Source organism: Pavona decussata, unplaced genomic scaffold (genome assembly GCF_977016875.1).
Source record: "Pavona decussata unplaced genomic scaffold, jaPavDecu1.1 SCAFFOLD_143, whole genome shotgun sequence".
NCBI classification, from domain to species: domain Eukaryota; kingdom Metazoa; phylum Cnidaria; class Anthozoa; order Scleractinia; family Agariciidae; genus Pavona; species Pavona decussata.
In genome coordinates, this window is record NW_028145556.1 from 3,149,919 (window position 1) to 3,438,276 (window position 288,358).

The window sequence follows — 288,358 nt, forward strand, 5'->3', positions numbered from 1 at the left end:
TATTATTATTATTATTTTTATTATTATTATTATTATTATTATTATTATTATTATTATTAAAAAGAAGCAACGTGATTGAAGTCAGGCAGCAACAGGACATCCTAAAGGTTTATTTCCACAAACCAATTTATCGACCCGGGCTGAGTTGCTCGAAGCATGGTTAGCGTTAACCATTGGTTAAGAGGTATTAAAAGCTATAGGTTGTCATGGTATTTAACCCGGGTTAGCGCTAACCATGCTTCGAGCAACTGGGCCCCGATTAGTAGATAATAGCGCAGGTTACAGACTTAATTTAACAATTTGTCAGCCGATTTCTTTTCCTGTTGGTGTAGAGCGCGGTGAAAATCGGCCTGATTAAAAAAAATCTGTAGCACTACCCCAGATTATTATAAATCTGGCGATTTTCTTCCTCTAGCCCGCATAGCAAGTGTTTCCGTGGTGTTTGGTGCGTTTTTCGCTGTTTGACCGCGCGGGAATTGGGACGAGAGCAACAAAAAGAAAAAGTCTCGTCTCGTCCCAATTTCCGCGCGGTCAAACAGCGAAAAAAGCGCAAAACTCCACGAATTCGTTTGTGAAATTGGACCAAATCAGCCCCGATTAAATCGGTACGTATAAATTTGCCATAAGGGTACCAGTAGAATCTAAGGTGTGCGGCCAACATTGAATCGAACAAAGGGAGACCACACTTTCCTACGAATTTGTCCTTGAATACATAATTTTACGTATGCATAGGCTACTTGGTTTGTTGAAAGAAGATTTATTATCTAAATTAAGTGATAATTAAATTATGAGTATCTTAGAAAGGAATGGAAAAACGTTTTTTCTTGTGTCTTTGGACAATTAGGAAGAGTTTTCATAACATACCGGGTCTGCTCCGAGAGGAACTGGGGTACAAAGAGCCCTCGAGGTGTTTCTACACTCCCGCGCGGGTTTTCCATGACTGCGTGGGAGTATCACTCGCGTGATACGTTCTGTGAATGTGGTAGTTTTGTTGAATGTAAGGAATCGAATGAAAACACGTATCCAAAAGCGTATGTACAATTTAAAAAGACTTAAATACCCTAAATAACACTACTCTGAAGTCGTCCCGCACAAACACTCAGGAAGTCAAAGCATTTCTGCGTCTTCTTTTTACTATTAACGTCAGTTGCTCTTTCTTTTCTTTCTTCTAGTAACATCGTAGAAAGAGTGTCCAAGAGACTGGGAACAGTGCCGAATTATCTCTCCGCCATGAGAAAATATTTCCGCTCATGCCGCGAGGATTTTCGGAACGCAGAGCGAAACATCCGAGAAAATGGTGGAGATTTACGTAGATTTCTTGGCTTTTAATTCATCTATGCAGCCCAGCAGTTTGATGGCAGGTCCTAGTTTGAGGCCCATGTAAGACATAATCATTTCTCGTGTTAAAAGAAGCAAAGCCTTGCCGTCTATTTCCTGCAAAGAGAGAAAGGAGTTGTCTTAGTGCCATTACTTATCGCCTCTGAAGACGGAACGCTGTCGCACGTGAACGCGCGTGAAAATAGCCCACCTCGCGAGAACGTGACTCGAGCGTGGAGAGATGTTCGCGCTTCTCGTATCATCGCGTCTTTTGCATCTTACTAGAGTAGATGTACAGCTGAGCGAAAACAGGGACGTTCTATTTTGAATTCTATCGCGTTGCTTTCTCCTCGAACAATCGTCAAAACACTGTTATGGTTAGTTTTCCGGGGAAAAAGAGGCCCAGAGGGTACTCCCCAGTAAATATGCCTCTGGATGAGGTCGCATTCTCACGACTGGGTTGACTAGAAAGGGGTCACAACCAAATTCATTAAAGGAAGGCCTATAATTGTAGGTGAATGGACACACCGTTACTAAGTTTGGATCGCGTCAGTTCTATTTGTGAAATAGCCACTGAGATGGGACGTAGATGTTTTTCAGATCCGATATGCTGAATAGTTTTGCCATGGTTTTCTCCATGCATTCGCTCAAGGAAAGTATTGTCTATCCTCACTCTGCTAAGCGCGACAGCGACGTGATATTTCATTTTTTTTTTGTTCATTGCTGTCTGGTTAAGTTTCCTACGCAGTATATATTAGCCTGCTTACATTTTAGAATGTTTATTTGGGGAAAGTAAACCTCACGATTTCCTCTTTCAGGAAGTGTTTTTATTGATTAGTTGATTTCCTGAATGAAATATTATGTTATGTTATGTTACGTTATGTTTGTGTGCTTATTTTTAGCTGATTAGATCTTTCACAGATCCTGTGTATGCTAGCAGCATTTTCGTTGGCGGTCTTTTGCCACTTATTCACTAAAATGGGGGCTCTAACTGACATCAGAATATACTATAATGGGGTAGGAACTCTGAGGGACGGTTGCAGGAAAAGCAGACTCACAATAAGACTACCCCTCCCTCCCCCCCCCCCCCTCCCCACACACAAACACACTTATTCAATGATGTATAAATGACGCGTTTTGCTTTGCGCGCAAATTCATCATTGACGTTTATTTTTTTGGTCGGGGGGAGGAGGGGGGTAATTTCTTTTTTCGTTACCTCTAAGGTTGCAATTTCCCCTTCTTCGCACCAAGTTCTTCCCTCCCCCGAAGACGGGGGGGGGGGGGGGGTTAAGGCTACAACTTTAAAGACAGCATTGCCAAAAGAGAACACACATTCAAGGTGGCAACAAGATGGTATATTGACTCACGTGTTTTTTGAACATCTCCGCGTGTTCTGCAAGTTCGGATTTTTCTATAAACTTTACCACTTCGTCTACAGACCAAGTTTTCGGCGGCGACGTCGACTCAACTGTTGGAGAACTAACATCTGTGAAAATAATAAATAGGCACACACATTACACCGTTTGCTCTTCATTTTCACGCGCATGTTAACAATCCCAGGACATTTATGAAGTACAAGACATTATCTGATAATCTTCTGTGGAATGTCATTTTGCGCAAAGGTGAATAATAATAATAATAATAATAATAATAATAATAATAATGATAATAATAATAATAATAATAATAATTATAATAATAACAACAACAACAACAACAATAACGATAAATAATTCTACAGCGTCTTTTGTGTTAATTACAGATAAAAAAACCTACAACTTAAAAATTTACTGTTAGAACACCAAAAAGCTTAAAAAGAAACCGAGTAAACTAATTACAGGTAAGATACCCTAAAAAATTAAAAATTTCTGGGAAAAAAGTAGAGTTAAAAGAGCTTGTTTAAAAACTTCGGCCTTCAGGTTACGTTTAAAAATATCAGTAAAATCTGTATTTCTTGATATCTTCCGGTAAACAGTTCCAAAAAAAAAATATTGAGAAGAAAAAAAAAGCACGCCGACCATATGATTTCAGATCAAAATGCGGTATGGAAAGTAAGTTCTTTTGAGATGATATCAGGTCGCGTGCAGGGCTGATATCGTTTAATTAAATTCTTAATTAAATCTCACTAATGATCCGTCACTTCATTAGCGAGATAAGCATTCACTGCGATTGCGATATTCAATAGCGCCATTAGAGAGGTTTTGGATAGCCTAAAGCGCTAAAAAAACAAAAACAAAACAATGTTGTGTATTGCATCGTTTGTTTGCGATGGGAGAACTTCATTTGAAATAATTCCATTGGAAAAACTTAGCTGACGTCATTGTTCAATATTTTGCCTCATCATTTTACCTCGTTAGGCAAAGACTACGTACTAACTGCGAGGATCTTTCTTCTATTTCATCTTTCATCCGCAGTTCAAATATATGATTCATATATTCATAATCATTTAGCATTTAATCAAGCAACATGCCAGGAACAAATGGACACTTAACTAAAAGACCAAGTCACGCTTGATAATCAAAGTGAATATTAGTGCTACATGTTGAATATTATCGGAGAAATTAGCTTTAAAACACAGAGAAATTTATAAAGAATGTATGGCTCGGTGGACCATACATTCTTTCTAAACCTTGATACTTTGAAAGTTAATTTCTTAAAAAACTATTTAACATATCATGCTCAAATTTTCAGAGAGTACAAAGTTTGCCGAGTTTTTTTTAATTTTTAGACTGCATTTATTTGCAGTTACTTTTGTTCTTTATGCTAATGTTGGTTAACTTATAAACAAAGATCCGCCGCGGATTATTTGCATCATGTAAATGACCCTAATATGAGGCAACTTTTTAACCTGTAATTGTTTCCGCGAAAAAAAAAACAAAAAAACAAAAACGAAAACAATTCATTTAAGTACATGCATGAACATGAAATATATGTTTTTCACCGTCCGAGGGCTGCAAGCATGACAGAGGACACAGCTTTTCCCAACAATACCGACCGAGGCTAGTGGATTACAGTTTTTGTCCGCAAGAAAACAAGGACCAGGTCTGGCAATAAATCCGCCCGAGTTCGAGGTTCGAACCCATCATTGCATGATTTACAGAATTCCGCCCGTTCAGCATTTAGGACAAAAAAAAAATTAAAATGTAATTCACCGGTCTAGATCGGTTCGTACTGGGCAAAAAATGTACCCCCTGTCTCGAATACGCCACTCGGCCTGCGGTCTCAGGCCGTATTCAAGACCTCGGGATTACTTTTTCCCAATACGGGACCCCCCGGCTGGTTAATAACACATTTATTTTCTGGTAGTGAAGTGTGAAAGGTGCATTTGGTTCATCGAACAAGACAGGAACGTATCCTTACCATCATCATCGTCGATAGTAATCCGCGCATGCTTGGCTCCATCTTGCCTTTGCTTATACGCGCCTCTTTTGACTGAGCCCGCGGTACTCTTCTTTGCAACTACAAGCGGGCCCACAGGCGATGCTTCTGGCAAAACGGTGTTACGTCTTGACGCTGAAGACAACATCAAATTACAATGAGTTGTAACGATAACCCATGCAGGTACAACGTGAATTTTTATTTTTGGCGATTGGAATAAAACCTCGTGGAAGAAACGAAGAATGTCTTCCTGTACATCCCTTGTCCTCCTCTCCCTTACTTGGTATTTCTAAATCCCCAGACAAGAGGGTTTTGGCTCCCTTAAGAACATTGAGAACTTTGGTGAATATGCTCACTCAAACAATGGCCGTCCACAGGACGCCTAGACGTCCTTCTGGTCGTGAAATTCGGGTATACCTGTGGTATCACTGATTGCAATAAAGGCCGGGATTTCGCCATGAGCATAACTAAATAACATGCCGAATGGCAGCCATGAACAGCTGCATAGCCCTGACTGAGTTTGATAGCGGACACCGTGCTTCATTTTAAGATTAGCCTTCTGAATTTTCATGAACCTCTTACTTCAAACTTAACCACCATCCCTTTCCTCCCTTAAAAAGCAAACAAACCAATAAATTGACCGTCCCCAGCCATCATTCCTAATCTCTTACCGCTTCTGCCGCACTTGGAACAAGGCCCAGTGATTCGCTCTCCAGAGAACAGGTTCACACAGCACTGCAGATTCTCCGCGAACTTATCCAACACGCACCAAAATCTCGCCACGCGGTCTATGGTCGATAAAAAGCAGGTCAAAGTCTCCTTGCCGTTCTTGCACGTGATCTTTGTTTTGCCATTCCCAGGCTTTAAAAATCCAAAGACGGTCACGGGCTCCACGCCTGCATTTACAATTGACTGGAAACAGTCTCTCGCTACGTTTAATACAGTGCCTCGAAAGCAGCTTGGAAGCCCTGCTACCTTAGCCGGACTTAGATAAGGGCCAGGAAAGCACGAATGGTTTATAAACACTTGAACAGTGAAATTTGCTCCTAAATCGTCAGCATCTGCTTCAGCTGACGGCGCTTCGTAAGCTGTGCGAGTTGTTGACGGTGTTGTTACGGTGGGGGTGGGGACAGGAGTTGTTGCTGCTGGTACAGGTGTAGTAAGAGAGGAAACTGGAGCCTTCTTTTTGTCTTGTTTCTCGGGTTTATCCGGTTTGACTGGTTTATCTGGTTTGGTGGGTTTCTCCGGTTTGGCTGACTTATCTGTTTTTTCTTTTCCCTTGGTACTGCAAAAGAAAACATTTCAAAAAAGAAATTTCTAGCACCACGTGATGCAACAAAACCGATCACAGCGCAATTTAATGAAATTTCAAAAATATGCAAAGTCACTTACTTTAAATTCTTCAAGGCTTTTTTCGTTTTTCCTTGAAAGTAAACAGGACATAAACATAATTTTACTTTTACTTTCTACAAAGCAAAGTCAAATGTCTTTTCAATCAGATAAATCCATACATACTTGAGAATTAAAAATACTGTGAATATTTTGATGTGTTTCGCAATTACAACTTTGTTGGTGAAATCCTAAAGTGTGACCAATCATGGAAAACTTTCCAGGGAGGTATGTGTTTATTTAATTTTATCCTATTTTATGTTTACCCTTTGCAAGTTAAGTTTTTCAAGGATAATTGTAACTGCAGTGGCGGAACGCACGAAAACCCGCCAGGTATCTCGCGCGTTAAATAATACAGCCGCCGGAATACGGCAGAGGAAAAAAATGCAGCAGAATATACAGTAAATGAAAAGCGCGGGAAAACATCGAACTATCGTCAAGCACAGCAAACGGCATTCAGGCAATAAAAAGCGCGGGAAAAAAACGGTGGTGGAATCCATGGAAAGCACAGGAAAACGTGCAGCCGTCAAAACTGACGGGAAACATGCAGACAGTAAGGGGTTGTTTACATGGAGGGAGGAAGATCCTAGCACTAGGAAGATCCTAGCGGGCGGATCATCCTAGCGCCATATGTTTTCTCTATTTAGTTTACATGCAAAAAGTTGTACTTGGCCCCAGCGCTAGGATCTTCTTAGAGATAGGAAGTTCCTAGCTGATAGATAGAAAGATCCTAGCACCATGTAAACTACCTAAGTTCGGAAGATCCTAGTACCAGGGATAAAAAAGAACAAATATGGCGGCAGCCGAGCGTTCAGCTGCTAAAGGCCGACAATTTTTCTTCTTTTCCTTCTCCACTTGGTTACTTATTTTGACCGAAATTCCTGCATGTAAACCAAACGAAAAGTTGATCCACCTTCTAGGATCTTCCTCCCTCCATGTAAACAGCCCCTAATAGTTCGGTAAAGAAAGTATGCCGGGGAAAAAAGTGCGTTCGTTTAGCGCGGGAAAATACGCTGAGAACAGAAAGTGGTTGAAAACTTTCAACCAGTGAAAAAATGCAGAAAAAATACCTTGTTAGAAAGAGTAGCTGAGTGGGGAACATACGGTCGCCGATGAAGAACGCAGGAAAATAAGCAACGAGTGAAAAGCGAGGGAAAACAGGTTGGCAAGCGCTGCGAAAAAGAATGCTTATTTACCTGGCGGCTGTAGAGGATGTCCACTATAGTAACACCACCCGACAGGGAATATATCTCTAGAATCATATCTACACCAGTAATCTGAGCCCAGGTAGCCATCAAAATCAACGCGGATTTTGTCGCCATCGATCCCGGCTACGGTCGCTACACAGATCAGCAGTGGGTTCTTAGGATCCAGTGCTTCTAGCTTCATACCGACCTTGAACAAGTTTTCCTTCGGAGGTGTTGGCTCCTGTCGAAAAAGTAAGATCATGTTTTTTTCTTTTTTTTTTTTTTCTATTTTTAGTGAATGAAAATATTTTGAAATACTCTTTAGGTGACTGCATCTGAGAGCTAGAGAAAGAAATTGAAGGCATTCCGACACAAGTGTGACAAAACATTTCAGCGTTGTTGATCACCTTCACCGAGTCGGAAAATACTGAAAACCTTTGGCATACTGTGAAATTATGAACACAAAGTATTTACTCGTTAAAGTAAGTGGGCATCATTTACCCTTTTAAAGAGTCGAACAGGAGCCAGTTCAGCGTTTGCAAGCGTCCGTGCAAGAAAGGAGGAATATTTCCCAGGGTCAAGTTTAAAACCTGCAAAGAAAAACGTAAGATCTCAAACAACGCAAAGTATTTTAATTTAATCTACTACAAATTAAAGTCCTTTCTCCCATGGTTATGTTTCCATTCTGTTTGAAGATGATGTTACACGAGACAACTTTTAACACAACATAGCGTACGGGCCGGACCTCTTAATGAAATTCTTTTGCGGTAACGCGTTGCGTGGTTTTAAAGACAGATCAAAAAATTGCAAAGTGTTGCCGGAACACAACTGCTTCGTTAAAAAGTTGTCCACGCGCTGTTTTATGGCAACAATGTTGCGTTAAATAACGTCCCGTGTAAATATCACCTTAAGGCAAGGAATTAAAATTAAAATTCTGTACTTGTTAGTTGGAATTCAATAACTGTAGATTTCAGTTATGTGAACATTATCACGTTGACTGTTTCTAATCAGTGGTAGAGACACGGATAAGAATCCCGTCCAATGTACGTATATTTCCTGCTTTTATACTCGGGCACACGTAAGTTACATCATAGCTCTAAGAGCGCTGAGTCACTACGACTACTGTATGTCATGCACATGGGTTCGTATCCCGTTTATAGCGATATAATAACTTTTCTGTACTAAAATTGCAATTTCTTTGGTAAGGTAACAACCCCCAGAGATGTAAACAAAAGCAAGTCTCTTTCATGACTTGTTGAACATGATTCTTTTACAGCTTACCCACAGGAGGTTGCAGTCGTCCACCATTCCCCTCACACCACCCCACAGGATGGATTTCTTTGGAGTCCACCAAGTGCCACACATCATTAGCACTATCTGTGCCATCAAACCTGCACCTTATCCTTGGTCCGAGTATACCAACCACTGTCGCCACACACATAGTGTCCACAATCCTTGGATCAGCCACCTCGAGTTTCATGTTCGCTTGGAAGCCATTGTAGGGAGGTGTTGAAGACTAAAGCAACAACAAGTGTAACAGCGGTTTTCAATTGAGTGTCGAAAGTCATTTTGCGTTTGGTTTGGTTTTGCATTACTGCGTTCTGTGATTGGTCAACAAAACTCGCGCCACTTTCTCAACCAATGGGAATCCAAACCAAAACCAATCGTGTTTTGGCCGCACGCGTTTTCCCGCGCTTGGCGCCAGTTACATGTATTTGCTTTGAATTCTGATTGGCTCGTTGTGTTGTTTACATCTGTTGCTATTGGCCAGAGTAATAACTTTGGTTTTGATTTTACGACACTCAATTGGAAACCGCTCTATGTTAAATAAGACTTCCTTTCTCTCTGTCATGCATGGCAGTAGAACCTCCCCTCCCCCCTCCACTTCAGTCCCAGGGGTTGTACTGTGGGGACACCCCAGGGATGCCATTTAACTTTGGAGAAGTTTGAGGGAAAGTAGCTTGTCATAAACAAAAGCAAGTCTCACATTTTTTATGTTTTTAGTCATACTTAAACTTTAAGTAGCTGGTTATCTTCACTATAACGGCCGGCAGTCACACCATAGTTATTCGATTGACCGCCATCCTTCGAATAAGCGCCCACCCTGAAAGCCCAAAAACTTAATAAGCGCCCACACCCACCCCCACCCCCCTCGCAACAAAAAACATTTCTGTACTAGCCCAGCGTGAAGTAAGAGGAGCGTCGGTTGTGTTCCAAACTTGGTTTCAGATAAACTAGTCCATGAACTTTTATTCCGAGATTACGAGACGGAATCGAAAGCTCGTATCTCAATATAAATTTTTATCCTGAAAACGAAACTTTTTTTGTTTGAAACTTTTATATTGTTATGGATTGTTCAAGTTAGCTAAGGCTTGTTTTGCCATGTTGAAACAAAATGAACTTGTTATTCCTGGTTTTGTTATTCTTCAAAAGATGTCCTAGCTTGCTGTAAATGTTGGGAAAATATTAAGAGCCAACCCTTGATTAAGCGTCCACCTCATATAAGCGCCCACCCTTTACCTTATGGGCCCAAAATAAAATAAGCGCCCAGGGCGGTTAATCGAATAAATGCAGGAACTAGCTGCCAGCTTCCTGAGAGAGCCTACACAACAGAATACCAAAGGACAGAGAAAGGGATATGTCCATGGCAGCTCACATGTATTAACAAATTTCCACATTTTCATGCCATCTTGTTTAAATAGGTGAACTTTTACTATCAGCACAACACCAAGCTACTTGGCTAGACCTTTATACTGACCTGTTTGAAGTAACTCCATGGAGCTGCCACTGAATCAGTCTTAGCCAGGTACTCATCCCAGGAAAAGATACCCCTTGGGCCTGTTTAATGAAACAAAAGCATCTCTCACAGTCAGTAAATTATAAACAAGCATGTATTAATTTCGAATTATCCCAAAATTAACTCCCAAATAGCCTGCAAGAGAACATGCCATTTCTGGCTCTTGTTTCAAGAAAGGTGTCTGATGTCCATGGCTAGCTCCCCACAGAAAACAACACCTTATAATAATTTCTTTGAAATTTTGGCTTGAGGTTTGATTTTTAGCACACTACACAATAATAATTACTGCTGAAACCAATGACAGTGCAAAGCCTAAAGATTTGGCAATTTTTGTGGTAAGTGGGTTAAACGTAAAACAAAACTCTTATAATGGTAGATTTTTTCATGGTTCATATATGTAAATTGATTCTTGTATTTGGAACCAGCTACCACCAGTTGTAAAGAACTCACCAAATGTGTCATCTTTTCACAGACATTTAAATAAATTGTCGATTTTATCAGTTGCCAATGCAGCAATTGCCTTTGATTTGTGAAGGTATGTATAACTGTAAATAAGAAGATATGTATAGTCTTCAATTCTTCCTATATGCGATTTTGTTCTTCGTTGTTTGCTAGTTCTTAGTTTTTTCCTTTCATAGGTCTTAGTTTTAGTAGACTGTTTACAGTCCCTCTATTTTTCCGTGGGATTCTCGAGACCGGTACGCTTCGATGAAACCGCCGCCATCTTGATTTGTAAAAGCGAGCGCGCTCTGGGGAGAGTGTCTAAACTACCGAGCGGAGTGGGAGTGGGTGTTAGTATAGTGAGGGAGGGGAAGCGGTAGTTTAGACACTCTCCCCAGATCGCGCTCGCCTTAACAAGCGTTCGAGAATCCCACGGAAAAATAGGGGGACTGTGAACAGTCTATAGTTTTAGCTTGTCAAACACTTATATCATAAGCCTCTGGCTCGGGAGACTGGGAAACCACTCCAAGTGTATCTAACATTAAAAAAATTATCTCACCTCGTCTCATCTTATCTAAAGTGGGTTCAGGAATGTGTACTGTAGATATATTCTAGGCACAAACAGTTTTTTCTAGCTATAATTGAAGGTCTGAAACCAACCACCTTATGTTTTAGCCTGATCTTTCGTTTTCCTCAAAAGTGCCTGAATTTTTGCATGATGCCTATAATTTAGATGGAGAACATCCCACTGTGTTTTTTCCCCCTGGTTTATGCTTTAAGTCAGCGAAATTTGACATACAATGACTTAGCTCTCATCCCTTCAATTATAAGATATCAAAAATACAGACATATTTCTCCTTGTTACCTTGAACTGCTGGAATTTTAGGAGGTGTAGGAGAATCATTCTTGGCTAAAAGAAAAAGATTGATAAAAACACACATTTAGGACTGACAGTAATAGCCTGAGTTGAAAAGAAGGCTTTTTAATCAAACTTTAAGGGGTCCACCTACATTTGCCTGCTGTAGATCCCCTTGAAGCTGACCGAGTTAATGGAGCAGATGAGGCAGGCTTGACCGGAACTGAACAAAGACAGATTTACTGTGTTATTCAGAATGCCATATGAAATTATACTGTAGGGAGCTATCAACAGTACTTTCCTGTGGTGCTGTTTATTATGCTGTTCAAGGTAGTTCTAACATTTGAGTCTGTGGATAAAATCCTAAAGTGTGACCATTCAAATGAAAGCTACTGAGCAGTACTTTCCTGTGGTGCTGTTTATTATGCTGTACAAGGTGGTTCTAACATTTGAGTCTGTGGATGAAATCCTAAAGTGTGACCATTCAAATGAAAGCTACTGAGCATTACTTTCCTGTGGTGCTGCTTATCATGCTGTACAAGGTGGTTCTAACTTTTGAACAAACCCTGAAATGTGACCATTCAAATGAAAGCTACTGAGCTGTAATTTCAGTAACTGATAATAGTGATAGGACTACACATGCTCACCAAACTTGTTTGTTCCTGGTATCCCCTGTGATCGCAGTAAATCCTGAGTGCTGTTGATGTGCTTCTCGCTCTCCTTAATGTTTTTTATAGCTTGCTCAAAACACAATGCTGAGCAGAGACTCTTGCAAGAGACGACCTTTTCACCATCGCTGGAGGTGAAGTCTTTGAGTACACTTGATTTCTTACACCAAGAGCACAGCTGAACCTTCTGACATGGATTCTTTCCAGGTGGCGATGTGTAAGTTACATGGACACCTGTTTCAGATTCGCCTGTACAAGAAAGCAAAATACAAAAAATCTTAATCAGTGGATAGAATGAAAATTTTTGATGGACTTTTCCTTTGCAAAATGGTCATTTTTTCCCATTTTATGGGATCAACGTTTTCCAATTTAAGGACGGTGCCTACTAATACCGAAATATTTTTGTGCGGCTTATGACTATGCGGGAAAAACAGATCTTAGCAAGGCCTATTGGAATCTAAAAAGAAAATTGGGGGTAACCACGCATTTTTCAGAGATAATTAAGCAGTAATATATCTAAAAAACGCCAAAATATAAAGCAATGTATGGGATTTTTTCCTAAATTGAAGCTTAATTATCTCTGAAAAATGCATGGTTACCCCCGATTTTCTTTTGAGATACCAAAAGCATTTGATAAGTTCTGCTTTCTCTGTATAGTTTTAAACCGCGCAAAAATATTTCTTTATTAGCAGGCACCACCCATAGGAAACCCGAGTATCTCGCGATGCGCAGAACGTATGCGCAGTAACAATAGTAGGCACCGTCCTTAAATATAGATTCTTATCAAATATGAGTGTATTATGATTCCTTGGAAATCTAGAGTCTGCCAATGACATTTTTGGAGCTTGCTAGCTATATCTAAAGTGAATGTATGAGGTTTGGTATTGCACTTTAAAACCCAGGTTTTGGCATCTCAGTACAATGGAGTCTTAGATTAAACATCTGACACCCCTTCAAATGCATAGTTTCTGAGACATTAGAGACCTATGCAGAAGATATGCCGAGAGTTTTGAAGTTCGACACCAAGTGGCCGACGAAGCACCTACACCAGGATATTTTTTTTTGCGACTGCCTGTAGACCTAATTCCTACACCAGAGAGAAAACCTGGACATTTTTGACCAAAATGGTTTGTTTGAATGGTGGAAGTTTTCAAAAGCCAAAGTAATATTTTGCCAGGTATTACCTCTGTCTTGAGTGATTTTACACCAAAGACTATGATTGCACGCCAGTATGCCAAAAGATCTTTGGAATAACCTTCATAGAATGCAGCCTGATTACCAGTCACCCAAGGTAATAGTTTGGCAGTGCACAAGGTAGAAATAAAATTCATGCATAATTTTATTGAACAACTTACTACTGGCTTGTGCTTTCCCCGTCCAGTCTGATGAACTATGAACTTCACTTCTTGTTTCATCCTAAAAGAAAATGCCACACAAAAAAATGACCTCCAGTCTCAAGAACAGTGAAAAACAACAAAATACAATATAACAAACTGACATGTCATGATTATTGATAAATATATCTCTTGGTAAATAAGGGCAAGGGAAACTTATACCATCTGATAAACACTGGCAAATAGCAGTTTTATGACAATAAATTAGCAAGCATGGCAAGTCTATTTGTGATTAATATGCCAACCAGGAAGGAAGTTGAAACACTTCAATGTTACTTCATGCCGAAGAGACTGGAGGTTTGTCACTAGCAGCAGAATGGGAGCCAATAACTGAATGGCTGGCAGCATAAAAGGGTCTTTATATTGAATTTTATGTTTGACAAAATGACAGTAAATACTGACTACACTGCACGACCAAACTGCAGCATAAACCTTATACAGTTTTCTTGGCCTTTAACTTACTGCTAGACAGTGTCTGGTGACTAATTAGCCAGTAGTTTAAGCTGTACTATACAGCAGTTTAGCTTTATACAAGTCATGTACTTATTGCATTCGACATACAACACACTCCTAATTAATACAGATTGGAGTTAAGACTGCATGGGACAATCAACAAATGAATGGATCTTGGGACGCCTATCTGGCCTCCCTGCAGATTTTGCAGAGGCAGATGACATCATCACCAACTTGGAAAATGAGAGAGATCCTGGTATCCAGATCATCAAACACATTCCCTTATCTTTGATTGTTACTAGTCCAGTTTTGAATGGCACCCTACTACTTTTGGGCAATGCAATTAAAACAATGTTATAATTATTATATGCTAATAGAAACAAAGCCGAAGTGTTGTGAATTAAGCCACAACAAAACTATTGATTATTATTTTGGAAGCTTTCATGAATGAAGATGCACAAAAAACGGGGGAAAAAAAGCTCCAGAGCAAAAGTTTGTTCAGATATTAGCCCACGTTTACTTCTGAAAGCTACTCAATACCGGCAAATGGGGCTTGTGAACCATTCTGCTTGATGTGGAGTCATTTTTAAGAGCGTTAACGTACCCAAAATTTGTATTACTGCAGTCTTGCGAGTGTCATTGACTGCTTGAAGGATGGCTACTACAATGATATAGCATCAAGTAAATGCCTGAACAGAATAAATGGGTAATGGATCTACATAGTACCCTTGAAGGGTAATTGACAAATGTACAATACACTTGTACACATATGTATACACCTGTACATAATATATACAATGCACTTCTAACATATGTTCTTGACAAAGAGTAGACTGTATAGGACAATAATATTATTGCAAGGGACTGTCCAGTCACTTCTATCAAAATCGTTCTTAAGAGTTAATTGATTGTTAGGTAACATGTTTTATTTCTTCTATTTTTACACGAACGCACCTTGCGTGGGTACTTACATCCTGTCCATGCCCCATTTGTTCAGTAACTAGTTTTTGTTATAAGTAAATAACTTTGTAGTTTTTTGTAGTGTAGCCCAACTTATGCACTAGTCAATTGAAACCCCCACCCCCCAGACCCGGGACAGGTAGGGGGATTTGACAAAGGCCCTGATCAAATCATACCAAAACCTCCAGCCCCTGGGGAAAATCTTGAGATCAAATTCCCCTCCCCCTGGGTACAAATTGGCAAGGGGTTAAAAAAAAAAGCCCAAACCAAACAAAACAAGACAAAAGAAACCATTCACACTGGATCAATCTGGAGCAAAATATTATTTAATAAGGCAATAGCTTTCTTAACAAAACTTGTTGCAGATTATTAAATTTTGCAAGAAGGTGAATTTCACATTACAACAGAGCATTTCTCAACAGTAGTAGCTTTGAAAATGTTAAACAGCACAGTCAGCGTAAAGCCGCTTTCGACTTGGTGCATCCACAAGTCCCATGCATTCGAAACGGAACCACTCTATAGGGCAGCCAGGATTAGCACGTGTTTAAGCCTTTTTTATAATTTAGCTCTCACGGGTATATCTTTGACTGACCGCCCTCTCATTGTAACATATGAGGGGAGGGTCTTTGTAGATTTCTTTGAGCCATATCCATGGTTGTTGCTCTATTAAATGCCAGGCTTTCATGAGGATATGTTTTAAGTTTAAGTTCTCGGGACAACCTCTTTCCTGTAGGCGTGATTTAGGATTTTGAATTTACTCTTCACATATGTTTTTAGAAGAGTTTGTTCTGAGAAGTCTCGGTGCTTCGCCTTTGATGAAGCCTTTTTTTACCCCTGGTGGGTGCCGGGAAGAGAAGTGCGTATATTAAAATGTTTCAGTAGGTTTGAAGTGCGTACGCACATCAAGAACTGAATTGCTTCTGAATCTTTCACCTTTATAAATGTTTGTAGCCAGAAATGGCGACTGCCATTTTTGTACCCATGGCTGCACCATGGGTTTGTAGGCAGAGTTTTCCATAGAGCTGGAATGAATTTTCTTCTTTCTTTTGAATTGTCTTTAAACCAAATTTTGCGAAGCATTTCGCCAATAATCAGCCAATATGGATGGCGCGAAAATGACAATGTGCAGTCGATTCACTTCGCGAAGAACTTCAGTACCTGAGTCAAGCACAGTCAAATCTCCCTGATTCCCCGAGGTGGGGACACTGTAAAGAAGCAAAACACATCTTATCTACCACCCCCAGGGGACAGATCTCTGATCAAAAGTGCTTATATGCCCCTATTATCCCCCTATCTGTCCCGGGTCCGGGGGGGGGGGGGGGGAAGGGTTTCAATTGACTAGTGCATTAGTATTTAAAAAAAATCAGCATATTTATTATTGAAGTAAGGAAAAAGGTGAAAGGTGAATTACTTCTGGAAATTTATGTTTATTCTTCCATGACTATAAGCCACATGACAACACCGCAATAAAAAACACAAACCACAAATTATAAATTCATGTAAGTTACAGCTTAACGGCTTAACATTGTTTTGCTATGGGAAGTCCCTAATCATCATATCAATCCCTTACTTCCACAGAGTTGTTTAGACCTTCTTTTTCTATTTAAAAGGTTTTCAAGATATTCGAGTCCCAACCACATTTGTCAAGTCACATGATCAGAACAGAAAAAGGTCTAAAACTTAGGTACATGGCATACATGCGTGAAAATTGAAAACAGTGCCAATAGTTAAAGATTTGCAAGAAGCAAAACATGGCGTTTTGATTTTTCAAAATTTGACTTTTCATAGACGTTTTGACATCATAAGCATGGCTTTTCATCCAGTTTCCTTCAGTGGCAGTTCTTTTATTTACAAACACAGTGAATGCTAACATCAGGTTATAAAGAAAGGCTGGAATATCTCCGACTCATAAAAAAGATTGGAACTCTACCCCTTTTGAAGAGTTTTAAGGATGTTTCTCAACCGCCCAGTTGGGGACTGGCACTAGTTACATTAAAATCCATCTGTGCACCCTCATACATTTCACTTGTCTAATAAATTCCACAAAACACTGCAAAAAAGAGCATCACAAAAAACCATCCCTAAGAAACCCCTAGCAACAACTCTTATTCTGTGGTAAGGTTAGTACACCCCCCCCCCCCCCCAAGGTTAATTTATCCTGCATCTGGTTGGGTTATATATTTCCAGAAATAATTTAAGCGTTCACTTGTCTCTTAGTTGCACAGTAACTACACATAGTAATCTTTCTTTACCAGCTCTACAGGCCTGGTTCTCACATACAATCAAAAGCTGAACAATCAAATTTAACTTCCTCTTTGGTACAGCTTAACAAAGACCCTTGACAACAAAATAAAAACTTATGTAAGGAACGAAGATAAGTAAATGTAGTTCCCTAAAACCCATCACTGAATAATAATTTAGTCAACTGCAACCAATATAATTAAATTATACATAACTATACAATCTTTAAAGAGGAGACTACACGTACTTGCCATTTTTCAAAGACTGGCCAGCCAGACTGTAAATCAAATACATCATTTTACAGCGGTTACCAATAACACGCAACCTATCGCCTTCAAAAGACTCCGATAGAGTGGCGTTTTGGTGGACGTCAATCAAAGAAAAGCCGTTGAAATTAATTTGAATTCTGCGAACATTTCAAGGCAACAGAACGAATAAATTGACAGTTTTATCCGCTGACGGATGGTAGACTTCATGAAAGCTGATTTCCAAGACAGACTGTCTAAAAAATGCGCATGGTTTAGACAAAGCGGTATTTTTTTATGAAAGATTTGAAATCGCCACACCTGACAATTAAATCAGCGATGCGTGCAAGTGAGCAAATTATCATGTGCAGTGAAAATCGAAATTTTTAAAACCTTTTATTTGCGCTTGATCTGGAAGGAGAATCAATTTAAATAAGTTTACCCTCTCTTAGTGAGGTAAAATTCTTAGTTTCTTGCAGGGTTACCTTGGAATCTTGTCAGAATTCAAAATAATTTCAACGGCTTTTCTTTGATTGACGTCCACCAAAACGCAACTTTATCCGACTCTTTTGAATGCCATAGGTCGCGTGTTATTGGTAACCGCTGTAAAGGGATGCTGCTGCAAAATCTTGAAAAATTATCACTCTGAAAATGGTACGTCCTATTTTGAAGAAATTCGAAGGACTAGAATAAAACTTATCCTTAAAACTGATACAGTCTGTAGTCTGTTTAAAAAGTGAGTGCTCTGGCCAGCCAGTCCTGACAAATGAAAAGCATTCAAAGATTCAAGTACGCCTTTCGGTAAATGGCAGATCTAAAATCCAGCCACGTCTATTTACACACCAATAACATTATTTTTTCTTAACCTTTACATCTCAGCCTCACCTATCCTTTACTTTAATACATATTTTTTTCCTCTCTCAACTTGGAAAACTAAATACATTGACTATTTTGGAAACAGCTCATTCTTTGACAATGGCCAAAAACGATGCTATTGTTTTTCAACGACTTGTTGAGTTTTTTTGCATCCAGGCAGCTGGGGTTACTGAAAAATACTTAAAACCAAAGTGGGTTGGTTCAATTAATAACAACTGCACTGCACTGGTTCATAAAATATTGTTTTTATCACTCAAAAATAATATTCATATCTTCGCCCCGCTATGTAATATTTTCTATGTTAGCAAATGCTATCTTGATTATGCGAACTTGTATCATTACAATTCACAACCCGATGTTCGATTGAACGAGAAATAAGTGCCTCATCCCTAATAAGCACCCTCAACTGAGCCACCAAAAGTAACTTAGTGCTGCGGGTGATAAATCATTTCAGCATCTTGCTTTGTGTTGATTTCCATCACAATAGAACAAACGTTTTGTGAATAATTCAAGAATTCTGATTCTTCTGAATCATGATGTAATTGGGAGCACTGATGTTCATTGCAAACTTAAAGCTGCAGTTTTAAGGACACTGCCTACTAATATCGAAGAATTTTTCCTCAGTTTATGACTATGTGGGACAAGCAGATCTTAGCGAGGGCTGATGGAATCCAAAAAGAAAATTGGGGGTAACCACGCGTTTTTTTTATTCTAAAAAGCAGTAAAATACAAAGCAATGTATGGCGTTTTTTTCCAAATTGAAGCTTTAATATCTGAAAAATGTATGGTTACCCCCGATTTTCTTTTTCGGTACCAAAAGCACTTGCTAAGTTCTAATTTCTCGGCATAATTTTAAACCGTGCAAAAATATCCCTGTATTTGGAGGCACAACCCACAGGAAACCTGTCAGTATCTCCAGACGCGCAGAACGTATGTGCAGTAACAATAGTAGGCACCGTCCTTAAAAAGTCAAGGTAAAAAATTAATTCACAAGAATGATCACTGATAAATTCTGAAAGCTATGAAAGTGACTACCAAGCTGATGATAATCCTGGAGCAGCTAAAATCAGCTCCAAGCTTGATAGAGGTCATTGCAAATATCTTTGACAAAAATGACTTCACAGAAACCTGCATACAATCTTGCTCCCAGAGTCATCGTTCTTTCTCCAGTGGACTGGAAAAGAGAGACCCTGAGAACAAGATTAACCTGCATTGTGCAGTTCCAGAAAAAATCCATACCCACCCCATGCAAGGTCATCAGAAATTCCTAGCGGGAGGGAGGTCGTAAAATACTGAATTTAAGAAGTAAAGTATGAAGGGGAGGGGGGGGGGGGTATAAAACAAAAAACCTACTGGGGGAGTATGGATTTTTTCTTGAACTGTACATTAATATACAAATGAGATTAGATTTAGACAGACATTAAGGGATAAAAATCAGGGAGGAAACACAACATTTTTGATGTCGCCATCATTTTTTCAGTTTTTTTTTTTATTTTGTCACTTGGAAATCATGTCATAATGACATTGAAACATTGTGTTTTCTCGCTAATTTTTATCATTAATATACAAGCTATGGAAGAAAACTTAGTTAGATTATCTTATCTGACTCTCCATAACTTACTACATTGTATTACTACAATCGTGGACAGAACCGTTAAGAAACATTTAGTCGATCTCCAAATTTGATCGCTACAATAATACATCAACAACGCAGCCCCCCCCCCCCCCCCTCAACTCATCCATGTTGCTTTGCCCTGAAAAAAAAAAAACACTGGGTCATTGTCTGTCCTTCAAAACAACATTGAGTTAGGGGGAGGGGGAAATGAAGGTTTGCTTCTCTCCAGGGGGTGTTTTCTGGCAGATATGTGCGGATATATGCGCAAAATTTGCAGTTTTCTTAACAAGTTTTGTCCATGATTGTAGCTGTGAAACAGTCTATTTAAGGAAAATTAGTACTAAAGACATGATTTTCCAGTCCTTTTTGGTCCCTCCAGCTGTTTATATACACCCAGTAATCCCTTTGTTCTTCCACAGTGTTATTCTTGTCAAAGCGACTCTTAACTTTCAGAAGCTTTCTGTTGCAAGAATCACATATTAACAGCTTGATGATATGACCTGGAACTACTGAAAAAACTGATGGAAATTTGGTTCTGCTCAATGCCCTTACATCTTGTTCAGCATTCTCCGCCATGTATTTTTCACACACAAAACACATTGAACAATCATTGTTTTTTGAACAATCATTGTTTTTAGCAGGTGGAGGTGGCGAAGCCAGTTTACCAGTGAAATCTTGTCCAGTCCATATCTTAATATGAGCAGCATAATCCCGGTCCTCCTCTGCAATGCCTGCATGCACAAATCTGTCTCGTTGTCTTGTCAATCTCTCGGAGCAGATGAAGCAAACCCTTTGGACACCGACGCTTTCAGGTAAATTACTGAACAATGTTGGAAATTTGCTTCTTCTGAGTTTCCCTTGTCGAGAGTTACTGAGCACTGGTTTTGAACACACATAACAATCAAACAAGACTTCTGCCGGCTTCTCGCACTCTGTGCTTTCAGCTGTTGCACAAGACTGTAAAGGTAGCTCAGTGGTAGCAGTGCTAATAACAAGATTGCTGGGTGGGCTAGAGCAGACAACGGCATCTTTGTCAGGGGCTTTACAAGCACTTTCAGTGAAAACAACTTGTGTAGATGCTATGTTCTGCTGATTGCCATCAGTGGATTCCAATCCAACAGAAACTGGAGAAACGTTTGATGCGCCCTGTTTGGATGGCTTTAAACTCTGATGGCATTTTTGACAAACAGCTGCCTGGTAGAGCCACGCAGGATGGCTTCCAAACAAATGGGGATGCTCAACACGAAAGACAACTTCCGGTTTCTGAACAAAGTACTCAGAACACATGATACAATTCCAGAACTTAAATGTCATGTTTGTCTTGTTGCCTCTGTTAATGACGGGGAGATTTGCCACCACGCAATATACGCCTTTGATGTTAGGAGGCTCAGCAAGGAAATGAGGAGCCTGGCAAGAGGAGAACAGAGGTTTCAGTTATTGGCTTTAGCTGTCGCTGATTTTGTAACAAGAGAGGAATGGGTAGTGATACTTATAAATAAACAGTTCTTTCAATTTTCATAAAAAATGCAATGTTTTGTACTGCATTTGTTGTAATTTTCTCTTATAAAATCAGAAACAGCTAAAACCAGCAACATTGCCAACTTTCAAATTGCCAAGAACTCACACATGTGAAATCAATGGCAGAGCAAAACAAACCATGTATGGCAAGATAATTGGGTGCAACGTAAGCTACACAGATTCATCAAATATGAAATCCTTAAATCTGCTTTGCATTTTTGTCACATTCACTTACAAATACATTAGGTTAAAGCTTGTTAAATGTACAGTTACACTGCAATGCCAAGGTTTGTTTTCTCTGTAATGTCGAAAGAGACAAAAATGCTCTTTGAAATGAAACCTCTGCTCTCTTGCATTTACTCCCTACCACTATAGAACACCTTAAAATAATGGACTGCAATATTTTCCAATGGAAGCATTTTTAAGAACACACCACAGAATTCAAAGCAGCTGAAGGTTACAGCAAATGACACAACACACTCCTTAAGACAGAAAAATAATTAGTGCTCTCTTGGAATCACAAAGTATTGCGGAAAATTGCCTTTTACAAATTAAATGCCCACACATGATCTTACATGTAGAATTTTCAGGCAACATTAAGATATGATTACATTACAAATAGCCTCTTTGCATTTTCATTAGAATAAACAAGTTAGGACCATTTGTCGTACTGTAATCAGTGGTGTTGCTGTTGCTTACCCATTAAGATTTACCATATATGGTTTGCTATGCAATACTTGACAAATAATTTATTAACGCATGGAAAATGATCAATTACAATTTATAAAATTAAACTTTACTTGTAGTAACAGGCAACATCAGTGGATGAAGCCACTCTGAAAGAAACTGCATTTCACAAACTGCAATTTTTAGCTGATGAGTTTGTAAAGCCATTATTAGTTTTGCACTTAGAGATAATGTTAATTCATTACGATGAAAACTGTTACATTGGAACACAAACCACCAGTTGCATCTAAATACAAAAAACAAACAATAGATCTGACCGGGTTAAAGGTACATGTAATGTCAAACAAGTGACTTGTTTCATTCAACTCATTTTTTGTGTCACAAAGTCACTGTTAAAACCAACATAGTTTATGTGAGTACTGAAAAGACAAGGGAACACTGAATTCATATTCCTGCAACACTAAACAGGACTGTTGCAGTTGCAGTGCAACACTCCCATTTTTTATTTAAATTAAAACATAATTTCCTAACATTTGCCAGACCAGCAGTGAATAAACAGTGAGTATTCAGAGCATTTCCCACACCAGCAAGCAATAAATACTAGCAGTAATAAGAGATTATGGAGATGCATTTAAAGATTTTTTTCTCTATGGTTGAGGGGGATAGGGTACACATGCCCCATGAATTTCCAGCAGAAATGAGCCCCCGAAAAAAGCATTAGAGGCAGCTATACAGCGGTCCTGACCCCTTAAATTTGAATTTTTTTTGCTTGAAAGGGAAACCAACATTGCACTCTTTGAACATGATGAGTAAAGAAACCAGCGTACCATCTGCACAGAGTCCAGTTTCATTAGAACCACCAATCAACTATTTTCCCAAAATCCACAAAATTTTGGCTACACAAAGTTATTTGTGTCACAGTTCATGGGCACATTTTCTTGTACCCCTTAAGCAATCTGCTACAGATGTTTACAGAAGCTAAACAAAGCAGGTCAATTGAGCAGGAAATCGACAGGGACGGGAAAATTTGGGACATTTGTTTTATGGGGTGGTGGGTCAGTTTGGACCCTTTTGGGGGATGAGTGGGTAGATAATAGGGGAGGGGTGGGGTGGGGGTGGCTCAAAAAGGTACCTATATCTGTATCTACGCTAGAGATTTCACTTAACTTTGAGTGGTAAAAAAAAAGATGGTTTATGTGATAGGCAATGGTTTCTTTGCACCACTGGCATCTACTTCTTTCCTTTTCTCAGCACTTTTTTGGATGTTGAAAAATATTTAAAACTTACCTTAAGTTCTGACTAGAAATGCAACAGTTTACATGTGGTAGATAAAAAAATTAACGGGGGAAAATATTTTGCAAATGAAAAATGGCTTCAAGTTTAAACCAAAAACTATTTTTCAATTTGAAACAAACATATAACTTTATTTTTCTTTTGTAAAATGTATTCAGTAATGCAATAGTATTAGTTGTGTTACAGACCAGGCCAAGCTGGAGTTTGCGCTATCAAATCCTGGTCAAGCAAACAAATAGTCTTTCTGTTAACACAGGTGTTTCTGGGAGGAGGGATAACCTAATTAACCCCATGATACTCCTTGAGAATGCTGATAATGCATTCTGTAAACGAGTGAGATTATAAATAAGAAAAGCACTTACCAATGCTGTTCCTGGTTTGCTAGATTCACTGAGGGGGTTGATAGATGACTCTGTTGATGTCTGCACTGCACTAGGAACTGGAATCACCTGCAGCAAAAAAAAAGAGAATCAGGTCTGGAGTGGTAAATGTGACAAGGCAACATCCTGGAGTTTTAAACATATTCAACATTGTGTACAAGGGGAAGTAGGGATGGCACAGTAGTACATGTCTGGGCTCAATTCCTGGACTTGGTACACTGTATCTCATCTGGGCTGAGGTGGCTGTTGGCTTCCACCCTTCCCGCGAGAGGTTTTCTCCAGGTTTGCCAGTTTTCCCATCTCTTCAAGAACCAACATTTTACAAATTCCAGTCTGATCTTATAGTCCCCAGTTAGTACTCTGGGCCCAGTTGTTCAAAGCCTGATTAAGCTAATCCTGGGTTTGCAAGAACTTTGGCTAAATTTTAATTACTAATTATTAATGAAGACTCTTCAAAAAGATTTTTGTTCCTCAGTTTTGCCTAAGGCTTTTCTTTACCATTAGCTTAAAATTAGCTTTTAAAAATATTTTTAATGAGCCAGATGAAAACCTTAGTTAATTTTAATTGGGGATTAGCGTTAATTGGCTTTCGAACAACCAGGCCCTGTACTGAATACTGATGACACTCAAATAAAGTGATTGTGTTCGACGTTAGGAGGACACATACTATTTGTGTCGTTTCTTTCTGGATGCTGTGCGATTTCAGGGTTTGGGTGCCATCTTGGACTGGCTGACCACTTGCCTCAATTTCATGCAAGATCTTTGAATCCCACTGGCTAAGTGAAGTCTGTCTGAAAGCACCCTACAAAGCCACTTTCCCTGAATATTTCTGGGCAATCAGTACAATGAAAAATGTAATTGCACTAGAGATTGAACGCACTTTACTAATCCACGATTATTACTAGTTTACTGCCTGATAATGGTTGTTCCTGTTCAACCATAGCAAAAACTTATTACAATGTTTGATGTTATGTAGCACTATTTTAGAGGTAGGACTACTCCAAATGCCTGGAACAATCTCCAAAATATTAAGCATCTAAACTACAATAAAATTAGAAAGATGAACTTACTGCATCACTCACAGCTGGCATGGGTATGACGGTTGGGTTGGTATCATTTTCTATACCTAAAGAAACAAAGAGACAATTTATCAACAAGGCTTGCAGAATCACTGAGCATTGGTATATTGTCTGATAACAACACACCCAGAGGAAACCGCAGATGCCTCAGTTCCCACCTCCATCACAAAACAGATACTGGGAAAGAAAATTAAATGACTTTTAATCTAATTCCATGACCTCAGAGGACTGGTGAAAACAATTCATGAGTGAAATGCCCCGCAACAGAGCTTCCAACAGGCCCCACAACGGGGTTTCCAAAATTTTTTTACTGCCCCACCTCCTGCAGGTTGCGATTATTAACCAAGTTAAGTTCAATTTGAAATGGTTTTTTATGAAGTTCAATGCTCGGCACCCCTGGTACCTTATGCTAGAAGCACTGACCAAGGCTAAATAAAGATGATTTATTATTATTTAATTATTTATTTATTAATTTAATTACTTCTTATTTAGCAAGTGGGTGAACTTCACTCATTCCATCGCTCACAAGCAAGGACAATGAGGGATAAACGTTTGGAGTAATTAACATGTACAATAGCATGTTTAAATGTCACATACCAGGAATTTGTACCACAACAGGGCTTTCATCAGCACTAATGCTAACAGCAACAGGAACTTCTTTCTCCATCTCCGTGGGTTTATCAGTCTTTTGCTGGGCGTTGTCATCTTCGTCTGGAAGCAGTCTGATCTGAAGTTCCTCTACAGCTTCACGAGTGATTTCTTCTTCATAACCAAACATTCCCAATAATTCATTCATGGTGCTTTTTGCATAATCCTAGAATGCACAAATTCCTTGAGAGTTAGCACCTGATTTTAAGTGTTAAAGAACTTAATTAAGGAGACTTATAACAGTTTTTCATTGATGTAGTGTTAGTGACATGTTGAAAAGTTACAAAACAATGTATTTGGATGACATGGGAAAACTATAAACAGCTTTGCTGCTCTGTTGTTTTGCTATAATATAAAATGCCTATGCACGACTTTTTTTATTTTCTCACCTGAATCAACATATCACACAAAGAAATTCTGAAAAAAAATATTTGCAATTTGGATAAAACTCAATTTTGTTAAATGACTTCTAAAAACCTCTCAATTGGCTTACCACTTGACTTGGTTCTTCTCAGAGCTGTGATGTAGATTAGGAAACATGAGACTTGTCTTAACTGTTCAATTGCTCACTTTCTGTGTCAGACAACGTCTGTTCAGCAAATGACATTACAGATATAACATGAAGACTGACAAAAAGATACCAAAACTCAGTATTTTCCTTTCACTTCAATTACAACACTCCAAATCTGGTCCCTGAATCTGCCGCATGACGTCTGTCAGCCTTCCTAGTCAGTAGCACATTAGTAGACCACAAACATTTAAGATTTAAAAGATTGTAAAAAATAGCGTTTTCTGCAAATGGTGAGTTGTAGATTCAGGTGAGAAATTTGATGCACAGGCACTTTAAGACTAGTTCTGAAGTAACAGCAGTTACCATAACAACAGGCCAGCTCCACAAATTTATCTAAAAAAAGAAATGAGATCTGTATATTGATTATTCCAATGGACTTGGAAGAAATGTGCTGTGTGAGCTAGGACCAACTAATTCCACACAATTTCTTGACTGGGTGTATTAATAATAAAGATGATGGTGATGTTGATGATGATGATGATGATGATGATGATGATGATGATGATGATGATGATGATGATGATGATGATGATGATTATGATGATGATAAACAGTCCAAGTCAACTTAGAGGCAAAATTCATTTGAAAGAATCTTTATTTGATTAGTTTTAAAACTGTAGGTCAAAGTTCACAATATAAACCACGGATCACTTTAATCAGGCTCCAAGTGATGAGCTGTATTTTCTATCCGTATTGGGATTTGGCTTATCTGGAAGTTCTGATTCAAATGTTTATCCACTATGATTACTTCTTCTTAGGTCTAGTTTTCTCTTTCCAGTGACTATTTGGTTACTAAGCTTTTCACAAATATGATTTTGTTACCTTGTAAAATCCCCCTCCCCACCCCTGGCGATCAACTGCCAACATCCAAGTCTACCATACCATACTTGGCAAAATGCCAGGAGAGAAAAGTGCAGAAGGAACACAACCACTAACAATTGCATGCTACACTCCAGAAATGACTGAAAGGTTATTACTGGTGGTTTGCATGGTAGTTATATCGTGTACTGAACACTTTTTGCAATCATTTTCCATTGTCCTTACCAACCAACGTGGCCAACACGAAAACCGAAACAAAACCGTGGAAATTCCGAGAAGCACATGATCATGCACCACACTCTGTGAGTCTAAAGTAACCACGAACATGAACATTCAAAAGTTTTCGTTCACTGGATTGCAAAAAGCCGAAACGGCTTCCCGTAAAGCGATATATGCCTTGATGCACATCAATCTCACAAAGCGATTACTCGAAAATGCTTTGATCTCAAAATTAATTTTATTCTGCTTACCTTCATTTCCTCGTTAAATGTTTCACCGTTCTGCTTCTGTGATGAGGATTCGCCTTCGCTTCCTTCGGACATCTTTATATACAGTTCACTATACAAACAAGCGAAATCCAATATGGCCGCCGTAGAACGACAATTATTGCCAAGAGAAGAATGCTATCACTGCAATACGATTTATGGACAAAATTTATCACAAAATTGACGCCAAATATTCCCGCGTCTATCTATTGGTACAGGTTATCAAAATACTCGACTACAACACGGCTCGCTTGCCATCCGTGCGCCATGCATCAAAACAAAATGGCGTCCCATTTGGCGGGAAACCTTTCCTGAAACTACGATTAGGAACTGCTCTCAACTTTCAAACAGAGTTTAAAGCAATGTCACTTAGTCGAGCTAAACCATAAATGTACAGAAATAAACTTTTTGGACTAAATTTTGACCATGAATGTGTGATAATAGTCCAAACACTACTGCCGACGAGTCGATACCAGAATCTCCTTACATTCTACACCCGGAACCAAAAATACCCTCCGGGGTACGGTAAGGGGCTATCAAGATTATTTTGAAGTTAGTTAGGGTTTGAAAATGTTTGAAAGCTACACATAACGATTAATTTTTGCGCGTAATTTCGATGTTCTTAAATCTTATACTTTTTGCTTGAATTTGCATAAACTTATTCGTGGCGTAACAAAACCTTTCCCCTCCCCGTGTATGGAGTCGCATTTGCAAATCGAACAGGCTCCAAGATGGCGGAATAAGTGTAGATGAGATAACGAAGCCCTAGCTTTTTGAAGTCGAGGGGAAATCGTAAAAGGGGTATTCTTTTAAGCCAGGAAAGTAGCAGTGAATTGAAATAACTATAAAACAAATGTTACAGAAACGGCGTAATTCGCCGGAGCGGCAAGAACGAAATATGCAAATAGCTACGACCGTAGCTTAATAGCTATAGGAGAAAACACCTTGTGCAAATAACATTATCTCTCGTTTCCACTTATCAAAACATCAGCTGTAGATCGCCGCTAGATTATTAAGTCTGCTTGGCCAATGCAAAATTCGCTTGCTTCGCTTATCATAAGATATACACAATATCGCGATCCGCCGAATCGTCGCCCGGTCGCGACAGTAGCTGCGACTCACGAGCGAGCGTTGTATCTGTGCCAGTGTGATTGTGCTATTGAATAACACAACGTGCAGATCGAAGTCTGGGTGTTAGGTTTTACCGACTGGCTTGGAAATCGTTATCAAAGTAAAGATCTAATCTAATCTCTTTGTAAGGTTTATATATATTTCACAGACCACAAGGATCATTGGTATCAATCGATATCAGAGAATATATCGGCACTATATTATATAATCAACATATCTTTACTGATACACGTCATAAGAGAATAAGCTTACCTTACTTGTTTTGGTCTTCTTCAGTACGAGTTTTAGTCTTCCGTGTGGATTAATAATGGAAGGTGTTATGTACAGACAGTAGCGTGTTTGTTTCATAAGGTACTATCAACGGACTTTATTTTTATTCAGTAGTCCCGTCTTAAATTTGGGAATTTCTCTTTTACTTTGTTTCTTCCTGTTGTGCGAACTAGGCGATGCCCTGGGTAATGTTCTTTCACCTTTGTCCCTGACTAATTTTATTGCCGCTTGCCCGTTGGCAGATCGGTTTTTCCACGGGGTTGAGTCGGTCACGGCGATGTGCGCAGCCGCAAACGGCCAGGACCAACAGAAATGACAGGAAATCAAGAAACGCCGTTTGATGAAATTTCAGTAAGATAAGATGAGGAACATTCATGATATACAACTGTAGAACAAATAAAATTTGCTTTTGATGCCTGTGGCAGTTCCTTTGCCGGGTTCTTTGCATAACACCAACCACGGCGTTTATATGCAACGGATGGATGTAATCAACGGTCGAATGATCTGTATTCTGCGCAGCAAGTGTTTCTCAGTTGGAGCGTTTTCACGTAGCCTGTAGGACAGGTGTTATTTATCATTTTTTTAGGTTTTTCAGGCAAGCGGAAGCAACCGCGGGGCTGAAAAATGCTAAAAAATAACGCCTGTTCTACAGGCTGGTTTTCACTCACCGCGTTTTTCGCTGTTGACCGCATGCGGTATAGACCCATTCGGCTAACCCAATGTTGTACCCATTTCAGATCCCCCGGGGTTAAGATTCTTTGTTTATTGCATTTGCATTATAATGTAGCATTCACATTTAAATGATATGGAAATACTTAGAACAAAACAGTTTATTCCCAAAGGATTTGAATTGGGTACAACATTGCGTTAGCCGAATAGGTCTATTGGAGCGACTCTCACCTCATTTCGCGCGCATCCAAATCAGAGACCATTCCGAGTTGCTTTGAACTTCATTAAGAAACAGAGGATTCGTACAGAGTTTTTATTATGAAAATTACTTTTCATTCATTTGCAAACAAAACTAATGTTCACATGAGAAACTTTGTACTCGCTTTCGTAATGAAGTTTAAAGCAACTCGGAAATAACCTATTACAGAAAGCAGAAAACTCCACGGAAACGCTCGATTCGCAGACTACTGAATCGATTTAGTCTTTGTTGGGGAATCAAAAAGGGCGGCTGTTCCGCCGGACGTGTTTGAGTCAAATTTTTGTTGTTTATACGACCACAGAACTTGTAGACGGGACAGATTATAAGCGGGACACAACAGCTCTGTATAGTCATGCGTTTGAAGTGTTTTACGACCTCTGTAATGATTTACAAGAGATTCAAAAGAACATTCTGATCAGTAGTGTGCACTGTGATCCAAATTCCAAAACTTTTGGTTTATCAATTTTTCCCAACATTAACTGAAGTTATCAAGCCAACTAAGCTGGTCATATTTGAATTCGCAGCTGCTTTATAACTTTTTAACCAAAAATTCAACTCAACCCTGAAACGAGGTTAATTTGTTGGCGGCTATTTTTCCGCAATTTCTTATAGCTTCTTATTATTATTTATTTTTTTTTCATTTGGTCGGTAAAATCATTAGATATCACACCAACCGTAATAATAAATAAAATTAGTAAATGAATAAAATACAGATATATCAATATATAAAATAATGATATCAAAGTCAAATTTAGGAGAACTATATAAACTATATACTAATACCTAAGAAAAGCTAATAACCTATGTTTAAATATTTCCAAAGAGGTTGACGAAACAATGGCCTCTGGGAGGCAGTTCCAGTCTGCTATAGTTATCCTTTTTCTTATCCTTTTCTCTTCGCTCGAGGAATCGCATTGCCTGAGCAAGACGGCAAGCAAAAGAGAAAAATTTCTCGTGGATTCGGAGCTTTACGCTCTTAGATTTCTCTCACTAACAACCTTTTAAAATATACTATAATCGGTTTTTGCGACATACGGGAGATAGCCTCACATTCAGGAAAATGTGCATACCTTTTCCAAGAATCTGACTTGTTCTCACTTACAGGTAACATATACGGCGTATAAAGAATTCCGAAAAGAGATCGTACAAAGGATACAAGGAAATCAAGGGTTGTATTGAAATTCTAGAACAAGGGAGAATGTGTTGCCGGTAAACACGATAACAAAAATGTCATTCAGAAAATGCTTATTGCCGAAGTTTTTTCGCTGTTTTCATTCATCTTAATCTACTGCAGGTGTTTGCAAAATGAAAGTAGAATTAGTGACGTATATTTTTTTCAGTTTCGTGTTAATTAAAGGAGACGCAAATTTGCACAATTCTCGTCTTACCCTGCCAGGTGAATATTGTGGAACTTTTCGGAAAGGCTTATCCCAAATTCAAAGGAAAAATAATAGACACTTGGATTATTCGGCAAACAGTTTAATAATAACTGATATTTTACTTATTTTTGGTTGATCATAAGGGAATTTTTTTTTTGTAGAACAAATTTTTAGACAGATTTTTTGTCGGCTACCAAGGACCAAAGTACTTCAACTCCGGTTAGTTATTTCCCACAAATAAATTCTTTATGCATATATTTCGAAATTGAACAATAAATAAACCCAAGAATTAATGACAAAATAGATACAAGGGTGAGACATTTTTTTATTACTCGGTCCGTAAGGCGGCACGAGTTAAGTTCTCGGTCGCGTTTGCAAATTCTTTTTTTATTTTGGGTGGGATCGCGATGTACGAGAGATAAGACTTCGGGCCACGAGTTAAGTTCTCGGTCGCGTTCTTTGTACTCGGACCGTGAGGCGCCAAGTTAAGCCCGCCGCACACTAGCCGATTTTTTGTCGGCCGACGAAAAATCTTTACTTGTCGGCTAGTGTGCGGTGAATTCAGACAAGTCTGCGACAAGATCGGGGCTTGTCGGGCGTTATCTGACAGTGCTAGATTGTCGGGCCTTGTCGGCTAGTGTGCGGTGGACCAAGACAATTTGTCGCAGCTCGCGCGCGCCTCAACCAATTAGGAAATGTCACGAGAGTCACGTGAACAAGCGTCTTTTCCAACAAGGTGGATATCGAAGCTGAGATAGAGCGCGGAGATAGAGCAATAGACACCTGTAAAAGAGGACAATAACGCGCGTATTTCTTGAAAATTTTCTTTACATAGACGGAAGTGCCACCGAAACCCAGTCAGATCTTCCGTTTCCCAAGCTTTCAATTAGGTTGTTATATACACCCTGTTCATTTCGTCTGGTCATCCAGTTTTTAACTCATGTTGTTCTTGTGCTGCTCGTGCGACGCATCTTTATCCTCCGTAGAAAAGTCGAGGTAAATAAAGCAAGTTTCAATTTTCGCCGCGTCAGTGAAATAGGCACCATCTTGATTTTGGATGAATCGGCCCCAAGCCTTAACGCGGTTAGTCGGGACAAAAAATCGGTTGGTGTGCGGCAAGCTGAAGGCCCGACAAAATTTAACCCGATTTGACCCCGATGACAAATCTGCAGTCCTTCGACAAAAAATCGGCTAGTGTGCGGCAGCCTTTAAGTTCACCACATGACGTGTCACATACAGGATGGCAGATGAAAGACACAAATGACTAATAATAAGACTTGAGCATTCAAAGAGAGAAGTAAATTATTCTAGTAATCGGAAGGTCTTAGGTTCGACTCCTGATAGGAGCACTTGGATTTCTTTTTTCCGAGTACGCCTGTGTCACTTTCTAGAATAATGCTATTTTACATAAAATATGAAACGGCAATGTGTCGTTTGCCGTTTCACGTACTGAATCTCTCTAATATAACTTCGCGTTACTTCCACTACTTCGTCTTCGCGATTATTCCAATAGTTTATTCGCTTAACTTTTGTACAATGTGGGCGAATTAAATTGATAGGAACGGTGTTCTGCAGGGAGCCGATGAAGAAAAAAAATTCACCGTCGTGTGTTCAAATTCTCCACAAAACCTTGAATTTGGTTAATTTCACTCTGTTTTTTGCTTTTTTTGCAATACCGAATATGCTAATACATAACAATATGCACGTACACGTGTATATGCTGCTGAATACTGAATTTGCTAATACATAACACTGCTTTCCCGCCAAAAAAAAAAAACGACAACAAAGGTAATACATAACACTACTTTCCCGCCAAAAAAGAACTGAAAAGAAAGAAAAAGAAAGGTCCAAGTCCTCACTTAAGTTTTCTTCTTGAAACTCAGCTTTCCTCACAAGTTCAACTTTTCAACTGGTTTTCTTATTCTAGTTGAGCGTCTTAGAGTGAGTCCTTCTGTAGGAACGGGTGAACCTCCTGTTGGTTCCGTGTTTTCCTGTTCCTGTTTGGGTAAACCGCCTATTACTTCCGTGTTCTCCGTTTCTGGCTCTGGTCTGTCGTCTTGTACATCGTGTGTGCAAAGTTCAGGTTCAAACACGTTTTGTGAAACTCGCAAATGATTTTCTGGTTCCAAGGAATCGCCTGGATCAGTTGGCGTCTCATCACCAGATGCCGTAATGAGGTGATCTGCGTGAACATGTCTTGTCAAATTGCCCACTTGAACGAGATACCAACGACTTCCACACACCTCCAAAACGATGCCTGGACTCCACTTCACAGACCCTGACTTAAATCCACAGACAGGATTACGGACTCGGACGGGCTCATTCACCTTAAATGTCCTCTCAATTTGCGATCTGTCATGGTGAAACTTCTGCTTCAACTGCTTACTCTCAACAATTTGTGCCAGATTTGGTTTCAACAAGGTCAGCCTGGTTCGCAGCTGCCTCTTAACCATTAGCTCAGCTGGGGTCTGCCCAGTAACACTATGGGGTGTGGAACGGTACTTGATCAAGAAATTGGCAAGTCTGTGCTTCATTGACATGTGTTCGGTTCCTTGTAGCACCTGTTTCACTAACGCTTCCTTCACCACTCGAAATGACCTCTCAGCAGCACCATTTGAAGCAGGGTGGTAAGGAGGAACTAACGTGTGCTTGATACCATTCTGTCTTATGAACAGGGCAAACTCAGCAGAAGTAAACTGCGGGCCATTATCTGACACCAACTGTTCTGGAAGACCATGTTCAGCAAATATAAGCCTCAATTCATCAATGGTGCGCTCGGTAGTTGTGGAGGTCATATGCTTCACATCCATCCATTTCGAATGACTGTCAATTAGCACGAGGAAATAATCCTTTCCTTTCTGGCAGAAATCAACATGAACCCTCTGAAAGGGTCTTGTTGGCCACTTCCAGGGATGCAAGGGCATCATCTTAATCGATTCACGAAATGAAAACTTTCGGTTCTTTCGAGTGGGGCTGGATCATAATGATCTTTCAATCGCCGAATGATGTCCTCCAAGATCGAATCCTTCGGTTTTGCGGGCGATAAGAGGTTGCTTAACACAGAATAAACCTCTGGGCCGACTTCAGGAAGAAAAATTGCCTTTCGCTGTTGCACGATGCGTCGATTCGCAGTCGCATTCTCCGAACCAGGAGTCTCTACAATGTTGTTCGCAGTGAAAAACATTTCCATTCGCTCCACATAGGCAGTGAACGTCTCTTTATCTTTCGAAAACTCTCCAACGCTGCCAATGTACGAAGCCATCCTCGTCGCCAAAATGTAATATCTTAAGGAACAACACTACGCCATTTGTGGCTGCCCGCAGCCGGTCCAAATCTGAATAGTTTATTAATGCAATACCGAATATGCTAATACATAACAATATGCACGTACACGTGTATATGCTGCTGAATACTGAATATGCTAATACATAACAGTGATGACTGGGTTTTGAAGATTAGTATAATATCCTCACTGCATACTCATTACCTCATCGCTTAAGGTTAAGTTATGGGAAGAGTTCGCGACTGTTGAGGCAATAGGCATGCAACGAGGATAATACGTGGAATGCTGTCAACCGCCACCAGGGGAGGTGGGTGGGTCGCGAAATTCGGCCATCGTCCCGGAGTACGGTTAAAAAGACCACGTTTCAAGCGGGGTGGCGAAATATATACTCTAAGGCCGCAAAGCATCACCATCGCAGCAGGCATGCGCGGAAACGGGGGAATTCAAACACATTATGAAAAACTCTGCTATGAGCTAATTAATTATGCAGTGAGAATAGTATAATATCCTCACTGCATACTCATTACCTCATCGCTTAAGGTTAAGTTATGGGAAGAGTTCGCTCCTGCCCTCACCACAAGACCTTAACGATCAAGACGACCAATGCACTAAAGAAATCACCACGACAAAAGACCAATAGGGGTACAATTCTTTATTTCCTCCCATTACTCAGAAACCCCTAACCAATAATGACAAAAATGAATACACCGCCCTGGACTATAGTACGATTAGTTCGTAACTAAAAGATACATTGGAGGTTGCTTGGGTGAGAGGTGGGGGTCTTATCAAGGGGTTCAGTACCCGAAAGAAGGCGCTTAGCGACAGGAGAGGAGCTAGCGACAGAGGACATTTTAGTGTAATGGCTAACCATACTGTTACCCCTCCATCCTACGTAGCGAGAGATCTCGTCCGGGGAACAGCCCATCATGTTAAGGGTGTTCGAAAGACCGAGCCTAAAGCTATGAGGTGTTTCCCCGCTATCTATCTTCGCGTCTGCGAGGTGCTTGCGCAGACGGTTATTAACTGCAGAGCCAATAAAAGGTCTTGAGCTGACAACTTTACGACGGTCAGTAGTCCTAAACAAATACCCGCCAGCTAGCTCGATGGCAAGTAACCGACAAACGGACAAGTAATATTGAATCCAAGAAACGGGGCAGACCTCGGTAGCCCTAACGGGTTCTAAAATAAATGGACGAGCTGAATCACCCCAAAAAGTCTTAGTTAGTGTAAAGTTAAGCAAGAACCCCTTACGATCTCTGAGCCTAAACACTTGATTCGCCAAAAGGCGCCCGAGATTCGACGCCCGATCTCCGGTAAAGAAATCAACAACTAAGAAGGTGGTGTCCCTAACCAAGATGTATTTATCGACAGAGGAAAGGTGACCGCTGGCTGTAATAGAACCCCTAAGAAAATTTATTAATTTAGAAAACTTAACAAAAAACAAAGGGACTGCCTGGGTTGGCACTATAGCTTTATCCGCCTGCTCCTCCCGAACAAATTTAAGATACTCTTTAATTCTGGGATGTGCCACGGGATTAGAATCGTGCAAACGGCCTAGCTTATTAAAGATGGCCCTCAACTTCCCTAACAAGGAATCTACCGACCCAGCAGCTAAGCGAGTCGGACAATTACAATCAACTTTAGAACAAGATTGACTATGTAACACCGTCCTTCCTGACTTGTCTTTGCTAATCAAGAATCTAATAATATCGTCAGAAGTACATGACGAAGTGTCTTTCGGGGGAGATAAAGTAGCTAGGAAATCCAAAAGCTGCTGCTCAAGGGCGGACTTCTGTCGCTGGTAGGGCTTGCCTTTAAACACATCTGTAAATTCTTGGAAACGTTTGGCAATCTCCGCATGGTCCACCGTACTGGTTGACACAGCAATCTTCTTAACACACGTCCGTGAACCACAAGCTTGACAAAAGTTCCCGTCCACATCGTTAGGGTATAAACAAGCGGGACAACGCCGGGCAGCTTTCCAAGGCCTTGAAACCTAAGGATTCAGGTAACGATATGACGAAGATGTTAACACTAGCAGACACACCGAAACGCCCAGAGATCCCACTGTAGGGGGCGGGACACCCATTCCTGGGAATGCCGGGAAGGAAAAAGAAGAACCGAACTTGAACCCTTCTTGCCCAAAAGAAAACGATCGACTACGAAAGCTTGGACGGTTGCCCACCAGAAAGGTCTAGGACGAATATCTGGGGCAATAAGTGAAAAGGCGCCATGGAATTCTTGGTCGATGACGTAGCGAAGAAAAGCCCCAATAAGAACAAAAGGTGGAAACACGTAAATATTGTGTCCCGACGGAAGGGGATTGGAGAAAACGTTGACGCCAGCGGATCCGGGGGTAGACCAAGGCGTGTAGTGGGGGAGGGGGGTACCGTTTCTGTTCCTCTGACAGTTGCTGTCCAAGGACATTAAATCGAAAGAATGGGGACCGAAAAAACGCTCCACACAAAGCCAAGCTTCAGGAGATAGCATGCAGTCCAAATCTGAATGCTTTCGCGAGGGCTCATCAGCGGGATTACTCTTCGAGGGCACGTAGAAAGTTTGAATGCTGAAGTTCTGGTCGCGACTGCAGCGGCGTATCCCCTTGATGACCTCGTTAACTTCGGAATTCCTGCAACCATCGTTGTCCAGTGCAGACTTGAGGACCTTGTTTGTCAACATAGACATGAACACGGGAGTTTGACAACTGCCCTTTAAAGGAAATAAGGGCATTTAACAGAGCCCTTGACTCCAACAGATTCACATCCGTGACAGACTCAGAAGGCCAGTAATCCCTAGAAACCAACTCCCTTCCGTCCCGGGACAGGACCGCACCCCAAGCACGTGTCGAGGCATCTGAAAAGAGTGAAACCGATACATGACGCTCGGAGCGCCGAGGGAAACAATCCAACCATTCATCGAGGAAACGCCAGTAGAGAACCTCTGCACGGAGGTTTCCTTCAACAGGAACGTGAGGCTTGGAGGAGTGACAAAGTTGCGAGATGGCCTTAAAAATTTCTCTGACGTAGAGTTTGCAACCGGGAATGGCCAAACTGAAGGAGATCACCTTCCCTGCGAATCTCTGAAGTGTCTTAACACCAACGTAAGAAGACGATAAAACTTCCTCCCTGAGGACTTTGAACTTTAGCTTCTTGCAGGCGGGAGTAGGAATGCCTGGCGGGAGGAATCGCAAATAAAGCCGAGAAAACGAACCACACTGGAAGGGACACTCTGCGATTTGGCGAGGGCCACAAAGTAACCCGCTTCTATGAGAAGATAACACAAAATATAGGCGGCGGCCTCAGCCAAAACTCTGCTAGGAGGTAAAAAGGACGCAGCTGGCGCCCGGTAGAGCTGACCAACGTGACGATCATCTATATACTGAGACACAGGGACTCCGAACGAACGTGCTGCGCTTGTTACCGCAAGGCCAAGATTGTGGTATATATAGGCACTCGCTTTCCACCCAAACGGGAGAGTACAAAACACAAAATAACCGCCATTCCATTCCAAGCCAAAGAAGGTACGCGATAAAGGGTGGAGAAGAACATGCTGATAGCCGCTTTTATCATCAAATGGCGTCTGAAAATGGCCTGGGAGGACGTACCTGGGCAAGTCTGGAAGGTGTTCCAGCTTAAAGGGGAGGTCTAGTATCCACAAATTCAAAAATCGTTCGTCATGGCATAAACGAGGCTTGGAAGGCTCCACTGTAAGGGGGAGGACCAGATGTGGAGGAGAGATTGCGCCAACCCTGCCCCATATCGCGAGAACCCCAGTGCTTACCCAATCGATGATGGTGTCGGTGATGAAATCCCTGAATCGCTCACATATCTTTGCGTTCTTAATATGCATGGGAGGGGGAAGCTGCGAATTGTACGAAGAACCTTTAAAGTTCCCCTTGAAGGGCTTGAAGAAACGATGGATTTTAACGCCCTCCTTGATTATTTCCATAAAATCCACCTGAGTAGAACTACGCCCGCTGAGCAGGTGTTCCCATACCGGCACGTGGTTGTGGATTGCGCCCGCTCTGAAGTGCTGAGGGTGAAAGAACCTAAGCTGTTCTAGCATCGCCAAACTTGGGCAGGCTGCGACCATACTTGGTGAAGGGAGGGGGCCAACGAAGGGGTGGGGTCCCTGCCTTATATCACACAGCGGAATTACGTCTTTTGAAGAATCTGCGGCAACAGCAACTCTGGCAAAGAAAGACGAAGGGTCCTAAAGGTGAACAAAGGAAAACCCGAGTGAGAAACCAAAAGGAAGCATGCAGGGAACCCACCCTTCGTTGACCCCGAGCTCCGAACTAGGTCCGAAATTGAGACACAGAGCAGGTCCCCCCAAGGTCAACGAAGAGAGCGGATAACGATATGGAAAATAAAAACAAAAATAAATAAATAAAACAAATGAGCCCAGAGACAACAATAATTTATTACACCAAAAATACAGGGTGAAACTGTTTAGGGAGCCAAGAAAGAACTAAGAACGTCCGGCTCGTCCGCGACCATTCTGGCGTCTTGGTGGGATGTTGCGGCAAGAACGGGCATAATGTCCCCATTTCAGGCAGCGAAAGCACTGGACGCTTTGCTGGGGAGGGTAAGGAGATGGCCTGCGGACAACGGAACGATAACCATGCGACGGAGGAGGGGCCTTGCCCACGCCCTTTAAAATGGTGTTTGCTTCTTTAGCAATCTTGGCGCGCACCGGATCTCCTATTAAACCAAGATACAGCCGCTGCAGCTGAGAATGCTCCAGGACGTCTGATCGGGATCTTGTCTCGTCTAGGGCCGTCGCGTACTCGTCCGCCTTCTGATGGCTCTCATACCTGACGAGTCTGACCAAGGACTGCAGTAGATCTAGCGCCTCAAATCTGTCGAACATGGCCGACGAGCGGCTGACATGCCTTCTCAACGCTGCGAGAGCAGATTCGGAACTCTCCGACGTTCTCAGCTGCTCCAACGACTTGATTTTATCTTCCAATATCTTTATACGCGCAGTGGCCTACAAAAAAAAAAAAAAAAAAAGTGAAAAACCCAGTAAGCCCGCGTTAAATCCTGAGGTGTTATTATAAACTAGACAACGCATGGTACTTAATTACAATAACATCTTGCTTTCGCGAGCGCTTAACGCGAGAAGTCACTATGCAACAAACCCCATTCTTCTTGCTTTAACAAGGAGACAATAACATGCTTTTCTCACCAGCGGGATACACAAAGTCGAAACGAAATAGCACGAAGCACCCACCAGTGCCCAACACAATCCAGCGCCGTGCAAGAATCACGTGACCTCCACCTGCGATATGCACAAACTATAACGCAACAAACACGCCGCCTTAGTAGCGGTATCCGCAAACTCTAACGTAAAAAACACGTTGCCTTAGCTTGCGGTATCCGCAAAACCGTAACACAACAAAACGCTGCTACCACAAGCGGCATACCCAAAACTGTAACGTAACAAACACGTTGCCCTGACTAGCAGTATCCGCCAAATTGTAACGCGCACACAACAACACGCTGCCTTCACTAGTGGCATCCGCAAAACTGTAACGCGCACGCAACAACACGTTGCCTTCACTAGTGGTATACTTAAAACGGTAACACAACTACGTTGTCTTCACTAGTGGTATCCGCCAAATCGTAACGCAACAAACACGTCGCCTTTACTAGTGGTATCCACCAAACTGTAACGCAACAACACGTTGCCTTCACTAGTGGTATCCGCCAAATTGTAACGCAACGACACGTTGCCCTCACTAGTGGTATCCGCCAAACTGTAACGCAACGACACCCTGCCTTCACTAGTGGTATCCGCCAAACTGTAACGCAACGTCACGTCGCCTTCACTAGCGGTATACCCTAAACTGTAACGCAACAACACGTTGCCTTCACTAGCGGTATCCGCCAAACTGTAACGCAACAACACGTTGCCTTCACCAGTGGTATCTGCCAAACTGTAACGCAACGACACGTTGCCTTCACTAGTGGTATCCGCCAAACTGTAACGCAACGACAAGTTGCCTTCACCAGTGGTATACCCGAAACTGTAACGTAACAACACGTTGCCTTTACTAGTGGTATCCGCAAAACTGTAACGCAACAACACGTCGCTTTAACTAATGGTAAACTCAAAACTGTAACGCAACAACTATGTTGCCTTAAACAGTGGCAATCGCAAAAACCGTAACGCAACTTACCTGTTTACACAAAAAGCAACTCAGTGATAGTGCAAACAAACCCGCGTGCGGTGGCGAAAACGAAATGCCAAAACATATAAGCACGCGAAAACCCAACAAGGGAGCCTAATAGCGAGAAAATGCGCAAACAAAACTAAATTGTAAAGAAAACCGGCAAATACGAAAAAGGTTGCGAAAAAGAAACGCCCGACAAACGCCGCGAAAACAAAACAAAAACAATAGCAGATGCATAAACAAAGCAACATAAAAACCGGCAAATACCAAAGCATAAATAAACCCGCACAAGGCGGCGAAAAGAAAACACCCGGACAATGCCGGGAATAAAATACAAGAAAGCCAAATTGCGTATAAGGAACTGCAAAACATACTGGGCAAAAATAAAACTGAACTGGAGCGCCGCGGAGACGCAAAAAGGCCTAAAAACAATACAAGCATGAAACAATAGCCCTGAAACAAAGCTAACGAGGCACACCCAAAAATGAAAAATAAATAAACTAGCGGCGAACGTAGGTACAAGAGCTACGGGCGATGAATAGCACTAAACATGGCTAGGACAAGAATGTGCTACCAAAAGAAAAAATTACCTCCTCTCCTGCTCCTCCGGCCGGGGCCGGGTTTGCGTCGGGAATTGGAGCTGGCGGTGGAACAGCTTGGTCGGCCACCGGCGGGTCTTGAACAACTTGAACTTGTGGAGGTTCAACTGCATTTGCAGCAGCCGGCGCGGGAGCGGGCGCCGCCGGTGTCGGAGGAAGTTCAACATCTGCCATAAGAACAAGTCTGCTGGTGGCGGTTGACTGTAAACTAGAAGCGAAATTCGGCCATCGTCCCGGAGTACGGTTAAAAAGACCACGTTTCAAGCGGGGTGGCGAAATATAATAAAATCTGTAATTCCACAGCGACAAACCAATGAGTGGTGCCGGATCACTTGTAGACCTGGATCAGCAAATTATCTCAAATACAAAATATTAACGGCAGACTGATCCCAACGGCGGAGGTGACGAGCTTGATAGAACAAACAACAAAAGCTAGAATAACTGAAATATATTTGTTTTTTTTAAAAAAACAAATTCTTTGCCCGATATTTCGGTTTGCAATACAAACCTTCCTCGGGGGCTGAACGAAAAAGAAAAGTGAGAAACATAAAAGGATCGTTACAAAGAAGATTTAAAATATAAAATACATGACAATGATTGGTTGTTTAGGACTAAGTCACTGGTTACAAGTGTGAGACATGTCATTGGCGTGTTTCGTCACGTCTATTTATACCAAGAGGGTGCAATGTTTTAGCTTTGCTGATTAGATGAGCTTCACGAGCCTTTCTAACTGAGTCACGTTTGCTGCGTATAAGTTCTCTGAAGCGGGATTAGTTGGACGTCGTTGATTGAGTGGCCAGGTTGGTTGAAATGTAGCGAGAGAGGAGTAGAGTTGAGTAGTTGATGGTGATTCAGGATAGATCTGCGATGCTCCCCGAAACGTTCATTAAGTTTGCGCTTTGTCTCCCGAATGTATTGGGAATGGCACTTCTTACACTGAATTAAATAGATTAGGTTTTTGGAATTGCAAGATATGAAGTCAGTAATTTTGCGTGTTTCGTTAGTGTTGAAAAAAATGTAGTTCGTTAGTGTTGAAAAAAATGTAGTTCGTTTGGCCACTATTGTTCCTTATATATATAAATGACATTCATAAAAGTTCTAATTTATTTCATTATATTCTGTTTGCAGATCTGATGACACAAATCTTTTCTTTAAGCTCAAAAATGTAAATCAACTATTGCAAATTGCTAATGAAGAAATTAGTAAAGTATCCGATTGGTTATGCTCAAACAAACTAACCCTAAACACCAGTAAACCGACTTTTATGATTTTTAAGACGAAGGGAAAAAAATTAGATATGCACTTAGGCGTTAAAATCAATCAACGAGAAATAGAGCAGGTAAAATGGACAAAATTCCTAGGTGTTAGAATAGATGATAAAATGACTTGGAAAAATCACATTAACTACATAAGTAATAAGACATCAAAATTGTCTGGTATTATAGCCAAATTAAGACACTATGTAAACAAAAGTTCTTTAAAAAATGTTTACTTCACAATGATATATCCATATTTTACCTATTGTAATATTGCATGGGGTAGTAATTATGCATCCACACTAAAATGTCTTCACAAGGTACAGAAAAAAATTATTCGTCTTATAACTTTCTCAAGATACCAAGACTCAACTACTGCATTGTTCAAACAACTAAAAATACTAGACATATTCCAGCTTAATACTTTTCTAACTAGTCTTTTTATGTACTCACAAAGAGCAGACATGTTACCAAATACTTTTAAAAACTATTTTGTACAAAACAAACAATTTCATCAGTATAATACAAGATCTTCAGCAAAGTTACATATTCGGTATACTAGAACAAATTATGGAAAATTCTCTCTGAAAGCTAGAGGTGCTAAATTATGGAATAATCTCCCTGATGAGGTGAAAGATGCTAAATCCTACCTTTCATTTAAGCGGAAAGTGAAGCAGATCTATTGCTCAGACATCAGTACATAAAGTTTAAATTACCGACATCGCCATCACAATCTTTTACTACTATAATCCTAATATTAATCTTAATATTAATTAGGTACGTATATATATTTGACAGCTATCAAATTATATAACAATAGAAAATATTAAGAAATAGGGGATCCCCTAAAGAAAAGTTTGCAAAAACTTGCTGGGATCTCCTGCCAACAATATATATGTAAAATGTAAAAAAATGAAAAATGAAATGAATGAACCTTCTTGGAGAAATGGGCAAGTTAGGCATCGTGGGTGGTTGCATTTATGAATTCCAGCGGGTTGTTGATTGGAAGGCTTGTTTTGAGGTAGCTCGGAATGGACCAGGAGATCACGTAGACTTGCGTTACGTTTGTAGGCGATAACTGGTGGATGAGGGAAAACTTGTTTGCAGTTGGCGGAGGACTGGAGGATGTTGATATGTTTTTTCACAATAGATGAGATTTTGGGCAGAGCAGGATTGAAGGATATGACGAAGGGTGTTCTGTCTGTTTTTGTGGCTTTCTGTTCTTGTGGCTGTAGTGTTGCGTGACGTGGGATGGCTCGTACGCGATTTGCATCTCTTTGTAGGGAATAGCGGCTATAACCACGTTGGACCAGGTGCTTGATGAGTTCTTCGCTTCGTTTATCAAAGAAAGCGTCGGTAGAGCATATGCGACGGATTCGCAGGAAAAGGCTGAATGGAATAGTTTGTTTAGTGTGGTTCGGGTGGCATGAAGTTTTGAGGAGGTATTGATGCCTGTCTGTGGGTTTTGTGTGGAGATCTGTTTGGATGTGCTTGTTGCTGAGGTGGACTTGGACATCTTGGAAAGGGAGTGTCTGATGAGAGGAATTTGAGTATTCATGGGTAAATTTGATACTCGCGTGAACAGAGTTTAAGTATCTGATGAAATCTTTAAGGTGTTCCTCTCCTTCTGTCCATATCATAAAGACGTCATCGATGAACCTCCACCAAACGAACGGCTTGAGAGGAGCGTTTTCAATGGCGTGTTGTTCAAATTTACCCATGAATAGATTAGCGTATGAAGGTGCCATGCGGGTTCCCATAGCTGTCCCGTGTACTTGTAGATAGTGTTCGTTGTTGAAGGAAAAGTTGTTCATTGTAAGAATCATTTTTATGAGATCACATACACTTTCAGCAGGAAGGGATTTTGCTTGACGAGTGTTAAGAAAATGGCGGCAGGCTTCGATGCCTTCGTTGTGAGGAATGTTAGTGTATAGCGATGAGACATCCAGAGAGACAAGGAGGGCGTTTTCCGGTAGAGGTCCCAGTTTCTCGAGTTGAAGAAGAAAGTGTGTAGTATCTTTTATGTATGAAGGAAGATTCTGAACAAGGGGCTTTAGGTGGTAATCGACGAACTCGGAAATGCGTTCAGTAGGGTGGCTATTGCTGGATATGATGGGTCGGCCGGGATTGCCTTGTTTGTGGTTTTTAGGGAGAATGTAGAAACGACCAGTCTTGGGATCAGAGTTGGATGAGAGGTATTGAAATGTCTCATAGTCAATGAGATCATTTTTGTGTAAACGGGTGGTGTATTCTTTGACGCGTTCGTGTATTTTGCTTGTAAGGTCTGAAGATTGTTTTTGATAATATTTAGTGTCATTGAGCTGTCTGCGGCATTCATCAACATACCAGGAGTAGTCCATTATAACAGTCCCAGAGCCCTTATCAGCTGGTTTGATGACTATATCTGAACAAGAACAGAAAGCCACAAAAACAGACAGAACACCCTTCGTCATATCCTTTAATCCTGCTCTTCCCAAAATCTCATCTATTGTGAAAAAACATATCAACATCCTCCAGTCCTCCGCCAACTGCAAACAAGTTTTCCCTCATCCACCAGTTATCGCCTACAAACGTAACGCAAGTCTGCGTGATCTCCTCGTCCATTCCAAGCTACCTCAAAACAAGCCTTCCAATCAACAACCCGCTGGAATTCATAAATGCAACCACCCACGATGCCTAACTTGCCCATTTCTCCAAGAAGGTCAAACGAACTACATTTTTTTCAACACTAACGAAACACGCAAAATTACTGACTTCATATCTTGCAATTCCAAAAACCTAATCTATTTAATTCAGTGTAAGAAGTGCCATTCCCAATACATTCGGGAGACAAAGCGCAAACTTAATGAAAGTTTCGGGGAGCATCGCAGATCTATCCTGAATCATCATCAACTACTCAACCCTACTCCTCTCTCGCTACATTTCAACCAACCTGGCCACTCAATCAACGACGTCCAACTAATCCCGCTTCAGAGAACTTATACGCAGCAAACGTGACTCAGTTAGAAAGGCTCGTGAAGCTCATCTAATCAGCAAAGCTAAAACATTGCACCCTCTTGGTATAAATAGACGTGACGAAACACTCCAATGACATGTCTCACACTTGTAACTTAGTCCTAAACAACCAATCATTGTCATGTATTTTATATTTTAAATCTTCTTTGTAACGATCCTTTTATGTTTCTCACTTTTCTTTTTCGTTCAGCCCCCGAGGAAGGTTTGTATTGCAAACCGAAATATCGGGCAAAAAATTTGTTTTTTAAAAAAAACCAAATATATTTCAGTTATTCTAGCTTTTGTTGTTTGTTCTATCAAGCTCGTCACCTCCGCCGTTGGGATCAGTCTGCCGTTAATATTTTGTATTTGTTGCGAAATATATACTCTAAGGCCGCAAAGCATCACCATCGCAGCAGGCATGCGCGGAAACGGGGGAATTCAAACACATTATGAAAAACTCTGCTATGAGCTAATTAATTATGCAGTGAGAATAGAACAGCTTTAAGTGTTACAAGTCAAACAGCAAAATTAATCTCCAAACCCCCAACCCCACCCCCCCCCCCCCACCCCCAAGCCCTCCACTGAGAATTAAATAACTTTATATAGGTAAGCAATAAGCAAGGGACCGTAAAGGAAAATGCTACAAGTATACACAGGATCAGTCACAGGATCTGTAAAAGATCTAATCAGCCAAAAATATAAAAAATTTCTGCAAGGCTGATCGGACTGCTGATCCTTTCACCCTCGCGTGTTTCTCTATCGCGCGCGTAGCTCGCGCGCCCTATATTTTTTATGCCCCTGTCCTACGCAGGCCTGTTGGTAATTGCAAAATATTCGAATCGGAATGAATAAAGTGATTGCAACTTCCTTGCGTGATTGATTAATTTTTGCCAGTCGATCGATCGACTGATTGATTTATTAACTGACTGCTTGTCAGTGCAAATAAAGTAACTGATGGCAGCTAGCAAATATCGAGGGATGATTGCGGAAACAAAGTACAGACGGCGACGGCTATGCCATGCTGATGAGCCCCAATAAGGGCGAAACAGCTGTCCATGGCTGCCACTGCCCTGGTGATATGGTTGTGCGCATGCGTACGGTATTGGCCATACCACGGGGATGATACGTGTGCCTCAGTGCTGATAAGTGTTGGTTACAGACGGCAGACTAAGGAAAGAGGTGCGAAAACTAAACAAAATGAAAAGAACCACAGAAATAAAACTTTTGTGGTGACTATACTGGACTATATTTGCACCCAGATGAAGAGAAATTTGGAATTTTGCAATAGATAGTGAACAGGACGCTTCTAAATTCTGAAATTGTGAAATTTAACGAATTTCGTGCGTGCGAAGGTTTATTTTTAAATCAGGCTATATAGTCGAAGACCAGCGATTCTTCTGACTTGTTCTTCTGCATGTTAAGGTTCCAAAAAAACTGCATTTTTTGGCTTTACGAGAAAAGAAAGATCGAAGAACTTTGCGTGAAGAAGATGTAGCGGAAACAGTTGTGACTAGTTGCGCGAAAACGAGTTTCAAAAGCAAATTCCACTGCGTGTTTTCGATTGAACATTGCCGTTTGTTTCAAGAACGATTGACTTTTTTTGAGCCATAGGCATTTTAATACTTTCGTGCTGACTTTTGATCCATCTTTACTCTGTAACCAGAATAGTATAAATTTCACCCGAAGCAGAGCTGATATAGGGAGCAAGCATGGCGCATGTTAGTAATGAAAATATCAGTGAAACCGAAACACGTTCCTCGTGTGTGACCACTCCTATAGACAAAAGCGATCAAAAACAGTTCCCAAATTGACTCTATTGCAGTCAGTAACATTGTTGGTGGATTTTTTTGGCCTGGATTTGAAGCATTTGCTAATCCGACAGTTGTTTCTCATTTGAGTGACAAACTGCGTGAGAAAATTAAGCACTACCAAAATAATTGAAAATCAGGAAGTTGAAATTGAAGCTACACCGAAAGTGAAACAGGAACAATTAAGCGACACGTGGAGGATAAAATTTTTATCTCTTCTACTTTTTTTTTACAGAAAAAAAAATAATTGCCTTTTTGTCTGTAAATTTTAAATTTCAGTTCCGTTCCTTTGTTTCCCTTTGTTTAGCACAGTTCAGACCAGTCTTGCCATCAGCTGGATCACGTTACGTTCTCGCCAGATCATTTGATTGGATTGGTTCAAGTGATCACGCGATCACCACGAGGCAGTGTTTTACGCCCCATATATGTCTGGTTTGATCAACAATTCTGTTAGTCTAGCGTTCCTTCCACTTTCAATGAGTTTCAAGGCGTAAAAGAGACGTTTCAGTAAATCATTCTTGCAGAATCATTCACTCCTACTTTAAGTCTTTATCCTGTATTACATACCCGGATAAGCACAGGTAGTGTAGATTCATAAAGTTTGCTTTCATGAATGTTTGGCTTGTGTGGAGGGATTTAATAAGTGTTTATTTTACACCGCTCAGCCTTGTTCCTCGGCCTTGATACAGTATGAAAGCTTCATCATCATTGCTGTGTTTGTTTCAGGAATACAGGAATATAACCGCCTTTCTGTTTGCTCTTTTTTGGATCCGTTGAAGGGACTTGAAGATCGAGTAGCTCCCTACAAAGTTAAGGTAAGATGTTATTAAGATTCCTTACCACGGTTGTATATTCACAAAATGATATGTCACTTTGGAATTCAGCAGTAAAATTGGCCTGTCTGTTTTCAAAAAGATAGTTTATTACCAAGTATCAATTATTTAAGAGATCCACTGTTTTTTTTTTTCTGGTAACCAATGATCCTCCGAAAATCTGACTGTATAAGATAGTTATTTTAAGAAGAGCTGATGTTAAAGTGAATACCCTCAGTTGAAAACTTTGTATAACTGTCCGTAAACAAAGATCTAAATGCATATGTTTACATGTGATAGGAATACGCGCATACATACAGCAATAAACGCTGTTGTGTTTTCTCTTCCATTTGTAGTTCAGAATGTGGTCTATGGTCGATGTTAGATTAGTTGAAGTTGTACACTATCGCTATAGTTAAAGCTACTGAACTCAAGAGATTAAATTAAAATCCTCCATCAAATTTGCATACCATGAAAATAGAGAATTTGTATGTAGTGATTGATTTGCATACAATGTCGCGATGAAATCTATGGCGTTATATCCCCACAAAAAGCATTTGGAAACAGCGGGTGGCAAAAAAAAAAACCTGGGCACCGCGTGATATTGACATTCGTTTCAGGATTAAGGAATAACTGAGACTCCTTAACTTTTGTGGTGACTACATTGGACTATATTTGAACCCAAATGAAAAAAAAATTGGGGATTTTGCAATAGATAGTGAACTGGACGCTTCTAAATTCTGAAATTGTGAAATTTCACGGCTTTCGTGAGTGCCAAAGTCTATTTTTGCATCGGGCTACATAGTCGAAGGCCAGCGATTCTTCTGACTTGTTCTTCTGCATGTCAGTTGAGGTTCCAGGAAAACTGCATTTTTTCCTCGTTATCTTAGTGGCTTAATTTTCTCTTTACAAGAAAAGAAAGATCGATGAACTTAGCGTGAAGAAGATGTAGCGGAAACAGTTGTGACTAGTTGCGCGAGAAACGAGTTTCAAAATCTAATTCCACTGCGTGTTTTCATGAACTAGCTTGTCGTTCGCTTGAACATTGCCGTTTGGTTCAAGAACAATTGACTCTTTTAAGCCATAGGCATTTTAATACTTTCGTGCTGACTTTTGATCCATCTTTACTCTGAACCAGAATAGTATAAATTTTACGTGAAGCAGAGCTGATATAGGCAGCAAGCATGGCGCATGTTAGTAATGAAACCGAAACACGTTCCTCGTGTGTGACCACTCCTATCGACAAAAGCGATCAAAAACAGTTCCCAAATTGACTCTATTGTAGTCAGTGACATTGTTGGTGGATTTTTTTGGCCTGGATTTGAAGCATTTGTTAATCCGACAGTTGTTTCTCATTTGAGTGACAAACTGCGTGAGAAAATTAAGCGCTACCAAAATAAAATTGAAAATCAGAAAGTTGAAATTGAAGCTACACTGAACGTGAAACAGGAACAATTAAGCAACACGTGTAGGATAAAACTTTTGTCTTTTCTATTGTATTTTACAGAAAAAAAATTGCCTTTTTGTCTGTAAATTTTATATTTCAGTTCTGTTTCTTCGTTTCCCTTTCTTTAGAACAGTTCAGACCTGTCTTGCCATCGGACCCACGGTCTGTATCAATATTACTTATCACCTGTTCAACTGAAGAAATTTTGTTTTACGTGAATTTTTCTCATGGGTGAATAGATGGATGGAAAACTACATTTATCCTCGGTGATCTTATAAGCGGGGAAGGAGTGAATAAATTACAACTGGATTTTGAAGCTGGACCACGTTACGTTCTCGCCAGATCATTTGATTGGATTGGTTCAAGTGATCACGCAATCACCACGAGGCAGGTTTTTTCGCCCCATATATGTCCGGTTCGATCAACATTCCTGTTAGTCTAGCGTTCCTTCCACTTTCAATGAGTTTCAAGGCGTAAAAGAGACGCTTAAATCATTCTTGCAGAATCATTAATTCTTACTTAAGTCTTTATCCTTTATTACATAAACACAAGTAGTGTAGATTCATGAATGTTTGGCTTGGCTAGACGGATTTAACAAGTGGTTTTTTTTATACCGCTCAGCCTTGTTCCTCGGCCTTGATACAGTATGAAAGCTTCATCATCATTGCTGTGTTTGTTTCAGGAATACAGGAATATAACCGCCTTTCCGTTTGCTCTTTTTTGGTTCCGTTGAAGGGACTTGGAGATCGAGTAGCTTCCTACAAAGTTAAGGTAAGATGTTATTAAGATTCCTTATCACGGTTGTATATTCACTAAATTATACGTCACTTTGGAATTCAGCAGTAAAATTTGCCTGTCTGTTTTCAAAAATATAGTTTATTACCAAGTATCAATTATTTAAGAGATCCACTGTTTTGTTTTTGGTAAACTATGATCTGACTGTATAAGATAGTTTTTTCAGGAAAAGCTGATGTAAACTCAGTTTGAAAACTTTGTATAACTGTCCGTAAACAAAGATTTGAATGCATATGTTTACATGTGATAGGAATACGCGCATACATACAGCAATAAACGCTGTTGTGTTTTCTCTTCCATTTGTAGTTCAGAATGTGGTCTATGGTCGATGTTAGATTAATCGAAGTTGTACACTATCACTATAGTTAAAGCTACTGAACTCAAGAGATTAAATTAAAATCCTCAATCAAATTTGCAAATTTGAGAATTTGTATGTAGCGATTGATTTGCATACAATGGCGAGATGAAACCTATGGCGTTATATCCCCGCCAAAAGCATGTGGAAACAGCGGGTAGAAAAAATAACGTGGGTACCTCGCGTGATATTGACATTTGTTTCAGGACTTAGGAATAACTGAGACTCCTTAAACTTTTGTGGTGACTACATTGGACTATAGTTGCACCCAGATAAAGAGAAATTTGAGATTTTCAATAGATAGTGAACTGGGCGCTTCTAAATTCTGAAATTGTGAAATTTAACGGTTTTCGTGACTGCTTAAGTCTATTTTTGCATCGGGCTATACAATCGAAGGCCAGCGATTCTTCTGATTTGTTCTTCCGCATGTCAGTTGAGGTTGCAGGAAATCTGCATTTTTTCCTCGTTATCTTGGTGGCTTAATTTTCTCTTTACGAGAAAAGAAAGGTCGACGAACTTGGCGTTAAGAAGATGTAGCGTAAACATTTGTGACTAGTCGCGCGAAAAACGAGTTTCAAAAGCTAATTCCACTGCGTGTTTTCATGAACCAGCTTGTCGTTCGCTTGAACATTGCCATTTGGTTCAAGAACAATTGACTCTTTTGAGCCACAGGCATTTTAATACCTTCGTGCTGACTTTTGATTCATGTTTACTCTTTAACCAGAATAGTACGAATTTCACGCGAAGCAGAGCTGATATAGGCAGCAAGCATGGCGCATGTTAGTAATGAAAATATCAGTAAAACCGAAACACGTTCCTCGTGTGTGACCACTCCTATCGACAAAAGCAATCCAAAACAGTTCCCAAATTGACTCTATTGCAGTCAGTAACATTGTTGGTGGATTTTTATGGCCTGGATTTGAAGCATTTGTTAATCCTTCAGTTGTTTCTCATTTGAGTGACAAACTGCGTGAGAAAATTAAGCACTACCAAAATAATTGAAAATCAGGAAGTTGAAATTGAAGCTACACCGAAAGTGAAACAGGAACAATTAAGCGACACGTGGAGGATAAAATTTTTATCTCTTCTACTTTTTTTTACAGAAAAAAAAAATAATTGCCTTTTTGTCTGTAAATTTTAAATTTCAGTTCTGTTCCTTCGTTTTCCTTTCTTTAACACAATACAGACCGGTCTTGCCATTAGCTGGATCACGTTACGTTCTCGCCAGATCATTTGATTGGATTGGTTCAAGTGATCACGCGATCACCACGAGGCAGTTTTTACGCCCCATATATGTCTGGTTCAATCAACAATTCTGTTAGTCTAGCGTTCCTTCCACTTCCAAAGAGTTTCAAGGCGTAAAAGAGACGGTTAAATAATTCTTGCAGAATCATTCACTCCTACTTTAAGTCTTTATCCTGTATTACATACCCGGATAAGCACAGGTAGTGTAGATTCATAAAGTTTGCATTCATAAATGTTTGGCTTGTCTGGACGGATTTAATAAGTGTTTATTTTATACCGCTCAGCCTTGTTCCTCAGCCTTGATACAGTGTGAAAGCTTCATGATCATTGCTGTGTTTGTTTCAGGAATACAGGAATATAACCGCCTTTTCCGTTTACTCTTTTTTCTTTTACTTTTTTGTGAATAGCCAAGTACTTTATTTCATATATACTGAGATTTTCGCATCAAATTTTGCTGTGTGAAAAAGCGTTTCGGATTTACTTCAACCGATCAGAGAGGCGAAACGAGTTTCTCAAATGTGAAAAAATCGTTTCGTCCAATCACAAACCACGGTTTAAGCGAATTGTGTTTTCGCGGGCTTTTATCCACCTCCGAGAAGCCGTAGAAAAACAAGATGGCTTCCCGTTTCTCCACTGTTGCTTAAGAGGAAATTATTTCGATAAACAAGGCGGCTGTTAAAAAAAATACATAAGTGGCAACAAAGTTTGGTTTGACTGCATTAAATTTTAAGTGATTTATTTTTTCAACCTCATATTCTAAGGCGAAAAATGAAAATACAATTCATTGTTTACGAAAACTGCCGAGCACTAAAATTACAATGAAACAATCAATCAATCAATCAATCAATCAATCAATCAATCAATCAATCAATAATCTTTATTTATACACGATAGGTATTAGAGCGACGCTTCGCTTGTGGGGTCGTGTCTAAATAATTAAATAAGATAACTAATGAATTAGAAAATAAATAGGATATACACCAGCTAAAATCATATAGCTACTTACTACATACAACTCTAAAACGATAAAAGCTTAAAATTCCAAAGTACAAGGTGGTACTCTAGTATCGACTAATTATTAACACTAATTATACTTAAAATCTTCCTCCCTTCTGGTTAATGTTTGAGGGGAGATACAGTCGAAATCTAGGTGTAACATTTTCAGCATGGTTTCAACAACAAGACGAATTTCACGGGAAAATTGAAGAAATGACACTGCAGGAACTAAACAAGTGTCTCCAAAAGTTTTATTTGTCTGCAAGAAAGCGAAACCGTCAGCGGAACTTTCTACAATAAGAAATCGCTTACCGCCTGGCGCGCCAGATTTTAAACTTTCATACCATTTGTCGGTACCAATTGTCAGAAATAAAATAATTTTTTTGGTCCGCTAGTTATTCAGCTTGTGTGGTATATACTAAAACAATTATTTACCTCGGTGTCGATGAAAGTGATGGATATTTACTATTCACCTATTTCACTATTCACCTCCACTTTGGTGAATAATTGTTAAATAGTATAGTCAGCAGAGCTCAGATCTGCTTGCGCACAACTCAGTACGCGACATTAGTGCTGTCGCGTAAATTGTATGCAAATGAACACTATAGAAAAAACCACAAGAAACGAGCAACGTAAGTCGATAATTTATTAATTTATTTCTTTTTCACAACTTTTGTAGACTTCCTGTGGTCCATGCATCTAGTTTCTCAGAGTTTCCTGCTAGTTTCATGGAAATGTTGAAATTCCTGCAGGAATTCCTGCAGGAATCTCTATAATTTCGTCTATTCGAGAACCTTTGTGAAGGTCAGGGGATTCCTGTGAATGGAAAAGATTTGGCAAGAAATATTCTTATTAAAAGCTTAGTGAGAACACACTGGTAGCAAAACCTATTCCACACTTTGCTTTAGCTTGATGTTCGCTTCATTGTTATGGCTACATATGCTCCTCAGGACGTAACCAATCAGTGAAATCGACGATCGATAGCAATCGATGAACAATCGATAGTCCAGGTTGGAGTGATTATCGATTGTCATCGATTTTCATTTATTGGCATTGATTTTCATTGATTATCAATATCAATCAATAAATTGCCATTGATTGTAGATATATTCTATTTTTGATCACAATTTGTAAAGGGCACAGTCTCTTGATGTATTTTCATGATTAAAACAATGACAGCGTCTAGGACATCGGCAGAAGATCAGGTTTTATACAAGACTGTCAATAATCAGCTTAACTGAATAAAGTTCGCGGAAAGTTGCACAGCGTTAACATGCATCTTTTCAAAGTTACAACAGTCTAATTTGATTAAAGTGCAATACACACGAATGTTGGATCCTCAAACATCTAGAACATAACCTGTAAATGCTTACAATTTAATAAAAAGGCGCTGTTGCAATTTCAGGCATTGATAAGATCTCTGTCAGACACTGAAATTCACCGGTAGGGAGTTCTTTAGTGATACATCCCTTGTATGAGTCAAACAGATACTGTTAGCCGCACCTCGCAGTGCTAGAGCATCTGCTAAATATTAGGAACTGCGAGTATAGAATGTATATTAATTTTGATTGTGTATCTATTAATAAATATTTTGTAACACAGCATACTTTGAATACTAAAACGTTTTCCTTCTATTTCTCCATTATATTACATTTCAGATTTTAAAGTACTGATCGATGGATGTAGCTTTTTGTGCAAGCTTTTAAAAGCTTGTCAGATTTCACCAAGGACCAAAAGCTTTCATACTTTTGTGGAAAATTTTAATTTCGAGGTAAGAGTCTGAACTGTCTTTTAATAAATAAATGATAGGGTTTATCCTGTCCAAATATTATGGTTATTATTACTGTACTGTTGTTATTTAGAATTAATGTGTACAGGAACAGCAAAGCACAGTTTTTGTTAACCTGCGTGCACAAATTAAGTACTTATAACCCCTGCATATAATGATTTGTTTCATTTAATATATTATTTATAATTACAGGAATACTGATCACTGAAAGTCTCATTGAACTTCTTGATTGGCTGGTTAGTTTTGAGGAGAAATACTCTGAAAAGGCAAGTGTGCAGGCTATTGTAAATTCTTAACATACAACGTACTTGTGCTTGACTCTCACCCTTCCCAGACCAGAGATCTTTTATGATTTGTACTTCATTGGATTACAGACCTGTATCACTAGTTGCTGTTGTTGAACAAAAGAGAACATCACCAGGCTATGCTGTCTCAGATCGAAGCTTGATAAGCTAGCGGCATATAACACCAAAGGAGTCATTATAAGAAGCCGAACAAGATGGTCCGAACAAGGCCAAAAAAATTTCCTAAACTTAGAAATCAAAGGCTCCTGTGAGCCAACTCGTGAATGCAGATGACACATAGTAATTGAAATTTAGACGGCTACGGAAACTTCCTTGAAAGCTAAAAGAAATTATATCTTTGCCCGATTATGTAACGAAAAATAACCATTCTTGTACTATAAAAATGATTGTCAAACTGTTCTCTACAGATTTAATAAGATTATTTTGATGCGCCGATTAAAAAAAAAAAATCACGTGTCTCTTTTTTTTTTCAAAGTTCATAGAAGCGTGCCATGTGCGGCTACGTCATGCAAATTCGTGTCCCCGATAGTCCGGGGCTACTGGATTTTGCGATCGGGCTAGTGGATTCTGACCATCACTTGCCCGGCAAGTGAAGTTTTTTTGGGAATTAAAATTACAAAATTACTGTAGGGCAAGCCGATCTCACAAAGGGAAATATGTTCAACAAAGTATCGCATTACATTTCATGCCCGACATCAGAATGCGTGAAATTTTTCCTTTGGAGTTCAGTCCACGCAATCGTCAAGTAAAAATAATGAAGTATGACAAGCTCTTGCTAAATAAGAATTATTTATCGACCGCGTCCTTTTGCTTTCCCATAAATTACCAGTTGTAAATTTCGAAAATGAAACATTTTTTCCCTTTGAAACCTCTATGAAAGCTGACAAGATCTTAAAGTGTTCATTTGCATAATTTTGTTTACGACGTCAATGATGCGTGACATGGCACGTTCCACTTTCGCGTGAAAACTGACAAATTAAATTATTTTTTAATTAAATTATTTCTAAATTAAATTATTTTTAATTCTTGAAAGAAACCGCACTTCGTAGAAAAAAACGAAAAAATCCTATAACTTTGCTCAGATTCAACGAAAAATCTCCATTCTTACACTAAAATGATTGTCAAATTATTCTCTACAGAATGAATGAGAGAATTCTGACGCGTCGTGAAACAAATTTTTACGTTTTTTTTTTTTCACTAATTGAGTTTACGACCCCGGACTTTCTGAAAAACTGAAAAAACTTGAAACTTTGCTCAGATTGAACGAAAAATCTCCATTCTTGCACTAAATGATCGTCAAATTATTCTCTACATATTGAATAAGAATTTCCTGATGCGCCATGAACAACAAATGTTCGCGTGTTTTTTTCCACTAATTGAATTTAAAACTCATTCACTGCGCACGCCCGAAAGTTAACGACAAAACCGACTGATCGACTGATCGACCGACCAAGTCCAGAGTCAGCTATCGCTATAACTCGTTCATTGCGCATGCGCGCATTCACGAGTTAAAAAGGCAAAATTCTAAATCATATATATCCCGACTTAAACTGGAAAATGGCCCGAAAATCACAAATTCTGATGAAATTTTAGCGCATCAAAAGCTTTAACTACGGCCTCAAGCACGGGCAACTAAATATTACTCAAAAGCAAGGAATCATGTAACGTTGTACCGAAAAAAATGACCTTATTTAGAAAATTGGTGACCAATATCACTTCTTAGTATTGATTATAAGATTGCTGCCTAAACCATCGCAGGCCGGATCTCTAAACTTCTCCCAAAACTTATCAGTGAAGACCAAACCGGATATATTAAAGGTCGATATATAGGACAAAACATTAGGCTGATCGGAGATATACTGCGGGTATCTGATTAGAAGCTATACCTGGCTTAGCTATATTCATTGATTTCAAAAAGGCTTTTGATTCAGTCGATTGGAACTTCTTATAAAACAAGACGTTAGAAGCGTTTAATTTCGGCCCTCAGCTTAGAAGATGGATCACAACTTTTTATAAGGGTGCTCCAGCTGCGTCATTAATAATGGACACACTTCCGAATTTTTCTCTCTACAACGGGGAGTTAGACAATTCTTACGAAAATAGTGCCTATTTTATATCTATTTTATATGTATTTTTTAAGCTATTTTTTCCCTATTTTTTTTGTATTTTTTCTCTATTTTTAAGACTATTTTAAAGTTATTTTTTTACCTATTTTAAACCTATTTTTTTGAAACAAAAAATAGTAAAAAAGAAATAGTCCAACCAGCAAGTCATAACTACCTAAAAGATAGCTTTAAAATAGCTATGAAATAGAGAAAAATGTGTATGCAATTTCAAATGTTGAATAGAAAATAGGCTTAAAATAGACATAAAACAGGGTTAAAATAGGGGAAAAAATTTGGAAAATAGGATTTAAATAGGTTTTTAAACCTATTTAAGTCCTATTTTCCAAATTTTTTCCTCTATTTTATCCCTGTTTTATACTTGAAAAATAGGATATGAATAGGTTTAAATTAGACATAAAACAGGGATAAAATGCAAAAAAAATAGGACAGAAATATCTTTAAAATAGGTTTAAAGTAGGGCAATAAAATAGCTATAAAATAGGTTGAAAGTAGGTGACAGTTCAAACAGTATATATCTAGATCCTCAGCCTAGATTTTCCAAAGGTGGTGTGTTTAAGTTGTAGTATTTGTCAATATTACATATCATAAATTTAATTAATGATCAATAATTATATTCCTCATCTACCTACATATGTATATCTGGATGGTTTATAACATGCATTGCACACTATATGAATTTGTGATTCAAACCGAATACCACAGCCAGCTTGAGCTACAAACATTATAAGTAACAGCAATACAATTTCACAATGAACTTCTCGGGAGAGAAACATTCAGAACATGGCTTTGTCTAGAATTGTGTTAAGGTTTAAGGGGAAGTGCTAATAAGAAAGATGATTGGATTAATAAAAAAGATTGCAATTTTGCCATTTTCAACTGTGATATCAATGCATTAGGCTGTAGCAGCAGAACTAATGATTCATAACAAAATTGAATCAGTTACTATTAACTAGTAGTAATCGAAGATTATAGTGCGTCGACTTAGGACAGACAGCTTTATCTTGTTGGCTGGTTTGTTTTCTTCTTGGACATACAACTTCAAAGACCATTGGATGTTACAACGGGCCATTTTCATTGTCATACTGCACGAGCTGCATGTTGCCAACTTGCCGTTGATGGTTACTATATTTAGAAAAGATAAGGCCTAGCCTATAATCTACCAAATATTTCAGAAAGGAAAGGATCTTACCTTGTCTTGTACTTTTCGTTTTGTACTTTTCGTAGCGGCCACAAGGAAAGGGATGAAACGCACGCGAGACGTTAAGATGCTATTGTGACGTTTTTATAATGAACGGCGAAAGAAAAGTTCCTCGGAGATGCATGACATGGCCACACTGAAGAAATGTCTGTGTTTTTTTAAACCATTTTTGCACTTTTTGATATTTATTTTTATATCAATCATATCCGATATACAACCTTTTCTCGATTTCTCGCGCTTAGTAACATGCATTTGCACAGAGGTAGATTCTTAGTACAAAAAGCGGTTTTCTTCACACTGAGCAAGGGTTATATACCCGAAACGCGCGCACGCGCGTGCGTATGTGTGTTTTTTCAAAACATTATTAATATCTATTTTTATATCAATCCAATCCGATATACAATCCTATCCGATATACAACCTCTTTTCTCGATTACTCGCGCTTAGGAACATTTACAGCGGTAGGCTGCTGCCGCTGAACATTTACAGCGGTAGGCACTGGGTACGAAACGCGCTGGGCATGATGGACTGTCATATTCATTATGCTATTGTTTTGCACCGACATATTTTCTCGATTTTTTGCGCTAAGGAACACGCGCGCTGGGCATCATGGACAGTATTGGGACGACTCGATTAGGAAGCGTCTCCTTCGTCGACGCAATAATCATAGCTTGGTAAACTGAGTGCGTTTGATCTCCAGTGAAATTATATTTTTTATTGTACTGATTGTCCAGAAAATCGACCCGCGGGACTTCACTTAGCCAGCGGGATTCAAAGCTCTTGCATGAAATCAAGGCAAGTGGTCAGCCAGTCCAAGATGGCAACTACATGTAAACCCAAATCACACAGCGTCTACACGTAGAAAGATTTAGAAGCGACATGTAAAGTATGCGTTCTCCTAACGTCAAATGCAATAACAGAGTCTGACAGTCATAAATGACTTAGCTTATGTTTATCAAGATTTGGTGTCTTGACTCTGAAGCTGCAGTTTTGAGTATTGGCCTTCACAATCTGTAGTAAAACAGAAAATTGTGCACTTTAAGTGAGTTTGTCTTATTGATCAGGGCTGTCAGTATGATTTTTGACACATATTGCAGTGAGCGTTTCCCCCAGCCGTAACAATGATGAGTAAATTAAAAATATGAGGCTATACAGAATTTAACTCATGGTGCTACAAAAGTATACAGTGTATTATTGTGCATGTAAAAAATAATAAACTTATAATATACATGTACTCCATGAAGTTAATCATGCAACTTGAATCAAAATCAAGATTAGACGAATGAGTCTTCAGCTTATACCAAGACATGATATTAACCTGGCTACAAAGTATTCCTTAAAAACGTTTGTGAAGGCTTTATAAATATTATGGAAAATCCAGTTCAGATTTGGCTTTGCAGTGTATGGAATGTCATAGATTCTAAAGCATGTGGCATGATCAGAGGTTGGAGGAATGTATACTGAGTTTGTCATTGTAATGTGAATCTCAACTGTTATTGAAGCCAGTTATGGTTTATTCTTTTCAGTGGACCAATATATTAAAATAAATAAGGAATGTCTACCTCAACAATCTAGAATTTGGAGCCATAAAATTTCAAGAAGCACATCTACTCATTCCAAGCAGACTATATTTATTTATAAAATCACACATTTTCATGCAGTTTCTCATCAAAATTATTAACTAAATCAAAGCATACCTCTTTCGTAAAGTAGTTATCCACATTATGCTGCTTCAAGACATCATTTTTAGCTTAACAGAAGTAAAAAACCAGGGGAAAGATGCCTGTAAACTTGAATCCCGCTTTTAAATAATGTAAAATGAAACGGTTTTTCTGCGAGCCTGCAGTGGCATGGCTGCTGACCAAAATAGCTTTGCTCATGTCCAGTCTTCCCAGTTTGACTGAAATCCAAGATGGCTGCCATTGTTGCTGTGCAGTGACTCCACCGTTCTTTTGCCCGTTGTAAAAAGCTAGCTAGCATTGTACTTGAACGGTTTACGATTCATAACTTGCTGATCTTTTTGGCATTAAATGACCTCGAGATTAATTGAAGGTAATAGTGGTTTTCACAAATGCATTTCAGTGTCTTAATTAGTACTAGTTGCCCATTTATGTATGCATGGTTCAGAAAACTTACAAGAAAGAAGCTGTGAATTATGAATTCCAGTGTATAGTGGAAGTTCTGCTTTGTGTGAGTACAAAACAGCTGCCTCAAAATTACATTTTTACATACATTGTAAGCCAAGTTTGAATTGCTGAATAAAATAGGAATAAAATATGATAGGTCAAACATGCATAGGAAAAAAACAGAATTGAAATAGACTATTTTATACGTATTTTGCAATGGAATAGAATCTACCTCCAAAGATAGGAATAAAATAGTATTTTAAATCTATTTTACCATTTGTTCAAGGTTGTGATGGATAAAATAGCATTATGATAGCCTATTTTTTTCATATTTTCCAAAGGAACTGGCCATAGTCAATCCTATGTGCAGAAAAATAGAAATAAAACAGTCTAATTTATTACTATTTTACTGAGTAACAGTGATGTTTCAAATTAAAATAGGATTAAAATAGCCTGTTGAACAAGTTATTTTTCAGCTTGTTATAAAAAAATAGAAATAAAATACACCACCTGGTTCAATCTTGCTTTAAAATAGGTTTAAAATAGAAGTAAAACTCAAATAAAATAGATGGTCTATTTTCCTTATCAGGTAAAAATTATAGAAATAAAATATAATTAAGTGTGAATAAAATAGTACAAAAATAGGTATGATAGGATTAAAATAGCCATAAAATAGAAATAAAATAGGACTGTTTTTTCAAAGTGCATGCATGCATATATATATTTTAAGGCTTTCCGCTGTCCGGCATTCTTTTCACTCTCTGTGCCGAAATTTTAGCGAACGTCATACGAAATGACGATAATATCCATGGTATAAAAATTTATGGTAATAAAAGAATTTAAGCTCTCCCAGTATGCCGATGATACAACCGCCTTCGTGTCCGATACAACTTCTGCAGGAAACCTGTTTAAACTCCTTCGCGCCTTCTAAGAATGTTCTGGCCTAGAAGTAAACACATCTAAGACAGAAGGGATATAGATAGGTGCAAACAAAGATGATAATTCAAAACCTCTTAATATTGCTTGGCCATTAGAAGCGATATACGCTCTCGAAATTAATTTCTCTTACGATGAAAATGAATGCTTTTGTTATTTTCATGTGGCTTAATGTTTGAGAGCCGTTATTTTCTATTTTATTAAGATTTAAGTTTAGGCGACGCCTTGTGATGTTTATCATACAATTCATGTATCTTGTTAGCATGCATTTCTGCATTCTGGACATTTCTCTGCAGCATGTAGACTTCATTGCCCTCTTTATGCAATTAACTTGATATTCACTCACAGCGAAGGCCCGCAACAGACAAATTACTTTTATGCAAGGCCTTTGAAATAAGTTTTTCTCAAAAGCCTGCAGCGCAGAATACTGGTAACGAGAAATCTTGCTGTGTATGAAAGGAAAAAGAAAAACAGAAACAGAAAAACATGACCATGCAGCAACATTCTGCCTACGAAGCATTCCTGCCAGATCAATCACTGATCCCTGACTAGCCACAATTTAATTTTTATTACTTTTCCTCCAGTTTAAACAGTTGTGTAAAAGGTTTTTAAGAATTAATGACTGCATAAGCACTTACACTCATCTGTCAACAAATCTTTTTTGAAAATTTACGAAATTTTTAACTGACATTTTGTGGACAGTAAGACATCTCATTTAATTATGTTTATAACATTAACAATAGTAACCTTGATATGTGCAATTTTCCCTAATTTCACACTTGTTTGTCATTTCAGAATAGAACAGCATTGCTTTTCCTGTCAGCTAGACGTTTTTTCAGATTTCCCAAGAACTGAAAGGTTTCATACTTTTGTGGACAAATTTCATTTCAAGGTAATTAATTAAGGCTTAATTAGATGACCTTTTAATTAAAATGAACAGCAAATAAAGAGAAAGTTGTGTGAACCTCAATGAACTTAACTTGTATGCTTATAATTTTCTTTGGTTCATTATTCACAGGAAAACTGATCGTTAATAGCCTTATATTAAACTTTTTGATGACTGCATGGTAAATTTTGAGGAGAAACACTGGTGGAAAGGTATGTTTCAGCCATCGTTACAGTTGTGCTCTTTGTTAAGGTTTGACTCTTCTGTGAGGCATTCTCTGACTTCTCAGAGAACTTTTAGTCAAAGAATGTTTTTATGTTTTGGATTTTTGTAAATTCTGTTTATCTAAAACCTGGAATCCGGAAACCGGAATCCGGAATAAAAAAAAAAATTAAAATTCGTCAACATGAAAATTTCAACGAAGGTTTAAGTCACTTGGGAAACAGTTTTTATAGCTTTTGAAAAATTATAATATCCGTCAGGAGCCCACTGAAATTTTCAAACGTTTGCCTTAGATTTTAATTGCTGAGGCAGTTGAGTCACTGGTTTGGAATAAAGGTTCCCAATCTTCAAAATGTACTCTTAAATACACCCATACCGGCCTCTTCCTACTCGTCAAGTTTCCTCCTGCCATAGCACATAGAGAGACAATGAAAGGTAACTAGAGAAAAGAGTCGGTGTTGCGTTTATCGCTCATCAACTCTTCGCAAGACTCACTGTCTGCATAATAATATAAAAAGTCTTGAAAAAAAGGCGGTATTGGGGGTGGCTTAGATTTCATCTAAAAAACAGCTTCAAATTGGCACCGACCCTGGATAGACAGCGGGCAAAGTTATTTATTCATTTATTAACTCATCTGTTCGTCCGTCTGTCCGTTCATTCATTCATTCATTCATTCATTCATTCGTTCCTTCGCTCGCTCACTCACTCGCGCCTGGTTCTGTCATGCCTGCCGGCATACATTCGCACGTTCAGTCATGTATGCATTTATCCACCTTTTTAAAAAAAAATTATCGAGCTGCCGGTACAAAGGAAATGCTTTATGTCGATGGCCTTTTTTGAAATACAGTAAGAACTGCAGGAGCCTGTGAATGATTTCCCATAATTAAGTAATCACAATAGCAGAACGTAGATAACAAATTATTTTAAATCCTGTAATTCCCGATACCTTGGAAGCGGTAGATCTATTGATTTTGATTTAGAGGTAATAAGTCCAAATATTTTAAGCCCCATTCCCACCCTTATGCCCCAAAAATTTGTTGAGCCGTAATATACGTTAGTCACGATGTTATGACACGTGTAAAGATATATTTCCATCGTTAATTTGCCTACTGTACCTGTCAAAATACCACCGATCGTATACATCTCTCGCCCCTAGTTCTTCCGAAAAAGAAAAATAGAAAGAAAAGAAAGTCTTTACGGATTCTGTGTATTTGATTTTATTAACATACTTACCCGTACGAAAATTCTGAGCGAGACACGAGCGAGATTCCGGCCTGAGAAATGAGCGAGACATAGCCAAACACTAATCAGGCTTGCAAGAGCGTGACATTTTGAACGATACGTGAGCGAGAATCCACCGAGACAAATGAGCGAGACTTGAGGCAAACACTAATCAGGCTTGCAAGAGCGTTACATTTTGAACGATAAATGAACGGGAATGGAGCGAGACATTTGTATTGCTGATGTTTCGCTGAAATTATGGCTTGAATTTGTCTCGCTAGAGTCGGGCAGTATTATGGCCTAAATTATAATGTAGGTAAGGCAACACCAGATAATAAAAATAGCACGTACACATTAACTACCTGTCGTACTTCGCGTCAAAAACTCGTTTATTATAAATCTAGGCAATGACTACAAATTATGGCTACAATATATTTTAACAAAATTAAACGTTTCTGCATTTAATAGTACTTCCTGAGGTAACTGAAACATCAGAATTAGTAGGATGTTTACTACGAAGTGAACTGACATATGTGAGTTAAATTGTTTATCTTTTAATCTAGGCGGTGTACTCTACCCGCGATAGGCACGGCGGAAAAACCGCTGATTGGCTGCTCATTTCGCGGGTATTTTTACTATCCGCTGACCTGTCCGCAGCGGCTCAACAAAGCTTGAAAAATTACAAAATTATCACTACTATAACTCAACAGATACGGCAAGCAATGCAAAAGTAATTTAATATTCATGAAAAAGGATTCCTCGAAAAGGAGTATCGCAGTTTTCATAACTTTGGCAGTAAATTAAAGGCCTCTTTTCTTCGTCGAAACACGCGACCTTACTTGACTGAACGTCAGGTACTCGACGGTGAGCGCACAACACAAAATTTAAAAACTTAAGAATGTTTTGGAATACTTAAGGCTATAAAATGAGGTACACAAACGTTAAGAACAGGGGAACAAAATACTGAAGGCGAAAAAAAATCGCGAAAGGCGAACATACACATTTTCATACTTCTTTCCGTCGGTGAGCTCGAGGCACATCGTACGACAATGCATGGTCTTCGTGCAAGCCATCTCAGTTGATCTGAGATCTGAACAATACAACAGCTTGAGCAATCACCTACGATGTAAACCCATTACGAGTTCAAATTAACGGCAAAAAATAAAATAAGGTTCAATAAACCTTTCTCTTCCGCGACAATTTGCGGCTCTTGCATGACCTTCCATCGTACGACGTCCGGTTTAAGCCCGGGAATATCTGATGCCGCGGGTGTTTACATTTTTCCCGCCACAATCGTCGCCGGTAACCGTCACTAATTTTAAAAACGCCGGCAAAACAGCCCTTTCAATCCGACTGTCCGACTATCTGGGATTTTTAACTTGCGTAATGGGTTAAATAAGCGAGCTGTAAATACCCAATTCCAAATGGAAAATTTGTGCGAGTACAGCCCCAGTGTCCCGGTACACTTGGCCTAATAACTGACCAAGAAGCAGTTGTTTGTGGCTTTACAAGGTCAGTTTGGCTTCGCCGAAACCATGTAAAACGGCTTCAAGAACGAAATGAAACAAACTGCTGCTTTAAGGGTGAAACAAATTGTAGTAACAGCTCGTACTTCACGGCCTGTCCGAGAAGGTTGACCAATGTTTTGAGTGAGCTGCCTCACTACAGCCTGGGTACATTTCTGTGCAAAAATTACCTTGACTTTCTGGACCAGGATCCTTGGGTTACCAACCATGAACTGTACAAGCCTCCCGAGAAGTGAAAGGTACACACTAATTGGAGGGAAACGTAAAGGGAGAGGAAACTACTCTCACTGGAAGCAAAAATCCAAAGCCAAGAAGAGCAATTAAAACTAAAAGCGAAAAAAGTGGAAAAAACTGTAGTGGAGGCCAAGTGAGTGGCTGCCCAGCTTCGACTTATGGCTGGTCAGCTAGACCGCTTGGCCGACCAAATTTTAGACCATGTGACTACATTATCATAAAAAATCACACTGTGAAAACAATAAATTTTAATCAGCAAGCATTCATTAGACAAAGAAATTTGTAATAAATCATGTAATAGAACTGCCATCACATGTTATTGTTCTCAGTCTTTAATCACTTTCTTCAATTTGTCATTTGCTTCTTCCTTGCCATATCCTGTGGCATACATGCATACATTTAAAATATCGGGAGATGTCCACAAATCTTCAGGGCCAGCTAGCAGAACCGTGTCAGCAACAGCGAAGAGCCTCCGCGGGCTGTGAAATTAGGGCTATATTTAGGACTTCAGTGGCGGGGGGGGGGGGGGGGGAGGGGCAGGGAACTTAACCGTTCTACCGTAATTCCAACATTTCTTTCTCGTTCAACGAAAACAAACAAGCCGTAGTCAGCGTTCACTCATTCAATAAGTATTCAATATTTATAGTGGACGTAAAAAGCGGGAGATTTTTGTACCAAAGAGGGAGAGTGGGAGATGAGGCAAAAAAACGTAAGTCTCCCGCCAAAAGCGGGAGAGTTGGCATCACTGCTGTGGGGCATTTGCCAGTCAATTTCCTATTGAGTAATCTTGTAAATCTCTAAAATAAAAGAAAAGAAAATAGTTTAATCAACCAGTAATTATTTAAAACATTTAGTCCCAAAAAATTTCATTTAAACCATAATAGTATAACATAAAAACCCTATTAATATAACATAATATACATTGATATATATCGATTTATTTTTTCCTTTGTATTGGATGAGTAAGGTGAGATAGAGTTGGTGTTTGGTATGTTTATGGGTTTTTTTAACCTTCTTTGAATAGAACTATTATGAAACTTACAAACAAGATAAACTTTAGAAACTTTAGCAATTTTGCAGAGCAAGAAAGAGAGCTAGTTAAAAACAAGAAGGCACTGCATTATTGCACAGCTGATATCAAATCAGAATAATAAGAATACAAAGACAGGAAGGAAAAATTGTTTTTTCATAGTGCCATTGGGGCTTCTAGATTATTACAAGGTTGTCAGCGGACCAAATAATCTGCATCATTGACAAGCAAGAAGCGGACATAAGCACCAGAGCAGGCTGCATTATTGACCAACATATGCCAAATATGGTTATAGAGAAAAACATTGGATAAGAGGGCAATGGATTTTCAAAAGAATATAAACTTGTTGACAATGCTTGTAATATATAGATACTATTTAGTTTTCTTTGTTCTTTCTGCAAGTTCTAGATGTGGACCTCACCCCACTAAAGCCCTCTCCAAACTCCTCTTTTAATATTTAAATCTGCTGTCACTGAACTGATGCGTGGTTTTTGAACTGGTTGTGTGGTTATTGAACTATTGAATTTAACTGAAAAGAAAATCTTCTAATTTTAAGGTCTACTGTCACTGAACTGTGTGGTTTTTGAACTATTTGTGTGGTTATTGAACTCAAGAAAAAAAGGCAGATTTATTTCAGTACAGCAACAGAAATTCCAAACCTGCAACCTCCAACAGATCTGAAGCAGTAACAGTAAATGTTCACAGTGGCCATGTGTGTTCCACATGTGGAAGGGTCTGCAGGACCAAAGGGGGGCTGACCCAACATCAAGCCACACACAGATAGGTGGTGTTTGCCTGTCGGTAATGAGAGCAGTACGTAACAATAAAGATCAATCTTCCTTAGTAATAAAGGCATGAGCATAAACAGAAATATAAGAACAACAAACATTAAAATGTAACTGTCAATCAGTTTAACCGTGCTGTTGTCCCAATTTGTTGTAACACATTGATCTGCGACAACATAGCAGGATTTAAAATATTGTTTTAAAGTTGAAATTAATATGAACTGGTACTGCCAATGTAGCTGAACTTTAATATAAATTTGCAATTTATTTTATTGTAACATTTAGAGGTGTATAACTGCTACTTTTTAAACTTAGTGACACTCACATAAAGTGATTGATCTACTGATAAATAGACATTTAATTCTCAAGTGGACCAACTTACAATATGTAGGTTATGAACACCATTGATTTGATGGAACTTTTGTCGATTCCAACTACTCAGGTTAAGGTTTCATTTACAAAATTCAATTTACATACATATATTTTGGATGTACAAAGGAAAAGAACGTAGTTTTCCCACGATACTTAAAACTTAACTTAACTATAAATGTAACTGAACTGTAAAAAAGCCTGTCGTCAGGTCAGAAAAGTTTTGCTAAAGATTTATACATTTCAAACTCTTTGAAAATCAAGCCATTAGTTTATTTCAATATTAGCAACAACAACAAAAAAAGCGAGTGTATCTATCATATCAGATTCTTTTGCGCGCCATTGCAAAATGTATTTTTGAAAAGAACCTATGAACAACACAAGCTAGAAAATATATTCAAACGAAAAATAAAATGACTCACTGATACCCGGGATAAACATAGGTTGGCTGCGCTTTTCAGACATTCACAACATGCACTAAATATTAAAATGAAGCTTATAGTGTCGATTTCGTCGCTTATTTAATTATGAAGCTTATGTTAATTAAGATGGTGAACGAAAACCAAACGGCCCTGTTCCCAGAAGCAAGTCAAGATATAACAGGCAATTTAATGCCCGAAACTTGTTAATAAAGTTGGAAAGAAAACTTGCTTTACCTTTCAATTCTTCTGTGTCAAGTCATCTGTAAACCAGTAGCTGCAGCAGAAAAAATAAATCATGCATGAATGAACACGACAGCAGAACAACGGCTCCAACCGACAAAAGAAAAATGACGCTCGCAGAAAGCGATAAAACCAGGATAAGACTTGCAACATACTTACTTTTGCTTAATCCGCATTCACTACGAAAAGTAGAAGTCCCCAGATGGGGAAATCCACAGTAATCATCGCAGTTCGAGGCAGTGGTTTGCGATGTCCATACCTTTTCGAACTCATGGGCACCTGCATATGGTCAGCGGAAAGTGTTAGAGCATGCTCTAAGTTAACGGATGTTTCAGCCAATCAGCGGTTTTTCCGCCGTGCCCCCCGCGATATTTTCTGTTTGCGACTCTCCGATACAACTGGAAATTGAAACGAATACACGGCTATTCGAAAGGCTATTCAAAAGCAAAACTGATTTAGCCTACTTGTTGCCATTGTGACTTTAAAATTATGACAGACAAACCGAGTATAATTTTACAATACCTCATTCTAGCTCACTCCGATCTGACGAGTACATAAGCCGCGAAACGCCTTGTTTACAAGTAGCAGGCGGTATTTTGCTGGGTATTAACCGTAAACCTTTTTCTGTTACCTCCAAAATATTTATATTATAAAAGAAAAGAAGAGTCGCTCAAGGTGTGCCGTTTATTTCCTGCTGTTTCCCTTGCTGCACCAGAAGCTTTTGTTTTGAACAGCTAACTTGATTCCTAAAGAGTTAATTAAATTTGTTTTGGTTACGGGGCGGTCCTTTTGGTTTGCAGAAACACATCACGCATTCTGAAAAACAACGTAGAAAACGAAGAAATAATTTAGAGCTGCTATAGTGTTAGTCAGCTTTTTATCAACACCGTTTGAGTTTCATTTGAGCACGCACTAATGATTCATGGCTAAAACAAGTTTAACCGTTATAAGCGCGCGCTGAAAACAGCGTTATCATCGGAACAACCCCACATGCATGTACATATTTATAGCCGTGAATCGATCGTTTTCCATCCAGTGGGAATTCAGGTAAAGTATATCAATCATTTTATCATTATACTTACGTTTGGGACGCACATGGAGAATAAATGAATCCCGAGGAAAGCCGTTTGCTCCTCTTGAATGCGCCAGTTTTACCAAGCTCTTTGAATTCATCCACCGGCCAGGGTACAACGAGAATTTGGTACACTGACTTTTTTATCGCTGTGAAAGTATATGTAAGCATACAAAATTCCATCCATATCTTCGGAAACTAACACAGTCAAAAAGATTATTTTGAAGAAAATGGAGCTAAACGGTCAAACGTTTGAATGCAGAGCTTTCCTACTTGAACTGCCCGGCGCTAACGTAACGGGATAAGATTTCAAAACAACAGCCAATCAGGAAAAGTCGAGTCTTGATCATGCGATAGGTATCAACTATCTCTTTGCTTAAATTGTTTGTTATTTCAGCAGTGCGTGATTCTACCCCAATTTATTATTGTATTTTATTTCGTGTAGGTTATAATTGCACTCGGAGTCAAGTATTTCGCCAAAAAGAATTTATAGCCGTATCAATACTCGTATTAAAAGATCCTCGAAATATGCGAATCGATCATCTTCACGAACGTTGGTTTCTCGTCATGCTTGGAACACGCTCAGAGCCAGCCATATTATCGCCCATATTCGTGCATTGCAAAATTCATGGTCTACAAACCCAGAGGAGGTAAATATTTTTTTTTAACTATCACGTTGATACATCGTTCCATTCTCGGCCATAAAACAGCCTAGCAAATGTCACGTTCACCGCGTAACGGCGTAAAACTAATCTCGCTCGATAACGCTAATTTCTGGCCATATTATCGCTCTGAACATACAAGAACATAGCAAGACAAATGTCTCATTCTACTGCTGTAGCGAGACAAATCTGGTGTCTCGCTTTGTCTCGTTCAATTTACGCCGCAAAAATGACTTTATGGTCAGAATCAGGCCGGATTCTCGCCGTGTCAGGCTGTAAATTTTCGTACGGGTAGATAGGTGTCGTTCTGGTGCGTTTTAAAGCTTTACACTTTAAAGGGACTGCCTCAGAATACTAACACCATAGGCTTAACTGCAGCAATTGAAATCTTAGGCAAACTTTTGAAAATTTCACTGGGCTCCAAACTGTTTCCCAAGTGACTTTAACCTTCGTTGAAATTTTCATGTCAACAAATTTTTATTTTTGTTTTTTTTATTCCAGATTCCGGATTCCTGATTTTAGGTAAACCTTGCAGAATTCTGCAGATTTCTACAATTAGAAATTAGCACCATTTGTATAATGTAGTCTCTGAACCAATTGACAATGGGTGTTTATGCCATTAGAATCAACTGCAACTATTTGCAAATTATTTCAAGAAAATGCCTTATCCAACTGTATCTGCACAGGCTTATACCAGCTTGTCTGTGTTTGAAATAAAAAATTAATAAAATTACCCAGTACAAATGTAAACTAAAAAGTGACATAAGAATACTCAAAATGTGAACGGAAAACCACGTTGAATTTTGCTTTGCCACATTTGTTTTGGTAACTATATGTTGTCTGATCAGGCTCGTAAGATGGTTTCTACAAACTTGAAGTTTGATTTGCTCAAAATTTACAATAATTATTACATACTACGTAGTTAAATCTGAGTGAGTCATATTTTGAGGCCTTTTGGTATTCATCTTGTATTGCCCTTATTAATGACACCTCCATTTAACGGGCGCATTTCACATCCTTACCTCTCCAGTGTCTGGTTGCAAATCAAAGCATCGTAAGATAATACCAGTAGAGAGAGTTTTCTGCAACATGCTCTGCATTCCAAAGATTTTTTCGCACTCTTGTTGTGTTTCAGGACTAATTCCTCAATAAACTGCCCTCACCCAAGTGATCCAGTGTTACATGCTTGTGAAAATTCTTAAAGGAATGCAGAAAGTGATTGTAGAAAACTCCATTGATTATTAAGGTGCTTAGCTACTATCTAGCTGAATGGACCCAGGTCCCCTTTGTATTTAATGTTTTAAGCCAGGTGCAGACATGTTGTCTTGAGCCTCACACAGGTTTCTTGGCATTTTGATGACGCAAGTGGATTTTTATGAGCTGAGACACTAATAATTTATTGATAGCAGTTAATTACTTTCTCCAGGGGGTAGTGGATATTGAAAATAATGAATCTGATATTTCAGGGTAAATCTGGGTTCTCAGTGCCCTCTTTAACAACAGCATTTATTTTTATAGGTTTGATGATCTAGTCATCATTCATGGCTTCTGCTCCACCACCATTTGCATCCACCAAGGGGACAACTAATTATGCCCGCCTATGCCGACTTCTGGTGGATGTGGGGACCCAGGCCCTGAGGGACACATTTGACAGAATTTACCAACCAGGAGATCTACATAAAATTTTGATACATCCTCCAGTGCATCCCACACTACAGTCTCTTCGGAAAAAACGAATTCTGAATCTTACACAATGGGGAAAACTGTACCCCACTATCCCTTCATCTCTATCATCAGCAAATTTTGACATCACACTCTTGGTATTGCTACTGAAGAACATTTGTGGCTCGAGTCCTCCCACCTCTGGCTGGGACAGTCTTCCACCTGCTGAAGATACCAGCATTGAAGCAAACGTAGCCAGGGTACTGTTTTACAGAAATGATGTCTACAGTCATGACAACCAGGCTTTTGTAGATGATCAAACTTTTAGCTTCTATTGGGTGGAAATCAGTAATGCACTGGTAGGACTTGGAGGTGAAATGTCAAATTATGGAGCCACTATCGATCAGCTCAAGACTGAAGAGATGGATCCTGATTTTGAGGAGCATTACCAAGAGTTATTAAAGGAGTGGAAGAAAGAGGACGACAGCATTAAGGATAAAGTCTCAGAGATAGAAGGTACTTAAGTAATGTTACTACCGTCAATTCAATAAATGTATGTAGTTACAGTCAGAGCTTGAACTTTATATAATTTGTTTAGTAAGTAAAAGAAACAAGTTTGTCTTGAAAGCTACCATTATTTACATGCGTTATATCTTATTTAAAGTTTACTTGGGTCCCTGTGTTCGGTATACATATGCATGGCAATAATTTTGTATCATGTTCTAACTAATGTAATTCCGTTTTGCCTGACAAGTGCTTTGCTCCTTTCTTTGTGAGAAGGATATCACGTGTGCTGTGTTTCTTCAGAAGATTGGTTGACTTTCCAAAAAAAAAAAAATAATAATATTTCATACATTAATAAGACGCTCTCTTGCTGCTTGGACAAGCACAATGAGTTCTTAGTTCACCCTGTACCCAATTAAGTGTTCTCCCCTGAAGTTAGTTCAAGATGATCTGAGACCAATAACTCTTACATGTACATCTCAGTTGGTGAAAGTAATGGAGGAATTTACTTAATTTAGTCTCATTGATCAAGCAAGTATCAGATAAGTTAGACTCCAAGCCTTTTATTTTCTATCAGGGAAATCTACTACACAAGCCTCAGTGTATTTTTTACATACTATTCTTAAAATTTGCTGAATAGAGGTGATAACTATGCCAAAAAATTTTTCGCCAATTTTTCAAAAGGGTTTGGCTTAGTTGATCACAATGTGTTGATCCTTGAACTCAATTTATTAGAGATAAATAGTTTTCCTGCAAATTGGATGGGGGCCTTTCTTACTTCCAGGCCTCAAAGGGTTAACATAAGTGGCTGGGTATCTGCATCCGTTTTTTTTCCATGGGAGTATTCCCCAGGTCATGAAGTTCATGCCTCTGTTGTTTGCACTCTTAGTTAATTAGGTTGGGGAACAAGAACCCAAGTTTGATATATTAAAAATAAGCCTGAACAATAAACATCACTGCGAGGCTCCAGGGAATAAACCCATATAAACTCTACAATTTATTCCCCGGAGCCTCACATTGTTCCAGGCTGAATTTTATATATCAAAATTGGGCTAATTGGCTTTATAGAGTCAGGTATGTGGATGACACCACTGCCTATGAAGTCATTTTGAGGTGCTCACTAAGCTATTTAACATGCATTGCAATTGAAATCCATCACTTTGCTGCAGAGTGTGTCATGCGCCTTAATAATAATCAAGGGCTCCTGTGAATGCAAATGACACATCAGTAATTGAAATTAAGACAGCTATGGACACTACCTTGAAAGCTAAAAGAAATTATATCTTTGCCCGACCATGTAACAAGAAATAGCCATTCTTGTACTATAAAAATGATTGTAAACTTATTCTCTACTCATTGAATAAGGTTATTCTGATGCACCGATTAAAATATTTTCATGTGTTTTTTCATTCAAAGTTCATGCCGACACTTCACTAATTGAATTCAAGACGCTGCACTTTGTAGAAAAACAAAAAAAATCCTATAACTTTGCTCAGATTTAACGAAAAATCTCCATTGTTGCACTAAATGATCGTCAAATTATTCTATAAAGATTGAATAAGATTATTCTGATGCGCCATGAAAAATATTTTTTCCACTTATTGAATTTAAAACTCATTCACTGCGCATGCCTGAAAGTTAACAACCGAACCAACCAACCAATCAACCAAGTGAAATCCCACCATCGCTATAACTCGTTCATTACGCATGCGCACATTCACAAGTTAGTAAGTGCCGTGCGCCCATTGTAAATAATTTCCTACAATTCCAGCCATCTTCCACTAATGAGTTACAGTTAATTAGAACTGTAATTAAACAAGTAAGCAACTATAAGATCCTTGGGGTATATGTTAGCAATGACTTAACATGGAATATTCATATTAACTATGTAGTTAAAAGGCCAACAAGCATTGACATGCATATGCAATTAATCTCCTTAAGAAACCAGGAGTTGTCCCACAGGTAGCCCAAGCTGCATGAGCGTATATATAAAACCTTTGTTTGACCTTTGTAATGTCAGGTTGTAAAATTTATTTGAGTGTCACGATGAGTGTCGTGCAATGGCGTAAATAATATTGTAAGGGTTTGTATGGGAATTTACGAACTTGTTTAGGAGTCAAAAATAAAGACCATTAATTGAACAAAAAATTCTTTACCTTGTCACCTTGATGCTTTGACAGCGTTTGTGTGGCATATTTTGGCCGTTTCAGTGTGATTCCAGTGGGTTATGGGTTCACTGTTTTCCTCAATTCCTTAATTAATTTTAGGTGCATTAAATAGCTGCAACTATTAGTTTCCCTCCATCCTTTAACTGTGTAACATTTTGTAATGAGTTCATTTAGGGAAGTCATGTTATGGCTGTTTCTTTCATCAAGGTATAATGTCAAAGAAACAGAAGACAAATGAAGACAGAACTGAAGAAAACCTTCCAGAAGAGAAAGGAATTTGTTCTAAGAAAAATGCCGCAAAAGTCAAAGGTGAGCTACACCTACTCTCCTGCAGCTTAAAGGTGCATAACTATAATAAATAAATTGATTACTTAAATAACTTTATGCATTCTCCTTGACATTCTACATTTATTATACCAGAATCTGGCAACTGATGTGGTACAACATTTTTGTAATAGTTCTAAGTTTTTAGGACTAATTACTAAGTTGTTCATGTTCCTTTTCCTTCATATGTTTTCGTTTGTTTTAGGGACGGTGCCTACTTTTGTTACTGCGCATACGTTCTGCATCTGCATCTAAAGATACTCAGTTTTCCTCTGGGTGGTGCCTTCTAACACAGGGATATTTTTGCATGGTTTAAAATTATGCAGAGAAAGCAGAACTTAGCAAGTGCTTGTGTCATTCAAAAAGATAATTTGGGGTAAACATCATTTTTCAGAGATAATGAAGTTTTAATTCGGCAAAAACGCCATACATTGCTTTGTATTTTACTCCTTTTTAGAATAATTGTTGTTCAATTATCTCGTAAAAAGTGCGTGGTTACCCCCAATTTTCTTTTTCGATTTCAATATCCCTTGCGAAGATCTGCTTTCCCCGCATAGTTACAAACCACGCAAAAATTCTTCTTTATTAGTAGGCACCGTCCTTAAATGATTTAATGTGGCTGCTACCAGTTTTCAGCTTTTTGACAGTTTATGACTTTGAAAGGATAGGACAAAAAGATAAACCAAGGCCATTGTAACACTTTTGTAGGGTTGAATTATATAATTTATAGTTGACCAAAATTAAGTGTTATTTCGGCACTGGCGGTTTACATGGCAACGTTTTCAAAGGATTATTCAGACCTACTTTTTAGCTTGTGGCACTAATAATTAAAAAATTAACATGGTGACCCCCTGTTTTTTTTAGTAATAGCTTTTGGCATTTGAAAAGGAAAATGCACAATGACCTTAAAAAATTCTACGGAACGGATTTTTTGTAAATTGGGAGAAAAGACAATTTTTACGCAGTGAAAATTTCCTTCCGTAGAACTTTTTAATATTTTTTCTGATGTTTCCTCTCAATAATAATATCATTTTGAAGCAATAAAAAGAGGGGGTCACCGGACTCGTTTTCATGTAAACGCCTTCGTGAGTTTAGTAATTTCCACGCGCGTCTTCTTTGGCTGTTGAAGTCAGACATGTTCCTAAGCCTCTGGGATAGTTGGCTAAAAAGCTAGTCTCAAGCCAGGTGTGACAGCTGAGTAGCAAAGTAGGTTTACAGAAATTTGAACCCTCCAAGTTAATTGGTTCTTAAAAATATTATTTCCTTCTCAAACTCATTAACAATCCATGAAGAGGAAAACAAAGGAAAATATTGAAGGCTTGAAAATGTGATGTTTATTATCAACAACTTTGGTCAGACCTTTGCTCTGAATTTCGCCAAGAATCATCAGTGGCGTGAGAACTTATATGAAACACTTGAAAGACTGTGTTTCATTTGATTTTCAGACACCTCGATCCGATCAAGGTACATTGAGAAAACTCAGCTATGCCTCATCTCCTTGTTTACAAATCAGATGAAACACTCTTTCTCATTTTTGATATATCAACCAAACATTCAGCAGAGATTGTGCTCACAGAAAAAATAGGCTGCAGTGGCGGAAAAAGAGAGAGCTTAATAATTTACAGCTGGGAAATGATTGAGGCCAAACGTTCCTCTTTCACCTCACCTCATCTTTCTTCTCCCCATACCATAGTTAACACTTTGGGCAGGCACCTGATAAATCAACAATGTGTTTTTGGGTAAATAGATCAAAGGCTCCTGTGAGCCAACTCGTGAATGCAGATGACACATCAGTAATTGAAATTTAGACGGCTACGGAAACTTCCTTGAAAGCTAAAAGAAATTATGTCGTTGCCCGATTATGTAACGAAAAATAATCATCCTTGTACTATAAAAATGATTGTCAAATTATTCTCTAAAGATTGAATAAGCCAATTATTCTGATGCGCCGATTAAAAAAAATCACGTGTTTTTTTATTCAAAGTTCATAGAGGCACGCCATGTGCAGCTACGTCATGGAAATTCGTGTCCGATAGTCCGGGGCTACTGGATTTTGCAATCGGGCTGGTGGATTCTGACCATCACTTGCCCGATGGGCAAGTGAAGTTTTTTTGGGAATTAAAATTACAAAATTACTGTAGGGCATACTTTTTTTAACTTCCAAGTAGATTTGTGTTTTTCAAACCGATCTCACAAAGGGAAATCTGTTCAACAAAGTATCGCATTACATTTCATGCCCGACATAAATGCGTGAAATTTTTCCTTTGGAGTTCAGTCCACGTAATCCTCTAGTAAAAATAATGAAATATGACAAGCTCTTGGTAATAAGAATTATTTATTGACCGCGTCCTTTTGCTTTCCCAAAAATTACCAGTTGTAAATTGCGAAAATGAAATATTTTTTCCCTTTGAAACCTCTATGAAAGCTGACAACATCTTAAAGTGTTCATTTCACCAGAAATTTGCATAATTTTGTTTACGACATCACTGATGCGTGACATGGCACTTTCCGCTTTCTCACGCATTCTTTCTGACTAAAACGATTCAGTTAGTTCAATCGCGAAGGGAGGATAGGTTAAAAAATCGGTGAAGCCAACAATAAATAAGGCCACCAGTGCTAAAGGTAAAAGCTCTAAAAAGCGTCTTGTTTATTCAAAGTCCATGCCGACAATTACTTTTAAATTAAATTATTTTTAATTCTTAAAAGACACCGCATTTCGTGGAAAAAAAACGAAAAAACCTATAACTTTGCTCAGATTCAACAAAAAATCTTCATTCTTACACTAAAATGATTGTCAAATTATTCTCTACAGAATGGATTAGAGAATTCTGATGCGTCGTGAAAAAAATTTTCACGTTTTTTTTTTTTCACTAATTGAGTTGACGACCCCGGCCTTTCTGAAAAAAACTGAAAAAACATGTAACTTTGCGCAGATTGAACGAAAAATCTCCATTCTTGCACTAAATGATCGTCAAATTATTCTCTACATATTAAATAAGAATCACCTGATGCGCCGTGAACAAAAAATGTTTGCGTGTTTTTTCCACTAATTGAATTTAAAACTCATTGACTGCGCACGCCCGAAAGTTAACGACAGAACCGAACGACCAACCAAGCGCACAGTCAGCTATCGCTATAACTCGTTCATTGCGCATGCGCGAATTCACGAGTTAAAAATGTATACTTAACTTTGGGCATTTAACCTCTGACATCAGTTACCAAAAGTTAAACTGGATCAGTACATGTACATGCCTGGTATTAACTAAGCCATTTTTGTCTTTTTATCAGTAGCCCTTAAATCTTACTGTTTGCACACTTTTTTTATTATTAGCAACATTTTGCAGTGCACTATACTGTAAAAAAGATCGACATTGAAATTGTGTCATTGTTTAAATTGCGTGAATGGTACCAAGCAAGGACTTTAAAAGGTCTTTCAAAATTTGATGCTAAACATGACAGCTTTAATTTAAGGTGAACTTTTCAATGGTGACCGTGGTGATTTCCTATTAAGTTGTAATGTTTATTATAAGGAAATGGTAAAGTGTCATTTTTTAATAAATTGCATATCCCCAAGCAAAGCACAATCTCTTCAAAGATATATTAATTCTTTGCAACAATGGTAAAAGTCATTTTCCCCGTAATGTAACATTTAACAAAATTTGCTCTGTATAATTTTATAAACAACAATACACCTGAGTCTGAACAAACTGTGGTTTGTTTTCCTTGGTTGTTTATTTTGTGCTTTTTCTTTTTTCTTATTTAGGAACAAAAATGAAAGAGACTGGAGAAGGCAGTTCACGTGATTGCAATGGAAAGCCACCACAACTCTGTTTTAAGCTTCCCAAGACAAGCGATCTTCCTAACACCTACATAGATTGGAGCAATGCTCAACTCCCGGTTGATGTTCTTTTATTGACTGTGGAGGAGTGTGACTTCTTGAGCTGTTATTTCTATCTTGAAAAAGCATTCAAGAGTTACCACAAAGATATTGGTCCAGTCTGCTTTGGAAACATTGGAAGTGGTGAGCAGGAGAAGCTTAAGATTGCATTGATAAAATGTTCCAAAGGTTCTGCGGTTCCAAGCGGCTCTTTAACTGTCGTAAAAAATGCTGTCAGGGTCTTGGGCCCCAAAGCTGTGATTTCTGTGGGCACCTGCCATGGTTTAAATTCTGAAATTATCAAAATTGGAGACGTAGTGGTGTCTGCCAAGTTGACAACCCCTGCCTTCAGAACCCCTGTAAGCAAATATATTGGCAACCTCATCAGACATGCATCTGACGGCTGGACAGCTCCTTTGGAAAACCCAGATGAGCAGGAAGTGCGAGTACATTGTGATGCCGATGTGCTGAGCCTGCAAGAGCAAGTAGCCCCAGAGAAGATTAGCAAGCAGTTTCCTTCTGCAGTTGCCTTGGAAGCAGAAGGTGAAGGTAAGAGTTAATAATCTTTCAGTGCTAGTCGATCACACTGCTATGCTGAGCCTCGGTATTTAAACATGAGAGAGCCCAACAAATATAAAAAAATGTCTCGGTGATGAACTGTGTTACAACAGACTCTAACCATCTCAAAGGCTTAAGCTAGCAGGAATGTAATGATGACCCTTGTTGCTTTTAGATTTAGGAGGCTAATGCTCTTGTTACTTGAAGCTATAACTAAAATGTGTAGCAAACTGTGATTGTGGGTCGTACACTTTATCGTGAAAAGATGGTTCTAAATGTACAATTTGAACTAAAAAGGTGTGCAAAGTGTTGTTGTTTTTGGAAAATGTTAAGATTAATAACATAGCGCGCGTGCATCCTAATCTAATTGCTATTGGCGTCATCATGGTACATTTCTCAACATACGTAAGGCCGTGCGTCCATCCGATGACGTGTGCAAGTCAGATGGGGGAAGCATGCGCATGCTATGTTATAATTAAGAACTTTTTACAGAGGGACAACACCATAAAAAATGTACATATATAAGGGCTTGCCAAAGTTTAATGAAAAGTTAAGATTAAACCGATTTCACCATTTTTTAATTGTACAGAGAATTTTGTAGTTTATCAGGAACAAAACCTGTTTTCAAGGAATACTTTATTTTCACTGTCTTAAAAAAGAATTGGTTCATGCTTTTAGCTGTGCATATACCAAGTTATGAATGCACTTGGGAAGTTTGGAGAGCACTCAAGAAGCTAGAGTTGCTCCCGACTACGCCTCAAGCAACTCTTACGCTTCTTTCGAGCTCTTCAAACTTCCCACGTGCATCCATAACTCAATATACGCATGCTAAGCATGGACGAATTCTTAAATATTAAGTCTTTGGCCTTACAGTTTCTTTCAAGTACATAACCGATCCAGGGAACATTATTTTAAATTAGCCCTGTTGTATCTCTCGTACCATATATATCTCAGCATATTAACAACTTGCACAGCGTCCAGCCATGTAATAATTCAATCACTAGCAAGATCTGAGTCAAGATGTGTATGTTAAGGGGTCGTTATCTTTCAGAAGGGTGGCTGCTTTCGGGTTTTGAACATATCCAATCTCAGGATGCATTTCAGATTCAGTTAGTGGATCATATGTGGTACACAAATCATTTACAGGGCTGCATAGTTCATATTAAAATCAAATAATTTTGAATTAAGTTAAAATATGTGAAAATTACATGAAATTTAGATTAGAGCAAAAGGGAAAAGGAAGTGTTACATAAATGGTAGTTAAACATTTCCTATATCACAACTACAATGTCTATATAAATGTCACTTGCATGGCAACAAGGTAGCAGTTTTCGGTCATTATCCTTTGTTCTGTCAACAACTGAACAGCAATTTATAGCTTTTTTGAGCCATAAGCAATAATCAAAGCTACTAAAGGTGGCTAACAGAAGTCATTCCATCGCTTCCTTTCCCTAATATCACCCCACCCTCTCCAGTGTTGTTGCCTAATGTGACAACATTGGGTGTTGAGCTAAACCACTGTGATCTTTCCCCAAGGTTATGTTAAGGATACTGGCTAGGATCAATACAGTTAAGTTGGAGCAATGACTTCAATCTGTTTCATCTTTTTGACAGGTCTTTTTGCAGCAGCATATGATGATAAAATGGAGTGGCTGATAGTGAAAGGTGTGGCCAGTGATAAAGATCTCAGTCAGTCTGTAAGTGATGACTGGAAGTACTTCGCGAGTACCATGGCTGCTTCCCTTGTGGCAAATATTTTAAGCAATCCTATTGTTTTCAAAGAATGGCCTCACCACGATCAAGGTAAGTGTTATTGCTGGAAAAGGTGTGTTCCTCGTGGGAAGTCTCTCATCTTTTGGAATCCAAAAGGTCATGCAGTGTCATCAGTTGTAGTTGCTAAACTATTTTACTAAGGAAAATGCAAGAATGAAGGTCGGTTTTCTAAGAAATCTAATTATGTAATATTTCTTAATTACAAAAAGAAACTTCCTTATCAACCAACGATAAATATTTACGACAATGATAAAGTTTCATATTCAACATTAGAATGTAAAGATCATGTGAAATATCTTGGCATACTCATTGACAAGAATCTCAACTGGAAAGTTCATATAGATTTAATCGCCCTAAAAATTAGCAAGGCCATTGGCATCATAGCTAAATTGAGACATTTTGTACCCTTTTCTATTCTTGTTAAGTTATATCAATCTCTTATTTCCCCCTACCTCATGTATGGAATTAGTTCGTGGGGTCAAGCTTCTCAGTCTAACTTAGAAAAGCTCCTTCTCCTACAAAAACGAGCTCTACGTTTGATGAACTTTTCTACAAAAAGTGAACACGCTATTCCTTACTTCATTAAACTTAACATCCTACCTGTTCATTTTCTCTATGTCGAATCTGTTTCCTGTTTAATGTATGATATCCAAAACAAACTAGCACCTGTTCATATTCAAAATTTATTTAAACATGTCTCAGATATACACTCCTACAACACCCGGTCAGCAACCGCCGACAAATTTTATATCATGTCTTCACGTCTTGATCAACTAAAGAATTCATTTTCTCGATTTGGTGCACGGCTATGGAATTCTTTACCGGATAATATTAGAAAGTCTGACAACAGAAAACTATTCAAGAAACAAATACATGAAATACTAATCAACATTTTAAAAAAAGAAAATGCTTACCTTACACCTTCTTCAATTCTTGAAATAATGAAAAGCTTCTGAATATGTAACAATCCTTTAATTTCTATCAGCTAGCGAATCCCCTTTTTTGCGTCACTTGTTTGTTTACTACTTATTTAACTTTTATTTTAGTCAATTCAGTTGTAAACACCAAATGTATTTGTATTTAGTTTAGCATAAACATACCTACCCGCCTCGACTAGCTTCAGCTATTTGCGGGTAGGTATATAACACCTTGTAACTGTCTATTGTTAATAAAGTGTTGTTGTGTTGTTGTGTTGTTGTTGTTGTGTTTTCATCCAGAAAACTACTAACTGTTTGTTTTTGGATAACATGGCAAAAGCAGGAACAGAATTGGCTTTATTTTCAGTTGATAAAGTGTGCACATTACATCTGACATCATTTTTATTGTCTGTACTGTTATAGGCAATAGCTATGAGCCAATCAACACGTGGAAATTTTGACAGTTATTGAAAAAAATACCATATTGTAAGGGTTTACCTAAAACACGGAATCCGGAATCCGGAATAAAAAACAAACAAAAATGAAAATTCGTCGACATGAAAATTTCAAAGAAGGTTAAAGTCACTTGGGAAACAGTTTTTATAGCTCTTGAAAAATTATAATATCAGTCAGGAGCCCTGTGAAATTTTCAAAAGTTTGCCTAAGATTTCAATTGCTGCAGTGAAGCCTATTTTGTTAGTATTCTAAGACAGTCCCTTTAAAGCGTAAAACTTTAAAACGCACCAGAACGACACCTATCTATGTTTATAAAATCAAATACACGGAATCCGTAAATCAGGAAAGACTTTCTTTTGTTTCTATTTTTCTTTTTCTGTGTAACTTGCCGTATGCTGATTGGCTTGTGAGTAGGGGATTTTCGTTCTTTCGGAAAAGCTAGGGGAGAGAGATGTGTACGATTGGTGGTGTTTTGACAGGCACAGTAGGCAAATTAGCGCATTCACAATGGTGACGATGGAAATATATCTTTACACGTGTCATAACATTGTGACTAACGTATATTACGGCTCAACAAATTGTTTGGGCATAAGGGTGGGAATGGGGCTTAAAATATTTAGACTTATTACCTCTAAATCAAAATCAATAGATCTACGGCTTCCAAGGTATCTGGAATTAGAGGATATAAAATAATTTGTTGTCTACATCCTGCTATTGTGATTACTAAATTATGGGTAATCGTTCACAGGCTCCTGAAGTTCTTACTGTATTTCAAAAAAGGCTATCGACATAAAACGTTTCCTTTGTACCGGCAGCTCGACACTCTTTTGTAAAAAGGTGCATATATGAATACATGCATACATTATTGAATGTACGAATGTATGCCGGCAGGCATGACAGAACCACGAGCGAGTGAGTGAGTGAGCGAAGGAATGAAGGGAATGAATGAACGAATGAATGATCGAACGGACGGATGAATAAATAACTTTGCCCCCTGTCTATCCAGGGTCGGTGCCAATTCGAAGCTTTTTTTTAGATGAAAGCTAAGCCACCCCCATACGGACTTGTTTTATGACTTTATTATGCAAAGACAGTAAGTCTTGCGAAGAGTTGATGAGGGATAAACGCAACACTTACTCTTTTCTCTAGTTACGTTTCATTGTCTATCTACGTGCTATTGCAGGAGGAAACGTTATCGAGTAGGAAGAGGTGTGGGGGTATTTAAGGGTATGTTTGAAGATTGGGAACCTTTATTCCAAATGAGTGGCTCAACTGCCTAAGCAATTGAAATCTAAGGGAAACTTTTGAAAATTCCACTGGGCTCCTGACTGATATTACAATTTTCCAAAATATATAAAAACTGTTTTCCAAGTAACTTTAACCTTCGTTGAAATTTTCATGTTGACGAATTTTAATTTTTTTTTTATTATTCCAGATTCTGGATTCGGGATTCCAGATTCCGGATTCCGGATTCCATGTTTTAGGTGAACCCATATTGTAATAATTTATTCTCATGAGGTTTGTCATTACTTAACACTAAGAGAATGTGGTAACTTTCTTGGGAAATCACTGGTGATTGAGGTACATCCCTGGAGCCATGAGACAGGCCCCGGGGGTTACTCCCTTACAAAACCCATATGGATATGTGCTGCCCTCCAATGGGGTTGTGATTGTGCATCTAACCTGACCTAGAACGGGTAGCCATGAGGCAAGACTTTCTCTACAATAGATTGTAATACTGCAGACACAGGGAATCTTCATAGATATCAGCTGCCATAATCTTTTTTAATATAACTGTCAAAATTCCCACTCACTGATTGGCTCATAGTCATTGTCTACCGCAAGGGTACATACAATAAAAATGATGTCACATGTAATCCACATACTTTTTCAAAGGGAAAATAAAACCAATTTGGTTTGTACTTTTTCCATGTTATTGTAAGAAACAAATCGACGGCAGTTTTGCATGGTCTTTACTCTTATAGACCAGGAGATGATGCCATTAAGGTTCACAACTTGATAGCAAAGCTTCAGTTGAGTTGTGAACAATTCAGGATGTCATTTATGGCCTACAAGAGTATAGACCATACAAAACTGTTGTTGATTTATAGACCATAAAATGCCACAAAATGATCAAAATTTGGTAGCGAAACCACTCACTGTTCCACTTGAGTATTGAACGTTTTACAATACAGTCCTGGGGGGGGGGGGGGGGGGGCACTTGACCCATGTTTGGGTATAGGGGTGCCGCTGGAGTTTGAAACCCTGATCCTGTTTAGGACGAAAATAACCTTAGATACCTACCCTGTGTAGGACAATGTCCTCAATTTCAAAACCCTATTTAGGACAGAGGACACCATCTAGCTCTTGTGTTACACAAGTGGTTATTGGTAATAGTAATAACATTTAAAGGCCCACTGTCACTTACCAGACGTGATGTTCCACGCATTGAAATGCGAATACCAGTCACAACAGATAAAATAATACACATCCTAGAAGTGATGGCGAAAAATCCCAAAATTTCGCATTAACAGCAATGAACCTTAAGTGGAAACTCAATTGACGTGAAGCATTGTTCACTAAAATAAATGCAGACTAACGTCTCTGATTTCGGGTTGCCAAATACTCGCCGACAGTCTTGCAACCATACCCTGTCTAGGACGGGTCCGGGACAGACTCGCTTGAAATAATATACCCTGTTCAGGACAGAGGGGCCAAAAACCATACCCTATCCAGCGGCACTTCCCCGTATAGCCCATATAGGGGAGTACCCCCCCCCCCCCCCCGAGAATACAGTCAACTCTCTCATAGCGACCACCTCTCGTAAGTGACCACCTCCCGTAAGCGACCACTTCGTAAACAACCGTTTTGTTTTTCAGTTAAATACTGTTTCAAGAGCTCTCTTGTAAGCGACCACCGCTCAAACAGCGACCACTTTTTAGGCCAGAAATTTGACACATTCTTTTGTTTTCTGTTTCTGGTAAGCGACCACCCAAAATAATCACGTATGATCGTTAGTAAATAATTACTCAGAAATGACAAAATTTTAATTTTAATGACGTTACCCCGGACTGCTGACAGACAATAACAGTGGCCTGTTTCAAAATGTTATACAAAGTTTCATAAGAAGAATGAATAGATTGTCCAGGCGCTATTCAACTTGAAATATGCCAGTGGTTTCAATCTTTCAATCCTAATTTTATTCAAATCAAGCCTGAGAATACAGCCGCCTCTTCTTGCTGCTAGGGGCAGTTGTGTACAACTCCTAAGAAATAACTAAGAAAATGGAGATTAGGCATAAATAATTTCATTGTCCTTTATCACCTGTGAGAAAATTGTCGGGGCACAGATAGCCGAAGCTCACGCTTTGAGAGAATTTAGAGAACGAGTAATAATTGATAATCATTAAGTGGGATTAAGCTTACCTTTCAGTGCAGCACAGTATTGGGGTGCAGTCAGCCTGTCCCTTTGCAAGGGACTGTTTTTTAATTATACCTGATTTGGGGGGGGGGGGGGGTTGGGCAATTTTTTTTTTTTTTTTAGATTGCTCAGCAAAACATCCCACTCCTCTCAAATTTGGAATGTCAAAATACATATCCCCCTGAAAAATTTTTGAACAAAAATTATACACCCCCACCCACCCCAACCCGTCCTATCCCTTGTATCTAAAATAGAACAGAAGTATGGGATACCTGGGTCTCATTATTTAACAAAGAACTCATCTCGAAAAACCAAGCACTTCAGCTACATCTGAAACAAATAGTTCTTGGGCTAAAGAAAGATGCAAAATTAGGCAACCATTGAACATAGGAATATTTCTATGAAAATCCATTCAAGTCCCTAAAAGAAGTAGAACAACACTCTAGATCCCTGAACTTGTCCCCTCTATGAAGACCTTATACTATAAGAGTCTGCCATCTTTAAACACCCCATCTTTAAATATCGACTGTGCTCGGAAATTCCCTGCACGAGTGCTGTGATGGTGGATCCAACTGGGAGGCCCGAAGAGACACCCAAATAATGGTCCACTCAAACGTAGCTCTTTAAAAAATCTCAAGTTCTTTTTAAGTTTTTTTTTGGCGCCACCATGTTGCATGAAAACTACAGTTTTAATAAAGATAAAATTGTACCCCCTCATATTTTGCCATAGCAAAAAAACGTCCCACTCCCCCCCCCCCCCCCCACTAACGACTAATTTTGAAAATGGTACCCCTGCTAGAATTAATGAACAGTCCCCAAGCCTCAACAGTTTATAGATTGCGAACGTGAAATTAGCTAAATTTCAACATCCGTTGGTAAGGTAAAGAAACTTACATTTGTCTTTGAATCATTCCACCACTTCAAACTTTCTTTCTTTGATGCTACTGTTTAGTGTTATTCCCTTCATCAAAATATACACTGAGGTGAAAGAGAGTGAGCAAGGGGGGTAGGGAGGGGGCGTTGTGTGCCGTGATTTTATCCTCAAACTATGACAGATTCGATTCAATGCAAGCAGACCTTTCTCTTTATCATTTTGCTTTTCCTGTGGTGATAGAAAATGGGTGTGGCTCACTTGCTTCAATTTGGTCTTTTTAGCTCGCCTGCTCGCTTATTTAGAAAGGCACTACTAATACATGTAGTCTATATTCCCCCATGTGAACAGTTACTAAAAACTGAAGTGAGCGGAAGCCGCACATACTGACTTCTGATTGTCAAACCCGATGCTCTTAGCTCGACGGGAAGGGGACCTGTTACCATTCTCCCAATTCCTTGCACTGTTTTTAGATTTGTAGAACACTGGGTTAGTCTCTGTTTCAGTTTGCATTTTATATCCAGTCTGCAATTTATACTGACTGTAAAACAAACGCTAGTCAACAATCTAATCGAGAACTGATATAGCGGTATTTTACTAATAGTACGTCTTACTTTTAGATGGTTCCAAAGCTGAGTACATTGAGCCAATACGTGAACTGTACAAAAGAGATGTAGGATGCCTTGCTCTCTTCCCTTGGTGTGAAGGGGAGTTTAACTTTCCCCTTGAAGAAATCTTCACCAGGCTCATAATGCGCAATAAAGAGAAAACGAGAGGCAAGATGACCAACAAATTTGTTAAAATGTCTGCTATCTTTGAACCACATGAAGAATGTACTAGCCCAAGAATAATTTTAATTGAAGGTGACCCTGGCATGGGAAAAACGACATACTGCAACAAACTTGCTTTCGATTGGGCCACAGGGAAAGCAGGAGGACATTTTCTGGGATTTAAAGTGGTTCTGTTGATAAGATGTTGCGACATCGATTCAAACCTTGAGGACGCCATTGCCACTCAGGTCCTGCCCTTAGATGTTAAAGAACTAGAGCGAGAGAAATTCTTCGACTTCATTAAACACAATCAGTCTAATATCCTGCTCGTTCTGGATGGAATGGACGAACTGCCTAGTGGTAAATTTCCAGAGTTACTAGAAATTATTCAAGGTAGAAGCACAATATTTCATGGATGTCCCCTTGTGGTTACAGCTCGGCACGAAGCTGGCGTAAAAGTGATAAAATACTGTGATACACTTTTGGAGATCGAAGGGTTTACTGCAGCTGATGCCATTCAATTTATTGAAAAGTTCTTTAAAGGCGATGGAGAGCAGGGAACGAAAATGGCCCAAAAGCTCTTGGACAAACTGAACGAAGATAAAAGCCTGACTGAACTGATCGCAAATCCCCTCAACACTGCACTTCTTTGCCTTCTGTGTGAAGACTCGGAGGGCAAGCTTCCAGAAAGTAAAACTAATCTTTACCGGGAGATTGTAGAGGATGTCCTGAGAAGGTACAAGAAAAAGAAGAACTTACCAGAAACGAGTAAAGATGTCATTGAAGAGCACAAATCACAGCTAAAACAGCTTGGCTTGATAGCCTGGAAGGCTCTACTTGAAAACAAGAAGTTTTTTGAGAAGAATCAACTTGAAAGTCACACAGATGACATCCCAGGGTTCGGTTTCCTGTCATGGCAGCGTGGAAGCAGCAAACGAAAACCATGTCCCCAGTACTCGTTTCTCCACAAGAGTTTTCAAGAATGGTTCGCTTCCTTTTATCTCTGTTGCCAAGTTTTGAGTGGAGAAACGAGTCCTGAAGATTTAGCTGGTGACGAGAGATATTTCTCTGAACATGCTGACCTCAATCAAGTGCTGTTGTTTACATGCGGCATACTCGCGGAAGAATCAGAAGACAAAGCAACGGCTCTTATCCAGAGTTTGGCGGCTCACATTGACAAACATGAAGAATTTGAAAAGGTTTTTGTTGCTGTGGAGTGCATTAAGGAATGCAAAAAAGAAGGTAGTAATTTTCATTTAGATTTGGCACGTACTTTCGGTAAGTTTCTGACACTTCAAGGTGTATTTTTCCTTCGTAGAAATTTAGGTTATGTTGAGTGTGATGTCATTGCTAAGATGCTCACTGAGAACACAACTGTGACAGGCTTGGGTTTGTCTAACAATAAACTCGACAGTGAATGCGCTGATAAGATTTGTGAAATGTTGTGTAATAATACTACTCTGGAACACTTGTATTTGTCTTACAATAAACTCGACAGTGAATGCGCTGATAAGATTTGTGAAATGCTGTGTATTAATAATACTCTGACAATCTTGGATTTGGCTGGCAATAAACTCGACAGTGAATGCGCTGATAAGATTTGTGAAATGTTGCGTAATAATAATACTCTGGAACACTTGTATTTGTCTGACAATAAACTCGACAGTGAATGCGCTGATAAGATTTGTGAAATGTTGTGTATTAATAATACTCTGAGAATCTTGAATTTGTCTTTCAATAAACTCGACAGTGAATGCGCTGATAAGATTTCTGAAGGGTTGTGTAATAATAATACTCTGGAATACTTGGATTTGTCTTACAATAACATAAGTTATTCTGTTCGTAACAAACTCAAAGCAGCACATGGTGAGCGTATCTATATTTAATGTCGTCAAAGTTTAAGCGCAAGTTTCATTTGTATTTTTGAAACAGAGTAAGCTTATTTAAAACTCCAATATTAACAAAAGTGTGTCAGTCCTCCGTAAAAACTAAAATCTTACATTAACTTCCAGCCGATATTAAGTTGATTAACCTCTTAGACACTTTTTGGTGCAAATTTAAGATATTTTCTTCAAACCTGGTTGAATGTAGCATGGATTCTGTCTTAATTTAAGTATGAAATCATGTGATACAGTCAGATAGACCGTTTTATCGACAAAGAAATTATTAACAAACAATAAACACTTAAAAAAAAAAACCATTTTATTTCATACATCTTGGCACTCACCTACACACAAATAAAGATGGTGAACAACGCTCATCATATTCTCGGTTAATAAATTTGTTGTTGATAAGATTAAACCAATAACAGCTTGAATTCAAATGTCAGAAATATCCAAAACTTGCTGGCTTTCAATCCTTTTCTGCTCCGTCTCTTAATTGTACAAATCCGTTGCTTGTGTTATTTTTTGCGACGTTATCAACTTTACATGTTTGATTCCTCAAGTCTTCAGCACAGTTCCTCAAAAAGAGTGAAAAGTCCACAAGAGCGAAATCAACTCCACAGTCGTTTTTTATCCGTACAAACATCGAAGTTTATGTTTCCATGAGTACTGCTTGTAAAAGTTCTCATTTATAGTCATTTTATAGCCTCAGGGACATGATGTGTTCAAATTTCGCCAAACGCTGTAAAACTGTTCAAAGTGAGCTGATTTCTGCTGCAGGTGCAGCCGCCATTTTGGATCGAAATCCACCAATCAGCAGACAGCAGCAGTTCGCATGTTTTTCATTTTGGATCGAAATCAACCAATCAGAGGACAGCAGCAAAAATATCTGTTCCCTCTGCAGTTCGCTTGTTCGCCATTTTGGATCGAAATCAACCAATCAGAGGACATCAGCAAAATTAACTGTTTCCTATGCAGTACGCATGTCCGCCATTTTGGATCAAACAGCATTTTAAAATGAACCAATGACGAGAGAGGAGCAGAATTTGGATCTTTGACAGTCACAAGCTTTAGATGAAATATTATTTAGCCATTGTTTTCGGGAGGGTAGGGGGGGGATGTTTTTATGTCTTTCTTCAAAAACATAAAAATTGAAAATTTTATTATGCTTTTGAAAGAAAAGTAGTAATTTTCAGAAAAGCACCCCCCTCTAAAAAAGAAAATGACTGAATAATTCTGTGCAACACAGATTCATAACAGAATCAAGAAGGGCGGATTTGAATCTCTAATAAAGAAGGCGACGTTTTCTCACCATCTGCCACATGTAAGACTTTAGATTTTACGGAGGTTTAATTAAGAGAGGTTTAAATATACTTTTAAAAACACAGAGCGTGCTCATATGTAGAAGCGGTTTAGCCATTCAGTCATAAAGGTTTAATGCTTTCATTCATGTTTATCCTTTTGCCAATTTATTTTCGTGAGGCTAATTGTGAGTTTTCATGAGTCAGGTAGGAGACTGAGAAAATCAGTACAAACTGTAGTCTGTTCCAAAAATGGAGTTGTGTATTTTGTGAAGAACACTTGATATATGAATGCAACCCCTCATTTGTGCCGTGACAAAAGGCCAGTAGGTTTTTTTTGGCGTTTTTTTTTTGTGTGTGAAAGCAAGGAAAGGTAGTTAGGTTTTACGACTAGTAATTATTCAACCATTGCTAAGTAGAGCATTGAAGCCATGAAAAAGCTTCAAAGAAGGCGTGCTCGTTTCTTTCGTATGCTGTTTGCTCTGTGTTTTTTTGAAGTTTATCTTTGTAAATAAATATGTATGTACATGTACAAGGTGTAACGTGTTAAACCTGTGACATGGACAGCCTGTATACACGAAACAAAGAAAAGAAAGTAAGCTCTGTCAATATCAAATCAAAACGAGTCATTGTGCATGTTTACATTCAGAGAATAACTTATATCATTTTTGGCAGGCTGGTTTTACAGCTTTTAATGTTTTCAGTGAAAGTGTCACAAATCTGGACAAATTAGAGTATTGTTTGTAAATATTGTAAAAAGTATACTTCTGTAAATGTACGGCTTTATATAGAATAAATGTGATATTGTGGAGTTATAGTGTTGTTTTGATTCATTGCCAGGTGATCGGTGACTTTTGGGTTTTTAATGGAATGATGATTTTTAATCCTTTCCTTTCTGGAGTAGAAGCTCGCGTTTTTCAATGTGTTCCAGCTTCTGGGTCATTGGATGAAATCCTAGAGTGCGAGCCGTTTAAGAGCTGCTTCTAGATTTTTACAAATCTTGCTTCTTCACAAACCAAAAGAAAACTTTAATGATCAAACCAGTGCAGCTACTCTGCAAAATTTAAAAATTGTTGACTGAAATTAAGCCCGCATTTATAAAACAAAACACAGCGTTGACGCAAACATTTTGTAATCTGTGGCGCCATTTCATGCGCGTGCCCAAGTTTAAGTTGGGATAAAACTTTTTTCATGTTTGTTCTAAATGTCTACAGATGTACGTGAAACAAGTGTTTCAGCAGATAAAGAAGCTTTAACCGTGCTTTTCTCTAAGATCGATCAAGAACTGAAGCAGGGTGGAACCTGTGTGCGACTTGTGTTTCCGGTGAGGGTAAAAGGCGGAAAGAGTTTGCGGAATGGTATGTAGAATGGCGTGCGGAATGGCATAATTATGCGAAATACGATTTACCCGGTAAATAAATTAGCTGAAGAGCGCATCCTGTTTTCGCGCCAATTTTATAAGAGCAGCAGTTTTTTCGATGTTGCGGACTATTAAACAACCAAACAACAGATCGAGGATTAGAAAATATACGCCTGGGATAGAACATGTCTGATCGCTGGTTAGGAAGTGACAGTGAAGAAATCGATGAAGTTTCGCATTCAAGGAACTAAGAATAAAGTAAATTTCTAGTTGGCAAAAAGAACGTGGCAGCGAGTAGCTTAGACAAAAAGCAAGACCAGACTGCAGAAATAACATCAGTCCAAGGCCAAAACTATTATGTGAGAAATTTTATATTTAAACTCAGTCATTTTATCAGACTCTTTGACGGTTACAATTTGTACAACTCATGGGAAAAATATGTTCTACTTTTTCTCACCTTACATTTTCGTCGAGAGACGAGTGCGCAAGTCCCTGTTGAGCTGCTGAGCTAGCTACCTAGCTATTTAATACGGCGATTCAGGTAGCTATAGTTCAGTTACGCGTTATCGAACTAAACATATCCGTCTTTAACTAAGGTTTTTCAGTGCCAGACGTCCCAACCTAAAATGAGATCTAAAAGCGAAAAAGCCCTAGAGCAAAAAAGCAGATGACAAGTACGGTGTGTAATTATCGACATTGGTTGTTTGAAAGGTTGTGAAACTATTCTTATCACAAATGCATTTTGGTCAAATTGTTGTTCATTTTCCCGCTCATGATAAATGAATCATCGAGCATACAGGGTATGAGAATTGATCTTTCACCGAGGGTTTAAAAAAAAAGAAAAAAAGGTTTATTATTTGCCCTCGGTAAAGGATCAATCTTTGTCCTGAGAAGACTTTACGCTGCCACGTTATTTTTGTCAACGGAAGTTGCATGGAGTAAAGTGAACAGGAAATTTAATTCACTACGGATTTACTCATAGTTTCTTGAATGCGAAAAGTATAAACAGTTTTCATCGCTTTCTTTACCCTCACTTCTTCCAAATCAACAATCAGACGATCAAATCTTCGAATTGTTGTTAATATTTAGGAAGAGTCCGCAGCATCAAAAAAGCTGCTGCTCTTATAAACTTGGCGCGAAAACATGACACGCTCTTCAGTTAATTTATTTCCCGCGTAAATCGTATTTCGCATAATTATGCCTTTCCGCACGCCATTCCACATACCATTCCGCAAACTCTTTCCGCCTTTTACCCTCACCGTTGTGTTTCACCCTATTCTTCTTTTGTGCATTCGTCACTTCCTTGCGTGAGTTCTAACAGAACAAAGCGTAGTTAAGGTGGCCGAACACAGTTTGCGCGCGCTTTACAGATTCTGTTAGTGATGCTATTAAGCACGCGCTAGGGTTGTGGTATGTTAAAACGGCGGTCGATAAAGTGATCCCTCAATTTCACATGAAATGGATAATAAAGTTAAGTTTTGATCCTAAATAACTAAGTATCTCGTTTCTGGACTCTTTTTCTTTTCTTTCCGAGCAAAACAGTCATTCACCAAGACCTTTGCATGATTTCCATGCTTGCCATGAAACCCAATTAAAGCCACGCTTGCTGTCCTGTGTGGGGCGGTCTCAGCAACGAATTAGCTGACAAATTACAAAAACTACAAAATCGCGCCATTCGGGTCATAACAAAGTCAGATTACTATTCCAGCGCTACCACACTACGCGGTAAGCTGGGATGGGATAATCTCTGTACCAGAAGGAAGAAGCAAAAATTGAAAATCATGTTTAAAACTTTAAATGATCAGTCTCCGGAGTACCTGAAAGGCCTATTTAAGCTCTTCAGCACGGACTATGGACTTAGAAACAGTGACAACAAATTGGCTCTCTGCCTAAGCCTCGTAACGATTTTTTGAAACTTAGTTTCTGCTACAGTGGGGCACATTTGTGGAACAGCCTTCCATCTAACGTCAGAGCCATTAGATCTTTTACTAATTTTAGAAATGAGATAGATCGCCAATTGTCCTCCTCGTACTCCCACCCGGCAAACATGTAAATCAGTTTTAATTTTAAATTTTTATCTTGTAACTGATGTTTTTACCGTGTCTAAATAAAGTTTATGTATGTATGTATGTATGTATGTATGTATGTATGTATGTATGTATGTATGTATGTATGTATGTATGTATGTATGTACGCAAGCGCATTTGTCCAAAAAATTGTGACTGGTTGTTTTCGTGGAAATGAACGGTTTTCAAAGGAACTGCTTATTACAATTTCGTGACATTTGGCATGAAAATAGTTCCCTAAAAACGTAACTTGCCTGCAAAGAGAAAATTAAATCTAACAGAGGCTATCTTCACAAAACATTAAAATGCAAAATCAACATTTTCAGGTTATCTCTCTGTTAAGGACGATGCCTAATAATACCGCAGTATTTTTGCGCGGTTTATGACTATGCGGGAAAAGCAGATCTTAGGAAGGGCTATGAAAATCCAAAAAGAAAATTGGGGGTAACCACGCATTTTTTAGAGATAATTAAGCAACAATTATTCTGAAAAGCAGTAAAATACAAAGCAATGTATGGCGTTTTTTTCCAAATTGAAGATTTATTATTTCTGAAAAATGCATGGTTACCCCTAATTTTGTTTTTGGATACCAAAAGCACTTGCTAAATTCTGCTTTCCCCGAAAAGTTTTTAACCGCGCAAAAATATCCTTGTATTAGTAGCCACCACCCATAGGAAACCCGAGCATCACGAGATGCGCAGAACGTATGCGCAGTAACAATAGTAGGCACGGTCCTTAAAATTACATGAAAGTAATGCAACTGTGTCAGTGTTTTGTGAGTTTTTCTGGATACAAAAAATGGAAAAAATCTAATGAGTACATTTTCTAAAAATAAAGGAAACCTACTATTATGGACGTTTAATAGTTCGCTGCGTTGCCATGGAAACGGTACAAGAAATACGAAAATACATTCCTTCTTAGTTAGTCTTACACCATACCAATTTTGGGCGTCCAGAAGTACATAGTTTCCAAATAACGTCTTCTAACACCTGTAGGCTTTTTTTTTCTCGGAAACCATAGAAGAAACAGTACAGCCGTTAACTTTAAAGTTAAGAAAACCAAAATCTCAACTGTGCTTTGTTTTGTTATAGCGCACGCATTGGAGTGACGATCGGCACAGTTACGGACAAAGCACGGTTAAGACTTGTTCAGTTGTTTTATTAAGGGGGGACTTAACCTAAATTTGAATGAAATTTGAAGAGGTTTTAAGAAGGGATAGGGGAAAATATGATTTTTGGAACACTAACAGACAGTTGATACCCACGCAAGAACACCCCAGATTGCTAGTGGACTAACTTGGTATCCGTCTATTAATTGTTAACTACAAATTTCAAATTTAGAACTTTACTAAATCTTCAATATTTCTCGTTTCTCTTTATTTTACCACTCTTTCTGGAAAACAACTCCTCCCAAATAAACCCAAAAATCACCCAAAAATTCACAAAATAACCCCACAACACAGATTCACGATATGATGATAGGGTTTTTGGATTGCTTGAAACGCTAACGAGACATTTCCATTAAAGCCATGTCAAGTGGTGGAAAAATGGCATTAAGGTGTAACTCCCCCTCAAGGACAGTTCCTCCTTTTGCTACTGCGCATATGTTCTGCGCATCTCAGGATGGTCCGTGAAACTCAGGCGGCGCCTGCTAAAACAAAGAGATTTTTGCGCGGTTTATAACAACGCGTAAAGTGAAGTTCTTTGCAAGGATTATTGGAATCCGAAATGGAAATTAGGGGTAATCACGCATTTTTCAGAGATACTTAGGTTTCAATTTGGCCTAAAATTCCATACATTTCTTTGTATTTTGACGCTTTTAATTTGCTGTTTAATTCTCTCTGAAGAATGCCTAGTTCGCCCACCCCACCTCAGTTTCTTTTTGAGTTCCAGCAGTCCCAGTTAAATACTGCTTTTACCGCAAAGTCGAAAACTGCGCAAAAGCACCTCTGCATGTGTTAGGTGACACTGTTCTTAACTACGTTTTTCCCCCAAATAACTGGCCCCAGTTGTTCAAAGGCCGGATAACTTTATCCAGTGGATAAGTCACTATCCGACAGTTTCAATCTGTGCAAAGATTTCAGTATTTCCTCGTGCACAAGCAAATATGCACACTCTAACCACTGCTTACTTGGGGAGTGTACGAAAAGCTTGGACAACATTTAACGTGAAGTATATTTTAGACGCTGAAGAGTGCCTTATCCAGCGGATAAAGTTATCCGGCCTTTGAACAACTGGGGCCTGGTGTTTATCTCATTTATTTATTTTATTTTATGTTATTAGCTTTGCCTTTATGATACAAAAAAAAAATCACAATCAATATGCAGACGTTGGCAGGGACATCGCAACAGCTAAGAAGCCAATTACTGCGGGCCCTCTTATGCTCAAGAGTTTTAAATTTATTTTTTGATACTGCTTTCACAACTGCTAGCCAAGTGGGAATATATTACAGTCTTATACTATGATAACAAACATGGTGACCCTCTTTTCATTTTATTCAATTTTGTGTTTTGTTGGACGGGACGTGCTGAATAGCAATTCGATTACAGCTTCTTCGATAGAATCATCGTGAGGTATAATTTTTTCTTCATAAAGTGCTGCCATAGACTCATTATGCTGTACAAGGTGGTTCTAACCTTTGAGTCTGTGGGTGAAATCCTAGAGTGTGACCATTCAAATGAAAGCTGCTGAGCAGTACTTTCCTGTGGTGCTGTTTATTATGATGTATAAGGTGGTTCTAACCTTTTAAGTCTGTGGATGGAATCGTAAAGTGTGACCATTCAAATGAAAGCTACTGAGCAGTACTTTCCTGTGGTGTTATTTATTATGATGTATAAGGTGGTTCTAACTTTTGAGTCTGTGGATGGAATCCTAAAGTGTGGTCCCTGAAAGGTACGTAGCAGTACTTTCCTGTGGGGCTGTTTTTTGCTTCGTTTTCTTTCGTTGTTGCTGTTTTTTACTAAAACGGTGCAAAAGTTTAAAAAAAATTTTGTTAGAAATTTAAAGGGATTTGGCTTTGGTCAGGCAGTTCTTTGTACTTTAAACCATTCAGGGAACATATTTCAAAGCTCGTTTTACTCTCTCGTCGTGCAGCCAATCGCTGGATCGCATTCAGGGTCGCTGCTTTCGGGATTTACAAAAAATTCTTTCAATTCTACCGTAGTCTTTGGGTTTCATTTCCTTGAGAACTTTATGGTATCTTAAATGTAACCTTTTCTCTAAATCTTGCTTTGCCGCTAGAAATTGATATGATACTAATTTGACCGGCTTACATCTGAAACCGCGTACAAGAAATAAAGCGTTCTCTTTCACAAAGGCTCGTGTACATGCCTGCAAATGATCCCAGATCGGAAAAAATCGCCAAATTGCACGTGTTACAACAGTTATTATAGGGAAGTCAAGCAAAATGAACAGTGTATGAAAGATATAAACTTGAACAATTTTATCAAATGTCATCAGGACCTGGCGCCATTAAATACGATGCAACAGCTTACTAACAGAAAAGTTTTACTTATAAACTGGACCATGCAGATAATTTTTCACTTATACCATAAAAACCCTTGAAATGTGCATCAGTTGAAGGGAAATTCCTTATATTTTCATGTAAGGCTAGCAGCACGAAATAAAGAGCTGGCTCTGTGCTCGCAGTTATCACATCACTGTCGAGAGTACCCAGTTACACTATCAAATTTGTAAGGAAAATATATATATTTTTATGTGTAAGTTTATTATCTTACGTACTTTTCTCTAAAGTACTAAAGAAGCACAGAATGAGAAGGAAAGCTGTCACAACACCCAATTTAATTTAACATAGAAATCTTGCACGATTTCAAAGAAGCCTAAAGTTATGTCTGCCTCGGGCTCAGTGCGCAGGCGTGAAAAGAGTCATCCAAGTGTCTAGACTGAGCTCAGACCATGTACTTTTTTTTTGCTTTTTAACAGAAGTGACGTAATCTAAGCAAAGCCTATCGTAACATAGACAGCGATGGCACCTTCGAAGATTCATGCTTTTTTTCTTCTTATTCTTTCTTAGTATGCTTACCGTTCTCTTCTCATGTTATTTTTCCTTATTCTTTCATAGTATGCTTACCGTGCTCATCTTCAATTAAATTATGCTGGAGGCAAGTGTCTTTGCCTCGCTTCCAATGCTGGATATACAGCTGTTTTGACAAAGGCTGTCCAAAAAAGCGTAAAAGCGTACTCGACAATTCCGAAAGGTAGTCTGGAAAATACCCAATAAATTTCAATAAAAGCTCAGAATCCACAATGCCTTGACCGTACAGCGAAGACTTGAGATGGCGAGATTAGGCATTGTGGATTCTGAGCTTTTATTGAAATTTATTGGGTATTTTCCAGACTACCTTTCGGCATTGTCGCGTACGCTTTTACGCTTTTTTGGACAACCTTTGTCGAAACAGCTGTATATTTCACGGAGGTTGGGGTTAGGATCGTTTCCGGTTCGGGTATTATTTGCGGTCCAACTGGGCTAGTTTCCGGTCCGCGGATCATTTGCGGAGGGAGGGGTCAACTTGGAGTTTTCGCTATAGGTTTCCCTGGATTATCCTGGCCATGAGGAATAATAAAGTTGGCTGCTTATGGCCAAGATCATCCAGACAAGCAATCCTATAGCGAAACCTCCAAGTCGACCCCTCCCTCCTGCTTATGGGTCAACAAAGCTATAAATTGCCTTTAGTTACTGACAGTGCAAGGGATAACGACCAAGAACTACTGCCTCATTTTAGAGAGTGACTTCCATTTACATGATTACCAATCTTTATATGTGAGATAAGAAGTGTAACTGGCACTAACGAAACGTTTTCATCAGAAAAGTAAACGAGGAGGGATTGGGGAGAGAAAGGAAAAAGTACTTTCTTCTTCCTGGTGCGTTTCTCGTGGCTTGCAGCATTTGACTTCCTTGTAATTTTCATCTCACCATACTGTCGATTCGTTTCAATTATAAGTTCACCAGCAAACGCGACAAACTCTTGATTAATTTTGTTTGGGGAGGAAATCAATGAGATGGTAGATCCACAGAAAAAACGGTCACTAACTTATCCGAGACTTAGTTTGGCGTGATTATCAAAACTTTCATTAGAATCAAGGAAAGTCCTGAAACGAAGGAATGTGGGGAATTTGCCACAAAATTATCTAAGGACTGCGAGTCAGCTCGGGGGGTGGGGTTGAGTGTGTGTCTGTGGGTGGGTGGGGGGAGGGGGGTGAGTGGGTCACTCTTAGAATTAACAGATGCATTACTGTACGTTGGAAAAATAAATTCAATCCACCTCCTCTTTATGACAGGTATTTTTGAAGCAGACTACGATGAAAAGTAAAGCAATTTTCACTGACTATCCAAGACAATTCTTTTCGCAATAAAGCCAACGATGAAGCCACAGAATTCCTTCGTGAATTTTTTGGCATGACATCACCTTTGGCAAAAAAGAAAACTCTTTCACAAACCAAGTGGCTTCACAAAAATAAAATTCCGACTCATCACTGTCTTTGAGGTGAAAACTAGAATTTCCCTGACTTGATTCAAAACTCCCTGGCTTCACCAACCCTGAAAAATATCCTTGTTTTCTCTTTACGCCTCTTCCCTGATCGAGGCAACCCTGAGTAAAAATTGCACAGCTATGAGCCAAGTTATAAAAAAATGAACTTTTAAGTTTTCCCCTCATAAAGGAATGAACATTACTGTACTGGTATCATGTAAACACTCCATAACTTCCCTCTGGGTCAACTGTTATTTAGAAAACCATGTCTCCATATCACTATAACAAGTCTGTAAAATCTGAACTAAAGAAGATAATTAATATCAATATTCTGTTTTAATATTTATCAAAACAAGTAAATATAAATTCTCTCTTATTATATATAAATTATTTGCTTTTTTAAAGTGTCCATTTGGAAATCTAACATCTCACTATTGAAAAATTTACTTGTGTTCATAATGAAGCTTAGCTAAAAATTCTTCGACATTTAAATCTGATGGAAAATTTATCCCCTCTTCTCGAGTCTTTGGTCTCTGAAAGAAAGCAGAAATGTTCAATAAATAAACAATTTTAGTTTTCACTTTTCAATGAAACATTGCAACAAGTTCTTAAGTCTCAGTGGTAACGAGATTTGTGTAAAGTGACTGAGTCAAGTTGTAGCTGGAACAACTTTTGTTAAAATTGTCATATTCCTTTTTACAGTGTCTGAATTATGCTGCCCTTAGGTCTGATTTGTTCTCCACTGCTGCTCGTATTGTTTCCGGCTAAACAATGGTTGAGATATTCTGACTCTCAAACAGTTGAACCTTTTTAATTTGGCTCCTCTTATGGAACTTTTCCATGACAACGATGGTGCTGCAATTTATGTTGGAAGAGCTGCAACCCGGTGCACCTTTGTTTGTTTGAACGCTCACACTATAGTTGAATATCTTTACAGGAATGTTTCTATTGATCAATATTATTGCTTCAACAAATTCCAAAATCTATTGTGGGTTGTGCCGCACAAGGCCAAAAATTTTAACGAAAACATTTAACAAAGACGATTATCAGGCTTCATAACCATTGCCTTTGAAATCTTCTTCTTCTTCTTCTTCTCATTTTATAACAGAGTTTAACCACTTTTTCGTTTTGCTCTTTTATCATAATCACAAGCTTGGTGTTGTTTCAAGTTTGGTGTGTTTGTATTTGTCTCGTGTCTGCTATCTGCTGTAATAAGAGCCAACATGTAAGCACCACCGCCCCCCCCCCCCCCCCCTTCCCAAACCCCCAAACGAGCTCAAATATGTTTAAATGAAATAAAAAAACAAGAATGATATTGTCATAAGCAAAATCTATGTCTTGTACTGCGCACATTTTGGCAAAAATTGGATACAACTCTCCTCATTCAACATCGCCTGTGCCTAAGATTAATGTTAGAAGTTCGAGATATGTTCCAAAATCCTACAACATATGATGGGTCAGACAAAGGAAGGAAATTTGTAAATTTGATTTTCATGAAATAATAATCCTATAAGTGTCCTTGTCATGCCGTTTACAGCAGCAAAAAATAAGTAGGATGAACCCACCTTGGAAGGCCGAGATGATTTGCTTCTCTTTCTCTGTAAACAAAACAATGTCAAGAACTGTATGTGGGCCAAAAGTGATAATTATAATTCGCACATTTTTAGGAAGTTGACTATCTAATGATAATAACAATAACAGCAACAATAACTATGACAATATTATTGCAATAACAAAGGCAAAATAAAAATAACGATAATAAATTTCTACAGCACATAGTCAATAATACTAGTCAAATGTCACTGCAGCTTCGCAAGAGTTGAAAGCTAAAAAGTATAAAATTAGAACCAAAATAATACAACTGATTTCTAGCCAAAAAAAAAATAAGTTAATAAAAATTACAGACAGTACCCTAAACAACTAAAAAAAAATAAATTCTGTATAAAAAAAAGTTTTCATTACTCATAGCAATTTTTGTTTTTGTCAACTCATAAATGGTAAAGAATCGTGAAGCAGGAAAATTTAAAAATCTGAAGTCTGATTAGAAGAAAAGGAGTTACACTGAACATTGGCTGGTGTGTCAACATGGAGCGCATCGCGCATCCTAAGGGTGGATTCCAATGTCACGTAAGTTTTACTTGTGTATAGATGTAAACTCAGCTGGCTTTAGGTATGTAAATAAAATACGAAGAAGAGATGTGTGAGCTGTGTGCGTAAATGTAAAAAGTTCAACAGCCCTCGACGTTTTACATTTACACAAGCCGTTTATACGTCGCTTCTTATTTTGTTTATGTACTTTAAGGCAGCCCAATATACAACCATACGCACGACGTACAATTTATGCAACAGTGGAAACAACCTTTAACCCCATGTGATGGGATAATGCTATTCATTAAGGCATGCACTAAACAATTGTAAAAATAAATTAAACTATAAATAATGCAATAATTTTACCTTCTGAAGATGAATTGAATCCCTTTGTCGTTTTCTTGCCTGATGAGATGATCCTGTCATTCCCCTTTCACCATTTGTTCGTGAATTGGAGAAAACAACAGAATTTTCTTTCATCAGTTCACTACATTCTTGATTCAACATTGCCAAAGATGAAGTGCTGTCGTTCATGTTTTCTAATGGATTTTTTAAACTTGTTTCACCGGGCACTGTTTCTCTCAATTCCTGCTCCACAGCACTCAAGCTTGATGAATGATGACCATTATGTTTTTTACTTGACACGTCAATGTTATCTTTAGAGACATTCATATTCTCAAGAGATGTTGAGTTTTCCTTTAACGGTTGGTAAGCGACCTCAACTTCAGCTGAATGAGGTATATCATTGTTTCGTAAACCTTCAGCTCCAACCTGTTCATTGTTTGAACCAGACACAAGATTGTGAGGACCAGCCACGTTTGTCTGAGAATTTACATGCTTTAGTGCCAATGTTTGTAACAAATTGGATGCCTGTAGGGAGAGAGGTTCCGAAGATGTTGATAAATCATCCGCACCTGCATTAACTGTCTCTCGTGACATTGAAGGACCCAATCCACTTGACACCATGATCCTGCTATCTTCAACACCGGTCGTCAAATTTCCAACACTTAAAGCAGTAGCACTACTTACTCTAGAGTCTGTGTGATGTCCAGGTATAACAGCTGGACTAAGCCCAGTTGAATTTGTCAAAGTCACAGTATTAACAGCTTGTGTCACTAACGTTTCATCTGAAATAGCTGAAACATTCAACAGAGCAAGACTGGCAGGTAATGGAGAATGACCAGAGCGTGTAGTAACTGGAGAGACAGATGAAGGGATTGGACACACAACTTGGACCACTGAAGGAGAATTGGGTTGGTCTGTGGTGGGGAGACTAACAGGGGGAGAACAAATGGGAAAATTGTGCAGAGTAAATGGTGAAGGCATGTGAACTGAACTGGAAGGGTTGAAATTTACAGGGGTTGGGGTGGGGCAAGTGGAACTGTTATTGAAACTGACAGGACTAAGTGAAGAACTTGTTACCATGGTGAAATGATTGGCAGGTAAGACGAAGGGGCGTGCAACTGCATCTGTGAAACCAACAGGTGATGGAGAAGAGCTAATGACATTGAGAGGCTGAGGGGTGGAGTCAGGAAGACAGTTGTTAACAAAACTGTCAGGTGCTGGGTTGGGACTGGAGTTTGGCATCATAATATTTGCTGGTGAGACATGAGGGAGGCTTGTTCTGTTTAGGGTACCGGCATAAGTAGTAAGTGGCTTGCTGATGTTGATGCTGTTAGCAAAAGTCGAACATGATGCAGATTTTGAGAATGATGTCGCTGTTGGTTCAGGTGGTTTCTTGGCTATTATTCGCTGCCTACCATTGTTTGCACCTTTTTTGTTTGCTGGGGTTTTACTTTGTTCTTTAATCTTTGTATTCTGTTTTTGATCATTCTTATTTTTAGAGCCTTTCTTTCGGCCTCTTTTTCTTGGGATTGTTTCATTTCCTTCAGTAAACTTTAGCGCACGTACATAAGGAAGCGTTGAGGTGATTAAAGCAGGCTGATTAACGGTAGATTGTCTGCAAGGTTGCTTGTCAGGACTTCTGTGGATAGAATGCGCACCACTTGATGAAGTACCGGGATTGTGCTGTCCTGATACAGGATCATTTGTACAGTAACTTAGCTGTGGCGTCACTTGAGAGGAAGCCTTTTTCTGAGGGCTTCCAGCCAATAAGAGCAGGGCATCTGTAACAATACTTGTAGCTGAGAAAAAAATTATAAAAAGCCAAGCATCAGATCTGAACTTTGGTTTTGCCTTTTAGACCTCTCACATGTATCTCACTAGGACTAAGACGTAGCACTACTTCTCCTGGGCAACCAAATTTTCTGTAATTCTGGGTGATTGGCTATGAGGAGTTCGATATATATCGTCATCATCATCATCATCACCGTCATTGCTGTCATGTGTTTTATCCTGCCTTGTGTTACAAACAATACAAAAGGTATCCGCGCTGTTCAACTGTATTAACCTTCTCTTAACGTGCATATGAAGAGAAAAATAATCGATGCCTATTTGAAACGCCTTTCAAAGAGAACAAGGACGGCATTTTCTTTGTTTGAACATCTTCTCTTGTTCCAAAAACTGATGAAAAAGTCACAAATAGTTTTAGTTCAAAGATAAATCCCAAAATCAAGAATATCTCAGGAAATATAACAGTGACGCTGTTCAAACTTGGCACCAATAATGTATACGCCAGGTAAGAAACAAAATGACACCCATTTAGATGTTGCCATAGTGTTAACCTTGTCCCCTTTCTTTGTGTTATGAACCAAATTTCTCCATTTTCGACCAGACAAGGAGTCCTACTCGAAACACACAAAATGCCCATGTTGCCCTACGCCTCATCAACAGCTTATTGGGAGTAAACGATGACTGATTAAGACAAAAAATGAATGAAAATGAGGGAAAATTGTTGCAATGCCAACAGCACAGTAGGCTACGTTTTGTGTCTTGCCTGAGGTACATTACTGCTGCCAAGTTTCAGCAGTATCACTTTAATATTTCCCACGATATTCTTAATTTTATGATTTATCTGATCATAAGTTGTCTCAGTACAAAGGTTTATGCAATCTTTGTACTGAGACAACTAGTGATCAGTCTTTTCAACAGAAACTTCAATACCTCTGGAACAAGAGAAGATATAATTTCAGAAACAAAAACAACCGTATTCTTCACTTTGAAAAGCCTTTCAAATAAGCATAATTTATTTTTTACTTGATAGGCACTTTAACCCTTTCACCAAGGAACTGTGAATGCCTACAATAATGAGATGTCACCTTTGCAAATGTTTGAGTGGGAGAAAAGAAGAAAGTTGTGATAATCCATTGACAGTATGATAGGACTGTCAGAGTACAACAGCCTTGACTGTTTATGTGCTATCTGAGAAACCTGTCCAGACCTGATAAATGTAAACCAGAGGCACATATCACTCAATTATTAATATTAATTAAATATTAATCTGAGAAACCTGTCCAGACCTGATAAATGTAAACCAGAGGCAGATGAAGAACCTTGATGTTCTAGTGGTTGCTGGTTTGATACTTGTAGTGTGATGTTCCCATCCCTGAAATCTGATGCAGAACATGGCGTGTGTAGGTGTTGGTTTGATCCTGGCAATATGGTGATTCCATTTCCAAAATCAGACACTGTTCCTGTGGCTAATGATGGTAAGGCTCCAAGGGTGTCTAAAAAATAAATGCAAAGTGAAATCCTACAATATGAACATTCAAATAACAGTCACACAGCCGTACTAATGTATAAAATGGATGAATTCCTAAGGTGTGACGATTCAAATGAAAGCTACTGAGGAGTACTTTCCTGTGGTGCAGCTTATCATGCTGTACAAGGTGGTTGTAGCCTTTGAGTCAGTGGATTGAATCCTGAAGTGTGACCATTCAAATAAAAGCTACCGAGCAGTACTTTCCTGTGGTGCTGTTTATCATGCTGCACAAGGTGGTTCTAGCCTTTGAGTCTGTTAATGAAATCCTAAAGTGTGACCATTCAAATGAAAGCTACTGAGCAGTACTTTCCTGCGTTGCTGTTTGTTATGCTGTCAAGGTGGTTCTAACTTTTGAGTCTGTGGATGAAATCCAAAAGTGTGAACATTCAAATGAAAGCTTCTGAGCAGTACTTTCCTGTGGTGCTGTTTATTGTGCAGTGTAAGGGGTTGTACCTTTGAGTTTTCTGGTGAAATCCTAAAATATAACCATTCAAATTTTACTGCTGAGTATTGACGGAGCTCATTATTTAAATATTAAGGTTATCATATTGTTTAGCCAAGGAATACCTTGTAGCTGTGATTCAGAGGTAGACAGAGAGGAGGTAGATTTGCCCAAATGATTTGAATCGGCAGGTTTTTCTGACAATTCTGTACTTGAGTTTGTTGCAGATGGCAAAGCATTCAATGCATCTGTTAAGAAAACAAGACAACATTCTTGGGTGATTCAGACATCAACTGGAAAAGTTGTACTAGAGACCTCCATGATCCAGGTTATATACTTCGGCAGTCCTGGTATCCACTCTCATACTGTTAATACTTATTAAGTAAGGGACATTTTCCTGCAAGTTGCTACACATTGCTGCTGAGAACGTTACATTGTAAGTTGCAGCAAACATGTTGCGGCACAACATAATGACCCAAAAAATTGAAGGCTTGTCCACATTTCTCGCAACTTAAATTCACAACACAATTTTTTGTTGTAACACAAGTTCTGAAGGGGGCGGTACAAATGCCATTTCATCCACAACCTGTCTGCAGTTGTAGGGAAATTTCCTTTATACAGTCAACAGTCAGTCAGTGCTGTACACAGTCAAGAAACTTACCAAGTCCAAAAAATGAAAACAGTACATCAAAGGCTGGGTCTGCCTGCATAAGATCCATAATTTCTTTAACAGGGATATCACCTCCCGCTTCCTTTAGTAAAAAATGGTAACAAAATTCTTAAGGTTACACACACATAACGGAATAAACTGAATATAACACAAGAAATATCAACTACAACACAACAACAATTCAGGCAAGTAATAAAATACAGGTGTCTTCACTTAATTTTAGCTGCAAAGAAAAAAACAACAAAAAAACAATCTCTTCCTACTGAGATTAGGGTTTCATGTTTTCACGAAGCTCATTCGCTACTCAGCAGTAGAACAGGTCAAGGATCCAAATCCCATACAGGACAAAGAATTTCCAACATATTCACTCAGCTTTGTGTGATTCCAAATTATTTATTACTTGGGTTGTGCATCATTAAAAATAAATGGAATACAATGAGGATGGGGTGTAGTGTCCTCTACCTATGTACTTCAAGTTCCCATCCCCTCCCACCACTGATAGGTCCCACCTCTACCTGGTTTGATGCCATTAACACATCATCACTGCTAGCCTCAGTTGTCGTCATGCTCTGTGTGGCAGTTGAGGGCCGTTCGTCACTAGCAGGCTGCACTCTTGAGCTGCAACATACAGTAATACCATCAATATTGTAAAGAAGGTACTTATGATATTTTCGCAGAAAATTAAAGTTAATGTTTGGCAAAGCAAGGCCCGCGTTGTCCCAGCGGTACCTCCTGCGGGGTGTTTACCATACTTAGCACAAATCGGTCAAGCACATATTATCGATTGATCATTCGTCTCTTTCTCAGTATTACTGCGAGTTTCCTACGCAGCAAGGTTAATGAGGCACCCCCTCGGCATGGCGCCATGTGCCGAGGCCCCTCATCCTTTATGCGGTCGGTAGGTCCTATCCCCATCTGAGCCTTGCCAGTACATACCATTAATGTCTGTTGTGTTTATTGCATGCCTTTACATTAAGTGCACCACGAGAAGGTGCAAATTATTGTCAACGAGTCAGCCGAGCGAAGACACGAGGCTGGCGAGGCGGCACCATTATAGAGCCGTGCGAAAGTACTGTGCGGGCGCAAAAAATCTCGAGTGATCGAGAGCCATGTTTGTAAGGTAAGATTCCTGAGTGTAAGGTAAGATTCCTGAGATTCCAATGACGTAGTGAAAATTGCAACGGACCAATCGTAGCTAGCAGCTTGCAGAGATTGTGATGTCAATGCCGCATGGTTCTGATCGTCGATGCTCACCGGCTTTGGCATTTATCGAGTGTAGACCAAGTTTGAGGCAAGAAAAACGCCATTTTCACCCGTTTTTGTAACGTTTATTTGTTTTTATTACCAATTCTACGTGAATGTACTTTAGTTAAGTGCCACTGTAGTATATTTATCGAGCTAGCAAGCTCAACAATCGGCCAGCGAGCCAAAAGAGTGCTCGGCCAGCGTGCCAAATCCAGACAACGCCAGCGGGCATAAAGCAATCAAAGAAACTGAGAAACCTCTTTAAACTGAAATATTCAATCTAAGCAAAGCTAAAGCAAACGACAACTGTAGCAACTATCGGCCAGCGAGCCACACGAGAGTAAACTCGACATCGGCCAGTGAGCCAACTTTGTCACCGCCAGCGAGCAAAAGGCAATCAAAGCAACTGAGATTTAAACTTAAAATTAACAGCAAAAATTAACGTTTCAAGCGACGAGCAAGCAAGCTACATTCTGGGAATTCAACAGCCAAAAAATTACAGGTTTGATAATAATTTGTGAATTTGTACTGAAATACTATTTTAATTGACCGATTCTTTGTACTCTGAACAGTTTTTGCAAAATATTTGAAAAACGTGCCCCGCACGAGTCGATAAATTCGCTTCGAAATGGACTTGTAGTTCCTTCAAATCGCTTGCGCGTCTCTCGTCTCGCATTTATAATTATACGCGTTTCTTTCTAAAGCGTAAACAAAGACTTTTCTGAATAAATTTTTCATTTAGGAAAGCTTTCTGTGTGTTTTTCTTTCTATTTTCATTGAGACAAGATGCCTGCTACACTGGCATTACGCGTGATGCTGGGGCTGATTCATTTATTCCAACTGTATGCTTCGCCGATTGATAAATCTATCCTTGCTAATGGAATAGTTTGAGTCACGACGATCGTGTTACATTGTTTCCCTTGTGTTACGCGACTAAGACTTTCCCCGGAAATTTTTGAAATTCCATTACGATAACATAAGCTTCTCAATGACCTCTTTTCAGTCTCGCGTCGTGGTCTAAGACTGTCAAACAAAGCACGATTCCTTCGCCAGGAACTCACCAATTTCCACCGTTTTAAATGTCGGGTGCTTCTTAGAAGTTATTCTTTCGATTCACCGCTTCAAAATGGTGAAATTTCTGTTCGAAAACGGCACACTTGAGTCCAGAACATGTTAACAATATCGCGCCAAATTTAATCCGGATTTGATAAATAAATCAAATGATGCTTTGACGTCACACAGGTAGGGGTGAGTGGGTCCCCTCTCTCGCGATATAAGCGACAAAAAAGGATTTTGATTGGCCTTCTTTTGTTGAAGATAATCAGGACAATACATCCCGAGTAGGAGAGGGGAGAGTTTAATGAATAAATTAATGTACACATTTGTGGCTACGAGGAAGAAAAAAAAAACAAGATGCCTGCTATACTGGCATTACGCATGATGCTGGGGCTGACTCATTTATTCCAACTGTATCCTTCGCCGATTGATAAAACTATCCTTGCTAATGGAATAGTTTGAGTCACGACGATCGTGTTACGTTGTTTCCCTTGTGTTACGCGACTCAGACTATCACCGGAAATTTTAGCAAATTCCATAACGATAACGTAAGCTTCTCAATGACCTCCTTTCAGTCTCGCGTCGTGGTCTAAGACTGTCAAACAAAGCACGATTCCTTCGCCAGGAACTCACCAATTTCCACCGTTTTAAATGTCGGGTGCTTCTTAGAAGTTATTCTTTCGATTTACCGCTTCAAAATGGTGAAATTTCCGTTTGAAAACGGCACACTTGAGTCCACAACATGTTAAAACAATATGGCGCGACAATTTAATCCGTCTTTCATAAATATATCAAATGATGCATTGACGTCACACAGGTAGGGGTGAGTGGGTCCCCTCCCTCGCGATATAAGCGACAAGAATGGATTTTGACTGGCCTGCTTCTGTTGAAGACAATCAGAACAATACATCCTGAGTAGGAGAGGGGAGGGTTTTATGAATAAATTAATGTACAGATTTGTAGCTACGAGGAAGAAAAAAAAAACAAGATGCCTGCTACACTGGCATTACGCGTGATGCTGGGGCTGATTCATTTATTCCAACTGTATGCTTCGCCGATTGATAAAACTATCCTTGCTAATGGAATAGTTTGTGTCACGACGATCGCGTTACGTTGTTTCCCTTGTATTACGCGACCCAGACTTTCACTGGAAATTTTTGAAATTCCATTACGATAACATAAGCTTCTCAATGACCTTTTTTCAGTCTGGCGTCGTGGTCTAAGACTGTCAAACAAAGCACGATTCCTTCGCCAGGAACTCACCAATTTCCACCGTTTTAAATGTCGGGTGCTTCTTAGAAGTTATTCTTTCGATTCACCGCTTCAAAATGGTGAAATTTCCGTTTGAAAACGGCACACTTGAGTCCACAACATGTTAAAACAATATGGCGCCAAATTTAATCCGGATTTGATAAATAAATCAAATGATGCTTTGACGTCACACAGGTAGGGGTGAGTGGGTCCCCTCCCTAGCGATATAAGCGACAAAAAAGGATTTTGATTGGCCTGCTGTTGTCGAAGACAATCAGAACATTACATCCCGAGTAGGAGAGGGGAGAGTTTACTGAATAAATTAATGTACCGATTTGTGACTACGAGGAAGAAAAAAAAAAAAAAAAGAAATCGACCCTTTTTTAGACACGGTATGCCCCCTCGGGGCATCCCGCGTAAAAAAAGAAATCGACCCGTTTTTAGACACGGTATGCCCCTTCAGGGCATCCCGCGTAAAAAGACAACTGTGTAATCTTGCGTAAACAAACACATGCTCTCGAGACGATTCAAATTTCACCCTTGTGATGCGCGGATCAAATTTCATCGAAATTTCGGAATTTTTTACCTTCAAGTTTTTTTTTTTTTTTTTGGAAATTTTTTAATCGGCGACTAGTGTATTTTATTCCATAATTAGTAATTTTAACTATCTTAGACCAAAGGGGTGTTGTTGTTTTTTTTTTCGTTTTTTGCCCTTTAAGTTATGTATTTTTACTGCACATGGGGTAGGAAATAACTACTTTGCCAATTTTGCTGAATTTTGGAAAAACTTTAAAAAGGGCTGGTGCATAATGGGTTAATACCATTAACATCGAACTGGCCCATGCATCCCAAAGCAAACAGTTTGTGCATGTCCTTTGCCATCTGCAGCTGTTCGAATACGAAAAACATAAAATAATTGAAATATTTTGTTACTGTTTATGCTCACATGTTAAAGATTTCACTAAACTATACAACAAGCCTCGGAACGAAATGCATGTAAGTTTCTGTGTAAAGCCTCAAAGAACGTTTTTGTCAATGAAATGTACAATACTATTGTTCATTGTCAAAGTAGGTCATAACGTTGAAATTGTTACTGTCTACAGCTTAAGAAGATAAAAAGTTATTGTTGGGTTCATTTTTGTTCTGTATTCTTTTGTTAAAACCGTAATATCACGATAATTTAAAACCAAAAATCTCTTTCCATTTTGGCAATTCTCCGCTGTCGATTAAAATATTCACATAACAATTCAACACATTTCAAATTGTCTTCAATACTTCACTACAAAAAAATGTCGTACACAAAACATGAATCTGTGTCTTCAAATTATCAATTAGTATTTCTTTTGAATGGCTGCTCGTTGGCACTTAGCGAGAGCTATATCTAGTAATAACTTAACGTTCTGTCATTTGTCTCGGTCACAATGCTTCAAAATCCTTATTCCTGGACCTATAAGGTGATGAAAAGACAAGCACTGCAGTGGACCTTCAAAAAAAATGTTTATACCAGAACAATAGGATTGAGATATGCCAGTCAAAGCTAACAAACAAGCTACATCATGCATGAGCATGTACAGTGGAAACTGCTTGCTAACTCCAAAGGGAAACAAAAAATAGTTTGAGATAGTGGGGTTGGTGTTGAATTTTAAGTATCCTCCTTATAATAATATTGTCACAGTGGTTTTACCTTTCCGTCACAATCACAAGTCACTTTGGTACTATAAGTTTGTTTAATAAGACCCCTTTGATAAGAATGTTTTTACAATAACTGTCCAAATTCCCGCACGCTGATTGGCTCGTAGCTATTGTCTATAAGAGTACAGACAATAAAAATGACGTCAGATGTAACACGCATGCTTTCTCAACGAAAAAAATAGGCAATTCCGCTTATACTTTTTCCATGTTATCGTAAAAACAAATCAACGGCGGTTTTCTATGGTCTATACTCTTATAGACCATAAAATGACGCCATAAAATGTCCAAAACTTGGCAGTGAAACCACTCGCCTGCAGCTCGTGGTTCCACTTGAGTTTTGAACATTTTTTGATGTCATTTTATGGTCTATAACAGTATAGACCATAGAAAACTGCCGTCGATTTGTTAATTAGTTTGGGGATTTAAGCCTTAATTTTAAGAGCATGATTATTAAAGACATCACTGTATCCAACATTACTCAATTATTAATAAAGATTAAAGTCAATTAAAGATTTCAACACGTCAATGAGCTATGTTCTGACAATTATTTTGATGTGTAGAGTTTAAGGTATCACAGTAAATTTAAGTCAAGGAAAAGTATAATTAGTTCGAGTTAGCGGGGACTTCAAGTTAACCCAGTTTGAGTTCGTAGGGTTCTTCTGTAATGTGCAGTTCCAGAAAATATCCATACTCCCCCCATGGAAGGTTTTTTATTTTGCACCCCCATACCCCCAGGAAATTCCAATTTAGCTTCATACTTTGCTTCTAAAATTTTGACTTTTAAGACCCCCCCCTCCCCCTATGAATTTCAGATCACCTCGGGGTGGGTATGGATATTTTCTGGAACTGCACAATCGCATTACCATGTGGGTATCAGCGCAGTTAGCTTAAGTGAATTGGTAGTTAAAAGGAAAACAAAGTATCAAGACAAAGCAATCAAGTGTACACTGGTAAACACTTTGAACTAAGTCCATCTTCAGAGCACAAGAATCCTCACCTGCTGACCACTTTGTTGATGTTCTCAGCCAGTTTCTCTTGCAACAGAGGCGTGCTGAGTAGCGTGCCCAGAAATGATTCCTGCAATAAAGAAACAACAAACTGGGTGAACAAAGAAGTTGGTCACTCAACACTGTCTAATAAAATGTTTAATGACCAAATAACTTTTAAATGGTACTCTGGTACTCCTAAGGGAGGGGCTACTACCATATACAGTCGAACCTCCCTTTGCGACCACCTCTCGTAAGCGACCACCTCTCACAAGCGACCACTTTTCCAAAATACCAAAAGTTTTTAAGTCAAATCACTATAGATGGAACCTCCCGTAGGCGACCACCTCTCGTAAGCGACCACCTCCCGTAAGCGACCACTCTTAGAGATGATTGTTAAATATTTTCTATTGTTTTTAACCTCCCGTAGGCGACCACTTGACACGGCACAATCTGCTGTTTCTCTCACGGGCGGAAATTGACTGTAACATATTGGCCCACATCATTACAGTGGATGCCGTATAACTAAAAATCCCACAGCCGGAGCAACCGGAAATGTCTCCCGACATTAAAACAATGATAACATATACATGCACTATGGTACACTGAAATAAACTTTAATCAGGTTGAATCCCTTATAGGAAAAAAAACTCTCTTATCTGGTTAATAGCATGCATGTACATGCACGACCGGTGATGACTCTCTCAACCTTGTATTATTAAACAGAAAAATTGTGGCGATAAAGAACGTCAACTGGATTATGTAACAAACAAACAAACGCCAAAGTTGTTGATGTGTTACGCTTGAAATGTAACATTGCGAAAATGCCGTTTACTGATTGGTCCTAAACCAGGCAGACTAAAGAAAAGTTTTAACTTAGGGTTTCGATACATGATTATTACTATCATGTAAATTACCCGAAATTTAGACCTCCCCCCCCCCCCCCCTTTGTGGTCTGACCTCTGGTAAGCGACCACCTCCCGTAAGCGACCACATATCCTTGACATTATGGGTGGTCGCTTAAGGGAGGTTCGACTGTATAGTTATACAGGGAGGTGCGCACTCGGTAGGGAGTGGTTACCTTTTTTTTAATAATCTAAATTCACAAATGTGAAAAGATGGCCAGAAAAAAGCCCCTGAAGGATTTTCTCTATTTTTTGCCAAAAAATTTTTGCAGTCTAAGCATGAGCCTTGCGTCTAAATTATGCTTTTATAAACAGTGTACCTTTTTTCTTCAGTTTTAGGACTTAAAACTCCTAAACAGAGAATGGAAAGTGCTGAGTTTTTGTCATAAACTGACTAAGAGCCCTTTCCCTACCAAATTTTTTGGCTCAATTTTTCAAAACGGTAAAGAAAAAACCAGCTTGCTAAATGTAATATACCATTTAAAAGGTCTGGATGAGTGAAATTTATTTCTGAAATCAAGATACCTGAAGGAAGTCAGGTCTTTTATAGAAATGGTTTTAAAACATCAAAATAAAAACCACAAAATGTCATTGATCGACTCATGTGATGGGTATACCTCCAAAATGTAGCTGATTTTACAGCTTTTAATGCATAGAACACTCTGAGATATGTGAGAGTCTGTAAATGCATTAAGTGAAAATATTCCACAAACCAGTCAGGTGGTAAACCACATCATAGATACCAGAGGGTACCATTTTTATCCCTTTGAAAATGCAAATTAAAGATCTTTCCAAGACCAATTTACTAGCAAAATCGCAAGAGCATACTGCTGGCCACGCAACTGTCTGCGGACCTTTAACCCAGGCCCAAACAGTAATGCAACAACAAACACCCAAATGCTAAAGTGCCACCAGCGCCCAAACTATACGCCAATAAATGCTAACACCACGCTACCCCACGCCACCAAGGGGCAAACTTGTTCCAAGTCAGTAACTAAAGTTAAATTACATTTAACCCTATTTAAATATTTTTAAGCATCCAAAAAGTCAGCCCCTCCCGCTCTGCGGTTCCTGAGGGATGATGTCTCCTAATACAAACATATTTTTTCTTGGTTTGAATACAGTATGCAGGAAAAGCAGGCAACAGCAAGGACTTTTGGAATCCAAAATGAAAATTAAGACATATCCTGCATTTTCAGAAATAATTTACCCTCAAACTGCAAAAAAGGCCATGCATTGCTATGTAGTTTTCAAGTATTTAGAATAATAATTATGGTTGCTTAATTATACCTGAAAAATGTGTGGTTGCCTGTAGTTTTCTTTTTGGGTTCCTATAGCCTTATAATTAGCTGCAATCTGCTTAAACCAAAACAACAGTCATAAACCATACAAAAGTACAGCTGTACCTCTGCATTAGTGAAGGGGGGAGGGGAGAGTTGGGTGTGCTGCTCAGGCTGGTAAGGACAGTTCCCATACCTGGGTTGAGGACTCTCCCATCCCCAGATGGAAACCTAGAAAAGTCCTTACCGGTGTAAGTGAATCTGGCGCACACACGATGTCCGTTTCAACCTCCTGATTGGCAGACCATGGAACTGGCTTGATAGGTGAATCATGAACTGCGGATATACTGGAAACAAACAAGGACAGCTCTTGTATTTGATACTCTTCTGATTTAACTGAATGATCTCTGCAGTTTTAGTAATGTCAATCAAATCGCAAGACATTTGTAGAGCAATTAGTGGTGGCCCAGTAATGATGTATTTACCACATTGGATGTGAGATCTAAGGGGAGGGTAAGTGGTTTGAGGTCTAGCCTCAGTGTTGTGATGCTTCCTTTAACTACAATAAAGCTTCAATAAAAACGGGCGAGAGAGAACGTCAGGAAGAAAAGGCTCTCACGGCAACTTCTATCTGTTGCCATTCGTGATCTTAACTCACCACAAAACCCACGAATGAATGTCAATAGCTAGTAGACTGAACCACAACATGGAGAAACCCTTTCCTACTCTTATCAACTAAACAGTGGAATGCATTGATTTCTTTATTTTTGCTGAACTGCTTACACTCCACATTGTCTCTGAAGATCTGTTAAGTCTAATACATATAAATGACACTCCCACAAGTGCACTTACAAAATTGAAATTTTCAAAAACAAAGGAAATGTGAATCAATATTTAATGAAAGTCTGAACGATTTAAATTTGACTCAACACACTTTACGTTTTCAACAAGATTGGACGACCTGTTCAAACACCCCCGACATTTGGTTCAACAACTGTGTTGAACACATGTTAAAACCATTTAAACGAGACTTTTATATGGGAATAATCTACATGACAAGGAGATTTAGGTTCATGTTGCTTATGACAAACAACAAACTAACAGTGAAAATGACCACGTGACCAGGATTATGCTACATTTGCTGCTCGCCGTTTTCTGTCTGTAAACTTTTTGAGGTATAGTATAGTTTTGCATTTAGCATTAAAGGCTGGATTTATCGTTTTTGCTAGTTTTTCTCACTGATTTGCTAATTATAATTATTTCGAGGGAGCATAAACGAAAAACTGACATTAATTGCTGCCAAATGCGATCCTTATTCTCACTCATGTGGCATTTTTTTATAGATAATTATATTTTTCAATTGTTCAGTTTTAACAGAGTGAGATCCTGAAGTACTCCCACAAAATAATATGCCTCACCACAGATTTGCTACAGTTCATACAATAATTACAATTTTTAATTCAAATATAATTATGATATTAACACCTTACCCAGAGACACTCTGAGGAACTCTTTTCTTGGGTTGAACCCTGAAAAACAGAATTCAGAAAATCCCTCAGGGATGGGAGCATACTCCTGAGATTTTTGATGAGGTTGTATATATGAGCCACTTATGATAAGTGGACTGGCCAAAGTAAAATTAATTATTTAACATGTACTTTTATTTTTGATTAAAGAAGATATGGATTAAAAGAAGATTTTGGCAATTAATTGTAAAATATTTCCCCATTTCAAACTGACCTGGCTTTAACAACAACTATTACTATAAAATTTCAAAATTTTAGACCAAATTTCAAAATTTGTGCTCTTTTGTTTTTATTTGTGTTGTACATGTTGTTAAAGCTAAACAAAATAAAACAAACAGAGTTACAGAGTGGATAATGGTTAAATTTCTTAGCAAGACATGACTGTAGATAACTGATATTCCCACAGCACTGTAGGAAATACCACAAAAATGACAGAGATGCTGCCCTAAACATAAATGGTACCAGAACCCGCTGAGTTTGCTTCTCTCCCATTCTCAAATTCATTTTAACCCCTAATGGGTGTCAATTCTGGCAAAGTAAACAATCACATCTTGGTCGCTTGAAAATTATATTTTTCCAGCTTTTTCACAAAAAATACAAAACAGTAACTTAGAATTTAACACATCAACCTAAAAGGTGCAACAAGCACTCCCATTACTTTAATTTTACACACAAGTCTGCTCCCTACTCCCCCCCCCTCCCCCCCCAATTAGTGGGGTCTTGACAATCTGCGAGCCAGCGAGCCGGCGAGGCACTCCGGTTAGCCTAAATAGCACTCAGGTTAGCTTAAATAGCTCCCCAGTTAGCTTAACGGTTAGCATTTATGTTGGGGGTTGTTCATGCCTCACATGCCTCGCATGTTTTGTTCATGCCTCGCACGTCTCGCATGTTTTGTTCATGCCTCGCACGTCTGCCTCGCATGCCTCGCTGGCTCACATATTGTCCACACTCCAATTAGTGACAACATAAAAACATGCAAATTGATTTGACCGATACACGTACACTACAGTCAAATGATTATCACCTTACCCTTTCCGTTTTGGTGAGCGTAGTTGTAATTCCTGTTGATTGAGATTAGAACTAGACAAAGAATGTTCTTCAACATCCACAACGTGCTGATCCTGGCTGCTTTCATCATCAATTACTATTACAGGTGCGGTCTGTGCACTGGGCTGATCTGCTCCACTGTGGCTAAGATTTCCATCATTGCATACATCCACATCATCCATAACATCAAACATGCTGTCTGTTGCATCAGTATTCCTAGACTGTTCATTGATGGTACAACTTTTACCAACAGAAGGAGCCGTTAATGGTAAACAACTGCTTGGAGTGCCGGTCAACTGACCATTGCACGGCATAACTGGAACAGAAACTGGCACAGCACCCCCAACAGGCTGTGTATTGCTTGAGGTTTGGCGTTTATTTACGTCCTTGTTTGTAGATGACTGAACAACACTTGGTGCTCTTCTATTAGCGGAAGGCAACTGACTGCTATTAGCACAAGTATGGTGTGCCACCCCAGCTGTTGAAACTCTTGGTAAAGGAAGTTTTTCATTTGCATTGTTCTCTGGTAAACTGGGTGTTGACGAACATGGGATTGAAGGAGGGTTTGTGACTGTCTTTGCAGCATGTTGTTGATTTTTTTGTAACATGTTTCTCCTTGAACGGCCAATGTTAAGTCGTCTAGTACGTGCTGTTGGGGACAAAGGTATTGTAAAGTTAACCAACCAACACTGCCCTTTCTTGAAATCATAAATATTGTTTCTAAAAAGGGCAGTTATTGTTGAATTCCTATCCAATAAAATTCACTTAAACTTCCAAAATTGTACAATGCATAGTTACTCAAATGAACAAGTGAATCCCTGAAAACAAACATATAAACCCGAGCTGGGAAGTACTTGTGCATTCCCTCAAAACAACATCATAAAAAATATTTTGAGCACAGAAGTTCATGGATCTACATCTTAGTTACCCATGTTCAGGTGTTTTATTAAGATTTTGAACAGATGGAAAACAGATTACAAGACCTGGGCAGGTTGGTAAATTGAATAAGTCAGTTGAAGCAGCCAGGGAAAGTCATGTTCAAAGATGGTCAATTTACCTGGTGCTGAGCCTTAATGAAACCCTTGCATGCTAAATAAAGAAACAATGAAGACTTTTTTTGTGAACAAACTGTGACTTACTGGCCTGACTTCCCATGCTATTAAGCTTTGGTGTACCTGTAGGAATTGTGGCATATCTGCAAAACAATATAAATATTAAGACCTGGATAGATGCATTTTTTCAGTCAATTACAAAGGCATACAGTCAACTCTCACTTTGTGGACACCTTGCTATAATGGACACCCCAATAATACGGACAGCAAAAAATAAATTACAGATGTTTGACTGAAATAAATTCCCACTATTATGGACTCTCCAGTCCCGAGAGTGTCTGCAATAAAGGGAGTTGACTGTACTCGGAAAACGAAAATCTGAGTTCTCCCTTTTAGCTTACAGGTCATGACCTTCCAATTACTAGTTCAGATGCTCTAAATGAGTTAGCATAAATATCATCAGGACTAGTCCCAGAAAACAAGACTGTAAAACAAAATACTGGGACTCAAACTATAGCTTCAAGCCAAACGTCCAATGCAGTGACCACTTAACAGCAGGCTATCACATCTAACGGTAAATAGTAATTAACACTTTCACTCACAAATTGTTACCACATTGCACTTACTTCAGTTGACCAATCACAACATCCAAGTCCTTCCATAGAGATTTTAAAACAGCAGAGCTGGTTGGTATACCATTTTCCCTTCCTTAAAATAACAGGATAAAATTCAAATTTCTTGGGACAGCCAATACTTGCCTGCAGACACCTCCCTTACTGTATACAATCATAATACATGGTGTTAAAAAAACATTGCCGACTCTCACTCTTATTAGCAGCTGGGTAACCTGAAGGGCTTAGTATAACCAACTTATAGTGCATTTCAGATCATCCTTTTTGTTTTAGCTTTTTGGTCACTGTTCACATTTTACCTTTGATATTTATGTAATTTAATGTTGTCTTTATGTTATTTTTGTGATGTATTGTAATTTCCTTTTGTAGTAAACTTTTGAAATAGTGCATAAATAAATAAAAAAAATCTTGGATTCACTGGAGTTTCTCCAAGTGGTGTTGAATTCCTTTGGGAATTATCTACTGCTTTGCACTTTGCGTTGTGATAAAAACAAAAATCTTGCCTATAATAAAACGTTTTTGTTGCGTACACAGCACAAAACAGTGGAAAAAACATTGGAGCAACATTAATTTTCCTGAAGGAATTGAAGGCCACACACAAAAACTCTAGTGAATCTAAGCTAAAACAACAAAACATGATATGAAAAGCACTATACATGTAGGTCAGCTATATTCTGAGCCCATCAATAATGCTAACCCTTATATTGACAAATTAAAAAATATTGGCTGCTATGAAAGGCTTGCAGATTACAAAGCAATGTTAATATAATGACAAGACCAAAGTAATATTCACTAAATAAAGTACATTCACTAAACTCAGATTGACACTTACTGATACTGTATCTGTTGGCTCAGTTACAGTCGCTTTTGTTACTTTTAAGGGACTCGCGCTTTATAGAGAAAACACTGTCTAAATGCACGCACAAAATGACGCGGATATTAATTTTAATACAACATCATTACAAATTTGTGTAAAATGCAGGTACAAAATTCAACTAAAATTAGACTAAAATCACAAAATCTAAATATTGTAAAAGAACGCAATGTCTTTCAAAAGCGAATCAAAAATGTCAAAAGGATAACGTCCTGTACATGATTTCGTCCAGATGTAATCTGCACATGCACATTTATGGCTACAACGAAGAAAAAAAAAATACCCGACTGAATTTCGATGCGGTCTGCCGTCAGAAACCCTGGGTACCAGAGGTTATTTCTCATACTTTTTCTGTTGAAGGTCAAACCCAAGAGTGGCGAAGCTGCGAGAAAAACCTCTGGTCCAGAGCGCCAGGATTTCCATACATTTCCCTGTATTTTTTTCCCGAGAGCTATTTTTAGAGCAGTTCACGGCTGGTTCGCTAACAGACAAATGTATGGAAAGTTCAAAACACGACTGGACGCTTTCTGGCACAGCTACATCCCTCCAATTTTTTTCTTAAAATTCTTTTCCTATTGCCAAAAGTTTCCAATTCATGAATTTTTCAGAAGCGATGTTTTATGAAAATTATTTGACATCGGATTTCCATACAAACATTGTTATTTCGAGCCTGTTTGCCTACTTGTCAAAATGGCGTCGAAAACCATGATAAGGCCTATTTCACTCCACGCTTAACTTCTCGATGCTGTCGAACATTTCTAATACATTACTGATACTTTCCTTCAGTGCTGTTTCAAACCTTTCAGAATTGCAAGAACAGACTGCAGCCTTGAAACCTCGGTCCATCATATCTTCATCACACATTAACGTCAACAACGACAACACAACTTGTTCTATTGACAAATTCTTTCACGCAGTGTTCTATTTTTGTCGACCAATTTATTGCAGCATCTATTAGCTTCAAATTCCCTCAGGTGGTCATTAGTACCCAATCACCTTTCTAGTCCAAAATCTGGATTAAACAGATTTAACTGTGCCTGCGATTCATTCGGTGCTTTCAAAGCGCTGGTCCAGAGGCTTTTTGCGCTGGACCAAACCAAAGACTTAACCAAAACCGGAAACCACACATGAAAAGTCTCTGGCACCCAGGGTGGCCCTCAGGGTATCTCGCGCAAAAACCAATACCATGGCCTAGACCAAGCATGCTGAAGAACCATGTTTAAAATTACAAATTTTAGTTTTTACATGAGTCAATAAAAACATTGCAAACCTTTCTCTTTCAGTTGAGAATAATCTTCCAAGATTGTCTTCAGGTCTGCTGTAAGCAAAACCTAGCAAAAATAAAAGAAAAAATTCTAATACACCAAATCATGACTTACAAATAATTATAATTTAAGCATCATTTTTAACATTTTCCACTCTCAAAGGTGCCAAAAATACTTAAGTATAAACAGATTTCTAGACGTCTCCAGATATTTGTAAAGCGGGGGTTGGCAGGTATGTATAAATAATATCAATTTAATAAAGCTGTAGTATGTGGGCATTGGAAATTATTCCACCAAGTAATAACAACAATTATTACTATAAGATAGCCCAGAATAACACCTTACACCACGGTGACAAAGTTAATATTTATTGGCAAGAATTATCAGTCTTTTTGAAGTGAGGATGTATTGTGTTGTTTGGAGGAAACCCATAACGAAAGTGCACTTGGAATGATGATGACAAACAGAAAATTACTAAGTCCAAGTCACCTGATCTAATTCACTGTTGCCGCCATGGAAAAGAGAGCATTCATCCTGGAAAGCTGAGCAAGTTCTATGAAATCCCTCATCTGTCAAATAACCTTGGATTGGACAAAAAATTGAAAATTCATATTAACATTAATAATTAACACACAATAACAGATTTGAGTGTATTGAGTGTGGTATGCATAATTCTTAATAGTGAGTTTATAATAATTCTCTGTTTTAATTTAATCACACTTGTCCCCAATAAGAAGAAGGTATTAATTAAAATATACTTTGGCTAGTAAAGACTGAAACATTAATAAAGCTCATTGATTGATTGATTGATTGATTGATTGATTGATTGATTGATTGATTGGTAATTAATGTATACAAATTTAACTTCCATTTACATAACAAGTTTGGAGCTGCTTTGAACTTGTAGTCAGATGTCAATAGTTCAAGCCATGGCTGGTTTTCATGTTTCTTACAGAGAGACAGTGCTGGCCTGGTTGTCCAAGAAGAAAACTCAAACTAATCAAACATCAACAACCACGTTACTTACAGTGTACTTTTCGATTAAATCAAACAGAACAAATATTCACTTGGTTGAAGATTTTTAGACCTTTCCTACTTTACAGTGCGACTGGGAAAACTGTGAACACCTAGAATATGTCAGGGATGTTATTTCTGTGCAATCACATGTCCAAAATCCACTCGCAAAGCCGCAGAGTGTTTACTGTTGTTTGCGCGGCAAGAATTGTGTCGGCTTTAGATTTTCCGGGTAATTGATTTAATTTTGAGCTAATTCTGGTCGCTTAAGCTGAGACTACTCAGAGAGAAACAGTACAGAAATTGTCGATCTCAAAGAATCAATGAACTAACTCAAATTTGGACTGGAAGACTTTTTTGCTCGCAGTTATTTTAGTGTTTAGGTAAGTTACTGTATCTCTATACCGAAGTACAGAATGTTTGCATAAAAGCGAGTTTTGCGAATAAAATAGATAACTTGAGACAAAACTAGGGAAAAACAATTTTTCTAGCCAAAGAAATGTCCTTTCTTACCTTGCAACATCATTTTAAGCAAAACTTAACCATTTCATTGATTTTTTTATTTCAATTAAGCCTGACTAATAACAGTTATTCAGTTTGCGGTTTTGGCATTGAAGTCCTCAAACATGATTGGCTTAAAAATAATAAGCATTCCTGACATATTTTAGGTGTTCACGGTTTTCCCGGTCGCGTTGTAAAATGTAGCTTAAAGCTATTGTCTTTTTTACCTCAGTTTCCTTCTCGAACAAAACAGGTTCTTACACTTAAAAGATATTCAAAGTGCTATTAAAGACATGCGAGTGGCGAATATAAATAGCTCGTGACGGCTTTCACTCGTCGACTGCGCTGCACAATGAAAATGACAACAAATCGATTTTCCTTGCTTTTTGGGTTATAATTCCTTGCCAATTTGGACTCCCTTCGAACTTAAGATTGACTTTTCTCTTGAAGATCGAAGAAACTCTGCAAGTGTGGTGATAGCTTCAATACCAACCGCGTAAAACCAATCACAACACATGTGAGCGAGTTTGCAAATCGAGCATCATCATAAATCATCCAACTTGCCAAGAGAAACTTTAAGATTAAGAATTTTCAATTAGCTATACGAAATTTCATTTTGGTTCAAACAAAATTGCTTCAAAATAACGTTCTTAGATAAAATTAGTGAATTTCGGGGATGCACTTGAATTTTTTGCATGGTTCTCCAAATCTGTTCGAAATATCGGCCAAAAACTCATGAAACTTCGCCCAAAATATCAGTAATTTTTTGGTTGGACAATATCCAAAATTCAACTAAATTTGTTTGTGTTCTTTTTGCATAGTCTTGTACATAAAGTTCTTTTTTGACACATTCCACCAGGCAGGAACCATTGACAAATTGTGCTAGTTTATGACATCTTATAATGCCACTTTTGCAACCATTTCTAAGTCCCTCCACCCTCCTCCACCAGCACCAACCAGACGCCCTCCAAAAATCTATTTAAGAGCTAAGGACGACCTAGCAGGGATCAGGGCAACCTGAGTCTTGGCTCAGGTTTCCCAGCATTTTGGATTGGGACAACTTGGAAATAATTTTAATTAATTACGCTGATAAGTCCTTTGTTATATAAGAAATGGGGTGGGAAGTCTACAGTATGGTGCATGTACAAAGGCAAGTCCAAACGAAAAACGATTGTTGCCCCAGAGATAAAGAGGATTAAGTCAATTAGGTCTGATAGACATCACTCCACACTCATGTACCAAAGCTAACTGTTAATTCTAGTAAAAGAGCAGCATGTGTTTTAATTAGTTTGGTACGGCAGTCTTTATTTGGTACTGCAAACAATTATTAATTTTAACACTGGATCTGCCACAATGGAGAAGAGGTGGATTCATATGCTGCTCCAAAATGAAATACAATGATACATTGTTCTTTTTATCCATTCTTATGTCAATTTCTGCTTTTGTTTTCAGACCTTTTATGGAATTTTCAGCCAAACTTTCAGTGCTGTCAATAAGTTTTGAAGTAGACGTCCCCACTGGGAAAGTAGGCGGCAGCCTACTTTTTGAGTGCCGAAGGCGCGAGCTTCCTAGGGGGGTCTGGGGGCATGCCCCCCAGAAAATTTTGAAATTTAAATGCTTGGAAATGCTATTTTCAACGTTTTCCAGACAGTATTTGGGCCTTAAGAACAATCAAAATTAAAATGGGGGTACGCGTGAATTTGAATGGAATTTTAAGAGGTTTGAAGAAGAGATAAAAGAAAGAAAATGATTTTTAAAACACCAACAGACAGTTGATAACCACGCAAGAGCACCCCACGTTGCTAGTGGACTAACTTGGTATCCGTCTATTAATCATTAACTACAAATTCTAATTTTAAAACTTCACTAAATCTTCACTATAAGTATTTCTTATTTCTCTTAATTTTACCAATCCTTCTAGAGGAAAGTCTCTCTCCTCCCAAATATACCCAAAAATTCACTAAAATTTCACAAAACACCCCACAACATAGCTTTACGGGATAAGCAGAGAGTTTTTGGATTGCTTGAAACGTGAACGAGATATTTCCATTAAAACGATTTTAAGCGGCGTGGAAACGGCTTTCAGGTTTACCCCCGCCTTAAGACTACATGTATACATTAACCATATTCTATGTTTATTACAACCATTCTTTTCCTCAAAATCTCAATCACTGGCTTTTAGAAAAGAGTGAAATGATAAATCTTCAAATGCTGATTCCAAAAAAATACATTCAATGTTTAAGTTCATGTTTTGGCACATGCGAAAGCCTGGGATCTAGTCCTGTGAAAATGTCCCAGGCGTTCCACGACCCTTCGACCACCTCGATCTGCTTCAACTTTTTGTACTTCCACCGAAATGTTAACACGTTTAAAACTCCTGAAATGTGCCTTTACTTAGACTCAGACGTTTGAGCCGGATGTTTTACAATTATTTTTGCCGGATCTTTTCATTATTTTAAGCCGGTTTCTTACTGGATCCTGTTCTCTGAAAATGTCACAGGCGTTCTATGATCCCTTCGATCAATTTCCATCACGCGTGGCAAAGGTAAACACATTTAGAACTCCTGAAATGCTCCTTTATTTCGACTCAGACGTTTGAGGCAGATGTCTCACAATTATTTTTGTTGGATCTTTTCCTTATTTTAAGTTTCTTACCAAAATTAACAGTAAAGTGAGACGAAAGTAGCCGGCTGTTTTGGCCGGCTACTGGCCCTTATTGACAGCACTGGACTTTTCACATTTGATAAACAGATACCTAACTACCCATGGGAACTTGACAAAAACTTCTGCTTTTCAGTCAAACCCCTACCCCTTGCTGGTACCACCACCAACCCCCCTGACTGGGACACTGAAGGGTCCCAGATACAGTACCATGCAAATGTAAGTTGACAGTCCCACGAAACTCGAACTTCGTGACTCAACCCTCAAAATTCGAAAGCTTTGAGTGTCGAGGCTTGAGTCGAGTGCATCGAGTTTTGAGATGGGAAACAAATAACTTTTCGCATGATTAGTTTTCTACACATCTTATACGAGACCACAGTCTGGGTTCCTTTTTACAGGAACCATCTCTACAGAGACAGCCAACTGTATTTTTTTTTTGTTGGAGTGATGTGCGCACTTGTATGCCCTAGCTGGAAAGAGTTCGCTCTTTAAGCGTTTCTCGGTTCTTTGCCAATAATGTTCAACTGAAAGTATTGTTTTTAATTAAGCAAATGTTGTTTTCAAAGTTTTGATTCAAAAGTCAAGCATAATTATGTACAGTGTTCTGGTTTAGAGAGGCTAAAAGCAATTGCGCATGTTTCTATTCTCAGATCGTAAAAACTGCGGCCGAAAAAGTCCCAATCTTGTAGTTTTCCTCCATTTACTGGTAAAACTGGGTTTAGTGAACAAGTAATCAAGTCATCTGTCAGAGGAAGACATGGTTACAATTCGAAATCAGTTGATAAAAAATGTAGAAAACGTGACATTGAGTTTTGAGATGATCTGGATAATAATTATTCATGCACATTTGCAAACATTCCCAGCCGTTTTCAAAGTCTGCTCAAATTCAAGCAAATGGCCACATTGTTTCCTTCCTGAATTCTACCGTAATTGTTATGCGTTTTTAAATAAGGAAATGTTTAATCAAGTACAATCTTGCGCAGCGTACTGCTTGCGTAGCAAAGATATTTCAGAAATGATTGTTTTACATTCCCCAAAAAAAGCCGCAATCTTGCAGTTTAGTTTGCTTCATTGAGTTTGAAGTTTGATTAAAAAGAATTGGTGTAGCATATGACAAATTTAAGCATGTTTTAATTTCACAACGACGACGAACACATGTGTTAAATAATATGCGGAAGGAAGTAACTTATTGAACGCCTACTGCGGCTGATTTGATTACTTAAACTTTCAACCAAACTAAGAAGAGACTACAGTGTACATGCAAGAGCCATGCAAAAATCGCTTTTGTTCTCTATTGTTTCAGGTTCGAGAAATTAATCATTTCCTCGAAATCTGCCATCAAGATCCTCAAAATATTCTTCGAACATCTCGATACTAGATTCTCGAGCCTCGATTCTCTATAACTTCGAGGATCGAGGATCAAGTTTTGAGTCTTGACTGTCAACTTACATTTGCACGGTACTGTAGCTGTGTAAGTTTGTCTCGTGATCCTTCTTGTATTCACACTAGGTCCAAACTAACAGATGATTTGTCTGAACATTTTATCTGTCTCCAGCATACATCGAACACCCAAAGGAAAAGCAGACCCAAATTAATTAATCCCAGCTGAATTGATTCAGCCGCCAAACTTAATTCAGCCGAAATTAATTCACTAACTCATGCTATGACTGAAGAAAATTGAGGCCAATTCATGCATTTGATTTGGCTTATCGTCATGTGAATCAAAGCCGATCCCCGGCCACAGGCGGGAAAAACAACTGAGCCGATCCGAATTAGATCAGTCATTCTAAATTGATTCAGACGCCGTTTTTCACATGAAATTAATTCGTTGAATTCGATTCAGCTCATATGAATAACGGCGTCTGAACCGGGCCTAAGTTCTCCTAAAAAGTGAAAGACGTTTATATGCATGTCTCGTCGCTCGACGCGAACAACTCTCAGTTATCAACTAAATCTTTCAGGATAAAAGAACTTACCAAGAACAAGCTTTGCCACTATGCAACCTTCGATCATTTTAGAACAGATCACATGGATGTATCGTGAAAAACAGACATAAAGTAATCAATTATTTTGATTCCCACAGATAGCGTTCCGAACTAACATTTCGCGCGAAATTTTCACCAAATACACCAACTACGCATGTCTTCGTGACAAGATTGTCAAAAATATTGCAGGCTCGCACATAAGTTAGTATCTCGTATAAGCTGTATTGATATGTCCCATTAATTTCGCATCATAGGTCTGGGTATTTTGATTCAGTATTAAAAACAATTAACGGCTAAAAGTAAAAGAATGAAATCAAATATTTGTTCTTAAAAGTCTGGATTTTGAAAACCGTCTGAAAATACATAAACGTTCCATTGCATATGAATGTGAAAAATATGCCTCTGCTCTAATTAAAGCATATTAAATAATAATTAAAAAAAAGTAGTTTGCTATCAATTGTCTCAACGATGATAAGAAAAATGTTAATAAGTCAGAACAGCGGCCGATATCTATATTCATGACGGAATGCACGCTTACTCTTCGCGCGCAGCCACATAAGCCCGCGAGGGCGCGCGCGGAGGTAGATAATACTGAACATTACAGAGAACGGTTATGTAATGGTACTGCGTTGTTTAGGCTGTACCATGAAAAAAACTCCGCAGCTGAAACGGGAAAAAATTCACCTGCTGACGGCTTATTGTTTGCGATGAAACATTATCGGATGAGAATGAGTCGGCGAGATTGTTCTTTTAATTCCGAACTGACCGAGGCCGCTTCCCCTTCCTCGCGAAATGCTCTATTTGGTGTGCATTTTACACCTGGGGGGCCGAGATATCGAATAAAATAATCAATACAAAAACCAAGACGGCGATGTACAAGTATAGCGTGGTTTTAGCCATGCGTGACCAAGAAAAACAAAAGCGGCGAACAAAGCAAAGGAAATGTCAAGCCGTTTATATCACTGCTACAGAAATTATAAAAATGTCAATTTGTTGTGGCGCGTTCAATTCAACCCTTTTGCACTTCATTTTTGTTTTTCTTCCCCTCCGGTCATCTACAATTAGAAACACGTACTTCGCAGTTTATCACAACATTAAACATGCAGCAAAACGAGAATGAAACTGTTTACAAGCGAATAAAGCGCAAAATGGAAGGAATTTAAATCCACAGTGGCTCAGGTGATCAGTCATGTGCTCTGCTATGCAGTCACGAGACGATTTAATAAACGCTCTCCACGGTGGCAGCTGATTCAATATTTCCCAAGGGCTAGGGAAATAATAGCTTGTTGGAACTTAAATGACACTATACAACAATGGGTTTTTTGTATTTGCCGAGAATAAAACAATTGGACCTGTCTTCTCTGCGGGTAACACGCTTAAAAACAATGGCTCAATCCTCTTAGAAGCAGCCCGGGATTTGCATATAAATATATTCACCGCCTAAAACCCACAACACAAGCACATGGAAATGATGTGCTTGTTGAAATCCTGAAGATACCCCTGCTTACTAGCAACAGGAAAACACTAAGCCCTTCTCATTACAGATCCTAAATTGTACCTGTAGCTTTTGGAACACACCTACTATTTTTGTGGTTAATTTCTCAACCTTGGTTTTTAAGTAATTAATGATTGAATCGACTGCCAACAGAAAATAATTTATTGTCTTCAATACCATAAATATAGGCATGTAGCATCGATATATATTTTTTGTGACTCATGGCACAACATCTTGCAACCAAGCTCAACATACTCTAGGGAAGAAGTCTTGGCTAGCTATTATTTGTATTCACAATATTACAAAGCACTACTATTCAATCTTTAGACTGATACAATTCAATTCATTTTGGAATAGCTATACGTTTCTACAGTATGTCAACTTAATCGCCAGAACAAATTAACTGTCATTACACAACACTGGTGCCAGAGGTGGTCTTGGCAAACACAGCAAACTGGCGATAAACCTTGCTAACTTGTTCTCAACTGTACAACTTAACTCTGTCTAAAAATAATGCTGTCAGCTGATATAAACTGTACAAGTACAAATTTAATTTAGGCAGGATTGCTGCAACAATGCCAAACTAAGAGAAACACTCGAACATAATCTAAAACATTTTTCATCAATATATTAAAAAGTATGCTTCAAACATCCGCATTTTAATAAAAAAAGGGTCTGATTCAAAAGTCCCAGACCACTGGAACCTGCGTCAAGTCAAATAACTCCCAACAACTTTTATAACATTGAACTTTGAACATATAGCAACATTCTTCGGAACCAAATGGCTTCACTGGGCAGTCAAAGAAAACCACGGCCAGCCAATTTGATAAATACACAAAAACCAAATCTCTCTAATTACAGTTATTAATAATACTGCCTTTTTGGGACAAAGACAGAACACAGTCAACAAAAATACATGGAACAGTCAACACATACTATCAGCGAAAAATGTGATACAAGTCAAACAGTGTTGAACATCAACAAAAAGGCTCTATCTAAGACAATGCAGACAAGCAGCAAAATAATACCCACATATGTGCAATGGAACAAATACAGCCAAAGCACACCTGTAGGACAGTAGAAATTTGACATTCTGATCAGCTGTGATTATAGCCAAATTCAGCAGTCTTTTACGGTGTCAATATTCTACTGTTACACCTACACAAAAGAAAATTCTAGCACTCACTTGACCTCCAGACTTCTACAGAAACGATTACAAAAACTGCCTGTCTGGACCGACCATGATTAGTTCTGCTATAAAGCCTTAGCTAGTACAAACATAATTGAATTAGACCTTTGAATCAGTACAGACCACTACGTAACTCTCCTACATTAGGTATCTGGCTAATAAATTGATCTATGTTAATATCAAAGCCACCATCCCCCATGTTCAACTCATCATAAATGATGCTTTCAATGTCGCAGTCAAGGTCCCCATTAAAAGCATCAAGCTCTAAGTCACTTGGGAATTTATCATTCATAAACTCAAGTTGATTATTGTTTGTCATCCTGCTGAAGGCATGTCCTTGCAAGGGATGCAATCCATTTTCTGGCATCATTAGTGGAGCTGGTGGAGCTTGCTGCTGTTGGGGCTGTTGAATAAAGGGATCTGTGTACCTGAAGCTTTGATGGTTGTGGGTCAGCCCATTTACACAACCATTGCCATTCGCAAAACTGGGCTGAAAGTTCTGATAAACATTCTCTGGAGTCTGTTGCACTTCCATCTCTTGATCACGACAGAACATATCAGGCACTCGAGCCGGGGTATTGTTCTGTCGAGGGGACATTTCTTGTGGACTGCAAAAGTTCCTCGGAAAATGGGGTTGCTGTTGTTGAGCTTGTGAATACACCCGCAAATTGCCGAATACTGGCCGGGGTGCAGCAACAGTTTGAGGAGTGAGTTGTATCTCTGGGCTTAGTGACTGTTGCGGGTGTTGAATAGGTTGTAAGTATCCACTGCTATTGTAACCGGTGTCAAAACTGCTCGATATGTTGGAAGTCATACTACTCGATACAGCATTATGCGGCGGCTCCGACGGAAGTAACGAGGGCTGAACTGGTGTTAAAGTTTGTTTTAATCTGTTATTTTCGGCAGCAAACGAATTCAAGCTCATTGAATCAGCTAGCTGCGATAGCTCTTCGGCTGCGGGGTTTGGAGTGCTGGCCATGTTGAAATTATTCGAGGGCACATGATCCTCGCCGCACAATTCAAGTTCATCTGCATGAGCTGGTATGGGCGATAAACGACCACCAAGACTGCTCACAGTCGAAGCATTCGACGATGTTCGCGGTCTAGCAAAGCTGTCACCAAGTGGAAAGGGTAACGGCGACTCTGACTCTGGAATTGTGAGCAACGAGTCGGAACTGGAACTATTAGTTGGTGAAACGTTCCCGGGAGAGTTCGCTCGATTTCCATCACGCGCGCGGCTTACTGACAGTCGAGGGCTCGAGGGTGACTCGCCGTCTTCTTCCTTTATTTTTTCCTTTTTCGATCGTCCTCGCTTTCTCTCTGTTTTGGGAGCCGAGTCGAGAGAGCCAGAGCGCCTTCGACTCGTTTTGCCACCTTTGGCATCGGGGTTTAGCATCCACCAGGAGCTCTTTCCATTGCCTTCGTTCTGTACCCTAACAAACTTGCTGTGAAGGGACAAGTTGTGGCGAATTGAATTCTGCAACAAAATGACAGGCATACAAACAAAACAACGTTAGAAATTACACCAGGTAGAATACGTCGAAAGTGAAAGTAAGAAACCAGTCAGCTGTTAAAGAAGTCACATCAAAGATAGATTACATACGAGGAAATAACATTACAAGCATACCTTCCAACCCGCGGAGCTATTGCTGTCTCCCTTGTCTCTAAAATAGGGAACTGTGTTGACCATCCAGTCATAGATCTGTGACAATGTCAGCCGTTGCTCCGAAGAGCTCTGAATCGCTTGGGTTATCAAGTCTGCATACGACAAGTTTCCCCAGGCATTTTTTCGCGAGCCTTTCTTCGGGCCCTCGCTGAGCTGTTTCAAGTTAGCAGTCTGATCAACCTCACGTTCAGATTTTGTAAACTCCGAAGGGTCGGGGAGCGGCCATGTATTCGAACGTGGACGGTTGTCTCGCCTTTCTTCTAAAATTCGTGAGTCGTCCAATTCCATAACCAAGCCAATGATAACCGACACGAAGTTGTAGCTACCGGTAACAACGAACCATGAATTCAAAGCACTACCAACTCTCTCCACAATTCGGGAAAGCAATTTTCTTCAAACACGCCGCGAGTTCGCTATATCCGAAATTGATTCCTGCGTGACGTCAGCGGTGTTGTCATTGGTGATAACATTGAGTGCAATGATTGGCTTATGATACAAATTGCATGACGTCGGCTCCACCCTTTGATGTCAACCAATGAAAGCAACGCACTTCCCGCGAAAATGAGCCAATGAAGAGCTCGAGTGCGGATCACGGCTGTTCGCCCACGCGCGCATTTTTTTTGTTATCATTCTTTCGAAGTTTGATTATTATTATTATATTGTAATTTTTGTCAGCGAACTGGAAACTCTCCGCTATAATATATAGGGGAACCTCACGCGACATTGTCAATCGCGATATTACGGCTGTCGTCGGTTACAAAAATTAGGTTGCTTGTCAACACTGGGTAAATTTACTCGGGTATGGATACTGTCATATCGGGAGCGAAAAGTTGCTCTCATTTTTCATATGATATAACAGACGAGCATATACGTCATCGGAAAGTATCGGATTTCCTGCTAAGGCACACTCGAGTCACCGGAAGCATGTATTAGAGTGCGGTTTTTCACTCCGCGTATCCGCGACAGCTAGGCAATTGCATACTAATAGATTTGTCAAGTACGAAAATGGCTTTCTAGAACATTTCAATTGCTTACTCCATTCTATTTGACATGTGCATTTCTTGTGTTCGTATTGTCTTCAAATTGAATTAAACATTCCACTCAGTTTCCGATTACAGGTAGTTTTTAAATCTTTCACCCGCTTTTCTCTTAGTTCCTCTGACGGGTGGCTGCAATAAAGATTCGATAATTGACTGGTTATAGAATTTAAATCGGCGACAAACATGAGACATCAATAATTTAATGAGAGACTGAGGCCACAAGTCCAATACACCTTACATTTTGCCAATTTCCGGCTGAACGTTTTGGCTTCAAAATGAACAAACCCTCTTGATCAATGAGCTGAGATACGTATATCTCTAGTGACATTCACCTTGGAAGAAAGCTCCTTCACGCATCTTGTTAAACTCACTCAGTTTAGCATTTCAAACTCAGTTACACCCAACTAGCTTAGGATAAGTTATTATCTGAACAAGCTCCCTCCGCCCACTTCCTTTAAAAATGCACGAAGCTTAACGAATCCACTAACAGCCCAGTAAGCCTTTTCTAATTTCTATGTTAAACAATTCTTCAAGGTCTACTTGTTAGACTCCCAAGTCACTGTTTATGCTCTGTACGGTCTTCTCTCTCCTTGACGAAATCTTGAACTTGAGCCTCGGGAATTTCAAGGTTCTTTAGTGATATGGCAGAACAACGATAAACTGTGATATTGTGCTCTAGGATTAGATAACTGCTCAAATACTGATGTGGCTTTTAGTTTTATTCTACTTCAACTTCTTTCAAAAGTTTAAAAATATCCAAATTGCGCGTATTTGAGTATTTAACACCAAGATAGGTCACTCACTACCTACCAGTACAATAAGTTTTTGAATCTGTGTATGAAATCCTCGCGTATGCATGTGACCCCTCAAATACTTGTCCACTGAACAGAACTTTTCTTTCGCAATCTTCATTTTTCAAGTTTTACGTAACAAACTGAGAAACGTGATAATTTTAAAAACGTTTTCCCTATCTTATGAATGGAAGAAATTGGTCTTGAAAATATAACCCCTTGCGACCCCAGTAATTAGAAAGCTCTTGTAAGGAAATGATCCTCACTAGAAATACTCAAACCACTGAACATTAGGCCAGTATAAAACCGGAAAATGATGCACGGAAACCTTTTATGATTTCAAGTACACAATTTTGTTCAACTTTAATTGCTGTTAAACCACACACTAAAACTCATCGTGGATTAATGAACCGTTTCGATACTTCCTACGTCATTTGATAGACGATTTTTTCGGACTCGGTGGGAAATAAATCATTGTATAAGCATGATTTAAAGACATGGTAACTGGATATTTTTGATCGCAGTGAAACAAATGACTCGAGGTCAGAATCTCGACGCCTGTTGCTTGCTTTGAGCAGGCTTCGTTGTCTGCCAGTTTGCGACGTGACTATCTACCATTCTAAATTACAAAAGCAAATAACAGAGGGAATAACTATCACGGCCTGCAAACAAGGATAGTTCGTAGAGGAAATTTGCAGAACCAAGTGCTGTAATTAACTGAATACTGGCGCACCTTTTGCCTTAAATGACGTAAATAGCTGAAGGGTGAAATCAGCGCTTTTTTAAAAACCGAATATGAATAATTTATGCGTGATCGTGAATGCGAGGTAATTCTTGTGTGAGTTAAAATTTTGGAAATTGCGCGTCAACTAGGGGAGCTTTAGTAGCGCGAAAAAACTCACAAAAGCTTTGTGGTTTTTTTTTTTACTAACAATATCGTACATTAGATTAACTTAAATTCCTTGCTGATGTTTTAACCAACGATTCTTTCGTGGCTTCCAAACGGGTGACTTTTGCATCAGTAGGACAATATCAGTAATTCTGATCGTTTGTACAAATAACTCTGCCTTGGAAGTTTTTTTTTTCACCAAATTGGAAAAGGTCAGTTTTTTCTATTTCCTGTATGTTTAAAGTTGCCTTAATAAGGCTAAAGAGGCTTTCAACAGCCTGTCAGCTGGTAAGTGGAACTGACGCCGGAATTAGCACATGATTAGCTCTTAGAAATGTACAACCGTATACTGGCTTTCCTTGAGGTTATCATGATCATCAAGGTCGGAATGGCTGACGAATTAGGTTTTTGTTCTTATCATAAGGCCGAAGACGGCGTACTTTGAATAAACCAACACCAAAGACTTGAACTTTAGTGGAAAGGTATCCGGCTGACGTGTCATTGTTTTGGGTCGCTGGTTGTTCGAGTAAGTTTCTTTTCGTTTTCTTTCAATCAGTTACAGCCGCGTATACACTGCCGCCGTACTGAATCCTCACCAGTAATATCTTCATATATTTAGAATGTTTATTTATAACAAAAGCTCCATTTCTTCTCCTTGAAGAAAAACGTATATTGCTAAATTCAACGGCCTATCTCTGTTCAAGTAGTTTCCCTGAAACCGGTCAACTTAGAAAGAATTCGGCTGATTTGTCCACGCACACGCGTGGGCTACTCGCGCGTCGCATAAAAATTCTACGTACGTGACCCGCCGGCATTTCTGATAACAATATTATCAAAACACATAAAGTGAGCCATTCTCAGCTGACATTTTTGAGTCAACCAGCCCCAATTAGTTTTCTTTACCTTTTATGCACCTGTTATCACGTACGTAGCCCCACTCGCCACGGACCTTCGCCACAAACTTGAATAATTGGAACTGGACGGGACGGGAAAGTGGAGAGCTGGACCACTGGATTAATATTTTAGGAATTTGGATCTACCAGGGTTTTACAATTGTAGTTGGAGCAGTAAATTAAAAAAACACCAGATCGGCTGGCTTTCTAAATTTTCCCTCCTATGTGAAACACATATACAGCGTGAAATTCCCTAATAAAAGAGTCATGTAAGCAACAAAGCAAGCGCCATTGAATCATTGAAGAGGAAGTATAAGCTCACAGCACAAACCATATATCACATAACATCCAAGGCAAACACAACACGCTTTTGCTTGAGTTGAGCCGCTGTAGTTTAAAGTCGTATTATTATCCACCTAAGACAAACTTAGCCGTATTTTCATATAGTTGTGCACCTTACCGGTTCCATTTTTTTAGTATTTAGTTGTATTTCGTACGAGGAATCCAAATATAAAAAGCCTTATATGGTTTTCGGCTTTCTAGACTTCTTCGCCATTTTTCCGTTTTCGTTTCAGCATTGCCGGTAGTATATATTTCTACGTCATTTGTGTGGTAAATAAATACACTTGACTAACTTGACTTGACTAGGTCAACCGACGTTGGTCCTCACAAATTTTTAAACCAGATTGGCTTCATTTTCCAGCTGTAAACACTGCATAGAATTCAGTATAGTTTTTTCTTTTTGCATATAACGCAATTTGACCTAAGGCCGAGAAATCCCTCTGCATTGAACTAAATTTGACCTAAAGAAATTCATCTGACAGCCGTAGCGAACAAATTATTAGAATTCAGAACATTTTTTTTTACTCCAGTAAATTTTACTGATACATGTATCAATATTTCTTAATTCCGACAGTCACAACTGAAATTATGACATGGTTTTTACTGGCAAAGATAACCTGAGTTCGTTATTTCTTTCCTATTATAGGACAGTAGATTTCCAAGACTTCGCTGGCACGTGGAATCTGAAGTCTGAATGCCCTTACCTTGGCCAGAAGGTTCATAGGAGAAAACATATTATGAAGTAATATAGCTTTACTTTGTACGATGGCACGATTACTTTTTAATAGGCCGACAGGTATCCGAAATTCCTTACAATTTAAGAATTCTTGCGATATAAGACACTGAATTAATTGCCCACTATAGACAGCTGAGTATCTTCACTGAGCCGTTCTTATCTGAAAAGAGTTGCAGAGACAGACACCTATTTTTGTCAGTCTTTGGTATGTCTTTTTCTCGTTGGCTCAAGTCGCGTTCAAGCCTGTGAAATTCCTTTTTAAATACGTGCGACAGTCAAATACCTTACTTAATATATAGAAAAGTAAAATGATCTCAAAGTTATGTTTCTAATCTGAACAACTTCTTTATCAGATATTGATCGGTTTGTATATACGGGTCGTTGGCTGTATTAGCTCTCAGTAACTGATGCCGGGCCCAAAAAATAATGTAACCAGAGGTTTAACGTATACTGACTTAGGAGATTCAAACGTCTAGCAAAACAATACTAGAAGAAAAATGTCTGGCCTCCTGAAACTTCGAATTCTCTGCCAGGACTACTACCATTTCGAAAACGGTGGCGAGATTTCAGAGATTTTAGCTAACTGAATATGTGAAGTGGGATTAAATTGAAGAACTCATCAAATGATAACTGGACTGAATTGTTTGAGGCTTAGTGGTCATTCTGTTTAGAGATTCAGTTAACGAGCACTTTTCAACTAGAGATGTGTTTGGTATAAGCTGACGTATCAACAATCAGACAGGCCTTTACAACATTAATCGACTGTTTCCAGCGGAATGTTGCTGGCCTTGTCCTTGTCGTCATTGCCTTCCGCAATTTTGATTATAAGTGTCGGTCGGTCTTTAGACCCTTTCAGTATCGATCCTACACTATGTAATGAGTCAATATCCCCAAGGCCTGATCGTGGAGGATATCACGTTTAAAGCTGAGAATTTTGCGGCATATCGCGACGGATGGACTGGAAATAGTTCTTCATGCACAAATGAGTCGTAGGCATCTTCAGTACTTCCTCCGCGAGGAGTAATGTGTGTAAGCTAGTCCAGCGATGATTTTTCTCACGCAATATCATTTGGAATAAAATGGTTGGAGGAAGCCAATACAGATGAAAACTTTTCCCACAGCCAGACATTTATCGTGTGACAGCAAAAATTAAACGCCGGCTGACACGGTATTCTGACATTGCTCACAATGCCGTCTCGGTTTTTAACATCTTCGCTTTGTTTCATGAACAGTCGTCAGTGTTCTCTCCAAGGCGGGCTTAGCTGTCTAGGGTCATGTTGTTTATTTTCGTCTTTTCCGGTCAATGTTGCTAATCAACCAGCACCGGTGATGTTGCTGTCGGCCTATTTAAGTTGATACAACAACGTTGTTGCTTGCATTTCGCCATATGCTATAACATCAACACAAATTACAGTCTCGTTTGTAGTCTCGTTGTCTCACTGTAACTCTCTTGTTCAGACAGTTTGTAGAGTTTCAACTTAGTTTTGCTAAACCGGAAGTAAGCTTATTGTTTGCAATGAGCCTTTTTTTTTTCAGTTCTGTCAAACTGCCAAATTCATAGTGGAAAAGATCCATTACCTGAGGGTGAAAAGCAGCACAATTTACTAAACAGGTGTTGAATAAGACTACAAAGCTCCAATAAACGCTGGTATAAATCAAACTTGCCAATAAAGAGTGACTACCTCGTGTTTTTAGACAAAGCGATGCAATTAACAATTTGTTTTTCGGAATTTAAAAACCACAAAACAAAATTTTCTGCCCATTTGCCCTTACAAGTGAAACAAAAGGCCAAACAATGATACGCCATGTGACAAAGTAAAAATAAACCCAAATACCCGGCAGATTAACACTGCGGTTTTTATTATGCGACAAGAATTAATATGCAATAAGCACCTCGTCTTTTGATTGTCAATTTTCGAGCCGGTCTTCTCATGTTTTCGAGGATCGGTTTTCCCTCAGCTATCCCTGAGCGAAATTAAAACAGATAATGTATATAACCTTGTAACTATTTACAAAACAAAGCATGGTTCAGGTGTTATCAAAGCTGAGCTTACTGCGCGAAAAACATGTTTACAGCATTTGCAGAATACCGACTTATTTGTGTATCATTGTTTATACGCAAATAATTGGTCATATGCAGATTACTTATTTATTTAATAAGTAGCAGTGTTTGTGTTTGCAGAAAAATAATTCCTCCCCTCTTGAAGTAATATAACGAACAAGGAAGGGATTTGACTCATACGCCTTTAAAATTAAGAGAGGAATACGTTAGAACTGCATTGAATATACCGGTCATTTGCCGGCGACAACGTGCCATTTGGTGTTTGGACCAAAGTTGAATTGACAAACGAAAAAGTTACTTTTTTGAAAACCTGTTCGCACGCACTGAGCGGTACATGCCATGTGATTTTTTTGAAGGCGATGGCAATACACCTGGAAGATCAACAAAAAAAAAAAGAAGAAGAAGTTGCTAAAACACCTGAAAGATCATTATAAAGGTCTCAAATACGAGTAGGACCTTACAGGCAAGACTTGAAATTTTCTTAGGCGCACAGAAGAACGGATTTGTAGAATGGCCTGTGCAAGACTTGAAGTCAGTGTCGGGTAGTTCTGAACTTTACTCGGCTCTACGCCGAGCATTCAAAAATTCGCGTCCATAGCAACGGCGCTCAGTCGCTTCTCACCTGTTTGGCAGCTACAAGGCTGATCAGTACACATCACATGGCATATAACAAAAGCTAAAAGCGCTGATTAATAATTAAAATGTGAAGTGTTTTGAAAGAGTTCGAAAGATCAACAACTTGTTTTGAATTCCTACAGGCGCTGACTTGGGGCAGATCACACGCGATCATGGAGATGAAATAAGTTTCCAATGATACAAGAGAGTGATAAACAGGAAAACAATTGACATTAATGGATATTGAGTGAGAGTATAGATCAGATATTTTCGTGCTTAGGGCGTAAAACAAACGAAAAAAGAAATGAAGAGAGGCGAACCCTCTGATCAATATTCTTACAGTGTTTACCTCATCAGGAAAATAAAAGGCTTGAAATAATTATAAAAGGTAAGGAATTCTCCAAATGAAAAACGCCAAAATATAGAAAAATCACCGTTACAACTTTTCCCTCTCGACAAGAGGGACTCGCCTAATTCAGTGACCCCTCATCAATGGGCCTCTGAACTTCAAGTAATCTTCATAGTACCTAAGAGTCTGCGGCCATTACACTTTTCCTTAGCTTACACCAGGAGCTTACACTTACAACATAGATTTTTGTCCAAGGCCACCTTCATTTGTAATGATCATTAGACTTTCGTGCTTATGAATTTCCAAGTCGACTCCAGATAACTCGAACCCTCGCTATTAAACTCAAACCTCGCGCTAACTCGAAACAATTTTCGTTTCCCTTCAAGCCATTTGCTATATAATTTTACCCTCGTTAACTCGTTTGTCTTTGCAACCTTAAAAAATGTAATAGATTTGGCCGTCCCCGAACCAGGTGAAAGAAACTAACAACCTTATGAAACAGAAAGCAAAGAATATTCGTTTTCACAGCAATGTATATGTATCATCGTGACAGAAATGAAGTTGATTGTCGCGACGAATTAAATTAATTAAAAACATGGCAAACTGATCAGTTTTAGCACATATTGAACACAGCAAGTCAGTTTAACTAATCCCGACAGTGAAAAGGGAGTCAAATTAGAGCTTGCTAGCGTGTCTTTGGCTCATGGAATAAAATTTGAAATTTCTTTAATCCGAAGCAGTCCAAAACGCCTGTGCATTCAACTTCTGAATATATTGAGAGCAAAACCAAATTATTACTAAAAGTGTCTTGAGGATTGATCCGACAAATTCACGACGACACAAGAGCCTGAGGCATATTAATTCGCACTCGAAACTGGAATGTCGAAAACTTTCAAACATGTCAAAATTATATTAAGTCATTTAACTCTGCTTCCAAGGCCAAGTTCAAGAAAATTTAACTAAAAAATTTTGAATTTTAAGGTCATTTAACTGTTTTCTGCAGCCTGGTTCCAGAGATTGTTCTTTCTCCGCTGTAAAAGGCGAAACTGAGACGAAAGAAATCTCTGTGAGCAGGTTATGTTTCATGTAAAGTCTAACTTTTCACATTCTTTTAATAGCTGAACATTCAAGTGGAAAAGAATTTTGTGAATGGAATTTTATGAGCACTTGTACGACATTAAGTTTTAACCTTCCAAAACCCAGCTATTATCAGCGTATTATCTTTCCGTTTCAGCAAAGTTCAAGGTGACATTTTACAAAGACACCCGTTTTATTTTTCATCACAGTTGCAATTGAAGCTCAGTTAATTACTTCCCGAGTAGATATTCCTTTGAGATTTACCGTAAGGGACCCCTAGCGGCGGAAAAGGACTTGAGAGGCGTGCGGCTGCAGTCGAGGCAAGAGTGATCCTTATGGCAGCAAAACAAAACAACAACAACGACAGCAACAAAAAATCTCTTTACAGTGCTTAATTTACCTTTAGTTATCAACTGTTGATAAACCAAACATTCGTTTCTCCTCCCTACCGACCCAGCAACACAGTTCCTTTAGAAATTAATTCCATTGCGCCGAAAGGTTTGTTTTCCAACCCGAAATAGCAAACAATTTCAATACAACGTTTCTGTTTTAACCTTTTTTATTTTTTACTGCCGCAAGGATCAGTATTACCGTTAATAAATTTATCGTCTCAAGTATATCACTAATCCAGGTCTACAAAAGATCCGGCATCTCTTTAAGTCTTGTCTGGGTCTTGTCACTGTGGTCTTGCCAAATTTAGACTATTGAACGAAAACCTCTTCAATCTGCCAAAAAGAAACGAATTAAATAAATAAACAGCAATCATACCAAAATACTGCTCAGTGACCTCATCATTTCAATGGTAATACTTTTCATTTTCATAGGTTTTCTTCAGCGAAGACGAAAAGGGATCATTTGACACCTTTCGCGCGCGCGCGAAAGATCATTGAAAAAACTGATTGACACATGTCCATTTCCCCCTATTTTCAGCATAATAATGTAGCGCACGGGGAAAGTTTTTCCTTGCACCAGTTTCAGCTGCAGGTGTGTGGTGACAGACAGTACTTGCTACGGCAGCATTATTCACGATGATTGATCATTGAAATGAGCAGCTAAAATATCACTGTGTGTTAATGAACATTCATTGAATTCTGAAAATTAACTGAAAGACCTCCTGCAGGAATTACTTCCTTTACGCGGAAATGGCCCTTAAAGACTGGGTTAACTAAATGTAACTTAACCACAACAAAAGCCAGAAAATCAAGCACAGAACGCACGTGCCGAGTAGGCTTGACTTATGACTCCAGTGGTATGCCAAACACGCAGCATTTCAGATCAGCTACGTGAAAAAATGCCCCAGATCACATAGCACGCCCTGACTCAAGTACTTACAATTAATCCGAAGGAGTAGAGTTTCTAAGAGTAGACGAACTTTGGACTTAAGGGTTTAGAGTTCAATTGTTCTTTTCTGAGGAAGCAATAAATCCCGTTGGAGACATAAATCTTACGTTTTGACAGTAATATAAACTTGTCATAATATAAAGCTCGTCACCTCCGCCGTTGGGATCAGTCTGCCGTTAATATTTTGTATTTGAGATAATTTGCTGATCCAGGTCTACAAGTGATCCGGCACCACTCATTGGTTTGTCGCTGTGGAATTGCATATTTTATTGTATTCATATAAACTTGTAACGGAGTCATTTGAAGCTTCAGGCAGCCATGGTGATAAGCGATATCCAGGAAGTAATATTTTGCCTCAGCAGCAGTAAGAAAAAAAAACATGTCAAACAGACACAGGCAACCTAAGAAGAGATCCAGCTTACCGTGAGTCAGTCAGAAGTAGTTCTGACTAAATCTAAACACACACGGCAGGGATATTTATACAGCAGTATAAAACGTATATATCGTTGTCATTATTATTATTATTATTATTATTATTATTATTATTATTATTATTATTATTATTATTATTATTATTATTATTATTATTATTATTGAAAATTTTATTTTTGTTTTCATGAATTATTTACATAACTTGCGGACACGGGTCTGGGCTAGTTATGTTACACTCAATCATTTTCATTACACTCAAACAGTTTATACGTATTCATAGAACTTCTTAACTATATTTGCGTTCTGGCAGATGATCCATTTCTGACAGCGTTCAATAAGGAAGGACAGCTCTTTGTCAGTGTTCGTTATTGAGCTTAATCCTTTCCTTAAAGGGGAAGTATCACGAAAATTTGCTGTCATTTCAAAACCCAAAAATGTTTGACTGTCAGCAGAAACAACGAAATAATTGTCAAGTTTGTTACAAATTATCACCCCAGTGAATTAAAAGCTGTCGATTAGTGCCCCTGGTCAGAGACAGGGTAGGCCGGTTTGGATTGAAACTTGAAAAATATTAGGCTAATGTTTTTCAAGTTCTCGCATTTTTGTTTCCAAAATGCGCTAGAACAGATCACAAGTTGTTTCTTTCAAAAATTGAGTTGATTTCGTTCCTCTCGTCATTTTAGAATTATTTGGCAGGTGATTGAAGGTCTTATTTCATCATTTTTAACAAAAGATATAAAAAAACCCATGATACTTTCCCTTAAACTCCTCATGGTAGCCTCCGAGAAAGTCGGAAACAACATTGAATTGTTTAACGCCGTTGTGTTTTTATAATAATAATAATAATAATAATAATAATAATAATAATAATAATAATAATAATAATAATAACAATAATAATAATAATAATAATAATAATAAAAATAATAATAATAATAATAATTAATCAGAAAAACTAACGCAGGGAGATTTCAACGTTTCGATGACATCCTGTCATCATTATCAAGAAAATGAAGAAAATTTACATAAGTAAGTAGACAAAACTAAACTGAAAACAATAGTCTATTGTTCAAAGCCAGTGAATCATCAAGTGACCTCACACAAAGAAATAAACAATAGACTACTGTTTTCAGTTTAGTTTTGTCTACTAACTTATGTAAATTTTCTTCATTTTCTTGATAATGATGACAGGATGTCATTGAAACGTCGAAATCTCTCTGCGTTAGTTTTTCTGATTAATTTAATAACAAAAGTCAATCTATAAATAATAATAATAATAATAATAATAATAATAATTATTATTATTATTATTATTATTATTATTATTATTATTCAGCATTTCAGTGTTAAATGGTAGCAGGAGCCCATGAGTACCTGATGGTAGTTATGATATATTCTCAGCAGTTAGAAAGTCAATCCAAGGACAAATTGCCTGGATAGTTGGTATTAATATCATCCATTCCTTCTTCAGTTCTTTGTGTTCTCTCAGGACGGAGTCTTCACTACTCTTTCTCTTGTTCTTGTTCTTATTCCTTTTAGTTTCCAAACTCTGTTGTATAAATATTCATCTCTGATACATTAAGCTTGGGACACCTAGCAAAAAAATATGTAAAAATCCGAAAATACTTGAAGATATATTTTGCCAACAAACAGATTGTGCTTCCCGAGGTGAACTGACATCAAACACGAGAAAGTGTGTTTCATCAGATATCCAACACTGAGAAGTAGGTTGAAAAAACGAGGCGCAGCCGAGTTTGTTACACGACTTCGAGGTGTTTGGATATCTGATGAAACACGCTTTCGAGTGTTTGATATGGCTTCTCAAATGATCAATAATTCTTGGAGAAAGTCGGCAAAATTTTATGGTAAGTAGGATCACATATCCAAACCACGGTCACAGTAGTGTTTTTATTTGTTTTTCTCTTGATGAATGAGTTTGAGAAGTTGTAATTTAGAACGTTTGTGGAATTTAAAGAAATCTTATCTTCCGAATTTCGGAGCCGCTATTGGCCTCGCTGGCCTAAGTCGCACTTAAAGCGAGGTTTACCGTCCCTGATGAAAAGAAAAGGAGTCACTGATTTCCTCTATTTTTACAGTGCTATATACGCGCCTTACCGTGGCCACCCAACAAACTTTTTTTTACAATTTAGCCATAAAATACAAAACGGAATGTTTTCAATAATTCGTTGTTGCGTCACTGGCCGGTTGGACTTTGCAAGAAGCCGTCACCGTTAATCGAATTCGCGTATCCTGATTGGCTAACTTGTAAAAAAAGTTTGTTGGATGGCCACGGTGAGAAAAGCCCCTTTTTTCCCTTCACTTTTTCTCGCCCCCTCCCTCCCGCTCCCTGATTAAACCTGCTACGCAGCTAGTAAGATCCAGTTTTTCGTCCCCATTGAAATACCTTGTGCCACTGAAATTTTCCGCGTCTCTCCGTTTATCTCCATGTAGAAATGCGCACAACTCCAAACGAAAAACGCTAACAAGTTCTTTGTCATTTTCATTTGACTTCATGTTTGTCTATCACAGAAAAAGAGCCTGCGACTCATTCGCCTGTATAGGCATAGAAGACATATGCAATACCAATATCGAAGCTGAAGTGAATGTAGCTACGGGGCTAAATTAATTATTTTTTATTAATATAAGCAAAGTGCATTCTTTAAGTTGAAATAAATGTGATGGTATATTTCAAGCCTGGTGAATGAATGGGAATGATGTATTATTCTAGAAAGTGACACAGGCATACTCAGAAAAAAGAAATCCGAGTGTTCCTATAAGGAGTCGAATCTAAGACCTTCCGATTACTAGTTCGGATGCTCTATTACTGAGCTACAGGGGACTCATGGGAACTAAGGCCATTAAACTAGATTCATGGGACAAATATCCTGCATTCTGCTAGGATACCAAGTCTCCTGTAGCTCAGCGGTAGAGTATCCAAACTAGTAATCGGAAGGTTCTAGGAGTACCCGGATTTCTTTTTTTCCGCGTATGCCTCTGTCATTTTTTTTTTTTTTCAATTTTTGACTTGTTCTTTGTGCTCGTTAACGCATCCTGCGAAAACAACTCCTCTGCGTTGTTCATGTGTGACGCTCCCAAAAGCTGAAGATATTTCGCTCATAGCATCTGAAACAGTGCACACTCTCTAAGTGGGCCGGCCGCGGCTATACAAGGAGACTACGCATGCATAATGGTAGCGAAATTTGAAACTTCTGTTCTTTATTTTAAAGGATGGCAAATTTAAAAAATAGACTGTGAACTAACCGCGAAAGGAAGCAATTGTTAGCAAGACTTGCAAAATACCAGGCAGAAATTACGAACTGACAAAGATTACGCTTATGACATTTCATTTTCTGCTTGTAAAAGAGGTACCATTTTGGCAAAAGTTGAGTTGATGTGCCAAGAGACTTCCTTCATCAGTGATCACGAAAAAAAAAAAAGCTCATTAAAATAGACTAAAATGGACTAAAATAGTGCTATTTATGGATTTTGGACGTGCAACCCTCACCTGACCCCTCTTATTGTGCAACCTCAGTAGTAAAACAAAGCAAATTCGATATGCTGATCACGTAGAATTAACCGCACCTCGCCATCCGTTATCATTGTATTTCATAATTAAGGTTACTTGAGCGGGAATTCAGGGTAAGATTAGTTTGAAATATAGAAGTTAAGTGGAGGCTAAATTCCCAACTAAAGGACAATTGTAACACAAGCGTGGAGTTCTCGTGTTCTACCAGGGTGTTCTAACACACACTGATAGCCTTTTCGTCCAAAACACACGGAGACAAAGACTGAGATGACGGTGAAGACAGTTGATGAGGGCTGGAGTTAACCTAAAATATCTCAATCGATGTATTCATCGGTTAAAACGGATGCTAAGTAAAGAGAAGTTCTGTCTTCTTCGAGCATTGAATTGTCCCTACCCAAAGATTTTCAGAAAGAGACTCAACAGAAAAAGACGCGGTTCCAAATGAACGCTTCGTGTTGATGAACTACAGTGGTCGAGGAAATTAAACACTCAAAAGAAAACTGATGCGTGAATTAAATTATCAAGATTTAGTTTAAATTCACGTTTCATGTATTTCGTTGATAAAATAATACTGATTTCCCGGTGAATTAAATAATCATCCTCCCCAAATGTCTTGAAATATTTAAGTACTAATACTACACGTTAACTGTTTATGTCAGTGATCAAGGCTTCTCTAAGATTAGTAAGCAGATCACGTACGGTTCCGGATAGGAAGACAAGATTAAAAAAAGATCAGATTATATATTTAGCAAACTAGGCCTCCCACGCCTCATTCCAGGAAGTTTCACATGAAATTAATCCAACGTATTTAATAATGCTGTTTATGGCGTGGGAAAACCGAATTTATCTAGTTCGAGTTCAGGTTCGGTGTGGACTTTGAGTTCCATCATATTTAATACTGTAAAAGGCAATGGTTATGAAGCCTGACAAACCTCTTTGTTACATGTTTTTGTTAGCGTTTCTGGCCTTGACCGTGCACAAACCACAATAGCCAGATTTGAGACGTGTTGGAGCAACTGACCCGTTAAGATATTTAACTATAGTGTGAACATTAAGACAAAGGATTCATGTGCACGGTCGCTGCCCTTCCAGCATGCCGCATTAACGCTTTCATGGCAAGGTTAAATCGATTTCGAGTTGAACTGAGCCTGTTCATGTTCAGTATAGTTAGTCAAGACGTCTTTAACTAATCTAAACTAGCTTACAAAATAAGGAATCCAGCGTGTATTATATAAACGTACATACAGAGAAAGAAGTAGGAAGAAAAACGTTTTTTTTTTAACTGAAGATGCCGTGCGCCACTCTAAGCATTGTCGTGCTCATATGCCGGCATTATACCGGGTAAAATTGAAGTCCAGGTGATCAAGGGTTCTGTTGTGCAACTCTTTGAACATCATAATGGGTGCTGAAAAAGTTCATTACGATCACTTGCTGGAAAAAAAAGTCGCAGACAAAAGTTTGAATTGGGGATCGTGCGGTAGAGGTTTCCTTACTTACCCCTCCCCCACCCAATCACACACACACACACTCCCCTTCGCTCTTCCTCTTTTTGTTCAAAATTTAGATGTCGTGCCGGCCAATTCCAAAATCTTAAAAAAATATAGGAATTCGTTTGTTGGCCAATATCTTTACTTCCGGGACATACATTACTCAGTACAATAATGGGCCATTTTTTTCCCAGTACGTTTGTACCAGTTTTATATCCTGCTTATTGGCGATTACTGTTCAGAGTAGTCTGGAGCGATTATATCGTGATCTCTTGCGTGGGTTTCAAAGCGTTGGTGGGACAATTATTTCAGCAGACATCAGTCTCTTGTCCTGACCCTAATTGTCTAACACCATATGATGTAAAAAGAGATAAAATGCGATATCACAATTTCATATAAAAAGCTAGCACGTTCTCTTGGAGGCGGCGTGGTCGAGTGGTTGGGGCCTCCAGATTACTAGTCCGTGCCTCTAGGCTCCAGTCCCTTCTCTGACCACTAGCTGGATTTGTTTCGGGGTAGTCCCTTGTTCAAATCCTCGGCCATGCTTTGTAAATAGCCAACTGGTAAGCCTCCCCGCCAGTGGAGATTTTTAAAGACTTTCTATTCTGTTTAAAATAGGGAACTTAAGCACAGACGTTTTTGTGCCACAAACAGCAAACGGAAATTGAATTTTTCCCTTTTTGGAGCGTTTTCACGCTATCGCGTTTGTAACGTCAAGCCACAGTCATCAACAAGAGCTTTTCCTGTCCGTGGTAAGGAACAAAACCACGCCAAAAAGGAAACATTCGATTTCCGTTTGCCGTCCGTGGCTCACGAACGCCTGTACTTACACGGTCCCGCAAGCTTCTTGCCTTAAATCTAAACGTGTATAAATAAATTTACTTTAATTTTTTTTACTTAACTCTTTATGGAAGATACTATTTCGAAATAAGAGAGCATTTGATTTTGTCAAGTCAGTTGCCCTATTAAACGATCGATTTTCACTTTAGTTACTTCTGGGTGACGATTAAAACAAATAGTTGCTTTTGATTTTTGAACTTATTTTCTTTTCTGCATCAGTATTGTAAAACTAGATATTTTTACCTTGATATTTCTTCACTTACTTGTATAGGTTCAAGTCGATTTTTTTTCTGCAAAACTTTTCCTTTATTATTGCTGCGGTAAAAAAATTTACAAATGAAATATTCTGCTGTCTGCAAGCAGTGTTTTATGAATCTTTATACAGTGGAACCTCTCCTTACGGACACCTCTTTTTCATCTTAAGGGAGAGTTTTCCCATTAATACTGACCTAAAACATATCACGACCAAAATATTCTGCAATCAGTTTGTAGAGTTCTTTATCTTTTGTATTATCTTTGTGATACGAACCATTATTAACGAGGACAAGTGATCTACTTTGATCCCTTTCTAGACCTTTTATTTTCTCAGGGTTTAGAATTCATGAGAATCAACAAAAAATGGTGCAAAATTGGCCGGTGCGATGACCTGATCGCGATAATCGATGAGGCCACGTACGAAGAGACCACAAAGCTTCAGTGTGCACAATAGATTTTAAGATTCTGATTGCCACCTTAAAAACTGATTTAAATAGCTAAGATATCGAAAAGTGGGATAAGGTGCATTTTGTCTTCTTAGTTTTGTCATCAGCAAACACATGTTTCCGTCACGTCACGGTGTGTAAAAATTCGAACCTTCCCTAACGCTGTTTCCGAACACCACCCAAAATGCCAAGCCGAGGTGGTCGGTTACGAGAGGAGTTTCGACTGTAAAACTAATACGAAAATTAAAGGCGCTACAGTAGCACAAGACAAAGTCAAAGATACTGTATTTAGTAAAATAATTTCATGTGCGCGTCCTAGTCGTTGCCCACACTCACGTAAGCAACCTACGCGGGTGCGCCCTGCCCACGCACCGCTCAAACAGAACTACACCCCGGAAAACTAGCATGTAGCTAGGCTAACAAACTTCCTTGGCACCATAAAATTTAGTTTATTCTGAGATTGAGAACAAGAATTTACGAAATTTAACGGGGCGTGTTCCCGTGAAGAAACATATGAAGAATGGTACGATCCAGAAGATTCCACCGAAGATGATCGAAGACCTCATTAAATTTCCGTGATGTTGTCATATCAAGACTTTTATGAAGTGATACAAAAATTGAAGAGCAAGGCTCATTTCACCGTAAGGGAAATATATTGATGCTTGTTCACTGCAACCTCAACTCCCCTCCCCCCCCCCCCCCCCACCACCACTCCACCAGTCTCCCACCCACAATTGGTGGCCATTTCAGTGGTGGTCAAAAGAGAGAGCAGCCTGGAACGAGTAAACTTGCGCGAAAACCAAAATGGCGGAAAATTTGTCCACTCGACAATTTTTGACGAATTTATTGATTGTCTGATCGTCAAGTTTGTCACGGCTGAAATCAGTTCATGGCGTTTTACCACAGAAAAAATAATGTTTTCTATTCGGATTGTCAACAGTGATTTCTATGTCGCGACTCCAATTCCTGAACTCGATGCCTGTAATTCTGCGTTTCGTGAAACGGCAACCAACAAGGTTCCCGTTATCCGTATTTATGGTGCTACACCAAGTGGACAGAAAACATGTCTGCACGTTCATGGCGTCTTCCCTTACATCTATGTGCCATACGACGGAACCCAGCCGACTGACAAATATGTGAAACAGTTTGCAATTAGCGTGGATTTCGCAGTGCAGGTCGCTTTGGGGAAAGCTTCATCTTCTCGACAGCATGTGTATGAAATATCTGTGGTGAAAGGAATGTAAGTGTAAGCTTATATTGCCTAGGAAAACGTGCCATTGCTCCACTATTGAGGCATCTGAGGATCGAAGGAAAAAAAATTGAAGCATCCTGGAACTGTTTCTGATGGTTGTAACCTGTTTTCTTTAAAACCAGTCAGCGACTAAAGACCGAATTTTAAAATGTAATTTATAGGGCAGTCAGTATAAAATGCAGACTACAGACTGCAGACTGCAGATTGCAGACTGCAGACTGGGTATAAAATGCAGACTGAAACCATGAGCCATGAGTAGAAAATAGAAACCTGTAGCACTCAAAATGGTAGGTGCCAAGAAGAGGTAAAGGTTTGAAAGGTGCAATCTTTAAAAAAAGATCTTCATTGTTGATAGTGGATGATAATAATGGATAGTGGAGAATAATAATAATAATAATAATAATAATAATAATAATAATAATAATAATAATAATAATAATAATAATAATAATAATAATAATATAAATAAATAATAATAATAATAATAATAATAATAATTTTAGACATAAAATCTTTATTACAAAACCTCAATTAAAATCCTATTTATAATAATCCTGCTGTTACAAAAAATCCAATCAATTCATCAGAACAATATTCATTCACAAATTCTAAAAAAATAGAAGTAACTTAACCTTACAAAAAAGAAGAGGAAATAGATATAATTAATAATAAAAGTTCAAAATTCTATAAAATAAAGTAAAGAATTCTGTTATGCAGAGATATTACGATCATACAATCGAATCATACTAATGACAGCTAAATCAGTGTCCATAAAAAGCCCTAAGTATAAAAGCAGATAGACACGTATTTCAGATATCCGCACTAGCGACATTTATTTCACAGTCTAATGATTGCTCTATTTTGCTGCTAAACGGCGTTATTATCCAAAAACAAATGTTTCGAATAACACCTGAAAAAGACAAATTTACATGATAAAACCTTATGGAGAATCTATGAAAATTTAATATAGTTAAAAAGACATCTATTAATGAAACAACGTTTAAAATGTTCAGTTCTAAGCTGTGGGAGTATATAGGTATGACCTCTATTCCTTAGTGGCCTAGCTTTACTGGGCTGGGTTGTTCGAAAGCCGATTAACGCTAATCTACAATTAAAAGTTAATTGAAAAGTGGTTTAAAAGCTAAAGGTAAAATAAAGTCTAGGTCAAAACTGAGAGCAAAAAATCTTTTGGAAGAATTTTTACCGATTCAGTAATTAAACTTGAATCAAAGTTCACGTTAATCCAGGATTAGCTTAATCGGGCTTTGAACAACTGGGCCCTGGGTAGTAAGAGGTCTGCCAATGGGATTTTAGCCGAGCTGGTGATGCCTTTCCATAATTTCCTGTCTGAGATTTTCAAAAAGCATGCTACAGGCGTAATTTCCTGAAGGAAGCCAAATCGAACTGCTCTTTTCTGGAACTTATCAATTCTAGAAAGATACTTTTCATAGGTAGCAGTACCCCATACTGAAATAACCTAAGTAAAAAGAGATGTTATCAGGCTATGAAAGAGATAATGTAGGTAGTCTAAACTACAACCATATTTCTTGCACACTCTTAATATGTGCATATGTTGTAGGTTAAAATGAATCCAGGTTAAAATGATTTCAACCTAGGTTGATTTGTATTTTCCTTTAAGGTTGGGTAATTTACATCTGAAACAAAGGAAAATACAAATCAACCTAGGTTGAACTTTACATTTTAACCTGGGATTCATTTTAACCTACAACAGATACGACTCCCTGCTTTACTAAGAAGATTATTGAACTGCTGGTCCCAGTTCGTGGGATCACTATTAAAGTAGATCCCTAATGGAATGGATTAGGTACTCATGCTTCTATGTTAAAGAAAATCAAGATAATTTAATATAATCGAAACAGAAGAAATGCTGGTAATGAGTGATGTTTCTCCATTTTAGACCTTTCTATGGATACCATGAAGGAGAAAGAGAGTTCTTGAAGATTTCCTTGTACAATCCATTCTTGGTGACAAGGTAAGGCTCAAAGAAGGAAAGACACATTTGCAAGTCTTATCTCTTTAAATCTAGTCAAGAGTTTATTTTTTATGGTCGTTGGGTGTTGGGTGTTATCCTCTGATACACTAGCTTCCTGAAGGGGTTAATTTGCTAAAATATAACAAAAAGGTGGTGATAACTGTAGGGTTCTGAATCTGGGTCTGTAAAGTTCACCCATCCTGCTTCTCTCCTCTGTTCTTATAACTGTCCTTAATGCTAATTTTGTCTTTCTCACTTCACCTTGCAATAAACAATAAATGTTACCTGGAGACCTGGACACTATACCTCCCCCTTTTTCTTCAGTGTGGCTCAAAGTCCTCGTAGATAGTGTTCCACATAGAAGTTCAAACTTGAACAGATCTTCTGGGTTCTGCCATTGCGATAGTGGGACTGTTGTTTACATCTTTTACAACACTGGACATCCCTCGTCTTAGGACATTTGATCTCCTACTCTGCTCTGGATCTGGCAGCTCAACTCTGTTATATATCCAATGCTTAGTGACCAGTTTATTGTACTCCTGCATGGTTCCAATCTGACTCCTTCTCTTCCATGAACTTAATAAGTACTTTGCAATAACCCAGGTGCATGACCCAGGTGTAAAGGTGGGGCCAATCGATCGTCTAAGGTATTCACGGGTAAAGTCTTAAAGTACTAGACCAAGATAGCTTGAGCTAATTCGGGTGTATAAGTATTCATGAACAGGTCTTAGGAAAGTGGTCAAAACTCCTATACTCGAACAGGACCCATGAAACCACAAAATAGATGGTGGTCTCTGCCTGCACCCCACTTCCTCAACCTCAATAGATGGTGTCTTTATTGCATAGCCACCCCTCTATTCAGCAGAAAAAAATGACAATGACATTCACACCTCACTTTTCTTGCTTATCTAGCAATGCTGACTCTTACTACCTAAATATTTCTGTTTCAACTCAAATTTTAAGGTCAATCAAATTTTGTTGGCAATGTTCGTGAGATAGTTGGTGTCTTCGATAACCCCCCTACCCCAGACTGAGACAAGGTCCAGGTCCTCTTCGAACAAACTTGTCATGGTCTGAGTTCCCTTATAGTCTGTGTAGGTGGCCTCAGGAGCCTGCAAGGATGTAACTGCAGGAAGGGTGGCCATCTTGAACGCCTGTAGAGTGGGGGCCATCAGCACATTGCTAGGCAGTAGGTTCCATGTCCTTATGGTTCTTGGGAAATAGGATGTGCCATAGGCATTAACGTAGGACGGGAGTTGGTAATATTTGCAGACACTGTGTCTGGTGCTTCTTGTATTGAGAAATACAGTTGGGAGAAAACCAATATTAACTAAATTATTATGGATTACCAGACATTAGGGACTGAAAATGCACAATCAGAAAACCCCCATCTTGTTTGTGAACTGTATGGGCCAATTTTTGTAATCTGCAAACGGACTTCAATGAAATGAAAGAATAAACTATCCTGTTGTCTTTTTTAATCAATCTGTTGCAAGCCAATTTGGGATGGATAATTTTCTTTTCAAACTGGATACAGTGTAGTTCCCTATATCAGGGATATTGATATTTACAGCTTTTTTCCAAGCACCCTTTCAATTAAGAAGTTTCAGGTTTCTTTCACCGATAATATCAAACACAATTTTGTTGGATATTTGGCATGAAACTGGGGTTCATCTTGAATATGTGTGCAGCCTATTTAAAGAAATCTCTAACCAAATGAGCCTTGAGAATTCAATATTTATGGTCCATAGATATTCTCAAGTAAATTTCAAGTATATTTCTAGATTTTACTTAAACAGCAATGCAAAGTTGACTAACTGTGCTGGATAGACCCATTCGGATGACGCAATGTTGTACCCAATTCAAATCCTTTGGTCATAAAATGTTTTGTTCTAAGTATTTCCATATCATTTAAATGTGAATGCTACATTATTATGCAAATGCAATAAACAAAGAATCTTAACCCCGGGGGATCTGAATTGGGTACAACATTGGGTTAGCCAAATAGGTCCATCTAACAGATGTGTCCCATTTTTTAGGGTGGTGAGTCTTCTTCAGAATGGTGCTGTCATGAATAAAGTGTTTCAGCCGCATGAGGCTCATATTCCTTATCTTTTACAGGTAAATTATCGTCGGTGGCAGTAAATGATGTGAAAATTATGTGGAAGGCTGTTTATTTTGTAGTAAGAAAATACATTACTTTTAAAGCCACAAGTTCCAAAAGTTGCATTGACATCAATGTAAACATTTATTAAAAAATATCCAATAAATTTTCCTCTTATAATAATAATAATAATAATAATAATAATAATAATAATAATAATAATAATTATAATAATAAAAATAATAATAATAATAATAATAATAATAATAATAATAACAATAATAATACTTTATTTTTATAACGCAATTTCCAGCAATGTCCTATTGCGCTTTTATAATAAATTACAGCAAATTAATTTCATTACACCATACAAATATACTGAATAAAAAATTTACATACTTAGGTCTAATATTTCTAATGTGCAAAATGTCTAAATGTGGTATTTAATTTTAAAGAAAAGCTTTCCTAAAAAGATGAGTCTTGATGTAACCTTTTTCTGAAAAAAACATTCAAGTCATCACAAGATCTTATTTCAAGTGGCAGGGAATTCCACAGTTGCGGTGAGGCTACTGAAAAGGACCTTAATCCATAACTACAGAGTTTATATTCCAGTTTATATTCTCTTGGTGGGATTAAGAAGCTTGCATGAATCTTTGGTACCCTCAGGCATTATTCTATTTAATTAGAATTTTGACCAAAAACATATGAATAAATAAATAAAGAAATAATGCCAGAATTACCATCCTATACCACATTTTTAAAATTATTATTAGCCCAAAAAAGAAAAGGAACCATTCATAACTATTGTCAGCCTACCCACAAAATTTTGTTTTTGCATTTTCAGTTTTTTATGGACTACAATCTTTATGGGATGAATCTACTTCATGCAGCGACCGTTAAATTCAGGAATCCTGTTAGACTTGTGAATTATGGTATGTTCATAAAATTATTAATAGTAATGGTAATTATTGTCTTTTGTTGTATTTTATTGTGAATATTGATAACACATTTTTACCATCATAATTATTTTAATACGATAAAAGAAATGAAAACATACTCCTTTCACATATCTACTTAGAAGGCAGAAATTGCACTTGAAACACTGATTTTATATAGCGATAATTTAATTTGGTGATCAGTTGCATGTTCATCGGGTGTGGGGTCAATTATGCTAAAATTTCTTCTTGTAGTCTTTTTCCTGACCATTCCAGGAAAAATATATTGATCATTTGTTGTTAAATTATAGTAATTTAACCTAAATTTATTTTCCTTCAAAGGTGAGGCTGGAAAACTGACTTCTTCTTGTACTGCAACTCAGAAATCAAAATCTCCTCAGCTGTCTCCAAACGCCGTTGCTGGCATTCCAAGTGAAATATGGAAGGAAGATATGGTTCCAAGGTAAACACATGGTGTGATATATTGAAGCATAGATGCAGGAGCTTAGTATGAAGGACAAGGCTTTGCTGCCCCTTTCTGGTTGTCATGCTCTGTGCTTCCTCTCCAAATGCTTTGTTTTTTGTTGTTCCTTTCCCGAGAAAAATGTCTGGGCTTAACCTGTGGCCAAGTCTGTAAAGGCAATCCCTCAGAATTTAAGTTTCTCTTTCTAAAAATTTGCAGTTGCCAATTAATGGTAGAAAGAGAGAATGTATTGTTGAGTAGACCTCCTTGTATATTGATAGGAAAGACCCTCATTAAAAATCAGAGACCGAGACTTAAACTCTTTCCCTCTGTCCCTGAACTTTCGCTTGGCTAATGCGAACTAGACTACGAGACTCAAATTTCAAAAGAAAATTATACAAGATTGTACAGTTCCAGAAAATATCCATACTCCCCTCATGGAAGGTTTTTTGTTTTGCACCCCCCGTCCCCCCAGGAAATTCCAGTTTAGCTTCATACTTTGCTTCTAAAATTTTGACTTTTAAGACCCCCCCTCCCTCCAGGAATTTCCGATGACCTCCCATGGGGGGTATGGATTTTTTCTGGAACTGCACATTCTAATACCCACTTTACATTTTATGAGCTCGAGACACCGAGACTCTAGTTTGAGACACTAAGATTTTGAAACTTGCCAAAAATTTGCCAAGAACTATCTTTTTTCAAGGACCATTCTATATACCCCTATTGATTAATCAATGAAATGAAGATTGGAATCTTTGTAATTTCTCGGATGTGAAGTTCAAGCATTCTGAATGTTGAGGGAATTTTAATGAGTAGTTGAGATTCAGATATTGATCTGAGTAAACACACCTCTTTTTTCGCAGGGAATGCATCTTAGGATCTGATGTTGAGCGACTCAGTTTCTGTGAACTAGAGGTTGATGTGATAGCATCTGACATCTTGAATAAGCTTGAGATAGGAGGTACACTGGAACTTGCTTTTCACATGAATGATATTTATTATATCTGCAACTAAGTCATCCTTGATGTAGCTACTCCCCAAAATTGAGTAATGATAATTAAATTTATCTGTTAATGAAAGAAAGAAGGTAAGTTTAAGAGGCACAGTCATCTATTTTTAGTGTCACTTTGTTTGACTAAAAAACATATTTGCATCAATGTAAAGATTAAAATAACGGTTCAGTTTAATTAAGAATAATCCTACTACTGCACAGAAACTAGCCTCCCACACAGTCGTTTTTAGGGGTCTCCTATTGGGGAGGAGGTATTACGAGTCCCTAAAAACGACTGCGTGGGTGACTACACGGAAACTAGCATCATTCATCGCTGGCTGCAGATGGCCAGGATGGAATGGATTGCAACTTGAAAAATTGGCCAATATTTCAAGTTTCTTCTGAGTATTCTGGAAAAATAATTTGCTTAAAAGAAAACTTATTGAAATTCATTCTTCCTCAGAGAAATCATTTCATATTTTCCCCCTGGTGCTCTAAGAACAATTTCATATTAGAAAAGAGTTTCTTAGTCAACTATTGGAGCACCGTACAGCAAAAAATTGTCTCTGTTACATGTGCAGAGTATGGAAGGTTGCAAAATTAATAAATTACATTACAAACACATTAATTTTTTGTTACTCCACTACGCTTATGCGCTGCACAAATGACACCAGCTTGGCACAACACTACACTGCACTGCACTCCTCTACAGAACTTCTCTGCTTGACTTAAAGCAGTACCATACTATGCCATCGATCTGAGGTTTGCTAGTGAAGATATTTCTTGTTATTGGCAGAGGTTGTAATAATCATTTTAATTGGCAGAGGTTAAATAGTAATAGCTTATTGTCTACTGCAGTGAAGTACGTAGTTCAAATCTGTTGTCTAACCCAAAGACTAAAATGGGTCCTTAAGACGACAAATCCTTCTCCGTCATCGCACCAAGGCTTTGGAATGATTTACCAAGCAGACATTAAACAATGTTCCACTGTGGACTGTTTTAAATCAAGATTAAAATCTCTTCTTTTCAAGAAGGTGTTTCAGATTAGGGTTTTTATATAAAAGGACTGTAAAAAGTATTGAGAAGTCCTTCGTTATGATATAAAATGCAGAATTTTTTTTATATTATTATTATTGTTATTATTATTATAATATTAATTGTCCCACTAGCACACGTGACAGTTAAACTCGTGCCAGGAGTCATTAACTAGAGGAAATACTGTAGCCACCTCTCCTCTGCCTCAAAAGCTCACTCTTTATTGCTCTCCATAGGGATAAAAAGAGTAGGTTTTTTAATGTGACTATGAAGTTTCTTTTATATATATATGTATTTTTCTCACATTTGTAATTGGCATTTTTATAGAGTTGTAAAGCATTGAGACTTAGTGTAATGCTTAATTATATATTATTATTATTATTATTATTATTATTATTATTATTATAAAAAGGTTTCACAACAGATTACCAACTGTTTGAGCTGGTTATTATGATTTTCAGAATTTTATTCTAAATTTTCTTTCGTTCTAGTCAACATTGGCACTAATCCTGGCTTGGCTGCTATCTGGGAAGATGAGCAACAGAGAAGGAGGGATGCAAATGAATCTTCACAGATATCAGCTCCATCAACGCAAGGTTAGAATTTTGTTGATAAATGATCATTTCAAAACTTGTTCAAATCAAGTTTAAAGTCAAAATTATAGCACATTAGTGTAACTGTTTTTTCTCCATGGCAAGTGATTTGTTGGCTATTGACAGTATGTTAGTTACCTAGCTGTTTTGTCTTTCAGCTAGAGGATTGGTTCAAGAAACTGAAACCGAAAAACGATTCAAAGAAAGAATAAAAGAGATAATTGATGAGCGTGATCTTCTAATGTAAGCCATCAGTTATTGAATGTAATTTGTGTCCATATGATTTTAAAGAAAATGGTTATGGAAAACTTATTTTTATTTTGCCACGCAAAGAAATTATAAAGAAGAAACAAATAATAAAATAATTTAGGTGAAGTTACAAAGAAAACGTGGCGAGAAACTAGAAAGCTTATGTGTGATTCTTCTTCCCCAATTAAACTAAGTTGGCTGCAAACAATTAAGTTAGTTACATGGCATAAGGATGTTAAATGATAAAAGCAATAAGCATCAAAATTACATGTTATTCATAGCTTTTAATTATTGAATTTTTAAGGGATTTGTTAAAAGAGCAAGTTGATTAGGGGTTGATGAGTTCGATGTTAAAGGAGTTATAAAATTTGGGTTCCTTGGAAAAACAGAAAATTTCTTAATATTTTTATGCCAGTTAAGGTAGATGAAATGCATGAGGGTTTCTAGTATTGTAGGTGTGAAATTGGTTGTTTTGAAGAGACTGCAAAGGGATAATCTGAGTCCCTGATTGACGTCCTATTCATGACCCTTCAACACTACAGTATGTACACTCCATCAACTCTTTGAATCCCATTAGGGTTCAGCATCAAATCTCTCCCTGCAATGTCATTTTTCAAACATACAGGCCCCACAGTTGTTCAAAGAGCAGATAAGTTGCTATCCAATCTATAAAATGCACTCTAAGTAAATAACACTGTTTGTCCACTGGATAGTGACTTATCTGCTGGATAAAGTTATCTGCTCTTTGAACAACCGGGGCTGGTTCATGAGAAAAAAGGAAATAATCACCAAAGATAAAAGGTCTTGATCTTCACAGAAATTCTCCCAACTGATGTCATAGGGAATATATGAAGAACAGTTATAAGAATATGCGTGTTGATATTTGGTGCTTCATGAGTAAACCAGTAAGTAATAGGCCGGGAGACTTCAGCAGTATACTACAACTCTCCAAGCAGCCCATTGTTTGGAACATGTTGGTTTGATGTACATTGTGAATCAGAATTTGTTCTTTGTCCCATGCTCATGACAAGACTGAATGCAACTTTCTCATTTATTTACAAGTTCGTATTATTGTTCCCAGACAAAGCCAGATGGGAAAACTTGGAAAAGAAGCATTATCCCCAGAAGACCTTGCCTCATTCCAAGATTCTATCTGTTCACTGGCTGCGTCTCAAAGGGAGTCGATTGCCGAAGAGGCTTTGGATGCCAATGCTGTGTCACAGTTACTGTCACAACATGTTAAAGGGATGTTGGGTGAAGGAGCAGAAGCAGAAGCTTCACAGAGTAGGATGTTTTTAGTGCTATTGCAGTTACTTGTCAGAAACCATAATGATTTGTAATGGTAATAGGACTGAGTGGAGTACAATTTAATAGGGAGTAATTGGGTGAGCGCACGCTCGGCCAATTTGAAATTGCAAGCTCGATTTCCCCTGAATTGTATGACACAAAATCTGATTACCTATTAATTTTGTCAATAACAAAAATCAAGGTAAGGTTCACAGCAACTCAGAAATGGCCTATTGTTATTTGGTACGATTACTAATGCAGTAGTCATGACCTCTGTAACCAATAAAATAGAACAAAATTAATTTGAAAATACATAATTGGGTCATAAAGCAATCTACCCTTACCCCGCCTTGCCCCACTCCATGTCACTCCACTTTGCTCTCCTCTGCTCCACTCTGCTCTACTCTTCTAATATGCTGTTGTCATTCATTGTTTCATCTGATGATTTTAGAGGTTTTAGATGTGTTATGTTGTCATCTTATGCAGTGGTCATTGATGAAGATGAACCAGTTGTCAATCAGAGCATTGTCCAGGAAGTTGTGGAAGCAAGCCAGGGATCTTTTCCCCAGGAACAATGTAAGTTTGATTTGCTTTTGTATGCACATGACATTATAACTACAGCAATTGTGTGGTACCTCATTACAACTATGCCAGTCAGGGGACAGGTAAAAAAAAAAAGGATAACGACACACTACGATCCTAGTGGCTCACATGTCCGTAGCTTAACCTGGTTTCTGTAGCTTGAAGCAAATAGGAGTATTCCTTGAGTGTCTCGTTTCACATTGGCTTACATGGGGGAGCGTACGTACGGACGGACGGTCGGACAGAAGTTACGTCATAACCAACCCAAAATTTCTCGCACTGATGAGTTTACCAAAATCTCCTCCGCTACAATCAATCGACTAACGAAAATTCATCATTGCTACCCATTTATACACTTGAGTGAAGATAGACAATGCGGAGTAAAGTGTCTTGCTGACAATGCAGAGACAAACCTACGCCTGGAACCACTGCCCCTCTGGTCTTCTGACGTTAAGTCCGATTAAAAAAAAAATAATAAAAAAAACCCTGATACCTAAATCACAGCCGCACCTCTACTAGTCAGTGGATAGTTTTTTTTCATGGGCTGTGATTGGCTGCTTAAACTCTAGATAGTTATGGGAATGTAATATGTTTTGACATAATTTTCATATCCAAGGTTTTTAAACAGTGCTTCACAAGCTTAAAAGATTTCTTAAAATAGTCTCTTTTTGAAGTATTTTTGTACAAATTTTTTTAGATAGATGTATTTTTCTTCAAGGGAAATTCTGTACATTGATGGCTGAAGAGGGTTTCTGATTCAGGGAATGGATTGTTATAGCAACAAAAACACAACCAGAGTCCGTCATTCTGTCTTGTGGCAATACAATACACTCAGACTTCTCTTCCCGTTTTATCCCAGCACTCGGCAACATCCCATTGACGTTTTGGCCGTTGCACTCTTTTTTTTATAAGAACTTTTTTTGTAAGAACGTTGAGGCTGAAACTCACCCACATGTTAAAGGGGCACTGTCACGGCGATTTTGTTGTATTTTGGTCAAAACCACTCAAATTTTTGACAAAGAACCTTTCTATAACGTGAAATTGCTGTTAGAGCACCGCGAAGAAAATATTAAGCGATTTCTCCGAGAAAAACAAACTATAATCAGGTTTTATCGTTTTCTCTACAATAAACAGGAAGAACTTGAAAAATTTGGCCAATGTTTTCAAGTTGCAATCCACTTCCATCCCAGTCTTCCGCAGCCAAACATAATTGATACTAGTTTCTGTGCACTAATAAGGTTATTGTTAACAAAACTGAAACATTATTTTGACGTTTCCGTCGATTCAAATATGTATTTTGGCTATTCAAAGTGACCCAAAAAATAGGCGACACTGCCCCTTTAAGAACATGCTAAGAACGTACCCAACCTGAGACTAAGAGATAACTTTAAAAGCATTTTTATGCATTTGCATCGAGCTAAAAACCCTTTCGCATTGCCAAAGGAATTTGGTACGACACAGCGCACAATGATATTTTTTTGGGTTTCCTGGCCACGTTCATATCGAACGTTTCAGGCTCAAAACATAAAAAAGCTAAGAACATCCACTTTCGTTTCAGCCTCAGCCGGAAAATTAGACGTTCTTATAAAAAAAGAAAAGAAAAAAAGAGTGTATACATATGAAACAGACAGTGAGGAGAATTATTTCGTACTAAGTGAATCAGCCATATTTTCATAAAGCATCACTACAATGATCTGTTACATAAAAGTAACAAAGTAAGTAACCGTGTAAAAGTAAGGATAAGGTGCTATGTGAAAATGTGGTTCACCGGCAAGGATTCGAACTCCGGTCTCCTGCATTCATGGCAGACGTGATAACCATTATACCACAAGTGAACCAACAGTAGAAGTCAGGGTGAAATGGCACGGCTTATTCTTATTACTACGAAGATCACAGGGTCGTTCACTCACCATGGAGAGTCCGCTGAAACATGATTTCACTTAGGATCAACTAATAGCGAACAGAATTTTAGCTTCATCAAATAACGTACACTATACATGTACCTAAGTTGTCAGAATGAATCGGAACTTTGATTTGACTTTTTCCTAGTTTTGGCATATTTACCAAACGGTGTCTTGTCTTAATTATAAGCTACTATTGTCATATATCTACTACCTACATCGATTTTAAATATGCTTATTGTAATTAGTATTATCACTTTAAATTGTGAATTGTTTTTCCTTTTTGTGATGCGAGTGTGAGCATCTTACTATGTAACACGCGCAATAGAAGTAAATAAATTATTATTATTATTATTATTATTATTATTATTATTTATTATTAGTACTCCATAGTGATGTGCTGTTTGTGAATTCTATAGTAGCTTCAAGTATGGATAAAGAAATGATTGACATCCTGGCAAGTCTGGCTGAGGATCCTAATGAGGCAGGCAGCCAGAGAGCGATATTAAGCCAAAGTATTCTACTTGATCAAGGTAAGATAACAAATAAGTAATCTCAGTAATAAATGGAACAATAGCTGCCAAATTATGGCATAAAATTGTTATTAGGGGTTTAAATTTTAGTCGTTAAGTGTTTTGTTATACAGCAACAGAAAAGAAGGAAACAAACGACAACCTTGCACAACGTCATACCTCGAAAGCCTAAGCTCCTTTGGTCACTGCGCACATTTTACCTTTGATTATTTATGTAATTCAATGTTGTCTTTATATCACTTTTGTGATTTATTGTAATTTCCTACTATTGAAATAGTGCATAAATAAAAAAATCTGAAATCTGAGAAATCCTTATAATAAACGTCCACAAGCTAGCATGCATGCACGAGCGGGCAGCAATGGCAGATCATGTGACGGTACTCTAGGGAGCAGTCTCTTTAGAATTGGTCATATTCACGCTGGCATGCATTCTTTACTTCCAAAAAGACAAAGGATCAATGCTCCTGAGAATATCACGTGGTTTGTCTTGGACAATTAGCATATAGAGCGAATGTAGTTAAGGCCACGTGATCGCTAGCCAGCCAATGACAGTCGGAGTCAAACCTTAGGAAACCGCAGCAGTTTAGCAATGGAAGATATTTACTTCTCCGCTGAGTGGCTCTGTAAATCTCCACCAATATCCACACCATCATTTGGGTGAATAGTTGTTAACTGTTTAAAGGGGATGCGCCGTGTGACGAAGAGGCTAACGACGAGGAGGAGGAGCTGAGTGAGTCTGAAGAATCTATTATGATGTCGCAGAAGGTCTGGGACGATATTGAGATTGAGCATCACTCAGTGGGGTCTGGTGACGAACAGGTGACGGATGAACAAGGCGGTCACGTGTTTTCTCAAAGGTGAATCTATGTAACCGCCCCGGCAGAGTTTACCTTGACCCACGATAAAATAAATGCCGTCAGAATTTTGCTTAGAAATTTATCATTTGCTGCTTTTGAAAAGTTTGTCACTAAATGATCGGGTGTTGTCTCTTGGATAATCGCCCGATTTCAGAGCACATAAAGAAATTGTCCAGCTATCATTCCAAGAAATGCAATTAAGGGTAAGGCCTTAAAATAATGGTTTTTCCACAATCAAAAGACAGGACTCCGAAACGGTCGTACAATAGTGTGCATGCCCTAGTGCCCTTGTTTTGGGTCACTAAATCATTGATTTTATAGTTACTTCAGGGAATCAGGGGTCAAGCTGGTACACGAATGTTTGGTTTTGTATCAACACAGTTGACAACTAAGGGTGAATTGGCCACCGTAAAGAGATTTCAGTGCTGACGTTTCGAGCGTTAGCCCTTCGTCAGAGCGAATCGAGCTCTGACAAAGGGCTAACGTTCGAAACGTTTCGTGCTGTCCTCCTATATATTTTTTCTCTCTTTTCGTCTCCTTACTTTCTGTAGGCCGTCGTAATTTCCCAATAAGGAGCTTTAGCAACGACGATGGAGACGGCAGCGAAAACGTCGCTTGAAAATATAACTTCGCGTTATTTCTACTACATCGCGATTATTCCAATTCGTTCAACTTGTACAATGTGGACGAAGTATCCAGGAGCTAAACTGATAGGGACGGCGTTCAAGCAAGGAGGGAGAAAGATAAGTTCACCGTCGTGTGGTCACTTTCTCCACAAAACCTTGAATTTGGTCATTTCACGTTGCTGTTTTGCTGATGACGGCAAAGAAATGTACAAAAACATACAACGCACGTGCAGAACGATTGTTTTTGCTAATTAAACCTATTGTTTTTTGGCGTTCTTCTTGCCGTCGCCGTCGACGTTGTTAAAGCTCCCTAATACCCCGTAAATACGACCGCCCATAAATATCTGCAAACTTTTACGAACCCGGCAGTCTTACTAACAGTATTCCACACACTGTCTTACAAATTATAAAACTAAAAACATTTTAATAGCATTTGCAGGCTTGAATTGTCAAAGAATTTCGAACGTTCAGCCTGAGCGTAAAAAATAAAATTTAAAATAAAAATCGGTGTAACTAAATTCTTTGATGTGTTCACCAGAGCATCTGAGTACAACTTGGAGGGAATGTCGGACACTTGGATTGGATCGTTCTTGGCCGGGGATATCCCTCAATTTGATGGAGCAGCTGACGAACACTCTGATGGACCAGGGGATGTCAGAATTACTCGGAGAAAACCAGCAAAGGGGCGAACAAAGAAAAGCTCAAGTCAAGTTGAAGGCACAAGTAATACAACTGATAATTCTACTGAGAGAGCTATCTCCTTAACGAAACTAAGGAACACAGAACTTGCTAAAACTGAAACGACTTTAAAATGTAGTAATAATGTAGTAAAGAGTAAAGAATCTGTTAGTGAGGATTTTTGGCCTGTGAAAGCGAGAGCGATTCCTACGTATTCAAAGAAAGGTTTGTCTGCTCTAAAGATAAACAGGTCCCAGGCGTTGAATGAAGAAAAGCCTGAAAAGGATGCTGGGGAAGCGAGTGTGGTCATGGTGGATACTAGGGGGAAGGGGGAGGTGGAGGACGAGGACGAGGTGTTCAGGTTGGTTCTAAGCGAATCTAGTGATTCTGAAAGTAGCAACTTTGGAGGAGTTAACCTTGACTCAGAAGGGAGTGAAATTATGGCGAGGCAGGGAAATCGAACATCTGAAGGGATGGATACAAAAACAACTGAAATCTCTTCTGCGCGGAAAGATGGCAGCACAGGGGAAGATAGTTTAGGTTCAGAAGGACTGACTGAATCGAGGACAGAAAGATTTAGGCTTGAATTGAAGAAAAGCAGTAATGCAAATGCCTCAACGGCACGACAAGACAACAACATTCAAGTTAATTTAGCCTCGGGAGAAAGAGAGGATGAGAAGAGTCAAGAAGATCTTAGATCTGAAGTTGATAAAAGTGCTAAAAGAAGAACTTCTACTGCACGCAAAGAACAAGATGCACCTGAAAGCTACGCTTCTGTTATAACAAAATATTTTCACAGTCCTGAAAAAAACCGCCAAGGCATCAAAACAAGAGTAAACAGAACGAAACAGTCATCTAGCTCATGGGAACAATTTTCAAAATTGCATAAAGCAGATGATGCGCAAACTACACCACAAACACTGCCTCGTTGTTCTATGCAGCAAGGGCCGTACTTTCGCAAATCTACCTTACGTAAGAGGAAACTGTCAGACGTGGACAAGAAGGAAAGAGAGCTTTCTAAAGAAACAACGTCGCGTAGGATCGAACGAAGCAGTGATTTAGCTGTCTCTTTGAGTGCCATAAGTGGCGCCATGTCTAATTTGAAGGTCTCGCTAGAGGATGTTTCCCAAATACCAGCACTAAACTCAAAATATGGTCAAGCTGAAACTCGTTTGAAAAACAGATGTGAAACGCCTTGTCAGAGTTTCACTCGTGTTGTAGACCAGAAGTTAAGCAGCGCGGTTAAAAAAGAAAAGTTTTCACAGAAACGTTCACCTGCTCGATCGAAAACGAGTGAAATATCTCCCTTGCCCAAGAAGAGGACTTCCCCAAAGAAAAGGGAAGAAAGAATGAAGAAATATGGCGCGTTGCCTGTTCTAATTGCAAAGTCACCTAAGAAAAATTCAGTTGATAACAATCAGCGCTCGGAGATGTCACTTGCAAGTCAACAACGTCAAGATGACATAAGAGTTCACACGTCGCAGATGTGTAGCAGAGGGACGGGGGTTACCGGTACGGGATATACCTCGTCCCGAAGTCGCACCCGCGGCAGTGATAGTTCAAATCGACTAAAAGGACAATCATCATCTGCATGTGCTCTTAGCAATGAGGGAACAACCCGTAAAGAAACGGGACCCTTACCGTCCCGCTTATTATCCCTTAAATCTGCCAGTGAAAATAAAAACAAATCCCGCAACGAGTCAGGTGGCACTTTGTCCGTCCAAAGGAGAGGTCTCAAAAGAAAGCTTGTAATGGACGCCGAGAGAGACCTGGGGCTCACACCTGTTGGGGTCTTGCCTGGCGCGGGAAAGAAGAGAAAGCTTTCATTAAAACTTCTTTCAAATAGCTCATGGAGAAAGGAAAGCATTGCTAAAACCCCTGTATTGCCCGTCGAAGAACGTTTGGTTGAAGTGGACAAACCTGTTGAACAAGTTGACGAGGCAGTCGGAAAACCTCTTCACAGCCAACAAGCTGAATTTGACATCGACAACAATGATGGACGTGTCGGTGATTTTGCTTTGAACAAAGCTCTGTTGGATGATATAACGTGTATACCTTCTAGTCCTGGTGAACCAGATGCGAGCGACGAGTCTTCACCAAACGGAACAGAATCAAATTCACTTCTTCTTTCATCAGAGACTTCTCGCACTTTTAGCAAATCTCAAGAGAGCTCCGACGTTTCTTTGCCAACCGAAAGCGGATGTAAAACAACTGACAATGTAGCTAGTGACTCGAATAACATGCAATTACAATTTGAAGAAAGAGATTTCCCTGAAGAAAAAGACACCGAACTATTAGCCAATGCGCTGTTTAATATGTCCTTCCCGTCACCCCTCCCCTGCGGTGAACAGTGCTGCTCTCCACCCCACCCGTCGACACCGCTGGAAACAAACAGCGATGGCTGTGATATGAGAGGCCAGAATGAGAGTGTGGACGAAAACGAAGTTTCTGCTGTTTGTAGCAGTGTTGTCGAAGAAGACAATACTTCAGATATGGCTGCAGAAGCACAGAGATTTTCGACATTGTCTTCTCAAACGCAAGTTCAACAAAACGCATATTTTAGTCCCGCAGGCACCTGCTTGCCCAAGGGATCTTTGCTTTTGCCATTGCACCCTCAACTCGGTGAAACTCAGACTCAGTTTGAAAACACGTCCGTTGAAATTGACAATTGCTTCGGTGAGAAAATTTGTGAAAAAGTCATAACAGGTGATAAGGGATCTTTAGACTCACGGACAACCTCGAATCCAAGGGCGAGTGACGAAGTCTTACTTTCGGAAGGAACTGTTAAAGAGGAAAACAAGAGTTTTAATTCCAATCCAGAGTTTGCGATTTACGAGGATAGGTCATGCGGAGATAAAACTGTCCGTGAAAGTGAGGTAAACAAATCACCCACTGACGTAATTGGTCTTGAATCTGTGAGAAAGGAATCACGTGACGCGATTGATTTGACTGATCTCTGTGAAGCTGGGGAGCGCAGTTCTTCCAACAATGAAAACCGGCAGTTTGTTCTCATGTTGAGCACAGAGGAGGAGAGTTTGAGCAATACTCAGTCATCATTCCACAGTAATCAACACATCACTGAAATGGATATTTCCGTACAGGAAGATACCGATCATCGCAAACAAGACGTTTCCACTGAACTAGGCATGCACGCTGACATTCCTGATGCACTTGCTACAGAAATTGTCGATCAAGGCAAAAGCCAAACTTCCAGCACACATGTCACTCTAAGTCGTCCAAATTTCACTTCCAGTAATCTTGGAATTGTGAGTGTTGTAGCCATCAAACCTTTAAAGAAGCCACCGACCTCGGATGAACTAATGAGTTCACTGAAAGATTATGGGCTACCGCAGTGTAAATACCAAGAGCCATTCTGCAGTGACCCGGATGATATCCCAGACTGCCCCAGGTTAGTGGCGTAGTGGTTATTATCTTTGCTGTTGTTGCCAGTCCCTCCTCCCGAAGGCATTTCCATCAAAACAAACCCGTTTTACCTAACCCAACTTCACGTAACCATTTCTTAACTGCTCCTAGCTCAAAAGGGTTTTAAGTTTTGACAATGAGTATGCAGAGTAAATAATAAATGTAAGGCTAGTGCCCTTGAAACTGACAACATTTTACGGTGTTTTTTTTTTCCTTTCATGATTAGGGTTTGACTTCATGGAAAATTAATCTGTAAATTCTGGATTGTTTTCTAAGTTGTCCCAAAACCAAGTCATAGCGCATGTTTCTTTCTTTTTATTTTTTTTTTATTTTTTTTTATCAGGTCTTAAAGCACTGCTTCACTTTGTGGTTCAACCCAGGAAAATACTTAAAAACTTTTGCTTAAGCAGGACTTGACTATTTGTTTTTGTTTTGCAGAGAAGTGGGTGGAAGAATTTTAAGAATTGGATCAAAAGAGGTTAGTTGCGAGACATTATCGGTCATTTATACAAATATAGCCAATATTTCAAGTCAAAAACTCACGATTGTGAGCGTAAGCTGTCACCCATGATGTTAAAAGGTAATCAAATGGTATACTCGTGAAATTAGGAAAAACATTTTGCTTGTGTTTTGTCAAAAGTCTAAAAGTTTCCCGAGGCTTTATTAGAATTTTGACAAAACGCGCGTGAAATTATTTCCTTTACTGGTCACCATTTGATTACTTACACACTTGTTGTTACATTACATGCCTTTCGTTTTTGTGACAGGTTTCATATCTTCCTGAGTTTGAATCCCCAAGTTCTTTACAAGGATTAAAACATTGGAGAATGGTAATGTCCTCTTCTCGCGAATGTGGCATTCGAAGTATTTGCCAAGCCATGGATGATGCGTCGGCACTCCACAAAAACGTGGAGCTTAAGATCGCTCTGATGGGAGATGGCGATGTTGTGGTTACACCATGTCGAGACCCACCGACTCCCGAGGTGGTGAAGGCCTGGGCACGAGACAAACTTGCAAAACGTAATTCAAAGGGATGGAAAGGAGTAGGCGATTTGGCTCCAAAAACGTTGGAACAAGTGAAAGAACCTTCACAAAATGAAAATTGGAAAGGCAACAAACTGGATCAAGATTCAGAAAATAAAACAACAGATGTAAACGTTGCCAAATCACCTGAAGCAGAGCTAGAACAGGCCATTCCAGTGACTTCAGATTTAGAAAGACCTTCAAAGGAAGTGACCCAGAAACTTAATGCGTCTTCTTTGGACAGCAGTCTTAAAAAGCTTTTTGATAGTAAACAGAAGGCGCTTGATGATGTTGAAAGTGTAAAAAAGGGAGACGTTTCGGGACTGTCCGACTCTTTTAGCCCTGTGGAAGTAACTAGTCCTTGCAGTTTGTTCTCACCAAACGAGGCCAAAATGTTCACATTTGCTTCCGGGACACAATCGGAAGTGGCGCGTACTAACCACGATCAAGATGAGGTTTTAGGCACTCAACCAATGGGCGCTGAATGGCGTGACGCGCGAACTGAACCCAAAGAAGTTGTTGTTACTTCCGGTATCAACTCAGTGACAGTCACGCCAAGCAAACTTCGCACTCCTGAACAGACTCCTTCAACAACGAAGCAACCGCTGTCACCTTTACAGCAGAATCAAAGTCCTGTCTTTCCTGCGCCTTATCACAGCACTCCAGTGGCCACCAAATTGGTGTATGGTGCCCAGTCTCCTCGCTGTACTCCCATATCAGATGCCGCCACCAAAGTGAAGAGATTGGACACTAATGTTACGGTATCTACAAAGAAAACTGCAGGGGCCCAAGCCTCCTCGGACCAGGCTCATTCACTGCGACAGCAGCTGCTGGCCAGTCAGTTCAAGGTATTGCTGTTTTTTTGAATTTTTCTTACTTGTTTTTAAAGTGCATATGAAGCAGAAATGTTTTTTTGCGAAGTTGTTTTATAACGTTTGAAATGCAAGGTTCCAAAGTTGAGATGTATAGGGTGAAACTTGACGATTTTACAAGCGCCGAAAGTCGGACTATTTTGACCCCGAAAAATGGTTGTTTAAATCGCGTGGGCAAAATACCACGTGACAACGTCCGCTGACGTAATGTTGGGTACAATATGGAGGATAGAGCAAAAGAGAAGGCAAGAGGAGGGATATCGCCCCTAGCAATGAAAGTTGTAAAAACAGTTGCAAAATAAAGGGAGGTAGAATGCACCAGTTTCCTTCGTAGTAAGAAATCAATGAGCGTAAACAAAACCACATGTATTGACCCCAACAGTACGTTACAAGGGGAAATTGCGCAATAAACTCGACCCAGCCTTTTTCGCACTTCCCCGATCCATCGTCTCCTGAGAAGGGACCTTGCCCAGAGTCTTGAAAAAGGTTTTGTTTTTCTACTTTCATGTCTTTTTCTTAGATTTAAGTGCGAACCGTCCTCTTGCTATAACTAGCTCTTTGGATCAGTGAGGTGGTCTCCGTATATTTTTGCCAAAATATTTATCTCTGTTTCTTTTGCTTTTAGTTCGTCACCCCAGGTGCTCAACCTAGGCGCTCAATGCCTTGGAGCTCACAGATAGAGGGTCCTTCTCCAAACAATACATACGGGTTCAAGGTCACTCAGGTGAACCTGCAAAACGCCAAGGCCCTCCACGAGGTAATAGACGCTCTTGAATCATGTATTTCAGTTTGCTACTGTGGGCATTCTTTTGGGGGAAGTAGAGAACGGTTGTCTTTCTTCTGTACAGAGAAGTGGAAGAAACTCTAGTGGGAACACTTTACCTAAAGCACTTTTTAAGTGTATTTTTTTTAGCGCCGAGTAATAGAGAGATTTAGACTGAATTACGTTTATGGCGAACGGCAGAAATGACCACGTGACCATGTTTATCCTACATTTGACGCTCGCTGTTTTCAGTTTCTCATTGCAACTGAGCAGTTTTGCGTTAACATCAGAGGTCAGAATTATTTTGCACCATTCTCATCTGTTTAACATTTTTTTCAAACAAATATAAGCGTGAACCTCACGATGGAGAAGATCGAGAAGATCACAAAAGAAGAATTGTTACATTGTTTACCGTGAAAATCTGTTAGACATCATCGGCACAAAGAATACATACCTGTTGAGCTGTCGCCACTTGAAGTAAACCAACGCTGACTCTAGGGTTGATTTGATTGTTGGAAAAGGCCGAAAAGGTCCCGCCAACCGCCATTTCTACGGCCCTAAAAGACCGTAGAGTCGATTGACAATTCTTCTGACATCTTTTATCCCAAAGTGCCCTCGTAACAACTCACATTTGTACATCAGGGAGGGGAGGGGAGGGGGGGGGAAAAACTGCAACCCGGAGAAAAACCTCTCAAAGCAAAGACGAGAACCAACAACAAACTCAACCCACATATGACGCCGAGTAAAGAAAAAAATCCAACCCGGGCCACATTGGTGGGAGGCGAGTGCTCTCACCACTGCGCCATCCCTGTTCCTTAACTATATAAAACCATGTTGTCTCTGTTAAATCCGTCTAGTGACTATCTCCTTGAAAAGACGATGCAGCAGTTAAAAAATACCGCGTCAGCAGTATGTAGTAAAAATGACATGCGCAATCTCCTTTGCAGAGATGACTCCAGCGGTCGATCCTTTTGTCCCCCCAAAAATAGCACATTTTAAATTTCTCCCGTATTTTTCTTTAACGTTTTTAGCTGATACTTTGCCTGTCGTTTTCCTGCGTGGTGTGACCTCGGCTCATTGTACTTTATAAATTTTTAGGTCCAGCACTTAACGCTGTTCAGTTTAGAGCTTCATGTAAGAACAAGACGTGACGTGAGGCCAGACCCCGAGTTTGACCCAATCTGCGCGATATTCTACTACATTCAAACAGACAGCCCTCTACCTGATGGAAATAACAAAGTCACGGGCATCATATGTGTGGATTCAGAATCTGCCAAGATTACTTCCTCAGCAACAGGTAATGTTTTAGCAACAAACCAGAGGGGAAATACTGTCCAAACTCTATGAATCCCACACACGATTGGTTGTGTCAATTGTTCTATAGAGCGTTTTCATTCACGTGACTACCGGCCATATTGGTTTACTGAAACAAAAGAAAGTATTTGCGTAAAATTAGAGTTTAATTCCCAGAGGTTTAGTTTGGGACACCAACATGGCCGCCGTAACGTCATGTGAAAACACTCTATATACACCGTATTCCAAAATGGCTACCATTTTAATATTCTTCTGTTGGTATTCAAATTAGCCCTTCTTGCCTCGTTTTTAAGATCAAAAATCAAAAAAATATTTTATCTTGAACGAGGTACAAAAAACAAAAGAATATTTAAAAAAAAAAAGAATATTTTAATATTCTTTTGTTTGGAAGCCATTTTGGAATAAGGTTTGTACATTGCAAAATTCAGTCGAAGTCGTCAGTAGAGTAATGACCAGTTTTCAAATAAGAATGTGGTATCCTCATAAGTTCAGAGGTGTTTTACGTCTCAGTCCTACTGTAAAATAAGGGCGATGTAAAGGCTCTCGCAAGGTAATAAGTAAGTAAATAAATAAATAAATAAATAAATAAATAATAAATAAAAAAACTGGGTAAACAAACAACTCTAGGCCCAAAGGCAATACAGCAACCACTTCTCTGACAAAAATATCATCAGCGACGCCTTCGTAGTTTCCGTACGGTTTAATCATCTGGTAATTGTTTTCTTTGTAGAGAACAAAGAAAGCAGTCTTTCTAACAGCGAAAATTCCACAAGACAGTCTCCTAACAAAGACGCCGTAGCTTCGACATCAACTAGCAACGTATCAATGACAAACACATCGCAAAACACCCGTGTTGGCCACTCCAGACCTCTGCTGTGCCGAACAGGAGTTACAAATTACGATGTCCTGTATGTGGCTGAAGAAAAAGACCTCTTTTCAGCTTTGCTCGGCATCATCCACAAATGGGACCCTGATATTTTGATCGGTTATGAAGTGCAGATGCTTTCTTGGGGATTTCTTCTTGAGAGGGCGTTGATCTTTGAAATTGACCTTTGTACCCGCCTTGCACGTGTTAAGGGTTCGTCTTCTGGCAGCAACATGGACGCTGAGAAGGACCGATGGGGCGCTGCGCATACCTCGGAGATTAAAATCGCTGGACGGATAATTTTGAATGTCTGGAGGCTCATGAGGCATGAGGTAAGGTCTGAAAACCAGGTGAACATCTAGTGATTTTATTCTGTCTTTTACTGTTTGAAACCAACATTTCATGGTTTTATTCAAGTTTGTGTCAAAAACATTCCATTTTGTAACTGATGTAATCATTGTATCGTCCTTCCTTGTAATTAGCTCGTATGGTAAATTTGGCCTCTTGTCACTCCGTTTTGTGTCATATCCTAAGTTAGGAGCAGCCTGGACCTTGTAAGTCCCCGGCTTCAAATTCAGGCTTCCCATGTCACCAAACCTACTTTGTGTGTATACTGTGTAATATTTAGTTATGTAATATTAAGTCAAGTTGACTTTTTTTATATGCTGATGCGTGCATTAGATGAAACGTAAATGTGTCGGTAATTTCAGGAACCGGTGAGTTGGACTTGTGGCAAAGGCTTACGACATTGTCGCTTACCTTTTATTTTACGTAACAGAAACAGGGAATAGAAATGGTCTTGACTAGGATGGATACTTTAAAGTTCGATGTCCAAGGAAACTAATAAAAGAACGACACGGTTTATCAAGCGATAAAACACGCCTCAACTACATCGTAAAGGAAAACGAATAAAATCTCTTTAAGCCTCAGTACATTTGAAACTGCTTCAGCGCTACAAACAATCTCAAAAATTTATGTCTCTCTAAACTTCCCCAGTATTGCTTGACAATGCTTCTTATTCAAAGGCTTTCTATTTTATAGGTGGCGTTGAATAGCTACTCATTTGAGAATGTAGCGTTTCATGTTCTTCATGAGCGCATTCCTCTGTTCACATTTCGCACGCTGTCTGATTGGTGGGATCATCGAACTTCCCTTAACCGATGGAGGACAGTCGATCATTACGTCACACGTTGCCGTGGTAATGTCAGGATTCTAGAGTCTGTGGATTTCATTGGTCGGACCAGTGAGCTCGCAAGGCTTTTTGGGATATTGTTCTTCTCTGTCATATCTCGTGGATCGCAGGTATCTGATAAAGAAATGTCTGAATACTTTTAGAGCACACTGTAATCTTGGCTTTTCACTTCAATTATGTAAACACCTTTAATGTTTCGGTGGTGGTACTGTGGCTTTCGAGGTCACGTCTTTAAAAGAATGGGGTTTTTTGTCCAATGACACGGTTTCCTATGAGGCAAGATCGCTTGAAAAAGAGAAGGCACCGATTTGTATAGGATTTGTATCAGTTTGAAGTAAGATATTTACACATTTTCACAACTCTGCGTAATTTGTGTAAAACACCATTACAGGTACCACATGCGAATGCGCGAGAAACTGCATCATGATTACACGCGAGAAAGTGCCCCGTGAAAGGACTTGCGCAACGTTAGACAGCACTCCAAACTGTCCACTGCGCCCAACAGCGTTTGTCCTACGTTGAAAACTCAAGGCTGTGGACGTTAAGGGGAGTATGTCTACAGTATATATTTTTGTTTTCTTTTGTAGTATCGCGTTGAATCCATGATGCTGAGGATCGCAAAACCGATGAACTACATCCCAGTGTCTCCAAGTGTGGAGCAACGAGGAGCGTAAGTGTTTTACAGTGTGCGTACTTACAGATTGATTTACTAAACAAGCGTCCTTTTGACGCTTTTCGAAACTTGTGGCGATTTTTCAACCCTCCTTGTTGCTTGATGCATTGGTAGTCATTCTTTTGCTGGCTTTTTGTCCTTGGTGAACCGTTAAATCGGTTTCAGAGAGGAATTTGATCTTTGCTTCGACCTTGTACTACTTTATTTATTATTTACGATAAGTCATGCAACTGAGCACACGAGCAAAAAAAGTTATTCTATTCTGTTCTATTTGATTTTTCCTTACTACACTCTTTGATTGGTTCAAAAAATTCGCGCCACTTTCTCGACCGATCAGGAGTCAAACCAAAACCAATAGTGACCTACTTGTACGCAGTTCCCGCGCTTGGCACCATGTATATGTATTTTTCTGGATAAATCAACTAAATAAAATTAGCTTGGAAACAAAGCAGTACCTGTCATATACATTTTTATCCTCTTTTTAAAGAATGCGAGCTCCAGAGACCATTCCTCTGGTGATGGAACCGGAGTCCCGATTCTACAGCGATCCAGTCCTGGTTCTGGATTTCCAGTCTCTGTACCCATCTATGGTTATTGCCTACAACTACTGCTTCTCCACTTGCCTGGGGCGAGTCAGTTGCCTGTCAGAGTAAGTCACTAGTCCATTAAGAAAGAACACACGTTTTCCTCGTTTGTTTACTTTTGAAAACGTGAAATTTAAAATTGATAATCTTTGATTAGTTTATGTAATGTTTAAAACATGAGCAGCAGTGTTTTACCGGGATTTAAAACCACGAGGCGCAGCCGAGTGGTTTTAGACCCGATAAAACACGTGCTGCGAGTTTTTTGAACGGCTTCGAAAGCATTCCTGGAAAAGCGTGTGTCAAGAGAGTTCATAACAATGATGCTTTTGTGAACGTTGGAAATTAGCATCCGAGAAAAACATTAAACACCGCATACTAATAAGGAGGAGGTTTTATCGGGTTTTAAAACCACTGCACGTGATGTTTTATTGACCATTTGATAGGTCAATGGGCTTATGAATTATTAATGAGTTTTGAAGCTCCGAAATAAATGACTGTATGAAGTGAATGATCTTCCCTGGAAAAAGAGGCTGAAAAATTGGCAATGGATTCAACGGGATTTGAACCCTTATTTTCTGCATTGCCTGTGTAAAGCTTTGTTAACTTTTAGCTATGTCCCACGCCTGGCATCGCTCTATTATTATTATTATTATTATTATTATTATTATTATTATTATTATTATTATTATTATTTGCAGGTATGGCGAATTCAAATTTGGTGCAACGTCCCTCTGTGTCCCACCAAGTCTTCTCAAGGTAGATTCTGTGCTTCGCTGCGTTTTTTTGTTATTGCTTACTGGCCGTTGAGTATGAAACGAGAGTATGAAACGCAGTTCCTGTTTGTTCTAAAGACTAAGTACCTTTATCTGATGGCAAACCTATATAAAAGTGGATCATTTTATCCACTGGTCTGCATTTCGACTAATGAAGTTTTTTACTGTTTAATCAACCGGGATTTCAGACTGAGGAGTTACCTCACTCATGGTATCATTTCCTTGATCGGTGAACAAGGAAAAATAATTACATCACGTTCACATTTTGAGTGCTTTTAATTTAAAAGCCTTTTGGTCGACACAGCCATCTAAAAGCATAGTGCACCATGCAGGCGATAGCAAGTCTGTTAGTTATATATAAGAATTTCATCTTCATGTTCTACTTTTTTGACGCATAACATAATTCTCTGACGGTACGATATTGTTTGTTCTTTCTGTCTTACGCCTCCCTTGCCGTAACGTGATGAAACAAAATATTCGTTTACCACGCGGCGAGTTTCCACCACGAAAACCTTGAACCCAGATCAAGGTAAAACCTCTGATTGTCTGAAATTAATCTGAATCAAAATTTCTTTGAAATCCAGCGAGGGCTGCACCATCAATAGTCATCCCTTAAACCTTTTATTTTTTAAGTAAACGTTCCTTAAGCCAGCGACACACCTGGCGATTTTATACGCCGATCGCGGCGACTTTGATCGCCGGCGTAAATCGCATTTTGGCCACCGATTGATGCGGACACACTTGGCGATTTTTTTCGCCGATCGCGGCGATGTGGCAGTTTTGAAAAGTCATGTGATAAAATCGCCCAACCTGATGGGTTAGCTTTTCTGGCGATCGCGGGAACAGGCACACTTGGCGAATTCAATCGCCGATATCTGACATGTCAGATATCGGCGATTTTATACGCCGATCGCGGCGATTGGCGAAAATCGCAATCGCTGCACCGGGCACACCCGGCGATTTTCGCCGATCGCGGCAATCGGCGTATAAAATCGCCAAGTGTGTCGCTGGCTTTAGAGCCGCTAAAGAATGTCTTCTTTCTGCCTCCTATATTCCTCTACAAGAATCCCACAGACACCGTAAACATCTTTATTCATAAGCGTTTTTTTTGTCTCAAATTTTAGAAGCTAGAAGGAGACATTCATATCTCTCCGAATGGCGTGGCGTTTGTGAAACCCAGCGTCAGAAAGGGTATCCTACCCAGGTAAATGGCTTTAAAGCATTTGATTTTTAACAAATGTTATGTTCAATTTGTATATTGATTTCACTGATTTACATCCTCCCCAATTAGCACTCCAGTGCTAAATACTCAAATAAAGTTAATTGTTATGTAATTATTATGATGCAGCGTAAAACGTATAAATGCAATTGTCGAACAAGTTCGTCGGGCGGCCAGTGTAGCCCATGAACTGAAGAGCAAAACGACTTATTTACACAGTATGTAAATACACAAGAAAATATTATATTGATAAAACTGAGAACAAGCGTTGAGTAAAATATATGCCTTCAGTAAAATATAAAGAAACTTTAAACGTTAACTATTATTATTACTAGTAATAGTTTTCACTAGAGCTGCCCCCTGCTTTTGAAGATCTGTTTAACACCTGTATATGGTTTTACTGGATATAAATACTGTGCATACGAATGTTAAAAAAGAAACGTTTGAATATTTATTGAGGTTAACATCCATGTAACTGGTTAGCATATTTCTCTTTAAATTTGACATTGAAATCTATTACAGTCATACAGTTTTGTTTTGTGAAACAGCAACGTATTGTATCTATAATTATGTGAACGCGTGGTTTGAAAGGCTGCTAAAGATGCAGAAGATGGCGAAACGTGACTTCGTGGTTGCAAGACCTTGCCACTCTGCTAGAAGATGGCAAAACGCGAACTCGTGGTTGAAATGCTGCTAATGATGGCGAAATGCGAACTCGTGGTTGCAAGACCTTGAAACACTGCTAGAAAGAACTCGAAATGCTGCTAGAGGCCGACGAAACGCAAACTCTTGCTCGCAAGACCGTCAAACGCTGCTCGAAGACCTTGTGGTTGCAGAATGACAGCGCCTTGCGCGCTTGCTGAAATATTACCCGAGACCACCGTGCGCGCCTAGTTTGATCAAATCGAGATTTTTTTTCGCATACTAACAAATATACTTACAGTACTTACTTTCTTACATTTTGAAATTCCTTATATGTATACACGCGGGGAATCCTAGGGTGCCCTGCGGGGGCAATTATTATTACTATTTTGTTTGCAAAACGTATTGCAACATACGTCTGTTAGAAAAATAATGACTCGTTTTTTATTGTTGTTACATAAACCTCAAAACGTTTCTGGCAGCCAGAATAACGTTCCTGATATGATATCAGTGCAAGACAGAATTCGCCACCTGGGTTTGCAGTCCGAGTGGTGAGAGTGCGACTTTCATGACCTCAACCAACAAACGGAATTCAAGGGTGGTTGCCAGAACAGAAACCAACTAAGTACACGTTCATTAACGAACACGAGAACGGTTTTCTGGAGGAAACTCTTCAGTTTAATTCCAAGTCAACCTCGCGAGCAACATGGAAATTAATTAATATATATTACACTTTTTTTGCGTTGCGCTGTAAAGGCCCGTTTAAACGGTTTCAACATTCCTTCAACATGCGTTCAACACTTTTTTTTTAACAAAATGTCGGGGGCGCTTGAACAGGTCGTTCAATATTGTTGAAAGTGTAAAAATGTTGAAAGGTTATTGAAAGCGTGTTAAATCAAATTTAAATTGGTTTAAACTTTCATTTCATTCAACATCGATTCAACATTTTCTTTGTTCTTGAAAATGTTGAATTGAGTTGGAACCGTTTGAACATTCCGTTCATCCAACATTTATCCAACAACCGTTCAACTTTTGTTTGACGAATGGTGATCAAATGTTGAAACCGTTTAAACGGGCCTTAAAACAAGCCAGCCTGCGTAACTTGCAAGTTGAAAATGAACAGCGGTTGTGAACCAAATTCACCCAAGGAAAATGATTGAAATATTTGCTTTAAAGTAAGGAGAATTCCGATGTTAACTTGACTTTGGAGTGACTTTTTTCATTAGTATGTTGGACGACATTCTTCAGACGCGGATCATGGTGAAGACTTCGATGAAGAGATGGAAAGCTGACAAAGTAAGAGCTTTTTATTGATTTTCCAAAATATGATCTACTTCTTCTTCCCAATACACTGAGGCAAACTTTTATCCGCAGCCAAAAATTAGAACCGCTTTTTACTCAACACCAAAGAAAAGTATTGATCAGTAGCTTTTATTTGAATGGTCACACTTTAGGATTTCATCCACAGACTCAAAAGTTAGAACCACCTTGTACAGCATAATAAACAGCACCACAGTAAATTACTGCTCAGTAGTAGCTTTTATTTGAATGGTCACACTTTAGGATTTCATCCACATACTCAAAAGTAGAACCATGTTGCATACAGCATAATAAACAGCCCCACAGGAAAGAGCTGCACAGAAGCTTTCATTTCAATGGTCACACATTACGATTTCATTTACAGACTCAAAATTTAGAACCACCTTGTACAGCATAATAAACGGCACCATAGGAAAGTACTGCACAGAAGCTTTCCTTTGAATGGTCACACCTCAGGAATTCATCTTGTGTTCGTTAGCTCATGCTGTTTCTCTTTTCCAGTCTCTCGGTCGAATGTTGGACGCTCGTCAACTGGGTTTGAAGCTTATCGCAAATGTAACGTTTGGGTATACGTCAGCGCATTTCTCCGGCAGAATGCCGTGTGTTGAGGTGAGCAGAAAAGAAGCATTGTTGGTCGTATTAACGAGTTTGTTTGTTTGTTTGTTTGTTTGTTTTTTCATTTGAGTGTCGAAAGTAATTTAGTAAATGTTTTGGTTGCTTTACTTCGTTTTGTGATTCATTCTCAACCAATGAAAAACAAGACGAAAACCAATCGTGACTTGTTCGCACGGGTTTCCCGCGCTTGGCACTGATTGGCTCATTGCGCTGTTTACATCTCCCATGATTGATTTGGGCTTAACGACACTGCGAAAAACCGCCTTAGACTTGCCATATTTCGCCCTTCAGAAAGAAACCAACACCAGCGTATGGGAAGCTGCTTTCCTTTGTTCTTTTTGAGCACCTGCACAAATTTGACATTTTAGTTATAGAACCTCCACTTCACGACACCTAAGAGCTCACAAGAATCTTTAGTTAGAGAGAAGTGGGTCTTTCCGGGAGGAAGAGTAATAATATTCTAAGTGGCTTTTAGAAAGTCTACGAGTTTGTTTTCACCAACTTCCAGCTGAAAAGAGCGGAAATTCTAAATACGGAATACTCTTGAACTCTCGACCTCAAAATGAATGTGCTCTTTGGAGCTAAATGACTTGGCGAGGAGTGCGTGCTTGCGATTCCTTTCCAGACAAAAATAGCCTTGCTTTTCGTGTTCTTTTGGATCCAGTGGGTCTCACTGCAAAATGACAGCACTTACTTTTATTGATTTCATTTTTGCGGTAAAGTGTAATGGAAATTTTTGTTAACAAACGATTTGTTTCTATCTGTAGATTGGTGACAGCATCGTGCGAAAAGCGCGCGAGACCCTAGAACGAGCCATAAATCTTGTGAACAACACTCCACGCTGGGGCGCGCGTGTCGTGTACGGGGACACTGACAGGTAAATTGAAAACTTGGTGCCGCCGCGTAGCGCGTGTCGTGTGGAAGGACTTGGGAACCGCGCGCGAATCGAGCGTGGTGTGTACGGAGTCACAGAGAGTCTAACATTAGGGACCACGGTTCATATTATTTGTGCTACTTCGCGATTATTTCAACTCGTTCAACTTGTACAAAAACGGCGAACTACCCAGGATCTAAATTGTTAAAAGTGTCGTTCAAGTTATAAAAGAAAATGAAAAATGTCGTCTTCTGACGTTGTCCACAGAACCTTGAATTTGGCTATTTCTTTTCTTTTTTTTCGCAGACAACGGCAAAAAAATGTACCAAAAGTTAAAACGCACGTGTAGAGCGATTGTTTTTTCTCATTAAATCCTGCTGTTTTGAGGCGTTATCTTTCCTGTCGCCGTTTAACAAAGACTTATCGCCATTTACACCAAAATGCGGATTGAAGTAATAAGAAACTACAGCTGGAAAATCCGAAGGAATCCGCTTTGCCGTAGTTATTAAGATCTTATTTAACGTAATATGTTAATTATTTTAACTTTTTGTGTGTCTACGTGGATAAATAAATTACTTGTTACTTATTATTACTAACTGATTATTGAAGATTGGAGTGGTGGATCTTTCTTCACACATACAGCCGTATATTAAGTTAGGAACGATGTAACAAATCTTTGCTCCATCCCAAAAGCCGCGGGATTCTTGATATGAGGACAGACAAACTTGATAAACATCATGGAACATCGTTATAATGAATTTTTGTAGCCCAAGGAAATTGTTCAATCTTCCCATAAAATGGCAGCTAATTTGCTTGAAAGCCCTTACGGTGCTAAGAAAAATCGAGGAGGGGAGCTAGGCCAAGCTTTGTGTAGCTTTGTCAAATATTCTTCCGTCCCTTTCTTCACTGTACTAGGAAGGCAAGCCTGGTCACTGACCAATTCAAATTTATCCATCCTAGCAGAAGTCTGTCAAACGCTGTGAATAGAATCTTTCCCAAGTGACCATCTTACGGTTTCAAGCGGTCTCTTTTTCTGACCAACTGAGTGGATGCCAAAGGTTTATTTATTATTATTTTAATTTAACAGAGATGCAAACTGTTTTCAACTTCATTACTGGGGGGCAAAATGATCGGTTTGTATCAGAAATCGAGAAATTGTTGCCGGTGCTATTCTAACACAGGGAACCCATAAGGTGCTTTGTAAAAGAGTCTACCGATCAATTTTAGAAGAGTAGGTTTGCTGGAAAATGGACATTCGTGTTTTCAATTTCCCATATCTTCGTCTGTTTGGTCTGTTTAGCCCTTGGAAAATTCTCGGACCCAAATATAAGAAAAAAGCTCAAATTGATCATACCCCTCCTTTTACATCTAGAGCTCGCAAGTTTGATTAGCAACATTTTTCAATAATTGATTCGTACGGAAAATTATTTGTCGAGGATAAATAATGGTTATTGTTTATTATTTATCAGATTTTCATCGACACGCTGTATAAATTCTCGCCATGTTTTTCCAAGTGCTAATTACGTGAAAGGGCTTACTGTTCACTAGAGATGCTTCTGAGACTTCACCATAACCGTGTGTACGTTCGATGTCATGTCTGTTTGATCTCTACTACGAGGAAACATAATAGCACTTCTAGACTGTTTAGCATGTGTTGTTTTTGTGACCTGATAATCATACACGTCAAAGAACTCTTGTGTTTTGAAAGAAAACTTCCTGAAGCTTCATAACATCTTATCATACCATGGCGTTAAGGTAGCGTGACTTTTTTGAGGGCTAAAAAAAAATCGCGATATTAGTCTTACGATCGGCTCTCGATGTATATCTGATCGGCCATAAATGGAGCGATTTTGATGGTGGGGTAAAATTAATCGCATTACTGTGTGGTATTGCCAATCTGTTTCTTGATTGATAAAGTATTCTTTAAAACGGTAATGTAGATGCTTGAATACAAATTTTGCACGCAACATTGCATGCTGTCGTGAAGTCAAGTTATGATGAATCATGATAACAATTTCTTTCAAGTTTCGAAAACATTTCCCTTGTTGATTGTGTTTGAAATAGGAGTTAATGAGACAATGTTTGATGAATCAATCCCGGCAGCCGGGAAGCCCATAGATATCAATTCAGTAGAATCTTTGAAGAATGCCAATTTGATAACAAGCTTGCCACGAAACACCGTGGAACAGTGCTTTTACTTCATCCATGAATTAAACACCTTAAATATTTTGTTTTCTTTTTCTATTTCATCTTTTTAATTAATTATCACCGACTTTTAATACGCTTGTTTCGCGGATTTGGAAAAATCCCTTAAAGGTGCCGCTTTTTGATAATGAACAAGAATTCTTTCTCCAAATCCAGTTCAATTTTTCTGGATATTTATAGAAATTTATTGAGCTCTCGGAATAGAAATCCTTTGATATATCTTAAGTTTCAATATTCTGTCGCCATTTAGCCTGCGAGCAAGCTCTCTATTATAGGTTAGCTGATGCGAGAGGATTTAGCGCGGGCAGGCTAGTCGCCATTTTATTCGCAAACTTCCAGTAGGAAAGGACATGATCGTTGACAAGTGGTAGAAGTAGAATACCGCCCACTGTAATTTTGTACATGGTGAACTTGGGAGTTTTGGATCGGTCTTCGTTAATTTATACTGAAATACTAAATAAAAATAGTACCAAATCAATACTCGCTCTGTAAATCTGCAGATTTCGGGCCGTTCTATCTGTCTGTCTTTGTTTGAAACATTCAAAGGGTTCGAAACCTTAAGAGGAAACGTTCTCGTTCTTTTTTTTTTTTTTTTGTAACGTAAACCCCTTTAATCCCACTTAAGCGCTAAACGGTGACCAACTTTCAGTTGTAACATACGGGTGGTCCTATTTAAGAGCCTTTATTTTTATCAGAGCGACCAATTCAATCTTTTTGAGATTCTATTTTTTCTTTAAAGACGCATAACTCGTCTCGCGCGTACGGCCAATGTTATGTTACTCAACTGTTGTTATGAAAACCTCTCGTAAGCGGCCATTTTCATGTTTTCTAAAGGGACTACTTTGCCTAGCTCCGATTTTGGTCGCTTTAGTTTTGGGCATTTGAGGTTCAGCAAAATTCACCTTTCGATTTCTGGCGGCAAATTCTATGTTTAATATGAGAAGATATTACAAGTGCGGCTTTGTAACCTGACGAGACATGAATTGTTTCTTTCAGCTTGTTCGTATTGCTGAAGGGTGCAACAAAAGAGCAGGCGTTCAGTATCGGCAAAGATATTGTTGATACTGTAACAGCGATGAACCCAAAACCAGTCAAACTCAAGTTTGAGAAGGTATGAATCATGAAAGATGAGTAAACGTACAACAACTGTCTAAAAGTTTTCAAATATGTGCCATAAATAGGTTTTACGTTTGCTCATAAGAAAATAATTAAGGTGACAATCGGATAGAAAATCAACAAAGATACATTAAAGTCATCACAGGCAAAGCAGCACTCCCTGGAATATCCAACGGGTGCCCCCGCATTTCTTCAAGTGAACCGCTTACCAGCCTATGGCTCAATTTTAACTTCGCCTAAAAAAAGCCATCTTATTGTTAGGTTGGCTCATGTGCCACTTCAATTCGCAAGTGTAAACCAGCTGTGATTTCAGCGCCATATCTTTGTACATTTTCTAAAAAATGGACGCGTTGGAAAACCTTGCGATATCGCAGCAATATATAGTTTCACGTAATGTGTCTTTCCATCTTCGTTGTTGTTTTTAATCGCCATATTTAAACTCTGGGATCACTATAATTGGCTTACCGCTGTTGCGGTATTCCTGCCTGATTTAGCATTTATTATTCCTTGTTTCAGCATATACTTATTCCTTTATTTTTCTGTATCTTGTAATAGGCGAAGCTAATAAAATAAAATAAATAAATGGAGCTGAAATTGCCGCTACTTTACACACGCGATTTCAAACTTCAACTTGAGCGCGACGATTGATCCTTAAATAATTGTCTTCTAACCTTAATAAATGATTGGTAAAAAAAAAAAAATCGTGCAGCGTGTTTAAGCCAATTAGATGAAACTAGGCCTAATTAGGCTGTTTGCCATTTGTAAGGAAAATTTAAAAATTTCGTTGCTGGGATGGTTATATCTTCCTTTCAAATTAAAACTAGAAAATGTCAACAGTGTTGACCATGCACTCTACGCTAAGCGTTAATTGTAATGACGCTCTTTTCAGGTTTATCTGCCGTGTGTGTTGCAAACTAAGAAGCGCTATGTAGGTTACATGTACGAGACTTTGGATCAGAAGGAGCCAGTGTTTGATGCGAAAGGTATTGAGACTGTGCGGAGAGATTCCTGCCCTGCAGTGGCAAAGGTTTGTGTCAGTTGAAAACGTCGGCCATGAAACGGCCATCTAATATCTGGCAAATATTTCATGTTAGGATACCACATAATCTCCCTGCCACTCAATCTTGTTCCTAGGATCCTCTCTCTTTCTCCCTTGAGAAAGCACCACTGTGTAAATTTGTACAAAAATAATTGGGAACTTAAGCAGCGACGACGACAACGCCAACGAAAACTTCACCTGAAAAGATAACTTTACTTCATTTGTGCTGCTTCGCGATTATTTCAACTCGTTCAACTTCTACAGAAACGGCGAACTACCCAGGAACCAAATTGGTTGCAGTAGCGTTCAAGTTAAGAAGGAAAATAAAAAATTCATCGTCGTGTGTTGACGTTCTCTACAAAACCTTGAATATGGTCATTTCACGTTGTTGTTTTGCAGAAGACGGCAAAGAAATGTACCAAAATTTAAAGCGCACGTGCAGAGCGATTGTTTTTGCTCATTAAATCTATTGTTTAAGGCGTTGTCGTCGCCGTCGTCGTCACTTTAAGGCTGGTTTCCATATGATCGCGGATCACAGATCGCAGATCGCAATAAGGTCTGCGATCGTCTGCGATCATATGGAAACATACTTCTGCGATCGTCTGCGATCCTGCGATTATGATCGCAGACGATCGCAGACGATCGCAGAAGATAGAACATAAAGGCTGGTCTCCATATGATCGCGGATCGCAGATCGCAGATCGCAATAAGGTCTGCGATCGTCTGCGATCATATGGAAACATACTTCTGCGATCGTCTGCGATCCTGCGATCGTGATCGCAGACGATCGCAGAAGATAGAACCATGTTCTATCTCCTGCGATCGTCTGCGATCCCATGCGATCAATTGCCATTGTGCGATCATATGAAATCTAAATTTTGGCGATCCGCGATCGAAACGCATCCCATAATATTTCGGGTTCTCTCCCACGATTCAACGCTCGTGTGTTTGATGGTAGGAACGGTCTATGTAGCAACAATCATTTTGTTGTCATTTCGAGGAATTTATGGAGGAAGTTGCTCGTTATGAATGTGTTTACAATCGCAGCAGAAAAGATTTTAAAGACAAGAACAAAAAGGCCAACTGTTGGGACAAAATCGGGCAGAAATTTTTATTTATCGGCCGGGGAAGCGGAGGCCAAATTTCGCAACATAAGAACTGCGTACGGTCGTTATCGAATCCAAAACCGATGTTTTCGACGGTTTTAGAGCTGACGACGACTCGCTTCATGACAAAAAGAAGAAGTAAATTTGCTTGCGGTAAAATTTCTGCTCTTCCACGTTCGCGATGTTGTTTGCTTTTCAGCCTACACGCGCGTGTATATTTGACATTTCCGCGCACCAAAACGTATGGCTACGGTCGGCTCTGCGATCGTTGCAATTATATGGAAACAGCCTATTTTGCGATCGTTTGCGATTGTTTGCGATCTGCGATCGTCTGCGATCGACTGCGATTATATGGAAACCAGCCTTTAGATAGAACATGGTTCTATCTTCTGCGATCGTCTGCGATCACGATCGCAGGATCGCAGACGATCGCAGAAGTGTTTCCATATGATCGCAGACGATCGCAGACCTTATTGCGATCTGCGATCTGCGATCCGCGATCATATGGAAACCAGCCTTTAGTTCCCTTGTAGTCGGACTCATGAGCAAACCTTACGGGTGCACATATGCCAGAGAAATCAATAGTGATACTGACCAGCTTGATAATAATACGTTTATTACAATTATCGTTAAAGAAATAAGTGTAATTGTTTCCAGTTTTGTTATTGTCTTGCGATGGTGGTCAAATGTTAAAAAACGTCGTCTTCTTGTATATGAAGTTGAGCTGAATCATTGTGGACTCAGGTCATCGCAAGTGAACCTAATTCTCGTTGAAACGGAGTCGCAAATGTACTCAAACTGGAACCTTAAGTCTACATGCGAGATTGTTCAGTTTTTGGAGCTTAAATTACAAGTCAAGATGTCGTAGGAAAGAATTCTGATTGAATTAAATTATTTTTTGTTTTAAAAAAAAACCGCCTTTAGAAGGGCTATTTTGAGGAACGACACAGGCATTTGAAAGCACAGTCAACCACACAAACTGAAGATGGTATTTCTCTGGCCAAACCAGCTATCACCGCACATCAAACGCCAGTTTACATTCAGCTTTATCCTCTCGCTTTTCTGGAAATTGTAGTTGAAGAGAAACATTTCAGATCTTAAAGCTGTGATGAATTCGTGGCTCTAACGGGATTTTGGATTTTTGTCGATTTTTCTTTCTTTGACCTCAGATCCTTGAAAAATCTCTGCGAATTGTGTTCGAGGCACGTGACCTGTCTTTGGTGAAGAAGTATGTTCAGCGGCAATGCACAAAGCTAATGGAAGGACGAGCTAGTCTCCAGGACTTCACGTTTGCAAAAGAATACCGCGGCATGAAGAACTACAAGCCAGGCGCATGCGTGCCAGCTCTAGAGCTAACGAGGTTAGGCTGAGAGGAGACTGATGAGAGTTAAAATTTTATGACTCTTATTATACATCGCGAGGAATAAAACTCCTAATCAATCCCCGGCCCTCATGAACGATCAACTTCTCACAGTATAAAGTAATTGGGTGATATACCAGAATAGTCCCACAATTACTACTTTAGCAAAGCCTCAGTCCAGACACAAGAAAGGCTCTGCTCATAGGGTTTTCTATGTCTATTAAAGAACCATATTTCAGAGCAGTTGGTTCTTTGTTTTTCAGCAATAAGTTCGCTGCATAACTAAACTAAGGCCCGGTTCAAACGCCGCACTTCACATGAGCCGAATCAGCCGATCTAATTCGGATCGGCTCAGCACTTTTTCCCGCCTGGCCTGGCTCAGCCGGGAATAACGGCTGTGGACGGGCTTTGATTCAGACGCCGTACTTTACATGAGCCGAATCAAATGTATAAATTATAACAAATCCGCAATTTTCTTCAGTCATAATATGCTTCAGTGCATTCACTTCGGTTGAATTAAGTTTGGCCTCTGAATCAATTCAGCCGGGATTAATAATTTGGGTCGGTCTAAATTCGAATTCGATTCAGTTCATGTGAAGTACGGCGTCTGAACCGGGACTAAGGGTGCGTTCGATTGACCCTATTCCGGAATAGGAATAACATGACAAGTAACCCCTCACAGGAGGTTTTTGTTGTTACTGGAGTACAAAATGGCTTTTAAACTCAAATGTGTTCCGAAATTTACTTGAAAGATAAATCTAACCGCCATTCCTCTTTTTTTTTATTCCGGAATACGATCAATCGAACGCGACCTAAGCTATATTTCGGACGAACATACAAGCACATGCGTCCTACGCTTAACTCGTGCTTTTGTGGAATGACATAACTAAATGGACTCAGTTACTCGAAGTCTAAGGGCGTTGCGATGTACAGTTTTACAAACTGGAATCTAGTATAAAATTTTCACAAAATTCCAACATAAAAAGCTCCTTTTATCTTCTCATAGTGTTCGCAACTTTGAGGGTTACTAATTTGTGTTGTTTTGTAGACGCATGCTCAAAGAAGACCGTAGATCAGAGCCCAGGGTTGGCGAAAGAGTCCCGTATGTTGTGGTGTATGGCAGTCCGGGCTTACCTTTGATCCAGCTTGTGAGGCGGTCAGTAAACAGAGCAGAACCTGTTTGATACTTTCTTATTTCTGCATTTAAAGTTAGTGTTTGTACAGGATTCTAGCACGCTTTCCGTCGCGTGTTGATGCGTGACAAGCTCCCATCTGGCCTTGTAGCTCAGTCGGTAGAGCATCAATGATTAAATTCTGGGAGTCATGGTTTCGAATTCTACCACGGTCAAAATGTTTTTCTTTGTCTCGTGCGGACATTTTTTACGAGGAGAATGCTCAGTAGGAAATCAATTGGTTTCCTTCCAGCGCTTAAATTCACACTGAGTTAATTCTCCGCTTTCCCAGCGGGCCATTTGTTACACATGCGTCCTGAGTACAGGTTTTCAGACGTAAGCATCTGGTGTGGTATGTGGAGTAACATTGTTATTGCCTCCTACTAGCTCAGTGGCTAGAGAATCACAGCTGTGTGCAGAAGTACGTGGGTTTGAATCAGGCAGTGTGCGTCACGAAATTCGACCAATCAGAATGGGTTTGAATACTGTCTAGGTCTTGTAAATGGCCAAGCTCGCCATGGGTCTCAGCTCCCAGTAGCTCATTGGTTGGAGCAAAGTTATGGGTTCGAATAACATCCGAGACTCGTAAATGGCAAAGCCTCTGGTGCAAAGCTCGCCATGATTTTCCCAGTAGCTCAGTACTGGAACTTCCGGCCTTTGTTAGGAAGGTCACATATTTAACATCAGTCGGGTATTTTCTCTGGGAATAAGTTGGGCGTGGTGATCTCCTGTGTCCCATGCTCTAGACAAATTGTTTGTAGTTTACTGACAATGACTTCTCTTTCGTTCCCAGACCCCATGAAGTTCTCCAAGACCCCGGCCTCCGCCTGAACGCCTCTTATTACATCACTAAACAGATCTTGCCGCCGCTCAATCGCGTCTTCTCTCTTATTGGCTTGGACGTGTTCACATGGTAAGTACACTCCACTCCATATCCTAGGCTGGGACAATTATTTACCGAATTACAGAATGGTGTTAATTTTTTTCACGTTTCAAGTTTGCGCTGCTTGACGATTTCCTTTTGCTCCGCTTCTTCTCTTTCCCCTCTCGTCGCGTCTCATCGCGCGCGCCCAGGCGAGGGGTGCAATTTTCGCGTGCTCGCGTGTTTTGCACTCTTTACTATCCCTAAGAAAAATAAGGGCCTACTCGTAGTCTTAAAAAAAATGTTTGGTCTTCAATCGAAAGCGTTACGTGAATGTTGTCAGTTCCAGAATGTGGCGATACCTGACAGTACTTCGATACAGTTTATAAGCCGTCCAGTATGCTTTTGAACTTAAGTTGTTGCAGTCGTTTCTGTCTTATTTTGTATTTGCTTGTTTGTGTCTATGAACTCCATTTGTTATTATGAAATGACTGAACTTTTACATCCCGATCACTCAACAAGAATCGCAACAATTAAATACCAAAATCCGCAAAATGACCACTTCGCAGATACAGCATATTTTTTGTTGGTCGCCAATTGGACTGTGTTCTGTAGTTTGCTACTGTAGACACCAAGCTTTCCTTTGGTTCTTCCAGCGAAAGAGTGTGAGCGAGTGGTGCTCCCACGTCATAAATACTGCCCTCACCTAATCTCGTACCCAGATCTCTCAGTGGGTTCGCCTGACCCGTGGGAGATCTGGGTACGAGATTAGCCCTGACCACCTCAAGTCATTTAACAAAGTAAACACACACTTGTTCTGTCATCATTTGTAAGGCTGTAGTTACACTCGCTCTGATTTACCATTTTTTTTACAGGTACGCAGAGCTCCCGCGTATTGTTCGTGTGGCCCAAATGCCGACAGATGCAGGAAACAGGAAAAAGGTTTGTGTTTCTTGAGGAGATAGCGCTTGCATGCGCCCGAAATCCAGTGAGCAATCGATTTTCGTGAAACTTAACAAAAAGAACCTGGAGAAGATGGCGTCCTTTTCCTCCATTACGTATATTTGTAGGCAAAGTCTGAGGTGATAATTTTATTGACCCGCGCCCGAAACGCTGTGGGGAACTCGAACTGAAGTCTGATTACGAATAGGCTTGTTTTGTGTGTTTGGTCTCCGTTTACCCAATTGTAGAGTCGTTTCCCTCTTTGTTAAATGTTGTGTCATTCAATGCGTTTCTTACTTTTTAGTCTGTGGATGAGATCCTAAAGTGTGACCATTCAAATGAAAGCTTCTTAGCAGTACTTTCCTGTGGTGCTGTTTATTATGCTGTACAAGGTGGTTCTAACTTTTAAGTCTGTGCAAGGTGAAATCCTTAAGGTGTAAATCTTAAATTTTACTGAGCAGTACTTTCCTGTGGTGCTGTTTATATTGTTGTACTAGGTGGTTCTAACTTTTGAACCTGTTAGCGTATAGTACAATCCTCAAAGTGACCGTTCAGTTGAGAGCTTTTGAGAAGTCCTTCCTTGTGTCGTTACAGACATCTGGGAATTTCGTTGATTCTTTTTGATAGTCTGTCCACTCACCCGGCAGGGCACCATTTCCCAGTACTTCTCTACAATGACGTGTCCAGTTTGCCAAGAACTTACACCCACGGATCTCTGTACCAACTGTCGAGCCAGCCCTCAGCTGTCAGCTGTTACACTCATGAATCGCATGCGTGGCTGGGAAAGGACTCACCAACACCTAGCAGAGGTAAGCTGTGATTTGTACATTTGGTAACATTTTCTCTTCAGATTTGTTTCAGCTTCTGTGAAAGATGCGTTATGATGTTGTAATCACGTGACTTGTGCGTTTTGTGAGATTTTTTGTTTTCCTTTTCAGCTCTGTTTCGGCTGCTTTGGATCACGTGACATGAAGTTGCGTTATCACGTCATAATCACGTGACTTGTGCGTTTTGTAACATTTTTTGTTTTCCTCTTCAGATCTGTTTCGGCTGCTTTGGATCACGTGACATGAAGTTGTGTTGTGACGTCAAAATCACGTAACTTTCTCGCCTTGTAACATTTTTCCTTTTCTCTTCAGATCTGTTACGGCTGCTGTGGATCACGTGACAACAAGTTGTGTTGTGTGTCGTTGGATTGTCCGGTGTTTTACAAGCTCGCACAGTGCACACGTGATATCAAGTCATCTCAACATCTCACGACGATTCTGGACAGCTTGTAACACAGCATGGATGATGCTGATGAAGACTTCAATTCCAATGCGATATGTGTCCTCAATAAGTTCTCTGTACTAAATACATTGTCACTTAGATAAAAAGTGACGACAATAATAATGAAAACTAAACAAATGAATATACAGCTGCATGCCGGTCTTTGCCTCGGTGTCATTTTCAAACTTTCTAATACAAGAACTATGATCCACTAAACTTTAAAGTGCAAAATACTTATTGTTGCTGATCTAATACTAAAGTACAGGAAAGTCAAGCGTTAGGTTATTGATACGATGCAAGGAGAAAAGAACAAAAAAACAACAGGATGAATCATAATTTAATCTGTCTTGTATGTAATAGAAGCAAGACTATAAATTTCGTATTATCAAAGTCTATAAATGTACCGCACATTTGAAAAATATACGTCAGAGAGAAATAAATATTGTCTTAAAACTATACGTATCGAAGAGTTGTCAGTATGTTGTATGCAAGCAAACTTGTGACGTCGCAATCTCGCACCCAGAGTCCTCTGGCTTTTTGGTCAGCGGGTAGTCGCAAGTAGAGACTCTGAGGAACTCGAAAAAATTTAATTTTTTTGAATGGCTGCCCCGCAACAGTTTGTATTGTTTTACCGCAGAAATTCTGCGGTAATAAAATTCCCGTTCCCCAGAGTCTTCCCTGGCGGCATACCGCTGGCCAAAGAGCCTGAGGACTCTGGGTACGAGATTGGTGACGTCGAAATTCGGCTCGATTACCAGCCGTTGTTCGGGAAATGAGCCCGCGCGTAATCCGAAGAGAAAGGAAAACCGGACCCAAGTGAGCAGCGGAAATCAAGCCTACGTCTAAATTAACCGTATAAATGAGAGGGGGTACACTTAAAAGCGATACTTGTTTCTGCATTATTTCAGAAATTATTGTCTCTTCGAGGTATCAGTCAAAAGGTAGCAAACCTGCGATGGCGTCGGGTGAAGAGCTCATGTTGGTCTTCATTGCATGGTTTTTCATGGGTTGCGCAAAAATCTGTCAGAATGTTCTCTATAAATGAATTTAAGAGAGACTGATTTAAAGGAGATTACATTACGGATTTCAATTTGAAAGTTAAGATCAAAAGTTTGACAGCAAAGTTGCTATCGGTCACACCCCGAAGTGCTCTTGTTCTCTGGGTCTGTGATAAACCAAACGCAAAAACAAACCAAACTATACTGTTAGCTTCAGGGAAAAGATAATGTGGGGTAGAACAGATCTCCAATTGAAGGGTACTGTGTTAATTGTTTTTCAACTCATTTCCAGAAAGCAAGGTGCGAAGGCGTCCATGTGAAATGGTTGTTACAAATTATAAATAGAACGGCCGAAACTAGGTTTGCTCATTCCACTAGTTACCAACATCAGTGAGAATGCAAGTCAAGTCCAACTTAGACGGTCAGTAGAGCAGTATTAAGGAAAAACGGGAAAAGTGAGCGTTGTATATTAACGTATTGAGAGCGCACAGTTAGTCGAGGAAAACAAATTACGGTACCTAATTCAGAATTCCATAACATTGAAGAGATTTATGCCCCCGGGGGGGTACTCGCATAATTTTTAGCTGGGGGTGTGCTGCTGGGACTCTGAGAACCTTAACCTATACTGGACCATGTTAATCTTTATTTTGCAACCCTATTCTTGAGTAAACACCGAAAATACCTACCCTTTCCTAGACCTATTTCCGATTTTTAAACGTCATTTACCGGGAAACTTTTCTCAGACTAAATTCTTCAAGCAACTGATTAGTTTCGCAGAAAATAATACCCTATTTTAGGCCAAAATTCTCTGATTTCTATGCCCTATTCGAGAGTAAACTCGCTTAAAACCATACCCTTTACAGCGTCACATACCTATATAGCTCATATCAGGAGCCATAATCAGGGATCCCTGATTATGGCTCCTGCTCATATATGGGAGTACCCCCCCCCCCCCCCCCTCTTCCCAGTTTTGGCCACACCCACACTAATGTGTTTTCAAGAGTGTCCGTTTTCATCTCGGCGAAAACGAAGCAAAATATATTCATCCACACCAGAATTTTCGTTTCGTTTTCTCGTATCCACACTAAAAAGCCCTTTTCAGGGATTGTCCTTAAAGTTTTCTAAGTGGCTGTGCCCTCTTCTTTAGTAATTTTTCTTTCTTGTATTAATGTAACACTGTAAAATTTCTGGGCACGAATAAAGATTGTTGTTGTTGTTGATAAAAACGAAAAACGACTGGGGCCTGGGATTGCGCATGTGTTTACATCACAAGACCATCCGCCATCTTTGATAGATTTTTCTTCAGTCATACTGCTCCATGCTTTCGTTTACTGTTGAACACACTCGCTTATATTTCTGAACAGTAAGACACAAACATGGCTGAAACCGATTGGTTTTTTTTGCCTATTACGACCTTATTTTACTCTCCGAAGTATTCTTGGTTTTCACATGACGTCATAAAAAACTGAAATTCATAACTAAACACAATTTTGGGTTTTTATCTTCATCACATATAAGAAAATCTAAATTTCCATCGGCTTGCTTGTTTTCAGCAGGATAGCATTCTTTGTTTTGAAAATAGAGCAGTTTGAATTTTAGATTTTTGCGCAGTGCGTGACAGAAGGATTGCTGCTCTAAACATGTCACGTACATGAAAACATGGATTCGCCTCGTGTTTTTTTTAGGTCTGATCAGCTAACATGTAATAGAAGCGTAAATGTCAATGTGTGAAAGTTCAGCAGAGAGAAGAAAGGCTTTGAAATAGCCAAGGTAAACTCCAGATGTTTTTGCTGGTTTCCGGCCGCCATGTTGGTGCCCATCAGACGGGGCACCAACATGGCGTCCCATACTAAACTCTGTTATTTTGCGTGGTACATTTTCTCGAATAACTCGATTAGGAGATATGGCACAGCCCTGTGGCTTTCACACGTTGTTTATGTATCACTCTTCTACAACCTATCAATTTCTTGACTTTATCTATTGAATGGTTGAGGATTTTATTTTTTCACTTGCGTGACGATGTGTGAGGTGAAAACCACCTATAGGTGATCGCGGTGAACTGCAACCAAGCCTTTTTTCCACACGATACAGCCTGGTTCCATAGCTTGGTTGCTAAGCGAACGAAAGCTTTCAAGTTTGTTGCTGTGCTTGAAGAATCCTCAGTCTTTTTCAGCCATCGATTTCCAACGTTTTAGGATCGAAGCAAAATGTTTATCAGCAGCATGGCAAAGAAGAAATCTTTGGAAAAAGACTCACTTTACAATTTGCGACCTTTGCCGTCTAGAGGAACGAGAAAGCGCAATCCTGACGAAGATTTTATTCTGAGAGGTCGACAAACACCTGTGAGGTGAAACCGTAAAAAAGTTTGTTTACGCTGATCAATTCCTGAAAAAAAGGACTGTTTAAGTCATTTCATCGTTTTTATGGCCCAAAGTATTTTAGCCAGGCCTGATGTCAATTTAAACCAAGCAGAGATTTCACCGGTATGCATTAAGCCTGGGCTTTTCTAAATTCGAAGCCTGAGTTTATCCATATGACGCTGAAATTTGAAAGGAGTAAGGAAATGCCTCATTTTACATTTGTATTAATGTACAATATTTGCATGTAGTTGTACCCACAGCCTATGGTTTATGGTTTACGTATAAACAAGTGTTTAGGGAACATGAATGTGTTCCAAGATTATTGTCTGGGATCAGAATTTGTTTTTTTTCGCTTGGGAATCGTTAATAGCTGTTTTTATTGCTCCTGTTCGGCTGTAGTTCATTTGTGCACCTGCAGCACCCGTTTGGCTCCTACTACAGTAGTGACAAGTTGCAGACTTAGATAAGATACAAATGTCTTGAAGATTATAGGTGGCTTGCAACCAATCCATGGAGATCCAAAAAAACACTGGCATGATAGCCATATTGGATGACAAAACAAAAGGTTCTGTCACCCATCATGACTGCCACACCATTGTCTTTTGGATCTCTGGGGATTGGTTGCAAACCACGTATAGTAAACGTCACAAAAGTCAGTAAAGGAATGGAAGACGATATTTTTGTTGTGTTGTTTATCTTGCAGACTGAAACCACAAAATTACCGAACCAATTCAGAGATGACAATATCCACCACAGGAACATCACAGAAGAACAGCAGGACTCCTTCACGGCAATCAGTGAGCTTTCAAGACTTTCACGAAGAGTTTGATGAAGAGTTTGATCAGGATGATTTAGCTTTGGATTTGTCGGAATTTGATGATGGTCCTGATGAGGAACTCTTAAGACTGCACAGTAAACACAGTGCTAATGATGAATTTCTTAACAGAAGTGGTAACTCAGACAGTTGGTTTATGAATCCAGTTCATCGTACAACAAGCCCACCAGTCGATATTGAGAAACTTGCCCGTAAGAAGCCTATAAAGGCTGCTGTTTTGAAGTCATCTATGGAAGGAAATATCACAAGTGATCCAACTGAAAATATGAGAAAAACACCCATAAGAAATTTCGATCTATCGGTTTTTAGAAATGCAGAGAATCAAATGCTGTCCTCGAGAACTCTAAGTGCTTTAGCAACACCATATCAAGAAGACTTGGCCAGATTACGTCTGGACAGGTTGCGACTGGAGGAAGAAAGACTTCTTAGAAGGAAATGCATAGATGAACTAGAGAGAATACGAGGTCCTAAACCTAGGTGGTATGAGTTGAAGACTCCTGAGTTTCACCGTGAAGCTAAGAGAAATAATGATGTATTGTCTTCATCGGGACATTATGAAGAGATTATGGAATATAGGGACCAGCTTTTGTCTTCTTTAGGGGAAGAAAAGATTGCTACTAGGTGATGACAGTGTTCAAGTGTAACAGTATAGTGTATATTAAAAGATCGTTTACAGAGTTATGAAAGGAATGTAGACTAGTTTGTCTTAGAAATTTAATAGTGGAATTGAGATGACCTTTTAAATTTGTTGCTTGACAGTTTGTAAATGTTTTGATCCATATGGATGTAAATGTAATTACACATAGTACATTACTGGGGCTTCCTATTTTCTGTTGTTAAGACTGAACTAAATTGGTGCAAAACACACCACTTGTCTATTGAGGAGAGGTTTGTATCCTGGAAATGATAAATTATGTCAGTGAAAAATATGACAACAATATCAATTTATTGACAAGTATGAGCATGTCAGGGCTTCATGCAAGCATTGTGTGGTTCCAGAAAATATCCATACCCCCACCACGGAGGGAATTGGAAATTCCAGAGGGGTGGGGGGGTCAATGGCCCAGGAAATTCCAGAGGGGGGGGAGGGGTGAATGGTTGGATAAGTTTCCAGAGGGTCAACTTCACGTTCATGTCAGACATAGTTGTTCAAAATTGTAACTTACCAACTTAGCTACTTCGTGGCTCTTTCTTGAAGACGTAACTTTGTTTAACTGCTTTAAAGAAACCCTTGTTACATTAAAAACTTGTTTCCTTTCTCCGAAAAGCCTTTGTAAGCGAAGTAGTCCAAGTGAGACAAGAAATCTTTGTCTGCGTTGCGTGACTTGTTTGTGAAACTTTCTTGCGTAGAAAAATGTTGTTCACTGGCTACAATTAAATTTGTACCAATGTTTAAAAGGGAAATTTTTGTATGGCGATAAAGTGAAAGCCCCAATTTTACATAAAACATTGAAATATTTGTTTGTTATTTTTGTATAAATTAAGTTACGGGCAAAGGTCAATTCCCGGGGTCAATTAATCAGTTTGTCAAAACTGACCCGTGTTAAAACTTATTTTGTCCAAATTATTTTAACTCAAAGTCCAAAACTATTAACTTAATTTCCATGCCAAAATTCAGCAAAATAGAGCCAATTCAACATTCTTTTAAAGCGTTATTGATCTCATACAAAATTTGCATAAGAACGTGAACATGCTAATTTCGTTTTGCGGCTCCATTTCGTCTGCGGTTTTAAGTTACGATCTGAAGGTCAATTTGTCTCCCTGCCTTGCTAATGCTTATTTTGTCCAAGCTATTCCGATTCAAAAGGAAAACTATTGACTAAAATAACTAGACTGAATGATTACCATAAGAAATATTGATTGAGTAGAACTAAAAGCGATAATCCTTTTGATCTCCTACAAATTTGCATAGGAACGTAAATATCACATGACATATGCAAATTAAATGAAAACACATTTTTGCATTGCCGGACTTACTCCAACAATTTAGATTTAAAATCTTCAGCAAAGCTAATGGTAAAGGTTGATGTCAATGACCACAGTTAAATATAAAACACAACAATTATTTCAGTATCAAGAGCTTTTTGGCAAACTCTACCGGTGAAATTGAACAGCGCGCGCGCTCTTCGATAACGCATATTTTCTCCTCGTGTAGACAGTTCTTGATATTTCTGAAATGTTCACATCAACCTGATTTTTGAGGCGTTCTTTTGAAATAAAACTTTTCCAGAGGGGGGTGGGGGTGTATTCTGAATTTGAGGAATTTCCGAAGGGGTGGGGGGGTTAAAAAAATACCTCGAAAATGGAAAATCCTGGGGGGTGGGGGGGTCCTATTTGAAATTCCCTCCGTGGTGGGGGTATGGATATTTTCTGGAACTACACATTTAAACTTTTTTTGTTCACCACAGATTGTTTCAACTACTGACTATAATTTAATTTCATTGTAAGGCTGGTGGCACACAACAGGTTTTTCTTGACAAGCTTTACATATTTTTCTGTGCACAACAAAATTTGTCAAGTACCTCCTTGTTGATTCTCCTTTTGCAAAAACAGAAGAATACAAACTTGTGACTTGCTGTTCATGTGAATGAACAGCAAGTGTTTATTGACAAGTTTTACATCACATGTTTAATTTTCTTTTGTGATTGACAAAATTTGGCAAAGTTTTTCCTTGACATGTATCCTTGTTCTTGATCTGAGACAGACACTTGCTCTGAGCATACGACAGTGTTGCAGTCACCAACGAACAACATTTACTATTGTTAAGCAAGTTTGTTACCTGTGAACAGGCTCCCAAGTGGGCGCAGTCTTGGGGGGTCTGGGTCTTGTTCTGCTCGTCAATTTTCCTCTTTGCCCTCTGGGTCTACCTCACTTGAAAGCCTGTTGACAGGCTGGGACATTTGTCAGGTGTTAACACAAACAAAATTAATATAATTTTGTCAAAGATAACTTATCATAGAAAACTTGTTCACATGTCCAGGAAGCTTTGTTTTAATGGAAGCAGCCTGATGGGAGTGTGTTGTCAATTTTGTGATAATTTCCAGCCAAACTATTATTTTTTTTTTTTATTAAAATTATTTTGCCACACCACATATACAATGTAAACAAAAAAATAGATGTAACAATGGCGAGGAGACCTAAAGGAAACTATGAAGCTTATATTAATTAGGTCTCCTCAGTTATTATTTGACCCTTATTTTACAGGATGAAATCAAAAAAGAAGATAAGAACACGAGGACGGATACAAATACAATTTCATACAATTACAATGTCAAACGGAAGGATATATTACGTAAAGGAAAGCTACAAGAAAATGAAAACTACTAATAGTTATTATAGAAAAACGCCTTAAGTGCTAACTATGTCATTTTCCAAACCCATTTTCATACCAGGCTGCTACAAAAAATCAATTAAAGCAAGTGACACACTCCGACACCAACCCACGGCCTGGCCAGTACCTTACACATGTGCACAGCTACATCACTCGGGCAGTGGCAGCCATGAACAGCTGTTTTGGCCTTGTTAGGCCTTATCAGCATAGCATAGTTGTCCATGGGTGCCACTGCCTGGGTGATATGGCTGTGTGCATGCGTAAGGTACTGGCCAGGCTGTGGGTTCATGTCCGAGTGTGTCACCTGTTTCAATTGATTGCTAAAAAAAAAAACATTCAATTTCAGGGTACTCTGGTGTATTAGTGAGGGTGGGGGGTGGGGGTGGAATGCAAATTGGGCAAGTTGTGAGACCCAAGAAAAGTCCAATTACAGTGGAACCTTGATTTTACGATATGGCAAGGGGACAGCATAATCATATTGTTAAATTGGGATGTTGTTGTAAACGAACTCTGGAGTTATAAATAACTTTTGCTGGGATACAGAAATGTTGATTGTTAAATCGGAAAAATCGTTAGATCAAGGATTGTAAAATCTGGGTTCCACTGTAGTGTAGATTACTGACTATACCTTCCCCCAAAAGTCCTAAAGCCCAGAAAGTAACCTCCCATAAATCCATTGTCTTACAGAATAAAATCCTTTCTCCCAAAAAGAGTCCACCAGAAATCCAAACCAGTCTCCAGTCACTATTTATTTAAGCCCCTATAAAAAGACCTTTGTTGCACTTCCCTGAAACTAATATACCTGGGTACACTTGTTCCCACCCCCCTGCTAGGAAGGGGGAGGGGAAGGCAAAACCAACCCAATAATATTGTTAAAATCTCCAGGGGGTAGATTGCATTTTTTTATGTGGGGGTGTGATATTTATAGGCCCTCAAGGTTTGGGGGGGGGGGGGGCAGTTGTGTCATAAAATGGCAAGAAAATGTTGCAAAATAAAAGCTTCCGATGCACCATTATTAATTATTTACTTTTTAATCCGAAAATGTCTCCATCTGAGAGCTTCTGAGTGCAGTGACTGCAATCTTCGCCGACTTCTTTCTAATCCCAGTCTTCACTCGTTCTTTTCCACTCGCTTTCGTTACCAGTCCCTTGTGAGACGCGGTATGTTCAAAATGTTATAAACATTGGCTGTCGATGTTCATCGGCCATCCTCGTTTTCTTACACTCCTTACTGCTCGATCTCTCGTTTGTCCATAACAGATGATATGATACTTACCAGTGACAAACATGAGGCGTCTTTCGCAAACCTGGAAACAAAGGAAAACTTCTGAACGATCCAGTAGCCATGTCCTCAAGCAAATCACCAACGTTCAGGATCCCAACAATGGCAGAGATTGTCAAAGTACTTCTGCCAAGGTAGGATAAATTAGGGATTTGACCGACGCCACACCACTGTTTCTTGAGAAACTCTATTATCTAGCTACGTGTATTTGTCCTGATTCGTGGTCAAAATTCTAAGCTCAAGCCGGATTTGTAAAGGAAAGTTGTGTCGCTAGATACATTGTGCGGCCCTTCTTTCCTTCTCTTTGGTTTTTTGCGTATGTTTAACTGTTTTATTGTGGGAATCGCTTTTACATCATAACTTCTGTACAAAGGTTTCCTCCTCGGTCATTTTAGTTCTGTAAATCGATCCTCCCCGACCCGCCCCCTTCCTAAAGATAGCAAGTTTTTGCTAATGACAAGAATGTTTTTTTTTGTTCAAAGAAACCATTAAAATATGGAAGCTCAAAGGTAATGCTAAAAAAAATCAACCCACTCGATCGGTCTTTTTTGGTTCAAAGGGTGACAGCAAAAATTCGAGGGGTCTTTAAGATGAGGTAAGAAAAAAAAAAGGGACATCCCTTCAGTTTTGGGAGGTTTGCTGTGTGAAAGCAACAAGTTTGCAATATGCGTTTGCCAGCCTAAGGTTGTTTTATGAAGGTCACCAGGCATCAATGCAGTAGAATTTTTTATCTTCAGAGTTCTTAACCTGTCGGAAGGATGGGGACCTTGGTCATTATGCTATAAGAAAATAATGACTGGAGTTGAAATGGGGGCAAAAATAATGCTTTTAAAACTCCACTACCTTTTTACTTCAGGCACCCAGCTTATAAAGAAAGTCTGGACCTGCTACTAAATACGACTAAATATAAACATTCCTTTTTAAAAAGTAAAAGTATTGTATTGTTTCAGTTCATTCAGTCACCAAGTGCTTCCTTCAACTTGTCGTATGGTTTTGAGTTTGACGCTGCAGGATTATCAGAAGTTGATAAGATAGAGCAACACTTTCTTCATGACCCTTCCACCCAGTCTCCTGTTGCTTCTTCTAAGGATGTTGTGGAAGGCCATACCACACCTCAGATGGCTTGGCAAGCCTTTACTCCACACGTAAGCAGTGGCAAAAGAAGTGGAGCTGTAGTGAACAAGTTTGATCATGCTAGGGAGCGCATTTCTACACCCATTGAGGATTCAGAGCACATAGCGTTGTTTTCTTCCACTCATTCGCCCGTGTTCTCTCCTGTTGGTGGTGTCTTTCAAAAGTTTGAGAACAGTAATGATGGATCACATGCTATGAGAAGAAGCTATGAAACCCGTGCTGCCAATAGAAGCAAAAGGTGCATTACTTCATGACATTCAAAATTATTGCTGGTTGCAGTAAAGAAAAAGTGTCCCTTCCCCATGGGAAATGGGCCCTTTGCAGAAAACGGCCACAGGGTACAAAAAACACCTTGCTGAATGGCAAGCTATGCACTGGGACATCCAAAACAAAGGGACTTCATCCAGTCAAATTTAAATTTTCTTTGTATTGAATGTCCCAGTACGTAGCTTGCCATTCAGCAAGGTGTTTTTTGTACCATGTGACCGTTTTCTGCAAAGGGCCCATTGCTATACCTAGAGTAGTTTGAACGCAAGCAGAAGGTGCCTTACCAAAATTAATTAATGATCACAGCTTTCACACAGAAATTCAACAGAATTTGAGTAAAATTGTTGTTTACAGTACTTGAAGAACGTAACTATACTTGTTCCTTCCCCTTGGGAAGTTGTTGTACCTGAAGTAGTTTGAATGCAAGCAGTTAAGGGGCCTTGCCAAAATTAATGATCACAGCTATCATGAAATTCAATCGAATTGGTGTAAAATTGTTGATTACAGTACTTGAAGACTGTCACTTTACTTGTTCCTTTCCCTTGGGAAATTGCTATACCTGAAGTAGTTTGAATACAAGCAAAAGGTCTCTTTAGAATTGGATTGAAATTTATTGTTGATTGCAGTGAAAATTAGTGTCCCTGTGTCACTTAGGATGTCACTTAGGGCTTTTTTCCACTCACCCCTTCAAATGTTTTGCACTGTTTGAGTCTCAGTAGTCTTTCTAGTGTGATTGTATAAGTACAACAGAACAGAAGAATAAAGAGTAGGTTGTTGACATTGGATAAGGGGGTTAGTTTCTATAGAAACTGTGGTGCTGTGTTGGTATAGAGTGGAAAGAAATGTTTGGTTTTTCAACAGAGTTGATGATTTAATTTGGCCACTGTAAAGAGATTTGAGTGCTGACATTTCTAGCATTAGCCTTTGTCAGAGTGAAGGGTTAATGCTGAGACAGAGACGAAAGGCTTATGCTCACAATATCAGCATTCAAATCTCTTTATGGTGGCCAAATTACTTCACCAACTCTGTTGATAAAACCAGACGTTTGTTGGTGACAATGACTAGCTTTTCAACAATCTGAGTTGATGATGACTTGACTCTGAAGAAGACTTACACTAAAGGGTTTTTAGACTTCAGTTAATGTCACCACCAATGTAAGTTCCCAGGACTACCTGTTCAGTGATGTTACCACAAACATTACTGCAGTCAGAATAAATACATTTGTCAGGCTGTCATTAAAGGGCCCTAGTCAGCCACACCTTTGTTTTTGTTTATATGCGAGAGTTTGGCTATTATATTTTTTTTGGAGCATGTTGAAATGAACGAAATCACTGTGGAACTACTAAAGATAATGAAACATACTTTCAGGAACACAACTTACAGTTAAGCAATAAGATATCTCGTCACCATGCAATATTAATAATTTCGATGGCAACTAAAATGGCGAAGGCTGACTGGGGTCCTTTAAGCTCTGAAAAAGCTGGCTTCATAAGGGAAGTAGCTTTGGGAAGCTGTTTTAAAAATAACACATTTTCAATCATTTCTTCTTCTGTTTTACCCCATTTTTAGTCAGCTTTCAGCAGGTCTTTCAGTATCCCTCAGTAGGAGCATCCTGGAGCCTGATGTAACAAGCTCTGGGAACCCCTTGGAGCTGTCTTCCTGGGGCCTTCCTCCTGAAGTCCTGCGGAAGTACAATGAACTGGGGATCACACACATGTTCGAGTGGCAAGCTGAGTGTCTGCGCACAGGGAAGGTACTCACAGGAGGTATGTTCATGAAAAATCAGTTTTCACAATTTAAAATAATAGCAAAGTTTAATTTATACATATACTTTAGGATTTTTTAATAATAGTGGGTTGGCATCAGTTCTTTTGAAACTGTTCAAGTCTTCTTGACCTGTGAACATGCTTTCAAGTGGCGTATAGGATGAAAAAAAAAATCGAGCTCACCCCCAGACCGCGCTCTACTCACTCCACTCCGCTGCCTAGTCTCCGTTCTCTTCGCCCAATGCCTGTTCGCAGGATTAGTTAGTTTGTTTTTCAGACGTAAAAGAAAACCTTCAAAGTTTAAGTTGCCATTGCATACACTTGTAGTGAAAATGTGATATTTAGCAATAATGAGAGAGTAGTTGAGGACAAGCCAGGTTTTTGATTTTTTATGTCAGCCATAGAAGATCACGCTCTCGGATAAAGTTATTTTTTCCTGTTCGTAGGTTGGTGTATTCTTGGAAAAAGGAACGGTATCCACCATCTGCCCGTCTGTCTGTCCATTCATCCACCCTATTACTGCGTTATTAGAAGTAGGGATTTTATGTAAAACATTTTGCTTTGCATCATTTCAGAAGTAAAATTTTTTTGCAGGTAACTTGGTATACTCCGCCCCAACAAGTGCGGGAAAAACAATGGTAGCAGAATTGTTGATGCTTAAACGAGTGCTAGAAACAAAGAAGAAAGCGCTTTTTATTCTGCCTTTCATCAGCGTGGCCCGTGAAAAGATGTTTTACCTTCAGGTACGTAATGCAGCTATCATCCATTTCGCCGTTTGGGCGTGTTTTTAGGGTATTTCCAGGTGGGTGCTTTAGCAGAATAACAACATTTGAGAGTGAAGAGGAAAAGAAAAGATTCAAGATTCCAAGATTCACTCGTCTTTTATCTAGTCTTGTTTATGTTTTCGCCTAACGTATTTCTTTTTTATTTGCGAGAAAAATCCCTCTCAGTAGTAGATCAATTGAATCTCATTATGAAAGCGAGGCTAAATGCAAAGCTTTTGATATGAAAATTAGTTTTGTTTGCATGTGGATGAAAACTTTTTTCTCTTAAAAACTTTGCACTCAGCCTCGCTTTCCCAATGAAGTTCATTTGAAGCAACTCGGAAATGGTCTATTTCTTTTGTTTTATTCCCCTAAGCCTCGTAGCCAAGCTAGAATATTAAGATATCGAAATTTATTCATTACACGGGTAGAACGTTTTATTTTACGGATATCACACAAAGAATACCGGTTTCTGGCCCTTGTTTAAGAACTTAGGCGCAGACGGCATCGGGAAGTCTTATTTTTCACTTTTCGCGCCTTCTGACGAATTTTTAAGGCCATCAGTGATTTGATCTGGACACCAAACCAAGATTTTTCCAGTTCATGGCGAGAAGCGAAAACAAGACAAGAGACGCAACGTGTTTCTTCCGGTTGCTGTTCGAAACCCACGTACATCAAATGAATGCGGGCACTGTCACAGGCATTTTGCTGTATGTCAGTCAAAACTGCTGAAATATTTGACTAAGACCCTGTTATCTAACATAAAATTGCTCTCAGAGCACCAGGAAAAAATATGAAATAACTTCTCTGAGAACGAATAACTATAATCAGTTTTTAGTCATGTTTCCAAAATACACAGGAGGAACTTTAAAAAACTGAGTAATTTTTTTCAAGTTGCAACTATCCCCATCCTGGCCAGCTGCAGCCAAGGATGAATGAAACCAGTTTCTATGCACTAGAAGGGTTATTGTAAAGTAAACTTAACCAGATTGTATTTGATGTTAACATCCATATAAATAAGTGTTTTTTGGCCATTCAAAGTGACACTAACGTAGGTGACAAAGTTCACTATTATCGTTTACATACGGATGAAAAGGAAAAAAAAAAGCGGACATTTTTCTTATGGTTTGGCCTTTCTTCACAACGATGGAAAACGGAGGTTTTTTAGAATGATGACGTTACAATACCATACAAGTCACTAAAAAGAAACGTTTTTTCAATCTCGTTTGCGTATACAGTGGCAATGAAAGAAATGTTTACAAATGGATGGAATCTTGAATGAAAACGCGTTTTTACATGTAACAAGGTGTTCTTTTCTATATTTCAACCCTGAAACCGAGTTGGCCTGTTTATTTAGGAGAATGCCCAACCTATTCTGAGATCGTTAAAAAAAAGTTGAGGTTAGATTTCAGCTAACCGGGCTGAAAAATTTTGAGTCGAGGAATTACAAACTTAAGGAAATTTTCCCTTCTGATGTGACATTCTCGTGACAAACTGAAAATTATCAGCCGTCTTTTTTGGGAGTAAGCGAACAGAGAAAATGGCTGAAAACTGGCTATTATCTTTCTACTTGGCCGAGATTTTATGTTCACGTCTTTTTCTACTAGTCGGCACTTTGATTTAAAGGAAAGTAAAAGTATTTGCAACCGTCTATCGGAGATTGGAATGGAGTAAATCTGACGATTTCAAGCCATATTTCAGTTTATGATGTACTTCTTTCCAATAGAGCTCAATGTTCAAAACTGAAAAAAAAATATTCACAATTCCAATTTTGCAAGAGAGAAAAAACAAATCCCAATAGCTTTGATTTGAATATTAATTTACACTTGACGATTTTGTAGTTGTGTTTCATTTGCACCCTTCGCATTAACATTGCCGCAATTGCCACCATAATCACCCACGAATAGCACCCGCATCTGGCCTCGCAGCTCAATCGGTAGAGCAACGGATGATCAAACCCGGAGGTCGTGGGTTCGATTCCAGCCGAGGTCGGAGATTCTTTTCTTTTCTCCCGTGCGATCTCCCATTTCCTTACTAGGACTAACGCTCAATGGGAAGCTCCTACCAGTGTTTTTCGGTAACCGGATTTTTCCTTTTTTTTTTTTTCCTTTCTTTTTTCAGCGTCTTTGCCAGGAGGCAGGAGTGCGAGTTGAGGGGTACATGGGCAGCCACGCCCCTCCAGGGGGGTTTGCCTCTGTGGACATAGCAGTGTGCACCATAGAGAAAGCCAACAGCCTGCTAAACCGACTGCTGGAGGAGAATAAAGCTCTGTCTTCTCTCGGAATTGTTGTTGTGGATGAAATGCACATGGTCGGTGATCCACACAGGGGATATTTATTGGAACTGTTTTTGACCAAAATACGATACATTTCTGGCTGTACCGGAGAGATGGGAAATGAAGGTAAATTTGAAGAGTGCGTGGTAACCACCATTTTTCATTCTTCCACCGACTCAACAATCATGACTCAGTCAAAGTAAATGTCGAAAAATGTCGAGATAGTCCAACGAAAAATCGGCCTTTTTACTTAAAATCGCTGCCGATCATACAATCTGGGAGATATGACAGTCCCCCCCCTCCCCTCCATTCAAAGTTGTTTCTCTAAGTTTTGAGCATGGTCTTGTATTGCTAACAACAGTGATAAGGGGGGGGGGGGGGAGGGGGGATTGCTTGCACTCGATCACAGACACTTCATTGAAGCGAAAATGAGGTACAGCGTCTCAAGTATTTTTGCAACTGGTTGTAGCAAGCAAGTCGCGAATAGTCCTGCTTGTAATCGTCAAATTGGCCGAGTATCACTCAATGTGAATGTGGTGCGTTTTTTAAACGATCATAAATCAAGTAAAGCAATATCAAGGACAACGCCCCTAACACAACCAACGTATAATGCTTTAAGGAACTTGAATTTGGGATAGCACGCAAAACCTTCAGCTAATTGATTTTTCGGAGTGGAATTGATAGGCTAAATCTATTCTATTCTTAAGCCGCCGTTACACGTTGAAACTTTTAGCTGAAGCTTGTGTGCAACGGAGCTGCGAAACAAGTTTCAACAGGCATTGCACCGTGTAACATAAAATGTCGAAACTTGTTCGGGAACGTTGAAACTGGTCTCAAAATGTTATCACCAGATTCCCGCAATATAAGTCGATACCAGTTCCATGCGCTTGGTCGTGAGCGCGCGGTTTCTGATTGGCTTACGCAGCGTAGCGTGACAAGACCGAACGAGACCAGTTTTACGAAGTGGTGTTACATGGTGAAACTCTTGTTTTTTTCACCACTGCGACCGTTGCGAGCTGTTGCAGAAGTAGAAAGCGCTTCTACTTTTCGTGAATCTTGTCTCGCAAAGGAAGTTCGAAAAAGTTCCACGAAACCGACCATGTTACACGGTGCAACGCCTGCTGAAACTTGTTACGCAGCGCCATTGCACACAAGTTTCAGCTAAAAGTTCCAACGTGTGACGGCGGCTTTAGATAACTATAAAGGAGATATTTCAGCTTTCAGAGTTTTCAGTCTCGGCCGAAATAGTTCATTATATATACATGTACTCCCTTCGTCATTTCAGCTAACGAAACATCACCCGCGATACAGATAGTCGGAATGAGTGCGACTTTACCCAATCTAGACATGCTCGCAAGGTGGTTGTCCGCTGACCTGTTCTTCACGGACCACAGGCCTGTCCCACTGACGGAAATGATCAAAATAGGCTCGACACTCTACGACGGGGACATGAAGAAAATTCGAGAAATCAGCGGTGGAACCGTGACAGGGGACGATGATCACGTGATACCTTTATGCAAGGAGACCATTGTCGAAGGGCACTCGGTCCTAGTATTCTGCCCGACAAAAAACTGGTGCGAAAAGCTGGCTGAGTCCATTGGCAGGCATTTTGCCGAGATAGGAAGCTTGGCTCTTCAGGAGGAAGGCAGCAATACAGCCCCAGGTGGAGGATTTGTGAAAGCTTCTACGCTAGTCACCTTTAATTACGCGGCGTTGAAGGAAGTGATAGAGCAGTTAAAACGCACACAAGTCGGCTTGGACTCCGTGTTGTCGCGTTTAGTCCCACATGCGGTGGCGTTTCATCATGCGGGGCTCACTTTTGATGAGAGGGACATTATTGAAGGGGCCTTTAGACAGGGGTCTATTCGTGTGCTCGTGGCGACCTCTACACTCTCTTCAGGTAAGAACGATATCAGGGACTATGGCAACACCAACGAAAACGTCGCTTGAAAATATTACTTCGCTTTCTTGTGCCACTTCGCGGTTATTCCAATTCGTTCAACTTGTACAATGTGGCCGATATATCTAGTACATGCAACAGAACAGATGGGAACGGCGTTTAAGTAGAGACAGAGAATGAAAAAAATTACGTTGATGTGTTCACGCTCTCCACCGAACCTTGAATTTGGTCATTTCACGTTGTAGTTTTGCCGACGACGGCTAAGAAATGTATCAAAATTTAAAAGCACGTACAGGACCTTTGTTTTACTCATGAAATCCTATGGTTTTGTGACGTTCTCGTTCTATTATCGTCTTTCTAGCGGCCTTCAAAGATTTACTTTTTTTACGCAAGTTATCCGACGTTTATTTTGAATGAATGGTGAAATGAATGAAATGAAAGCTGGGTTATTTCAGAATTGACAAAGATAAAGTGAAATCTCTGTGGCGTCTTTTTCTTAGGGTGAATTTGTTTTCAGCGTACGAGCATGGCTGTCTTCGCCTTCGAACAATAAGCAAGGAGTTGAATGTACTTTCCGTGCTCTGCTGCTAACAAATTCATTCTTTGTCAGTCAATCTCGTCGTTAATTGATAGAAAATCATCATACAGTCAACTCTCGCCTTGCGGACACCTCGCTATTACGGACACCCCGATAATACGGACAGCAACTAGATCCCCGGCAAAAATAAATTACAGACGTTTGATTGAAATAAATTCCCGCTATTACGGACTCTCGCTATTAAGGACACCAAGTCGTGGTCCCGAGGGTGTCCGCAATAAAGAGAGTTGACAGTATATGTCTCCCAAATTTCAGGAGAATAAATAAAACAAGGTGGTCAGAGTTATTTTGGCTGCAGACGAGGTTTTTGTGTTTAGTCATAATGTGCTAAGTTTTATTCCTGTACCTTACTCTAAATCTTTTTTCGAGTTCATTTTGATACCAAAGAGGCATGGAAAAAAGGATTTGATATTAGTTGTCCACTCGCCTCTTGTTAATGGCACCTTTTAACAAGAATATAGTCTTCTTCTAAGAACAGGGCCACTCCGCTTGGTGTGCACCTGTGTTCCTTTAGTATCAAAATGAATTCCAGCTCGTAGCTATTGTCTATAAGAGTACAGAAAATAATAATAAAATACAGATGTAACGCGCGCGCTTTCTCAACGGAAAATAAAGCCAATTCCGCTCGTACGTTTTCCGTAAGGCTGATTTAGCAACAGACGGGAACGTCAGTTGACAACGGCGCGCGCATCAAGAATACCCATATCATAAGATAGTCGAAATAGACTCGTGTCCAGACTATTCCGCGCGCTCTCGCGTCCTCAAATGACGTTCCCGTTCTGTTGCTAGATAAAAATAATTCGACAACAGACCATAAAATGACGTCGTAAAATGTGCAAAACTTGGCAGTGAAACCGCTCGCCTGCGGCTCGTGGTTCCACTTGAGTTTCTACCTTAATTCGTATACATTAAACAGCCGTCTTTTTACATTTTTAGGAGTAAACCTACCCGCCCGTCGTGTGTTAATCCGTACTCCAATATTTCATGGCAAGCTGGTCGATGCGCTGGTCTACAAACAGATGGCTGGCCGAGCAGGACGCAAAGGAGTGGATGCCCTGGGAGAGAGTGTCCTGATTTGTAAACCCGCTGAGCGACAGAAGGCGACATCGCTGTTGAATTCTCAACTCAAAGCCGTGCAAAGCTGTCTGCTTGGTAGGCCCTCTGCTCTTTTAGGTTTCTTTAAATTTGAATACAGTAGCAGAATAACATATTTGTATCAATGGAATGGTCAAATAATGATTCAGTTGTGTTAGCAATAACTCTACTAGTGCACAGAAACTAGTATTAATTATCTTTGCCTGCGAATCGCCATGATGTAAATAAGTTTTGTCGAAATGGATTACAACTTGTAAAAAATTGGCCAACGCCAATTGGCCAAACTTGCAACGCGTCGACGCCACAAAATGTTACGTTAAAAGTTGGTGAATTGGGGATTAATGTTCTCCCGCGTAACTTCACCTTTAGGCAAGGAAGACAACGGTGGCATGAAGCGTGCGCTTCTTGAGGTCATCGCCAGCGGAGTAGTTACCAGGCCTCAGGATGTCGAACGTTACGCGGCCTGCACTTTCTTCGCCTCAGTCCCCACGCAGCAAGAAGCAGACGACACAGATGCTGTTATTGAAAGGACTGTGCAGTTTTTGGTGGAAAATGAGTTTGTTCGCTTACAGAGGTGTGAGAATAAGGATGATGAAAACAAAGAAAACGACAACACAGAAGTGGTAAGTTTAGGAGAGAATTCCTGCTAGCTGTATTAAAACGGGAAGTTCCGGTATAAAGGGGGCCTGGCCTGGCCATTGTAACCTTAGAGTTGTCAATCAACCATCAGAGCGTGAACAACTGACAAACTGATAAATTTGGCTTAGTTTTAAGAATTAACCCTGTTCAAAAAATTAGAACTTGATATCTCGTATTGCTGTGGTGATATTTTGGAATTTTGAGGTATTTTTTTAGAGAACGCTTGTTTCAGCCACCTGCGACGACTGCAGTTTTATTGTCCTTTTTAAGCGGACATTCTTGTTTGAGGATTGTGCCTGACTGCAGTGAAATTTAAAACTTTTTTTTAAAGACGCCCTTTTTAGGTCTTTTGGTAGAATCGAATCTTCTAAAGTTTTGGTATCTGTAAGCGGGTAAAACTGTCATTTTTTTAAATTTTTCCCCTTGAAATCCTCTCAAAATTCAAAATAATTTCAGCCCCTTTTTAAAGATTAACGTCCTGCAAAACGAAACTTTAACCGACCCTTTTGAAGACTGTGGGTCGCGTGTTATTAGTAACCGCTGTAACAAACATCCATTCAAACGGCCGCGCTTATTGGAAACTGAGGAAGGCGCTAAATCGCATCAGTAGAAACGAACTAACGCGTGATAACAGGTTACCTTATCACTGAATCCAAGTCTAACGACCCTCCTTCAAAACCTCAGTGGCGCTGCTATTGCCTAGTCCCTGTACGACTTTCTACCAGGCCCTCACCATCAATTCGTTTTGGTGACGTAATCGAGGCGAACGCCCGGACCACGTGATCCGAAACGGATTGACCAAGATGAAACACTGAGAGAGGTTTGGGAACTAAGCAAGTGCTACTACAAAATGCGGTATCGATTCCATCTTCTTGCAGCGTCGTCTTGTTAGTTTATCAGTTGTTTTATTTATTTATTTTTTTTCAGGCACAAGTGAATGAGCAGAGATACGTCCCCACTCAACTGGGCGTGGCTACATTATCATCTGCTTTGTCCCCGGACGAGGCTTTGGCTGTATTTGCAGAGATTCAAAGGGCTCGAAAGTGTTTCGTACTGGAGAGCGAACTGCACACCATTTATCAGGTGAGCTCAAACGAATTCGGCATTTTTTAAGTGTCAATATTTCTCAAACAATTTTTTGATGGCACGTACAATGATCGATGTAGACCGAAACACTTGTGGTACAAAGGTTTGGAGGAGGGTAAGTGAGTCTTAATGATGATGACCCAGCTCCCCTAAAGCTTTGTGCTCAGTGCGCCCAACTGGTGTTTAGCAGGTCATGAGTTTAGCTCCCTCCAGGAACTCCATCACTGTCCAGTCCTACAGGACTGAAACCTTAGTTTGTATTTGTATTTTTTGTATTTTTCTACTCCAGTTTCATCTAGTTTAACTGATATTGTGCCCGTTTTACACAGGATGATAATAGTTTCGAGGAGGACCGGTCACGATGCGGGTGAATTGGACAACATTCAGGGACTCTAATTTTCCTCTGTCGCTTTGCCGAACACATCTTTCGTACTTGCTATTGAAATTGTGTGCAACAAAGTGCCGGTATTTTGCAAGTATAGTTACAATGGCGTATTACTATCGCTCATGACATGCCAATAACGGTTGATTTGTTTGGATGCAATAGCGTTTTAGTATTCGTTTCAATGCAATGTCCGGTTGGTTAAAATGGTGTGCAATATCGGATGGTTACCACGATGCACTAATATTGTTAACCATTGGTTTCCCAGGTGACTCCAATATACATCCAAGACCAATGGCCCAGCATAGATTGGTACCAGTACCTTCGCATCTGGGAGCGCCTACCCGCAAACATGCGCCGTGTAGCGGACCTGGTGGGAGTAGAGGAAGCGTTCCTCGCTAGAGCCATGCGAGGCCGTATTCTGACGCGTACCGATCAACATCGCCAATCGCTTGCCGTTCATCGAAGATTCTTTGCTGCGCTGGCACTTCAAGACCTTGTGCATGAAGTACCTCTAAATGTAGTCGCCAGGCGGTACGGAGCAAACCGCGGAATGTTACAATCTTTACAGGGTTCTGCTGCAACGTTTGCAGGAATGGTCACAGTTTTCTGCGAGAAGCTCGGCTGGACTAACATGGAGCTGCTGCTGTCGCAATTTCAGAGCCGCCTTTCGTTTGGCGTCGAGCGGGAGCTTTGCGACCTGGTACGAATATCTTTGTTAAATGCTGCGCGTGCGCGCATGCTGTACAACGCTGGCTATCACACCATCGCGTCCGTGGCGGCAGCGCCTCCGTCTGAGATCGAGAATATTCTACACAATGCTGCGCCATTTGTCAGCGGACTCAAGCGCGGACAGGAGACTGAGACAGAGGTACGAGAACGCAGTGAAGCACGAGTGATATGGGTCGCAGGGCGGAGAGGACTTACTGAAGGAGCTGCTGCAAAGCTAATTGTAAGCGAAGCGAAACAACTTCTGCAAACTGATGTGGCACAGCTTGGAATACAGTGGAGGCCACCGGAGACTGCGGAAAATGATGGCGGACGCGGCATCCGAGGGGAAGCAAATAGCTCCAGTGCGGCAGATGTCAGCCCCAGTTCTTCCAATGCGCGGCCTCCTAACGCATTACTGAATGGCGGTGGTTTACGAGCGGCAGGCAGAAGAGAAACAATTCCTGCTGCACATTCGAAAACTGAGGTTTGTGCAGGTGAATCGTCAACCGGCAGACCAAAGCATAACATGAATACAGAGACTATAGAAGGTGAAATGTCTGCGAAAAGTGGTTGTGGCGAGAAAATTACGGGCCTATTTAGGCCAGAGAATCATATTGTTGGAACAGGTTCAGTTGGTAGAGAAGAACCTACGCAATCTGGCGCGAATTTCATTAAACCTTTAACAAACGTGAAGGCACCAACGCCGGCAAACCATGTATATGCCGATTCCAAACTGAAAAGCCGAGTTGACTTCAAGAAAGCGACGGACGTTGCTCCCAAATTAAACTATGAAGATTGTGTTAGAGCATCAAAGTCACTCTCTAGTCACGCTGAGAAAAAGCCGCACAGGAATCCGAGTGTCGTAACAGTTGGATCGTGTGTAGTACCTTCCATTACTAGTTTAGGGAATGAGGCTATTCCCCGTTCAAGAACCAAGCGGCGCTCGCCAGTTCCTGAAATACCTGAACCACAAGAAAAATTAAAGAGGAAAGAAACCACGGAAGTGGTCATTCAGGAAGAACCAAAGACCATTTCCGGCCGGGAAGAGTCAAGGCACACTTCCGGTCCGAAAGAGTCAAGGAACACCTCCGGTCCGAAAGAGTCAAGAAAGGCTTCCCCTGTCTTGGAGGTTTCCGCTGATTCTAAACTATGTAACGAGGCGCAGTCTGTTTCGTTGGAGTTGTACTCTGAGCCATTTGAGGGAGAGGAACCTGTTGGACAGGAAAAACCGGTTGATCCTGCTCTTCATGACAGCAACGTCATGCTGGATTCTCAAGCATTGGCTGCGTGTAGTTTGAGTGACACCTGTCTCATGGAGTGTGACATAATAGTTGAAGATGAAGCTCACAAGTTATCGGAACATCCTGGTTCTGAGAGCGATGCCAAAGTATCGTGTCAAGACCTGGTGCATGATCAAAAAGACATTATCACCACCGTTGGGCGCAGTGATTTTGCTGCTGGCGAAAGTCAAGATATTATTGGTGAATTTGACACCCAGCCGAGACTCCAAGGAACAGGAGAATTCCATGCGGAGCGAAGCTTCGAGTTTTCGCCATCGTTAGCCTCACCCGTTCCTCGATCGCCAAGACGCAGAGCAGCTGATGATGTAGCCTCTACCAGCGCAACAAATTCATTTTCACTTCGTCTCTCATCCAGTGATGGCTTCTCTGATCTCTCCTCGATGGCGATGATTGATTTGATGGAAAAGGAAGCTGAGACCATTGACTTACAGAAAGAGGCAGAAACAGCTGTGCACCTTAATGAAGCTAATTTCACGAAAATTAAGCACTTGAAATCCACCGAATCAGCCAATGACAATGACGAAAAATCACCTGCTAAGAAAATGCCACGCAATGAAACGCTACATAATGTAGAATTTGAGAGGAGAGAGATCCCAGATTCTGAAGTGGTTCCTTCGACACCGCCGAGAGAGAAAAAACTCACGCAGGCGGATTTTAAAACGAAAACTTCAGCGACTCCTTTGTCTACAAGAAAACGACCTTCTCCGCGACGCTCCCCGTACACAAAAACCTGTGACGAAGGGCTGTCAATCATTGACGTCGCAGGTCACGAACAGGTTTTCTCCATGTTCCTCAAAGAGTGGCGCAGTCAAACGCGTTTTTCGTTAGCAGTGGCTTGTGAGCGCGTCCTTGATAATGCTCCCAGGATTGGAGGACGATTCACTAATGTGCCAACCTCGGAAAGAACCTCGCGGGGCCTTAAAGTGGAAGGAGAGGATCTGGTGGTCGTTGGAATTGCGGTGAGCTGGGGCGGGAAAGACGCCTATTACGTGTCTCTTAAGGAGCATGCGCAATCGGAAATCAGTCAACCGGACGACAGTCAGGCCGAGTCAGCGATCGATAGCAATCTGACGCTTGTTCGTCGTGTAAATGCATTGAAGAGTGTTGTTCAGTTCTTGACCGAGAGAGGGCGGTTCATGGTTTGTTTTGATGTCAAGGAACATTTCAAGGTGAGATAATGAATAAGAATAAAGAAACATGTCAAATTATTAGGAATAGATGTTTAAACTGAGATCAGTGTAAAACAAATGTGTCATAGTGGAGAGAATTAGTAGCTTGATAACGTGCTTCGCACGCCATAGTTGATGGGCGCGAAGGTGATCGTCTTTCATATTCTCCTGAATTTACAAACAGGAATCCTAAAGAAATTTCACTTTCCATGGACAGCGCGTTAGTCGACGATCAGCAAGTAAACACTGATGATTGAACAAATTAAATCAAGGACGGTCCTCCTTTGGTACTGCGCATACGTTCTGCGCAACTCGGGATGGTCGGGGAAATTCTGATTTCTTAAGGACTGTGCCTGGCCTCCTAGTTCAAAAGTATTATTACGCGGTTTATGACTATGCGGGGAAAGAGGATCTTAGCAAGGGCTTTTGAAATCCAAAAATAAAATTGGGGGTAACCACGCATTTTTCAGTTCAATTTGGAAAAAAACGCCAAACACTGTTATGTATTGGAAAGCTTTTTTAAAAGCCGAGGCCCGCGTTCCTCCACCGAACGGACCCTTCGTAGAGTGGAATACCGGAGCCCAGAGAGCCATCAATGGAGCCTATTGACCATGTTGAATGTCTGCTGGACAGCTGTTTGTACGTTATTCAGGCTGAAAAGTTTAGACGTACTACAAAATAGTTTCATTCATTTGTTAATATTTCTTATCGACTGGAGCACTGTCACGCGTACGCCACCTGTCAAGTAAACTTTGCATTAAACGTTAAATTTATCTTTCATGATGGCTTCTTTATCACCAGGTCTTTGCTCGTTCTACTGGGATCTCTCTTAGCGGACCTGCCGAGGACCCAAAAGTAGCGAGTTGGCTCTTGGATCCAGGAGCTAAAGAAAAGAACCTTCACCAACTCATAGGACAGCACCTACCTGAGGAAGCACCTCTTTTGGAAGGTTACATTAGTTAAGCTGTTACTTTCAGTTATCAAGTAATCTATGCTTCTTGACCTTTTTTTCCTTTTGTAAGAGGTTATTATGAATTTTGTTTTGAATATGAGAAAAAATTGTTCAACTAAAGGATCGCGTGATAACTTGTAACGAGCAGTTAACGATTTCTTTCGTAAACCTTTATTTGGTGTCAGGACAGAATTTGGTTTAATGTAACTTCTGTCATTTTTGAAACAACAACAATAACAACATCAAAACGCCAAGAACAACAATAACAACAACAACCACAACAACAAATCAACAGCCATAAACAAACTGTCAAGCTCAAGTAAACATTTCCAATAGTTTCGATGTTTAACGCTGTATCAAGGGAACTTACTGGTCCACCTTCATAATTATAGTGTACGTTTTCGTTGCTGTAACCCGAGATTAACGCAATTTCAACACAGCACCTTTAAATTCCGGCTCCTATTTAGTGTTTCTTGTGTAGGCGCAGACGATTAAATGGGGAAGGTGTTTTCCCAGTCATTGCAATTGATAACATGGTTTGTAATGATTTTATACTTAGGCACCGGAGGTGGACTGGGTACAGGTGGACTGGCACTAGCTTATCAATGTCAGCAGAGTGGCCGAGTGAGGGCCTGTGTCGAGTCTGTTTTAGTTCTTTCGTTAATGAAAAAACTGCGGCCATTGGTGGAAGCAGAGGACCTTACGTTGGCTTTTACAAAGGTTCTGTGTTTTATGCTGAATTGAACGTTCAAATATCTATTTTAGTACAGTTCAGTTTCTAGTAATATGCATGCATTATCAGTAGTCTCTCTTCCTGAACTTTAACAAACTACCTCTTTATTTTCCTTTAATTGATAATTAGCGTTATTCTTAAATTTGAATTCAGTGCAAGTTTGTTACGCCCAGGATATAGACAAGCAGTTAATGTGTCCCTCGATCAAGGAATAATTGCACCCAAAACAGAATTCTTGTCTGTTGTCGCTCTAAGGATTTCTGTTTTCCCGTACCCGGGCATGAATCTGTTCCAAAGGTCAGTCTTTGACGTAATAATTCGCGTGCGCCGTTAGGTGTTAGTGTGAACGGAACACGTTGTGTACTAGCTTGGCTGTTTAGGTGGTATTTAGAGTGGTATTTGAATGGAATTGCGGGGTTTTTTTTTTTTGTCACTCCCTGTAGGTGGAGATGCCATCTGCACTCTGCTTAGCTCGCATGGAGTTGAATGGCTTAGGATTCTCAGACACACAGAGTGAACATCTAAAGAACATACTGCAAGCCAAACTGCGTACACTCGAAGAGGAAGCGTACCGATTGGCCAATCACAGCTTTTCGCTGACCAGCCGCGAGGATGTGGCTCAGGTATGATTGAGTTGGTTGCAATCTCGTACCCAGAGTCCTCAGGCTCTTTGGCCAGCAGTTGGTCGCCAGGAGACCAACCGCTGGACAAAGATCCTGAGGACTCTGGGTACGAGATTGAATTGGTTGAGGAAAGTTACTTGTTACTGTTGCTTCGTATCTCCATCGCTTTTCAAATGTCACAATACAGTAGAAGCCTGCTAACTCGAACTCCGAAGGGAAACAAAAAATATTTCCATTTTGCGGGGTAAGCGTTGAATTTCAATTATCTTGTTAGAAATTAATAGAGTATCTTGGATTTAACAATCTTTTGCAATCACGAGTCACTTGGGTGCAATAAGTTTGTTTTGTGACAGCCTTTTGATTTTTGATAAGACCATCATGATTTACTTTGAGGATTTCAGCCACAATTTTAAGAGGAAATAAAGGACAAAACAAAGGTTGAGATCTAGGTAAGAACGTTTCCATACATTAAAATCACGTTAACAATACGATTTCGACACGCCAATCAGCTGTGTTCTGACTCCTTGACGTTTACCGACCGACTTTTTTTTTACATTAGTATTAGTATTAGTATTATTACAATAGTATCAGGGTCATTTGAGTCAAGGGAAAGTTAAACTATTTCGAGTTAACGGGGAGTTCAAATCAAATCCGGGGGAAATCGGGTTAGCGGGCAGTTCGAGAACCGAGTTCGAGTTAGCGGGAATCTACTGCATTTGAAGCTCAATATTTAACACTCTCTCCTCCCCTGTAGGTACTATTTGTCGAGCTCAAGCTGCCACGTGATGAAGATGGCCAGGCTACCAAGCGTAAGACTTTAGGCGTGACCAGGCGAGGCACATCACGTGTCACCAAACATCCGAGCACCAACAAAGACGTTCTAGAAAGACTGAAGTCGCTTCACCCGCTCCCTGGACTGATTATTGAATGGCGAAGGATCAACTCAGCGTTAACGAAGGTTGTTTTTCCACTGCAGAAGGAAAAATGTTTGAATGTGAGAGTTAACATGCCACGAATCCACTCACTGAGCCAAACACACACGGCCACGGGCCGAGTCTCGTTTGCAGAACCGAACTTGCAGAACGTTCCCAAAGATTTTGACATCACTTTGCCAACGACTATTGCAGAGAGTCCCCCTCCTGGAGCCTGGAACGAGAGGTCTTCCTCAAAACGAGGCCAACGCAGAGGAAATCGACGGAACACGATCAACGTGAAGCCTGGGTCGAGTTCAATAGGGAATGGGCCTGACTATGCAGTAAGCATGCGGAATGCTTTTATTCCATTTAAAAACGGGGTGCTTTTTGCTGCGGACTATTCTCAACTTGAACTAAGGTTAATTGCCCACCTCGCAAACGATGAGCGCCTGCGCAAAATCCTTAATGGAGGCGGAGACGTGTTCAGAATGATCGCCGGCGAACTTTTTCGCGTGCCTGCGGAGTCAATTAAAGATGACCAGCGGCAGCATGCCAAACAAGTTTGTTATGGGATCATTTACGGGATTGGCGCGAAAGCTCTTGGAGAACAACTCTGTCTGACTGAGGAAGAAGCTGCCCTGTTCATTGATAAGTTCACGTCCCGCTATGTTGGGGTGAAGAGATACTTGAAAGAGACGGTAGAGGAGTGCAAGAAGCACGGCTTTGTGAAGACGGTGACCGGACGGAAAAGATTTCTTCCGGCTATAAACTCACCGAACGTGCATGCGCACAGCCAAGCAGCGCGGCAGGCTGTGAATACCACGGTGCAAGGGTCAGCGGCAGATCTAGTAAAAACAGCCATGGTTAACATCGACAAGAGGCTAGCTGAGGATTTCCCATCATGCGCCATGACACATAGACATGCCTCCCCTGATTTGCATTCAATTGGAAACAAAATCCGGGGGAGGCGTTTAAAGGCAGATGCTTCACCCCCTGTTGGCGGATATTTTGTTTTGCAGCTTCACGATGAGTTGATATTTGAGGTGTCCGTGAATGAATTGAGAAGCGTGGCGCAGATTGTTAAAACTGAAATGGAGAACGCCATGAAGCTATCGGTGCTTCTACCTGTTAAAATGAAGGCTGGACCTTCCTGGGGAAATATGGCTGAATTTGAACTGTAATATATTGATTAAACTGTTACCAACTTTCTTATTCCTGTTCAAGAAAAAATAATTCATCGTACACTTCTCTTATTTATATTTATCTATTTATCAGCTTGAAGGAGGAAGCAAAGAAATGGAACATTGTGTTGTCCCGCTGTGCGGGAAAGCGAATCAGTAACTACGCGGTTTTCACGGCCGGCATTAGAAAGCTGGAAGCGCTTTTTTTCCCGTCACTTTTTCCCTTTATGTGTTAAGGTGATGTTACATGGGACGATTTTTAACGCAACGTTGTTGCCTTAACTTGCTACCGTGTAACAGCGCGCGGACAGCTTTTAACGAAGCAGTCGGCGACACATTCCAAGTTTCGGACCTGCCTTCAAAACCACGCAACACATTGCCACAAAAAAAAGCGTCGTTAAAAGTTGTCTCGTGTAACATCACTTTAATGCTGTAATATTCAAATATTCGGCGAAGGAATATGTAAATATTGTTTCATAGTTTTATACCACAGCGGAAATTATTTCACGCACAAATTAGTTCTGCTTATTTTTATTTATTGCTACAATAGATATATTTTTCAATTAATTGCAAAGACGCCTACACGAACTCGGTACATCTTAGTGAATAACTTCAATAATTTAGGCTGAAATTTAGAGTATTTTCTCTCTTAAATAAACATGTCAATCTAAACATCTATTAATTCCTCTTGGAATGGGGAAATGAACGAGAACATTTTACACTTCCTGTTTATTTAAGCTGCGTTTTGGTCACGTTTTTCACGGGTGCGTCATTGCATAAAATAGCAATACTAGAGCTCACTAAAACAAAATACAAAGAACAAGAAAAATCTATTTCAAATGATCGGCAACAATAGATGTCCACTGCAAGTCTGGCTTGTGGTGTTTCCGAATAGAGAGTACAGTGAAATACGGCCCGCAAAATTGACCAATTATAATGCGCGTACTAACTGAGAGCTGTAATAAATTTCTATAACGCGTCAGCAGTGTTTTATGACTGAATAAATTAGCTGTGATTCAACTCAAGTTTTCCTGAATAAATGTTAAAATGTAGTTCGTTATAAATTCACATGTGACAATTCAATTATTTCTCTGCTGCTCAAAGTAGCTGTTCTTTGGGAGCTCCCGATGGATCCTCCCACAGCGTCTCTCCTTAATCCAGCGTTGTCTCGGCCACATCTTCTAAATATAACTCGCAACGTTCTCCTTACATCACGATTACAGATCGAATAGATGATTGGATTCAAAACTGGAGATAAACACATCAAACCGAAAGTCACTAAATCGTATTCGTACGGTCCGTAAGAACTCGATGTGTAAATATTCCTTGCGATTAAATAAGATCCTCTCGGCAGCCAACAACACATGAAACAAATTGTTACCCCCAGGCAAGATCTGACCGCTTTGGTAACCTTAGTTCGCCTATTTTTCTTAACACAGTGATTCAGTCCCCTTTTCTGATTTTCCTGCAGTCTGGCCGCTAGAAAAATTCTAATATAAGCGAAAATTACTCCTCCTGTTGCTAGTAACATGAAGGAAAAATGAAAAACTCCGAATGCTTTGTTATACTTGGTAAACCTCGTTGGCGTTCGCAGCGAAATCATCCAAATCAACCGGAGAAAATTCAAACATGGAAGGCTCCAAATTAGGAGCAGTCGTTTCCATGCGTTTTTGATGGCCATTTTTGCGGGGTATGTGAGAGGGTAGATAATCGCCAAATATCTGTCATAAGTCAGCGCGCAGACACTGATAAACGAAAGCGATAGCACGTAATCCACAGCCGTCCCCAGTGAAATAAGCCATAGCGGCGTTGGCAAAATGAGAAAGTGAAGCACTTTCCATGGGATTGCCACGAAACCAACAAAAATGTCTGCGATTGCTAAGTTGACAAAAAACAAGTTTCCCGTGTTTCGAAGTCTCCTTTGCGTCCAAAATAAAACGCAAATTCCTGCATTTAAGATGGTAATAATTACGGTTGTTGTGCAGAACCAAGCAATCAAGAACGGTGATATCCAGGAAGGAACGTGTCGAAAGGTGTCGTTATTCTTCGGTTCAAGGCTTTCGTTCATGTCGTAGGGTCAATTCGTTTTCTGGTTTAAACCTCGGATCCGTAAAGTGGGCTGCTAATTATTTCACCACCTTTGATGCGCTTTGGAAAATACGCTCTTGTCAGCTTTGGCAACTTTCTGGTCGAAGGGCAACATCTAGTGTATAATGAATGACATTAGTGGTGCAGCTATTTTAAACTGTTCAGTCAAACGTGCGACGCATAACATTATCGAAAATTATGAAACGTTACGCAAATCCACCTGTCGTCTTTTAGCGCATTTCATCAGTACACCAATTTTAAGGCAGCTGATAAAACGCACTCAAATCATCAAAACATAAACGCAAATTGAAACGATTTTACAATTTCTCAGCGTTTGTTTTCCTAGATTCTTTCTCGAGAGGCCTAACAATGATACGTCAGGTTTAGTCGAAGTGATGACGAATTTACAAGTCCCGGACTTGTCTATTAATTTTTAACATTTTCCGCTTTCAAGGCCAATACCATTAAGGAGATGCATACAAAAAAGTTGATTAAAATCGGTGACACCTGTCTTTCATGCCTTATAATATGGTTGGTAATTCCAACTAATTTACGATATTCTACGCAAACACGTGACTGCAAACACAACCCCCTTCGCCGATTGCCAGTAATACTCTGCGAAAATAGTCCGCGTGAATTAAACTAGGGATTTTCCGCGTATGTTGTAACGTAGCATAAATGTGTATAACAGAAAAACTCTTTGTTCAGTGGCAATATAGCAATAACGTTAAACGTTAAATTATACTGTGAGCAAATAGAATATAATAATTGCGATGATCGACGCTTGGTTTTCATCTGAGTCAAATCCTCATTGAATTAGCGCCGGCTTTAAAAGGCTATCAATGCAATTAGTATTGCTATAAATTGTTATCTTCTTAACTTCAAACTTCGGTTTGAAAGTTCAAAACTCTTCCTTATTATTCAGAAAAAAATATTTTCTGACGCCATAAACTTGTATTAAGTCGGTTTTAGCTTGCATGGGATATTTACATTGACTTTTCCTCTGTATTTTTAAATTTGATCTAAACATATGGGACAGTCAACGGCGAACTCAAACTCCTTCAAAATCGCTCAAAAAACCGCTTTTGAGGTAAAAGGACGACTATATACAACAGATAAGGTAATTCAAAGTTTATTTATCATTGATTTATATACATAGTTAGCGATATATCGCTATAGGTGAAGCAAACGGTAAATCCAGTGCATTTACTATATAATAACAATCGGCTACACAGACACATTGTGTGGGCCCCCTTTGATCTAAAGTGGTTGACATATTGATTAGTTAACATTTCAGCTTTATCTTGTTTTCGGTAACATATCTGTTTACAAATTTAAATGTGCCGCTATTTGTTCTCTGACTTGTTGTTCGAACCGTAAAATTTCTCAAAGTCTGCTTTTGTGGAGTCCAGACTAATTCTCACCTTGCAACTCTGTTGCTCTTTAGTTTCGCTCATCATGATAATTTGGCGCCACGAGAAGTCAACTTGTAGCAAGTCTATTCTATCAAGGAACTAAAACTTTAGTCCTTTATGGAAACGGCTCCCACTCTTCCCATCAGATCATGTACATTTTCTTTTGTAAGGCACAGTCATTTCCAGCGACCTCTCTACCATTACTGTTTGACCGCGCGGGAAAAATGCGTTTGCTTCGCGCTCAAGTTTCCGTGCGGTCAACAGCGAAGAACGCGGCGCAAAACCCCACAAAAACGCTTGCTAGGCAGGCTATCACTCGACCGGAAAAGGATCCTAAGAACTTGCATCAGGTTGTTTAAGAGGTCTAAGATTTCTTTACCGATGATCACGTTGTGTTCGTGTTTTGATTGCTTGGTAAATCAGTGTTACGGCAACAAAAACTTAAACATATCTGAGCAAGCGAGTCATCACAGTAGAAACAATTTTTGCAAAACTTCAATGTGACAGTCGCTATCGTTTCGAAGTATTTACGCAACCTGACGCACTTAGAACAATCATCAGAGGAGGACGCTTAAGGGGGCGCATATTGAAAGAAGGCCACCCTGAGGCCGTTAAAAGAATTTTTAATAAGGTAGACTGAAAGCACAGGCAGCCCAAGTTCGTTATGAAAGAGGGCGCTACCCAAATAGGCCGTGCTGTGTTACAAGGATTTGAATTGCGTCATGATTAACGGTGTATGGCATTTTCATAAATCGATCGTCCTTCCAACAGATTATGAAAATCCCATACAGATCCTTACATTTTCGCTGTAACCGTTAATTCGCAATTCAGATGCTCATAACGCAAGGTCCCCGCCGCTCGGCTTCGGTAGAGTTCTCTTTTATATTGAGCTTGGGCTGATTGTGTGGAAAGCTACTAGCAGGGGAGGGCAAACAAGAACCAGCTACTACAATTTAATCTAAAAGAGAACAAGGCTGATTTCACAGTCAGAGAAATACATTTTTCCAATATTTCGAATGGCGTGATCTTCTTCAGGGTATGTTTGAGAGATAAACATACCTCTCTGGAAGGCGGAAAGGCCGTGCCTTTCGAAATATTGGAAAAATATTTTTCCCTGACCGTGAAATCAGCCTTACTCTTTTTTTTAAAAGTTCATTTGTTCTACGCTTTGTTGCTGATTAGATCCTTTACTATAGAATCCCGGGTACTTTTATTTTGTCGCGGTGGTCCTTCCAAGCACACATAAGTTATTGTTTTTTTGTTACACTGATTAAGCTCCATGATGGCAAGTTAATTGAATTACTATCAGACACAGTTCAGCACACACACACTTATCTGGATAACCTCAAGCAAATTTGTGAAAGCGTCCGTTCTTTCCTACGGCTCCTCAGAATTAATTTCCCATGTTTAAAATTACGCTGACAACCGGTGAAGAAGGAAAATACAACGCCAAAGATCACGAGGGATGTGAACGTGACAAGGAGGTTAAAAAGAAACTTGGATTCCTTAGTTTCCTTTATGCTTCTCTTCTCTCCTCGTCTAACAAGTTTGCTTACCGTTATCCTGTGGACGTGCATGGACACTAGTCCCATATATCGCCTCTATATGGATATAGCCCTCCCCTCCCCCATCCCCAATAGAGTATGGGTTATGGTTCCGCTAAATTTACAAATAGTATCATTAACTCTTACTACACATGCATTAGGCTAATACTTGTGTATTGCCCACCTGTATTCCATCATGCTTTTCCCGCACACCAAGGGGACGATCTAGAGCGTTTTTAGAAGCGTGTTCTCTCCATTGTATCTCCGGCAATGTCGTACCGTAACAACTTGTTAACTGAACATTAATACTCTCAAGGACAGGCGCATTAACTGTAATGTCCGATAATGATTATAAACTCCATCACCTGCTACTACCTAACAGCATGTTTTTCGATAAAACCTCAGGAGACAGCGCCCCTTTAATCACCCGGCCTTGCGCACCTATCGTTTTATGATCACTTTTCCCTCTACGTCGTGTTATTAGCTTTCAAATATTTTTATGTTTTTATAGGGTTTCACATGTTTATAATTAACCTTTCTATTATTATTATCATTGTTGTCATCATCATTGACGTTTTCATTATATAAATTTCTTTACTTTTGCTTAATTTAGTATTACCATTCCTATTGTATATTGTAACACTCTTATTTATACATTGTGCATTGTACACAATTCAGCCTTATAGGCTGCGATATATATATATATATTTTTAATAAACTATCTATTTATCTGTTTGACTTGACAGATTCAGGCAAGCCGGGTACAATTTTTGGTTGATTTTGACGAGCTGTTGTTTACTAAAAGAAGAAGGAAAAGGTCTTTCCAATTCCAAGAAGAATTAGCCACGTCATAGTTAAACAGCGGAACTCTTCGACGTAACACGGAAATAGAGATAAATTTCGCACGACAACTATTTCAATGAGATAATCGTTGTTCCATTCCATTGTCTAGTGAATGTAATTTCGACAATTAAGATGAAATGCAGATTTAAAGTAATTCTCATGACGCAAGTAAAATATGCAAAATAAAATAAAGAAAATTGAATTCGTGACCAAAGACATGAAGCCAGTGTCAGACGTGACTTGCGACACTGTGACGTCATGCCTCCGTGAGAGCGAGGCAGCGTTAATATATTTTGTCTCAGCACTTTGGTAAGAAGAGTTCTCGTTTCCAAAAAAGCATACAGAACAGATAACTTTAATCTTGTTGCAATTATGTTATCAAGAAGTTTTGTGTCAGCTATTTCTCGTCTCCAAGGATCAGAATCGAGAATAATCTCCGTCCCAATGAGAAGTGTCTCGTTGTTGAACAACAGAGGTTCTGGCTCGTATACATTGAGACGATCTATGAGCAATCAAGAAGCTGCTTCAGGTAAAACTGGTTGGGACATAGAACATTTAACAACAAGAGTCATTAACGAGATTTGCTTTCTTCAACGGTAAAGGGTTCCGTCTACATTCAAATTTAGTTTGCGAAAAACAGAAATGTATCGATTATGTGTAAATTTGTTCTTGTTTACATTTGAATTGTTGAAATTGGGACATGCAAACTTAAAAATTCAAGTAAATTTTCTTCTCAACTTTACCCTGAAAAACACATTTTAAGATATTAATACTCTACTATTAAGCTACTACTGTTAAGTTACCACTGTTAATCTAAGAAATGAATTTTGATGTACCTCAATTTTCTGTAAAAGGATGTCAATGAAGTGACGTGCAAGGCACAATATTCCTATGATTTGTGAACACGTTCAGAAATTTGTGAACACGTTAAAGTTTGAACTGGTGAGAAGTAATCTTCAAGATTTACTAATCTTGCAACATGGCCAATATGGCAACCTGGTGCTAATGTGTGTGCCTGTTCAACCATGGTGGTGGCATGGTTATTGGGGAGGGGGAGGGGATGGGGGTGGGGGAAGGGATTTGTTCTTTTGGGACTCTTCCGGAATGGCCATGGTCTGTCCTTTCACTTTGAAAGATGAGTGTTCAGCAGTCAGTCTTTGTTTGTGTTACTAGGTAGCCGCGTCTCTTTTGTGAGGCTAGACCGATCTTACCAGTAATGAGCTGACTGAAGAAGATCTGTTTCGGTATTCTGCTGTCGTACATGCGCAGAATGTGCCCAACTCAGCAAAATTAGGCTGTTATCAGCATACTTTCAATACCTGAGATGCCACACCTGCCAAGGATCTCTGTATAGGGGATCCTGTCTGACCACTAAATCCCACAAATGCAGGCACTGGAGGTGGAAGGCCTCTAGCTGTTTAATTATGTGACACCGGTAAAGTGTCCACGTTTCACACCCATAGAGTGATGTAGTCAAAACAACAGCTTGATACACCCTGATCTTGGTATTAAGACAAACTCCATGCTCTTTCCAGAGTCGATGAGTCAGCCTGCCAAATGCTGTGCTGACCTTTGCAGCATGCTGCAAGATTTTATCATTTCATTGTGCAGTTCCAGAAAATAAAAATCCATACCTACCCCAAGGAAGGTCATTGGAAATTCCTAGGGGGAGGGGGGTCTTAAAAGTCAAAATTTTAGAAGCAATATATGAAACTAAACTGGAATTTCCTGGAGGGAGGGAGGGTGCAAAACAAAAAACCTTATGTGGGGGGAGTATGGGTATTTTCTGGAACTGCACATTTTTACAAAAGGTTAATGGATCCATGTGTGAATCTGGCACCATCCACCATAAGTCTAAGATTAAAGTTGACATTTTCAATTTTCCCTTGATTTTTGACATGTCAAGCTGACATTCATTATGCCAACACTAGATTAGTGTCTGCCCAGTTTTGTTTTCCTCCATTTTTTTAACTTTGATTTGAGTTTAATTACTAAGCATTTTTACCAAACAGAAAATAAACATTTTTACCAAGCAAGATGAAAACCTTGGTTAACTTGTAATCATCAATTATTAACTAATTGGCCAACATTTGAGCGACAGAACCCTGTCATCAGCTAGCATTCCATGCGGGCTCAGAGTGTTAGTGATACCAAAACCTCATGCAACAGAGTCTGAGTTAATCCCTAGTCTTCATCTTTACGTTTATGCCAACAATGTATTATTACTGTTTGTTACAGGGAGCAGTGGGAGTAATGTGCCAACAATGCATCGTGTATCATCTGTGGACAGAATCAGCCTTATCCTGACAAGAACCATGAAGCCACCAATACCTGCTGAAGTACAGTAAGTCTACCTGTAACCAAATATTCTTTGATTTTTCCTTTCTTCCTTTCTGATGTTGAAACTATTTGTACCCAGGGTATGTCATAGTTAATAAACTATTTTTGAAAAAAGAATTCCACACCTGGTTTGTTTAGAAGCTGGGACCCAGGTACCAGCACCCGTCCACTTTGAGCAGAGTACCCGTCTTCTTGAACTACTTGTTGTCCATGTAGCTGTTGGATTTATCTTAACACGTTTTATTTTTGTCATACAGTAGTGGAATAAACAAATTCTCAGAAAGCACTCTGTCATTCTTTTCTAGTATAATTTGGGTAAATGATGAGTAATGACGAAAGGAGAATTTCTTTCCGCGAATGTAGGAAAATGTATTCCTAGCAGTCTGATTTTTGAAAATTTCCCAGGGGAGCATGCCCCTGAACCCCCTACAAGCTTGGGCCTTCACCCTCACTTAGTCAGGGTACCTTCCTACTCAACACCATTTGTCCTTCTACAAAAGGAGTATACGTGATGATTTCGCCTTGCAATATGAATTTCTCAAAATTTGTAAATGGGAATTTAGTGGAAATCCAAGGAGTGGCTTTCTTTCCACTGTTTCCAGGTCAAATTGGAATTTGGAAACTGTTGATTTTTGTAGAGGGAGGAAAACTGGAGTTTCCAGACAAAAACCCTCGGAGCAGGGATGAGAACCAACAACAAACTCAACCCACATATGATGCGGAATATGACCAGGAATTGAACCCGGGCCGCATTGTTGGGAGGCAAGTGCTCTCACCACTGCACCATTCCTGCTTCCCTTTAATACAGACTAGTTCTTGCGTCAGAAATAATGTTCTGTATTTAAATTGTGATTTAAGGGTTGGAATTCTGGCCCAGCAAGTTCTCCCTCCTCCGCTTCTTTTAAAAGAAAGCTTAAAGATTTTCTTCTCTCTAGGTATTAACTTCTGTAAGGCTGTATTTCTTAACTAACTTACTTAATATGTGTGTGCGTGTGTGTGTGTGTACGTGTGCGCGGTCAAAGTTAATTATCATAAGTCCATGTTGTAATTCTAATATAAGATAGCTATTTTTTAAAAGTGAGGAAGCCTGACTTCATAAGCCTCGTGATTTCTTTCAGGTTTTCTCGCCATTTATTTTCTTTCGTCAATTTTCATCATTTTTTTTCCATCTGTAATTGTTGTATATGGCAAAATAAATATTGTATTGTATTGTACAAAACTGAATCAACCGGTAGTGAGGCTTGAAATGATTTCCTTTCTTCTCTGTTCAATTAAACCTAGATAAATAACAAGTCTCTTGGGCAAAGTAGAGCTTATAGACTTGTTATCACACATGAACTTTTGAGAACTTCTTTTTGGCTTTAAACAGAAGAAAGGAAATTATTATTTCAAGCATCACTTAATAGTTGGTTCAATTTTTCAACTAAAGCCATAAGCTTGTCAGGCAAATTCCAGATCTCAAATCACAATGTAAATACAGAACTATGTTTCTGGCACAAAACCAGTCTGTATGCATTCAAAATGAAAGCAAATTCAAAGAAATTTGGATTACAAGGTCAAATAATCACGTATGCCCCTTTTGCTGTTCAATTGATATTTTCCTACCAGACTGACAGCTTTATTTGGCATTTGTTTGTTTCTCAGTGTGGCTACCATAGAAAGAGCAAACAGTCGCCGCCGAATTGGAATCAATTTGATAATGGGAGCAGTTTTCCTTGTTGGATCCATTTGGATCATAAAAGCATCCCAAAAGGGCCGCGAGGAGCATACGTTAGTATCACTCCATGAACAGAATATGCAGAGATATGAGAAGCTAAGAGAAGAAGAGGCTTCTACTGCTGCCGAGGCTGCTGGTGAAAAGTAGCAAAGTGATTCCAGTGAACATGTGTAATTTATATAACAAAGACTTTTTAACTAAAGTTTAACACTAGGACAATAATGAAAGGCACAAGGTGTAAGGGACATGTAAGTGATGTTTGACATTGAAATCTAAACTGGATGTAACTGAGCTACAGCCTTTATAGTCTGTACTTTTTACATCACTTTTCGTTGTTTTGACTCAGATTTGTGCATATAGCCTCCCTTGCAGAAGCTCTTTTGGCTTGTCACGCAATCTTTCCTTTGCTTCTTTCCTTCTTTGGGGAGGAAAGATTGCATGATGAGCCAAAAGAGTGTCTGCGAAGGAGGCTATTTTGCATGTGGTCCTCACTTCCTTTAGAAAACTTTGCCCTAAGATCTTTCCACTTTTTTGGAGTTTGTGTGGAGTAAAAACCATCACAAACGACGAGCAAGGGATAAAACACTGAGGCAACAATTTCTTAAGGAACTGAAGGCCACATGCAACAATCCAGTGAATCTGAGCTAAAAAAACAAAAAGCGGTATAAAAAGTACAATCAGCCAGTTATGCCTAGCCTGTAGCCGCCATCTTGGATGTTAAAAGCAGAGGAAGATTGGGGAGAGTATAAAGTGCGACCAACGGGGTGGGCATTAGGCTGAAAGAAAAAGGAGCTCAGCTCCCTAAGATTGTTAAAATCCAACATGGCGGCTACGACTGATAGAGATTCTGGCTCTTGTGCGCCGCCCAAAAATGCCTGTATAATTTGTGGGCTATATTATGCCTTGAGTCCATCTGTTACAAATTACAGTCCGAAGAACAAACAGGTGATTGCGTTAATAAATGAAATCAAATGTGGAGATCATCTATTCAGCCAGACAGAATAACTTTTCACAACCTATGAGCAGAGCCTCCTTTTGTCTTTTTCCTATTGAGCAAGCAAAAGAAAGGCTCTTCTATCAAGGTGAACTTTTCATTGAGGGCAACATGCGAAATTGTGTCAGTTTTTTGAGAGTACAGTTGGAAAATCGGTCTCCACCAATCAGTTAGTTGATAAAACCCGTCCCTTCCGTCATCAGACATTGAGCCTTGTGAATTAATTATTTTAAAGCAACGTTTTAGCGTACACTGTATAAGTACAGTAAAGTGAGTAAACATAGTTACACAGTTTCAGAACTGTCCAAGAATCCCACAAATTTGTTGGTCTACACTGAATTGAAGGGCTGAGAGCATAACCAACATATAGTGCATTTCAATTTAAGCTCAGATTCGCTGGACTTTTTGCATGAGGCCTTGAATTTCTTCAGGAAACCTTGCTCCAATGTTTTCTCCGCAAATTTTTGCTTCGTTTGCAATAAGAACCTATGATTATGGGCAAGATTTCTATTTTTATCGAAAAAAAAAAACAACAACAACAACAACGAAGCACAAAACAATGGATGAAACATTGGAGCAACATTGCCGCTGAAGAAATTCAAGGCCACATGCAAAAACTCTGTTGAGTCCGGCTGAGCTAAAACAAGAAAAAACGATATGAAAAGTCATTTGGATCGGTTATGCTTTTCAATTGCTGGCAACCTTTAGCAAATAAGTTGTCAATCAAAAACCTTGCTTTTAAGAGTCAGGGTTACCCAATGAGAACCTTTAAATGTGTTCCCAGATTGTTTTGTGGCCTTTCCTGTCCTTTTAAAGACATATTTGTGTAAGCTAATTCAGATTGATCTGTTCGGATGTCTAGCTGAAAATTTAAAAGTTGCTGAAAGTTTAGGGAACGCAATCTTATTCCCCAGATTAACTAGGTGTTGTTGATTTTACGACAGTGCCAGCTAAATATTTTTTCGCATTTTTAACGAAATACTGCCCCTTCGAAAACGAAAGAAATTAGTTTTCCAGTGTTGCGAAATTTTGAGTTGACATTTTGCCGAAGAAAAAAGTAGATTTTGTTCATGGCTAAATCCGAATTTCTGAGGCACAGATGTCCACCGGATAGAACGGTTGGTTGAAGCTCAAATAGTTACAAGCATGCAATTTCTCAGTTACAATATCACAACCTGATCAAGCATTCGGCTTATGAGAAAACTTTTCCCACCAGAAGATGCTTTTGGTAAAATAATCAGCCAATACAGCAATTGGTTGAAAGATGTGCAAACCGTGCCTAAATGAGCATAAAATATTATGACCAGAGATACTTGCAGCTAACCTTCAAACTTTTCCTCACAAAATTGAGCAAACTGTGTCCTTCCCAGCCATTGTCTCTTTTTGTTCAAAAATTTTCACATAGATAATAATAATAATAATAATAATAACAACAACAACAACAACAACAATAATAATAATAATAATAATAATAATAATAATAATAATAATAATAATAATAATAATAATAATAATAATAATCACGATTGAAACCACCGATGCTCCCAGCTACATGGATCTTACCCGGACATTGGTGAAAAGAAAAGAAAACTTTATAGAATTAGACAGTGATGGTGATAATAAAATTTTGATAATAAGACTACTTGCAGTCTGTTTCTCTGTCGAAGTTTGTGTAGTGGTATAAACACGCAGCGAAAAATGGAACGAGGAGGATTAGGACCAGACGAGAGCGGCGCGCGAGTAGCCTGGATAGATCTACCGTGTAGCATGAAAATTTTGCTGATTCTAATTTTTGCAGATTGACCTCGATCCGCAAAAATTAGTTCCCGCAGAAATAAACACCGGCAAAATAAAACGCCGCAAAAATTAACTCCCTTCAGTCAAATTAAAAACTTCACTTTTAATGGATCTGCGCCACCGGGGCGATATACATTGGACCATGCTCTGGTGGCGCTTCTGCGGCGGCCTGCACAGAAGATATTTCAACTCTTGAAACTTCAACTGAACAAGAGTGTTATTATCATCGGCTGAGTCTGCCTCATTGCGTTACAGTAGGGCAAAGTTTTGCATTTTAGCAGGCCGCTCCCAGTTAAGTTTCAAAGTTGTATACTTGCTACATCGTCGAAAGCCCCTCTGTATGCCTAGAAAGGTTTCAGCTACGGTAATTCAAACATTCATGCTGCTTTCTTATAAAATAATATAGTGTTTGGTTGTGCATAGTAGGCCAGGCCCGGGGGCCCGGGCGGCAAGGTAGGCTTTTTGTTTTGTTTCGTTGTTGTTCAGTCCCTTTACGCAGTAAGGTATTACAGTGATATGTCTCTAATATGTAAGTAGAGTGAAACATACAACATACCGTACAATAAAAGTTAAAAATATTAAGGTTTCTTCCACTTAAATGCTCTATTGCTTGAACAGAGCATCGCAAAAATTAGTTCCCAGCAAAAATTTTAGTCATCTCGAACCGCAAATATTTGTTCCAGCAAACCACAAAAAATCGCCAATCCGCAAAATAAAACTCCCGCAAAATTTTCTTGCTACAATGTTCAGTGAATGGAGTTCCATAACCTCGGGGCAGCGACCATAAAAATACGATTACCGAGTCTGGAATGTTTTGACAGGAGGGAAGCAAAGTAAATAGAAGTACAAAATGTATATATTAAACTGATACACAACAACAAAAGCAGGAGAGCCAGTAATTTCTCATTTTACTGTTTCTTTTCAAATTAATACAGCATTTTTGTCTCCATTTCACTCTGTCATTTAAATATTAATCACACAAGTAAACCAAACGAGTGGCGAATAAAATCTGCATGATCACCTACGCACAACAACGGATTTTGTTTTCAAACCACTCAGAAACATCGAGCCTGGTTAAAATAAATTACACGGCGCCAAATTCTTTCATCCACTCTTCATATTTCTTGATGTCCGCGTCAGAAACAGATTTCGCGACTTTGTTTAAAGCCAGACCGAAGTCTTCCATATTGACCGGCAAATCCAGCTCTTCCTTCGGCAAGTTTTTTATTTGTTCTGGCGTCAAGCCACGAATACGACGCCTCATTGCCATCATGGATGCATCCCTGTAGAAATTATCACGGAAAATATAAGGGAAAGAGAGAAAAACTTTTAATATTACAACCAGTAAAACTTGAACACGGGGTAACCGCGTACCGTTTTTGTGTTTAATAATAGGGAACTTATGCAACGACAATGAAAATATAATTTCATTTTATTTGTACTATTTCGCGATTATTTCAACTCATTCAATTTGAACAAAAACAGCGAACTAACCAGGAACCAAATTTGTAGGCGTGGCGTTCAAGTAAAAGAAAGAGAAAGACAAATTCACCGTCGTGTGCTCACCGTTATCCACAAAACCTTGAATTTGAACATTTCACGTTGTTGTTTTGCAGAAGACGGCAAAGAAATGTACCAAAACTTAAAACGCGCGTGCAGAGCGAATGTTTTGCACCGTTGCTTAAGTTCCCCAATAATTCCAAGTCAGCGTAGCTTTTTTGATGTGAAATACTCATAAGTGTCGTAAGTATTGTTTGTTTATAATATAATAATAGCCTATTGTTGGAATAACAATAGAAAATTGTTTACAAACAATACTTAGTTTAGCTAGAATCTAGTTAGGTGTCCACTATTAGTAGAGGGGACTTCTCCCCTCAGCTACATTCCTTGGCACGCAAAGGGCGCGTTATTTTTTTTCTCTTCTGGAATGAGAATGAACAGAAATGACCGGACCATAAAGCAATAAACAAACCACCATTCTGAAATAAGAATGAAACGCGGTCATTCTTACCCAAACAGGAGAATGAGTGCAATGGCATGGACTCTCATTTCTAACGATTCCGGAATAAGAAGAAGTAAAAACAAACGCGCCATAATTCTCATTCTAGAAAGGTTCCCAACAAACGTGCCCTATGGCCATTCGCTCTCTTCTTGTGCTTTGAGTTTGACGAGGCCATAATGTCAAAATCGATCGACCACTATTTGAGTTTGATTAGGGGCTCGTCCACACAAATCCAGCTTAAAAACAATACTTTTTCAAACTAATCTAGATTAGCGGTAACGGGGCTAAGACCTCCAAAAACTAGGCAGTGTTATACACTATGAAAGAGACAGGGAGAAAATAAAAACAGCTAAGAAAACAATAAACATGACAGCTAACAGCGAGAGAAAAACACAAACAAACAGGTAGGTATCATAGGTTCGACTTCTGTTGGGTGGACTAAGTTGGATTTTTTTTTTCCGAATATGCCTGTGTCACTCACTAAAAAAAATACATCTATCAACAAACACATTGCTGTGCGTTTTCTAGCTAAAAACCGGAACGAAGGCTGGGGCAAGTAAGCTATTTACCCTTGATCTAAATTTGTGTTTTTTTTCCTCACTTACCTGCAAACATTCGTGATATCAGCACCACTGTAGCCTTCCATCTTTTTAGCAATCTCCTCAAGAATCACATCCTCCGCCATGTTCACACCGCGCAAGTTAATCTTGAGTAACTCAAGGCGGCCAATAGCTACAAACAAACACCAAGAATTAAAACCTCGGGATTTTCGCTTTCAAATATACGAGGGAAAAGCCCTGGGACAAGGTGTCAACAATTCAACTTATAGCCCGCGTAAGAGCGGAGTGGCAATTTTGCTGGCAAAGCCGCGAGGAAAATAGGAACTCTTGTTCGCAGCTCTACCGCAGGGCTGCCAACTCTTTGCGTTTTATCCAAGATACCATTTTTAATAACAACCAATTTAGATCAAATTTTTTGAACCAGTTTTAAATTTAGCGACTACATGTATTTCAATTTTAGTATTTTTATAAGTTAGGCCGAAAAATCTGTTTCAGTGAATGATCTGCTATAATATGGAGAATTTGGTTTTTTAAAAACTCTTTACTTTTCAAAGCCAAAACAAAAGTTACTGGAGTAAATAAGCCCAAGGATTTGAAAGGATGATTACCACCGACTTGAATACAGAGTCTGTTGCCTGAATGAAGGTCCCCAGCTTGTTTGTGCTTATAGTGTCAGAATGTCGTTTGAGAACAGTTCTGGACCCGGTTGTACGAAAGCTGATTAACGCTTAACCACGATTAACCGTTAATCGAAGTTTTCATTTCGCTCGTCTAAAATGGGTTAAAAGGCTAATTTCAAGCCAAAGGTTAAGAAAAGTCTAAGGTAAAACTGACGGACAAAAATCTTTTGGGAAAATCTTTATTAATTATTAATTAAACTCGCATCAAAGTTCACTTTAATCCGGGATTAGCTTAATCGGGCTTTGAACAACTGGGCCCAGCTGCTGTCAGACTTGTCAGGCTAATCCATCCTCTGCCCCTGGTCTTCAACTAAGAGACTCGCCTGTCTATACATTAATCAAAGATTTAAGATAAAAGTTTTTAGCATACTTTCAGGGAGAGGAATGTAAATTCTCTTCTCCAGTCTCCTGCGCAGGGCTTCATCCAAGTCCCAGGGGAAGTTAGTGGCTGCTAGTACCATGACGAGCTGAGGACCTCCCTCAGCTGTTCCACCTCCCACACCTAAAAAAACAACACAAAGAAACAAATCCAATCAAGCCTTGATCATATACCTTATTATAGGAAATTAACGCTTGCGTTAATTAAGGTATTTGAAATTAACGCGAATTGAAGGAAAAATTACTTCCCAATAAAGGAAATTAACGCGAAAGAGTTGCTAAAATTCCAAAATGAGGGAAATTAACGTGACTTACAAAAAGAAAAAGAATTTGTTGAGACAACAGGAAAAAATTATTTTTAACACTAAGTGTAAAAATCCGATATGCAAACAATGTTCGTGGAATTGTCCGTAAACACAGCGGCTAAGCAAAGGAATCTAGCCAAATTGAGCGTTCTTCACATGCAGTGTCCATGATACCAGCAAATTCCACCCTGATAAAACAATGCTTTTTGGGGGGGCGAAAGTTATGGAATTTAAGGTCGCAGAAACACGCCACTTAAAATTAACGCAACTTAATTTTTAAACTTCGCATTAATTTCATGGAGCGTTAATTTCCTATAACAAGATATCTTTCCTGTGACTGTCATCTTGCAATGGCAGCTATCACTCTAAAATGTGTCCAAATTACCGTTAAAAGGGCTTATTGAAGTGTCAGAGCCATTTTCAAACATGTATACAAAGCATCTTCAACTTGAAGACACATACTAGGCAAAACGAGGAGACGGCGAAATTGGAAACTTTGTATAACTTTTTGAAAAATTGGGTCAGTCAGGTAATATGAAATGAAACATGGACATGAGAGGGTTTGTTTGTAAAGAAATTGTGGTGTAAGGCAATTTAGCAAACGTAAAGAGATTTGAATGCTGATATTTCGAGCGTTAGCCCTTCGTCAGAGCAAATAAGGATGCCTTGAAAGTGAGAGTCATTTGAAAGTAGCAGTGACTTACCATCCATCTGAATCAGAAGCTCAGACTTGACTCTTCTGCTGGCTTCATGTTCACTGTCGGAACCTCGCTTACTACAGATTGAGTCAATCTCATCAATGAAGATTGTACTGGGGGCATAAAATCTTGCCTGAAGAAAATGAAAACATTTATCTCATCAGTCACCACCAAGCTTTTTAACCCTGTAAGCCTCAATATCTAGATTCAAACGAACTACAGTGAAAAGGAGAGAGCGAGTGGTGGATTGGACGTGTGTTTCAAATGGAGAAAGAGGAGGGAATACTAAAAGAGACATAAAGGTGCATGTTGGAGAAAGAATTACAGGAGTTGGTTAAGGCAATGGCAGTGTTCCAGATAAGAGAGGGGTCTCAGGTCAAAAACCCGAGAAGCCTGGCTTTCTGACCGAACAAAATGAATGGCAAACTTAAGAAGATTTAGAGAGAACCAGAGCCATTGACCCCTCAAAATTCTTCATTGACTCTCTGATTTTGAAAGTTATCTCGAACACTGAATGGGCTGAGTCATCCACTGTTGCATAGGACAGAGATTGGTGGAGAGAGTTGATTTCCTGTATTAGTCCCCAGAAACTGATCAGGATAATGAACCTCCAACATCAACATACATGTTCTCCTTAAAGTTGTCCAAATATTTCTTATAGTATTAGCTGGGAGAATTTGTTTTATCATCAAGACATTGATCTGTATCTTTGTAATCATTTCCTTTCTTCCCATGAACAGTAGTAACAGTGAAAAAAGTAATTATTAGATAATGGTCATCTCTGGGCTTGAAGGCGATGCTACAATCCTAAGATTTCTGTTCTTTGGGAATTAAGTATACTAACAATAATATTAACCCAGCTGGCAAAACAAGGTGAATAAGCTAAATTAAAATATGTTACTACTTGCCATCTCAAACAGTAGTCTAACAAGCTTCTCTGACTCCCCACGATATTTAGATGTCAGAGTTGATGATGTCACGTTGAAGAAGGTTGTGCCACACTCGGTAGCAACAGCCTTGGCTAACATGGTTTTTCCTGTTCCAGGTGGGCCAACCATACACACTCCCTGACGACAAAAGAAAAAAAATTCTCATATCACAGACGGAATGCATTATTGACGAGATAGAGTTGCTCTGCTATGGAATATTCATGCACACATCCTGAATACAACAGAGAAAAATAAAAACGTTTATGTGACAAATTGAATGCATTATTGATGAAATAATGTTGTTAGCTGCTATAGACTAATCATACACACATCCTTAATACAACAGAGAAAATAAAAAGCATTTAAGTCAAAGATGGAATGCATCAAACAAATTTATTACATAGTTCCACTATAAAACAATCAACCCCCACACCCTGATTTTTTTTAAAATTTATTATTTACTCAGTGAGACGGAGAAATGTTTAATATTGGAAACTGTTTATTTCCTGTAATAAAATAATAAATAAGCCAGAAGTTCATGAAATGGAATAACAATAACTGATATTTCGTACTGTAAAAAGTTCTGTAATACCTTCCATGGACGTCGAATACCAGTGAAGTAGTCTGGCATGAGTAGAGGCAAAACCACCGCTTCTTCTAAGAGCTTTTTGGCTTCACCCAATCCGGCAATGTCACTCCTGCATTATAAGTGTCACAGCAAAACAATTATGAAATTTAAAGGGACATGCAATCTCTCAATCAGCCCACAAAGTTAAACAATCTTCCATGGGAATTTATTCCATGAATATTAAGAGAGACTGTGAACCTGGGTAAATATGGTCACCAACATTTTTGTGATTTGTGGTCGTATTAGCAAGTGGGTTCCTGTGCCAATAATTGCACTACGATCAGTTTTAAGCCTGAGAAAAGGGAATTGAGGACAGGGGTGGGTATGGGATCACTACACTCAGGCATTTGACTGCCAAATTAGTGACCACTATGGATTACATAGTGCTACATACTTGAAATGGAAATAAATAACTGGCCCAAATGAGGTGATGTTCATAAACAATTCTTAGAAAAAGGTCAAATATTCTGGCTAACAGGGGGTGATTTGATCTGATTTGAAAACATTTGCCAACCTGGCAACCAAAACTAAACCTAAAGAATTGCCAGTAACCACCGAAGAAACAAGTCAACTTGGAATAGATGGTTGCACAAATGTCGTTAACATAAAATTAATGTAATCAGTAGCAAGCCTGGCAATTCTTGGCAACTCCGAGGATACCAGGTCCATATTTATAGTGGCAACTGTGAGGATTGAATGTGTTTGTACACTGAATATAAGGATGATTTCCATACCAGTGAACATTAGGATTCTTCTGTAAAATGTCCCTTTCAAGGGCCTCAACCAGATCTTTGTCATAACCGCTTCCATCAAATCTCTTCTCTCCATCACCCTCACCATCGCCTTTGGCTTCTTCCTGCAAAGCAATGACAAGTAGAGACAAAAAAATGAGTTCACCTCATCACAATCCTAGCCTAGCTGAACAATGATTTATATCAGGTTTATAATAACACCAGGCTACAAATCAATGCCCAACGAAAGACCACAGAATTAATACAATATTATCCAAGGCCTGACATTAGTTAATAAAGTAAAAGGTCAAACTGGCGAACTACATAATTAAATATAGTCAAGCTCTCACGCAGATTTAAAATGGATAGAGTTTCAATAACCTGGGAGTGTCAGTCAGAGCCAAACAAGCTTCCTGGCTGCTACTTCAACAATGCTTCATTTCGGTGGTATCCTGTCCTTAACAGAAATCGTACAAACCTGATAACAGGTCAGCTCACTCTCACCTTGTGCTCTTTCTTAGCAGCACCTCTATCTTTGTCCCCTCTCTGCTGGCCACGCCCTCTGTCTCCTCTGTCCACCTGCCTGGGATCACGGGAGGGTTTATTGCTGGGTCCACCGGCAGGTTTGCGCCCTCCCTTGTCTACACCTCTGTCACGATCTGGTCGCTTACTTGGTGCAGCAGATGGACGATTGACTGATGGATTGTAATCATCATTTTTCCTCACTACTGGACGAGGGGCAGGTTTGGAGGGTCTAAAATGGACAAAATAAATATTACGGTAATAACTACTTTGCCAAAAGTGATCACATAATTGTACAGGCAGTATATTCACCAACATTTGTCGGAGAGGAAGATAAATTTCATCCAGTATTTGTCACTGGGGAAATGTTTGATTGAAAACAAGTCAACATGCAACAAAAAATTTTGTTTCCATATTGTCAACCAAAGGTGCTAAAACATTCAAGTTTTGTTGGGCCAACCAAGTTGGTTAAGCTACTGTATCATCTGTAGGCTAATGTGCTCCTAAAAAGCATAAACCATGAACGATGAGACCCACTGGATTTGTGGGTAGTGTTTAAAAATTGCCTTTGTTTGCCAACTTGGACACTTTAAGGAAAGTTTGGATAGTTTCCATGACAGTTTTCATGGAAAGTTTAAATTCACCACGTGCAACTAATTATGGCTATCAACCGTCGCGCAAGAATAGAATATTATGCAAATAAATTTAGTACACTTACACCCATAAAGCCATGCTTTTTATTTGTCAGCGTTTTTGCAATTGAGTGTTTTCTACAGTAAACCAAGGTAGTTAGTCAAACACAGCTTAAGATTTTGAACAGGCAGGCATAGGTTAGTGAACCTGGGCTGGATAGCTAACTTGAATATTTTATTTCAAGGAGAAAGTTGGTCAAGATGCTAAAAGCAGCCAGACAACGCTTTGTTCACAGATGATCAATTTGCTTGTTGTCTGGCCCTTAATGAAACCCCTGAATATTGTTGGTCAATTTTTGCCTCTTTCATAAGAGCCCTGTGGTGACTGACATTATTTTTTGACAACATTGACTCCTGGTCATGAGTTTCAGATAACTGAAACACATCAGTCAGGTTGTCATGTTACTTCACCACGTTATTGCGTCCGATGTAGAAAGAACGCACTCCTTATACAGATTGGAGTCTAGATTGTATGGGACAACATTGATTCAGTGAATGGATGGGTCTTGCGCATCTGGCATCCCCCGCAGATTTTTTTGCAGGGGCAGATAACATCACAAAGGAGAGAGAGCCTGGGATCGTGTTCATCAAATGCACTAATCCTAATCTTATAGGTGAATCTTTGCTGACGTCATTGTTTACATTTTTCCTCATTAGCATACGACTTAACTCATAGAAGCCGTGGCTGTATATATGAACTAAATGCAAAAGTTGAAAGGGCTGATTAAGTTGAGCAATTTGTGCAATTTTCAGCTCTTTATAAGCAATATTAAAATAAATATCAGCCATCAAAAACTGCGAAACTGCTGGATGGCAAAAAAGTTAATGAGCCATACATTCTCTGTAAAATTTCGAGGTTTTAGAAGAGAATTTCTCCGAAACTATTCAATGTATTGGGCCCAAATTTTCAGAGAAAACTGAAACTGTTATTCCCTTTTAATATTCAGACTTTTTATTTTATTATCACCATCAGATAGTGATAAGCATATGTTAATGAGACAGAAAGTGGAGACAAAGATTCGCCTATTACTAGTCAGTAAGGAATATTACAATGTTGATCATCAGACAATGTTAACAGCAGTTTGAAGAAACATCAGACATCTGTTTAATCAGGTTAACAACATGGATTGACAATCTTCAGTTCATTTACCTGTTGTCTCTCTCGACCGGTGTGGGTGGGGGCCACACGTCAGGGTCCCTTGTCGGCTCCTCTTCATGTGAACGCCGGGGCCCACCAAAATGAACAGTATCCTTCTTGAAATTGGCAAGGGTTTGGTTAATCTCTTTCACTTGGTCATATTCCTTAACAATTGACTGACGTACCTGCAATGGAAATGTTTTAAAGCCACTTATGTAGACAAACGTTCCAACACTGGTCTCTAAATTTTTCTTATGCAAGTTTAACAAACAAAAAGGGTAATGTCTGCCTTGGTCTCATGAATCAAAATGCTGGAGGCAGGAATCCCAACTCTCAAGTTTGGTTTTTTTTTTTCAAGTTTTTTATTTTTGTTAGCATCCTTTGAAGAAAAATTCAAAGGCTAAAAAGGGTTGATTTTTTGAGGGCACCATTGATTTGAAGGATAAAATGGCAATTTAAGGATGTCCGATGAACACCCTATAGATGAACATGTGTTGTGGTTCAATTTCGCCCTTGGTTGTAATTTTATTTTCCATTGTTTCAAATTCATTATCACAAATTACCATACCCAAGAGCAATAAGAAGGTAAAATTTAAACCAATGATAAATTTGAACCACAACACATGTACTAAAAAGTGAAATGGTTCAGGACAGGTCTTTTTTACAGGTCATGTTCCACAGGTCACAAGTGCAGGTTAATGTTGTAAGTGATTAACCAAGACTGTAAGCATGCCCTAGGCCTGAATTAACTTTTCAGCATGGGTTTAGGACTAAGAGACTCTGTTTAGTTTGTTTATATACAATTATCACAGTGACCTGTAGTTGTGACCTGTAAAAGAAACCTGCCGAAATGTTCAAACCTGGTGCCACTCCTGTTTCATGATAGCATCATCTTTGAGCTGTTGGATATGTTTCTGTATTTGCTGTATGACGCCTTGATAATACACCAGCGATGTGTCATAGTTGCCAAGTAGTGCATACTCGCGTGCCATCTTGGCATTCTCACAGATTTCATTTAGACTCATTTTGCTGAAAGCAAAATTGACAAAAGGAAACAAACAAACAAAATGCTTCTGGTTTAAATTGTTATATTAAGCTTACTTTGTACAATGCAAACCTTCATGTGGGAAGTTTCACTTATAAATAGATTATTGTCATAATTTTCAACAAGCAGTCCTTTTACTTTTCTATTTGAACCGAACCCCAACCCTAACTTGAGCTAGAGCTTATAAGCTAAGTTCTTTTCTTAAGTTACGCTTATGATGACAGTTGCATTTTATTACAAATTTAAAGCTTTAGCATTAAAATTGAACAGACCAGGCGTTGAAATTCTGCGAAACCACACGACGAATAGTTTCACGAAGGAGATTTGATTTGGACTAAATAGGCCTAAATGAAACAAGAATACCCAAAAAACAAACACAAACATTAGCTTCGTCTGATAAAAATCAAGAGGGAAGCTGTGGTTGACAAAGGTGTCAAACAAAAACACGCACGAAAAATATTTTAAAACTTAACAGCGCGTTCTTAATAAATAAATTGGTAAATTAACACTCCTGTTGCCTTTTCTTATAATATACACAGAAATATGTGTTATAAATATAATTCTTACCTAGATATCTCAAGATAAATTTGTCTCACAAACCGTCCTTCGAAATTACCGTTCGAACACTGATTTGAGCATGCTCTTGGCGCGCTTATCTCGTATGGCATCATGGGATATGTTTCGTTTTTGATTGAAACAAAACATGGCGGCGGTCACATGAGAGTGCTCAAGATCTTCCTCGCGGTTTTCCTGTCTGAGAATGATACTTTTTTGGTGAAACAAAGGACGCAGCAAATACCGAAAGCTTGGAAAAGACAATTGTTAGATCATTTTGTCAAACTGAACTGTTTTCAGGCAGTTTTCGACAATTTGTTTAGCAGTACAAAATTATATCGGAAATGCAACTTTAATAAGTTCACTGTTTCCGTCCGGGACTATAATCAATTCAACTTTTTTGCTTAAAGCATCGGAAAACATTCACACTGTGTGTTGATTACCAAAGCTTGTTGCTCGAAGGCGGTCTTAAAGGTGTTTGAAATGGACGAGGACGACGACCTACAACCCGATTCACCGCCCGGATTCGTTGAAGAAATTGACAGCTCTGAGCTGGAAAATATAGAGGTAATGTCTGGGTCAATTCCAAAAGCGATCATCCCCCCCCCGGGCAAACCCCCGGGCATTTGACTTTTTTAAAAATGCCTGATCAAATTCCCCTCTATATGGGCCGATTTCTAGGTCAAATGCCCCACTGGTTGGGGCTGAAAAGTCATCGTGTTGGTTTTTTTTTTTTTTTTTTTGTATTTGCTAGCTCTGTTTATATAAAAATCAACGAAATTCATACATTAATAAATTTAAAACAATTTATTATTAAAGATAATGCATAACATCACATATGAAACTCAACTAACAGAGAGTTCAACGATATATGTACCGATACTCGCTTTTCTTTTATATTTAATGTACATGAAGTTTGCTAATACGTGTGATAACAAGAACAATGATAAAAAACAATATGTTATGAAACCTAGACATGCCAACAAGTCGAGCTTCGAACGCCGAGCAAAGGGAGAACGAAGCTTGAGGGAACTTGGACATACCACTGAAAATGAGAAGCGAAGAGCAATATGTAACCCCGCCATGCCAAAAACAATCTCAGATATATTTGTTGGAACGCTTCTCTATGGTAGTATTAAATGGCTTACTACATTAAAAACTGTTTGACGCAAAATATACGAGTAAATTCTGGCTGTGAATAAAGCATTCCGACAATTTATGCGACCGCTGACCAGCATTTTTTCGACGGGTCAAATGCCCGATGGGTCGGGTTTCTATTCGCGTCAAATGCCCCACTATGTGGAGCCGAACAGGGGTCAAATGCCCGGGGGTTGCCCGGGGGGGGGATGATCGCGCTTGGAATTGACTGATACATAAATTAACTTTAATAAGCTTATTGCGGGTTTAGTAGGCTTAAAATTTTGGTAAACTACAGACTTCAGGGTCATTTGACTCTGCTGAGTCAAATGAGCTGCGAGATATATTGTTGCTCTTAATTCTTCCAGTGCCAAGACAAACAAGGTACACGAGCTCAAAAATACATGGCTCGACGCTAAATAAAGTAATCCTCTTATTTTCATCCACTGCCAAAGCAATCAAAGCACTGAAGACAAAATGCCTTCAAAAGTGGCACCCCTGTATTCTGTAGTTATGCCCCTGGCTAGCTTTACAAATCCCTCTTTAGTTAAGATATATCATTTGTTTCTTAACTATATTCTGTTTTTAAGAAACAATTGCTCTGACTATTAATTAAACCATAGAGGACAGCATCATTGGCAATACATATGTTCACATTGTCGGCAATATCATCATTAAAAGTACATGTACAGTAGAAACATCAATGTACCAAGAACAGTTCTTGAGACACGCCTAATTTCACATTTGAATAAGAGGATACTCTAATATTCACAAGCAGAGATTGATACCATGCAACGAGCCAAGACTACCCAGCAATTCAGATACTTCAAATACCATAATGTCAATGATTCTAATTTAGTCAAGATGAAATTAATAATAATAATAATAATAATAATAATAATAATAATAATTTATTATAATAATAACTGTTTATTCACAAATCTGTAGGAAAGTGAAAAGGAGATAAAAAAGGTTATCCTTTTCTAGTTTATCTCCTGATAATAAAATAAATTAAAACATTAATTTATTATTTACAACTGTTTAAAATACTGGTAAGCATACTAAGCATTGTTGTGGGTCCAAATCAAAGGCCTCAGAAAAGTTCAGTACCATGTCAAGATAGAGATTACAGGCCACACTTTCAGTCACTTAATAAGGACGGTGCCTACTATTGTTACTGCGCATACGTTCTACGAATCTCGGGATACACGGTTTCCTATGGGTGGGGGCTACTAATACAGAGATATTTTTACATGGTTTAAAACTATTCAAGGAAAACAGAACTTAGCAAGTGCTTCTGGTATCCAAAAAGAAAATTGGGGGTAACCCGCATTTTTCAAAGATAATAAAGCTTCACTTATTTAAAAAAAAAAAAAAAACCCATACATTGCTTTGTATTTTACTGCTTTTTAGAAGAATTGTTACTTTATAATTATCTCTAAAAAATGCATGGTTCCCCCCAATTTTCATTTTGGATTTCTACAGTCCTTGCTTAGATCTGCTTTTCCCACAAAGTCATAAACCGCACAAAAATACTTTGGTATTAGCAGGCACTGTCCTTATTGAGATGGGTTTCACAGGAGTGTTCAAAAACCATGTTCAACTTTGTACATTACCAGGACTTATTGGCATCAAGGTGTGTCTGACATGATGTGTCAGTAAATTAAGTGTCCCATGATCTTACAGGGGTCAGATGTTGACGAAATTATTGTGGTTAATTACACTGTTGTCAGACTTTTGCCAGAAAGTCAGAAAGGGTTGAGCTATAGGTAAATGTGTTTTCTTTATTTTCTTTCTTCAAAGACTGTTGGAAGAGGTGCATTTGGAGTTGTTTCTAAAGCACTGTGGAGGAAGAAGTTTATTGTTGCTGTAAAGACCATTGAAACTGAGGCAGAGAAAAAGGCTTTTATTGTTGAGGTAAGAGCTTTCTATTTTCACGTATGCCGTTCACCGTGATGTGTGTTTGTGACTGCAGCATTTATTTTCAGTTAAGTTATTAAATGTCACTCAGACTTTTTATTCTTTGGCAACAGGTACAACAGTTGTCTCGGATCAGCCATGAATATATTATCAAGCTCTATGGTGCCTGTACAACACAAGATCCAGTAAGTTATTTTGATAGACTAATTCAGTGTTATTATGAAATTCAAAATAATACCACATGCTTCTTGTCATCTTGATTATCAGTGTTGTCCTTTTCCTCATTCCCCTCCCTCTGTCGTGATAATGATTATGATCATCATCGTCTTTGTTGTCATTGTCGTCATTATCATCATCATCATCATCATCATCATCTATGTTCTCATCAGTGTGCTCCTTGCTGTCTTTTGCTCCTTCCCGCATCATGGTCATTGTTGTTGCTGTCATAAGATTTCATCTCCATCAATTTCATCCTTATCATTGGAGTCATAGCTGGCCTGGATAATGGTTCACATGGATTCAGTAACAATCAGCAATCTTTGTCACTTTTCCAACGTTTTTACTCCCATGCAGACACCTTGTCAAATATGATCAAGTCATTATACAAAAGTGGTTTATATTGTTTGTGTTCTGAAAGAATTTGAGTCAGTTTAATTTCTATTATAATTTGTTTGCCTCTGATCCATTATAGTAACCATAATCTCCAACAATCGTCATGTACAGTAAAAATCAAACAGGTTTAAAAGTTTCAAACCAAAAACACAACACATGCAAGCAGTACACGTCCCTACCCCCTCCCCCTGTTACCTCTACCTCCATGGAAGGTCACTGGATAATCCAAGGGGAAGGAAAGGTTTAAAATTATAGGAAAGAATGAAGCTGGATGTTAGCGTTTCCAGAGGATTGGAGTTTACAAATTTGAAAAACCTTGTATCGGAGGGGTAATGATACTTTCTGAACAATGCAGTATTGAACAAGAAGTTACTCTGTTTAAAATGGATGACGCATTCACTTCACCCAAATTTATTTATCTTTCAGTCATGATTTGAGCTTCCCAAGAAACCATTGTTTATGATATTTTTATAAGTTATTAAGGTTTTGACAAACTTTGTACCAGTAGTGTTGGCCATATTGACCTATACTTATGTAGTACTCATCAATTCAAGCACACCCTTAGTACTTTATTCTATAATATTCAGGTGTGTCTTGTTATGGAGTATGCAGAAGGAGGATCACTCTATAGTCGTAAGTTGATATCTCTGTCAGTAGTCTATTGTATAATCATCAGTGTGGGAGTATTTTTTATAAGGGATGTTGCTGATGACACAAGTTTTGACAACTTGAAAAAATGTCTTCAGGACTGTGAGTCAAGTTTTAAACACATTGTATTGCACTGTTGTCAGATGTTGGTGCCGAGTCTTGCTCTCTGATTATTTTTTAAATTCTGTCTCTTTTATGAGTACACAAATGGGCTTTTAGTGCTCTGCTCTGTCGACTACCGGTGAATTTCACCATCTGAAAGACATTTTATCACCACCTGAAATTTCAACAGGACACAAATACTGGAGACAAATTGTAAAGGTGCACAGTCCAAAAGGGCCGGCTGGGTTTATTAAATAAATAAGCCTGCTGAAGTTTTCCTTAATTACATCCGTGGCTCAGGGTTTTTGTTAGAGCAGAGGTGCAAGGACCATTACTTCCTTATTATAATGCTTCATCTAGCCTATGTTGACACTGTATACGAAAGGGTGAGAGTGAATCTATCATGTGGTCCCTGCTAAGTTAAATTTGGTCCCTCCTAATCAAATACTGATCAGAACACAAACTCTGCTGGCTCTGAAGGAGGAAAGAGGTGCAGAGGGTTGGCCTTTCATAATGACGAGAATCTTTACTCCTGGGACCCCTCCGTTCCTTAAAGGCCTCCAGGCTCTTTGTCCTTTTGCTTAATTTGTATAATATTGTGCATGTTTCCCATGTTCCATGCTTCCCCTTGTCTCGTGAATCACTCTTTTCTTCAGCTTTTTTAACTTCGTTCCCCTCTCCAGTTTCCATTTTCCAGTCTTATCTCTCTCTCTCTCTTCCTCCTTCCTCCCATCTCATCAAAACATTTGGAAATGGTAAGAATCACCAACCAAGGAAGTATTACTGATCAGTGTACAGAACATGATTTTTGGGATTGTTCTTAGATATCCTATTGGTAGGAATAAAATTTGTGCTACAAATGCTGTCTGTTATTTTCAGGCAAGAGTAACTTTTGCCAATGTCATTGCAGAAACAAGCTACGGAATTATACAACTAAGTGTTTCTGATAATTTGTGTTTTTTTCTTCCTTGGTATCATAAGTACTTCACTGGACACATCCTACACGACCTGCGCCAATCTACACATCCTCACATGTTATGAACTGGGCTCTGCAGTGTGCAAGAGGTGTGGAATATTTACATGGAATCAAACCCAAAGGAATAATTCACAGAGACCTCAAGCCACCAAAGTAAGAATAGTTATCCAAATCTACATCTGCTTGTAAAATTTGGTAAAATCTGTTGGGATTGTAGACCAGCTGACTGTAAGAACAAAAGTTTTCTTGAAAGACATAATTTTGAGGAGTAGCCAGATGGGACAATCCAACAACTGAAAAATACTTAAATTATGTGCACTATAGATCCTGGAAAGTTTTTTTTGGAAAAAGGGTACAAACCCTATACAGTGGAACCCCGTTAATGCGACCAACTTCGGGCCATGAAAATGTGTTTGAATAACGGGGTGGTCGGATTAATGAGGTCGTAAAACTAAGGAAATGACTGGACTTTCAATTCGTTCGGGGCACAAAAGAGTGGCCGTAATAACGAGGTGGTTGTATTGACGAGGAGGTCGTAAGGCGGGGTTTGACTGTAGTTAGATTCTTCAACTGCTGAACTGCTGGGAAGCTTGTGCAAGTCTTGGTCCCTTCATTTGGAATTCAGGGCCGGGTTGTTCAAAGCCCGATTAAGCTTATCCTGGATTAACGGGAACTTTGATTCAAGTATATTTACTAATCCTTAAGGATTCGTCCAAAAGTTTTTTCGTCCCTCAGTTTTGCCTTAGACTTTTCTTTACAATTACTAACAGCTGTAGATTAAAGTGAGCTTTGAGCGAGTTGAAAACCTTGGTTAACTTTTAATCGTGGATTAGCATTAGGCTTTCGAACAACCCAGCCCAGCTGATTCAAGAAACCATTCTTGACTAAAACTAGCTGTCTTTTCTTGCAGTCTGTTGCTAACAAGATGTGGAACTGTTATAAAGATCTGCGACTTTGGAACAGCATGTGATATGAAAACCTACATGACGAACAACAAAGGCAGTGCTGCATGGATGGCTCCGGAGGTGTTTGAAGGTCAGAATGATCACAGCAACAGGCTATTAAAGGGGAAGTATCATGGGGTTTTTGGTATCTTTTGTTAAAAATGATGAAACAAGACCCTCAATCAGCTGCCAAATAATTCTAGAATGACGAGAGGAAAGAAATCAACTCAATTCTTGAAAGGAACAACTTGTGGTCTGTTCTAGCGCATTTTGGAAACAAAAATGCGAGAACTTGAAAAACATAAGCTGCTAACATTTTTCAAGTTTCAATCCATATTGGCCTACTCTGCCTCTGGCCAAAGGCACTAATCGACATTTTTATTGCACTGGGGTGATTATTTATAACAAACTTGACAATTATTTCTTTGTTTCTGCTGACAGACAAACATTTTTTGGTTTTGAAATGACAGCAAATTTGCGTGATACTTCCCCTTTAAGTGGGAACACTGCAACTTGGACAAGTGACATGTTCCTTGCTGTGATAAATTCATGAAATTGGTTAATTAATTATTATAATATATTGATTGCAGAGATGCTTACACACTGTAATTACTAACATTACAAACTTTTAGACTCTATGGTAACAATAATAATAATTATTGTCTTAATGGTACGTAACTTTGTTTTCTTATTTGTTTTATCATTTTCCACAGGCAATAACTACACTGAAAAATGTGACGTTTTCAGGTACTGCCATTGTATGCTCATGCTATTATTAATGTATTATTGGAAGCATCTCTTTGTATTGCAAATAAATAAATAAAAATATTCATTTGGTGGTTTTTTTTTTGTGTAGAATTTTAAGAGCAGAGTACTTAAAATGGTTTGATTTGGGGCAAGAGTGTTTCAAGTAATGCTAGGAGTTATGTCAATAGCCCACAAATGTCCTTTAGTTTTGTTCACAACACGTTTGTGCTCTCTTGAAATGCTATCGTGTCAAAAAGTATTTTCAATATAATTATGATGAAATTTGATCACAGCAGTACTGTTAATAACGTTTTTTTCTTATTCTTGGCTATTCCAGTGAAATTGATTTATATACTTGTTTTGCAAATCAATGTCAAGTTGGTGTTTTAAATTGGGTTGTTTTAACCTTTCTTGTTCCATGCTTCAAAGGTAATTAATTATACATGTATGTGTGCAAATGCCAGAATATGTACCCTGTACAACCTTAAATTTTAAGTGCATAAAATAAAATAAAATGAATATGAATGGATGGCTATTTAACTGGACTTGTTTACAGTTTGGTGATGTAAAATGTCAATGTACAACTGTAAGGTTCAGCTAATTTTAATAATTCAATTAGTGACTTGTGTTGTTTTGCAACTGTCCTAGTTTTGGCATAATTCTTTGGGAGATGGTGACCCGCCGGAAGCCATATGAGGACATGTCAGGATTTAATGCTTTCAGAATTATGTGGGCTGTTCACAATGGTGGGTATATCCAGTCATGAATTTTATTTTTATTAGCATTAATTCTGTTCAGCCTGTAAAAAAGGGAATGGGGAAGAAAATGTCTGTGGTGAATTTGAACTTCCATACCTTGTTACGCGGGATGCCCTGAAGGGGCATACCGTGTCTAAAAACGGGTCGATTTCTTTTTTTTTTTTTTCTTCCTCGTAGTCACAAATCGGTACATTAATTTATTCATTAAACTCTCCCCTCTCCTACTCGGGATGTAATGTTCTGATTGTCTTCAACAACAGCAGGCCAATCAACATCCATTCTTGTCGCTTTAATCGCGAAGGAGGGGACCCACTCAACCCTACCGGTGTGACGTCAACGCATCATTTGATATATTTATTAAGGACGGATTAAATTGTCGCGCCATATTGTTAACATGTTCTGAACTCAAGTGTGCCGTTTTCAAACGGAAATTTCACCATTTTGAAGCGGTGAATCGAAAGAATAACTTTTAAGAAGCACCCGACATCTAAAACGGTGGAAATCGGTGAGTTCCTGGCGAAGGAATCGTGCTTTGTTTGACAGTCTTAGACCACGACGCGAGACTAAAAAGAGGTCATTGAAAAGCTTACATTATCGTAATGGAATTTCACACATTTCCGGTAATAGTCTGAGTCGCGTAACACAAGGTAAATAACGTAACGCGATCGTCGTGACTCAAACTATTCCATTAGCAAGGATAGTTTTATCAATTGGCGAAGCATACAGTTGGAATAAATGAATCAGCCCCAGCATCACGCGTAATGCCAGTATAGCAGGCATCTTGTTAAAATTAATAATATTAAATAAAAGCAAACACTACAAAACCCTGTTACTGGAACTAAAACTTATCTGACAACAGTTTGGTGGGGCATTTTATTGTTCACATGACATGGCCGCATTAATTTTCCAATATATTAGTTATTTTCTTTTCCCATGTACAGTGTACTGTAGTTGGCTAAGTACTCTTTTGAATATTTCTTTTGGCAAATCATTCCACAGTTTTACTAACACCGATTGCAAATCTGAAGAAATAATTCCTATCTCATCTTGTTTTTGCTCTCTTCATGAATTAAGATAAAGTTAACCCTCACTTCTATACCATTAACATGTTTTTACTTTTTTTGCAGGAACCAGACCACCATTAATAGCAGGAATTCCAAAACCAATTGAAGATTTGATGACAAGGTAATAAACTGCTCTGAAAAGCTTGCGCAACAATGAAGTGTTATGTCCCTCAAGAAAACATCTTTGTTGGTGTAATACATGTACTGCTCTAGATGTGCCACAATTAATCATAATTATAGTTTGGATGTAGTTGGATAGTGTGAAATGTTTTTTTTGTTTTAATTTATTAATTTTATTTGTTGTCTTCTATCACTAAGGAGAACCTTCCATCCCAGCTTGATGTTACACCATCTACTGACATGTGGGTTCCACTAGTACATAGTTTCATAATTTGTTTTAATTTTTAAATGCATTAATTTTTTTAATAAATCTGCAGTTGCTGGGATAAAGAACCATCCAAAAGGCCATCCTTCACAAGAATTGCTCACATTCTTCAGCATCTGGTGCAGGTGAGGCCATGTTTAAGGAAGGTGCCTTCTAATATAGAAACTTGTATTTTTTGCGTACTTAGTGCTTGGCAGTTTTCGTAAACAAGGGATTGTATTTTCATTTTTCGCCTTAGAATATGAGGTTGAAAAGATTAAATAACTTACCATTTAATGCCGTCAACCAAACTTTGTTGCCATTTATGTAATTTTTTTAACAGCTGCCTCGTTTAAGAGTAACTGTAGCGAAACGGGAAGCCATCATGTTTCTCTTCGGATGTCGGAGGTGAATAGTACTTGGCTTATCACCTCCGAGCTAGCCAATCACCATGCGCAAAAAGTACTATTCACTTGTGTGGTATATACTAATATACACTGTCTTGTCTTTAATGCTTGTGTGACCATGTTGTCATCTCATGTCTGAACCAAGCTTAACCTCAACACAGACTAAGTTAATTTACAATTTTTCATTTACATGGTCTAACCTTCTTAGTAAGCAGTTCTGTAGATCATGCAGAATCCAAACTTTTGTACGTCATAACAGTTTCTCCTTCCTGGCAGTTCTTTCCAGGTTCAGACACTTGCCTTGTTTTTCCCGCTGGTCCACCGAGCAGTGATGACAGCACCACTAGTTCAAGCATGTCTCTGCTGAGTCCTATTCTGGGTGCACACAATCCAGAAACAGCAACACAAGGAAGCACGCTAAGTGACACAGTGATTGGTGTGAAAAGCCAACCTTCTAGTGAAAGCGATGGTGAACAGCAGGGGTTTTATGAACCTGATGAGGAAGACAAAGAGGAGGATGAAACTCCAGTTCCAGAAGATCTGGAAGAAGAAAAGTCTTTTGACGACGCCCCTCCTGCTGATGAACCAGTATCTCCCACCATTACGATCTCAGTTGACAACAAAAGTCCAACTGCACAGTTCTTTCGTCAGCCATCAGACTCAGGAGGGTCGCCGTCATCCTGCCCCAAGCCGGGAACTGTTCCTGTTCTCCGTCCAATCAGCCCTATCCCTGGGCCACACCCTGCAATGAGTTTCCAGCCAATCAAAATTGTTGCTGCAACATCGAGTCCCAGTCCCAAACTGACAGCAACTCCTCCATTATTAACATCTGCTGTGAGTCCAGTACCAACATCAAGGGACCCCAGACTGTCTCTTCAGCCTGTTAACCCTGCTCGTTCGACAAGCCCTGCCGTCAGCGCTGGATACTATCCTGGTTACCCTGCAGAGATCCAGCCAGGAGTAATGCCCCAACCACCCTATTACCCACCTGGAAGCTCTGTTACCTATTCCGAGACTCCTGGTGCTGGCTTTCCTGGGGGTGCAACGTCGCCCTACAGAACTCCCAGTCCTGTTCCTCCCAGTTATAGCCAGCAGGGGCCTTATCATCCAAATGCAATGTACCCTCCAGTCTCTAACTACAATTTCCCACTATCCAGCACTACTCCAATACAGATGCCTACGCCAACCACTGTTCCTTCAGTGCCAAGGAATACTCCCGTGTCTGATTTTCACAGACCTCCAGATGATGACCATGGGCTGAACATAGAGGAACTACGACAGGCCCTTCAAAACGATCTTGAACCTCACGAACTTGGTAACAGAGTACACGAGATCTCTAGTGGGCATTCTACGCCGTCACAAGGATCCCGCACTGGATTTTCCAGTCAGTCCAGTTCAGCAACAAGCAGCCCGTATGCTGACAGAAAGACAAGTTGGCCTGTGAGCAGTACACGTTCACATCATCCACCTTACCCGATGAACAGATCAGTGTCATCTCCAGAACGAAAGTACAGTGGGGAGAAAGAATACCCACTGCCAAGAAGACCTGAACTAGGTAAATGGAGGGTCATCTGAAGGGCCTAGCTATGCAATTCCATTGTTTTAACTGCAAATTAGTTTCATTTTTTTAAATTGTTACTTCAGTGTAACAATGATGGAATTTGTTTGCCCCTGTCACTCAGGTTGGTTAATTTTAATTATTACTTTTAAGACAAAACCTTTCTTGATCCTCTACATGTATGTTGATTGATCTGCTCTACAGCTGTAGGTAAAGTTGAGGTCACAGCAATTCTAAATCCTTCAAAATTACTGTGTTCATTTCATGAAAATCCACAAAGGAGAATACCCAGTGCAGATTAATATGCAATCAAAGCAAACTGACTGATGATTATTTCTTGCTTGTACAATGTTTGTTTTATCACAATACTGTAACTTCTTCCTTTGATTTGTAGATCACACCTTGTTTCCAAACATTTTTCAAGCATTAGATACTCATTTGCAGGTAAGAAGTTACTTTATTGTAAATATTAATAACATCTGTGTCTTGAATGGACTTGCTTGTACTTTACACTTATAATTATTAGGTTAGACATGTGTATTTGATGCCTTTAACCCCCTGTAGGGTCTATTCCAAAATGAGGTTATGTCAGTCAACTTGGTGTTCTTTTGATTGATGTCAGTGGTTTTCCATTAACCCATTCACACCTAATATCAAAGACCAACTTCTCCCATCTTGCCCCTGTACTTTTCTATAAAAAGTACTTTCGAGAAGTTATTAAAATATCCAGAAAATTCACTTTGGATGATCATATCCTTAATTCTCATAGTCTCAGTGGTTCCATAGGCATTGATAGCACAAGCATAAATTTGATGCTGATCACTGTTCAGGCTTAAAAGGTTTAACTGGCCTAAACCAAATTAATTGTAAAGTACAGTGATAAAGGAGAAAGCAAGTTATAACCTTTTTTGAAATTATTCTGGTTAATTCATGTAATTTCCTTTGGAGACAAGATCTAGGCTAAATGATGATCCCTCTCTAAATCCTTACAAAGTTGTAAAGTCGTAAAAAGTTTATTTTAGGTAAGAACTGATCATTAATAATTGAAATTTTTATTATCTCCTCTACAGCCCATTGCACCAAACCCTTTGATTCCAGAGTCACAAGAACTTTACAATGAACATTGCAGGGTATGGGAAGTGTTATTCACGCTGTATACATTAAAGGGGAAGTATCATGGGGTTTTTAACCGCTTTTGTTAAAAAAAAAAAGTGAAATTAGACCTTCGCTTTGCTACAAAATAATTCTTGAACAACGAGAGGAAAGAAATCAACTCAATTCTTGAAAGAAACAACTTGTGATCTGTTCTAGCGCATTTTGGAAACAAAAATGCGAGAACTTGTAAAACATTAGCCTAACTTTTTTCAAGTTTCAATCCATTCTGACCTTATTCTGTCTCAGGCCAGAGGCACTAATCAACAGTTTTATTGCACTGAAGTGAAAGTTTATAACACTAAACTAAACTAGATGATTTCTTTTTCATTTCTGTTGTCAGACAAACATTTTTGGGTTTTGAAATGACATCAAATTCGCATGATACTACCCCTTTAAGTTTTCATTTCATTTGCAGCAATCACCAAAAGTGCTGTTGTAACACGCGTCTAGCAATTTTCTTGGGGGGGGGGGGGAGCGGGGATGGCGCATTGGTTAGAGCACTCACCTCCTACCAGTGTGGCTCAGGTTCATTTCCTTGACTTGGCGTGATATGTTGGTTGAGGTTGTTGTTGTTAGTTCTCATCCTTCCTTCGATAGATTTTTCTCTGGGTTCTCCAGTTTTCCCCTCTCCTCAAAAACCAACACCTCTAAATTCCAATTCAATCTGGAATGTATCCTGGATTAGTGTCCTGCATGCACTAAATACATTGACACTTAAATAAGGTGATTTTGTGCATCTTGTCCTGCAATTTTGTTACAGCACCAGTTGTGTGAACAATTATTCCCTGGTGTAACATACCCTGAAATAAGCTTTGAGATTTTTTTGTACCTTGTATCACTGCGAGAAGGGGAACTTGATTCTACTTTGTGCAACTGGCAGCCTGTTATGTTTGTAATCAATAGGAATTGCACCAATGCTGTAATTTTTGGTGATTACTATCTTTCCATTTGATTGCCATTAATCACTGAGCATTTTTTCCAGAAATCAGCACAAAAACTCAAGAAAACAGCTTCCTGACTGAAATTATTTTTTAGTCTACAGTGTCTAATAATTATTTAAATTAGAGATACTGAATACATGTCGTCTTCTTTCTTTATCAGCTTGCTAACGAATATATCCAAATACAAACAGAAATGGCTATGATGCTTCAAAGAAAGTAAGTTGATTTCTGATAGATTACAAGCAATTTGATTATGAGGAACTGACATTGATAGTAAGACATAAGAGTACATTATTATCTTTCCTTGAAGTGTTTTTTTTTTTTAATTTGTGCTCTGGAACCGTATAAGGAGCCATCTTATTGTTAGAATCAACCAATGGGAATCCAAACCAAAACCAATCCTGTTTTGGCCGCCCGCGCTTGGTGCCAGTTACATGTACACTTGCTTCAAATTCTGATTGGCTCGTTGTGTTGTTTACATCTGTTGTGATTGGCCAGAGTAATAATTACTTTGATTTTGGTTTTACGACACTCAATTGGAAACCACTCACGCACAACAAAAACATTAAACAAGGAAATTAAAACACACGTTTATCATTCAAGGTAAACAGTTCACTGTTATCCTCTGACATCATAGTTTTCACAATGTTATAAGCTCATGGGTTTTTGACTAGGCTTAGGTACAGTAATCCCGAAAAAATCGCCTAAAAATCTGTTTGGATAATCTCCAAATCTGTTCTAAAAATCTCAAGTTTTATTTTACAAATCTCACCATTTTACATTTGTTGTTGGTTTTTTTTTTGGCTCTAAAAGTTGTAAAAATGTTGGAACTTGCTAAATTCTTTTAAAAATTTTCAGACTTTGTATTAAAATTCTTTTCAACATCTGAAAATCTAAAAACATTCTGGAATTTTGTAGCTAAGCTTACTTTTGATTCCAAAGAGTTCTATTGTTAGATGCCATGTGACTATGAACTAGCCAATGATGTGTGTGCTTTGGCAGGAAAAACTTTGGCTATATAACAATGTAGCTTACCATATATTCATTTGTGGCAGGCTGGACCTTGAGAGGGACTTGGAAGAATATGAAAGGGAACAGCAAATTAATGCACAATATGTGGAGGAGTTTGCAATGCTGACAAGTGAAAAGGTTATTGAGTGTTGTTTCATTTTAACAATCATACAGTTTGCTAAAGAGGAATTCATCTTTACAGTTTATTATAAGACCAGAGTTCTTTGAAGCTTTTCAGTTTGACCCTTAAAGAAATAACTGGTGCCAAGTTTTTTTTCAAATATTAGTTTTTTACCGTCAACAACAATAAAAAGACAATCTTTCTCTAAGGTCGGTGTGAAGCTATGGAATTAGTTCCCAACAAAGCCCTAGGTATGACTCAAATTATTCAAGAATAAAATCAAAATTGTACTATTTAACATCCTAGTATCTGAAGACTTGTATGACGATTTTGAATCTCTAATAACAAAAGTCAAATCACAACTGACATAGTTGTGTGTTACCGTTTTGTCATTCCTTTCCTTCCTACCTACCCTATTTCATGTTTTCCTTGTCTTTTCTCCTGTGTTGCCTTTGAAGAAGCTTGAAAAAGTTTTTCTTTATTTTAGTCCTCCCAAAAACCTTCAACATTAAAAAAATATTGAGATGGTATGGGTGATATATTGGTGATGAGAGTGTTTGTGTGTTTAATTCTACTAGATGTATATTTTGCAAAATGAACACTATTCGTGGGAAAGAACACAACAAAATTATTAGGAAGGGAAGGTTTTTGTCTTCCTTGACATTTTAACTGCTTTTAATTAGTGACATTTTTTGTATTCTTTTGTTTAGGATAATCTTCTGCTGCTCCACAAAAACTTAAAATCACAGCTGGAGGATATGAAGCGACATCAGGGCCGACCACTGAGTCAGTACCGATCATGACAATACACACCAGTCATTAGAGACCTTTAGATTCTAGTACGAGTACGAGTACGACTACGAGATTTTGAATTCTAATTTTTAGCAAAGTACTAAGAACAGATATTTCACAGAAAGTTTCATTTCAATCTTTACGAACGACGAACTTGACGCAGTTAGTTTGAATGATGATAGTTAAGCCTTTTCGTGTTTCCAAAAAGACAAGATCACCTGCGTTTCAAGGACTCGTTTTTGCCACTACGAGATTCTTACAAAAACTCGTAGTAAAATGATGACAGCTATCTCGTTTTCCCACCAAAATGACACTGGTTCACGCGCGCGCACTCTTTGTCTATTGGAAAATCTCGTAGTCGTACTCGTACTCGTACTAGAATCTAAATGTCTCTGTTAATAGTTATGGCTAAGTTATTTCTTGTGCATACACATTTTATTCTCATAAGTAAATTGTATTGTTTTCTACTAGCTGCATGGTTTTTTAAAAATAATTTAATTTGTTACAACACCAAAAGTCAAATCATAAAAAAAAGCCATGCTGTCTGCAACTATGAAAACAATTACAATGACAAAATTACCAAATATAAATTAATAAATGTAGATGAGAGAAGAAGAAAATAAATGTACTGTGTACAGCAAGTAGTATGTGTTATGTTACATTAGATATAGTCAGTTGTTTAGCAACTAAAAGAAATCCTGTCATTCAGGCATAAGAACCAAATTATAGAGATGTGCATTCACAAATTGTAACAAGATTTCAGGAATGTGTGATAAGTACATAATTATGTCTACTAGGTTTTTTTTCTGGATGCACTTTCCATTAAATCCCATAAGTTCACAAATACAATTTTTGTGAACTCTTTGGAAAGCATATTTTGGAAAGCATGTGGACTGATCTCCAGAATCTGAACCCAGTTGTTTGAAAGCAAATTAATGCTAATCCACTGACCAAGGTTTTCAGCAAGCTCGCTAAGGAGATTCTTTAAAGCTAATTGTAAGCTAATGGTAAAGAATTGTTGACGTCAAAACTGAGGGCCAAAAACTTTTAGCAAAACTTTATTCATTAGTAATTAAACTTGAATCAATGTTCACGTTAACCCAGGATTAGCTTAATTGGGCTTTCAACAACTGGGTCCTGGAACTCATGATCAGTGCCCCCTTTTTTTCTTGTATAACTTTCCGCCACAAGTCATTGATGTTGTCAGACTACAGCAAAACATTTAGGCTCGATTTCTGCTGCCCCCTCGGGCCCGTAAGCGTGGGCTGGTAATTGAGCCTACAAAACATTAAGTGTAAAAAATTCAGACTTGTGGTAGGAGATTTTAGCACAAACATGCTCAAGAGGCAGGTCAGGCCAAGGATATAATTAGCAAGAAAAGTATTACTTTGATGTTTTTGTTTACGATAATTATATTAATTTTTTATTTTGCAAAAATGAATAAGTTAGGTCAGATCAGAATGCATTATCATCTGAAGAAGCCCGTAGTGCAGGAAAAAACATTTTGGACATCTAGGCATATTTTTGACAGTTCAGCACCAATTAATATCTTTGTGTGCTTTAGGCATCATTTTTGGATTTAGGGAAAACAGACCAAAAGTTGGTGTGATTGAGTCTACAATTTTTGAAAATACACCATATCGATAAGAGGTTAAGTTTCTGAAGAAAATGTGATGTTGCATTGGTAGGGAAAAGAATAAATGTTTAGTTTAAATATCAACATGGTTGAATATAAGGTAATTTGGCCAATGTAAAGAGATTTGAGTGCTGTCTTAGCCTTTCATCATCTGCAAATCGAATGTGACAAAGGGCTAATGTTTGAAACGTCAGCACTCCAATCTCGTCGCTAAAACCAAACATACATTTTGAAAAGGCGTTTAAACATTTCCCTGCCAAAAAAATGCATGGTCTGCAGGATGGAGCTAAAGGAGCAGCTCCTTTGTGGTTTTAAGTTTTGAGGGAGTCATGGATTATTAGAAGTATTTTAACATTTCTGTTAGTCACACAGCAATGTTTATAGAGTGGAAGAAAACCAGAAATAAAAAAGGAAAATTTTTGTTTTATTCAATAAATAAAGATGTCTTTTTGTTGATGATAATTTGACTTATTGTTGTACCCATTTACTGTATGTGGATTTCTCAAGTTTTGTAGTACATTATGGTCATATGCATCTTGCAAAATAGGATTCAGTTTCAATTTCATTTGCAGGCTAAGAAAGGCTCTAAGGTTCTCAAGAAATTGCTCTGGGCATCTTAACTAACATTTCACAGTTTGGGCTGTGTGAGTGTTTTCTTAAACAGCAGCCTTGCACATGCTTAAAATAACACAAATCTATCAGATTTCGCGGATGCTACACAGCTATGGCTCTTACGGATAAGTTAAGGTGCAATTAGGCCCAATTTTTGCAGTACTCTCGCTGTATTCTACTGCTACTACTACTACTCTTACTACTTTTAGTTAGTTTCTCGCTAAAACATTAATTTAATAGTCAATGGTCAGCTCGTACTCGAAAGGTTTGTTTTTGGAATCAATAAAGAGCTTTATTATTATTATATTTATTATTATTATTATTATCATTATCATTATCATTATCATTATTATTATTATTATTATTATTATTATTATTATTAAGAGTGCTAACGTGATGACGTCAAAAAAGCTAAATTTCCAAAATTATGTGATTTGTTAAGACATTTTCCAAGGGCATGATAAAAAACGCCTACTTGCCAAAAGTCAGCATATTGATTGCAATTTGGGGTGAGATATAAAGGCCAGGCCAAACGAGAGCTGATAGTAAACGATAGTGGCCGATAGTTGAAATTCTTGCTCTCGTTTGGCACCTAACTATCGCCCACTATCGGCCGCTCTCATCGAGTTTGAACATGCTCAAATTTTTGTCGAAAGTCGCCGCTAGTTTTGTCTCATTTGGCAGCCCGCTCGATAGTTGCCGATAGTTTATTTGTAACTATCGGCTCTCATTTGGCCCGGCCTTTAGTATTGTTACGCTCCGACAAACCTATAAAGATTCTTGTAATTTGTCTCTGTTCTAAACATTCAGAATAGAGACAAAATTAGAAGGATTTATGTCTTTAAAGCATACAAGTCCCAATATTTCACTCCAAATTACAATAAGGTGATTTTTGGCAAGTAGGCATTTTTATAATGCTCTTTGTGAACATCTTAATAAGTCCCATAATTTCAAAAATTCAAACATTTGTAACATCACACTTTCTTATGAATGGTTTACCAAGCAAATTGACAACAGTGACTGATTCAAGAAGGATCACATAGCTGAGCTCTTAAAATGGTCAATAAGGGTTGCACATTTAGAGAACTTGTCATCTCAGCCCAATCATTTTCTTAATCTCCTGCAAGTTCACTTCAGCGATGTCTCGTGCTTGATCAGCGCCCTTACTTAGAACACTGTCAACATAGCCAACATCCTGTTGAATCCTGTGAATGTTATCTTGAACAAAACTTAACTCAGATGCTATAATCTCTGACAAGTCCGCTTTGAAAGCTACTTTGCATTTTTCCATGTTTTGATACTTCTCACACACTTGCCGTGTTGTCAAACCACTGAATTCAGCATAAATATTGATAAGATTTGACATTTCTGGTCTTTTTTGTGGATCATAACTGATGTGCTTTTCTGAGTCTGTGAGTGCCTTTTGTATCTTGCTCTTAATGACATCTGGTGAATCTGACAGGTCAATCCTTGACATTTCATGTGGATCTGATTTGCTCATCTTTGTGGAAGCATCACGCAGGCTCATCACCCGTGTAAAATTACCTGGGAGTAAAAAATATGTTTAATTTCTTAGTCAAGTGCTTTGGTATAGAAAACCTGGTAATAATTTCTACCAAACAGAAAAGAATTAAAAATGCTTTCCATTTGAATGGAAAAACTGATTCCAATGGGGTAAATCATATAGAACAGTCCTTTCCAATGGAAATGTAGGGCAACAAACCGTGTATTTTATCAAGGAGCATGAAGAAAATTATACTGCATGATATTTGAATCATTCCGATACATGTATTTCTTGAAAAGTTTCCTTTAGAAAAGATCACTGAATTTGTTTTCCCACCAGAAACGTTTCCATGAAAATGGAAAGCGCTCAATGTAAAGTTACACTTTGGCCAAGCATGAACTTTTATTCTAGCTAAACTTATGACCAATAAAGATTTCTCCAAAATATTTTGCCCTTCACACTTGACTTAGGCTGGGCTGCCTTGAAGAGCCCTTGCCATTATGGACACCAAATAAATAACCCCACCCATACAGGATTGAATTCCCAGCAGAGAGGGATTCCTGGAAATAACCTGCACTCCATTATCAACAGCCCATAATTTATTGATGGTCGCCAAATTCCATTCCACCATGTATGTATCGGTTGTAGTTTAATTTTGTTTTTGGTCTGAAATTTTTCAAACCAGTTTATTTTTTCATTTTCCTTTGTGGATAATTCATTACCATATAGCTGAGACAAAGGGAAATAAAAATCAAACAGGCCATTTCCGAGTTGCTGTGAACCTCACTATAAAAGCTAGGCTAAGTGCAAAACTTTTCATATGAAAATTAGTTTTGTTTGCATATGAATAAAAACTAATTTTCATAAAATCTTTGAACTTAGCCTCGCTTCATAATGAGGTTCAAAGCAACTCGGAAATGGTCTATTGGTTTGAAAATTTTTAAACCAAAAAAAATTATGAACCGCAACAAATCCATTCACTGCTTTACCTAGAATAGGTTGAGGAGAAGGAAACAGTTTCCCGTACATGCTGTTAAACAGCCGAGTGAGTTCTCTGGCAAGCTCCAAGTGTTGCAGCTGATCATCACCAATAGGAACATGAGTTGCTCTAAAAATACAGAAATTAGGTGACCTTAATTTACGTCCAGCTTTACTTACAAAAATATTTCAATCTTTGAGTAAGTTAAAAAGTTGAACAACAATCGGTGTTTAGTTACTTGTATAAAAGAATATCAGCTGCCATTAAAACAGGGTATGAATACAGTCCTAAGCAACTTTTTTCTTTGTTTTCACCTCCTTTAGTCTAAAAAGAACAAAACAAGAAGAGAAAATAATATGTGAAGATGACCAAGATAGATTTTAACCATGGACAGGGGATAGGTTACTAGAGTTAGGGGCTTGTCACCAATAATTTATTTTGAAGCAGATTGTCGTCCAGCACCTCTCCCAATGCTAAAAAATCTCCCCCAATGCTGACCATATGAGAATGTCACTTTCCAAGGATTCTTTGACCTACATTAAATTTTGCTCATAACCTATTGTACAAAATCCTTTTTTCCAACTTGTTTGTTAAAAGCACAGCTATTGTTTTTACTTGTAACTAAGTAAGTGTGTATTCAACATTATAATCAATTGAAAATTATTATTATTATTACTATAATAACATTATTATTATCATTATTCCACAAGAACACATCAGATATGAGATGATAGATAGCCAACGAGGTGTGTAAACATTGTTAGATTTTCCTGAATTTCGCTTTACAAGAGCAACCAGTAGACAATTTCATGGTCGCTATTTTTCAGGCATGTTATAATAGCTCATATACCACGGCCGCTATTAGCCAATAAAATAACTGGAATTGCTTTAATGCTACACTGTACCTTCCACTGGTGCATACGGTTTAAGAACCCTGTGGGAGCCAGGCAACCCAAGATCCAAGCTAGCTCTGCATGCTGCCATACCTTAATACAATAAATTAAAATAGACAAATATGTAAATACCTCTTACTAACCAAGTTCGAGGTCTGTACTGTAAGTTACGGACTGAGTTTTTTCCAGCTGATTTAAGGCCCAAGCGCAAGGCACAAGGGCCATAAATCAACAACAAAAAATGAGGATCCGTAATTTCCAGTATAGACTGAGTTAATTGGGCAAACAGGAAAGGAACTGGTAGGCCGTACAGTGAAATAGTCGGCCCCCAAAAGTGACCAATCGTACCTCGCGTACTGAGAGATATAATAAAAAGTGATACAAAATGTTAGCAAATAGAAAAAAAACTTTTTCATACAAATAATTTAATGCAGGGCAGAATAGTTCATCAGCCTTCTGTAATCCCATTGTGTTCAAAGGCAAACTCTGCACTAGTGAAACTTGGAGAAATTTTACTAAAAATTATTTAAGATGACATTTGGCTATCTATTTTATATAGGAGAAGCCCCACCTTTTGCCTAGAATTTTCCTATTCACAGTACAGATATTCAACTATGGAAACAATAATTTGTTAGGTCATGGGAAATTCTAAGGTTATAATCCCACTCGCTCGCGTACAGAGGTTCTACCTTATGGAACACCGCTAGCTTTAATGAACATGAAATTTCATAGCTGAAGCAGATGGAACTGGAGCATGGATTGAAAACAAAAGACTATTTTAATGATTTTTAATTTAATGTAGTTTCCGCCTCAACTGCGAGGCATCAAGATGACAATTTCATTTCTATTTGATAGTTTTTACAGGTAAATACTGTATATATTAGGTCAGTAGTATTAAACTTTTTCTAGGCACTAAAACATTGTTATTAGTAAGTCTTTCTTTACTTTGTACTGTACACGACCCCACAAACCTTTTAGCATATAAGACTTATCGTGTTTAAATCAAGGCTATTTATCCTACCTGGGATTGCTGGAAGAGAATGCTTTTCTCTGGGTCAACTCCACAAGCAAGCAGATAGACTGCCATATTTCTGATGCTCTGCCGCAAATTGGCAGGATGTTGAGGGATTGTAATGGAGTGTAGGTCTACAATGCTGTATAGAACAGCATCTTTGCTTTCCAGTTGTAATGAAACCCAGTTCTTGATTGCTCCTAAGTAGTTTCCAATATGCATGGTTCCTGTTGGTTGGATTCCAGAAAATATCCTTACTGGAGATTGGGTAGCCTGTGCAGATAGAGGCCAAAAAAAGCTAGTGGTTAGGTTTTGGACCTCACAGTTTGAAGCTTGTCTTTGTTTGAGGCTAGGTTGGTATCTGTGTACTATAATAGTAACTGTCATTTTCTCAGGCAAGAAACTTTGATCCACATTGTCTCTCTTCATGATCACCCCACAGGTCACCAAAGCGTATGTGACACAGGTTACCATGCAAGCGCGATTTAAGAGTTTGTATGGAGTTAAAATTAAATCGAAATTTAGACAACAATATTCCCACAAAACCCACAAAAAATATCATAAAGTCTGAAAAAGCTTACCCGGTGTGTTTTGCTGTGTTTTCAATGCTTCTCAGTGCTTCTAAACGCTGTTTAGAGCGGTTTATCTCTCAGCAGCTGTTCCACGTGCATCACTGTATTATGTTAATGGAAAGGTAGGAAACTAAAAGTCAAATTTGAATAAAATTTGGCCCGTTATTTGAGGAGAACACTTCGAAAACCTCGCTGAAATTTGCTTGAAACTTAAGCACTCGCTTAACTGTCTCTCCATATGGCAAGAAGGATGATGTGCGGTCCTTCCTGGGCAGATAATTTTCGGCGAAGTTGATTTATGGAGACGCAGGCCTTCGTTGAAAACAAAGTTCATTTCAAATTGGGTGCCATTTTTGCCACCGACAGAGCCGTGTCGCTGGAATGTTGGAACAAACTCAAGGTCAAACCTAGGCACGAGTACTAAAATGTGCCCAGCCGGGGAAATCCACGGGAAGCCTTTGGCACGTAACAAACCACACACACCCCCTCCCAGCTAAGTGCAGTTCTGTACCAGCCAGCCGGCCTTGTTGTGGCCTTTTCCAGTAACGCGTAAAACATTATTTTGTTCATCAGTTAGCCTGCAAGGTGGTACAATCGAGCTAGGTTCGCATTAACGTGAGAAGAGAATATAAATAAATATACAACTTATACCGAATTACCTCGACATATTTGCTCATCCACGCGGAAAGTGACTACATCTTGCAGCGGATGTAACTTCCTACTAAGACTTGATTGTATTGACAGTGACCTACCGAAACGACTAAACACGCATCCCCAGATCTTTTCAAACGACTCAGATTATTTTTCCTTCCTGCGCTCCTGCTCGCAATGAATAAGCCGGTAATGAGAACTTCGAAATACAAAAGGTTTAATGAGCAAAACAATGACCTTACACATGTGTAAAAAATGTTGCCGTTCTCGGCAAAAACAACAACTTAGTGAAATTCAAGGATTTTGGGAGAGGGTGAATACAATTTTTCAGTTTCTTTCAGTTAGCTTTTATTCAATAAAAGCCAACTCGTAAGTTACGAGTTGGAAAATCGCGAAGTCAGTTCATAAAAAAAAAATTGATAATACAAAAGTCAATTCATATTCTCAAGAGACCTTTCTTGCTGTCACGCCAAGCACGGCTGGCTGGCACAGAACCGCACTTAGCTGGGAGGGGTTTTGTGTGGTTTGTTACGTGCCAAAGGCTTCCGGTGGATTTCCCCGGCTGGGCACATTTTAGTACTCATGCCTAGGTTTGACCGTGAGTTTGTTCCAACATTCCAGCGACACGGCTCTGTCGGTGGCAAAAATGACACCCAATTTGAAATGAACTTTGTTTTCAACGAAGACCTGTGTCTCCATAAATCAACTTTGCCGAAAATTATCTGCCCAGGAAGGACCGCTCATCATCCTTCTTGCCATATGGAGAGACAGTTAAGCGAGTGCTTAAGTTTCAAGCAAATTTCAGCGAGGTTTTCGAAGTGTTCTCCTCAAATGACGGGCCAAACTTTATTCAAATTTGACTTTTAGTTTCCTACCTACCATTAACATAATACAGTGGTGAACATGGACTAGTTGCTGAGAGATAAACCGCTCTAAACAGCGTTTAGAAGCACTGAGAAGCATTGAAAACACAGCAAAACACACCGGGTAAGCTTTTTCAGACTTTATGATATTTTTTGTGGGTTTTGTGGGAATATTGTTGTCTAAATTTCGATTTAATTTTAACTCCATACAAACTCTTAAATCACGCTTGCATGGTAACCTGCGTCACATACGCTTTGGTGACCTGTGATCACCCAAGTGCATAAGTGACATGACCCGGCAACAAACTGCTGGGGGTAGCCAATGGATGCTACAGAAACTGAGTTAGGTTACTACCAATACGATATTGCCAAATTGATGGTTCAAGACTAACACACTAGCTAGCTGCGGGCCAGTCCAATTATAAATAGGTAAAAATTAAGAAAATAAAGATTGATGTTGTTAGCCTCTGCACAGGATAACGTCCCACAAAGTGGTTTTCAGGGCAATTGTATTTATTTTGTCCGGAGGAGTGTAACATGGCTCTCCTAATAATGACTGCGTGGGAGGCTACTGTATAATATGGCCGCTCTACTGCCAGATAGTCACGCCGGCCAATACTGAAGTTATATATTGAGGGACGACACTAATGTCATTTCATAGAGAATAGCTGCTGACGTGACATCCCACCTGGCTTGTTAACTAACTGATTACTTATGCCATTGAACGCAGAAAAACAACAGTGATGTTAAATTCTGAAGAACGCTGTTCTACTATCATAATGATTTTAACTTTAGTAACGTACCCCAGTCATCCTTGACTTCTTTTCCTGTGAGCAGAACTGCCTTGCAAACAAATCCTTTGACTGCCTCAACACAAGTGGAAAGAAACTAGCATTTCTAAACTGAAACACCATGACTACGGAGAATGAACGGCGAAGTGTGATAATGTGTTTGGGTTAGAATGAAAAATGCCATATGTCCGCCATTTTGAATCTGGTTTACAGAGACTGGTACCTAGCTAATTCAACTTCTCCTCAGGGCTCGCTCGGATGTAGAGAAAGAGAGAATACTAGGACGAGTCTCCTTTTTGGTATGATGACAAAGCGCATAGCGTGGGAAGTGAGTTTGCTGGTCATATGACTTGGGGCTCATATGACATCATTGGTACCGATTTGTGGATGAAAACATAGCGCAAGTTTGTCGAGGAAACCGGAGGTTGTTCGCTAAAAAGAAGCGACTTGCAAAGAATTTCCAGTGGTTTCACGCGTCCTAGAGGCTTATTTATTTTCTGTGAAAGGTTGAAGTCATGTCGAGCCAGATGGAGAGTATCCTTTTCTCTAGAATTTGTCTCTAAAGATATGATGTCTCGATCAGCATAGCGCTTGCTGTGAGCTTGTGCCGAATCTTTATTTTTAAAGCTATTAAGCCTAAATGTACTAGCTGCTTTCGTAGCTCTGAGCACAGCCAGATCAAACATGAATATTATTCCTTCTAGGTATTTGTTGTGTTTATATTTTAGCTTGGGGAGGAATCTTTTGTAACCAAATTAGTTTATTATAATTTCAGCTTGTTTATTTGATTTCCAAAACTGTTTGGACGCTGAAAAATAATTCCAGACGTTTATTACAATTTGCAATAAATTTCTTAGTGCAACTGGTTGGTTCTTTTGTATGTATTTGTTGATCCTTGACTTGTGTTCTTTTCTACTTTAATAAGAACACCTTTTTAATTTAAAGGTAAGTTACTGTAAGTCACTTCTGATGTCAGTTGATCAAACTGATCATAATTACTTAATTTTTAGTGCAAACTTCCCACTGTGCTTCACAACAATTATTGTGTAAGTCATTTTGAAAACAGGTCTCAGGCATTTATTTGGCTAACTGATAATTACATTCAGCAGGAAAGTATAAAATAACCAGAAGACTTCCAAGTTGACGAGTGCCTTGTGCTTAAGGCTAGTTTACATCTATTTGGATGATTATGCGTGATGCTCCGAGGGCAGAACATGTCTAAAAACGGGCTCGCTATCTTTTTTTCTTCCTCATCGTAGTCACAAATGTGCATCTTTCAATAATTATGAACTCGTTTCACATGTATCAAATTCAGTTTTCTCCTAGAGGAGATATTTTTGTCTCCTATTGTCCTTATTGTCTTTAACAAAAACGGTCCAATCAGAATGCAATATCTTAGTGTATGTCAGGAGGGATCGGACGGGACTTAATTACTATTGTGACATCAGGTCCTAGTGATCTCACAGTGGAGCTGAAAAGGCATCTTTTAGTGACGTGGCCATATTGTTTTAATGTTTTAGATTCAAATGTGCTGTTTACAGAAAGAAAATTAACCCATTTAAAGCGGTAAATCAAAAGGATAAGTTCTAAGAAGTACTTGACATTAAATGATGGAAAATGGAAAGCTCACAGCAAAGAAATTTAGCATTGACTGGCCAGATCATGTTCTGCAATACGGAAAGGAAAGGTCAAGCGTAAGCTTACAACATTACCTGCACTGCAGGCTTTGTCTAACTGATTGCTAAACGGAAATCCACTCCATAAAAAAAATTAAAGGTTTGATTGTCAATTTCTACTAAAAGTTTTCATGTTCATTTAGGAAAGGTTTTTGTCTGTCTTTAATTTTTGTCTTCCACAATAATACTGTCTTCTGTTCGGCTTCTGGGTCAGATATGTAATATGCCCCGCGTCGTGACGTTTATCGAAAGCTATTTCTGGTATGATCTCGAATACAAAAATAGGACAATAAATAGATTGGAATAGCGCATGAGTCACCCTGTCATGACGTTTTCAGAACGAGATTCCCGGTATAATCTTGAGTACGGTAACGCAATATTTCAATTGCGGAGGGAGGATAGCTTTAAAAATCTGCGAAGCATACAACAAAAATAAATCATGCACAGCATCACGCGTAAATGCCAGTATAGGCATCTTGTTACGCGGGATGACGTAGTCAGCCAGCGTCTTAAATTCGGGACCGCATTCCTTTCGTCGTCTTGGGAGTCAAAAATTGCCTTGTTTTTTTTAACTTTGCCGTATCCCATGCACGTCCCGAAAAAACTTGTGTGATTTTTATTGGCTGCAACTTCGAATCACGTGCAAGTCAGGTTGGATTGCACCATAAATGTTCATTTCACCAAAAATTTGCATAATTTTTGTTTATGACGCCACTGATGCGTGACATGGCACTTTCCGCGGTAAAAGTGGTAAATCGATAGAATAACTTCGGAGAGTTCCTGGTGAAGGAATCATGCTTTGTTTGACAGTTGTAGAACCACGATGAGACTGAGAAGAGGTCATTTATAAGCTTACGTTATCGTAATCACTAATGGATTTCCAGTACAAATACAAGGGAAACAACATAACGCGATCATCGTGACTCAAACTATTCCATTAGCAAGGATAGTTTTATCACTGCGAAGCATACAATTGGAATAAATGAATCAGCATCACGCGTAAATGCCAGTATAGGCATCTTGTTGCTTAAAATTTTGCATGTTTTTGCTTGCTTTATACACATGTAAAGTAAGTTTTACTTATTTCTAAAACTGAGACTGTAGAGTGGAAGGAATTTTACTATAGCTGTGCTGGTAAGTCAAGCACAGGTGTCATTCTTGAATTTTTGTATTGTTGCCTGTAAAATTTCTTCTTGGTGTACTTTCAAGGAATCTCATACAAGACAAGTAAATACAAAATAAATTTTTGAACATTGGACTTAGATATTCTCTCTCATGCTGTATAATGAGATTTTTCACTCTTTTTTTTTTACTTTCACTGAGTTAGATAACTAGGTTTGTAAATTTGGCTGTTCATTGGTCAAAACACAATAAGTAGTGTAATAGCCTCCTGCAGAGCTGCCTAGGGATATCTGGGGATATATGCAAATCTGCTGCCAGATTTTCTTTAAAAGAGGCACATTTTATGGCCGTGAAATTGTTGGTAACTTGGCCCTTTTCATTTGTTGTTGTTGGTTTTTTTAATTAATCAGTTTGCTGCAAAGGATTTAGAAAGAAAATCCAAGAAATGCGAAAAGGAAGAAAAAGCAGAGAAATTGAAGTTAAAGAAGGTATTTGCCATTTTACTGTAACGCAGTTATAAATGAATAAATATATTTTTAAGTGCATGCAAATATGTAAAAAACTTTAATGAATATTGTTGCATCTGGTATACCATCCTATAGTTTGATTTCATCATTCTTTTTTAATCTTCCAGGATATCCAAAAAGGAAATTTAGAAGGAGCTAAAATACATGCTGAAAATTCTATCAGACAAAAGAATCAGGTATCAGATACCATTTTTTTTTTCTTTTTTAGGTATGGCATCATTAAATGATACATGTACATGTACAACCTTTTATGTTATAAAGAAAATCTTTGGCACCTTACCAAACAAATCATTCCTCAAGGTCGATGTGAATGGAAGCTTTGATGCAATCAACATTAATTAAAAAGCACAAGAAATTTGCTTTTGCAGTTTAAGCTGGTGGCAGTGGAATTGGACCTCACCCCTGCCCTAACCCTAGGAAAGCAAAATAATGAGCCTGAACCTGTGTCACAAGGAATCGGACAAATTGTGATGTAATAGTATGACTGAAGTATAATATAATGATGCTATATTGTCAAATAGCCATTTCAGTATTGTATTAACCAGGTTGCATGTTTTGGCCAATAGACACTTTTTTCATAGATCAGAGCCTTCTTAGAAATTCAGTGGCTTGTTTGTGTATTTCCTCTCTTGAGCTTGCCATTAAGTCCATCATGTTTATGGAGCTACAGTCATCTCATGCACCTTTCCCTTCAAATGAGCCAAAACTCCTATGTCCTGTGGGTGAAGAACTTAGAAATAACTCATGATCAGGAATATTAACACCCAAAGGGGAATTTTTGCCAGCAGAGACATCACTTTTGGCCTAATCTAAGATATACCTTTTCCTATATAATCTGCATTGGTACCCCATTATATGAACTATGCAACAATGATTTCTTCTGATTTGTCTAGCTGTACTGTTTTTTTTTTTTTTAACTTCAGGCATTGAACTTTATGCGGCTAAGCTCAAGAATTGATGCCACAGCACAACGAGTGCAAACGGCTGTTACAATGAAACAGGTAATTACACAATACCTTTTACAGATTGTTGTTCAGAAGCATCAGATATCAAATCACTGTATGGTCATTAATGAAGGGCTGATCCTTGAAAAAGGCCAGTGTCTCCGGGACTGTTTTAAGGATGAAGCCTACTTTTGTTACTGCACATAGGTTCTGCGCATCTCGAGATACTCGGGTTTCCTATGGGTGGTGCCTACTAATACAGGGATATTTTTGCACGGTTTAAAACTATGGGGAGAAAGCAGAACTTAGCAAGTGCTTTCAGTATCCAAAAAGAAAATTGGATAATAAAGCTTCAATTTGGAACAAAAAAAAATGCCATACATTGCTTTGTATTTTACTGCTTTTTAGAATAATTGTTGCTTATTTATCTCTGAAAAAGGCATAGTTAGCCCCAATTTTCTTTTTCGATTTTAATAGCCCTTGCTAACACCTGCTTTTTTCTTATAGTCATAAACCACGCAAAAATACTTCGGTATTAGTAGGCACCGTCCTTGAGGGGCTGTTCAGATAGTTCAATTAGTTATTTATTTGCATGGTTTATCCAAGGGGAGATTGGAGTACATATGAATGATGAAGAGTTCCATAGACCTCTTACTTGTGGATTAATAACTTGGTAGGGAAAATTTGGAAGTTTTTTCTTTTACAGTCTAATCTGGAGAAGAATGGTCTTGGGGGCAGGGGTTGGGGGGTGGGGTTGTTCTTCAATAATAACCTATTGATGTCATTTGTGCTGTTCAACAGGTGACAGGGTCTATGGCTGGAGTTGTAAAATCCATGGACGCCGCTATGAGGTCAATGAACTTAGAAAAGGTGGGTCGTTTGGCAACCCATTTCTGTCTGAGTTTTGATAGTTTTGATAGAAATTCTAATTTTAAGAGTGTGGATTAAGCAATCTTTGTAATTAAGATGTCAGTGTGTAGACCAACAAGTGTTTTTACACTGTTTTTGTTTCTATAGGTATCTGCTCTAATGGAAAAGTTTGAACAACAGTTTGAAAACCTTGATGTCCAGTCCAACTATATGGAAACAGCCATGAGTGATACAGCAACACTCACAGTGCCACAGGTAAGACCAATGTTATTTCTTTTACTAACTGTGCAGCTTATTACTTTTTTGTGTACAGGTTTATTACATAATATGGCAGTCTTCAGTGATCTCACTGGCCCAGACTGTCTACTAACATCAAAATGTGAACCACAAAAGATTAAATGTCAGGTTCAACTCCTGATAGGAACACCCAGATTTCTTTTCTTTTTTTTCTTTTTTTTGAGTATGCCTGCATCATTCACTGAATAATACATCATTCTCATTTATTCACCATGCTTAAAATTTCCATCACATTTATTTCCGTAATGGAAGTAAGCCACACATTGACATTTCAATCCTAGTAGTATACAGGATGTTTGTGCCATGAACCTAGTTTAATGGCCTTAGCTCCCACGAGTCTCCTGTAGCTCAGTGGTAGAGCATCTGAACTAGTAATCAAAAGGTCTTATGTTTGACTCCCGATTGGAGCACTCTGATTTTTTTCCAAGTATGCCTGTGTCACTTGCTGAATAGTATGTTATTCTCATTTTTTTCACCAGGCAAAATATTCCATCACATTTATTCCATGTTAATTTATGTGATATATTAACATGTTTGAAAGTCTGTTTCATTTACCACTGATGTTTTAGTTCAGGAGCCCTAAGGCCACCCTTACCAAGTTCTACCTTTGTTAGAATTTAAGTAATCGGAAGGTCTCAGGTTTGACTCCTGATAGGAGCACTCGGATATTTTTTCCAAGTATGCCTGTGTCACTTACTGAATAATACGTCATTCTCATATATTAACATGCTTGAAACTCTGTGCCCTGAGCATAAAAGTAAGGCTGATTACAAGTGACAAATTTGTTATTTGATTGTTTTTATTTTAGGGACAAGTGGATAGTCTGATGCAACAAGTTGCTGATGAAGCTGGGTAAGTGTTTTTATCACCGGCTTAGGTACAATATAAAGAACTTACATTCATGCCACAAGTCTTAGCTTAATGCAGATTCTGTACCATGAGCCAGTTTGGAGAATTATTATATCTCTCAGTTAGTACAGGCGTCATAATTGGTCAATTTTGCAGGGCCATATTTCACTGTACGGCCCACTTAATTTGAAAGTTATTCCTTTTCCGTGCGCCCGATTAACCTTCTAGAATAAATATCTCACTAACCTCATTTTCTTGGCCCCTACTGTAAATTGTGGATCCTCTTTTTTTTTTTCACGACCTTGATTTATGACCGGCATGCTTAGCGCTTGGACCAAAAATCAATAGAAAAAACTTGGTCTGTAACTTACAGTACGGACCAAGAAAACGAGGTTAGAAAGAGGTATTTATTCTCCCCTGGGTAGGATATTTTAAAATTGTGATTGTAAGCCCTGGTGGTTGTATTCATTTAAATTTATTTTCTGTTTTAGTGGGGTGGGGAGAATAGGGGTATGGAGGTCTTTTTTTTTTTTTTTTTTTTGGGGGGGGGGGGGGGGGGTGTTGAGGTAATGAGAGCACTTGCCTCCTACCAAAGTGGCTTGGGTTCAATTCCAAGACTTGGCATCATATGTGGATTGAGTTTGTTGTTGATCGTTCTCATCCTACTTTTCCCCTTTTCTCAAAAGTAATTAAGTAAGTAAGATCTTTATTGGGTAGAAACAATTACCTGGCACCAAGGCAGTAGTTATCGTTGTGGCCCCAACATTTCAACTTTCTATAGATTAGTCTGTTGAAGCTTAACACTCACAGCCTTCTGGTAGTTTTTGTTGTGTCTGTTTTATTTAAAACAAGAAGCTGTTTCCAGCTTATACTCGGGCCATATTCTAGTTGACTGTGTGGTGTGTAAAGCCTACAATCTTTTAACAGTGATAACCTCCAGCATCGCCAATTCCCCCAAATAGATAGCCTGCGAGCAAGCTCTCTTGGGGGTGGATCCTCTTTCTCCCTCCTGCCCCCAACCCCCAAGAGAGCTTGCTCGCAGGCTACCAAATAGATAGATACAGACATATAGTGAGGCAATGAGTAACCACCAGATAGAATTGCATTTCTTGCAGTCAGAATGAAATACAGGGGAAAACGACATTTGTCATACGAGTGCTTTTTATAATCCCCGGGCTTTAATCCTTACGTTTTCACCTTTCGTTTAGAGACAGAAACCATTTGTACGATCCTAATATGTATGTGACGCAGGGTCAATGACGGATCGTAATTTTCGGTATGATCTAGACCCGGGGGTACTCCCTTTTATGTGACCTTGACGGGGACGTGCAGCCCGATAGGGTATGGTGTTTTGTCTTGAACGGGGTATCTATTTCATCACTTTCTGTCTTAAACAGGGTATCCCTACATAACCTAATGGCTTAAACAGATTGTGATTGCTAATGCATTAAAGTACAGTAAGAAACTAGTGTATTCTTATTTCATTCTAGTCTTAAACATGGTGTGATTTTGGGTTAAATGTCTTAGAAAGGGCCTGAAAATTTTGAATTGTGTCTTAAACGGAATAGGGAAATCGGAGAATTGTGTCTTAAACAGGGTCAGGGTTTGAACGCCCGGGCCGCACCTCCCTACCCAAGCATCTGTTGAGTACCCCCCCCCCCCCCCCCCTGGGATCTAAAGTAACGTTACGCATCACGCGTACGACCCGTTTATATCCTTGTACGTTTTTCAATGTTTCGCTGTTTATATTTTTAAATGAAATTCAGGGAAAAACATTTGTTATTCACCTTTCATTTGAAGACCGTTTCTACATTGATTGTTTTTCTACAGTAAACGTGAGACATCTTTATCTATCTTGGCCTGCGAGGTCATAGACTGATTTAGTTGCCAAATTTTCGGTTAAACAAAACGAACCTTGAGGCACTCAGGTTAGCCTAAAAAACACTCCGGTTAGCCTAAAGAGCACTCCAGTTAGCCTAAATAGCACTTAGGTTAGCTTAAATAGCTCCCCGGTTAGCTTAACGGTTAGCAGTTTATGTTGGGGTTGTTCATGCCTCGCATGCCTCGCATGTTTTGTTTATACCTGGCACGTCTGGCTCGCATATTGTAAAGACTCCTCACGGCCCGAAAACAAAGAACGCGACCGAGAATTTAAAGAATTTGATTAGCACGACAGAAAACGTAACTCGTACCAGCCGAGTTCAAAAAACGAGACCGAGAACAATAACTCGTGGCCCGAAGTCTTATCTCTCGGCCCATCGCGACCCCAAAAAGAAAAAAGAATTTGATAATGCTACCGAAACCTTAACTCGGTCCGCCTTACGGCCCGAGTAATGAGTAGAGAGGGACAATGTTGAGCAGTTCCTTGCCTTAAATTATTAAAAGTACTTTAAAAAAAGCATTAATTAATTTCAGAGCAGTTCCAAAGTTGACAAGTTTCTTTTACAGGTCTGTTTTCACTGGTCATCTGCTGCTTTAAGGCTAAAAAATGTGTGGTTCTTTACCAAACAAGCAGGTTACAAGGCATTCCGGACAGATAGATCTAAGCCTTAGAATCTAGCGACATGTAATGCTGATATGAATGACATCCCAGTGGTAAAAAAGGCCATCAAATGAAGCAGCAATTTAACGTATAAACTGCATATAAGGCTTTGCTGCCCTTAGCTTGCAAACTTCAGACTCAGTTGAACCACCTCCCATAAGCAACCACTTTTCCAAAATACCAAAGTCTTCCCAGTCAAATGGATGTTCCAATTTATATATATATATTTTTAATTAAATTATTCATGACAATATCTCTTTTCCAGGCTGGAATTAAACATGGAGCTCCCAGCTGGACAACAAAGCCAACCAGTTGGCACAGCTTCTGCTGCTTCTGCAGAACAGGTATTAATTTCATATAAAAATAAATTATGAAGAGCTGAGTGCAGAACCGTTGTTTGTCAAATTTTGCTGACCCATTATTTTGGCCTCGATGTTCTTTAAACCTAAGCATAAATTAGAGAGGGGGGGGGGGGGGGGGAGGGGGACACAGACGATGTTCTATGACAAAATTGAAAGCTTGTACAAAACTTCAAACGCTTTTTAGCTAAACAAAAAATTGGCCTAAATTTAACATAAGTCGGTTACGCACTCAGCGCTTCAAAATAATGTTACTTTGATAATTTCTGCAATTCTTGGGTGTTTGGTGATCATCTCGTTATCAAATAGATTAAAAGACCGCGGTGCAAAAACACAAGTGACGATTTTGCCTGAAAAATAAAATGCTCTAAAAGTGCAGAATTTTCTCGTTCGGGTTTATTAAGATTTTACATTTTAAAATTATTTTAAACTGATTTTTTGTCATTTTACAGGATGAGCTGTCACAGAGGCTGGCAAAACTACGGCAAGCTTAAAAGAACAAGTTTTAAAACGACAGTGTTAACAGTGACTTCTTTTGTATAACGCAGTTTAATTTCAATACTGTAATTACTTGAATAAGCATCCAGGATGTACTCATTCCAAAAAATGCTGTTCAGGGCCATTTAATAAAGGTAATCTGTGCCTACAGAAAATATTGAACTGTTCGGTATTTTCAAGGTAACTTAATGGCGTAAATAGACATTCCCTCGGCATAAATCCCCAGGTCATTGAAACAATTTTTTAACCTTTTGTTAAGAGCTGATTTAGAGGCGGGGTGGGGTTGGGGAGGGGGGTTAAATTCAAAGTGGTATTTGTTCAAGTGCACATATATGGAAGTCAACAAAGCTGCTCAAGAGATCCTCAATTCAAAGCCAAAACCAAAATATTGGAGTACTCGGGGCATAACCGACCTACAATACAGTTAGCCCAGATGTTGTGTATGTGTCCTTTCAGTTCCTTTTGTGCTAAAAGCGGAAAACTTGCTTCAGGCGAAGCGCGGAAAAGTGAAAAACTCTCTGGACAGCGTTTCCTAAAAGAATTGAAGGCCACTTGCAAAAATTCAGCAAATCTGACTCAAAAAACGCTCCAAAAAATACCATATTTAGGTAATGCTTCGAGCCTTGGAATGATCTTTTTTAATATTGTATTATACTTTAGGGCTACATATGCTTTACAATAAATGTCGTGCAAATTCAGTTTGTTTATAACTGAAGTCTCTGTCTCTTTTTTTAATACAGTGAAGCAAGTGTGCAAGCAAACCAAATACATGAGCACGGGTTTTATTCTAGAAATTGGCCTCTAGAGTATACTGAGATCAGTCTCTTTTTTTGCTCGAAACCCCGCGGGAAAGAACGCAAAAAACTGAGCGAGCTTGCAATTCGAGGGGCGAGCGGTTGTAAAGGTCACAGTCGACTGATAAAATACAATCAAATCGATAAATTATATTTAAGAAATAAATTCATTTATACTAGATTGATTAAACTTTGAGTTTTCCTTGTGGAGTGATACAGGGTCAAGCCGCTAGTTTGCGGGTATAAACTGCCGAGATCCAACCGGTATCGAGGGATCAAAACCATGGTAAGGCCTCGGGAAAATAAATCTCGCACTGTTGACAGGTCCGAAAAATCTCTCCTTTAGGAAAATCTTGGCAAGGAAACGGACTTGAAAAGCCAAAAAAATTCAGGCCTAATCAACAATTATTCGACGAGCGCGCGTTGGATATGAGATGATAGATAGCCAACGAGGCGCGTAGCGCCGAGTTGGCTATAATCATCTCATATCCAACAAGCGCAAGTGGAATAATTGTTTTATTAAAAACAATCACGAAATATTGCTAGATCTTACTGATTTCGCTGTGAAAGAATATCCAGCAGACAATTTAATGGTCGCCATTTCTTGGCCATGGTATAATGGCTCATATACCATGGCCGCTTAGCCAATCAAATCCCTCGAATTGCATTATACAATTATTCAGTTTTTAATAAACGGCTGTTAGTCGACAGCAAAGTGAACGGATACTTATGTGCGCATGCTTCACCGTACCACACATACTCGTATTAAATCTTTAATATAAAAAAGGGCTTTGTAGATCGATAGCCTGCTCCAGCTAGACGTGCAAATTGAGGACAGCGTCGAAAGGACCAGGAGCTCGCGAAAAAATATTCTGCAGTAGTGATGCTCTTTTATTACCTCGCCGTATCCAATCACGTTCTCAGATTGGAAACACGGTTGTTTGGTCACGTGTTACTTATCATATTGGGAGTATAAAGCCTCTCCAGACTGTCCAACCAACACTGACAACCACAGTAAAAACAATTCATTTCAGATTCTCTATGTCTGCTCCATAAAGCACTGAATCCTCACGGATGATAACCTTACCTTCCCTTACCTTGAATAGTTGACCTTCTTACACACCCCTTTATCCTCTCTACATCCTATAGTCAATAACGATCTGCCACAAGTCTAGCCTCCCACACAATCGTATTACCTCCATACGAGTCCCCTAAAAACGACTGCGTGGGACGATACTTGAAGTCGAGCTCAGAAAAATTTTTCTCGGCTTGAAGGAAAGCGAGAAAGATGGGAACTGTGGACTTGGCCAGTTTCAGGCGTTCAGATAGAAGCCAAGCGTTTATTTAGCCAGCCATGAAAATGTTTTCTCCCTCGCGCATCGCGATCGGCTAAAACAACGCCTATTACATGTATAATGCAAGCTATTCTGGTAAGTGGGAGCCGTGCGAGGAAAACTGCGATGCGAGCAAGTAAATAGGCGAGGAGGGAGTCTTCTTATTTTTTCCAGCTCGCTATGTTTTCGGTTTTTTCCTCCTTTCACGATTTAGCATCATGTGTACGTGAAACGCAAACGGCAAAAATGACCACGTGACTACGATTTTCCCGCCATTTTTCGAGTTTGCCGGTGGCCGTTTCTACTCGAAAACTACGTAGAAAACAGGCTATTTCGATATTTCACCAGAAGTAATATTTCAAAAATGAGTGCGAGTGTTTTACCGAGGTTTCCAAACACGAGAAAACTGATGAAAGCCCGAGCAAAAATCACATAAGCATGTGATTTTTACTTTCTTTTGTCTAATCAGCGCACAGTTTGTGATGATAATGTCCGTGTTTTTCACAACTGAAGCTTGTTTATTTCAAGTAGCCACAATTTGCATTCAGTGGCGTCCAGCTTCAAATGTGGAGAACATGACTTCCCAACCAGCAACAACAAATCGCCTTACAGGGGCGTGGCATCAAGGCTTCACTGGCGCGGGGGGAGTCTATAAATCACTTAAAGGAGCAACGCAGAAAATTTCACATATTATTATCGGCAAGTAAACCCCACGACAAAAAGCAAACTTAGGCAATTATCCGGGAGGTAACAGACATAAATCTGGAGACTGGGAGATACGGTTAAAAATCTGGAGATTATCGCCATAAATTTGGAGACCGGGAGATCATGTTCAAAATCTGGATTTTCCCGGATTATCCGGAAGAGTTGACAGCCCTGATGTCTATGCACCAGCGGCCAACATGTTTAGCTTCCGCGTCCCCTACGCCGGCGCCATCCTCGGAGACCTTGGGGCAGAAAGTGGGGACGAGGGAGGTTTTTTGTCCTATTTTTCCCGCCCAATTCGACTTTTTCCGCGTAGCCACTATCTCTGCCCCTGCGTGTACGCGGATGTTGATTATAGCATAGCTGATAATTTTGTCTCATTATCATAAATTTCATTTAAACTCGAATTTGGGGTGTCACAAGTTTTCTGAATACCAAAAAAATAATTGTGTGGATGTAAACGTTCAGAAATAAATTAATGGTTTAGTCTAGTTTTATTCGCAGTAGCCCTACTAATGCACAGAAACTAGTATCATTCATCTTTGGCTGCTAATAGCTAGGATGGAAACGGATGGATTTCAACTTGAAAAATTGACCAATTTTTTCAAGTTCCTTCCGAGTATTTTGGAATAATTGCTAGCAGCTGATTATAGTTAAAACTCTTTCTCATAACGATCTGAGAGTTATTCTATGTTAGAAAAGAGGGTAACTAAAAGAATAAGCAATCATCTTGGCACCATTATCAAGTAAAGAATGTAACAGAAAAGATAATTTATACAGAAAGTAAGGTTTGAAACAGAATAAATTACTTTCTGCATAAATTATCTTTTCTATTACATTCTTTACTTCGGAAAATGGTGCCAAGATCACACCGAAACGTCGTTCCGTTTTTCGCTTATTTTTATAGTCAACTGTTTTTCTAAATTTAATCTTATTAAAAAAGGTTCTAAGTGAAATATTTGAGCACATTTGATCAACACTGCAGCAAAATCCCAGCGACAGAGCCCCTTTAATGCTACTAAAAAAACACAAGACTAAGGAGGGAAAACTTTGTGTGATAATATTTATTAGAATTTGTATACATGTCTGAATTTTTTTCCATCATTTCAAAATAATATAAAATTTTTGTCCAGCAAAAACTGAACAGATAGTCTCCAAAGCAGTCATTCTTAAAATATTGACAGCCGTCTCTCCTGGAATAAACATATTTCTGAGGTATCATGTCGGGTGTATCCTTAGCTGAAATTGATAAATTAAAAATTGATTTCCTAAGCTGCAGTGTCTTGCTAAGGATATACAAACAGACTTTCTTGCCCATAATGGATTATGGCTGTATAATATGGGGTGACTGTGTGAAACAAAATGTGCGCCAACTTAAATGCCTCCAAAACCAGGCGACGCATATCATTCTGAACGCAAACCAAATCACAAGACATGCACACAAGATGAGATCTAAACTTAGGCTACAATCCTTAGCTGGTAGACGACGCTTCTTGAGATTACAAATTGTGTACTGGATAATCAACAACATAAACTGTCTTCACGAAATATATTCTGAAACACTTGCAGATGAGTGAAGGAAATTTTAGGGACAGCTTTCTATTGGACAGAATACCAACTAAAACATAAAAGGCCAGTAAAGCTACAAGTGTGCTGCGGCTTGTGATTGGAACTCTATACTAAGAGAGCTTCGTGAACTTCAGACTTTCCTTTCCTTAAAAATTTAAAAGGTTGAACTATTTTTAAGACTTAGACCTCGATAACAAGGACCATGTATGTAGTGTACATGTATGTTAGCCCACTTTTAGTACTCCCATATTTTTTCCTTTTTTAATTATTTTTTTTAATTTGATTTTGTGATCATGTTGTTTCAGGTTTTTTTTATGCATTTTTTAACTTTTTCTTAATAATTACTTGTATGTTGTTTTCCTGTAGGCTTGTACATATATATATATTTGTTACTGATCACCAGTTTATACCAGCAAATTGATGATTTGTTGATCAGTCTCATCAGTTTTTTAAATAAAGTTACTGTTATTGTTGTTAGTAGTAATCAAAGATTATAATGTGTTGCCTTAGGCACTTAGCTGGGATGCATAAATCATGTTAAGATTGCGGGAACCTGTAAGTATAGTTGCAAAACAATAAGTTATTGTTTGACAACAATTGTTAAAATCTGTGTTATCTTAACAACGTTTTATGCAACCAGTCCCAGGTGTTTACAGGGCATCCTACCAAGGGTGCGGCGGGGATACTGTAGTTCCAGTTACTTCTTTGTTTTCCCAGTGCATGTCTTTACTCATGTATGTTTGATGCAACCCTTGTCAAAACAGACCTTGGCGATTACAAAATTTATTCGGATAGAAGTGATCAAAGCCAAGGTATTTATTCTGGAATTTCCAGAAAATGAACTTCAATGGTACGAAACGCGCGTGCTGGGCATGATGAACAGTACTGGGACGTCAAGATGCTATTGTGACGTTTCAAGATGGAAGCGACCGACATACAACCTCTTTCCTTGATTTCCGGCGCTTAGAAACACGAGCAACGACTCAGTTGGGGAGCGTCTCCTTCATCAACGCAATTATTATTATTATTTTAATTATTATTATTATTATTATTATTATTATTGTTATTATTTTGACTTCCCTAAAAATCACTGCATGGGAGGCTACTGTATAGATGTAGCAGTAGTGATTTACGAACTCATTTATGTAGTTTTATTGTAGTAAGGTGGTCATCTTTTGCCAGTAATACCATTTACATCAAACTCAAAAGTTTAAAACGTTTAAGAAGTTAGTGATATTAACATAGAAGAATAAAAATAATGAACATTAAAAAAATGACGTCTGCAACTGCATTTTTCAATAAGAATAACTAATTTCTGGGTATTTTTTTAAAGAATAATTAATAATCTCTATAATTATTAACCTCTGTATTTTTAAAAGAATAATTATTTATCTCTAAGCATGTACCCCCTCCCCCCAAATCACACTAAAGAGCCCACTAAAGAAACCTTGCCTTAACCCTTTAACCCTAAGGCAAAACGACATTTTCTCCAGATCCAAGACTACAAACTCAATGTCCATGTATGATACACCATTTTAAAGCTACTCATGACTGTATTAATTTTCATAACTGAAATAATTATGGATAAGAAAAATTATGGCTTTGAGATAAATGGCCTTAAAACATAAAAATGTCAAACTTCAAAAAAAACCCAAATCCTTGTTTAAATTAGGTATATTGCTAAACTATAGCTTATTTTGCAGGTCTCAACATCTTCATTAATGTGAGAGATGTCCACAACTTCTAGGGGGAAAAAGTTGACAAGTTATGGGGGTGGTCAACCATATCACATATGGGAGGGGGTTAAGTTTTTATCCTTTTTCACAAGACCATCTTAGTGTCAAAAATTCATAGAAATCTGTCAAATATTGACAGAGTTATGCCATTATGTGCTAAATGGCACCCTTAAGGGCGATTTAGACGGTACGATTTTGCCTACAATTTGTCGCATGCGACACGCATACGCCATGCCTACAACACAAATTGCGTCGTGTAAATCAACCTACAACATCCTTACGACAGACGCACACAACACGGAAAATGTCGTAGGATTTTAAAACATGTTTTAAAACCCTACGACAATCGTAGGTAAAGGCAATGTTGAGTGGCGAGAGTTTTGTACGATTTTTACATGACGCAAGCAGCGCGCGCTCTAGAAATCGCATGCGACAAATCGTAGGCAAAATCGTACCGTCTAAATTGCCCTTTAGGGATTAAAGGTTAAACATAAATGATGACAAACCCTTTTAACCCTCATAGTTTTCAGCATGTAATTCCTCTAAAATAAAATTACTTTGTCATTAAGTACATGAATTGTGATCATCTGGGTGAGTGTAATCCTGAGAAGGACTGTTTGAGGTGACATTGACTGACATTGTCGAAACGTCAGTCAATGCCACCTCAAACAGTCCTTTTCAGGACTACACTCACCCGGATGATCATAATTTATGTACTTATGACATGACTCCTGGGTTCAAACCATTTACACTCACATTATCATAACTGAATATTACCATTACCTACAGGTCAAAAGGAGAAAGGAGATGCCTTAACTTTCTTGATGTTTCAACAGATTCTCCCAACTAATACCCCAAGAAATTGATGGGCAAAAGTATTGAGAATCTGCGTGTTGGTATTAGGCCTTAGCATCCCTCAGGTCGTACTTCTTTCCACCAGTTGTATGGGTACAAATGCTTCATTATTTCAATGCCTCCTTTAGGAATGGAGATGTTGAAAAATCCAAACTTTGCTTGGGGAAGTTTTGGTTCTACAACCCAAGCTGGAAATGAGTGGTATGTTCTGTAGTTGAGAGCAAAAATCCAAGACTCTAAGCCTCTTCTTCGCATTGTTCCTTTATCATTGTAGAATGCAAATAAATCCACAGACAGCCACAAACCTTCTTTGGAAATCACAATAGTTCCACTTTGAGCCCACTTATTGTGTACTTTCAAGCCTGCTGCTTTAAAAGGCGCAAAGAATTCACTCAAAGTCATGTCCGCAAATACACCTTCCCCTTCAAATCCAATGTCCACATCATTATCCCAGGGAAGGGGCTTGCCGATACGAAGAGCACCCCATATGGAGCCATACATGAGCCAATGCCTAATGTTCATGCCGTCTAATATCTTGTGGATATGAAATGTTAGGTCCAGCAGTTGATCCATCTCTTCATCGCTACTCCGACAACTAACAACTGGCTTCCAAAACCTGTTAGTGTAGTACGCAAAGCTTTGCACATTGATGTAGATGTAGAATCCAACCAGGGCCAAGACAATGAACAGACGGATAATCAATCTACGTTTTCTCAGCCTCATCTGTTTGTCTGCACTGATCTCTTCACTCTGACAGCAGCATGTCTGAAAGCAGATTAAAATATGTGATTACCTAACTTTAGGGTGCATTCTTTTGGGGCTATCCCTGGTGAAAAACCTCACAGGATCTTCAAGGATCTTTGAAAATGAAGGATCTTTGAGGATCTTTTCAAAGATCCTTGAAGATCTTTATTAAGATCCTCATAAAGATCCTCATGCAGATCTTTCAGGATCAGGATCCTTAAGATCCTTGAAAGATTTTCACCAGGGATTCTAGCTATTCTTATTCCGGTTTAGGAATAACAGAATACCTATGCAATCAGGATAGGAAAAATCTCAATTTTGACATCTGTTCTGATATTTTCCTAAAATTCTTATAATACTTGCACCAAACACAAAACAGAGCATACTTGACTCTGATATCCAGATAAACTAAATAAACAACAAGAAATATAAAATGAAATAAAATCAAGTACTTGTATGTGAACCCATCTCATAACGCCAGAAATTAGGGAGAGGTATCACTATACCCTAGCAGCTTGTGCCTTTCGTGCTCGGACATGAAATCTTAATGGGACTTTACACTGATTTTTCATAGTCAAAACGTTGGACAGTCTGCGTATTATAGATGGGTGAGTTTAGTGCTTTCAAATTGGTCATAAGGTACTTTTTTCCGGGAAATTATAGAGGTTTTTTTTAAAACGATTTTTAAAGTTAGGAAAACTGGATGAGATGAGTCAAATTCTGAGGAAAGGAATTGGACCTTGGTGGAGGATTGTAAAGTGCTTGATGTTTGTTCTGCAATCAATTTGGACAATAGTGGCATATCATGTATTGTAGTTATGATCTTGTTGGTTATTGGAGAAAAGGTTATGGAATGGGTTTGGATGGAGATGGTTATGGTGAGAGTACATATAAAACACAATTAAAAAAGGCATTCAGATTGAAAGTATCAAGGGTCTTGAGCTTGCAAAATTAAGGAGCGGTACGTATGAGCAAGGTAATCAGCTATACTAATACACACTTTCAAGCTTCAATTAATGACGGTGCTTTTTCATATGTATGGTTTATGACTGTGTAAGAGAGACACACCTCAGCTATTGGAATCAGAAAAGAAATCTGGGCTAACCATGCATTTTTCTGAGATAATTAAGTAACAATAATATTTGCAATGAAAGGAAATGTGATGTAATATTTTAAGCCTGGTGAACAAATGAGAATAATGCATTATTCAGTAATGACACAGACAAACTACAGAAAAAGAAATTCCGAGTGCTCCTATCAGGAGTCGAACCTAAGACCTTCCGAGCATCTGAACTAGCAATCGGAAGGTCTTAGGTTCAACTCCTGATAGGAGCACATACATCATTCTGACAATAATATTGTAAAAAGCTTGAAAATACATAACAATGTATGAAACTTTTTTTTCTACAGTGCCTCACATGTTAGTGTTTAGTGGCTTGAGGTCTGGGATGAGTTGAATAAAACTTGACGGCGGGCGTAAATGCTATCGTCAGATGTTAAAATACTCAATGTGACTCAGGGATGAAGGTCTGGCCTTAGCAGTTACGCCCGGCATTCAATTTTATGCAACTCCCCCCTGGTGCCTGCCCTGGGCCAGCATCCTATCCTGTACTACTCTCAGTTGCTTAACGCTATAGAAACCCGGTTAAGCTCTGCTGTGTGGGGGTCCTGTGGTTCATGTGTGAAGCCATACTGTTTTAGTCTAAATAAAAACATTTTTTCAAGAGTCTGCCCCTCTGCCACTGTGCCTAATGGTTGTACACTGCAGCTTATCATTAGATGTGTCACCCGAGCTCCCAAATTCTTCCCCAACTTTACCTTTGGAAACACCACAATCCTCAGTCACTGTGCTTCAGCCACAGATATTTTATTATGAATTCAAGGATTTGGCCATGACTGACTAAATCCTGTGGTTAACCCTTGTATTCATGGATTCTGTAGCTTTCACCAATTTAATCTATTCATTTTACATTTGATCTCTTGTAGCACTTGTCTGTTTAGGTAATGTGATTCTTTTATACCATGAAGGGAATTTTAGCTAGGCTTCCCTTGGCTTATTTAAATGTGTGATAGTTTTTACAACATTCTTTTGTTGAGAAAAGATGTGAATCATTATTTTACGGTGGCCCTAAAGTGTCATGGCAATTTGAATTTTACCACAGCAATTTCAATTTCATCACGGTTTTATATGGAAGAATTATATCTCACGCATTTGACTCAGAAAAAGTTGGCAGGTATAAAGAATAACATTTCCAATTAGAAGGCAAAATTACAAATGATTTTTGAAAAAAAAAAAAAGAAATTCCCCAACTGAACTCCTTTGCATGGTTATTTGTTTTACT

At 39.0% G+C, this 288,358-nt stretch overlaps 15 protein-coding genes and 3 long non-coding RNA genes across 32 annotated transcripts in view; 8 read left to right on the forward strand and 10 right to left on the reverse strand.

Moving 5' to 3' along the window:
* Positions 1-741: 741 nt before the first annotated feature.
* On the reverse strand, positions 742-27,874 carry LOC146466617 (polycomb protein SCMH1-like). Its single transcript, XM_085127174.1, has 17 exons — positions 27,283-27,874; positions 25,372-25,588; positions 24,766-24,821; positions 23,678-23,764; positions 13,389-13,449; positions 12,013-12,282; positions 11,520-11,588; positions 11,375-11,419; positions 10,030-10,109; positions 8,553-8,787; positions 7,773-7,861; positions 7,281-7,512; positions 6,088-6,118; positions 5,367-5,980; positions 4,678-4,830; positions 2,685-2,803; positions 742-1,434 (listed from the first exon to the last, which is right to left on the reverse strand). The coding sequence occupies exons 1-17, from the start codon at positions 27,352-27,354 to the stop codon at positions 1,306-1,308; spliced, it is 2,559 nt and encodes an 852-aa protein (XP_084983300.1). The 5' UTR covers positions 27,355-27,874; the 3' UTR covers positions 742-1,305.
* Positions 27,875-36,282: 8,408 nt separating this feature from the next.
* On the reverse strand, positions 36,283-47,826 carry LOC146466618 (uncharacterized). Of its 3 annotated transcripts, none has more exons than XM_085127177.1 (3): positions 47,694-47,826; positions 41,057-41,354; positions 38,691-39,280 (listed from the first exon to the last, which is right to left on the reverse strand). In XM_085127177.1, the coding sequence occupies exons 1-3, from the start codon at positions 47,735-47,737 to the stop codon at positions 38,759-38,761; spliced, it is 864 nt and encodes a 287-aa protein (XP_084983303.1). In that variant the 5' UTR covers positions 47,738-47,826; the 3' UTR covers positions 38,691-38,758. The 3 variants fall into 3 exon arrangements, with proteins under 3 accessions (XP_084983301.1, XP_084983303.1, XP_084983302.1); XM_085127176.1 differs by having other exon boundaries at positions 41,057-41,405; positions 47,694-47,737; XM_085127175.1 differs by lacking the exons at positions 38,691-39,280; positions 41,057-41,354 and adding an exon at positions 36,283-38,500 and having other exon boundaries at positions 47,694-47,819.
* A 15-nt stretch (positions 47,827-47,841) lies between these two features.
* Positions 47,842-54,891, forward strand: LOC146466619 (uncharacterized). 4 transcript variants are annotated; one of them, XR_014867971.1, is made up of 4 exons: positions 47,842-47,941; positions 50,068-50,156; positions 54,435-54,547; positions 54,758-54,891. It is a non-coding gene; the product is annotated as an uncharacterized LOC146466619 (long non-coding RNA). The 4 variants fall into 4 exon arrangements; XR_014867969.1 differs by having other exon boundaries at positions 50,068-50,163; positions 54,758-54,890; XR_014867972.1 differs by lacking the exon at positions 54,435-54,547 and having other exon boundaries at positions 54,758-54,836.
* Positions 54,892-66,102: 11,211 nt separating this feature from the next.
* On the reverse strand, positions 66,103-68,464 carry LOC146466620 (uncharacterized). 2 transcript variants are annotated; one of them, XR_014868017.1, is made up of 4 exons: positions 68,351-68,464; positions 68,186-68,225; positions 67,035-67,170; positions 66,103-66,142 (listed from the first exon to the last, which is right to left on the reverse strand). It is a non-coding gene; the product is annotated as an uncharacterized LOC146466620 (long non-coding RNA). The 2 variants fall into 2 exon arrangements; XR_014868016.1 differs by lacking the exon at positions 66,103-66,142 and having other exon boundaries at positions 66,979-67,170.
* Positions 68,465-68,861: 397 nt separating this feature from the next.
* LOC146466621 (uncharacterized) lies at positions 68,862-69,995 on the reverse strand. Its single transcript, XR_014867978.1, has 2 exons — positions 69,274-69,995; positions 68,862-69,007 (listed from the first exon to the last, which is right to left on the reverse strand). It is a non-coding gene; the product is annotated as an uncharacterized LOC146466621 (long non-coding RNA).
* A 1,330-nt stretch (positions 69,996-71,325) lies between these two features.
* Positions 71,326-91,224, forward strand: LOC146466622 (uncharacterized). The gene is made up of 6 exons (XM_085127086.1): positions 71,326-72,103; positions 74,467-74,600; positions 76,029-76,047; positions 78,284-79,009; positions 80,633-80,821; positions 87,076-91,224. Exons 1-6 carry the CDS (start codon positions 71,467-71,469, stop codon positions 89,109-89,111), a joined length of 3,741 nt encoding a protein of 1,246 aa, XP_084983212.1. The 5' UTR covers positions 71,326-71,466; the 3' UTR covers positions 89,112-91,224.
* A 7,882-nt stretch (positions 91,225-99,106) lies between these two features.
* Positions 99,107-127,304, reverse strand: LOC146466623 (uncharacterized). The gene is made up of 16 exons (XM_085127173.1): positions 127,148-127,304; positions 121,485-121,576; positions 121,001-121,061; positions 118,851-118,932; positions 118,312-118,367; positions 117,155-117,821; positions 116,090-116,128; positions 114,847-114,946; positions 112,426-112,505; positions 106,700-106,802; positions 106,176-106,266; positions 105,640-105,762; positions 104,831-105,037; positions 101,778-103,555; positions 100,889-100,921; positions 99,107-99,856 (listed from the first exon to the last, which is right to left on the reverse strand). Exons 1-16 carry the CDS (start codon positions 127,182-127,184, stop codon positions 99,767-99,769), a joined length of 3,639 nt encoding a protein of 1,212 aa, XP_084983299.1. The 5' UTR covers positions 127,185-127,304; the 3' UTR covers positions 99,107-99,766.
* A 1,491-nt stretch (positions 127,305-128,795) lies between these two features.
* On the reverse strand, positions 128,796-131,912 carry LOC146466624 (forkhead box protein O3-like). Its single transcript, XM_085127193.1, has 2 exons — positions 131,468-131,912; positions 128,796-131,317 (listed from the first exon to the last, which is right to left on the reverse strand). The coding sequence occupies exons 1-2, from the start codon at positions 131,792-131,794 to the stop codon at positions 129,953-129,955; spliced, it is 1,692 nt and encodes a 563-aa protein (XP_084983319.1). The 5' UTR covers positions 131,795-131,912; the 3' UTR covers positions 128,796-129,952.
* A 17,508-nt stretch (positions 131,913-149,420) lies between these two features.
* LOC146466625 (DNA polymerase zeta catalytic subunit-like) lies at positions 149,421-192,387 on the forward strand. 2 transcript variants are annotated; one of them, XM_085127170.1, is made up of 34 exons: positions 149,421-149,867; positions 151,798-151,872; positions 153,912-153,993; positions 154,821-154,908; positions 155,254-155,374; positions 156,238-156,335; positions 157,892-157,996; positions 158,152-158,236; positions 159,324-159,526; positions 160,016-160,105; positions 162,432-162,545; positions 163,228-163,402; positions 164,567-168,115; positions 168,568-168,607; positions 168,897-170,000; positions 170,650-170,781; positions 171,886-172,084; positions 172,832-173,298; positions 174,008-174,268; positions 174,746-174,828; positions 175,319-175,480; positions 176,114-176,171; positions 177,313-177,392; positions 179,276-179,345; positions 179,871-179,978; positions 180,752-180,861; positions 184,060-184,174; positions 185,069-185,206; positions 187,494-187,684; positions 188,733-188,840; positions 189,650-189,769; positions 190,594-190,660; positions 191,308-191,469; positions 191,800-192,387. In XM_085127170.1, exons 1-34 carry the CDS (start codon positions 149,542-149,544, stop codon positions 191,938-191,940), a joined length of 9,027 nt encoding a protein of 3,008 aa, XP_084983296.1. In that variant the 5' UTR covers positions 149,421-149,541; the 3' UTR covers positions 191,941-192,387. The 2 variants fall into 2 exon arrangements, with proteins under 2 accessions (XP_084983296.1, XP_084983297.1); XM_085127171.1 differs by having other exon boundaries at positions 154,821-154,904; positions 155,253-155,374.
* A 2,660-nt stretch (positions 192,388-195,047) lies between these two features.
* LOC146466626 (uncharacterized) lies at positions 195,048-197,103 on the forward strand. Its single transcript, XM_085127201.1, has 2 exons — positions 195,048-195,274; positions 195,991-197,103. The coding sequence occupies exons 1-2, from the start codon at positions 195,135-195,137 to the stop codon at positions 196,745-196,747; spliced, it is 897 nt and encodes a 298-aa protein (XP_084983327.1). The 5' UTR covers positions 195,048-195,134; the 3' UTR covers positions 196,748-197,103.
* A 3,539-nt stretch (positions 197,104-200,642) lies between these two features.
* On the forward strand, positions 200,643-220,237 carry LOC146466627 (DNA polymerase theta-like). The gene is made up of 14 exons (XM_085127188.1): positions 200,643-200,868; positions 201,685-202,106; positions 203,705-203,901; positions 204,496-204,644; positions 206,787-207,066; positions 208,226-208,840; positions 210,375-210,590; positions 210,903-211,156; positions 212,100-212,255; positions 212,909-215,821; positions 216,623-216,770; positions 217,333-217,493; positions 217,950-218,129; positions 218,884-220,237. Exons 1-14 carry the CDS (start codon positions 200,740-200,742, stop codon positions 220,222-220,224), a joined length of 7,161 nt encoding a protein of 2,386 aa, XP_084983314.1. The 5' UTR covers positions 200,643-200,739; the 3' UTR covers positions 220,225-220,237.
* Positions 220,238-220,813: 576 nt separating this feature from the next.
* LOC146466628 (5-hydroxytryptamine receptor 6-like) lies at positions 220,814-225,729 on the reverse strand. Of its 2 annotated transcripts, none has more exons than XM_085127190.1 (2): positions 225,456-225,729; positions 220,814-222,427 (listed from the first exon to the last, which is right to left on the reverse strand). In XM_085127190.1, the coding sequence occupies exon 2, from the start codon at positions 222,290-222,292 to the stop codon at positions 221,282-221,284; it is 1,011 nt and encodes a 336-aa protein (XP_084983316.1). In that variant the 5' UTR covers positions 222,293-222,427; positions 225,456-225,729; the 3' UTR covers positions 220,814-221,281. The 2 variants fall into 2 exon arrangements, with proteins under 2 accessions (XP_084983316.1, XP_084983315.1); XM_085127189.1 differs by lacking the exon at positions 225,456-225,729 and adding an exon at positions 222,533-222,709.
* Positions 225,730-226,395: 666 nt separating this feature from the next.
* On the forward strand, positions 226,396-232,804 carry LOC146466629 (uncharacterized). The gene is made up of 3 exons (XM_085127343.1): positions 226,396-226,643; positions 228,353-228,458; positions 230,099-232,804. Exons 1-3 carry the CDS (start codon positions 226,487-226,489, stop codon positions 230,316-230,318), a joined length of 483 nt encoding a protein of 160 aa, XP_084983469.1. The 5' UTR covers positions 226,396-226,486; the 3' UTR covers positions 230,319-232,804.
* Positions 232,805-233,855: 1,051 nt separating this feature from the next.
* On the reverse strand, positions 233,856-243,920 carry LOC146466630 (katanin p60 ATPase-containing subunit A-like 1). The gene is made up of 11 exons (XM_085127340.1): positions 243,838-243,920; positions 243,086-243,254; positions 242,238-242,410; positions 240,378-240,627; positions 239,877-239,998; positions 239,107-239,212; positions 238,494-238,652; positions 237,592-237,718; positions 236,575-236,706; positions 235,570-235,696; positions 233,856-234,245 (listed from the first exon to the last, which is right to left on the reverse strand). Exons 2-11 carry the CDS (start codon positions 243,248-243,250, stop codon positions 234,047-234,049), a joined length of 1,560 nt encoding a protein of 519 aa, XP_084983466.1. The 5' UTR covers positions 243,251-243,254; positions 243,838-243,920; the 3' UTR covers positions 233,856-234,046.
* Positions 243,921-243,959: 39 nt separating this feature from the next.
* LOC146466631 (uncharacterized) lies at positions 243,960-261,185 on the forward strand. The gene is made up of 16 exons (XM_085127339.1): positions 243,960-244,392; positions 246,766-246,879; positions 246,996-247,067; positions 248,082-248,127; positions 249,226-249,373; positions 250,131-250,255; positions 250,878-250,911; positions 251,560-251,657; positions 252,797-252,854; positions 253,171-253,243; positions 253,781-255,059; positions 255,457-255,506; positions 256,133-256,192; positions 257,319-257,374; positions 258,214-258,307; positions 259,001-261,185. Exons 1-16 carry the CDS (start codon positions 244,309-244,311, stop codon positions 259,091-259,093), a joined length of 2,484 nt encoding a protein of 827 aa, XP_084983465.1. The 5' UTR covers positions 243,960-244,308; the 3' UTR covers positions 259,094-261,185.
* LOC146466632 (tryptophan--tRNA ligase, mitochondrial-like) lies at positions 260,689-268,816 on the reverse strand. Of its 2 annotated transcripts, none has more exons than XM_085127341.1 (6): positions 268,608-268,816; positions 265,728-265,991; positions 264,719-264,799; positions 264,052-264,137; positions 263,824-263,942; positions 260,689-262,875 (listed from the first exon to the last, which is right to left on the reverse strand). In XM_085127341.1, the coding sequence occupies exons 1-6, from the start codon at positions 268,716-268,718 to the stop codon at positions 262,421-262,423; spliced, it is 1,116 nt and encodes a 371-aa protein (XP_084983467.1). In that variant the 5' UTR covers positions 268,719-268,816; the 3' UTR covers positions 260,689-262,420. The 2 variants fall into 2 exon arrangements, with proteins under 2 accessions (XP_084983467.1, XP_084983468.1); XM_085127342.1 differs by having other exon boundaries at positions 265,728-265,945; positions 268,608-268,742.
* A 134-nt stretch (positions 268,817-268,950) lies between these two features.
* Positions 268,951-278,977, forward strand: LOC146466633 (charged multivesicular body protein 1b-like). 2 transcript variants are annotated; one of them, XR_014867973.1, is made up of 11 exons: positions 268,951-269,129; positions 269,521-269,540; positions 271,804-271,881; positions 272,028-272,096; positions 272,844-272,921; positions 273,666-273,734; positions 273,882-273,989; positions 274,840-274,883; positions 277,688-277,766; positions 278,234-278,413; positions 278,846-278,977. XR_014867973.1 is itself a non-coding variant. In XM_085127186.1 (10 exons), exons 1-10 carry the CDS (start codon positions 269,111-269,113, stop codon positions 278,273-278,275), a joined length of 606 nt encoding a protein of 201 aa, XP_084983312.1. In that variant the 5' UTR covers positions 268,951-269,110; the 3' UTR covers positions 278,276-278,977. The 2 variants fall into 2 exon arrangements, 1 of the variants encoding a protein (XP_084983312.1); XM_085127186.1 differs by having other exon boundaries at positions 278,234-278,977.
* Positions 278,978-282,861: 3,884 nt separating this feature from the next.
* The window catches only part of LOC146466634 (ribitol 5-phosphate transferase FKRP-like), a 29,412-nt gene continuing 23,915 nt past the window's right edge, over positions 282,862-288,358 (reverse strand). For 4 of the 5 annotated variants that reach the window (XM_085127023.1, XM_085127026.1, XM_085127024.1 and 1 more), the window contains one exon: positions 282,862-286,037. In XM_085127023.1, coding sequence (XP_084983149.1) covers positions 285,324-286,037 — 714 coding nt within the window. In that variant the 3' untranslated portion in view covers positions 282,862-285,323. The remainder of the gene's footprint in view (positions 286,038-288,358) is intronic. The other variant, XR_014867940.1, reaches the window with a different exon arrangement.

Coding starts and splice junctions, on each gene's coding strand:
- LOC146466617 (XM_085127174.1), bottom strand. CDS start 27,354: ATGTCCGAAGGAAGCGAAGGCGAATCCTCATCACAGAAGCAGAACGGT. Junction 6,119..7,280: donor ACATCCTCTACAGCCGCCAG/GTAAATAAGCAT, acceptor TTTACTTTCAAG/GAAAAACGAAAAAAGCCTTG. Junction 1,435..2,684: donor CGGAGATGTTCAAAAAACAC/GTGAGTCAATAT, acceptor CTCTCTTTGCAG/GAAATAGACGGCAAGGCTTT.
- LOC146466618 (XM_085127175.1), bottom strand. CDS start 38,380: ATGGTCGCAGCCTGCCCAAGTTTGGCGATGCTAGAACAGCTTAGGTTC.
- LOC146466622 (XM_085127086.1), top strand. CDS start 71,467: ATGGCTTCTGCTCCACCACCATTTGCATCCACCAAGGGGACAACTAAT. Junction 79,010..80,632: donor CTTGGAAGCAGAAGGTGAAG/GTAAGAGTTAAT, acceptor TCTTTTTGACAG/GTCTTTTTGCAGCAGCATAT. Junction 80,822..87,075: donor ATGGCCTCACCACGATCAAG/GTAAGTGTTATT, acceptor TCTTACTTTTAG/ATGGTTCCAAAGCTGAGTAC.
- LOC146466623 (XM_085127173.1), bottom strand. CDS start 127,184: ATGATCGAAGGTTGCATAGTGGCAAAGCTTGTTCTTG. Junction 121,577..127,147: donor AGTGGCAAAGCTTGTTCTTG/GTAAGTTCTTTT, acceptor GTCCAATCCAAG/GTTATTTGACAGATGAGGGA. Junction 118,933..121,000: donor TTCTCAACTGAAAGAGAAAG/GTTTGCAATGTT, acceptor TGTTATTTTAAG/GAAGGGAAAATGGTATACCA.
- LOC146466624 (XM_085127193.1), bottom strand. CDS start 131,794: ATGGAATTGGACGACTCACGAATTTTAGAAGAAAGGCGAGACAACCGT. Junction 131,318..131,467: donor ATAGCTCCGCGGGTTGGAAG/GTATGCTTGTAA, acceptor ATTTTGTTGCAG/AATTCAATTCGCCACAACTT.
- LOC146466625 (XM_085127170.1), top strand. CDS start 149,542: ATGTTTTCTATTCGGATTGTCAACAGTGATTTCTATGTCGCGACTCCA. Junction 174,829..175,318: donor AGTGTGGAGCAACGAGGAGC/GTAAGTGTTTTA, acceptor CTCTTTTTAAAG/AATGCGAGCTCCAGAGACCA. Junction 180,862..184,059: donor GTGTACGGGGACACTGACAG/GTAAATTGAAAA, acceptor TGTTTCTTTCAG/CTTGTTCGTATTGCTGAAGG.
- LOC146466626 (XM_085127201.1), top strand. CDS start 195,135: ATGTTTATCAGCAGCATGGCAAAGAAGAAATCTTTGGAAAAAGACTCA. Junction 195,275..195,990: donor GGTCGACAAACACCTGTGAG/GTGAAACCGTAA, acceptor TTTATCTTGCAG/ACTGAAACCACAAAATTACC.
- LOC146466627 (XM_085127188.1), top strand. CDS start 200,740: ATGAGGCGTCTTTCGCAAACCTGGAAACAAAGGAAAACTTCTGAACGA. Junction 202,107..203,704: donor GCTGCCAATAGAAGCAAAAG/GTGCATTACTTC, acceptor CCCCATTTTTAG/TCAGCTTTCAGCAGGTCTTT. Junction 207,067..208,225: donor CGGAGAGATGGGAAATGAAG/GTAAATTTGAAG, acceptor TCGTCATTTCAG/CTAACGAAACATCACCCGCG.
- LOC146466628 (XM_085127190.1), bottom strand. CDS start 222,292: ATGAACGAAAGCCTTGAACCGAAGAATAACGACACCTTTCGACACGTT.
- LOC146466629 (XM_085127343.1), top strand. CDS start 226,487: ATGTTATCAAGAAGTTTTGTGTCAGCTATTTCTCGTCTCCAAGGATCA. Junction 226,644..228,352: donor CAATCAAGAAGCTGCTTCAG/GTAAAACTGGTT, acceptor TGTTTGTTACAG/GGAGCAGTGGGAGTAATGTG. Junction 228,459..230,098: donor CCAATACCTGCTGAAGTACA/GTAAGTCTACCT, acceptor TTTGTTTCTCAG/TGTGGCTACCATAGAAAGAG.
- LOC146466630 (XM_085127340.1), bottom strand. CDS start 243,250: ATGAGTCTAAATGAAATCTGTGAGAATGCCAAGATGGCACGCGAGTAT. Junction 242,411..243,085: donor TGAAACAGGAGTGGCACCAG/GTTTGAACATTT, acceptor TTTCCATTGCAG/GTACGTCAGTCAATTGTTAA. Junction 235,697..236,574: donor TTACATTCCTCTCCCTGAAA/GTATGCTAAAAA, acceptor GTTTGTTTGTAG/CTATTGGCCGCCTTGAGTTA.
- LOC146466631 (XM_085127339.1), top strand. CDS start 244,309: ATGGACGAGGACGACGACCTACAACCCGATTCACCGCCCGGATTCGTT. Junction 244,393..246,765: donor CTGAGCTGGAAAATATAGAG/GTAATGTCTGGG, acceptor CTTTCTTCAAAG/ACTGTTGGAAGAGGTGCATT. Junction 249,374..250,130: donor AGAGACCTCAAGCCACCAAA/GTAAGAATAGTT, acceptor CTTTTCTTGCAG/TCTGTTGCTAACAAGATGTG.
- LOC146466632 (XM_085127341.1), bottom strand. CDS start 268,718: ATGGTGTTTCAGTTTAGAAATGCTAGTTTCTTTCCACTTGTGTTGAGG. Junction 263,943..264,051: donor GCTGATATTCTTTTATACAA/GTAACTAAACAC, acceptor CTGTATTTTTAG/AGCAACTCATGTTCCTATTG. Junction 262,876..263,823: donor TTCTCCTCAACCTATTCTAG/GTAAAGCAGTGA, acceptor TTTTACTCCCAG/GTAATTTTACACGGGTGATG.
- LOC146466633 (XM_085127186.1), top strand. Junction 272,922..273,665: donor CGGCTGTTACAATGAAACAG/GTAATTACACAA, acceptor GCTGTTCAACAG/GTGACAGGGTCTATGGCTGG. Junction 273,990..274,839: donor CAACACTCACAGTGCCACAG/GTAAGACCAATG, acceptor TTTTTATTTTAG/GGACAAGTGGATAGTCTGAT.